Source organism: Nomascus leucogenys, chromosome 11 (genome assembly GCF_006542625.1).
Source record: "Nomascus leucogenys isolate Asia chromosome 11, Asia_NLE_v1, whole genome shotgun sequence".
NCBI classification, from domain to species: domain Eukaryota; kingdom Metazoa; phylum Chordata; class Mammalia; order Primates; family Hylobatidae; genus Nomascus; species Nomascus leucogenys.
In genome coordinates this window covers 81791859-82047721 of record NC_044391.1, presented here as the reverse complement: position 1 = coordinate 82047721, position 255863 = coordinate 81791859, and the positions used below count along the sequence as shown (strand labels likewise).

Below are 255863 nucleotides of genomic sequence, written 5' to 3'. Positions count from 1 at the left end.
ATTTTTTGGAAATACTGTATGGATGATTTATTGAAATAGCTATTATAATAAGATTTTTTACAAGGAAATATCCAAACCACAAAGTTAAGTGATTGCTGTTTTGGTCAGTCAGCTATAAGTATGAAAGTATTAGAATGCTTTGTTTTATTTATGTATGTGAAGTTATTTTATCCCTATGTGCTTCAGTTTCTTCATCTGAAAAAATGGAAAATAGTAATAGTACCTACTCATATGGCTTAAGTGAGTTAATTCATGTAAAGCATACAAAATAATTATAGGTAGATAATAAACACTTATCTATAGCATCTAGGGGAAATTCCCTTTAAAGTTTGTTGCAAGTAAAGGCAGAAGCTTTATTCATTTCTACCTTTGTCAAATATCTGAGAACCTACATTGGGTTAGGCAGTAAACCAGGAGCTAGGGATACCAAACCAATTAAATGTAGCAAGCGCTCTCAATTTAGTTTGCTGGGAGAGACACAGTCATAAATAGGCAAATAAAAAGAAGTGATAAATAAATGGTAAATGAAAGCATAATAAAAGCAGTGATAGATGTACATGATGCATTAAGCAAACTCCACTGCTTTGGTACTGCATCAGAGCATTCGATGGCACACACACAAAATTTAGACTTGGTATCTCTAAATTCATTACCTCCAAATTCAAACTTTCTTCAACTATTCAGAAGTCAATTTTTTCAAGCCTATAACTCCTTGCTTCCCCCTCTTAGTAGATGCCCTTTCCTATTTCAGTGGGGGGCAGTGGCAAAGAGAAACTCTATGAAAGGAACTCCGTTAGTTCACTTCCAGCTTAGAAACCCATTTAGATAGCACTCCACTCCTTACTGTTCCATTAGAGGAGCTTTCCTGATAACCAAGGCAGTCTTACTGTCTTGAATCCTATCCTGCTACTTAGGAATCTCACATTGTGAATTACGATTTTTCTCTCCTATATATTCAACTATGCACCTTCAATGTGATTGTACCCACTAACATTCAAACATGCTGAAACTTTTGTTATCTTAAAGCTTAGCACCCAGCTACTACATCCTCCTCTTACTATCACAGCCAAAGTTCATGTAAATTTGTTTGTTCTCTCCAGTTGCTCAAATTCCATTCACTTCTCAACCCATCCCAGTCTTCGATTTGCCCCCATCACTCCATAAAGCCCTTGAAAAATCACTAGCCTGCATGTTACTTAATTAAATGAGCAGTTTTTGTCTTTGTCTTGACTCAAACACTAGGCACTTCATGACTCCCTTCTAGATTTTCACAACACCACATTGTTTTTCCTCTAACCACTGCCACCTGCCTATGCCCTCAGACCCCTGGCCAGCAATTTTGTCTCCTTTCTAGCACATCTTTTTCCCTGGTCATTAAATGTTAAGAGTTTTTCAAGCCTCAACCAAATTTCTCTTCTCAAACTTCTTTTATTCTTTTATTCTATGATGACCACACTTCAGTGATCATCTGTGACATACTACTGATCCCTAATTGAGTACTGGCTTTCTCTGAAATCTCCATATTGCCTCCTTGAAATGTTCACTTATCTGAAAGGCAACCACAACTCTCGTTCAAGATTAAGCTCATGTCTTTCTCTTCCACCCCCAAACATGATCCTCTTGCATTGTTCCCTATCTGAGGGGATGTCACCTGCCCTCACCCTAAAGTTCTCCAGAATGGTTCTTGCATTCCTTCACTTATTTCCATTTCCACCTCCTTAGTCTGACCATCATCTCTTTTCTTGAACCACTGTAAGTCTGTTAAGATGGTCTCTCACAGGCCGGGCGCAGTGGCTCACGCCTGTAATCCCAGCACTCTGGGAGGCCGAGGCAGGCAGATCACCTGAGGTCAGGAGTTCGAGACCGGCCTGACCAACATGGAGAAACCCTGTCTCTATTAAAATTACAAAATTAGCTGGGCATGGTGGCGCATGCCTGTAATCCCAGCTACTCGGGAGGCTGAGGCAGAAGAATTGCTTGAACCTGGGAGGCGGAGGTTGCAGTGAGCCGAGATCACGCCATTGCACTCCAACCTGGGCAACAAGAGCGAAACTCCGTCACAAAAAAAAAAAAAAAAAAAAAAAAAAAGATGGTCTCTCACAGCCACTCTGACCCTCTTCCTCTGATGTCTGCAATGAAGACTGTGATCTTTCTGAAATCAAATCTGAGTGTTCAGATCATTCTTACTGTTCATATCTTTTCACCTTTCTTAGAATAAAACCCATCTATTTTTCTCCTGATTAAATTATTGGAAATTGAAAGCACGTGCAAAATTAGAATAAAATAATCTCCCTGTATGCATCACCCAGTTTTCACAGTCATCAACACATGGTCCAGTGTGTTTCATCACCAGCCCACCCACCTTTCATGTCTCCCTAGGATTATTTTGAAGCAAATCCCAAACATTATGTGTCTCTAAAAAAACTTTTTAAGCGTAACTACAGTACTATTATCAACCCTTTTAAAAATGAACAGTTCCTTAATACAAGTAACTTGTGTTCACATATCCTTGATTTAAGTAAAAATCATTAACATGGACATGGTCTTTCATTTTCTGGCCCCTGCCTACTTCTCTAGCTACTTCTCGCACATACCACTCTGCTCTGTGTTTCAACTGCACTGGCTTTTCAGCTCTTCCTCATTTAATACAATTTCAGAATTCATTAGTTTACTTTAGAGCACATTGAAGTTCACAATTAAAATTCATACATTACTAGACTATAACAGGAACTATATAGCACATTACTTGGAACATAGAGCACAAATATTCTTCAGATGATTAAATAAATGGATTTGTGAGGAGAAAGAGAATGGATACTTAGCCCAGAGTTGGGAGAGGTAGGACCTCCTGAGTGACTCAGGACTTAACAAAATGAAGTGGAGACAAGAGCATTCCTCTGTGAGCAATGTCAGGGAAGGGAAAAATGGAATAATTTTTAGTCTAAAAGTTCACAGCAGGTAGTGGTGGGAACGTGGCAGACCAGGCAACATGTAATATGCTTTGTTTAGGAGGAGGGACTTAGGAATTTTAAGTATGAGAATATTATTGTCAAAATTGGACTCAAATCACTGTCATCTTTGTTGAAGATGGATTTGGGAAGATATTATAAGAATAGAGGCAGGAAGATGGATTAGGAAGCTTTTAGAGCAATTGGGCGTGAGATGGGGGTCCTGAATAGGGGTTGAAATAGTTGAATTAGAAAAGAGGGATGACACAAAATAGAGAAGTGTGTCTATTTTCAGTTTATTGCCCCACCAGCTCCAAATCCACTCTTCTTTGCCCTACTTTTTGACACTGGAGCTGAACTGTTACTAGCTGAACTTTACTAGCTGGCACAGTGTTAAGCTTTGTCAAAAGAGAGCACTAGGGTGACACTACACACTACGTGTGGCAGGAAAACACTTTCAAGTTCGCATTGTCCATTTTTACTGTTCACCATTAGAGCCCAGTTGTCCTCAGGGACTGGCTTCTGTGCTTTTAGGCCACACTCTGTCAGTGGCAGATGCTTCCACAACAAGCCACTTCCACAGCAATGTATGCATGTATGTGTTGTATAGAAGAATTGAAAATGTATTTATGGCTGGGCCCAGTGGCTCACACCTGTAATCTCAGCACTTTGGGAGGCCAAGGCGGGTGGATCATGAGGTCAGGAGTTCAAGACCAGCCTGGCCAAGATGGTGAAACCATGTCTCTACTAAAAATACAAAAATTAGCCAGGCATGGTAGTGGGCACCTGTAATTCCAGCTGCTCAGGAGGCTGAGGCAGAGAATTGCTTAAACCCAGGAGGCAGAGGTTGCAGTGAGCCGAGATCACGCCACTGCACTCCAGGCTGGGTGACAGAGTGAGACTCCATCTCAAAAAAAGAAAAGAAAATGTATTTACAGTAGGAATTTCATCCAAGGAATAAACGTTATAAGAAATTGTTGTGCGAGGAAGCTGATGCCTGTAATCCCAGGGAAGCCAAGGCAGGAGGATCGCTTGAGGCCAGGAGTTTGAGACCAGCATGGGCAACCAGTAAGGAAAAACAAGTACCAGATTAAGATGAAGAAAACTTTAATACTGCAGGAAATCAATTTAATCTCAATATACAAACTCTTAAAACTCAGTTAAGTAAACAACCTAATTGAGCAAAAATTTGCATAGACACTTCACAAGATACGTGGATGGTAAATAAACATATGAAAAGATGTTTAACATTATTAATCATGAGAGAAATGCAAACAAAAACTACAAGATACTATTACACACGTATATTAGATGGCTAAAATTTTAAAAACTGGCAACACCAAGTGCTGACAAAGATACAAAGCAATTGGAACTCTCATACATTCCTGATGGGTGTGCAAAATGGTCCATTCTCTTTGGAAAACAGTTTTGCAGTTTCTTAGTTAAGCATGCAATTTGCCCTACAGCCAGCAATTCCACTCCTAGGTATTTACTCAGGTGGAGTAAAAACTTTGCCTGCATGAAAACTGTGTGTGATTGTTTATAGCTGCATCATTCATAATCTCAAACTGGAAACAACTCACTCAAAATTCCTTTAGTTGGTGAATGGATAAGCTGGTACATCCACGTAATGGATTATTACTTATCAATAAAAAACCAATACACATAACATAGATAAATTTCAAATGCATTATGCTAACGAAAGAACCCAAATTTGAAGACTTCATACTGTATGATTCCATTTATCTGACAATCTGGAACAGGGAAAACTGTAAGGATAGAACATTCTGTCAGTGGTTACCATGTACTAGGAAGGGGAGAGATTGCCTATAAAGAGGCCCAAGGGGAATTTTGGGGGTGATGAACAAATCCTATATTTTGATTGCAGTGGTAGTTACATATTCATTTTTCAAAATTCATAGAACTGTATGATAAGAAGGGTAATGTTTACTATATATATATATTTTAGAGATGAGGTCTCACTCTGCCTCCCAAAGTGCTAGGTTTACAAGCACCAGCCACCCTGCCTGGCTTAATTTTTTTTTTTTTTTTTTTTTAAGACAGGGTCTCACTCTCTCACCCAGGCTGGAGTGCAGTGGTGTGATAATGGCTCATTGCAGCCTCGACCTCCTGGGCTCAAGTGATCCTCCCATCTCAGCCTCCCAAGTATCTGGCGCTACAGATGTGTGCCACCACACCCAGCTATTTTTAAAAATTTTTTATAGCCCGGGCACGGTGGCTCATGCCTGTAATCCCAGCACTTTGGGAGGCCGAGCTGGGTGGATCACGAGGTCAAGAGATTGAGACCATCCTGGCTAACACAGTGAAACCCCGTCTCTACTAAAACTACAAAAAATTAGCCGGGCGTGGTGGTGGGCGACTGTAGTCCCAGCTACTTGGGAGGCTGAGGCAGGAGAATGGCGTGAACCCGGCAGGTGGAGCTTGCAGTGAGCCGAGATCTCGCCACTGCACTCCAGCCTGGGCAACAAAGTGAGACTCCATCTCAAAAAAAACAAATTTTTTTTTGTAGAGACAGGGTCTTGCTATGTCACCCAGGCTGGTCTCAAATTGCTGGGCTAAAGCAATCCTCCCACAAAGTGCTAGAATTACAGACATGAACCACCACACCCAGCTTAATTTTTTAAATGCTACTGTTGAACACAAATGGAGATTTGAATCAAAAGTTATATGATTTTCTCAAACAAAAAGATATAAAATGTCAGTTATCCTAAGCTGATCTTTTAAAAGAAAAAAATTCCATGAACATTCTGAAAAGGGGGACTAGCTTTGTCAAATTTTAAAATATACATTCTCAGTAATTAAAATAGCATAGAACTGGCTCATTAATAAATAGTTCACTAGAGCCAATGTTCTTAAAAATCCAGATTAGACCCAGCATAGGAACATACCATGTATTAAAGGTAGCATCTCAAATAACGGGAAATATGAATTATTCAATAAATATTAATGGAAAACTGAATAGACATCCAGAAAGAAAATTGGCTTTATACCTCATATATCCTACCAGACAAAAAAATCCAAATGAATAAAAGCAAACACTAATATTATAAAATACTAGTGGAAAGCCCTGCAAGAATTACTATACAACTGCAACATGGGGAAGATCTTTCTGGGTATATACAAAAACTCAGAAGCCATAAACAAGAAATTGATAAAATCTATTTACATAAAAAATAATTTCTATGCAGGAAAACCTTCATAAGCAAAATGAAGCAAATGAGAAGATATTTCTAATTATCCTAGACAAAGGTCTAATTTTTCTAACGTGAAAAGGTCCTACACATCAATTTTATTTTATTTATTTATTTTTGTTTTTTGAGATAAAGTCTTGCTCTGTTGCCCAAGCTGGAGTGCAGTAGCGGAATCTTGGCTCACTGCAACCTCCACTTCCCGGCTAAAGTGATCTTTCATCCTCGGCCTCCCGAGCAGCTGGGACCACAGGCAGGAGCCACCATGCCTGACTAATTTTTGTAGAGACGGGATTTCACTATATTGCCCAGGATGGTCTCAAACTCCTGAGCTCAAGCAATTCTCCCACCTCGGCCTCCCAAAGTGCTGGGATTACAGGCATGAGCCACCATTCCCAGCCAATTTTAAAAGACTCAATAGATAAATTATGTCAACAGAAAATGTAAGAAAATATAATTGTCTCTGTTATGGGTTGAATTGTATTCTCCTAAAATTCATACGTCTAAATCCTAGCCCCCAGTACCTCAGAATATGACCTTATTTGGAAATAGAGTCTTGGGAGAGGTAATCTAGTAAAAATGAAGTCAGTAGGGAGGGCCCTAATCCAATTTGACTGGTCTCCTTAAAGAAAGGTGTAAAAATAAATATTAAAGGAAAATCTGGACACACACACACAGGGAGAAGGCCACACGAAGATGAAGGCAATAATCAGAGTGATGCTTCTACAAGCCAAAGAATGCCAGGAACTACCAGCAACCTATTGGAAGATAGGGCAGAGACATGGAACAGATCCTTCCTCACAACCCTTGGAACAAACCCGCAAGATACCTCGATCTCAGACTTGTAGCCTCCAGACTGTGACAATGGATTTCTGTTATTTAAAGTAATACCCAGTTTGTGGTACTTTGCTTCAGCAGCCCTAGCAAACTAATATAGGGTCTTACAACATAAGAAAATTTACTCAGCCTCCCCTATAGTAAATGAAATTCACATTAAAACTGCAAGAAACCATTTTTGTTCTAATGAAATTGCTAAAGATCAAGAGTCTGGATAACAAAATGTCATTGGTATAAGACAACAGTACCCTCATATCTTCCTGTTTGGAGTGCAAATTGGTACAAACTCAGGAGAGGTAAATTTGATAAAATCTATCAAAATTATAAATACATGTACTCTTCCTAAAACGTGTGAAATGACATACAAATTTATTTATTGCAGCATCATTTGGAAAATAAAAAGACTAGACTGGCTGGGCACAGTGGCTCACACCTGTGATCTCAGCACTTTGGGAGGCCAAGGTGGTTGGATCACTTGAGGCCAAGAGCTCAAGACAAGCCTGGCCAACATGGCAAAACCCTGTCTCTACTAAAAACACAAAAATTAGCCAGGTGTGGTGGTGCATGTCTGTAATCCCAGCTACTGGGGAGGCTGAGGCACGAGAATAGCTTGAACCAGTGAGCCAAGATCATGCCACTGCAGTCCAGCCTGGGCAACAGAGCAAAACTCTGTCTCAAAAAAAAAAAAAAAAAAAAAGACTGGAACTAACCATCATTAATGTGCTGGTTAAATCAACCAGCATCAATATAGTGAACAATTTTATACCTATTTTTAAAATAAAAAAGACTTTTTATGTCTTGATACAGAAAAATCTCCAAAATACTATTAAAAGACTGAAAAAGCAAAATATATAGCAATGTAGTATGTTAGCATTTGTATTAAAATTATATTTTTGTTTGAATGTTCTTAAAACATCTCTGGAAGAAGATACACATAAACTATAAACATTGTATTCTCTATGGAAAGGACGGGGTTGGAGGGAGACTTTTATCACATGATGTTTTAAAAACTGAATTTTGAACCACATGAATAATAAAAATAAAACACATAACCTTTTACATAAATAAGAGTGCTTTTTGCTGCCACAAGGTGGCAGTGTTAAAGTCTTTATAAAAGAAGAGTATTTTGAAATTTGCCTCAAGACAAATTTTTGTATTGGGCCTGTAATTTTCAAGGATCTAATTGGGGATTGAAAATAGGTAAAATGTATTTTCATATAAGATAGTATATTTTAGGAGTCATGTAAATATGTTTTATTTCTGTAGTTTTGTAATCACAGTATATTTTATTTTGGCTTTGCTTTAATTAAAGCACTACAGGACCATGGTAAGAAAAAGATAATACAAAAGCATTTTTGGCCAGACACGGTGGGTCAAACCTGTAATCCCAGCACTTTGGGAGGAGGACCAGATTGATTATTCCAGGTAGCTAGTGTGAGCTTTCTCTGTTGCTGGATCGTCAGTTTCTTTACCCAAGAAACCTCCCCTTAGACTGAGAAAACAGAGAATTCTGCATGCTTAGCCACAGTGCATGTTAACTGCAGACTTTCTTTAAAGTGTGTGGACCTGACGCTGAGCATCAGACCGGAATCCTCAAATGTCAGAATAAAGAGGGAGGAAGCCTCAGTTACCCCTAACCAGACCATTTTCTTTTGGTAAGAGCCCACTTGTTTCTTTTTCCTTTCGCTTTTTTGCCCTCAGGACAAATATGGATTGTCTTTACAGTAATGCACATGTGAGAAGGGAGGGGAGTTAAAGAGGCCAGATGTTAACCTTCAGTATATTATGTTGAGATCTCTTTCTTTTTTTTTTTTTTGAGACGGAGTCTCGCTCTGTCGCCCAGGCTGGAGTGCAGTGGCTCGATTTGGGTTTACTGCAAGCTCCGCCTCCCGGGTTCAAGCGATTCTCCTGCCTCAGCTTCCTGAGTAGATGGGGTTACAGGCGCCCGCAACCACGCCCAGCTAATTTTTGTATTTTTAGTAGAGACGAGGTTTCACCATGTTGGTCAGGCTGGTCTGAAACTCCTGACGAGATCTGCCCACCTTGGCCTCCCAAAGTGCTGGGATTACAGGCGTGAGCTACCGCGCCCGGCCCGAGACCCCTTTCTTGTTTCTGCATAGCGCCCACCCCTGGCCTAGAGCCTCTTCAGCTTTCCATCACTAAGCTAAGCTCTCACCTCCACTTTAGCCTCTTCCTTACTTAGACTTGTGTTATGGGCTTCCTCCACTCTGATTAACCCATCCACATGCTCCGATCTTCTCATCTTCCTGAAGTCATTTGATACCTCTCATCTAATGGTTCAGCCTTCACTGGTAAGTAAGCGTTTATGCCTTTTTGCTCTTCTATGTAGTTATATTTATTTCATCAGGTTCTCCTGTGAGAATAGAGAAAACACAAATGTTCCATCACCATACTGGACTGGAATCCTCTGGAGATAACTCTTAGTTCTGCTTTTCTCTTCACTCAGATCTTTGTCCCTCAGATGTGTGTGTTTGTGTTTATTACAGTTGTTGGTCTTCTGATGACAACAGTAATATATATTCATTGTATATAATTTGGAAATACAGAGAAATAAAAAAGTCTATAATCCACCAAACAATTACTGTTTCCGTTATAGTATATTTATTTTCAGCCTTTCAATATGCATATGGTGCATTTTTAAAAACAAACGACAGTATTTATACTATGTACAATTTTGTATACAGTTCTTTTTACTAATATCGTGAATAATTTCCCGAGTCATAAAATGGTCTTTTTCAACATGGTTTTTAAGGCTACATAGTATTTCATTATCTGAAATGACCATTATCTGAATTACCTCTTATTCTCCTATTGGACATTTTGCTTGGTCTCAGTTTTGTTTGTTTTTTAGTTTGTTATTATAGAACACTTCTATTATATCTGGCCTCTCTTGTGTGCTTGTGATATCTGTCTTAATTGCAATTCAGAAATGGACTTTGGGCCAGGCACAGTGGCTCACATCTGTAATCCCAGCACTTTGGGAGGCTGAGGCAGGCGGACTGCTTGAGCCCAGGAGTTCAAGACCAGCCTGGGCACCATTGAGAAACCCTGTCTGTACAAAACATACAAAAAATACAAAAAAAAGCCATGCGTGGTGGCATGTGCCTGTAATTCCAGCTACTCAGGAGGCTGAGGTGGGAGAATCACCTGAGCCAGGGAAGTCAAGGCTGCAGTGAGCAGTGATTATGCCACTGCACTCTAGCCTCAGCAACAGGGGTGAGACTGTCTCAATTTTAAAAACTAAAAAATATTTTTTAAAAAATATACTCTGTTTGATTTAAGCTGCAAAGTAATTTTTTTTTTTTTTTTTTTTTTTTTTTTTGAGACGGAGTCTCGCTCTGTCACCCAGGCTGGAGTGCAGTGGCGCAATCTCGGCTCACTGCAAGCTCCGCCTCCCGGGTTCCCGCCATTTTCCTGCCTCAGCCTCTCCGAGTAGCTGGGACTACAGGAGCCCGCCATCACGCCCGGCTAATTTTTTGTATTTTTTTAGTAGAGACGGGGTTTCACCGTGGTCTCGATCTCCTGAACTCGTGATCCGCCCGCCTCGACCTCCCAAAGTGCTGGGATTACAAGCGTGAGCCACCGCGCCCGGCCGCAAAGGAATTTATTGAAAAGAAAGCTAGTAGCTCGCAAAATCATACATGCACAAGTTCAGGTAAGGGCTTTTCTTTTCTTATTCATCAAAAAGAATATTTCGTCTACTATCCAAGCACTGTGAGAGGTTCGCTTTTCACACCTGAATGGAGTCCATAGCATTTCTACTAGCTATTCTGTTCTCATTCCATACCAGTCCTTCGCTTTCCTCATTCTTTCTGATCAGGCCTGTTTATAACATTTGTTGGGTATCGGGCAAAAGTACAAATATGGGTCAATGTTACTTATATCTAAATATTTTAATCATACAAATTAACCTAAAAACTTGAAAGAGAAGATGTGCTCTATCTTCCTACCTTGACCAATATACTTCATAAATAACCTGGAAGAGGGAGTTCTAATTTTGAATTGTTGTTCTGTGCCTAAATGTAGTGGGGCAGGAAGAGCCAGCCCTTGGCCCTCTGCCTCAGGCCCGTGGCCCACCTAGTTTCTTTTCTACCTTTTACTCATTCCTTCGCCTGCTGTGGATGCCAGCATAAGAGGCCTTATACAGGCCTTAGAAGTGGACTCAGGGTGTTTGGCCAGAATTCTGGGGGTCCCAGTACACAGAGTGTGCTCTAGAAGAGGGGGTGAGTGCAGGCCCTGGTGGGCATTTCCTGACGGACTCATCTCACTCTGTTGTTGGACTGTGGCCAGAGAAGGGCCAGAGCAGGGCCTTCTAAGAAGGGGTTCTGGTCAGGGCTCTCTCCACTTCTCCCTGAAGCCTCCCTTGTCTCTTACAGTTCATATGACCTCACCCTTGTCTTTCATGTTCCCAGAGCATTCACCATTAATATCGCTCATTTGAGCATATTAGTCATATATTCACTGTATTGTTACTTAGCGATCTCCTAAGGATACGAGCGGCTTTCTGGCATCCCAGGAAGAGAGGACTGGGTTCATATCCTATAAATGTCAAATATTTCATTATCACAATTGATACTTTATGAATACTTGATAAATTGAATGACATCAAAATAATGTAATAGTAGACTAAACCAAGATTAGTAACTTTGTTCTCAAATTAAAGCCTTATTGGATATTTGCAATGTGACCGTCTAGTTAGTTTGCATTACTATAAAGGAATACCTGAGGCTGAGTAATTTATAAGAAAAGAGGTTTGTTTGGCTCACGGTTTTGCACACTGTACAAGAGCAGGGTGCCAGCATCTGCTTCTGGTAAAGCCTCAGCCTGCTTCCCTCAGTGAAAAGTGAAGGGGAGCTGGCCACACCGAGATCATATGGCAGGAGAGGAAGGAAGAGAGAGGTGGAACAGGTGCCAGGCTCTTTTTAACAATCAGCTCTCAGGGAAACTCCTGCAGGAACTAATAGAGCAAGACTCACTCATTACTGCGAGGAGGCACCAAACCATCCAGGAGGGATCCACCCCCACAACCCAGATGCCTCCTGTTACATTAAAGATCAGATTTCAACATGAGGTTTGGAGGGTCAAATATCCAAACTACAGCAATGACCATATATGTTTTTGCCGTAATTGTGGGATTATGTTTTTTGGTTATGCAAAACAAAAAATAAATCCAGTAAAAGCATTTTTTAATAGAACTAGCATTGTAATAAAAAAAATTGTTATATATCTAAAGTATAGCTCAAAATGTATGGCCAGGTGCAGTGGCTGTCACCTGCAATCCCAGCACTTTGGTGGGAAGATTGTTTGAGCCCAGGAGTCCAAGACCAGCCTAGGCAACATAAGCCAGACCTCATCTCTAATAAAAATTAAGGAAAAAAAGTTGGCCAGGCATGGTGGCACACACCTGTAGTCCCAGCTACTCCAGAGGCTAAGGCAGGAGGATCACTTCAGCCCAGGAAGTTAAGGCTGAAGTGAGCCATCATCGTGCCACTGCACTCCAGCCTAGGTGACAGAACAAGGCCCTTTGACAAAATAATAATAATAATGACAACTATTACATGGAAAAAAATTAAGCCAATACACTATAGAATTATTGCCTTCAACACAGAACATGCTGATGAAGAAGTTTCAACATAGTACACAATTTATAAAATAATCAGTTAATCAGGCCACAAATATTTCTTGAGGCTTCTATTTACTGAGTGCTGTGCTAGGCCCTAGGCCCTAGGAGTATTTAGTAGTAAATAAAATAAGACAAAGTTCCTCCTCTCATGGATCTTATATTAAAGCTGATTGTAACAAAGAACTACAGATAATTTATCATTGGGCATTACAGCTGCAACTCTAAGTCCAGGCCAAAGAGTGTGCAAGGGTGAGAGGAAGAGCTCAAGGTCTGCATAGGGTCATTGTTTACTGGCAGTTGCAGTCCTTCCTTCCTGCTGTTCTGAATTTGCCATAAATGTCAAGAGGATAATGTGAAGGGTAGCGCCACCTCAGGACCTGCTTGCCTCTCTCATGTTCCATCTTATTCCCGTAGACCTTTCATTGCAACTGCAGCTCTTATTTTCCGGTTACTATTTAGATTGCTCTATCAAGGCCTGCGGTGTCTTGGGTTTGATTTTGAAGACGGTTATTAAGGCTCCTAAACATTCTTCCCTTGCAGTTCGCCTAAAGGCTGTTTAGGGAAAGATAGAGTCTCTTGGCTTGGCTTCTCTAAATGATCTTTATTTTTCCTGCTTTTCCCTAAATCTTTCTTTCTTTTTTTTTTAAATGGAGTCTCACTCTGTCACCCAGGCTGGAATGCATTGGTGCAGTCTCGGCTCACTGCAACCCCTGCCTCCTGGGTTCCTGCGAAGCTCCTGCCTCAGCCTCCTGAGTAGCTGGAACTACAGGTGCCTGCCACCATGCCCAGCTGATTTTTGTAGTTTTAGTAGAGACAGGGTTTTGCCATGTTGGCCAGGCTGATCTTGAACTCCTGACCTCAGGTGATCCACCCACCTCAGCTCTCCTAAATCTTTCAAGTAGAAACAGAAAAGAAATAGGAAGGGGGAATAGGCACAACTTTGTTCAGGCTCCTGGAAAGCACCACCTCTCAGGCTGCCCTACACAACAGGGGAGCTGCCATATGAATGTAGTGACATGGTTCAACAGAAGGAGGTCTTCATATTTCGCTTCCCTGACACACCCACAGCTCCCCAGCATTGCCAACACTGAATTAGTAGCAGCACATCTGCCCTGAGACTCAGTGAGGTAGAGCAAGGTGACTCACCCGCACTCAGAGGCTGAGTAGAGACCAAGTCTCAAAGACTGGAGAGAGAAGATATTGCAGAGACTCAGGGGCCTGCCACCAGGAGTCAGAGGAAAGCCAGCCAGCCAGGGGAACATCACTGGGAGCATTGCCCAAGGTGAGAGAGCCCAACCTCCATTTACATTCACATCAGCCTCAGACTTCAGCCTTGAATGCCAGCAGCACAGGGAGAAATTAAGTGAACAGTGGGTTGGCCAGGGGTGGCGGCTCACGCCTGTAATCCCAGCACTTTGGGAGGGTGCAGTGGGTGGATCACTTGAGGTTAGGAGTTTGAAACCAGCCTGGCCAACATGGTGAAACCCCATCTCTACTAAAAATACAAAAAATTAGCCGTGTGTGGTGGCAGACACCTGTAATCCCAGCTACTCCGGAGGCTGAGGCAAGAGAATCACTTGAACCTGGGAGGCGGAGGTTCCAGTGAGCCAAGATCACGTCACGGCACTCCAGCCTGGGCGACAGAATGAGACTCTGTCTCAAAAAAAATAAAATAAAATAAACAATATTTCAACACTCTTGAAGACAAAATTCTTATAAAGTGTTATAAGTAGTAGGAAAAAAGTGGGGAGGGGGCGGTGCGAGATCCTCAAAGTATGGATTGTCCACCAAATCTCTGTACTGGCAGACACTTAGACTCTGGTTCCCTTCTTAGACCTCAGTTTGGTGGAAAGAACATGGGCCTCTGTTTTCAGCAGGCCTGAGTTTGAATCCTACCTCCATATATTATTTATCCTAGCTAATTTGTTAGATGAGAATAACAACTTAATCAGTCTGAGCCTCAGTTTCTCTACCTGAGGAAAATACATGCGTTCTGTGCCATGGGAGGATTAAACGAGGTAGTAAATACCTGCAAAGTGCTAAGCATAATTTTCTGGAACATAAAGAGGCAAAGGAAAAAGAAGAGAAGGAGATTTAGAAGAGAAAAAGGAGAAAAGAAAAATGTACAGATGGCTACCAAGAACGACCATGGTTAGTCATCTCACAAAATCCCTCCCAGCAAGTTCTGTCTTCTTTATGTCTCAAATATTATTGCTAAACTTACCTTCTATTTATTTGCCATTTGACTTCCCTTCTTAAAGCTGCCTGCCCCCTTTTGAACAGCAGAGGCCTTAATGTTTGGGGAAATTGGGTGAGGAAGAAAATCATTCTGCATATAGAGTTGCTGAAAAATACTGCCATATAGTTGAAACTTTTAACATTTGTTTTTCTGAGACGGAGTTTTGCTCTTCCTCCCCAGGCTGGAGTACAATAGGATGGTGTCGGCTCACCACAACCTCTGCCTCCCAGGTTCAAGTGAGTCTCCTGCCTCAGCCTCCCAGGTAGCTGGTCTACAGGCGTATGCCACCATGCCGAGCTAATTTTGTATTTTTAGTAGAGATGGGGTTTCTCCATGTTGGTCAGGCTGGTCTCAAAACTCCTGACCTCAAGCAATCTGCCTGCCTCGGCCTTCCAAGGTGCTGGGATTACAGCCACCGTGCCCGGCCAAAACGTTCAACATTTTTTAGCAGCTTAGAACAACATCTGTTTATCTCAGCGTTTTTGTGGGCAAGAGTCCAGGCATGGTTTAGCTGGGTTCTCTGCTTCAGGGTCCCTGCTTCAGGCTGCCACCAGGGTGTAGGCTGAATGTTATTCTTAAAGTCTGACTGAGCAAGTGTCCACTTTGAGGTCCACTCGGATTGTTGGCAGCCTTCATTCCCTTGAAGCTGTAGGCTCCCAGCTCCTATAAACTCTCTGCACGTCCTTGCCATGTTGGTCCCTCCATAGGCAGTTCACAGCATGGGTATTTGCTTCTTCAAAGTCAGCAGGAGACTGAGAACAAGACTGCTGGCAAGAGGAAGTTTTATAAAACATAATGTGATTACAAGAGTGACATCCCATCACCTTTGCCATAATGTATTGGTTACAAGCAAGTCACAGGTCCCACTCACACTCAGGTGAGGGGACTATACAAGGGGGTGAACATCAGAAGGTAGGGAATATATGGGTCACTAGACAGTTCAACTTTTTAAATTGTTTTCACAGATTTTTTCGTCCCTTATGGATTTTGCAAGAATTGGTTTTTACATTGTGCATTAAGGATGGTGGTTTGTGCCAGGCGTGGTGGCTCACACCTGTAATCCCAGCACTTTGGGAGGCCAAGGTGGGCGGATCACTTGAGGTCAAGAGTTCGAGACCAGACCGGCCAACATGGTGAAACCCCATCTCTATTAAAAATACAAAAATTAGCTCGGCATGGTGGCATACACCTGTAGACCAGCTACTCGAGAGGCAGGAGACTCACTTGAATCTGGGAGGTGGAGGTTGCACAGTGAGCTGAGATTGCGCTGCTGCACTCCAGCCTGGGCAACAGAGCAAGACTCTGTCTTAAAAAAAAAAAAATGGTGATTTGGCTTAAACCCTTTGTGAAATGAAACAGAATGTCAATATAAATAAAAAGAATTGTGCCCCACAACAGCACTGAGTCTATTTCCAGGCAGCCGGTGACCAGGGCTGAGAACTTGCCCCATACCATGAGCCTCTCTGTTGAGAAAGCAAGCTGGCTCGCAGTTTTTCAGCGCCTCAAGGAGCCTGCAGTGGTGATCCCGTTTCTTCAAAGGGTCTGTGGATTCTCTCAGCTTTCCTGTTATGTTCCTGCAGTAGTTCTTGCAGCAAAAGTTCATGATGTGAGTCTCCACATACTGCTTTATCCGTCTGAGCAGGAGCTGCAAGCTAGTCCTGCCTCCAGCTGCCATCTTAATCCCTAAACTCTCATCAGTTTTCTTGTCCTGTAAAAGATCAACAAACAGAGAATTGTATTTACCTGTGATAAAATGCAAAAACTAAGGCTGCTTCATCTCCAATCTCACCTTCAGCTCCAACTCTACACCAAGGTTTGCCACAAAATATTGACTGTTCAAATAGGTTGTTTGCTGTGTGACAGCAAGAAGAACCTGAGACCTTAGAAGCACTCTCCAAATACCTGAAGATGGACTTTCACACAAACCAAGGGAATTTAAAAATCTACGTCTTCCCCTCCCAATTTTCCAAAAACCTCAGGGCCTGCCCTATTTAAAAGGATGTGGTCAGCTGACTGCTACCTCAAGCCAGAAAAGCAATCATGTCCAATCAGTCCAGACAGCCATTGCTGCCTCTGTGTCTCACTGGCATTCAGGGTCATTTTTCAAGGCTGGGCCTCCATCAGCACCTGCAGTTACCATTGTCCACTGGGAGATAATGCTCCACAGACCCAGGTGGGGCAGCAGACTGAAATGAACCTTCAAGGCTGGATACTCCCAGCCTTAGTGCTAGACTCAGCAAAAGAAGGCTCTCACTTGGGGTTAACTCCCAGAGGGCCAACCAAGGGGCTTCATCTCTGTAAGTCCCTGGCAGGTCACTCCCTACCTTGGGACCTCTGTGTCATGGTTGGTTCTGGCATTCACTCCTGAAGGACCAAAACTGTCCCTGTCCCTCTTGGGTTGCTCAGCTTTTCATTTTTAACACTTGAAACCCAGAAGACTGATCATCCCACTTCCCAGAAAACAGAGCTCTGGGTCCATCCTCCTGCGGGAAGCTACCTTTGGGAGGCAGTGCCTGCAGTCATATATTGACTGAGATAACCCTAGTATCTCTTGCTCTAAAGTCAAAAGAAAAGTCACTTTCTCTCCAGGGGGACACATTGCAAAATAAGAAGCTGCCAAAACAGGAACTCATTTTAACTTTCACTCCTCTCTCTCATCTACTTTTCTCTCTATTAGTCCTCATTCTCACCACACCCAGTAAGTGACATGTTTCTAAAATTTCTCAGGCCATCAAATCTCGACGCCAGAATGCTAATCTATTGGGTGTATTAGAAAGAAGCAACTGTGAATGAAGGTAAAATATGACAATAAGAAATATATACCTACAAATGTAAAGGACTATGGAAATAAAAACAGTCATTAATCTATAGATTTAGGTTATTTATTTATTTATTTTGAGATGGAGTTTTGCTCTTGTTGCCCAAGCTGGAGTGCAATGGCGTGATCTTGGTTCACTTCAACCTCCGCCTGCCGGGTTCAAGCGGTTCTCCTGCCTCAGGCTCCAGGGTAGCTGGGATAACAGCCACCATGCCCGGCTAATTTTTTGTATTTTTAGTAGAGATGGGGTTTTGCCATGTTGGTCAGGCTAGTCTCGAACTCCTGACCTCAGGTGATCCATCCACCTAGGTCTCCCAAAGGGCTGGGATTACAGCGTGAGCCACTGCACCCAGCAGATTATTTTATTTTATTTCATTATTATTTTATGTATTTATTTATTTTTTGAAGTAGGTTCTTACTCTGTCACCCAGACTGGAGTATAGTGGCATGATCATGGCTCACTGCAGCCTCGACCTCCCGGGTTTAGATGATTCTCCCACCTCAGCCTTCCAGGTAGCTGGGACTACAGGCACATGCCACTGCACCCAGCTAATTTTTCGTATTTATTGTAGAGACAGGGTTTCATCATGTTGCCCAGTCTGGTCTTGAACTCCTGGGCTCAAGCAATGAACCCACCTTGGCCTCCCAAAGTGCTGGGATTACAGGCGTGAGCCAACACACCTGCCCTGGATTTAGATTATGAGAAGGGCTAGACGTATGTGTGTATGTGGTTACTATGATGGTAGTTTCCCTCAAACTAAAGAACAAGTATATACATGAAAAAGAATACTATAGCATAAGCTTCGTTTTGCCCACAATGGACACAATAACTCAATGGTTCAGCATTTGATGGCTAACATTATTATGATGAGCAGCTATTAGCAAGGCCTTTCAACTGTAAAATTTCTACCTGGCAGAAACCTTAGTAGGAGCAATCACTTGGTTTGAGGCTTGGTTTTAATCCTAAACACATCAACAGAATTTCAATATCAAAGGTCCTTAACAGTGACTGAGTTTCTTAGGTTCTTTTCCGTGGGAAGATTGACATTTCTCTTTCTTCTTGAGTTAGATCATTTATTAGCATCATTTTCATTTAGCGTTACTGCCCAGTATAAAGTGCAGCACTAGTATATAACTCATTTTCCTCATGATGACTAAAGCTTTTTGTCTGATGACTATGGCCTGGGAAGATCAGGACAATCTTTTTTTTGACGAAGTTTTGCTCTTGTCGCTGAGGCTGGAGTGCAGTGGCACAATCTTGGCTCACTGCAACCTCTGCCTCCTAGGTTCAAGTGATTCTCCTGTCTCAGTCCCCTAAGTAGCTGGGATTACAGGCACTTGCCACCACACTGGGCTAATTTTTGCATTTTTAGTGGAGACTGGGTTTTACTATGTTGGCCAGGCTGGTCTCAAACTCCTGACCTCAGGTGATCCACCAGCCTTGGCTTCCCAAAGTGCTGGGATTACAGGCATGAGCCACCACGCCTGGCCAATCAGGACAGTCTTGAAAGGACTTATTGAAGAGCCTGCCTCAGACCTTGTGTTACCTACCTCTTCACCTCCTTCACATGGACCTTATTTCATAGTTAGTCTTAAAGAAACAGTGAATCTGTTCTTTCCTGGAATGAAATGAATAGGGTAGAGGTAGGAGGAGAAGAGGATCACGGCAGGAAGAGAGGAGGCACAGGGACTTTGAAACCCATCCTCCTCCACAGTCAAGTGCCTTACCTCCTCCTGCCAAGTGCAGGGGAGAGGGGGGAGTTCAAGGTTTGCTGCCTTAGCTAAATGTAGAATTTTTTTAAGTATTGTTTAAAAAATACTGTTTACATTTAGTTACTTCCCTATTTCTGCTGATGCAGACATTTTTATGCAGACATTTTTAGCAAACGTCTTTTAAAAAAGTGAAGAATTGTATAACTGCAGAATTTCTATGATCCAAAGAGCCAGGGGTGCACAGGCCTTTGCAGCAGGAAGGGGAATTCAGAGATGGATCCTCTCATTTGAGGGGTGAGAAGACCGAGGCCCAGACAGAGGTATCCACAGTGGTTTAGCAGGTTAGTGGCAGAACAGGGATCCAAGCTTCTCTCTCCTGGCTTACTGATTTATCACAAAAGCTGACTCATTCATTCACCCATTCTTCAAAAAGTGTTTGGATTCTCACTATGTGCCAGGTGCAATTCTGGGCACAGCTCCTGCCTTCGGTGGATTTCCATGTTTGTTAGAAGATGGTGAGTGCAGCCTCAGGGTAGGTACAGAGTGCTGTGGGAGGGTGAGGAAGTCTAGAGACAAGAGCTCACAGGCCTCTGTGGGTAATAACAGCAAATCATTTTGGTGTGATTGGAACATGGGGAAAGGGGCGTGAGCAGAAGGCAAGGGGATGAGGAGGCTAGAGAGGGAGGTGGGGTCTGATCTAAGAGGTCTAGCTGGTGGAGAGCCAAAGTGGGAGTCTGGGACTTAGTAATGTCTGTGCTTTAGAGAGACCACTTTGACTGCAGAAGGGTGCAAAAAAATCAGAGAAGAGCTTACTAGCAGTCTTTGAGGCAAGGTAATGAACCTTTTAGACTCCGAGGCAGAAGGCAGACCTGGTAGCTTCCTCCAGTAGCCTAAAGTTGTTATCCCAGTGTGCTGTACTAAAGTTGTCATTTTCTGTGTGCTACGATGAGAAACAGATGAGAAAGTGCTGCCATAGAGGAGAGCAAAACCCTAGGTGAGGAGACTGTTTTGATAGGAATTCCAACTGGAAACAATATTGACCTGAACCAAGAGGTCAAGACCTGATTCTGGACTTTGTAACTTACTGGTTGTAGGTAGTGAAAGGTAAGTAGAAGTAAGTAAGAGACCCTCAGTCTGGGATGACTAGAAGGGTGATGGTACCATTCACTGAAATAGGGAATATAGGTGAAGAGTTTGTGGAGAAAGACTATGAGTTAGGACATGCTAATGATAGGTACCTGGAAGACATCCAAGAAGTGATGTCCAGTGAGCATGTAAATACGTGGCTCTGAAGGGGAGAAGGAGGTCTGGGTTACAGTTATGAATCTGGGAATCTCAGCATATCTAGTAATTGAAGCCATATGGTCAGTGAGTAATGGTGGCCAAGAGAAATGTGTGGAGTAAAAGGAAAATGGGGCTCAGGAGAGGAACATCAACATGTAGGCTAGGGCCCAGGAAAGGAGTTCCAAAAGAGAAGATGGGCCAGATAGGAAGGAGGAAGGTGAAAGGAGGTTGTGTCCCAAAAGCCAAAATTAAGAGCCTTTCTAGAAGATAGAAGTGGCTAAGTCCTTTCTAGAAGACGGGAGGTTAAGGGTGTAATGCTGTGGATGCTCGCTGTGTGTGGCTGTAAATAGCTCCAATCCATGGAATCCATTTGTATTCTTAATGTACATGGATGCCGTTACCTTTTTTGGGCTAAAGGAGGAAAAGATGTTGTTGTCTGGGTTTGTGGAAGAGACAGAGAAAAATGAAAGAAATCAATACCCCAGGAGGTTTTGGTAGAAGCTGTAGGGACTGGATAATGAAGGACCTTATGGGACTTTGGAACCTAAGGGATACAGGGTTGGAGAAAGAATCCTCACTGCTATGCAGTACCCAAGACTACTGTATGGCTGGACCCACAGAGCATCTGCAGGCAGCATCAGGGCCAGCCTCTACTGGCTTGCAGAGGCAGTGAACTCTGTTTAGAACCTTGAATAGAAGACCAAGAGTACATGTGAGTCACCTTCTGAGGCTACAACACATCACTGGGAAGACTTTGGGGGCTGAGGGTTTGCTGGTTGCAGGAACAAGGAGCAAACACAAAATGTGGTCCCATCTGTGTCTACAGCTGGTGAGATTGGGTTATTCAAGAATCTGAGTGTGGAAGAAAGCAGCATTCTTGGAGAGAGCTGCAGGAGACATGATTCCTCAGGGCAAAGCCAGCTTTCTGGAAGTAGAATAAACTTGTAGGGAAAAGGTGAAGTGTATAGGGGAGTTTGTTTGCCTGGGAAACCTTTCCAAAGGTCACAGTTGAAAGGAACGTTTTAGGAGAGAGTGGAATGGTAGAACACTGGGTGAGGAAAATAAAAAATAGAGAAATAGGGGATTGAGAGTGCATAAGAGGAGAGATGAGCAGAGATGGCAATGACCAAAGATAATCAGGACTTCTAGGATGGAAGAGAGATTGGGAGGTAGGAGCAGGAAGGCAAATTCAGATCCCATAAAGAATCAGTTGTGCTTCCAAGAGGTTCTCAGCCCAGTGAAATTCCAGGTCTCTTTCCATTCTTGAGAAAGAGTAGCAGTCTCTGGTGGAAGGAATATCCCCTACTTCCTGGGAAAATTTATTCATGATCTGGTCTGATAGTATTCCCTACTTCTTGGGAAGATTTACTCATGATCTTCCAGGGCAGGGTGGGAGTTGGGGTTTTGGTTGCTGCCATGCTTCTCCCTTTCCAGTATCTCTTCTGCTTATCTGAGGTAATGCAAAAACTTTAAGCTGATACCTGTTGGTGTAATGGGAGTGCCTTTAATTTATATTAACCTTCCAACTACCTTAATGTTTGCTAGTCATTTCCATGCACATCTTACCCTCAAATGCTCTTACATGTGTGTAGACCTAACTGTCCTATTGTGAATCCCCTGTCTATTAGATACCCAGAGGCATGACCCAGTCAGGTCACTCAAGAGTGGCTCAGCAACTCAGCAGACAGGATGTGGTCAAGGGGAAGATCAAGTCCCTGGTTCAACCTCCGTGGTCAGCAACAAGGAAGGTGTCTGACTAGAGAGAAAGAGTCAGAAAAGCAAGAAGCAAATGTCTTATAATAAAATGTTACAGCTGTTTTAGAATTTATCTAGCAGGTTTTCTGTTTACTATAAGAGAAGGGGAAACCACCACGGATTTGGAATATAGTAAGATAGGGATATATTTATTCTCTTAGTAGCTGGTGCAAAGATTCCTTTTGGGGGGAAAGGTGTCTTTGTAAAATTACTTCAGAGGCAAGCATGGGGAAGACTGTAAACCTTGTGTTTGGGTGCAGAAGTCCTTAAACTTTAGCATACAGCAGAAACCCTGGGGTTGCTAAAACACAGATGTGTTGGTCAGTTCACCTTCAGAGTTTCTCACTCAGAAGACCTGGGGTAGAGCTTGAGAGTTTGCATTTCTAACACACTCGTGGGTGGTGCTAATGTTGCAGGTTCAGAAACCACATTTTGAGAACTACTGACTTTCAAAAAAGAAGACATTACCTGAATAACTGAAGAGAAGAATCTGAGGTTGTGGTTGTATTAGCCCATTCTCATGCTGCCATAAGGACATGCCTAAGACTGGGTAAATTATAAAGGAAAGAGGTTTAACTAACAGTTACACATGGCTGGAGAAGCCTCAGGAAACTTACGATCATGGTGGAAGGGGAAGTAAACACGTTATTCTTCATATGATGGCAGGAAGGAGAAGTGGCAAGCAAAAGGGGGAAAATCTCCTTATAAAACCATTATATCTTGTGAGAACTCACTCACTATCATGAGAACAGCAGCATAGGGGTAACTGCCCCCATGATTCTTATGCCCACATGATTCAATTACCTCCCACAATGTCCCTCCCATGACACATGGGGATTTGGGGGAACTACAATTCAAGATGAGATTTGGGTGGGGACACAGCCAAACCATATCATTCTACTTTTGGCCCCTCCCAAATAGCATGTCCTCACATTTCAAAACACAGTCATGCCTTCCCAACAGTCCCCTAAAGCCTTTTTTTTTTTAATTTTAATTTTTGAGACAGTGGGGACTCTGCATGGGGGCTGCAACCCCACATTTCTTTTCTGCACTGCCCTAGCAGAGGTTTTCCATGAGGGCTCCACCCCTGCAGCAGACTTCTGCCTAGACATGCAGGCATTCCTATACATCCTCTGAAGTCTAGGTGGAGGTTCCCAAACCTCAGTTCTTGTCTTCTGCACACCTGCAGGTCCAACACCACATGGAAGCTGCCAAGGTGTGGGGCTCACATCCTCTGAAGCAATGGCCTGAGCTGTCCATTGCCTCCTTTTAGCCAAGGCTAGAGCTGAAGCAGCTGGAAGGCAGGGCACCATGTCTCAAGGCGGCACAGAGCAGGGGGGCCCTGGGCAAGTCCAGGAAACCATTTTTTCCCTCCTAAGCCTCCAGGCCTGTGATGGGAGGGGCTGCCACGCTGAAGACATTTTCTCCATTGCCTTGGTGATTAACATTTGGCTCCTTATTACTTATGCAAACTTCTGCAGCTGGCCTGAATTTCTCCCCAGAAAATAGGTTTTCTTTATTATTTCATTAGACTGCAAATTTTTCAAACTTTTATGCTCTGCTTCCTCTTGAACACTTTGCCACTTAGAAATATTTTTCTGCCAGATACCTTAAATCATCTCTCTCAAGTTCAAAGTTCCACAGATCTCTAGGAAAGAGGCAAAAAGCCACCAGTCTCTTTGCTAAAGCATAGCGAGAGTCAGCTTTGCTCCAGTTCCTAGCAAGTTCCTCATCTCCATCTGAAACCACCTCAGCCTGGACTTCGTTGTCCATACCACTATCAGCATTTTGGCCAAAGCCATTCCACAAGTCTCTAGGAAGTTCCAAATTTTCCCACACTTTCTTGTCTTCTTCTGAGTCCTCCAGACTGTTCCAACCTCTGCCTGTTTCCCAGTTCCAACGTTGCTTCCACATTTTCTAGTGTCTTTACAGCAGCATCCCACTCTCTGTGGTACCAGTTTACCATATTAGTCTGTTCTCACAATGCTATAAGGACATTCCCAAGATGATAATTTATAGAGCAAAGAGGTTTAATTGATTCACAGTTCTGCATGGCTCGGGAGGCCTCAGAAAATTAACAATCATGGTGGAAGGGGAAGCAAAGACATCTTTCTTCACATGACGGCAAGAAGAAGAAATGCCAAGCCAATGGGTGAAAAGCCCTTTATAAACCTATCGGATCTCATGAGAACTCACTCTCTATCATGAGAACAGTATAGGGGTAACCACCCCATGATTCAATTACCTCCCATCAGGTCCATACCATGATGTGGGAATTATGGGAACCGCAACTCAAGATGAGATTTGGATGGAGACACAACCAAAGCATATCAGGGGAGAGGATTCAGAAGGGAAGGAGAGAAAAGGGAGGCCATAGAGCTGGTAGCAGGCAGGCTGAATACTGTGTGAGGCAATCCTCCAAACTTTGAATATAACATTCTTGGGGTGAAGAGATTTCTTGTGGGAACTGGAAATGGGGTTGAGCTCTGCATTCTGAGAGGACATGAGGGTGAAACAGACATCATCTGTGGGGCCAAGGAGACTTAAAATTAAATCCATGAACATTTTCAGAAATCTTAGTGCAGCACTTGAAAATTTTCCCAAGTGGTGAAAATTGAGAATGGTAGGTGGTTTAAAGAAAAATCAAGGGATAAGGTGGGGTTTGTGTACCTCAGCTGACCTCTACATTGCATGTCATCTAGGAAGAAGTATTTGTTGGAGAAAGGTTCTGGGAAAATTAAACATTATACAGTATCATTCCTGAGGAAGCCTAATGTTCAAAACTCATCAGATGTTAGCAACACACAGAAAACCTGGGGAAGACAGATGTTCCTCAACAGGAAAGGATTCAAAATGTATTTTTTTTTTTTTTTTTTTGAGACAGAGTCTTACTCTGTCATCAAGCTGGAGTGCAGTGGTGCAATGCAATCTTGGTTCACTGCAACCTCTGCCTCCTGGGGTCAAGTGATTCTTCTGCCTCAGCCTCCCAAGTAGCTGGGACTACCCACGCGTGCCACCACACCCAGCTAATTTTTTGTATTTTTAGTAGAGATGGGATTTCACTGCATTGGCCAGGATGGTCTTGATCTCTTGACCTCGTGATCTACCTGCCTCGGCCTCCCAAAGTGCTGGGATTACAGACATGAGCTACTGTGCTCGGCCTCAAATGGCTTTTAATAATCCCATTTGTTCATTACTAAGTCCACGTGTTCATTAAGTCCAATGAGACAAGACTATGCAAGTATCCACTAACTTCATCCATTGGTAATTGGGAGAAACAGTGAGGTTTTTACTGTAGTGTAACTTTTCCATATATACCCACTTATGAAAGATTGTAAGTAGAGGAAATTTCTACACATACCAGAATTTTTTTTTTTTTTTGAGAGGGAGTCTCACTCTGTCACCCAGGCTGGAGTACAGTGGCGTGATCTCGGCTCACTGCAACTTCTGCCTCTTGGGTTCAAGCAATTCTCCTGCCTCAGCCTCTCAAGTAGCTGGGATTACAGGCACGAGCCACCATGCTAATTTCTGTATTTTTAGTAGAGATGGGGTTTCACCATGTTGGCAAAGATGGTCTTGATCTCCTGACCTCGTGATCTACCTGCCTCAGCCTCCCAAAGTGTTGGGATTACAGGCGGGAGCCACTGCGCCTGGCCATACCACACTGTTAACGGTGCTGAATGGGGTAATTACATTTTTCACTTTCTTCATTTCTGTACGGATGATTTTTTTTAAACAGGGAGTTTCATTACTTTTGTAATCAAAATATTTTTAGAAAGCAGATTTTTCTTTCTTTCTTTCTTTCCTTCCTTTTTTTTTTTTCTTTTGAGACAGGGTGTCACTCTGTCACCCATGCTAGAGTGCAGTGGAATGATCACAGCTCACTGCAGCCTTGACCTCCCTGGCTCAGGTGATTCTCCCACCTTAGCCTCCTGGGTAGCTGGGACTACAGAAATGTGCCACCACACCTGGCTAATTTTTGTATTTTTATAGAGGCATAATTTCACCATGTTGCCCAGGCTGGTCTCAAATTCCAATTACAGGTGTGAGCCACCATGCCTGACTAAAAGCAGATTTTATTTCATACTCTAGTTTTCAACTGTTTCATGAAACTAGAGATTTTTTTTCACTTGAAAAGGGGAAAAGGATAAAACAGCTTTATCATAAAGATAAAACGGAAACAAAAATTAACTTTACTGTATTGACACTTAGCAGATAGACATGATCACCTTATAAATGTGCATTTGAAACTGAACTGAACTAATCTGTCTTGTAATGAGTTTAACAATCTTCCAACAGAAACTCGTGATGAATGTGGCTGTATGGGTATATAGACTTCCCTTCTTGATGGTGGTTTAGTTCCACAACCCACATATGGACTTCAGGTCATTAGAACACAGGGCAGGACTGACAGGATAAAGAAGACAGGATCACAAGACCTGGGCCTAATCACAGGGATGAGGTGCTAGAGTGAGAACAAAGGAAAAAAACTGACTTCAAGATGAGATCCTAAATTTGAGTTCTCTTTAAATTATCCAGGACTTGGAGGAGGACTGGTAATGTATCTTGTTAGATAGTGCCATATTCTGCTCCAAAAAGGTTTGCATTCCCATCAGCAATGTATAAATGAGACTGTTATTTCCCCAGAGCCTCATAATGTGTTGTCATAATTTTTAATTTGCAATTTTCATCAATACTATAGGTGAGAAATGGTACCTAGAATGATGTTTTAATTTGCATTTCTCTAAGTATGAGTGAGTTTGGGTATCTTTTTATATGTTTAAGGGCCATTTTTGTATATTTTGTGTGAGTTGCCTGTTTCTTTTCCCAGTTTTTAAAATGAGATTTGTGGTTCTTTGTTCCTCAGTTTTTAAGGGTTCTTTATATATTAAAGATATTAGCCCTTGCCTTTGACATATGTTGAAATATTTTTTGCCAAATTTTCAGTCTTTTTTTGTGTGTGTATGTGTGTGTCTGTTTATGGTGGGTTTGCATGTTAATTTTTTTCATTTTTACATAGCAAAATTTATCAGTATTTTCTCTCATTGACTCCAGATTTTGAATCATAATTAGAAAGCTTTCCCTACACAGAGATTTAAGAAGTATTCATCCATGTGTTTGTGTAATACTTGCATGATTTAATTTCCTTTTATTTAGAATCTTGACCCATTTGGAATTTATTCCTATATATGGGTATGAAGTATGGATCTAATTTTATCTTTTTCCAAATGGTGAATTAATTGTCCCAGCATCATTTACTTAAAACTCTATCTTTATCCCAGTAGATGCCAACGACTGGGTTGAATAGTTGGCATAAAATTGAGTTGGATAAAGTTAAGATGCCAACTTGATCATATGCTAAATTTTTATATGCACTTGAATATATTTCAGGACACTCTAGTCCAGGAGTTGGCAAGCTTTTTTTTATTTTTGAGATGGAATCTCGCTCTGTCTCCAGGCTGAAGTGCAGGGCACCATCTCGGTTCACTGCAATCTCCGCCTCCCGGGTTCAAGCAATTCTCCTGCCTCAGCCTCCCGAGTAGCTGGGACTACAGGCACGTGCCACCACACCCAGCTAATTTTTGTATTTTTAGTAGAGACAGGGTTTCACCATGTCGTCCAGGATGGTCACAATCTCTTGACCTCATGATCCGCTCACCTCCGCATCCCAAAGTGCTGGGATTACGGGCGTGAGCCACTGCGCCTGGCCAGTAAACTTTTTTTTAAAGGGCCATACAGTAAATACTTAGGACTGCAGGCCACAAGTGTTGCTGTTATAGGCAAAAGCAATCATAAACAATTTGTAAATGAATAGATATGGCTGTGTTCCAATAGCACTTTACTTACAAAAATATATAACCTTGAACCATAGACTGCTAATCCCTGCTCTAGATTATTTCACTCATCTATTTTTGAACCAGTAACTCATTGTTTTAATTACAGAGGCTTTTTAGTATGTTTTAATGTCGGGTTGGGCTAGTTTCTCCCCTTGTAATCTGTTCATTCTTTTTAAAAAGAAATAGAAGATAGATCCATGAAATAATATGACTTTTTGTTTTGTCTGTTTTCTGGTCTGGTTCATAGACCAACTCTAAAGATAATTCCAAAGAAGAGTTCCAGAAGTGTCTCAAGCAATGTTAGTGATTATTTGAGTCCCCCAATGTGTTACAACTTAGAGGCCTAGTATTGATGTTTATAAATGTATCTGGTATGAACTAGTACAAAGTTAAATCATACAACTTACCTTATGGTTATAACTTTTACATACATATTTTAAAAACTGAAGTTAATAGAAATTATGTTGAGAAGATATTTTTAAATGTTGTAATAACCTTTGAGAAATTGGAAATATTTTAGGATATTACAATCAGAGGTAGGAATGGTTTCAGTATATAATTTTTCTTCCTGTGACAAATGTCTTGTCAATTGCAAATGATATGTAATTCTTCACAGTCTAAGATCATGAGTTATTTTTAAAATCCTGTCAATCATCTCTTATTTACCAGAACATTCTTCAGCTAAGTGGTTTTAAATAGTAGAAAGCTTCCTAGTTTTATGACATCCAGACCCTCATCCTGTTGGAAACGTCATCAAATCATTATCAATAACCTGGCCACTAATTTGGCACTCCTTACTTTTGTCAATCCTATAGTTGGATTGAGCAGACTTTATGAATAAGAATTTAGAAGCTTGAGTGAACATGAAGCTTATAACTCTTTAATAACCACTAGGAACCAGAAACATTGAACGGTAGCCAAGCAAAGTCTCACCATATATGTGAGTTTCATGGTTTTGACAGCTGTGCAATTTTTACTGAAGAAAAAAGATTATCTTTTAAATGTACAAAATGAGAAGCTCATTTTTGGTTACTATCAAGTGCAGTGGGGATGAAAAACACTTTCTCTTCAGTTGACATCAGAATTATTATTAGAGAAGGAATTATCATTACTATTAGGAAAACCAACTTGACTCTGTGAGTATGGAGGTCAGAAGCTCACATAGTAAGAAATGGCTAACCTGCTCTATAAGGAAAAGTGAATAGACTGTGTTTTGCTCCTTTTGCTCCTGAGAGAGGGCCACTGGAAGAGAAGTCCAGCAAACTAAAGGCACACTGTTCACCACACACTGCTGGTGGCAGTCTGCTGAAGTCATCACAAGATGAGACCCATCTCTGCCAGCATTGTCCCACAATAACAAACATCGTTTTGTTAAAGAGTGATAGATCTCCAATTGTTCATCGACAGGTGTTTGAGGTTGTGGCTTTTGTTTTCACCACAGTGTAACTGCTAATTTGAACAAGAAACTATCAACTACACAGATAGTTTAATTTTGCTCTTCAACTGTCCATTTAAAATTTACTTAATGAAGAAAGTTCTTCCTCTGACCCTGGTTGGAAGTGGTCAGTAGGCCCATGACTTTTCTTTTCTTTTCTTTTCGAGACAGAGTCTCCCTCTGTTGCCCAAGCTGGAGTGCAGTGGCACAATCTCGGTTCACTGCAACCTTCACCTCCTGGGTTCAAGCAATTCTCCTGTCTCTGCCTCCCAAGTAGCTGGAATTACAGCTATGCTCCACCACGCCCAGATAATTTTTGTATTTTTAGTGGAGACGGAGTTTCACAATATTGGCCAGGCTGGTCTCGAACTCCTGAACTCAGGTGATCCACCTGCCTTGGCCTCCCAAAGTGCTGGGATTACAGGCGTGAGCCACCGCGCCGAGCCAGCCCATGACTTTTCTAGTCACTGTTTGCTAACACAAAGTCCTGAGGCCCCTTTAGATTGCAAAACAGTCTCATTTCAGAAATTAGTTCCATTGTCAAAGCTTGAGACTTCATTTGAAACTATAGTTACTCCCTCTCCCTCAGATAAGGCCTATTCCAGGGGGGTTATTGACTCCTGAGGAACATACAGGATTGGCTGCTCCTAAATTACCTCCTTTCCTCCCGCCCCACTTCCCCAGCTGACCGCTGTTTCTCATCCTTCCTGCATTTGAGCAGAGGGTGGAGGAGAGGGAGGTGAAGTGGGAGAGTTCTTACCTGGCTGGTGCTGTGGAAAGCCCAGCTCACATTCTCTGGGCTGGGGTAATGTTTCAGGCTGACTCTCTTGTTATGGAGGATCTTCTGTGATTATTTGGAGACTCTGGAGTTCTTTCATGGGTTCTTTAAAGCATTTTACTGGGACTTCTCATCTGCAGTTTGCTTGACCTGGTGGATTCACTCCCCTCAGGCTCACTGCTTACTCTTTCAGAGTAAAGGAGTGCTGTGATGCTTTTAGTATTTCTCTGTTGAGGCCTGTTTGCCCCTCTCCTTGGAACAATTGGGCAGGACCTTTGGCAACTCCACACCTGCTCATCTGACCCTTGGGAGCACTCAGGCTTTTTCAGCACCCACCAACTCTGGGAATGTAGCAGCAACTCTCCGTCTCTGGCCACCACGGTAGGCAGCTATCTCTGTATCTGGTTCCCCAAGGATTTAGTAAATGCTAGGCTACTCAATTCCTCCAATGCAGAGTAGACACAGCTGAGCCCTTCCCACTAGGCTTGATGTGGGGGCAGACGCTGGGTGAGAAGGTAGGACTGAAAGCACCCCCCCAACTCTTTCCAAGGGAATTCTCACAAATCCCCTCCCCAACCCTTGCATACCCTCTCTGAGGGTGAGAAGTTACAATGCCCCAGAACAATTCTCAAGCCCCTATATTGTGTATGTTCCCCAGAGTTCTGTCTGCCTTGCAGTACCCTTTGATGTTCGTTAGCCTGTATCTTGAAGTTGCAGCAAAAATTTCTAACACAAAAGCCATCCAAGGAAAATAAATTTATTTGGCCTGGAAGGCGGGGAATTGATGAGATTCTAAGATGTGGACCTAATCACTTAGCAGTTGGCCATGAAGAGAGAGAATTATGTAGCTTTCCTAGCCATGTGAAACTTAGCCCATCAGTGAAAAAAAAAAAAACTTTTTAAGGGCTTGAGCTCTGACAGAAATTTGTCACAGAGACTACTGATAATTGTTTTTACCATGATTCTTTGGCAGATGAAAAACACTATGAGATGAAAAACATTCTTAATCACACAATGATGTAATCATTCTCTGATAGTGTGAAATGGCCATTGGATAAGGCATCAGGAAGTTTAAGCATGGTCTTGAATCTGCTGTGACCTTGCTGTGTTATCACGAATCAGCTACCTCTCATTTGGAACTAAGTTTATCCTGTTGAAAATGTGGAGACGATCTCTGGGATTCACTCTCCACTTAGTATTCTATGAGTCTGTTAAGCTCTCAACATCATATAAATGACAGCTCCAACCCATAGGGATCGCATTAGGAAGGTATAATAGGTTAAATGGCGGTCCTGCAAAAGATATGTCCACATCTTAACCCTCAAAACCTAGAATGTGACCTTATTTGGAAGAAGAGTCTTTGCAGATGTAATTAAGAATCTTCAGATGAGATTGTCCAGGATTACCCAGGTAGGACTAAGTCCAATGACACATGTCCTTATAACAGACAGAAAAGAAGGCATACAGAGGAGAAGTCCACATGAAGGCAGAGGCAGAGAGTGGCATTATGTAACCCTAAGCCGAGGGATGCCTGGAACCACCAGAAGCTGGAAGAGGCAAGATCAGATTCTCCCCTAGAGCCTTCAGGGGGAGCACAGCCTTACTTACATGTAAGTTTGGACTTGGCCTCGAAAACCATGAAAGGATAAATTTCTGTTGCTCTAGGCCACTAAGTTTGTGGTAACTTGTTACAATAGCCCTAGGAAACTAATAACAGAAGGCGAGGAAGAAAATAAGAGCACACAATCTGGCAGTGAAGAGCTCCTGCTTTGGAATTAGAGAACAACATTAAGCAGCCTGGAGGGCATTATTTAACCTTGCTAGCATTTAGTGTCCTCCTTTGTAAAACAAGGATGAAAATAGAGACCACTGTTTCTTTTCTATACTTCATTTGAAAGTTTAAAAAATAGTAACTATTTTATAGCCCATTTGTAAGGATTACAGAAGATAATGAATGATTTAATACAGTGCCTGGTTCACAATAAGTGCTACATAAATGTTCGCCCGTTGTATTTAAGGTTATTGCATATATGAGGTGACAATCTCTTTCCTTTTGAATGCTATCTCTGAAACTTATTTGGTGTTTACTCATACATTGCTAGGATCATCTTAAAAATGAGGCAGGGTACAAATCATACCACAAGTCTGCCTAAATTTTTTAAAAAGGCCAATTCTGATTATGATGAACATGAAAGGCATCCTGAAAGGGAAAACAAAAGGGACAACAGTTGACTCTTGAACAATGTGGAGGTTGGGGTGACGACTCCCCATGCAGTAAAAAATCCATATATAAAACTTTTAACTCCCGCAGAACTTCACTAATAATAACCTGCTGTTGACCAGAAGCCTTCCCAATAACACAAACAGTGTATTAACACAGCAGTCTGCAACCTTTTTGGTACCAAAGACCAGTTTCATGGAAGACAATTTGTCCACAGATCAGAGTTGGGAGTAGGGAGGATGGTTTCAGGATGATTCAAGTGCATTACATTTATTGTGCATTTTATATCTATAATTATTACATTGTAATACATAATGAAATAATTATACGTCTCACCATAATGTAGGATCATTGGGAGCCCTGAGCTTGTTTTCCTGCAACTAGATGGTCCCATCTGGGGATGATGGGAGACAATGACAGGTCATCAGGCATTAGATTTTCATAAGGAGCACACAACCTAGATCCCTCAAATGCACAGTTCACGATAGTGATGGCAGCGGCTGCAGCAGGGTGGTGTGACTGGGGCTGCACACTTCATGGAGCTCCCCAGTGCTGGTGCAACCACCCAAACCGTGACTGCAGACCCAGGCCTTCTGCTCTCTAAGGAGCAGGCAGGAGCCCCACCCTCCTGGACAGGGCTGCAGCCACCCAAACTGCAGCTGTGGATCCGAGCCTCCCTGTGCTCTTGGAGGGGGCTGGGAGCAGGCAGGATCTGCCCTCGTGGGTGCAGCTGCATCCACCTGACCTGCAGCTGCAGACCTGGGCCTCCCGCTCCATGGAGCAGGCAGGAGTCAGGGACAAGCAGGAACCCCGCCCCTTCTGTGTTGGTGGGGCGGGAGCTTCCTGGGTGCAGCTGTAGCTGTCCTCCCAGGTGAAGGACCTGGGTATCTCTGTAGTCTGCATCCTCAAGGGCCTGGGAAGGGCCCCCCACCTCTCCGTCCCTGCTGGCTAGGGGGTGTTTGCTCCCACTGCCTGGACTCTCTCCTCTCCCAGTGCCAGCTCTAATCTTGGAGTGGGGTTGGGGCCAAGCCCTGGGGCCATAAATGGCAGCAGGAGGCAGACAGATTCCTGGGCTGAAGGGGGCAGGTCCCTAGTAAGGCCCCACCTTCAGGCCCAGGAGGGGCCTGGCTGACCACTGGGGGCCAGGCTGCCAGTTCTGCGGACTGGAGTAGGGGACTTGTGGTGCCTCTTCCAGGCCTGCCCATGGCTGCCTATTGACCAATCAGCACACACTTCCTCCCCTCTGCAGTCCATAAAAGCCCTGGCCTTGGCTAGCACAGGGCAGAGGATGGCCAGAGGATGAAGAGGGCAGAGAGATGATGGGATAACCAGCTGTAGAGAGAAACTACCATCTCTATTGATAGCTGGAGATGATGGGACAACCAGTTGCAGAGAGGACCAACCATCTCTGCTGAGAGCTGCAGAGATGACCTGCTGGCAAGGGTGTGCCACCCTCTCCAAGGCCTCCTCTCTGCTGAGAACTGACCACTTGACAGATGACCTGCCTACAGAGAGGAGCTACCCACTGCGGGGCTCCTCTGAGCTGTTGTAACACTCAGTAAAGCTCATCTTCATCTTGTTCACCCTTCACTTGTCTGCATATCTCATTCTTCCTGGATGTAGGACAAGAACTCAAGCAAAGGCACTGTGGCCACAGAGGTTTCTGTCCAGAAAATTGACACCCCAAAGATCCCGTAACAATAGGGTTTGCACTCCTATGAGAATCTAATGCCACCACTGATCTGACAGGAGGTGGAGCTCAGGTGGTAATGTAAGCAAAAAGGAGCGGCTGTAAATACAGATAAAGCTTTGCTAGCTCAGCCTCTGCTCACCTCCTGGTCTGTGGCCCAGTTCCTCAAATTGGGGACACCTGTATTCACGCATATTTTGTACGTTACATGTATTATGTACTACATTCTTACAATAGCGTAAGCTAGAGAAAACATTTTTAAAAACTTGAGAAAATATATTTATCATTCATTAAGTGAAAGTGGATCACCATACAAGTCTTCGTCCTTGTCATCTTCACGCTAAGCAGGCTGAGGAGGAGAAGGAAGAGAATAGGGGTAGGTCTTGCTGTCTTGGGCTGACAGAGGTGGAGGAAGTGGAAGAGGAGTCAGGAAAGGCAGGCACACTTGGTGCAACTTTATGGAAATATTTCACAATTTCTGTCTGGCTTTTATTACTTTTCTATTTCTCTAACATTGTTTCTGTACAGTACCAATTCTTCTTCTACTTTTTGCATCAGTTTCAGTGCCCTTATCATAGAAGAGTCCTTGCTGTAAGAGAAGTCAAAAGCAATCTTGAATCATTGAAACTTTTCTGCCAGGTTGTCTAATGTCAGTTTGTTTTCTGGCACTGCTTCTTTTATGTCTTTTTCTTCATCATTTGGCACTGTTCAGAGGTGCTCATCTTCATCAAGCTGTCTTCTGTTAATTCCTCTAGTGTAATGTCTATTAGTTCTTGAATTTCTCCAAGGCATCTTAAAACCCTTCACCCTCCACCTTTTTTTTTTTTTTGCCATATTCACAATCTCTTTTATGATTTCCTCGATTGGTTCTGTCAAAATAAATAATAACTGGATTTATGACAGAACAAGTTACATATAAGTTAGCAAGCCCCAAACAATACATTCCTGCTGAAGAAAACTGCAGGAATGTATTGTTGGGGCTTGATAACTTTCACAGCTTTTTCTATAACAATGATGCCATCTTTAGTGGTGTAACCCAGACTTTCATGTGTTTTCTCTATTGGGGTTCTCTTCCTTCCCTTAGGGTACCATGTGTATGTAATGAGCCTTCATGGTCCTTATGACCCTCTGACCTAGAGGCTACTTTAGACGCGTTGTGTTTGGGGGCAAGTAGACCACTTTCACACCTTCAGTGTTGAGCTTGTGGGGTTCTGGGTGGCCAGGGACAATGTCCAATATCAAAAGAACTTTAAAAGGCAGTCCACTACTGGCAAGATAGTTCTTGACTTTAGGGACAAAGCATCAATGGAACCAAACCAGAGAAAGGGTTCTCCTTGTCCAGGCCTTTTGTACACCAAGACTGGCAGCTGGTGTTTATCTTTTCTCTTCAAGGCTTGGGGATTAGTGGCTTTCTAGAAAATCGCAGTCCTGATAGCATTTGCATAAAACACTAGAGTTAGCCTATACTTTCTTGCCTTAAATCCTGGTGCTTACTTCTCTACCTTACTAATACATGTCCTTTGCGGCTTTTTTTTTTCCATAATAGGGCACTTTCATCTGTATTAAAAACCCGATCAGGCAGATATCATTTCCCCTCAATGACTTTTTTTTTTTTTCGTATTTTTGAGATGGAGTCTCATCATGTTGCCCAGGTTGGTCTCAAATTCCCGGACTCAAGTTATTCTCCTGCCTTAGCTTCCCAAAGTGCTGGGATCACAGGAGCGACCTACGGTCACTGGCTTTAATGATTTTCTTAATGGCATCTGGGAACTCATCTGCTGCCTCTTGGTCAGCAGAAGCTGCTTCTCCGGTTATCCTGACATTTTAAAGGCCAAATCTCTTTCTAAAATCATCAAACCTTCCATTGCTGGTGTTACGTTTTCCAGCTTTAGATCCTTTAACCTTCCTTTTGCTTTAAGTTGTCATATTGTGACTTTGCTTCTTCTTGAATCATATTAGAGCCTATAGGTATGCCTTTCTTATAGCAATCCTATACCTATGTAAAAGCTGCATTCTCAATATGAGATAAAGTATTTTGCAAAAAGTGCAAGGTTTTTGTGCCTGCTGGCATAGCTATAGTGACACCTTCATAAATTTCCTTTTTTCTTTTTTTGAGACGAAGTCTCACTCTGTCGCCAGGCTGGAGTGCAGTGGCATGATCTCGGCTCACTTGCAACCTCTGCCTCCTGAGTTTAAGCGATTCTCCTGCCTCATCCTCCCGAGTAGCTTGGACTACAGGTGCGCACCACCATGCCCAGCTAATTTTTGTATTTTTAGTACAAAAAATGGGGTTTCACCATGTTGGCCAGGATGGTCTTGATCTCTTGACCTCGTGATCTGCCTGCCTTGGCTTTCCCAAAGTGCTGGGATTACAGGCGTGAGCCACCGTGTCCGGCCTCCTTTTTTTATATAGTGGCCCTTATGCTGGATTTATTTAACTTGAAATGGTGGGCAATCTCAGCTGCAGACTTCACTCTATGGTACGTATCAAGCAATTCAACTTGTTCTTGTAACGTCATGACTTTTCTCTGCTTCTCGGGAGCACTTCCAGCATCATTACTGACACTCTATGGGTCCCATGGTGTTATTCAAGGTTTACAGTATTGCACTAAACACAATGAAAAATACATGAGAACCGCGAGAGATCACTTTTTACCACAATAAGCGATTTACTAGGGAGATGAACTGCTCATGGGGAGAAGATTAAGGTCACACAGTGTTTTAAGCAGATACATCATGAGCTCACTGCAATAGCAACAGAAGGGGCTATGAAATTACTACAGTAGGACGGTATGTGCTATAGTTCATTTTATGCAGTTATGATTTAACATTGCATCTTTATGTTTGTTTACACTTCTCTCAACTTTGAATGGTGCTATGTACAGTCTGTGTGTGTAAGTTTTGGTAAACTTTAACTTTTTATAAAAGGTTTGTGTATATTTTATGGTAGTAAATGATAAACTAGCATCTACCTGTATTTTATGCATTCATGACATACCTTTTTTTTTGATATTTCTAGGCCACACGGTTCATCTGTTTTTTCAAATTGTCCAAATCTCCATGATATTTTCTAATGTATTTATTTTTAAAAATCCACCCATAAGTGGGCCCTCACAGTTCAAACCTGTGTTCTTCAAGGGTTAACAGTGTAAGTAATCATCCACATGAACTATTTCAAGTCCTTAGCGCACACAAATATTTGGGATTTGCCATTCTGAACATACAGAGTGACATGTATATACTGTAAGAGGGTTTTTGTAACTAGAAAAGTCCTAGTGTTTCTCCTTTAAAAGACAACAGGGCAGTGTCTCAGTAGAGGATTTAAATTATGGGGGTGTTTTATTCTCTCAAATCTTGAAAACTTCAAAGATACATGTTTCTTGGCTTTTCAGCTATAATGCCAACCAGCATTAGGAAGATATTACCCAATCCCAGACTTGTCTTGCTGCCCCAAATCCAACCATTCTGAATTACAGGAGACAGAGATTATCATCTGAAAAGGTGAGATAGCACAGACATGATGAATGGGGGCCTAATTGTGAGGTGGGCAGCTGGTGTGATTTGTATCTATTCTGGAAATCCCTCTATGGATCTCAGAACAGGTGAAGATCATCCAGGTACAGCTCCAACTTCTGGTCATCAGTCACCAGAAATCTCAGAAACTCAGTGGCATACGGCCTGGGCTGCTTGTCCCAGTTGGAGGTACACTTTAATCTGTAGTTTATCTGATATTGTCATTTAACTAGATCTGTATGTTAGCTCACTTAGATAAGCAACTTCAGTACAGGAGCTGTATTCTTTGCCTCTGTAATGCTGTGTATTTCAGAAGGCAACTAACAGATATTGGTTTGAAGAAATGGACTAGAGAATCACACAAGGCTGTATCAAAATAAAAATTCTATGAATCATTTATCAGAAAAAATTCTTGAAATTCAAAATGTTTGGATCATTTTTAAAAAATAGATGCATGCATAACCATTACAAAATAGTCTAGAAAATTGGATATTAAGTGCCTACATAAAGAGATCCCCAAATTTACTTAAGGTTACAGCCACCCATAAAACTGAGTACTTAAAAAAGCTGGTGGCAAAAAAGTTAGTGGCATTTGAAATAAAAAAGACTCTATGATAATAAAGAAAAGGAAAACTAGTTACAAGGTAAACTGCTACAGGACAGACACATCTTTGGAGTCTTCCAAGGTGCATTCAGAGATATAGCTGAAAAGGGCTGTGTGAAAACAAAGTCTGTTTATGTTCTAGTTTTTAAAATTGTGTAGTTTATATATTTTTAGGTAGTAATATGCAAACGAGCTCAAGCTCAGCTGAAAGCAACACCAACATGGTTGATAGGTTTCTCTCCTCTAAAAATGAGGTTCTACATTGCCTCAAAAATCCCCCCAAACTCCAGGTCTCTGAGTCTATAAACTCCACTGCGTCATATAGCTGTGTGCTTTTTTCCAGATAAAATGACCTTCTGTGAACTGTCAGATAGATTCTCCTAGCTCATTGTCACAGATTGATTGCCACTATAATTATGGTGCCAGCTGCTGCTGTTTTTTTGTTTTCTTTGCACTCCAGGCTCCAGATGAGAGCTGTGCATTTTCTGTGAAGTCCTAGAAATGAAACACAGGAGCTTTCTAACTTCGGAAAATCACGTTCTCTTTATTAGAATTCTGCTGAGGCTGGCCGGGCGCGGTGGCTCACGCCTGTAATCCCAGCACTTTGGGAGGCCGAGGCGGGTGGATCACGAGGTCAGGAGATCGAGACCGTCCTAGCTAACACAGTGAAACCCCGTCTCTACTAAAAATACAAAAAATTAGCCAGGCGAGGTGGCGGGCACCTGTAGTCCCAGCTACTCGGGAGGCTGAGGCAGGAGACTGCCGTGAACCCCGGGGGGCGGAGCCTGCAGTGAGCCAAGATTGCACTATTGCACTCCAGCCTGGGCGACAGCGAGACTCTGTCTCAAAAAAAAAGAATTCTGCTGAGGCTAATGTGATGGGAGACAAGAGTGGAGTATTTAAACTCTGTAGCTATTAATACCCCTAATCAAAGTGTTTTAGCTTGCCTATAGGGCACTTCTCTGTTACTGATGCCTCCTGTTTTAGCAACTGAGACAGAAGATGCCTAGAAGCAAAAAGTCTGACCTGAGCACCAAAAGGTTGTCATAATTAAAAAAAAAAAATTCTTTGTAGAGATGGGGTCTCACCATGTTGCCCATGGCTGGTCTCAAACTCCTGAACTCAACTGATCCGCCTGCCTCTGTTTCCCAAAGTGCTGGGATTACAGGCATAAGCCACCGCACTTGGCCTGGTTGTCATAAAATTAATGTTATATTGCCTCCTCTTCTACACCTGGTAATAACTGCAAATGTTTATCATCTTTTATCTCTTTCCAATATTCTATCAAAAGATTACTGGAAGTAAGGCCGGGTGCGGTGGCTCAAGCCTATAAACCCAGCACTTTGGGAGGCCAAGGTGGGTGGATCACTTGAGGTTAGGAGTTCAAGACCAGTCTTGCCAACATGGTGAAACCCCATCTCTACTAAAAATACAAAAATTAGTTGGACATAGTGGTACATGCCTGTAATCCCAGCTACTTGGGAAGCTGAGGCAGGAGAATCGCTTGAACCTGGGAGGTGGAAGTTGTAGTGAGCCGAGATCGCGCCACTGCACTCCAGCCTGGGCGACAGAGCAAGACTCTATCTTCAAAAAAAAAAAAAAAAAAAAAGAGAGAGAGACCCCCAAGCAGCTCAACTCAACTGTCCTCTTCCCCACCTGTTTTTTGGGTGGCTGAGCAACTTACCACCTGAGTTTTAGGCTTATGGATTTGAAGCATGTACTCCTGCATTTGAGTATTAGTTCTCTTGTCCCACCTTCCCAGAAAAACATTATCTTTTGTAGAGTATGTTAATCACAGTCCACAAAACCAAGTATGCCAAGTTGTCTGCCACCACTGAGGCCACCATTGTTTTTGTAGGCTCCTGTGGTTCTCCACACCATCCCAGCCTCCTCAACCCCCAAATTATTGCTGGGCTACAGAAATCTTGAATCTTTGGCAGGGTTGGGAACCCATGGGCCTCTAAAGCAGACTCCCTGGAGGCACCGATATAACCCTTCCCTTTTGGTGTCATAGTTTTCCCCCACTAGGACCTGAGTCATCTCTATTTTGGGGCAAACAATTCTTTCTGCTTCTCTCAAGCATTTGGCCTCTTCCTTCAAATATTTTTTTTTTCTTCAGGTTGAGATTCTTTATTCTGGAGGTAGGAAGGGGGTCAGCATGCTCAGGTGGGGAGGGTCCAGCCCAGTTCCTCCAGCCCCCCAGTGCATGTCCAGCCCCAATAAGTTACCCAGTTACTCAGCTGCCCTCCCTCCTGGGTCCGTCTGTCCTTCTGTTCCACCCTAGACAGGGCCAACCTGGCTCAATACAAGGGCTGCTTGTCCCCAGCCTGTGGGCAGTGCCACATGGCAGGCTGGGGGAGAGGTGAAGCAGCAGGACCATGCCCTGGGCCTGGAGGAGCAGAGGGGCCACTTCTGGCTTCAAGGGGTCAGGACTTGGAAAACCACATCCTGGGCAGGCCTGGGGCCCAGTCCCACAAGGTCTATGACAGAAATGAGGTGGTAGTTGGGTTGGGGCCGCCATCACACCTCAATTGCTGGGTCTGAGCCCCGGCCCTGCCGTTGCAGCTGCTCCTCCTGCTTCATCTTGGGCTTCTCTGTTGGTGTAAGCGACATCAGTACCCGAGTGCAGTTGGCAGCCTGTGGCTCCAGGTCCTTGGGATCCACAAGGTGGCTTAGAAGACTGCTCTCCAGGTGGCTCCGGGGAGCAGTGGAATCAAACTGGGCATTGGGCTTAGCTAATAGCAAGGGCAGGGCCACGGCAAATCCGGCCATATCCACAGGGAAGGGCCTGTTGGGCTCCCATACTTTGTGGAAGCCCACTACCCAGCCATCCTGTACCTGAGGGCCCTCAAATCGCAGGCCACCCACCAGCCCCACAGGCCACACTGAGACACCATAGGTCCAGCGCATCTCCTCAAACAGCTCCTGGCTGTAGGTGTTGTCACTGTCAGCCAAGTACACGACTCCTTGGGTCCCTGGTGGTGGTGGGTCCTTCTCCCCACCCACAGCACCCCCTCTGCCCCAGAGCCAGTCCAGGGCCTTGTTCCGCCGCTTGACACCACGGGGATGAACCCAGCCAGGCTTGCCGTCCCGAAGCTGCTGGGCTTTGGGCATGAGGACCACCAGGTGTGTGAAGAGGAGGCCAGAGACAGCCAGCAGCCCTGAGACCAGCGGGGTGGGACCTTCAGCATCCTCCACCAGCAGCCAATGCAGCCGGGGCACCAGGCTCAGTGTCTGGGACAGCCGTACCAGCTCTGCCTTCTGTACCAGCCTGGCATAGGTGGGGGTAACAACATAGATAGTAGGCAGGGCCTCAGGTTCAGGGGGCTGGGCAGGGGCAGGGGGTGGCCGTCGGAGTTCCGCTTGCAGCTGGGAAATCCTCAGATCCTTCTGCTATAGCTGCTTGGCTGCTGCCCGCAGGGGAGGAAGGCAGTCACATGGCTGGCCAGCACGTAGAGGAGGCCGGCGATCGACACCAGGAAGTAGGCGAGAAACACGTTCTTCAGCTTCAACTTCATGGCCGCGCCGCCGCCCGCGCCTGAGCAGGCGGGATCTCTCAAATACTATTTTTCTCCATGGGCTCAGGCTTTTTGGGAAACAACAGCCAGTAAGTCTAGTGTGAGGTTCTTCTGTTTTCTTGCTACATACATAACTGTTTTGGGGTAAGAAAGCACAGAGGGGAAAACAGGTGAAAAAAATTATAGCTCAAAAACATTTTCAGCCATATTAATTCAATTCCAGAAGCAATTACACTTTTTTTAAAAGACAATAATTTAATAGAAATATAGTGCATTTACTGCTATGGAAAGATAATTCATAATATGTTGGGTTTTTTTGTTCGTTTTTGAGACAGGGTCTCACTCAGCTGCCCAGGCTGGAGTGCAGTGGTGTGATCATAACTCACTGTGGCCCTGATTTCCTGGGCTCAAGCAATCTTCCTGCCTCAGTCTCCCAAGTAGCTGGGACTACAGGTGTGAGCCACCACTCCGGCTAATTATTTTATTTTTTGTAGAGATGGGTTCTCACTTTGTGGCCCAGACTGCTCCCAAATTCCCGAGCTCAAGCAGTTCTTCCACTTTGGCCTCCCAAAGTGCTGGAATTACACACATGAGCCACTAGGCCTGTCCCACATGTTGTTTTGACAGGAAGTTACAAAGATGTCTATCAGGATGACTCCAATGTTTAATAGAAAATGTACATAAAGTCAAAACGAATATTTACCACCATGAAACAGTAGCTACCACTACAATTCACACTTCATAAGCAACCTTTTTAGGAGCTGAATTGGTGAAGCTGAGATGGACTAAGGCCTAATATTGCCTTACTTTCTGCTTTATATCTTTAATCTTTTCTGTAATTTACTGAATAAAAGCCTAGGACCTGGATGTACTGCAATGTGCAGTATATAGAGCCCATAGGTTTTTTTTTTTTTTTTTTTTTTTCTGGAATGCAGTGGTGCCATTTTGGCTCACTGCAACCTCTGCCTCCCGGGTTCAAGCGATTCTCCTGCCCCAGCCTCCCGACTAGCTGGGATTACAGGTGCCTGTCACCACGCCCAGCTAATTTTTGTATTTTTAGTAGAGACGGGGTTTCACCATGTTGGCCAGGCTGGTCTCGAACTCCTGACCACAGGTGATCCACCTGCTTTGGCCTCCCGAAAGTGCTGGGATTACAGGCCTGAGCCACTGCACCCGGCCTAGAGCCCACATCTTTATTTAGCACATTAGTAAACAAAATGACCTAAGTATAGTTATTTGAAGTTAAATAATTCAAACTTAAAGCTGTTGGAACTTTATTCTGAGCCTTGAGAGGAATGTGGCTACAGCCTGAGTCAAGCAGCAGGCATCTGCAACGTCTGCCTTTTGTTTCTATAAATAATTAAAATAGGAGGACCAAACCATACCAGAGATACAACCCCCTGAGATCACTACCCCTCCTCATGGAGTAACAAAGTACCCTTTCTTGGAATGTAGCAATCTGTAACCTACCAAACAGCTGTAAGTATGCACTGGTCTCTTAACGGGAAATGAAATCCTGTTAAAATTTGTCTCTGACCACCTAAGTGAAACCTTAACTTCTTCACTTTGGAATGCTGACCCCATTTGGAGCTGGTGTCTCCTGGGTGGCTACCCTCAAGCCTTACGCTGGAATAAACTCTATCCTTAATCGTATTTCCAGAACCTCACTATTTAAGGTTGACAAGAGAGGGAAGCGGTGATGTCTTGAGATAAAGCTGAATAAAGTTTCTCAAGAAAAAAAGGGAAAGGGACCTCTGAGCTGTACGTTGTTTTCTAACTCTAGGGAGTTAGAGATGAAGTAGGAACTTGAGGTTGGAAGTGTTGAGTTGGACAGCCCTCATCTCTAGGCAATACTTTCATAAAGTGGAAAAATGGGAGAAGAGGACGAAGGCTAGGGAGAGACGCAGGGATCCACCCAACCCAGTCCCGGGTTTCCCACTCGCTCTCGGAGTTGAATACAAAGAGCGCTCCAAAGCCCAGTGCTCCGGTGGGTCAGGTCTCCGGAATGCGTAAACAAAAGCAAACAGCTGAGCGGCGAAGGGCGCAGGCGACAGGTGTGGGTGTGCCCTGAGGATGCGTGGCGACTTCCGGGAGCAGCGGGTCTGTGAGGCAACGATGGAAGACACTGCGCTCCACAGCCTAGCAGCAGGCCCCGCCCCGTGTGGCTCCAAGTGAAATTCCTCAGAAGCCGTCGGCCGCCGGCGCTTCGCCTTGTCCCGCGCCAGGCCCCGCCTCTCCCCCAGACCACCGATGCCATCCGGATTCCTCAGGCGGGACCCCAGCTCACGAAGCCCACTGGCCGAAGCCCCCCACAGGATAGAGAGCCTCTACTGCGAGGCCAAGCTTCCGAGAGGGGGCCTGTGCCTAGCACGCAGGCGCGGAAAGCTGGGCGCCAGCCTTGAACTGACCCCAGCCACCTGCTTCGGGCCGCGCCGTCTGCCGTTTATTTTCGAACGAGCCCAGCAATAGTTCCCATTGGCCAATGCCTTGCAGTTGAATGTTGCCTGCAGACTGCGCCTGCGCCGCGAGGCTCCGCGAGGCCCCGCCCGGTCTGGGCACCTGAAGCCCTTCGGGGCGGAGGAGGGCGGGGACTCGGGGCGGCTCTCAGCATCCGCCTGGAGCCCGTGGCGCTGTGTTTCGGCGCTGTGGAGTTGCCTGGTCCGCCTCCTCCCCGCGGTGAGTCTAAGGACCTTTACGGATGCGAGAAGGTGGTTCTGAGTCTTTTTTCTTTTCCTGTAGCACAGGCTGGTGTGCCCAGTGTGTTTGGCGGTGAGTCCTGGGGGCGTGACGATGGAGGGAGTGGCTTGGGACCTGCACTCATTCCCTCTTGTCCCACACTGGAGTTTGGGAAGCCACTTTCCCGTCCCTCCACTGTGGAGCTGCGTTCCTGTGAGGGAGGAGGCCCTCTGTGGTGGCGAGGGTGAGCTGAGCGGACGCCGCCGAGTCGGTCAGCCCCGCGGGGTTGGGGACGGGCGGGTGCCGAGGCGGAGGCGCGTTAGGAGGGAGGCCTGGGAGAGAGGAGCTTTGAGAAGGGGAAGGGAAGAGTACTGCCATTTTGAGCCCCTTTGTGGGGGGTGCTCGCAGGACTTAAGTGAGGTAGGTGCAGTTACCCATTTTACAGATGTGAAGCCTCACTTTTGAGAGGTATTTGGTAATACTGACCCAGGTCCCACAGCATTGACATGGCAGAACAGAGAGATGAGCAAACTATACTAAATCAGTTATAATTTAGAGCTGGCAAAGTAATTTACTTCCGTGGATGCTTTTGTCTTGTAGTTAATTTTAAGCACTCTAAAATGACCGTGAATGTTTTTTCTGCCATCACCATTGTTGGGTAATATTGTCGAGAGCTCATAAGCTACTTGACGTTGTGAAAAGAGGTCCTTTGTGGCAGTCTGTTTGGTCAGTTAGGATTTTCAAGGAACAAGTCATACCTCTACTGCAGCTCCAGCAGCTGTGTTGGTGTTTGTGACTTTTCTGAAAACACAGTGAAGCATCGTGAAGATAAACATCAAAGACAGTGAACTAACAACCATTTTTATGACATGAGACAATAAATTGAAAACATTAAAGATAACATTATTTTAATTTTAGAATAAGAATAAAAGATTCTGGAGGAGTTGGAGAAGAGTGTATTCAGTCCCCAAACCACGAGATTGACGAAGTAGGTAAGTTCTGGGAAATTAAATATGAAAAACAAGTTTTTACAGAGTGTATGATTTTAAACTATAAAGTGAAATTTACAAGTCTTTTGAAAAAACATTGTGTTGGTGGTGTATGAAATTCCAACCATCTTATCGAAGGAGCGGAGCATAAAGTGAAAAGTAAACAACTCCCTTCTCTGATCTATACCTTAAAGGTAGTCACTTTTTTGTACATCCTTCTAGAAATTTTACAAGAATGTGTACATCTCAAAACACATGCAAAGTTGTTATTTTATACATACAGATCTGCAGAACTACACAAAACTGCAAATTAAGTTACCTGGATACTTTTTCACTGTGCGTTCATATATTGGTCTTTTTAAATGAGTAAGTGGCTATTTAATCTGGCAAGGTGAAATTTTGATTTTAGGTAATGTTAGTTTTGACATTGCCTTTCACCAAACACGTTGATGAATATTTCCCACCAGATATATTTTTACTTTGAAAAGTATAACAAAAGCAATTAAAGCCTTAATTTCTCAAGTCAATTCCTGGTTAAATTGAATTAAGTCTTTTTTTGTTTTGTTTTTAGTTTTTATTTTTATTTTTTAGTTTAGGGAAACAGGTTGATATCAAAATGAAAGAAAATAGTACAGATGGACAAAGAGAGTTAAAATCAGCTCACCATAGGATTTCTTAATTTGAAAAAGTTAAGGTGATCTCTCATTATTTTTCTGTATTTATATGTGACAGAATTATTTTTAAAAATCTTTTTTCTCAGACTTTCTGCAACAATGTTAAAAAAAATCATATATGTATATAAATGGTGCAGTTGTAATTATTTCTTAAGTCTTGAATTGCATGAAATGTATTTCTTCTTTATCAGTTAGCGCCACAAAGATGTGAGCCCCAATTTGGGTGGTGGCACCACTTGAATTTTCCCATACTTAAAGCTGACTCACTAGAAGTCTTGGGGCAAGTCATCGAATTCTATAACGTAGTAAATGTATTTTCCTTTCAGAAGTTGTGAAATGTAATTAACATTTTACAACTGTTGATATTTAGAGTTGAAAGGCAGGAAAGCATTAGTGAATTAAAACTTAAAAACTGGTTTACACAGGAGAATGCGTAATGATATTTTTGGTGCTATTTAATCGTCTATTATAGTCTATTACCTAATATGCCAGTTAGACATCAGGGAGGCTCCCTAGTGAATTGGCCCTCTGGAGAAAGACTTAATACAAAGTTTGGAAATTCAGGAATGTATTTGTTTTGACACTTAAACACACAAGACATTAGTGAAATAATTTGTAAGTAGAGTGATTTAGCCTCAGGTTTCTTTCTGAGAAGATTCATTTTTTCATATTCATATTTCTCGGTTACTTTTAAAAGAGAAGCAGGAAATCTTGAACTACTGGTTTTTACATGAGCTTAGTACTCACTAGAGGAAAATACATTTTACATGTATTATTTTACTTTTTTGCTTTTTAAAAACATACAGTAGTATAAATTGATTCAAATTCATTTAGCAAAAGAAAGACCGGATAATAGGCAAGACACTTGAAAATTTTTTAAAGTTTTTTTTTATTGTGTAAAATATACTAAACATAAAATTTACCATTTTAATTTTTTTAAGTATGCAGTTTGGTGGTATTAAATACATTCAAATTGTTTTGTAATTATCACCATCAACTATCTCCGTAACTTTTTCATCTTCCCAAACTGAAACTGTGTACCCATTAAACCAGCAGTCCTCAACCTTTTTGGCACCAGGGACCCGTCTTGTGGAAGACAATTTTTCCATGGACGGGTGGGGGTGGGTGGTGCATGGTTTTGGGATAAAACTGTTCTGCCGCACGTCATCAGGCATTAGTTAGATTCTCACAATGAGCCACAACATAGATCCCTCATGTGTGCAGTTCACAGTAGGGTTCACGCTCTTATGAGAATCTAATGCTGACACTGATCTGGCAGGAGGCAGAGCTCAGGTGGGCTTGCCTGCCGCCATGGTGGGGGTGCAGGGTGGGTAGGAAGGGTTGGGGACCCCTGCATTAAACGATAACTCTACATCTTCCCTGCTCTCAAGCCCTGGCAACTACCATTCTACTTTCTGTCTTTGAGGACTGCTTATTGGTTTTGATATTGTATATATTATATGCTTTTTTCACGTATAATGTGAATGTAAATTTTTTTCCATTGAACTAATTACTAATTGACTGAATTATATTAATAGATTTTTCGTTATTAACTTTGTATTTCTGGAAAGAACCTTATTTAGTCATAGTACAGTGTTTTTTTTAATGTACTCCTGTATTTGTTTTTGCTAACATTGTATTTAGAATTTTACATCAGTGTCCATTTTTGAAATTAGTCCATTTTTAGTTTGTATTGTCTCAGGTTTTGGAATCATGTTATACTGTCTTCAAAACATTTAGCAAACTTTTCATATTTGTATTCTGGAACAGTTGAGTAGGACCTAATCCACACTCAAGGGAGAGGAGATTTCAAGAGTATCGAGGAAGTGTAGGTCATTGGGGGCCATTTTAGAGGCTGCCTATCACAGATAGCTAATGGCTTGTTTATTTACTTAAAGAACCAACTCTTAGACTGGTCATGGTGGCTCACAGCTGTAATCCTGGCACTTTGGGAGGCTGACGGGGGGAGGATCTCATGAGGCTAGGAGTTTGAGACCAGCCTGGGCAATATAGTGAGACCCTATCTCTACAAAGCATAAAAACATTAGGCATGTGTGTTAACACGCACCTATCAGCTACTTGGGAGGCTGAGCTGGAAGGATTGTTTGAGCCTGGGAAGTTGAGGCTGCAGTGAGCCATGGTCACACCACTGCATTCCAGCCCTGGTGACAGAGCAAGACTCAGTCTCAAAAACTGGGTTTATCAGTTCTAGCAATTTTTTTTTTTTTTTTTTTTTTTTGAGACACAGTCTTGCTCTGTCACCCAGACTGGAGTGTAATGGCATGATCTCAGCTCACTGCGACCTCTGCCTCCCAGGTTTAAGCGATTCTCCTGCCTCAGCCTCCCGAGTAGCTGGGATTATAGGTGCCTGTCACCCTGCCCAGCTAATTTTTGTATTTTTAGTAGAGACGGGGTTTTGTCATGTTGGCCAGGCTGGTCTCGAACTGCTGACTTCAGGTGGTCTGCCTGCCTCGGCCTCCCAAAGTACTGGGATTACAGGTGTGAGCCACAGTGCCCAGCCAGTTCTAGCAATTTAAGTTTTCTAGTTCATTATCATCTTCCATTTATCTTTATTCTTTTTTTTTTTTTTGAGACAAAGTGTGGCTCTGTAGTCTAGGCTGGAATGCAGTGGAACGACCATGGCTTATGGCTTACTGCAGCCTGGACCTCCCAGGCTCAAGCAATCCTCCCTCCTCAGCCTCCTGAGTAGCTAGGACTAATAGGTATGCGCCACCATACTTGGCTAAGTTTTTTTATTTTTTGTAGAGATGGGGTTTCACTGTGTTGCCAGGGCTGGTCTCGAATTGCTGGGCTCAAGTGATCCTTCCACCTTGGCCTTCCACAGTGCTGGGATTACAGGTATGAGCCATCACGCCAGGCCAATTTTTATTCTTTTTTTTCCACTTTTCCTCTTTTTTTTTCCTCTTTTTTTAAGTTGAATTATTTTATATTCCTTTTGGTTTGGTAAGTAAAGTGTATGGTGTCAGCTCTGCCCATGTAATTTTTTTTTTAGCTCTGTAGATTTTACTGAAGAGTATTTCTGTTGTTTCACATGAATAAATTATGTCTTGGCTGTGTACAGAATTCTCAGCTCATATCCCTTTCCTTCTAGACTTTGTGGACATTGCTACATTGTGGTCTAGCATTCCTTGTTGCTGGTGATGTTCTGGTTATTTCCTGCTGTGTAACAAACATCTGAAAGCTTGGCTGGCCAGATATTCAAGATGTCTTTTTCACTCATGTGTCTGGCAGCTCCTTGCCCTTCTATTTGGCCTGTCTCTTCAGCAAAGTAGCCTGGACTTCTTACATAGCAGTTTGTGGCTCCGAGGCCGCAACCTGCCAAACTAGTTAAGGGCTATACCTAGAACTCACCACATCACTTATACTGTATCCTGTTGGTCAGAGCAATCACATGGCCCACACATATTCTAATAGGGGGAGAATAGATTTCATCTCTTCATGCGCAGGGAGTAGCAGCAAAGTCACATTACAGGACAGCTCATGTGGGAGATAATTATTGTGGCCATTCCAATTTTGGAAATTCCAGTCTCCCAGAGGAGAATTCTGAGACCTTTGGTTTTGTTTTCCTTTTTTCATCCTTCTTGTCTGTGTGGATACTTGTAGGATTATCCTTATTTCTTTAAAATTGTATTATATTTTTAATTGCTTAATAGTTAAAAGTGAAACCGTGTTTTATAGCTGTATGAAGGAAATCAGTATATTTTACCCCAAAATATATTTCCTTGATATATTTCAAAATGGCTATTCAGAAGGGCTGGAAATGCAAACATAGCTGCAAAGCTGTCTTGGGGAGATTTGCATCGGTAGAGAATCTGCCCTGATGCAGCCAGGCTTTCTCTGAAGTCTGCCCCCTTGTCTGGATCTAGGAAAGGTTAACTGAGAGTCTGAGGTCTCCAAAGGTCTGAAAGAAACATTTTCTGTCTATTCTCTCTGAGGACTGCTCCCAGTGAGGTTTCACCTACGTAATAAGTCCACTGTTGCTAGCCAGGGTCCTTTTCTCACATAACCTTTTTTTTTTTTTTTTAAAAAAAAAAAAAAAAAGTGAAACCATGATTTATAATGAAGAACAGATTCTTGCCCTCTAGAAGCAGTCACTTTTATCCGCTTTAACATTTCTTTTGGTATTTTCTTTTATATTTCTAGATATTTATTTTTTGTGGGTTATTTTTTAAGTATGTATTGACTTTCTTATAAGGAAACATTAAGATTTAGTTCTTAAGGCCGGGCGCGGTGGCTCACGCTTGTAATCCCAGCACTTTGGGAGGCCGAGGTGGGCGGATCACGAGGTCAGGAGATCAAGACCAGGTGAAACCCCGTCTCTACTAAAAATACAAAAAAAAAATTAGCCGGGCGTGGTGGCGGGCGCCTGTAGTCCCAGCTACTCGGAGAGGCTGAGGCAGGAGAATGGCGTGAACCCGGGAGGCGGAGCTTGCAGTGAGCCGAGATCGCGCCACTGCACTCCAGCTTGGGCGACAGAGCGAGACTCCGTCTCAAAAAAAAAAAAAAAAAAAAAAAAAAAAAAAAAGATTTAGTTCTTAAACTGTTTCCTTTCCTTATTTTCCCCCTCAATATAATTTTGTTACTCTTTGGTAAAATCAGTACTTGATATTTACAATATTATGACTGTTACAGTGACAGCTGAGCCATATACTATATTATTAATATTTCCTCTCTTTTCATGATTCTATCACGTTTTTTCCCTAAATTTAGTTACCTCTCAATATGTTTCATATACATGAAGCAATTCTGTCAGTTCCATTTATTTACTTAAAGATCTGTCTTCTGCATGCCTGAAATCACAGCACTTTGGGAGGTCGAGGCGGGCAGATCATGAGGTCAGGAGATTGAGACCATCCTGGCTATCATGGTGAAACCCCATCTCTACTAAAAATACAAAAAAAATAGCTGGGCGTGGTGGTGAGCACCTGTAGTCCTAGCTACTGGGGAAGCTGAGGCAGGAGAATGGCATGAACCCAAGAGGCAGAGCTTGCAGTGAGCGGAGATAGTGCCACTGCACTCCAGCCTGGGCGACAGAGCGAGACTCTGTTTCAAAAAAAAAAAAAAGATCTGTCTTTTGGATCTTTCTTCCTCTTCTAGAGTGACTCTTCCCTAGGCTTTCACAGTTTTCCTGGACTTTATTTCACCATTATGCTGGTGAACATTCTTGCTTTTCTTTTCTCCCTGCAGTAGCTTCTTTAGAAAGAGTGGAAGAAGGTTGTTCATTTTTGAGATCTTGTATTGTCCAACTGTCTTTATATAAAAATGGATTTTTTTTTCTAGGTATAGAATTTTAATTTCCATTTCAGAAGCCATTTTTTTTCCCTGAGAATATCAAAGGCATTACTCCATTGTCTTATTATTTCTAGTGTTATTGATGTTTTTACTGTTTGGAAACCTACATACAGCATAGCTACATCCAAGATGTTCATCCTAGAAAATATACATAGGTTAATTTTTTGTTCTTTTTCTTCCTTTCAGAAGCCTAGACTGGTTGTGGAAAATTTCTGCTGCATAAAATTTCATACTGGTTTCTGAAAGAACTAGGCTGTAAGCATGGTAGCCACCTGTATCTTTTTTTTTTTCTAAAAAAAAAAAAAAAAAAAAGACAGGGTCTTGCTCTGTTGCCTAGGCTGGAGTGCAGTGGAATAGTCGTGGCTCACTGCAGCCTCGACTTCTTGGGCTCAAGTGAAGTGATCCTCCTGCCTCAGCTTCCCGTGTAGCTGGGATTATAGGTGTGTATCACTGTGCCCAACTAATGTTTAATTTTTCATAGAGATGGGGTCTCATGGTGTTGCCCAGGTTGGTCTTGAACTCCTGGCTTCAAGTGATCTTCCCACCTCGGCCTCCCAAAGTGCTGGAATTACAGGCGTGAGCCACTGCACCTGGCCCACCTATATAGTTTACTTCTCAGGCAGCAACCAGAGTCAGAAAGTTCCTGACCTTATGAAGTTATTTTTCAGTTCTAGTTTCTCTTGAATTTGTTGCCTAAAATTAGTTTTTAATCAATAAATCAGTGAGAAAAGGGTAGTCTGAGAATAGATTTTGACTTCTGTGAACTTCAAGTTATCCACAAATTTTTGTCTAAAAAGCATTATTAAAAATTTTACATATGATAGCAGTAACTTTGAGACCAACCATGATTTTTGCTTCCTTTTTTTTTTTTTTCCCCTTTTTTTGAGACAGAGTCTTGCTCTGTTGCCCAGGCTGGAGTGCAGTTGCGCCATCTCATCCCTCAGCTTCCTGAGTAGCTGGGATTATAGGGATTACAGGTGTGCGCCACCATGCCTGGCTAATTTTTGCATTTTTTGTAGATACAGGGTTTCACCATGTTGGCCAGGCTGGTCTCAAACTCCTTGCCTCAAGTGATCCACCTGCTTTGGCCTGCTTCCATTTTATGTAAGCTTAGGATATGCTTCACAATGTTGTGAATATTCTCATTCTAAAGAAGGTTGAGCTTTTGGGCCCCTAAATGCATTCTCAGAGCTGTTCCCTCGTTTTTTGCAAGCATAGAATAGGGGTTTGGAGAGAAAAGTTAGATTCTATTTTAGGACTAGTTTTGCTACTTAAACAATTGAATAGCTCCAGTAATATTAAATCTAGATTAAATGTATGTCCACTGCCCAAATTTTATTTCCTACAAAGTGTTATTCTGTTTATTCCTTCAATGTGAATTCTGACATCACTGAAATACTCTGAAAAACACCTTTGTTTTTCTTGGGTGATTTCTGTATGACTTCATAGCTTTCTGTAGGTGTAGGGTAAAGTTGTAAAGTCTTGCCAACATGCACTCACTTGAATTTATCTGCAGTGAATGTCATCTTCTTTACTGTTGCTCAATTACTTTAGATTACTGGAGTGCTTTACAGTTCAAGCGTAGTCTCTGTGTGATACACTTTGGCTCATTCGGGATCTGAATATTGTCATTCTGAATGGAGTGTTTTCTTTTTTCTTTTTTTTTTTTGAGACAGAGTCTCACTCTGTCGCCCAGGCTGGTGTGCAGTGGCGTGAACTCGGCTCACTGCAAGCTCTGCCTCCCGGGTTCACGCCATTCTCCTGCCTCAGCCTCCCAAGTGGCTGGGACTACAGGTGCCCGCCACCACGTCCGGCTAATTTTTTTTGTATTTTTAGTAGAGATGGGGTTTCACCATGTTAGCCAGGATGGTCTCAATCTCCTGACCTCATGATCCACCCCCGTCGGCCTCCCAAAGTGCGGAGATTACAGGCGTGAGCCCCTGCGCCCAGCCTGAATGGAGTATTTTCTCATAGATTTTCCTTTTACACCTTTTCCTAAGCAGAGATTTTGCTATTAAAAGACAAAAACCAAAAAACCCCAAAACAAAAATCTGTATTAACACAGGTCTCTGAAAAGGCATTTGTTCATTGAACCAATAAGAAGTGAATGCCTGCTGTGTTAAAATTTGTGCCTAATTGCAGGAACATAACCATTTAGACACAATTCCTGCCCTTATAGGAGGCCTACATTCTAATGTATACAGAAAAGTTACAAAATTCTTTTAAATAAAATCTTGTTAAAGTGCTATGAAGTAAAAATGCAGTGTTTAATGAGAATAACAGGGGACCTAATCTGGGGAAAAGGCAGCCTCAAGTTGAGCCTTGAAGGAAGAGTAAGAGTTTGACAGATCGTAAAGATAAGGAGCCAAGTTTGCATTTTATTAAAAATGCAGTTACTTTTAGTTGCTGTTTTCACAGATTTTTAATCTTAAAAGTTAGTTTTATAGCATGTGATTTGGTAACCTTTATATTTTACGTGAATGGCACTTGGGTGTTTGTTTTTTTTTTTGAGATGGAGTTTCGCTCTTGTTGCCCAGATGAGTGTGATGGTGTAATCTTGGCTCACTGCAATCTCCGCCTCCTGAGTTAAAGCAATTCTCCTGTCTCAGCCTCCCAAGTAGCTGGGATTACAGGCATTTGCCACCACACTGGGCTAATTTTGTATTTTTAGTAGAGACGGAGTTTCTCCATGTTGGTCAGGCTGGTCTCAAACTCCCGACTTCAGGTGATCCACCCACCTCGGCCTCCCAAAGTGCTGGGATTACAGGCGTGAGCCACCGCGCCTGGCCATGGCACTTGGGTTTTTAAGTTCTGCCTAAGGTACTTTCAACAGTGGTGTAACTTGATTTTTCTCTATCAAGGGGTAAGCTAGTCTTTAGAATGGTGGCTTATGCATTGAGGGTAGGTATAAAGGAAAACAGTAGGAGGTGGTAGGGTGCAAAATGGTCAGGCTTCTGTTACTGGAAATATCAATAGTAGCTTGCCAAGAGGTCAAGTTACTTGTGTCAGAGATGGTCTCTGAACAATTGCTGTGTTTCTTTTTCTGTCTCAGAGAAATACTGATCGAGAGACTTTTTCATGAAGGAAAGATGATTAATGGTCTCCTTTTTGTTTTTTACCATTTAGTGCTCTAGTTTTTCACTTAAAAATTAAGGCAATAATTCACAGTTACCATAGTCAACTCTTATCTTTCAAACTAATTTTTATTATGAGGATTAATTCAAAATTTTTCTGCCTTCTAAATCTCCAAGTTAAAATTATTGCCTTAGAAAATTATACTATGCTGATCCTGGGGTTTAAGCATTCTTGTATTCTAATTTGAGAAGCTAAAAAATTTATGGTAGTAACAGTTACTGTGGAGAAATTTGATAACTTGCTTTAGAAACCATTATTGAGCCAACTGGGACATGTTTCCTCCTTTTATATTAAAGAATATACTTTTGCTAAGCCTAACTTGTTATAATAGAAATAGTCTTGTCTACTCATTATATGTGCTTGGTTTTGATTTTATCATCTTAAATGTTAAAACGCTGGACAAAATAGTTGTAATCACTAAGTAGACTTTAACAGAACACTTTGAATTTTAGTCTTTATTATGTAGTGTATTAGTCTGTTTTCATACTGCTGATAAAGACATACCTGAGACTGGGTAATTTATAAGGAAAAAGAGGTTTAATGGACTCACCGTTCCACGTGGCTGGAGAGACCTCACAATCATGGCAGAAGGTTAAAGGCACGTCTCACATGGCAGCAGACAAGAAAAGAGAATGAGTCAAGCGAAAGGGGTTTCCTCTTACAAAACCATCAGATCTCGTGATACCACAAGAACAGTATGGGGGAACTGCCCCTATGACTAAAGTTATCTACCGCCAAGTCCCTCCCACAACATGTGGGAATTATGGGAGCCACAATTCAAGATGAGATTTGGGTGGAGACACAGCCAAACCATATCACATAGCAACAAATTTAAATAACTTAAATTTGAAGCATTTTACTACAAATTAATGACAATTGCCTTGGGATGATTTTGGTCCCTAAGGAATAAACTCTTAATTGTGATCAATTATTCACTATATATACTAGGAATTGAATTACTCAGAAAGCTTCATTTTAAAAATACCTTGTTCTCTTTTAAATGACAAGCAGTATGGTAACAATTTGGAGGTTAATGCCTAGAATGTTAAATAATATGTACAGGTGTCTCTATGTAAACTTAAAATACATTTTTCTCTTAACAGGAAATGCACAATTTTGAGGAAGAGTTAACTTGTCCCATATGTTACAGTATTTTTGAAGATCCTCGTGTACTGCCATGCTCTCATACATTTTGTAGAAATTGTTTGGAAAACATTCTTCAGGCATCTGGTAACTTTTATATATGGAGACCTTTACGAATTCCACTCAAGTGCCCTAATTGCAGAAGTATTATTGAAATTGCTCCAACTGGCATTGAATCTTTACCTGTTAATTTTGCACTAAGAGCTATTATTGAAAAGTACCAGCAAGAAGACCATCCAGATATTGTCACCTGCCCTGAACATTACAGGCAACCATTAAATGTTTACTGTCTATTAGACAAAAAATTAGTTTGTGGTCATTGCCTTACCATAGGTCAACATCATGGTCATCCTATAGATGACCTTCAAAGTGCCTATTTGAAAGAAAAGGACACTCCTCAAAAACTGCTTGAACAGTTGACTGACACATACTGGACAGATCTTACCTGTCTTATTGAAAAGCTGGAAGAACAAAAATCTCATTCTGAGAAAATGATCCAAGGCGATAAGGAAGTTGTTCTCCAGTATTTTAAGGAGCTTAATGATATATTAGAACAGAAAAAAAAAAGTTTCCTAACGGCTCTCTGTGATGTTGGTAATCTAATTAATCAAGAATATACTCCACAAATTGAAAGAATGAGGAAAATAAGAGAGCAGCAGCTTGAATTAATGACACTGACAACATCTTTACAAGAAGAGTCTCCACTTACATTTCTTGAAAAAGTTGATGATGTACGCCAGCATGTACAGATCTTGAAACAAAGACCACTTCCTGAGGTTCAACCTGTTGAAATTTATCCTCGAGTAAGCAAAATATTGAAAGAAGAATGGAGCAGAACAGAAATTGGACAAATTAAGAACATTCTCATTCCCAAAATGAAAATTTCTCCAAAAAGGATGCCATGTTCCTGGCCTGATAAGGATGAAAAGGAAATTGAATTTTTAAAAATTTTAAACATTGTTGTAGTTACATTAATTTCAGTGATACTGATGTCGATACTCTTTTTCAACCAACACATCATAACCTTTTTAAATGAAATCACTTTAATATGGTTTTCTGAAGCCTCTCTATCTGTTTACCAAAGTTTATCTAACAGTCTGCATGAGGTAAAGAATACACTGTGTCACATTTTCTATTTGTTGAAGGAATTCGTATGGAAAATAGTTTCCCATTGAAAACGTCAACCTGAATTGTTTAAATGGGCTTATTCTGTACATTGCTAAATGAAAAATGGGGTGGCATGGATAAATAGCAAACTAAGCTTTATTAGCGCTGCAACTAATATAAACAAATGTTTATATTTGTTACTTCTTTTGGTTAGCAATGATATGTCAAAGTTAGAAATATCTGAAATACTCAAATCTTTGGGAAACAGAATCTAGTAACAATTTGAAAATTAATACACCATCCCATTTTTATTGGCTTTATGAAGGTTGACATAATGTTGCTGTGACATTTAAACATTCTTGTACCAATATTGTCTTTTATCATTATTATATACTGCAGTTAATTGGCTTTACAGTTCTTTATATATATAACAAAATCCTGAAAGTACATATACCTTTATTTTGATGTGGCTTGAAGCTTTTGAATGGATGAATAAAGATGATAGAAAGGTTTCAAAATCAAGCAACAAAGTCTTAAAGTGATAAGGCATGGCTTAAAGATCTTTTGATCAAACATACCTGTGTTTTAGATAGATTTAAGAGCCCTAAATGTTTATCACCATTCACTCCAAATAAAGCTATTGCTTTTGGATAACTGTTAGAGAACAGTGGCTTTTTAAAAGAAATTATTGAGACTGGGTTTCACCTTGTTGCCCAGGCTGGAGTGTAGTTGTCTAGTCATGACTCACTGCAGTTTCGACCACCCAGGCTCAATTGATCCTCCCGCCTCTGCCTCTGGAGTAGCTGGGACAAGGCACACACCCCCATGCCTGGCTAATTAAAAAATGTTTTTTGTAGAAACGAGGTTTTGCCATATTGCCTAGGTTGGTTTCAAACTTACGGGCTCAAGAGATCTGCCCACCCTGCCTCCCAAAGTGCTGGGATTACAGATGTTAGCCACACTGTGCCTGGGGGCCAGCATTTTCTAATACTTGTCGTATTCTATAGTTTGTGTAAATTTAAGATTGTATGTTTTTTCTGCTCGTCAGTCAAATCAGTTCTTGGATTAAAAACTCATTTTTACTAGAACAGAATCATGTTGGTAACTTGGTCTGCAACAGGTTTTGATGGCATCATGTGGACTTTATTCATCTTAACTCATTTAAATTTTCTACCACATTCCCTTAAGCTAATGCAAAAGTACCAACAACTTAATCTTTTTTTTTGAGACGGAGTCTTGCTCTGTCGCCCTGGCTGGAGTGCAGTGGCGTGATCTCGGCTCGTTGCAAGCTCCGCCTCCCAGGTTCACACCATTCTCCTGCCTCAGCCTCCCGAGTAGCTGGGACTGCAGGCACCCGCCACCACACCCAGCTAATTTTCTGTATTTTTAGTAGAAACGGGGTTTCACTGTGTTAGCCAGGATGGTCTCGATCTCCTGACCTCATGATCCACCTGCGTCAGCCTCCCAAAGTGCTGGGATTACAGGCGTGAGCCACCACGCCTGGCCCAACAACTTAATCTATTAGCTTTGCTTAAGAGGGCCTATTAAATCAAAGCCCTTTAGTTCCCTTTAACAGGGACTGGAGTTAATGATGCATGTGTTACGACTCTTGGCCCACCGCCCATGCAACCCTAAGTGCAGGTTGATGTGCTTTCCAGAAATCCCAAAGGGGCTGCTCTTGGATCACCGAAGAAGAGCTAGTTCAGAAAGACATTCTGGGTCAGATTAGACTATGCTCCTGGCCCTACAGATTGCACATAAACTATCATAAATAAATACAGCTTTTTCAGGGAACTAGTTCTAAAACACTTATCTGCTGAGAATAAGTCTTAACACTAAGATGACTATTATATCAATTTATTATTAGAATCAGACTTACACCTAGCACAATTAACTATTGTGTGGGCAAAGAACATTTAAAGGGCATAATAGAGCTAAGGAGAGACACATACTCAGCTATTTAGAGATAAAAATGTTAAGCTGCACTGATTACTTAAAATACTAGTCACACCATAAAAGTGCCCTGTAGTTTCAAAAACACATAAGCAATGAAATGTTTATTAGCCATTATGTTAAGCTACTTAATCTCATTTCTGTGATGTGAATATTTTTAACCCCCACTTTTTGTAGATGAGGGAACTGACAAGTGACTTGCCCAAGGCCATAGAGCTGTGAGAAAACCCACGCATTCTCTTTTCAGAGTTCATGCTATCATCACCCAACTTTAAAGTAGGCCAAGATTAATGTTGGTAAGGGTTTGTAATCTGTAAGAATAGCTAAAAACATAAGTATATACGTCATTTTAGATTTGACATTATTTTGTATCTTGCTAGTTTTTAGGAAAACTTTTCATTTTGTTAAGTATGCATGAATATAGTTGAATATATGAGTAACTGGTTCTTATGCTGCTGTTTTGTATTTTTACCAGCAGGAAGATTGCAAAAGTTAACGTATATAAATCTTGAAATATTTCTAAGTTTTATATATAACAAAATATGTATTTTAATAAACTCCTTTTGATATTTTATTTGCACTGTCTTAATGAGACTTCCAAACTCAGGAGTGGCAGCTATGAGAGTTGAGTTTCACATGGGTTCTAGGTACTTCTAATTCTTTGAGACTTAGTACTGCAGGCTGGGCACAGTGGCTCATGCCTGTAGTTCAGCACTTTGGGAGGCTGAGGCAGGCAGATCACTTGAGGCCAGGAGTTTGAGACCAGCTTGGCCAACATGGCAAAACCCCACGTCTACCAAAAACTGGGCACTGTGGTGTGCACCTGTATTGCCAGCTACTCATGTGGCTGAGGCACTTGAATCGCTTGAACCCGTGAGGTGGGGTTGCAGTGAGCCAAGATCTTGCCACAGCACTCCACCCTGGGTGATGGAGTGAAACTCTCAAAAAAAAAAAAAAAAAAAAATCTGAGCTCTACTATATTGGTTATTAAAATGTAAGTATTAAATTCTATTTTCCCACCAAATGAAAACACTTATCATTATAGCATTTTAAACTTACTTTTCCCTTATATATTCTTGATTTAGAACAAATTACCATACTTGAATTTCAGATCTTGCTTTATTTAAATTTTTATTTAAAAGTCCATGCTAATATGTGTTTACATTTTTACAGTTACATTACGATACAAACTGTTGGATTTTTTAAATATCTATCTAAAACAATGGCCCACTGAAGAAAGGAACAATTAACTCTTTAATTCCTTAGGATAAATACCCAGAAATTTAACAGCTAGGGCAGACTTCTAATACAATACCAAAATTCCTTCCAAAAAACAAGTGGTTGCCAACTTATGTCCAGTAGCATTATAACATTCTTGAGCCAAAAGTGTAAAAATACGCTGACAATTTTATAGGCAAACATTACTCAAGATATCTTACTTTCCATTTATTACTAAAGTAATTAACCCCCAAATACAGATGCTCCTCAACAGTGGGGCTACATCCTGGCAAACCTATCATAAGTTGAAACTATGAAGTTGAAATGCATTTAGTACCCTGATAAACCTATCATAAAAGTTGAAAATTTGTAAATTGAACCAGTGTTAAGTCAGGCCATCTTACTTCATACTCATGAAGCAACTATAGTGGGATAGTTTTCAACTTACGAGATAGCCTAGGCTTGTTGAAACACTGTCCTAATTTACTGGCTCTCTGGTAATTAAGTCATAAATGGTCAAACATCAAATTCTAGAAAAGCATATATTTAAATTCTCATCACTGTAATTCAGAATGACTGGTTTACAAAAATATGTTCATAGTATTTGGGTAAAACTGTAGTGATTGTCTAAACTGGCAAGCTAAGTGGAATGCCTCAAAGAATCTATCCAAGATTAGTTGGCAGGCGTTTCCAGTGTAGGTAAATCAAAGGCCCACGAAGGTATGCTGAGCCTTGATAGCACAACCTTGTTTAGGACTTTGCCTCAACTAACATACTTTATAGTTTGGCAAGTTACCTGACCCTCCAGGTAACTCATTTTTCTCCATAGTCTGCTACTTACAAGATTGTCATATTTTTGTAATTTAGAAGCAATTATAGAGAATATTTTATTAGACTTTACAAATGACTTAACTGCGTAAAATAGAAACCACTTTCATGATCTAGTTTAAGGAGTATTTTATACAACTCATAATCCTTTACAAAGAGAAAAAAATCAGTAATACACTGAATCAACTTGAAGAATCTTCAGTATAAACAAGTTCAACAAAGTCCCTTAGATGCAATTTCTTTTGGATTTACAGCAACACTTTTTGTTATGTTGTATGTCTTGTAAATTCCAATAAGTCTATCTGAAATCTCGAACATATTATTTCGAAGAGAAATTATTATGAACTGTGCATTTTTTGTTTGTTCCTAAAGAGAAACAAAGAAAAGTCAAACATAAGTAATAACAGGTAAATCACACAAACATTTATTGTTTATTGTCCAAAAAATATTTGGACAATAAACATTACATTGATAACATGTAAAAGAATGATGGCAGGAATAATTCATAAAACAGTATTTGAGTGTGAAAGGAATTTGGTTATTTTGATTTCTAGTGGAAAAGATCTAGGAAGATGACCTAGGATTCTAGCTGTGATTCTGCTACTAATTTGCATTTTTAATTTATATTTTACTCCAAAATGGAAATATTTGGTTCAAATAAAAAATAATTTGGTCTCCACTGATACCAGAGGAGATGGAGTTACACAATAAAGAAAAAGCTCAATAGTTAGAAATAAAGAATTCCATGTGTAATGTTTAGGATACCCCTAAAAGTTTCTGGAATGAAAATCCCAAAATGATTACTTACATATATATAAAATGCAACAATGGACACATTTTTAAAATCAAGGGCTGCATCAATCTCATCCATGAAGTAAAGGGGAGTGGGCTTGTAGTGGTGAAGAGCAAATACTAAAGCCAATGAACTAAGTGTTTTCTCTCCTCCCGAAAGGTTGAAGATCTTTTTCCAACTTTTCTTAGGTGGTCGAACACTGAAATGATTAAGAAAATCATAGCCAAATTACCTGTAAAGCTAAAGTTAAGACCTTGTGATTTGTTTTCCATAATTGAGTTCTACTATCTTTTTTAGGAATCTGTTATTTGCTTATCACAAATATGAACTCTCTTTTCTGTTATTTTATAAAAACGTTATTGGAGGATGCATACATAGGAACACATACCGAAGTTTTAAGATATAAAGAGCAAGCTAAGTATACTTCTTGCTATTCCTTCTCCTTATCAAATACAATTTCTCAATCCTGATGTTAAAAATGTCTTGAAAATTTAAAAGATGAACTAGACAAATATTTTGTAAATACTGGCTGTCTGCCCCTGTAAACTGCAAGCATAAATAGCATGTAAGCAAATTAGTATTTACTAGTAAATGAAACAAGTTGTAGATCTTGCCTTCATATCCTACCCCCAAGAAATACTGAGTTTGGAGAATATGTAGAAAAAAGTAACAGTGGGATTATAAACTCAGCATCATTACACACCTGAACATGATTCCTTCAGAGAAAGGATCCAAGCTGTCTACAAGCTCGAGTTCAGCATCCCCTCCCAAAGTAAGCATTTGGTAATTTTCCTTTAATTTATTTGTTATTATATAAAAACCTGCCATAAATTCATTAAGCCTTTGTTTGCGAAGATCTTCATATGCCTGTCTAAAATTGTCTCTTTCATAAGTAATTTTGTCCAATTCTGCTACCCGTTGCAAATACAATTCTTCCTGTGAAAAGATTATGATAGGAAAAATCTATTCAGATAAATTTGATATGAGAATTAGCATTGTTAATTATTATTTTGTTTTGAGACGTATTCTTGCCCTGACACCCAGGCTGGAGTGCAACGGCGCGATCTTGGCTCACTGCAACCTCCACCTCCCAGGTTCAAGCGATTCTCCTGCCTCAGCCTCCCGAGTACCTGGGATTACAGGCATGTGCCACAACGCCTGGCTAATTTTTTGTATCTTTAATAGAGACGAGGTTTCACTATGTTGGCCCGGCTGGTCTCGAACTCCTGACCTTGTGATCCACCCACCTTCAGCCTCCCAAAGTGCCGGGATTACAGGCGTGAGCCACCACGCCCGGCCGACAGCATTGTTAATTATACAAAACTAAAGGTCAGAATTTAGGCTAAGGACTAAAAAGAATTCCAACTAGTATACATAAACAGTTCATTCATACCTTCTTTTTATACTCTGCAATGGCACCGAGGTTTGGTTTCATTTCATGACACCGGGCTTCCAAAAGTGCAATTTGATTTGTTACAGAATCTGGATTCTTGATCGCTTCAAGATCCTCTGGGCTTAGAACTGAAATCTCTTCAATAGGATTATCTTCTATAGGATGCAATGATATTTTTGAAATCTAAAAGTTTAATTTAGGGGAGAGTTAGAGAAGGCATAATATTACATACAATTCACAGTTTAAAAAAAATGACAAATTACACAGCTATGAAAACAGGAGTTGTGACTGATTTATCAATTATTTTTCAAAGGACTTCAAGAAAAATAGTTGTAACACTCAAAAGTGTTCATGTAATCTTTTCTTAAATGTCCAGATCAGCCCTAGGGTGAAAGCGTAGTTGTCTAATTCTAACCATTACTCAGACTTTTCTGTATATAACAATTTATATTGTTATGTCCCCTATAAACCTGAGAAGTGATCATAGAATTAAAAATCACAATGTAGCTCACAAACAAAATTTAAGAACCCCAACCCCCTAAAACAATCCTCCCTAAACCCTCCTTTTTCATAAAGAATATGTTTAAAATTAAACTAGACAGTAACAATCTCACCTCTTTGTGCCAATATTTTATTTTAGAATTATGTTCAGCAATGTGACCATCTATTTGTTCAAGTTTCAACTTAATACTAAGTGCATCTTTTTGAAGAGCATGTTCATTTTCTTGAATAACTTTTAATTCTTGAAGCAGATTGCGATGTTCTTTCTGGATCTCTGGTAAGGATTCCTAAACACCGAAAAGAAATGCTAGATAGAAATCTTCCCAAATAGAGCCATCATTTTCACATTACAAAGATGAAGGAATCACCAATCTCTCCCCATGCCCCTTCCATTTTAAAATGATTTAAGCATTTAAATTCACAATTTACAGTATTCTTATTGTACAAATAAAAATTGATGGTTATAAAACTTTAAGTCTATGAGTGCTTACTACATTCTAGGCACTGTCATATATCCAGCTCTTTAAATTGGTTCCAGTATCATCCCATCTCCTCTTCAATACAAAGCAACTCATACCTCTGCAACATTTGTATTCTTTACCACCTCTGCTGCTTTGTCCTCAAGACTTTTCAGCTCTGCTGTTAGGTCATCCACCTCTTTCTCAGTATCTTTTATTTCTTTCTCTGTACGCAAGACAGAGTCTTGTGCCTTTTGAAGGTTTCTAAAGAAGCAAAATGATGCATCAAAAATGTGGTAAGGTGATTTGTTATTGTTTCTGAAAACCTACTAAAGAACTTTTCATGAAATTTAATGTGACATTTTTTCTATTCATAGATTTTTAAGTTTATGATTTACTAAACCATCCTTAAATCGGTTTTTGTAGGTTTATACAAACACTTATGGGATGAGTTGTATATTTTTAATTATACATGATTTTCTTATATAAGCTGCTTGTATCATCCAACTTTAGACTGATGCAACACTGTCCATTAGATTATCAAATTCTTTTGTCATTTTCTCATCAGAGATTCTTAAATCTCTATACCCATAAAGTTATACCTTCAAATACTTCCCAGTTCAAGACAAGGCAACGAGTACTTCCAAAAAAGCAAGACACTACTTCTCCCTTATTACCTCCTTATCTCTGAGCAAAACACTCTGGATTAATTTAACCAGATAATCAATATGCAATCAATTTGTTAGAATTTTTTCTAAAAAAAGAAATGGCTATTTAAATTTCAATATTTTATATACATACCTAGCTTTATTTTAGACACTTCAATAAATACTCTAAAAAAATTAAGGCCCGGTGCAGTGGCTCATGCCTGTAATCCCAGCACTTTGGGAGGCTGAGGCAGGCGGACCATGAGGTCAGGAGTTCAAGACCAGCCTGACCAACATGGTGAAACCCTATCTCTACTAAAAATGCAAAAATTAGCAGGGCCTGGTAGCGTGTGCCTGTAATCCCAGCTACTTGGGAGGCTGAGGCAGGAGAATCGCTTAAACCTGGGAGGCGGAGGCTGCAGTGAGCCGAGATCGCACCACTGTACTCCAGCCGGGATGGCAGAGCGAGACTGTCTCAAAAAGAAAAAAAAAATCTAAGTAGATAAACCTTTTTTTAAGGACAATGAAATCTTTTAGGTATTTAAAAATTTAAGGTGGCTGGGTGCAGTGGCTCATGCCTGTAATCTCAGTCTTTTGGGAGGCCAAGGCAAGAGGATTGCTTCAGCCCAGGAGTTCAAGACCTGCCTGGGAAACATGGCAAAACTCTGTCTCTACAAAAAAATACAAAAATTAGCCAGGTGTCGTGGTGCATTTCTGTAGTCCCAGCTACTTGGGAGGCTGAGGTGGGAGGAGTGCCTGAGCCTGGGAGATTGAGGCTGCAGTGAGCCCTGACTGTGCCACTGCACTCCAACCTGGGCACTCTGCATCAAAAAATAAAAATAAAAAATAAAATGTAAGTTACCAAGAGAATTAATTTTGCTAAGTGATCCCATTTTTACCTCTTTTTACTTATTCTTTTAAGGCCTATATCTATTTAAATTAAGGACCAACTACTCCCTCCCCCAGACCAGAGAAACAAAACTGATTTCTATGCCCTCACAGCAACTGGGGAGTTACAATCTACCTGTACTTTCCTATGGCATACCTGTTTACCAGCCTTTTTAATTGGCCATAGGATAAATGTTCATTATAGGTTTTCCGTCATGAAAGTCCCATCAGGTAATGTGTCAGACAAGTTCAATAAATTAACAGAGAAAAATTTTATGGAACATTACATAGTAACCCCCTTTCCAATGTGAAGGCAGGGAAAGGGAAAACGAGTTAGGGTAACATGCATACTCTACCTGTCAGCAGTCTTGATTGCTACTTGGGCTTTAGTAATAGCAGAAGCACATTCATCTAATTGCTGATTTATTTTATCAAGTTTGTCTTGTTGGGCCTTGAGTTTATGATTATTGATTTCTACGATGGTATTGTGTAAGCGTTTAACCTCAGCTTCTACTTTACCAGCTTTCTCAGCCACAGCATCATATTCTGAGATTAAAAAATAAAGAACCTAATTTGTGTTTTTATGCTAATGAACATCATTTGTTAGATGTACATTTCTTCAGTTGCTATGACTTAACGTGATGCATTAAAACAAATTTTAGGCATATGGGAAAAAGCATCTTAAAAAAAATGATATCCTGTATCAAAACAAATGGTGTTACAACAATGCACAAGGTTAAACACTCTAGCTCAGCTGTAAACACACCATTTCTTAATGGCTTCATGTTCTCAGCTTCTTTTAAAGTATCTTTACAACTTTTGCTTAGGGCACTTCCTTGACTACTGAGTTCATAATGATTTTTAGCCTTAGATACACTATGTACCTAACTCAACATTAACTTGCCCACAATGAAGAAACTGTGGTTATTTTCTTCTGCTAACATAACTTCGCAGTTCTCCACATTAAAACAAAGTGGAGGATGTAAGATGAATTAGCATTCCTTCCTGTGACAACGAAGAGTAAAAGTTAACATTTCCCAGATTCCCCTGTGGCTAGGGTTTAGAATTTAGGTCAATTCAATCAAAAGTACTTGCATAATTTGGAAGGCATAAACAAATTTGGACATGTTTCTTCTGGCAAGCAGTCACACAGAAGTCTGGATTTTCTGTAATGAAGTTAGAGGTTCTCCAGCTCTATGGCCCAGGCTGGAGTGCAGTGGCATGATCGCAGCTCACTCCAACCTCCATCCACCTCCCAGGTTCAAGCCATTCTCCTGGTTCAGCTTACCATGTAGCTGGGATTATAAGCATGTGCCACCACACTCGGCTTTTTTTTTGTGTGTGTATTTTTCGAAGAGATGGGGTTTCACCATGTTGGCCAGGCTGGTCTCAGACTCCTGACCTCAAGTGATCTGCCTGCCTCGGCCTCCCCAAGTGCTGGGATTACAGGTGTGAGCCACCATGCACAGCCCAATTTATCTTAAATATAAAATGTTTGCACAGATTTAGATATAATGGTTTACTGTAGCCTTTATTTAAAAATATGAGTATGTTCAAGAGTTGAAAAGAAAATATTTAATTTTAAAGATATGCTTGCACAAATGGGTCCTCCACATGAGATATTAACAGAGTCTCCTGATAATATATGGCATTTCTATGAGAGGAGATATATAGAGCTCCTAACAAAGTCAAGGATTCCTTTTCAAATAAGGATGAAACACATACAGACTCTTGCAGTCTCTCCATGAAAATGTTGCCATTAATAGCACAGATATACATTTTGGCTTCTCAACTGACCATTAGGTACCATCAAAGCCATTGCTGTGGGTGCTTGTAGGGAAAGGGGAGTGTGGTTGAAGGCCCCAGAGGATCTGGGTTCTTCCATCCTTTATTGCAGCCACAATGGTTTGTGTTCCCAGCATACTCCTGATTCAGCCTTTGTATTTGTTCCTTTATACTCTTCTTGGAATGCTTTTTTCTCAAACATACACGGGTTAGCACTCATACTTACTTTGGGCCTCCACTCAAATATGTGCCATCTTACATGTGTGCTCCCTGGAAAGAGACTTTATTTTTGTTTACTGCTCTATCAATAGGACCTAAAACAAAGCCTGGCCAGTAGCAGATACTATTTAAGTGAGTGCCTGAATATTAGAAATGCAGATAAACACAGACACAGACACACACACAAATTAATATGAGTATAAATGCACATTTGATATGCATTGTGGAAATGTGTCAACATTTAAAAATCTCTTTTTCTTTTGGAAGAAAATCCCCACATTTTTGGAGCAGTTGGATAATTGCTCCAACTCCACTCTCATTAGTTCTTTGGGATGGTTAATCAGTATTTGTCTTCCTTGGCTCACAAAGCAAACTGTAACAGGGATCTGTCTTAAGAATAAAATGAACCTTGCCGTGTCTGCTGGAGTCACTAGCTAAGACTCTGTAAACCTGGAAGGGACTGTGGCATAATCTACCATCCCTTCTCCCATTAAGATGCACATCTATGTTTGATTGAAGCCAACATGGAAAGAGAAGCACAGCTGCTCAAGTCCATGATCAGGGGATTTCAATTAAGGCTACAGAGCCAATTCTGCCTGTGAATTCCTTTTCCTGCCTAAAGATTCTATTTTGGTAGAACATTTACATGTCTATATGTGCACAAGAAGAAGTTATGAAAGAAAAAAATACATATATATGTATTTTAAGTTTTCAACTATACATTGTTTTTCTTTGATTGCATACCACTTATTCCCTGTGTTATTTGAGTGATACAGTTTTTCTAAATCTATAACCACTATCTTGAAGGGGTTTTGGAAAGATCAGGGCCAAAGTATACAAAGTATGACATTAAAACCATGGACTCAAAAATCAGACTATTATCACCTATTCCTATACCACCACGTGCTGTGTGACCTTAGGCAAATGCCTCAGTTTCCTTATTTGTCAAATGAGATTATTAATAGCACTTACTTTATAACAAACACCATAAAATAGTGCAATGACTTGCATATACTTAGCTTCTATTATTATTCTACTGCTTCTTAAATATTGCAAGCTTTAAAAGCCTGTTTTTTTTTTTTTCCAAAATAGGTCTATCTTTAAACATACCTGTTTTGAAAGCACTAACGTTTTCTTCTAGCAATTTCTGCTTTTTTTTGTCAGGGGCTGTAGCAAGTACATTAGCTTCAAGTTCCTTAACTTGGACATTCAAATATTCTTCTTGCTCTATTAAACGCTACAAAAATGTTTTAACATTTAAGGTCAATATTTTAACATTTGCTTTAAACATTGTGAATTTTTAAAAAGGGCACTTAAAATCTTCAGGAAAAAGACATACACTAATAGGAAAAGGGAAGATATGTGCCATTGATATAAAAAATGAAAATGGCCAACAAACACAAAATACATAAGCTCATTATAAAGACAAGTTAAAATGCCACATTTCTGTTTACAAGGTAGCAAACTTACGTAGACCACCCTAGTGTTCAAAGACTTGGAAAAATAATTATTTGAATATGCTGTTAGTAGCGCATGAATTATAACCTTTTCTGAAAACAATCTGGCATTATGCAACAAATGCCTTAAACATTGTACACATATGGTGTAATACTTGTAATTTTTGAAATCTAAGGAAATAACTGAATGAATCAAGGTATACCTACAAGGATTTTTTTTTTAACGTAGCCGTGTACATAATACAAAAAAGATTTGTCAGATTATGGTATAAACAAAATGCTCCAAAGCAATTAAAAACAAAGTACATTTATACTGGCTTGGAAAGAAAACCGTAATTTAAGAAAAGTTAGTATGACATTAAAAAAACCATATGCACACTTTATATATCTAACATATCTACCACATATATATTACATGCAAACTAGGTATTAGAAAAGTCGAAAGAACATACGTCAAAATTGAAGGCGATCATTTGGGTATTTTCTGGAAACTTACTAAAAAAAAAAATGGGCGTGCATTGCTTTTTCATAATTAAAAAAGCATTCCACTTTGAAAAGAGAATAAAAATAAAGGGTCATATAGTTGTTAAGGAAAGTAATGTTTCTATGGAGTACAAACGGAAAACAGGAGTAGCTGTGGTTGGAGCAACATTGTGACAGGGCGTTATCAGTACTCAGTGAAACAAAATCAAGAGTTAGATCTGCCTATAGATCCTCCCTCCCTTATATATTTAATAAATTGTAAGCAAATAGCGAAATGGTTCTGATAAATTCCTGTTGAATCCCGATAGTTTCAGTACACACACACACACACACACACATGCACATACCTGGATGCTTGCAGTAAATTTTTCTAGCGTGTTCCTCATTTCTCGTTCACTATGCCGTAACTTAACTACTCTTTCTTCAAGTTGTACTTTCTGTTCTTGAATTTGCATTGCTTTTTTAGAGTCGTTTTGCAACTGTGATTCCATTTTGTTTACCTACAAAGAAAGTTTTCTCTAAGAGCCATTTCAGATTGACAGAAAAGTCAACTTACGAAGAAAACCAAAACTTCTGTCGCTCAGGCTGGAGTGCAATGGCACGGTCTTAGCTCACTGCAACCTCCACCTCCCGGGTTCAAGCGATTCTCCTGCCTCAGCCTCCTGAGTAGCTGGGACCACAGGTGCGTGCCACCACACCCGGCTAATTTTTGTGTTTTTAGTAGAGACGGGGTTTCCCTATGTTGGCCAGGCTGGTCTTGAACTTCTGACCTTGTGATCCGACCGCCTCAGCCTCCCAAAGTGCTGGGATTACAGGCGTGAGCCACTGCGCCCAGCCTAAAACTTCTGATCTTAAAGACCAGAACAAAATCAAACCACCTGTTCCAATCCCAATCTTAAAGTTCAGGAGATGGTCAAGTAATTTCTTCATCAAATAATCAGATGGAAAGGTAACTAAGTGTTGTATAGTCACCTGTTATTTCAATGAAGGTACAGGATTCAAATACTTAAGTGGAAGGATATAAACTCGAATTTTCAAAATATGGGAGGGAAAAAAATCAAAGCACAACACTTTGGGAAAAGGTATTCAAGCTATTTAAGAACATGTTTTAGAGGAGGAAAAAAGTATAAAATACTTCGAAGTTGAGATTTGCATCAAGAAGTCTTTGCTATACTTATAAAGAATTATTTTGAAATAAAAAATTATGTAATACAGCAATAATGCAAAAAAAAAACCCCCAATAAATTAAATGTAAAACAGAAATAATTATGTAAGTTATGGAATATCTGTATGATCCAAATGTACTAATTAAAAAGTATATTTTGAGCATATAGTTTCTGATTAATATTTTGTTTTCTAAAACTTTAAAGGACTTTACATAAAAAATCCCTAGTCATTTATAGAAAATTTAATCTATTGAAATTTGAGTACACCATACTTAAAATGGCCAAATTTTGTGGTAAGTATATACCTCGGTAAAGCTATTAAAAAAAAAAAAAAAGTCTGGATACAATTTTAGATATGCTGACCTCTTCTTCAGAGATTTCAATGACAAGTGAGGAACCCATTCTTCCTTTCATTACTTTGCTTCCACCACCAGTCATTGTACCTAGAAAACAGGGGAGAGAAGTCAGCTTTAGATGTCTCCCCAACAAGATTAAATAAAGTCAATGCTGTGGGGAAAAAAAAAAAAAACAAGAAACAAAAACACTATTACCTGACTGTTCTATGATTTGTCCCTGTAAAGTTACCACTCTCCATCTTCTATCTTTCTGATATGCTACTCTTGTGGCTTGATCCAAGTTGTCAGCTATTAAGGTATCTCGTAAAGCAAAATAAAAAGCTTGGCGAATTTTCTCATCTTTTACTTTTACTAAATCAAATAAACGAGGAGTATTTTCAGGAGTTTGAATTTCGGTCATCTTTTTCGCCCATACAGCCATCTAAAAGTAAAAAAAAAAAAAAACAAAAAACAGTAACTAAAAAGAAAGCTCAAAAAAAAAAAAAAAAAAAAAAAAAAAAAAAAAAAAAAACCACAGGAATAAATTCAACAAAAGAAACAAGAATTATACACAAAAGGTTCTAAAATTAGACCTAAACGGAAGACATCCCATGTTTGTGCATCTAAAGATTTAATACTGTTAAGATGGCTATACTATCTAAACTGATCTACAAATTCAATACAACCTGTATCAAAATCCCAGTTATTTTTGTGGCAGTAATTGACCATCTGGATCTTAAAATTCATACGTACAAATTATGGGGACCCAGAACAGTCAACATGATAAAGAACAAAATTAGAGGACTCAGACTTCCTGATTTTAAAACTTATTACAATGCTGCAATAATCAAGACAGTGTGCTATACCAGCACAAGTAATAAAACTGAAAGCCCAGAAATAAACCTTTACATTAATGGTTGGGTGGTTTCAACAAGGATGCCAAGAAAATTCAATGGGGTAAAGAATCTTTTCAACAAATGGTGCTGGAATAACTGGATAGCCACATGGAAAGAGTAGTTTGAGCTCTACTTTATATCACGTGATAAAATTAACTCAAAATAGATTAAAACCTAAATATAAAGCCAAAACTATAGAACTCTTAGAAGAAAACAAAGGAGGTAAATCACTATGACCTTGGATTAGGCAGTGGTTTCTTGGGTATGACACCCAAAAGCAACCAAAGGAAAAAAAAGATAAATTGTGCCTCAAAGGATGCCATCAAGAAAGTGAAAATACAATCCAAGGAATAGGGTAAAATATCTGTAAATCATATCTCACAAGAGACTTGTATTCAGAATAAAGAAATCCTACAACTCAACAAAGAGAAACCAATTAAAAAATGGGCAAAGGATTTGAAACACACATTTCTCCAAGAAAGATAACAAATGGCCAAGGACATGAAAGGACTTTTACTATCATAAATCACCAGGAAAATCCTAATCAAAACCATGAGATACCATTTCATATTCACTAAGATGACTATAATCAAAAAGATGTACCATAACAAGTGTTAACGAGGATGTAAAGAAACTGGAACCCTTACACATGCTTGCGGGAAATGGTACAGCCACTGTGGAAACAATCTTGACAGTTCTTCAAAAAGTTAAACATAGAATTACCATATGACCCAGCAGTTCTACCCTAGGTATATATATATACCCGAGAGAACTGAAAATACATGTTCACTCAAAAACTTGTACACAAATGTTCATAGCAGAAGTATTGCCAAAGCAGCCAAAAAGTGAAAACACAAATGTCCATCAACTGACAAATGGTTATACAAAATGATGTAACAGAGTACCATTTGGCAATAAAAGGGAATGATGTACTGATACATGCTACAACATACATGAACCTGAAAACCCGCTAAGTAAATGTAGCTGTATAAAAAGGCCATATATTGTATGATTCCATTTATATGCAGATAAATCTATAAACACAAAAAAGTAGTTAGTGTTTGGAGGGGGTGAAGGGGTATAGGCAGTGACTATTACTGTCTATGGGGTTTCTTTCTGGGAGTGATAAAAATATCCTGGAATTAGATAGTAGTCATGGGTGAACAACACTGTGAATATACTAATACCCACCAAATTGCATATTTTAAAATGATTTTTTTGTTTGTTGTTTTTCAGTCTCACTCTGTCACCCAGACTGGAGTGCAGTGGCGCAATCTAGGTTCACTGCAATCTCCACCTCCCAGGTTTAGGCAATTCTCCTGCCTCAGCCTCCAGAGTAGCTGAGATCCAGGCGCCTGCCACCATGCCTAGCTTATTTTTGTATTTTTAGTAGAGATGGGGTTTTGCCATGTTGGCCAGGCTGGTCTCAAACTCCTGACCTCGTGATCCACCCGCCTTGGCCTCCCAGAGTGCTGGGATTACAGGCATAAGTCACCACACCTGGCCTAAAATGATAAATTTTATTGTAGGTAAATTATCTCAATAAAGGTTTTCCTTTTAACTGGAATGTACATTCCTTTAGTGGAGGCACTGCAATATGTCAAACAATTTTTTATAATCATATAACCCCAGAACATAAAATAATCCTCAAAATCCATCAGGTGTTCACTGAGTAACCATTAAGAAAAAGCTTGAATCCAAAAAGAAAAACACACTTAGCACTTAAAAATTCAATTATAGAGCTGGGCGTGGTGGCTCACGCCTGTAATCCCAGCACTTTGGGAGGCCGAGGCGGGCGGATCACAAGGTCAGGAGATCGAGACCATCCTGGCTAACACAGTGAAACCCCCTCTCTACTGAAAATACAAAAAAATTAGCCGGGCATGGTGGCGCGCACCTGTAGTCCCAGCTACTCCGGAGGCTGAGGCAGGAGAATCCCGTGAATCCGGGAGGTGGAGCTTGCAATGAGCTGAGATTGCGCCACTGCACTCCAGCCTGGGTGACAGAGCGAGACTACGTCTCAAAAAAAAAAAAAAAATTCAATTATAGGTAGGTTATTATGAATACCCACCTTATCTAAACCTATGAAGGTTGCAACTCCAATATTTTGTCTTTTAAGGAAGTTTACACATTCTTGGGCTGTATCAATAGAATCAACAACAATGTAGTCCAATGCATGACAACAGGATGATATAGCCACATCGTATTTTTCATCAATGGCTCCTAAGTCTCCCTAATAATGGAGAGTAGGGGGAAAAAGAGTTAGGCAGAAAAGCATAGAACCATTTCATTCATCAAGTTTTAAAAAGTTCTTTTAATTGAAAAACTTCATGTAGACATGGTTTTAAAGAGAACAAAAGGGTACACAACAAAATACAAAATATGCAGAAGTTTATGAATATGCAGCTTGAATTTCTAATGAGCACAAAATGAAAGAACTGTTTTCATTTTATGAAAACATGAAGCTATAAAACCTAAATGAACTATAAGCAAAACTCAGAAAACTTTGAATTATTGAAAAGCATCTAAAATTATGGAAATCCTGATGAAACACATTTATCTGTTTATCTATTACACAGCTATCTAGCAGTATTCACTGGTTTGGGCTTTCTTTGAGAGCAAATGAATAGGATCAAACTGTTATCTTCAAGAAAATAAGGTGGAAGTCCCGATACAAGATGCAGAAGCAATCATGTTGGGTAATTTTTAAATCACTTTGTTCCCTTCTCCGAAAGGCTGACTTAAGGACTGCATCAACTGGCTCCTTCGACTCTCCACCTTCAGCCAATTTGAGGTTTCAGCTGAGACTGGAGGGCAGGCAATAGGTGGGGTTAAGGTATCCATTTTCCCCATTTCCTCTGGACCGCAACTCCCTTCCCTCGAGGCTAAGAAGCAGTAATGGTCCTCACTATTGCTAGCTTGGATTTTTAGATTATCCCTTGTTGTATCCATAAATGCTAGCCCAAACCTAAGTAAAATGGTGTGAAACCCAAAATATATAAAAAATTTTTTTTAATTTTCATTTTTTAAAAAACAGAGTCTTGCTATATTGCCCAGGATGGACTTGAACTCCTAGGCTCAAGTGATCCTTCTGCCTCTGCCTCTCCAACAGCTGGGACTACAGGCACACACCATTGTGCCTGGCTAGTCTTTCTTCTAAAAAAAAAAAGGATAAAATGGTTTTAAGTTTGTGTGCCATTACTAATATTTTTGATATGTATGAAATAATTGTATTTATCGAAAGCTAAGTAAACAAGAAACTGTAAGGGCAAAATGTTTAAGAAGAAATGTACCTTAAAACAAACAAAATGAATCTTATTTTATATACAGTGACACCTGAAATATGGTTAAGTCAAGGCAAAAAAATAAGTTACACTTTCTTAAAAAAAAGTAAAGCCATGCCCCCCAAAAATCTATTTTACCAATCTTCCATATATTCCTGGAATCCTGCCAGATTTTTTTTCTTGAATTATTGCATCAAGAACTTTCCCCCTACTTCGATTCATTGCTAATGAGCTCTTTGCTTCTTCAACTTTTTGGAACAGATCATGAACCAAACTTTTAAAGTTTGTTTCTTCTTGTGTAAGTTTTTGAAGTTCTTTTTCTTTCTAAAAGTGAAAATAAAATGAAATTCAGAAGCATCAACTCCTAAATATGACCAGTCATAGCACTGAATTAGTTGTAACGCTTTAATAACAATAAAGAAAAAAAGACCAACAATAAAAACTTGAACCAAAACTGAGCAGCTGTATAGCAATTGCTGGTTTGGTTGTGGAAAATATGGATGGGTTTAAAAGGGGCATAAATTACTTGGGTCTATAAAAGAAAACATTAGGTGTAATATTTTCTCCAGGAGCAAACAGTTCATCTTGATAGAGAAAGTAGAGCTGGGGCTGTGGAAATCCCAGTTTGATACTACATAGTTATACATAAGTGTGCCCTAATTCTTAAGCTCTGCCCTAATGAAAAGCAGACCCAGAAATAGGATTCAAGGTATGAATGACTGGGCAGGACTATGGTTATGCTGTGCTTTATTTTAGCTCAACGGGGCTGGGGATTGCTGGAGAAAAAGCACACCTCTGAAACGAAGGGGAGAAAGATGACTGGATAGTCCTATTGCTATACAAAAATGCCAGGCTCCCAACAAGAGAGGAACCACATACATACACACATAAACACAACCTCTCAGTTTCTCAATCTCCAACTTAGCTGCAGCCATCTTTTGTAACTGGTATTTTCCTCCATCCACTAGATTTAAATTATGTCTATTACTTACTGTACTGGCATAAAGTTTAAACCAAGTTACTGACATAATTCATCTCAAAAGAAACAGAATCACCAGGAAGATAGAAGTAGTCACTGGATCTAACTTAATTTACATTTAAATTCTACCTGGTCATGAAATTCCCTGATGACCAAATAGCATGCACTTACTAAAATGAAAAAGACTCATATTTATTTTCAGTATAATTACACTTCAAACAGATTTTTTTTTTCATTGCCACCTTGCCTACTGAGGTTTTAGAGATCTTTGGAGATTAACGTTTACGAAATTCCTTACACATCTAATTCACTCAAGGATGGGGGGTGGGCACTGATGAGCTGAGCTATACATCTTGGTTAGTTTATAACATTTTGGAATGCCAGCAAAGAAACTACATCCATAAATTCAAAACCCAAAACATACTAAGGTAGTTGTTTGTATATTCATTATATAAATACATATACACTTACGTTTTTTATTTATCCTTAAATTGTCTATACTTAAGATTTAAAGAAACACAAACTTTCTTTTGTTTAAATTATTTCTACAGTGGGGTGGTGGTGGTGATTTACTTACTGTATGATGCTTCTGGGGATAATATAGTTTCTTGATAGTCTCAGTTCACATGGAATACTGAAATGCTGACCTCATTCTTTTGAGATTATACAAAATGAATAAAATTTATCGATCACTAGTCACCTTAGATGCGGAGATTAAAAACAAAAATGTATAAAGCTAAAGTGGACGAATGATGTTCTGACGCAATAGAGAAGCAAAGACTTACCTCCTTTAATTCTTGTTCAGTTTGAGGGAGTTTTCCTTCTATATCTCTGATTGCAGCTTTCCTTTCTTTGAGAGTCTCAGAAGCTGCAATTAGAGCTTCCTTAGCCTTAGTTAATTGAGACACTGCAGTATTATGACGACTGAGATAGATATCAAGTTCTGACTGGGCTACATCCATCTTTGAACGTGCTTCATTTACCGATTTGCTGAAACCCATAAGTTCTTTCTCTCGACTCTGTTAAAATATGAGTTCATTAAATCTGGACAGATATTTACTTTCAAACCTACACTGAAATGAAACCATACATTTTATATTCAATTTAAGAAAGGAGATTCTATAAGCACAGTATATAGAAATAAGAAATTCTCACAAGTGGACAAGATTCAGTTGTTGCCTAGTTGTCAATATTCACTGTACAGTCTTTTCCCAACTGATTTCACAAGAGCTTTGTGAGATAGATCATTATGCCGAGGAATAAAGACATTTGAGGCCTAGCTTTGTCATTAACATGGGGTGCAGGGCATATGAGTACTCAATATATATTAAATAAGCAAACAGTGAAAATCCACTAACCATGAAGTATCCCATCATGAAAGCTACTGCATTATCTATTGACACTTTATCACACAGGTATTCTAACCTGTAGTTTTATAATCTGACATTAGAACATGTCCATATTCCAAAGCAGACTCTATTAAGTGACACTTCATCACACAGGTATTCTAACCTGTGAAGTTTTACAGTTTGACATTAGAACATGTCGATACGCCAGAGCAGACTCTATTAAAAGTCCATGACTTTTTAATGCAGTCAATTACCATTATCCATTAATATATGTATTTAACATGCTTAGCACTGTCAAAAATGCTGTGGTACATATAAACAAAGATAGATAATTTTATGCTTACTCTTGTTGGGGTAGATAATACATATCAATGTGACAACTTCATGCTCTCGTTTTATTAATAAAGTGCTAAAATTATAGCTAACATTTCTTTCTCAGTACTTTATATAGATATATTTATTCTTTATTTTTACAAAGTAGACATTTTCTTTCTCATTTTAAGAAAGATGACTTGGAGATAAGACAACCGGCACAAGAACAGAGACAGTAAGTGATTGACCTAGGATTTGAACCAATAACTGAAACAAGAGCCACAGCTTTTAACTATTACACAAGAGCTATAGAAGCAAAAAGAAAGGAAACATTAACCTGTGCTTAGTGTGGCTCCAGGTTTCACAGGTGGCAACAAAATATGATGATTCAACAGGCTTAGGAGTGGCATATATAATAATCAAGGTACTGTATTTGACATCACACCTTCTGCTACTACTACAAACTCTCATTCAGTAAACTTTTTAAAAAACAGGACAGCAGGAATCAAAAGAATAGTCATCTAAGTCTAGGTTGACTAGTTTTAGGAATGTTGGACATTAGAAGTCCAAACTTACCAGTTCAGGTTTCAGTATTTTTGAAAAAATAATCTTTAAGTTTAAAAAAAAAAAAAAAGGCTACCAAAATAAACACTGATAAAAAAAAAATCTTACTTCTTTTTCTTTCTGAAGCCCTTGTGTTTCCTGTTTAAGGCTATCCATAACTTCCTTTAATTTTTTTTCTTCTTTCTCTTTTTCCTTCTCGAGGGCATTGTTTCTGGTTGTTGTTTCATTAATAATATTGTTACTCTTGGCAGGTATACTTTTAAATTCTTCAACCTGAGATTATAAAACAAGTTATAGGCGCATACATCTTTATGTTACCCAATACTATCAATATTTGACTTATTTAAAGGCATTTCTCAGGGCCTTCTAGTTCTTTTCTTCATAATCAGAGTTAAATTAGCTAGCTTTAACAAATATTTTCCCGACTATTCACTGTAATTCCTATATTCTCTCAATCTAATAGTAAAACAACTACAAACACCTGACTTCTTATGAAGGAAAATTCTCTCTGGCAGGGCCTTAGGTCTCTCATCCTTCTCTCCTGATTTCAGGTTGTAATTATTCTTCTTTAGCTATAAATATGCTCTGACCACATGGAATTTTCTAAACTATCCTTCCTGGTATATCATAACTTACTACAAATTATCTTTACCATCTCCCCAACCCTAAAATCTTTCACAACTTTACTCTTCCAGAGTCATCATATAGGGCTAATATTTTACTCCATTAACATCTTCTGATAATAATCACTTATCCATGCAGTCTGTGCCTAAAGGCTAATGACTCTGTAACAGTTACACTTAGCTAAGTCTGTCAAGTCTTTGGGGTTACCCCCAAAGCCTTGTTATTTTGTTTACTCAGATTTTCTACTACCTGTGAAGTTCAACATTTCCCAAAATGCCATTTCCTTAAACACTGACTCAACATATTTATCAGCTGTGCTACGCAGAAAGTATTTTGTGAGTAGATACATTTAGAAAATGCTTATAGCGTAAAGTAGAGCCTAATCTATAATTATTGTGTAACCATACGGAACAAAGCTTTTTTTTGCGGGGCTGGAGTTAAGCTATCACATCTACTTACATATGATAGAGCTATGAACATGAACATAGCTGAAGAGATTCCAAATTATGAGCTTTCCTATCTCTCTTTAAGACACAGTCTCACTTTGTCACCCAGGCTGGATGCAGTGGCTTGATCACTATTCACTGGAACCTTGAACTCAAGGCATCCTCCTGCCGCCTCAGTCTCCTGACTAGCTAGGACTTACAGGCATGTTCCACTGAGCCTGGCTAATTTTTGATTTTCTGTAGAGATGGGATCTTACTATCTATCTTACTATCAAGCAATTCTCCAACTTTGGCCGCCCAAAGCACTGGGAACACAGGTGTAAGCCGCTATGCCTGGCCAACATTGGTAATTCTTGGGAAATCCTGCTCTGATCCTGTTAGCTTAGTTTTTGTAGAAGACAGGCAATATTTTTAAGTCTGTAATACCTAACTTAAATATCTTTAAAAACTACTACTTTAGGAAAAAGAAATTAAAATTAACACCAAAATCGAATTGCTGATTTGGTAAATGTTTTCCCAATAACATATATTATTGTAATATAAACTTTAAAACTCAAAGTCAAGCTAGGAGCAATGGCTCACACCTGTAGTCCAAGTTACTTTGGGAAGCTGAGGTAGGATTGCTTAAGCCCAGGAGTTCAAGACTATAATCATACCACTGCACGCTAGCCTGGGCAACAGACTAAGACTCCATCTCTGTAAAACTCCAAAACCAAACAAAAAACCTCCTGCAAAATAAAGTCAGTGGAAGCAAGCCTTCCCTTGAAGGGGTAAAATCATGTTCAGAGACAAACCTTAAAACAACATTTAGAATACTAATTCATTCTCTTAGGCAATAAGGGGCAAACACATCCGTGAAAACTAGATATGATATTCAGGCATGAAATTTTAAGAATTTTTTTCTAACACCTACCTTTTCTTTATCTTTTTGAAGTTGTTTCTCCAGTTTTTTGGCTTTACTCGTTGCATGTTTTAATTTTTCTCTAACTTGAACATCTTCCAAATCTAGCTGTGTGAATTTTTCTTTATTTTCCTCAATAAATTTTGTAATTTTATTCAGTTTCCTAGCAAAGCAAATATATTTTAAGTCATTATTTTGAATGTGCAGATATTTTAAAACCATGTTATATTTCCTACCTGGTACACTTCCTCTATAAATATGTCCAGGCTCTTAATAAGGCAGGATCCTAAAACTCTCCTTATTCCAAGATGATCCCTCTCCCCATAGTTGAAGAAGCACCTGTATTTGTGATTATGACAGCTATTTTGCCTAAGTTGGAGGGAAAATAACACATTTTCCAGTGACTACAATGTCTAGGTATATAAAAATTTTACCATAGGAGTAAAATTTTGTTTTTACCTTTTACGAATATACTTACAAGTTACTATACAGTAAACTTACTATACAAATTTTTTTATTTAAAAAAATAATTAGAGATACTAGTGTCATTGTAAAATGGCATAAAGTAGGGACATGATAAAATCCTTAAAAATCTATCTGGAAAAACCCAAATCATAATCCTCTATCAGATTTTTGGACTATTAAAAGATTAACCTGTGAAGCCAAGTGCTTATTGTTTGTTACTGTGCTATGCCACTAGGGGGTAGCATCCCCACGGTTCTAAGACTTCAGAGTGCGGAATTTGATCTGTAATAACGAACTGGATGCAAGGCAAGTTTTTTTTTCTGGCTAAGGCGGCCACCACTTGACATGCTGGCAAATGTCTTACACTCATAATGTGCTAGCAATAACTTTATATATAAATACACATGTAATAAAATTATCTAAATACTTTTAGTACTTCCCAAAATATTATTACTTTTCTGTATCTTTTACATCTTTATTCTTAGCTTTCATTTCATTTGATAGTATATTGCTCTTCTCATTAATTTCTTTGGTATCTTCATGAATTTTTTCCTTTTGAGTTTCCATTTCAGCAATTCGTTTCTGCAAATCATAACTAGAGGGAGGAAAAAAAAAAGAAATTGAAACTCCTAAAATACCATTTCTAAAACTGTATAACAATTTTAGTAAAATTAACTGCTTCTAAAATATTAACTAGTCAATATATGACTACCTAGGCTATGAGGGGAAAATTCCCCTGGGTCAAAGCTAGAATTTAGGAACAAAAATCGGTTTCATTGTACCAATGCAGTGGCTGACGCCTGTAATCCCAGCACTTTAGGAGGCTGAGGCAGGTAGACTGCCTGAACCCAGAAGTTTGAGACCAGCTTCGGCAACATGGCGAAACCCCATCTCTACCAAAAAAAAAAATAAAAACAAAAAAATCCCAGCAACAATAATAACAATAATAATTAGCCAGGTGTGTTGGTGTGCGCCCTGTAGTCCTAGCTACTCATGAAGTGGAGGTGGGAGGATCAACTGAGTCCGGAAGGTTGAGATTGCAGTGAGCCGTGATCACACACTGCACTCCACCCTGGGTGAAAGAGCCCCTGTCTCAAAAAACAGTTCATTGTAAGCTGAAAAAAATCAGATCTGCTATTACACGAATTTTAAAAAGTGCACATGTAAAAGGATTGAGTATGGTAATAAATACCTGTGAACCCACCTCCCAACTTAAAGCAGGATACTAAAAAGTCAACTTCAATGAATTGATAAATATGCCTAATTTAATAAATTCAACCCTGGTGATCAATGGGGTGACAGGTGTCACAGCCAGATAGTCCTCACATTGGATATATTCACCACATAATTTCTTTTCTTGTAGAGATGGGGTCTTGCTATGTTGCCCAGGCTGGTCTTGAACTCCCAGCCTCAAGTGATCCTCCTGCCTTAGCCTCCCAAAGTGCTGGAATTACAGGCATGAGCTAACACATCCAGTCACACAAAACAATGTTTAGAGATTTTTTTTCAGTTCAGTCTTCATGTTTATCTAGGAAAAGAGAAGGGCTTTGACTTAAATGGTTAAAAACTAATATAAAAATTGATAAATCAAGGCACTTACATGTAATATTGACAAACATGATTCTTTTTTCTAAATATTTCATTTTCCAAGGTAAGAAATTCGATAGCTATGTTTTTCTCTCCTTCTAAGGCATCCTTTTCCTTTTCCACCATCTTTACCCTGTTTAACTATAGAAATTAAAAGTTTAAAGACTGAATACACACTTCATATGTACAATATGAACTTAAAATACGCAAACATTAGATAAAAACAAATAAGGAGAATGTTCATCTTAAATGTCAACATATAAATTTCAATATAACATTTCTTCATTATGAAGTATTATAACATGAATATCTGACTTAGTAAAATTTGTTAAATCATAAATGAAACATTCTCATTTACAATGAAAGTCTACAGAAGATTCACCTTCTCTCCTCTGTGTTCATTTAATATTTCAACTCTCCGACACAAAACTTTAATAGGTTCATTTAGCCGTCCACAACCAATTATATCTTCTAAATATTCAAGCATACCCTCATCGTGTTCAGTCTGGCCTTTTGGTTTCATCATAGCAATTTGTTCAACTTCGCCCTTTAAAAAAAGTTATATTTCATACTCACTGTATATGTTTAGCTAAATCAATCTTAAGTGAGAATTGGGAACAGTTAAATAACAAAGCCAAGAGTAATAAACATCTAAATAATGTACAGTTAGTAGTGCAACAATAAGGTATAAATAAAAATGTTATTTTCACTGGTATTCCTAGAGTTTTAATTTTATATAGGGAGATATGAAACATGAATTTATATTCCCTTAGATAATTCCTTATAAAAGTGTAATATACACCCACTTACACACACTCATTGCCCCATCTAGAATGTTCAATATAAGTAAATAAAACTTGTTTCTTTAAGTAAAATTTAGGAAAGCATTCACTTAATCTGCAATCTGATTATAGTGGCAACATTATCAATTGTTAATAACACAATTGAAGCTCCTGTTCTAAAATACATAATTTTCAAAAACACTTGCATGGTTAAACTGTGCTAGGAACCCTGCCCCAAAGTAGTATTACCAACTTTCTCTACAAACATGGATTTTAGGAGTTCCTGAACAAGTAATAGGTTTCAAAAGTAGTCAAAAACTTAAATGTTCAGTTTTCTAAAAACAACAGCCTTCGACAGAAAAGGATATTACCTATTTCTCATGGTAATAACAGAAATCAAACAGACCACCTTGACTAGAGAAAACTAATGGTACTGGTACATGAGACATCAGAAAACTTTTAGTTTGTAATCACTAATATAACAACTTTGAACTGTAATTAAAATCTTAGATTAACTTTACATATTTGCATTTATGCAGTTTAATTATGAAGAGAAAAGAGAAAAAAAATCCATAATAAGTAACCATCAAGGGTGACTGCCAGGCGGCCATTTAGTTTGATGGTGGAGAGAAAGTTGTGTCTGAGTATGTTCAGGCCAAATGCTGCCACTTTATAGAAGTAGCTTGTTTGTACTCTAGACTATTACAATGGAAGAACAGGTACAGGCAAATGAAAAAAGATATACCTCTTATTTTCAGCAAAATAGCTAAGATGAAAAAAGTCAACAAAAACAATTACACATTAAAAATATTTTGTTTTTTTAATTTAATTTTATTAATATAAATATCTTAGTGATTCCCATTTCGTAAGTGAATACAGGTGAACCTTAAAAATGTGGGGTAAAACTTACTAATGAGAGCATCATATTCACCAAAAGCCTCAACAAAAAAAGTAGACAATTTAATAACAGTGGACAAAACAGCTTATTTGAAAATCTACTCATTAAGGCATAATTTTACTTGTATACATCACTTTTCAATACTTTTGACAGCCTATAAGCACAATGATTATCAAACAAAGTAAAACTGCTACCCCAGAAGTTATTTTCCATAACATTCATTATATTATGTATGAATCGGTATGTTAAGTGAAAATATGTAGATATTTAGATAAAGTATTTTATTCTATTCTCAACTTTTAGTTCTCTCTAAATGTTTGCAGCAATAGTTTAAGTTTTAGACAGGATTGAAGCCTGGAAAAATGCCCAAACCTTTGGATTACACAGGATGAACGTTAAGTCACTGAGGAAGCCAAGAGTCTTATTCAAAGTTTGTCTCTACGGTAAGGTTTATGAACAGTGGCACTACTGACATTTTGGGCTGGATATTCTTTGTTGTGGTGAGCTATGCTGGACATTATAAGATGCTTTAATAGCATTTCTAACCTTTACCCACTAGATGCCAGTAGCATCCCCCCTTCTACCTAGCTGTAACAACCAAAACTGTCTTCAGACGTTACTGAATGTCCTATGGGAAGGGGGGCAGCATTACTGTCAGCTGAGAACCACTGATCTAGAGGCTGCAGTTTGTTTGTTCACTCATTTATTATTTTTTTGAGACAGGGTCTTGTTCTATCACCTAAGCTGGAGTACAGTGGTGTAGTCTCAGCTCACTGCAGCCTTGACCTTCCAGACTCAAGCAATCCGCCCACCTCAGTGTCCCAAGTAGCCGGGACTACAAATGCACACCACCACACCCAGCTAATCTTTAAAAAAAAAAAAATTTTTTTTTGTACAGATGGTGGTCCCTCTATGTTGCCCAGGCTGGTCTCGAACTCCTGGACTCAAGAGATCCTTTTGCCTCAGCCTCCCAAAATGCTGGGATTAAGGGCATGAACCACCATGCCTAGTCTAGAAGTTGTAGTTTAAATCCCGTGGGTTAGTGTTTATCATCCAAATAACAAACAATATCTGACAATTAATATTCTACCCAATTCAAGGAGAATATCTGAACACTTAAGAAAACGAAAAACCATCCCAAAAGAACTTACATTTGAGTCAAATAGCCATAATGTATTATTTAAGTATACATTTTTCAGATAGCTAAAAGGTGGGATTCAGTGTAACAGTTTACGCTGAAAAAAAATATTCCTTAAAAACATCGTATTTCTCCTGGCAAATTACTTATTGAAGAGAGAGAGTACAGCTATTAAGAAACAGCTTAGCTTTGGGTAAATAACAATGGTTGCTTATTTTTGGTTGTTTGTTCCTCTCTCTCCAAATAAAATGAAAGATACAGCTATGATTTCCTCTAATAGAGTTGAGCATTTTTTTTTTTAAAAGGCAGGATATTTACAAAGCGAAATAGTTACATCTCAAATCCTATATAACATTCAGTCTTAAGATTATTACACTGTATTGCTCTTTTTTAAACCAGTTACCATACTATCAGATTAGCATTATTGAATCAACAGGCTATTAACAGGCCTTTACTTGTCCTTTGACTATTAAGACTACTGTGGTATTACAATGATAACCTGGGACTTTTCTTGTTGCTCTGTTCTTTGATGTCCTTTGCCTGCTCTACCACTTGCTACCATTTCCTTTCTTCCTCCTTCTTCCATTTGTGCCATCTCCTATGTAATCTGTAGACTGACAGTCTGTGCCTAAGGGTTCCTCCTTATTTCTTCAGAAAACTTACATAACTTGTGTAAAATTATAGAATATAGTCCCTTTATTTAGGGCACTAAGCTCAATATATTTCAGAAATAATTTTAAAACATCAACCTGAATTTAAAGTCATATCAAGGTTCAATCCAAATCACAAATAGTGACTGGCACAATCACAGACAAAAAGTGTTTCAAGTTGCTACAATACTATTATCTGACGCTGACAAAGTGTCATAAGTTCCCAGTGTTCTCTATTTGCTGTATCTTAAAGCATATGAAACAAAGTCTCAAATGCTTTTTTCCCACCACTGTTATCTTAATTTATGGAATAGTTTCTTGAGTGGCAAACAAGGATATTATGATCCAGTTATACCATTCTTTGAGAATCAATTTACGAAATACAGCTTAGAAATCTAAGAGGAATGAATAGGTATGATGTCCTTTATCCTTATTCAAATGTAATTCAAATTTTAGCAAGCATAAACTACAGAAAACTCAAACAGTACATAGCTATAACAAAGTTTTGTTGTCCTAGTAAGGCCTCAATTATTCTTCTCTTTATTTTTACTTGTAATTACTATGAAGGAGGGTTTCAATCATTCTTACAGCAAATATGGGTGTTTGCATAAAAATTAAACAGCCTAAAATTACTGGGTTTAAGTTTTTATCTTGATCATCTTTTTATTTTCTGCATCTTTTATTATACTATACTATAAATTAGTGTTCTTTATCTTCCTCTAATACATTTTACTCTGATTTGATCTTTGTAAGCTACCAGAGGCCAAGAAACTAAACCACCAAGGTTAGTATCTTTCTAAAATAAAACAGAAAGAGTAATCTGTTAGTAGTTGGACTTCTTGATATCTATTTCTGGTTGGTTAGAGGTAGCTTCCTTGCTGCTCTCCACCACCTCCACCCTAGTTGTGGATATTGAATCAGACACCTTTGGAAAACTGAGGTATTATTGTAAAAACTAAAAATTTCTTTTGATATTATAGCATAGGCTCATTTCTACAGACTAAGAGACTAGAACCCAAGTACTTTATGTGACAAGCTTAAGTAAGAGAAGTACATTGGAAAAAAGAACAGATGGGTAGGCAACAACTCAGACCTAGGTTAATTAAATCTCCAAATTACAAAATAATTAAAAAAAAAAAAGAACTTGGCTATTATTTATTTATTTAGAGACAAAGTCTGTCACCCAGGCTGGAGTGCAGTGGTACGATGTTGGCTCACTGCAACCTCTGCCTCCTGGGTTCAAGCAGTCCTCCCACCGTAGCCTCCTGAGTAGCTGGGACTATAGGGGTGTGTCAGCTGGGACTATAGGGGTGTGTCAGCTGGGACTATAGGGGTGTGTCACCATGCCCAGCTAATTTTTGTATTTTCTGTAGAGACATAGTTTCACCATGTTGCGTAGGTTGGTCTCAACTCCTGGGCTCAAGTGATCTGCCTGCCTCAGCCTTCCAAAGTGCTGGGATTATAGGCGTGAACTAATGCGCCCAGCCTGGTTCTTGTTTCAAACTTTAGATTTTGTAATATGAAGACAAAAGCATATGAAGTTGAAAACTTTGACAAAATTAAAGTTGTGCTAATAGTTGTAGCTTTTGAGTTTACAAAAATATTCCTGAGGCAGCAATCATTAATACAACTTTTTAGTAAAAACATTAACCATTCTTCTACCCCTGAATGTAGCAAAAGCACCCCTAATTTACAAGTCATAGTTACCCAAGAAATGCTCTACAGAGCTAATAGAACTCTACTTGTATGGACTTACAATGGGACCGAGGCTCCCAAAGTAGGTATATATAAAAGAAAATGTACAATTATAAAAAACACAATGGTCAATCATTACAAACTTTCTGAGGTCATGTATGTGTCTTTAAGGACAAGAAACAAGGTTTAGCTATCTTACTATTACTTATAGCATTTTAGCATAGTGCCTTAATAGGAATTCATTTGAATGGCCAATTAATGAAATTTTTAATGAATTTAAGTAATAAAAATGTCTACTTGAAAAATTTGCTAAGTGAATATATTAACACTGAAAAATTTTACTCTTAGGAACTTCTTTTTAATCTCAAAAATAAATGTTTATTTTTACTAAATTTAGATTACTTTTGCTGTTAATCACTATTACTGGCCAAATAGTCTACATGTTTTATTCCAAGTAATAATTTAGGTCTTGGATGTTGATTACTACGGTGCTGTTTCCAATTTCTCAACCTCCCAAATCAGTTTTTAAGATAGATGTTATTCAGTAGGAGAGAAGGTAATAAAAATCACATTTTTACTTACCATCAAATGCTTTAAATTGCCACTTAGGCGTCTGAGATTTTCATAAGCGACTTAAAAAAAAAAAAATCCATAGAAACCATGCCACTTTCCCTCAAAGTTTTAATTGGGTACTATTAGTTCTACCGTAGTCCAATCCCTGTTTCTTATTCCTAACAGGTGAGTTCCTAAGGTCCTTATCTGTAAATTTAATTGAGTCAAACTGAATCTGTTAACTTGGAACATTCACCTTGGTATTATTTGGGAAGAAATGTCTTTTAAACAATTGTAAAGATCACATAAAAAGGTTCAGATTATCATGTGGACAAATTGGCTTTAGTATCCCATATACTTCAGAAGCACAAATGTAATATAAATTTGACAATTTATAAATTAATTACTTTGTTGGGACAATATTACATTAGCTTCCTTTATTAATGAATTATGTACAGAGATGCTGTACAGAGAAAAAAATTATCCTTAGAAGGGTTAAAATGCAGTGTATTTTGATGAATCTTTGCATAAATGTGGAACTTTGATTATCCCAGGATGACGGTAAAAGAAGACTAAGCACAAGATAAACATAAGTACGATTTCCTGCAAATTGGTATCATCATCAAATTTAGTATTATATAAGGACATAACTTTTTATCCATTATTAACCAAACCAAGTCCTAGATTATGTAAGTCAATAAGACAGTTCAATTTGATTTTAAAAACACACAAAATCCTTTAATGCCACATTCTAACAATTCAAATCTTGTTTAGAAATATATCTGCAATTAATTTCCTCAACATTAATTTTTAAATAAGTTTAGGTTGAAGTATTGCAAATATACTGGTGCCTGGTAATAAAAGATACTTAAAAAGGTTATCCTAGAATTATACTGATTTACCTTGTATACTATGAATGTCTAAAAGTAATAATTTTTAAGAACAATCGAAGAATAAAGACTAAAATGGAAACAGAGGCTAATATTTTATGTTTGTTATTAGGAACATTCAGTCACCCTAACAAAACTTTTAGCATCAAATCAAAATTCCTTACTTATTTCAGTCATTTCTGCATCACAAAATAGTTTTGCTTTTATTATTATGCTTTGGTGATTCTGGATAGAACACAGGAAAAGAAGACACCCTCGAATCAAACAGGAACTTGACAAAGCCATGGTTTTACCCATATTTATTTATTTATTTATTTTCGAAAAATTCTAAATTTTGAGGACGGGGAAAAAAGATAGGCGATTTTTCTTACCAAGCCATGCTGGTAGAATATACTTTTACTTAAAGAAAACAGGGTTTCTAATAAAAATCAGTTTGGCACAGGTACTTAATTTTTACATCTCTTTAAAAGGACTTGCTCTTTTAAACAGTTGTGATACTTAACAATGTAATATCAACGTTTCTTTCTTTCAGTAGTAGTGGTTCCACCAAGTAAGTCATTTTCAACAAAACAAAAACCAATTTGAGTAAAGGTTAAGTTAACCATCCAAAATGTTACAAAGATTAAATTAACTAGGTGCTTAGGTAAATCAAACACCAAGTATACAGATTTTTTCATTTTTTGGTTATATATCAGAAGAGATAACAAGAACAAAAATAAAGGAAAAGGATAGATTAAAAGATAATACATTTCATTTAAAATGTTACCTTAAAGGGAAATACAAACAATTGATAAAATAGTTGCTATGCCCCTGTCACACTAAAGCAGCACAGTAATATTGGTGTTTAATATCTATTTCACTACGCCAATATTTACGTGCTGCTAGAGTGGAACAAGTACGTCAGTTCATCCAAACAAAATGAACATCTGATGATGAAAACATAGTTTTGAATGAATTTCCTTAAATTTCTAGAGCAGCAAATAATGATTCGCATCTTGACTGTAGCATGTAAACCATGATGTGCTGCTACAGTACTTTAAGGCCTCAAAAATATAGGATTCATCCAACCTAGCTTTATAGAAAAAAAAAGTAACAAGAATAAGAGAATCTTTGAAGTCTTTAATAAACTTACCTGTAAAATTAAAAATCTATTATGGTCCAAGTCAATTCCATGGCTTCGAAGAAGATTTCCAACATCCTTAAATGTCTTTTTCTTTCCACTTATGTGATAGACAGAAGTATTATCTCTGTAGGCCGTTCTGGATACATAGAAATTACTGTTAGGAATGACTTCATAATCATCCCCTTCCTGTTTTGAGGAAAAACAAAACCAGAAAACAATTGTTGGTATTAAGTCATAGGCCTACTTCAGAATTCACTCATTTCATACTGAAACTAATTCTATGGATTAAAAACTTCAATTGAACATGCACACAAACTGCCAGTAGTTCTCATTAATAACCCAACTTAGCAAAGAATTGATACTTTTCCATGCTGTTTTGGTCCCTTTCTCAAAGATCACAAAAATCAAGAAACCAAACCAACCAGCCAACGAAAAAACCCACCTCCAAACAAGCCTAAAAACGTTTATGATTGAGAAGAGGTACACAAGATTCCCACCATATCCAAAACCCACACAAATTATTAACATGTTGACAGATTAAAAAGCTGCAGCTTTTTAAAATGATGATTCAAAGAAAAAGGAAGGAAGGTAGTAACGGGGTGATACAGTTTAGTTTTTTTTGTGTGGGAGGGTAAAGAGTGTGCCATTAATTTAAAGTAAAAAGAATCACAAAGAAATAACAACTAAATTCTCTAGATTTTCTTTTAAACAGTTTTAAAAAAATCAATTGCAAATCTACTTTAACACTCACTTTCCCTTAACCTTAAAAGTTCTGTTATACTGAAGCAAAGGCTTCTAAAATTTAGATAAATCAAATGTAATTAATAGGCAATGGAATAAAATCTGATTTCCTGGCAATCTATTTCCCAACCCAACTTGTACAATAGAAAGCACAAAAGAAACCAAATTAAAATAGATGATTCTGTGTAATTAAAGTATGTATTTTTTTTGTATTTAAAAAAAAGGAAAACGAAATTCAAAAGCCAAATCACCTCCCAATTTCATTATGTAATTAGTTTTCTATATTGTTAGGTTCCATCGAGTCATTTTTGAACAATCAATTTCCTACATTAATTATTAAACAGAAGAGAAAAAGTCTCAACAGGTAAATAATCTAGACATTTTACCTATAGTTGTCTCTATTTCTAGAAAACAAACATTAGCTTGTCCTTCCTCCATTTCTAAAGGACTTAATTACAGCAGTAGTCAAACTGAAGCAAAGCTCTTTCATATCACAGATACTCAGGGGCCACTAACATTAGAGTTAAAATGCATTGAAATAATGAAGATGGTAAAACCGGCCAACTGCTAACATTTTCAAGTTTAGCCAATTTATTCTAAAGCAATCAAAATATAACTTTAAAAATGAACTGAATATTTATAGTAAAATAATGCCTATTTAGTACTCAGGACCCTAAAACTGCTCAATGCTTTTATTCCAAAAAGGATTACTATGAACTATTTGTAATTCATTTCTTTAGCTAAAAAATTAGTATTTTAACAGGCACCACCACTCCCCCAAAATAAAATACGGTCAGAGGTAATGAAACCAATGCTTTCTGCTATAATTATATACAAACTTCTTAAAGCCAAAAATAAAATATGTAATGCATTTAAGTCCATTTTCCTTACTTGAACTTGCCAATAACAGTAAAAATCCCTTACCTTATCAATTATCTTTTGAAAATGAACTTCTACTGTACAACTCTGAATGTCCTTGTGTTCATCAGAATTATGTATTAATACTGAGAGTTTTTTAGATCTTATTTTTTGTGCTCGATAGCCAAACACAAAAAGCATAGAATCAATAACATTGGATTTGCCACTGCCATTTGGCCCGATAATACAGGAAAAGCGCTGCATTAAAAAAACAAAAACAAAACACGGAAAAGTTCATAAGGTCATGCTAATACTACTGATTTTAACTTAAACTGTTAGTTTTTTTACTTGCAATTAAAAACTGCAAGTATTTAAAAGTTCTCATTGCTAATCACAGGCATACAACTTGAGTTTTCTTACATCAAGTTCTCCTCTCTTAAAAGCTTCAACATTCAATAAGAATGCTCCAATTCTAACGCAGACGTTTTAGAAAACTCATTTTATAGTTAAATTATCTAAGGGTTCCAATGAAGGCTTTAAGAAAAAAAAATTATCCAAGGGAAAACACTCTTTCAAACAAAAACACACACCGACACCATTCAACGGAAAACTTTATAGCTAGAGGTACCAAAGATAACCAGATAAACAAAAGATAATTTCAGTGTTAAAATCATATGAAACGTGTGTGTGTGTGTGTGTGTGTGTGTGTGTGTGTGTAGAGAGCGAGAGAGACAGAGAGAGAGAGAAAGACTATCAGGATAAATAAGGAGTGAATTAATTTTAGGAGCTACAAAACTGAAACATCTGGTAAAGACGTATTACCTTACAACAGTTATTTAAAAGTTATAAAATAGTTATTTCCATACAAATACCTTATGGAAAGGTCCCAGAATTTTCTCCCCAGCATAGGATTTGAAGTTCTGGTTTACAATATGAGTTATCATAAGCCGAGGAGCTCCAGCTTCATTGGTCATTGCTGGAGGCGGGGGAGGAGGAATGCTTTTCAAAATCTCTTCTAAACTTCTATTATCAAGTTCCTCACTTGCAGTCTCTAAGTCAGTGAAAGGAAAGGAAAAGGAAGGCAAACCGAGGGAAAAGCCTACATTAGTGCAATTAGTTCCGAGAACTAATGACTGCCCATCTTTAAAGTAGGGGATGGAGGGATGTTATTTATGAAACTTAGGAGTCTATATTTTCCACTTAAATATGTTATTATCTTAAACTCATGGGGGTGATTAAACCTTCAGCTTGGTTTTACTAAAAAAGAAATTATAGAAAGAAATGCCACCAGTCACAAAATTCTATACACCTACACCTCTTAAGAGTCAAAACACTACAGCATAGAGCAAATCTGGGAAAACCGTAAAAAGCTATTTCCTGCTGTCTATCCTAAACAGGTTAAATCCTAAGGCTCTAGATCCAATTCTCCGTACCGCTGAGCACCTGGAACCTTCATTTTGGAAAGTCATGAACTTCAGCGACACTGCCACGAGGGTTTAATAATGTCACCCAACTCCTGGACTCACAAAAGCTACAATGATTTCAAATAAATTATTGTCTTCTCTTTAAAGGCAATCTAAGACCACGGAGGTGAGGTTAGGGTCAAGAAACTTTTCATCATGCTCACATAGTCATATTCATTTGTCTCCGGGAAAAAAGTCCACTTGCTCTCTTGATTGACCGTCTCCATTTTAGCGTAAATACAATAAAGATGTCTGTACCATTCCACAGGTCACAAACAAAAATTCACAACTGAACCCGTTTGCTCGCCCCCATCCCTTCCAGCGCCGTTACACCAAAATTGCACGGGAGTCCTATCTCAAAGTTGCCAAATGGCTTTCCTGAGCCTCTACCGGACCGACACCGGACCTTCAGACGTCAACCCCGCAGCCTCTAGCCCGCGCTCAACAACCCCAGCCAGCCTCCGGCTGGGCGAGTTTGCCTGCCAGTCCCCCAGCGCGCGTTCCTGCCGAGTCGCGGCGGGTCACTCACCTGCGGCGGTGGCTGGGCTCTCCGTGCGGACGGACGGCGGCTCAGGCTCCGCGTCGCTGCTGGCGCCGTCAGGGGACGGCGGCGGCCCTTCCTCTCTGCGCCGGGCAGTGGAGGGCTGGGTGCCTTTACGGGGCATGGTCGCTGGGGCCGGCGGACAGCGAGGACCAAGTCAGCCCGCGGGCCGCTACACAGCGCCCGCCCCACCTGGGGAAACCTCTGTCCACCGGCTTCCGAGAGCCCCGCTTAACACCCCGCTTAGAGGCAGCGGGACTTCGGGAAGGGAGCCATCGAAAGACACGAGTGGCAAGAAGGCAGAACTGGTTTCTTAACAAGACCTATGTACGTGGGAAAAACTAGACGTGCCTGAGGATCAATCAACGATTGAGCAACTGCTTAGCATTTTTTTTTTTAAGGCTCTCCCCTCGTCCGCCCATAGTATAAGCGTGTAATATTCGCTAACGCATTTCTAACCAAGGAACTCCCATACGCCAGCATTTCCGGACATTCCCACGCTCTCGGGGCCAGGGATGCAAGCGCACCGACGTGGAGAAACGAGTTCGTGTCAGGGTCTGGATCCCGTGGCTAGCAACTCTCTCTAGAGCGGTGAGGACTAACTGGCGACTCGCCGCCCGCTTTCGTCTGCCCGCCCTTTAGCTCCTGGCGCCGTTGACGGCCAGGGGCATAACGAGGTCTCCCTCCTCTCTGCGGTCGGACCGCGAAGGGCGAAGGCTGGGACCAACCACTAGCAACTTCAAGTCGGACGCTGGCAGCGCTTGCTAATTTGGGGTGGCAAGAGTTTGTCTCTCCAGGTCTCAGGGCGTAGTCCCGTTGGACAGTAAACCATGAAAGGTCACCAGCGAAGGCTGAGCCCCGGTGACTAGTCCCTTGGCAGAAGAAAGAGGGGTAGGGGGAGACGCCCTTTCCCATATAGAGACTAGGATTTTTTAAAGAAGAGATCTGCGAGGCTCGGGGCCTCCCCGAGACGTTTGAGTAGCTTGGCAAAGTGGCGCCCGGGAACTGCGCGCGGGAGCCCGGGCCGCCGGGGAGCGGCCGAGGGGGGGAGGGGTGACAGCAAGACAAATCTCCCAGCGGCAGCCTCAAGCCCGGACTTCGCCGCTCGGGCTCAAGGCCTCTATTTTCCAGGCGCTCGCGGACAAGGCAGGAAGTAAGAGCGTGACAACCTGACCAGGAAGAGAAGTACTTTACCTGCAGGACAGTCCACTCAGACCAAGGCTGGAGACGGTTCTGTAGTACCCACCTCCCCGCTCTTACCGGTGTTTCGGCTCCGGGTCCTTCACTCGAAAATGGCGCCTAAAATACAAACTCGAACGGAAATTCGTTACAAATGCGCGCAATGATTTCTGGGATCCACTAATTTGAAAAAAAGTGCGGCGATTATCACCGCCATCTTATGGTCGCTCCTGCGCATGCGCGAACTCCTGGCGGGACCTACGCAGAAGTTTCTACTAAGTGAAAAGGAAGAGCGAGGGATTGTTTTCTCTGTGGTCTACAGCAGCAGCACTATTATTAAAAATATTTGGAAAGACAACGTGGTAAGTTTTGAAAGATGTTTTTAAAAACGGTAGGGTTCCGCTCACAGCTGGAGGAAGGGCTCAGTGGTCCAGAAACGCCTCTTCAGAAGAGGGCGGGCTCGCCGAGAGGCGGGGTCTCGGGCCCACTCGGATGACGTGCAGCGTAGAAGTATCGCGGGAAGAGGAAGGGAGGGTAACTCTTGGAAGTCACTATGGTGACGGGGAGGTCGGGAGGCTTGTTGGTAACCGGTACCAGGTATTTGAGAGCAATCGCCACCGCTTTCCTGGAACTTGAGGTAAATCTCTTCACCTCTGGACCTGGTGAGAAAAGAGTTTGGAAGTTGTAGCCCTCACTGGATCCCATCTTTCCTGTTTTGAAGGTGTGTGCTTCGTGGAGCATCATTTTCTGTCTCTCTGGCGGCAGCGGGGCTCTGGGTGTAGCTTTTGGGATGCGAAGGAGGAAGCCCTGAATTTGAAGGGAGTAGAGAGACAACTAGAACAAGACCTGGATTAGTGATAGCTTAGTCCACATGTGAATAGCGCAATAACGATTTTCGAGTTACTAGTTTTTAGATCATTGGTGTTACTAGTGAAAGGTTTCGGACTTTTAAAATAATTTGACCAAAAGGCTCTTTAATGGAAAAAACGACTCGCCAGTGTTGTGGTTATTTTTATGAGGAAATTATCGATCAGCAAATATTCCCTAAGTAGTGTTTGTATACATTGCACTGGATGAGGCATAATTAGGATTAGTAAGCAAGTTTGGCAATTCCTGTTCCCCGAGAACTTAGTTTTAGTGGATTTTTAACCTGAGGTCTGTGGATCTGGTGGTAGGTGATTGGGCTTCAGAGTTCATAACTCGCCTGACATTGTATACATAATTCTATGTGCATTTTTCTGGGAAGTTAGTTTTCCTACAACTTTATAATCAGAATCTCATACTTGCTCCTAATTCCCTACATTGTTAAAGAGCCACCGGCTCATTTGACTATCTCCAGTATTCATGCAACAACTCTTAAGTACTTGACATTGAGAACTACTAGCCTCCTTTTTTTTTTCTTTAACTTTTGCTTACTTAGGGTCTGGCATGTTATATCACCAATAAATCTGCCTTTTGAATGAATTTACATTATCACTCTAAATATATTACGGTTCTTCCCTCGAAGAGCATGAAGTCAGATTCAGTGATTCTCAAAAAGGTATGGAGAGCCACCCCCCTCCCAACCAATTGTAAGAATTTGGTGAGGTTGGGAGACTGGTGTGTTTTGAATAAGCATAGACTCAATATCGTGATATATCTTTATGTTTGAAGTTAAAAACTAATTATTGTTTTCATGAAACAAACTACAGAAAATAAAGCTTAATGAAAAAAGTTTTTTGGCTGGTAAGCATACCAAGAAGATACAAGGATTAACTTTGAGGGCTTCTGGAATTTTTGCATTTCCAAAGGTTGTAAAACACTACAAAACGTGAGTTGGAGAAGTATCAACTATGCGGATCACTTGAGGTTGGGAGTTCGAGACCAGCCTGACCAACATGGAGAAACCCCGTCTCTACTAAAAATAAAAAATTAGCAGGGCATGATGGCGCATGCCTGTAATCCCAGCTACTAGGGAGGCTGAGGCAGGAGAATCTCTTGAACGCGGGAGGCGGAGGTTGCGGTGAGCTGAGATAGTGCCATTGCACTCCAGCCTGGGAACAAGAGTGAAACTGCGTCTCAAAAAAAAAAAAAAAAAAAAGTATAGACCAAATTGAGTGGTGTATTTGGGGGAACAGAGCACAATGTAGTGGAAAGATGTAATATAGAAAACAGAATCCCAAGTTCCATCATTTTTTAGGTATATGCTTGACAGTTTCCTCACTTTGTCAATCTTGAGAGTATTTATTTATGAAACTAGCATATAATACCTGTCTCATCATACTGTTTATGATTGTTCATCTAGCACATATTCCATAAGGATTTGATTTTGCTGTGTTTATGACATTGAACTTACTAAAGTATGCTAAGGGTGAATAATGGGATATCAACTTAGCGGAAGGGTAGCTCCTGAAGGATCTTGAAAACCAAGTCAAGGATGTTAGATATGATATGGAGGAAACAGCTTTTAGAATAATTCTGAGCCAAGGAATGACTTGGTAAATGTAGGAAGAATAATTAACAGTAGTTACGTGGGGTATGTTAAAGGGGAAAGAAACTGAGATCAGTCTAGGCTTTAGTTAAGATTGTTACTATATAACAATAAGTGAGAAGTGCCTAAGTAGGATGGAAAAAAATCTGGAGTCATTTTGGGGAAAAAATCTATAGCTTTTGTAGATTGTGATGGTTCAGAGTATAAACCCTTGAAGTCAGTCATATACTATTCTTTGTGTATCCTTGAATTAGTGATAAGGTATAGGAAGAACGATAAGTCACAGAAAATATAGTTTTGATAAATAAACTGACTGATGGCCTTAAATTTAATTGAACCCAACCATTGCCTACTCAGAAAACTATTTTGAAAAGGGGCATAAACCAGGTTGTATAATGAGAAAACAACAAACAGCTACAGAGTAGACTTAAATCTGGAGATTTATATATACCACAAAAATAAGACATTCAGAATAAGTATAAATTTTGAGAAGATATTAGAGTCACAAGAAATAAAGACTTTTGGTTGATTGTTGCCAATATTTTGGACATGTCTTATGAAATTAACAGAGTTTAATTACAAAGAGAAGCTGGCCTACCTGGAAAAGACTGAGTTACAATCATTTTGGAAAGTATTGCTATAACCGAGTCTTATCTTCCTAGTCTAAAATGATCTGCCAGTAATCTCTATCTGCAATTTCAGGCAGTCTTAGAAGGAAAACCTCACTTTTTACATTAGAAAAAAATTATAACCCACAGGAAGAAATAAATTCAAAGAGAAAAATTGGAATTAGAATTAAAATCTTCATTTTCAATTCTTTAAGTGCAAGGTTTTTTCATCATTTTAATAATACGTGTTTTGTTTGCCTTCTAATGTCATAACATTTCAGAAAGGCTGAAATTAGATTTCTGAGTAAATATTTTAAAAGATTAAGTTTGTAATTGTAAATATTTAGATAAATTAGATATTAATTAATATGAATTTATGTATTTTATAAATATTTAGAGAATATTAAGATTAATAAATTAGATACAGACACAGTGCAAATAGAAGTGAATATTCCTCCTGATAATATAAGCACCTTGGTATATTAATGTTACTGAAACCCACATAACTTACCACCAAAAACCCAGGAAGCTAGAAGGCAGAACAGCTCTTTTTTGGAAATATCATTTTGAAAGATAAGTATGTTTTTATTCTGTAGGTTGGAATTCTGGAAAGATATATTCAACAAGTAGTAGAGGTAGAGAGTATGGTTTAAGAGAGAAAATAAAATGGATAGTGTTACAAGAATAACTGGAACACTAAAAATAGGTTAGTTTTTTAAGATTGTAAGTGGAGAGAAGCTAGCACCAGACCAAGGATATTAAGAAAATGTTCATTTTTAGAATGTAAGAAGAAGAAATAATTACAGTAATATCTAGGATAGGACCCTGTTGATTACAAGTGACAGAAAGCCCAATCCAAATTGTCTTGAGAAAAAACAAATATTGTCTCCTGGAACTAAAAATTCAGGTGACTGTAACTGGATTAAGGGTTCAGACAAAGACACAAGGATTTGGTTTCTTTCCTTGCTTTGAATTCCATTGTGTTGGCAGTATTTTCAGGTTCTATATGATGGCCTCTAGCACCTTTAGGCTCTCCCCTTGCTGTGGTAAGATAGCTACAGCAACTCCAGCCTCATATCTTCTAAAATTTAAATCCAAGGGGCAATGAGAGTTTCTCTTCCCCAGCATTGATTTGAATAAAAGTCCGGGGCCACCTGTGAAACAGTCTGTGCAAAGGGAATGGAATGCTCTAATTGGCTTAAGTCTGGGCCTCATGCCACATGGGCTAACAGTGAGGAAGTGGTTGTTCCGAAGAGAAATTCTTTTTAGGTAGGAAAAGAGTGACTATATATATGCAGGGTGAAAAAACAACTTTCACTGGAATTACTAACATTTATTAAGTGCTTACTATGTATTGGGTACTGTACTGGACACTTTACATACTTTATCTCATTTAATCATCATAACTAATTTGTCAGGTAGGTATTATTAGCCTCATTTTACGTAAGAAAGAAAACAAAGTATAGTATCTTCATGAGAATTAGCCAGGTGAGAGTTTTAATAAGAAGGAATTCAAGTGTGGAGAATGGTGATCTTATAAAAATATCATTTATCAGGGTTTTATAGAAATGCAGAAATGCATAAAAATTGGGTCATAATCCTTTCACTCAGATAATCCTATATTAAATATATAAGTGGATAGATTAAAAAATACTGTGAGCATTGTTAAAAACTTCAAACAGAACAGAAACATATAAAATCAGAATTTAAAGCTTTCCTTCTCATTCCAGTGCCCCCACCCTTTTAGGGGTCTCTCATTATTAAGTGTCTTGCATATCTTCCCAGAAAATGTTTTGGTATCCACCAGCTTAAATATATCTCACTTTTTATTTTCACAAAAGGAATTGAATCGTATAATACAGCTGTATACCTTGCTTTTGTCATTTAACATAGACATCTTTCTATATCAACATGTACAAATTCATCTCATTTTTAAAATAGTTTTTGTTTTCTTTTTTGAGATGGAGTCTCACTGTGTCGCCCAGGCTGGAGTGCAGTGGCACAATCTCGGCTCACTGCGACCTCCACCTCCTGGGTTCAAGTGATTCTCCTGCCTCAGCCTCCCGAGTAGCTGGGATTACAGGCGCCCACCACCATGCCCAGCTAATTTTCGTTATAAGTATAGCCAATAAGAATAATATTGAAGAATGTCTATTAATCATAGCTAGAATTTCAAGGACATGTAAATACCACAGTGTACACATACACTTTAGCAAATGCATACAGGAATTGAGATGGGGTGGGAGTTGGAGGTCTTTACTAATTAAACCATGGTCGTCCAACCCATGGTCCATGGGCCACATGCGGCCCAGGACGGCCTTGAATGCAGCCCAACACAAATTTGTAAATATCCTTAAGACATTATGGATTTTTTTGTGATTTTTTTTTCTTTAGCTCATCAGCCATCAGTAATGTTAGTGTATTTTATGTGTGGCCTAAGACAATTCTTCCTCCAATGTGGCCTAGGGATGCCGCAAGATTGGACACCCCTGATAAAGTAAACTGCCATACTGTTTCCTGTGGCTAAGCCTTTGAGTCTGTGCCTGGAAATGGTGAGCCTGCTTCTCTCTCTTTTCTACCGTACAAGAGATCTCAGCTCAAGTTTACAAGTTCTGTGATGGCACCAATCTGAATAAAAGGCTTGCCTTTCTCCTTTCTCCTTTCTCTATTGGAGAAGAGACACAGGAGTCTGGTCAGAGCTATCAATTTAGGGGACTGTTGATAAAAACTGTACTTCTTTTAATAGGACCTTGGTTAGTAAAAAGCCAGCCTGCTGTCTCTATTAACTAGTATGCAAGTGACCCAAAGAAAACTAGGTATAAGTATGCTTGTGATCTAGCTCTTGAATTTCTTACCTATTCTTCACATTCTTGTTCACTACTAGAGATTTTTCTGCCACTTCTTATCTACAGTTACATTCTTGTTGACAAGTCATGGTCTCCTGTTTATCATCTAAAATTTTTCTTATTGTTAGTGCTTTTACCTCTTAGTTTTATTTCCTAAATCTAATTCTTTTATTTTCTTCTTTAAAAACCATCTTTTTTTTAAAGTGTACAGTTTAGTGACATTAAGTATATCCACTGTTGTGCCACTGTCACATCCATTCATTCATTCATCCATCGTTCCACAGAACTCTTTTCATCCTGCAGAACTGAAACTGTACCCATTGAACAATAACTCCCTATTCTTCCTTCCCCTAGCCCCTGGCAGCCATCATTCTACTTTTTGTTTCTATGAATTTGACTACTCTAGGTACCTTATATAAGTGGAATTCATACAGTATTTGTCCTTTTGTACTAGCTTTTTTCAATTAGCATAATGCTTACTTAGGTCTAAGTCTTAATTATATTTTCTTGATTTTAACCCTTCCATATTATAAACACATATATCCACACAGGGATGTAAAATCTGTGAACATTTAAATTTCTAATTTTTGATAATATTTCAGAGTTCTGTAATGAACAGATTTGAATATACAGACAGTCTCAGACTATGATGGTTTGACATGATTTATATTGACTATGATGGTGTGAAAGGAAAGCACTTTTCAGTAGAAACTGTCTTTAAATTTTGAATTTTGATCTTTTTTTGGGCTAGTGATACATGATATGATGCTCTCTTGGGATGCTTGGCAGTGGGCAGCCTGCCGCAACATCCAGTCAACCACATGATCATGAGGGTAAACAACTGATAAGCTACACTATGCAACTATAGGCTAATGTAAGTGTTCTAAGCATATTTAAGGTAGACTAGACTAAGCTATGATGTTTGGTTTGTTACATGTGTTAAATGTATTTTTGGCTTAATGATATTTTCAACTTATGATGGGTTTATTGGATGTAACCCCTTTGTAAATTGTTGAGGAGCATCTGTATATCTTGATGTACATTCATATGTGTAGGGTGAATTCCTATGACTAGGAATTATTCCCAGTGTATATTCCTTATATGATGCTTCCTTTGCATCAGTAGCTTCTAGTTTAAAATATGGCACAGATCGTAGATTTGGCAGAGCTTAAGTTTTATTAATATTTACCTGTGTTTCAGCTATAAGGAAGGCTAGAGAGGAAATAATTTGTTTTGTATAATAGGAAGAAGGACTCATAAGACAGGGAATTCCCCAAACATAGGAAATGCAGCACCAATTGACCTACCCTTCAATAATGTATGGAAGTATCTGTTTCTTTGTACTGGCCAACTGGGTTTTGGGTATTTTGCATTTGACTACTTGGAGAACAGAACAATGTATCTGGTTGTTTTAATTTTCGTTTCTATAATTATAATTGAGGCTGGGCATTGTTTCTTGTTTCTGATTGCCCATGACCATCTTTATGTTTCTATGAACTGTGCATCTGTACATTTTTAAAAATAGAAGGTACCCCATTATCAGTGCCCTTGATCAAATGATTTCTAAGGACTGTGCTCTCTTAGTTTTCCTCTGTTTCCATGGTATTATTAATCTATCCCTGTCCACTGAGTCCTCTGCTTCCAAACATACTAAGGTGTACCCTAATTTAAAAGGCCTTCATAGCTACAGCTGTATTTCTTTCCTTTAACCCTATACTTATATACTTTTAAACACACACACACACATATATATGGTATATTAATACACATACACATACTACATCTATCTATCCACACTTACAGACCTTTAACCTCTACACTTATAATCTATGCCTACTGGCTTCATATTTTCTCCATTTGTTCATTGGACAAATGTTTACTGAGCACTTACTGTAAGGAAGGCATGTTTCTAGTTGAAGGGGATTTTTGAGTGCACAAAACAGACAAAAATTTCTGCCCTCATGGAGCTTACATCTTAGAAAGGGGCAACAGTAAGTAAAATACCTAGTATGACAGACAGACGTAATAGGGTATACAGAGAAGGCTTTACTGAGAAGGTGACTTTTGGACAAAGATATAAAGAAGGAAAGGGGAGTAAGCCATGCAACTCTCAGGGGATAGGGATTCCAGGCAGGGTGCGGTTAAGTACAAAGGCCCTGAGGCAGGAGCATGCTTGAAAGAAAAGCATAGATGTCATTGTGGCTGGAACAGTTTTAGTGAAAGAGGAGAGAGGCAGAAGATATTGTCAGAGAAATAATGGGTATATTACTCAGGGCTCTCTAGAGAAACAGAACAAACATGGGATATATACAGGCGTACCTCAGAGATATTGCAGGTTGGGTTCCAGACCACCACAATAAAGCTAATATTGCAATAAAGTGAGTCCCATGAAGTTTTTGGTTTCCCACTGCAAATAAAAGTCATATTTACACCATATGGTAGTCTATTAAGTGTGCAGTAGTAATATGTCTAAGAAAAGAATGTACATAGCTTAATGAAAAACTACTTTATTGCTAAAAAATGCTGATACTCATCTGAGCCTTTAGCGAGTCATAATATTTTTGTTGGCTAAGGATATTGCCTGGATGTCAATGGCTGCTGACTGATTAGGGTGGTGGTTGCTGAAGGTTGGGGTAGCTGTGGCAGTTTCTTAAAATAAAACAACAATAAAGTTTTCTGCATTGATTGACTGTTCCCTTCATGAAATATTTCTTTCTAGCATGTATGCTGTTTGGTAGCATTTTACCCAGGGTAGAACTTCTTTCAAAATTGAAGTCAGTCCTCTTCAACTCTGCTGCTGCTTTATCAAATAAGTTTATGTAATATTCTAAATCTTTTGTTATTTCAACAGGGTTCATAGCATCTTCATCAGGGGTAGATTCTATCTCAAGAAACTACTTTCTTCGTTCATCCATAAAAAGAAACCCCTCCTCTGTTCAAGTTTCATCATGAGATTACAGTAATTTAATCACATTTTTAGGCTCCATTTCTAGTTCTCTTGCAATTTGTAAAGCAATATGTTATTTCTTAAACAATAAGACTTGAAAGCCAAAATGACTTCTTCATTCATGGGCTGCAGAAAGGATGTTGTGGGTAGCAGGCATGGAAACAACATTAATCTTGTACACCTCCATCCGAGCTCTTGGGTAATTAGGTACATTGTCAATAAACAGTAATCTTTTGAAAGGAATCTTTTTTTTTCCTGTGGAGTATGTCTCAAAAATGGGCTTAAAATAGTCAGTAAACTATGCTGTATACATATGTGCTATCATTCAGGCTTTGTTATTCTATTTATAAAGCGCAGGCATAATTCTTAAGGGCCCTAGGATTTTTGGAATGGTAAATGAGCATTGGCTTCACCTTAAAGTCACCAGCTGCATTAGCACCTAACAAGAGAGTCAGGATGCCATTTGAAGCTTTGAAGCCAGGCATTAACTTGTCCTTTCTAATTATGAAAGTCCTAGATGGCATCATCTTGACTATTTCATCTACATTGAAAATCTGTTGCTTAGTAGAACCACCTGATTTCATTAATTATCTTAACTAGATCTAGATAACTTGCTGTAGCATCTAAGTAAGCACTTGCTGCTTCACTTTTTGCCTTCATGTTATGGAGAAGTCTTGTCTCCTTAAATCTCATGAACCAAACTCTACTAGCTTCAGACTTTTCTTCTGCAGCTTCCTCACTAAGATTTCTCAGCATTCATAGAATAAAAGAGAATTAGGGCCTTGCTCTGGATTAGGCTTTGGCTTAAGGGAATGTTGTGGCTGCTTTGATCTTCTATTCAGACCACTAAAACTTTCTCTATATCAGCAATAAGGCAGTTTTACTTTCTTATCATTTGTATTTTCATTGGAGTAGCACTTTTAATTTTTTTCAAGAACTTTCTCTTTGCATTCACAACTTGGCTGTTTGGCACAAGAGGCCTAGCTTTTGGCCTCTCTGGGCTTTCAACATGCCTTCCTCACTAAGCTTAATCATTTCTAGCTTTGGATTTAAAGTGATAGACCCTTTTCTTGAATACTTAGAGGCCATTGTGGTGTTATTAATTCACCTAATTTCAATATTGTTGTGTCTCAGAGAATAGGGATGTCTGAAGAGAGGAGAGAGATGGGGAAACGGCTGGTGGGTGGAACAGTCAGAACACACACAACATTTATCCATTAAGTTTGCCATTTTACATGGTTATGCTTTGCGGTGCCCCAAAACAATTAAAATAGTAACATCAAATATCACTGATCACAGATCACCATGGCTGATATAATAATAATGAAAATGTCTGAAATATTGCAAGAATTACCAAAATGTGATACAGAGACACAAAGTGAGCACATGCTGTTGGAAAAATGGTTGATAGACTTGCCCAAGGCAGGGTTACCATAAACCTTCAATTTGTTTAAAAAAAAAAAAAAAAAAAAAAAAAAAATTCAATATCTGTGAAGTGTAATAAACCAGAATAAAATGAGATATACCTTTGTCTGTATATATGATATATATCATATATATGATACATATATGATATATATCTTATGATACATATATGATATATATTTTATTTTTATATATTTATACATATATGATATATATTTTATATTTTATATATAAATATATATATATATTCCCCATATATAGTCATAGATACATAGATCTATCTGTCTCTATATAGAGGGAGAGTTTAGGAATTGTCTCATGTGATTGTGGGAGCTGGCAAGGATAAAATCTGTAGGGCAATGCTGTCCAGTAGGTTGGAAATTCAGGTATGAGTTGATGTTGCAGTTTTGAGTCCAAAGGCTGGAAACTCAAACAGAATTTCTGTGTTGTAGTCTGGAGGCAGAATTCCTTTTTTGTGGGGGAAACCTTGCTCTTTGTTCTTAAGGCCTTCAGCTGATTGAATGAAGCCTACCTACATTATGCAGGTTAATATGCTTTATTTAAAGTTAGCTGGTTGAAAATGTTATACTCACCTGTAAAAAAATACCTTTACAGTAGTGTTTGCCCAAACGACTGTGCACCATAATCTAGCCAAGTCGTCACATAAAATTAACCATCACAATGGAAATCCAGATTAATAAGGGCCTTGGACAACATTGTAAGGACTTGTTTTCACTCTGGGTGAGATAGGAAGCCACTGAAGAGTGTTCAGCAGAAAAGTACGATGGTTTATTTAATCTAATTTGTATTTTTTAGAGACAGGGTCTCACTCTGTTGGCCAGGCTGGGGTTCAGTGGCATGAACATAGCTCACTGTAACTTTAAGCTCCTGTGCTCAAGCAGTCCTCCTGCTTCAGCCTTCCCAAGTAGCTAGGACTACTGGCATTCACCACCATACCTGACTAATTTTTTATTTTTTTGTAAAGAAGGGGTCTCACTATGTTGCCCAGGCTGGTCTTGAACTCAGCAGTCTTCCTGCCTTGGTCTCCTAAAGTGCTGTGATCACAGGTATGAGGCATTGTACCTGGCTGTGGTTTATTTTAAATCAGTCACATTGGCTGTTGTGGTGAGCATACATTGTAAAGTGGCTCAGAGGCTAATTAGGAAGCTATTGTAGTAATTCTGGTTAAGAGAAGATGGCATCTTGGATTGCGGTCATAGTGGAGGTGGTGAAATATTTTACATTTTGAAGATAAAGCCAACAAATGTTTTTATTTACAAGTTGGATTTGGTATGTGCAAGAAGAGTAAATGATGACTTAAGTTTTTGGTGTATGTAACTGGAAGAATGGAATTGCCATTTACCAGGATGGGTAAGAATGTGGTAGGAGCAAAGTTGGAGGGAAAATCAGGGTTTTGATGTGGATCTTGTTAAATTTGAAATGTCTGTTAGACATTCAAATAGAGTTGTCCAGGTGCTGGAGAGGATGTGGAGAAATAGGAACACTTTTACACTGTTGGTGGGACTGTAAACTAGTTCAACCATTGTGGAAGTCAGTGTGGCAATTCCTCAGGGATCTAGAACTAGAAATACCATTTGACCCAGCCATCCCATTACTGGGTATATACCCAAAGGACTATAAATCATGCTGCTATAAAGACACATGCACACGTATGTTTATTGTGGCACTATTCACAATAACAAAGACTTGGAACCAACCCAAATGTCCAACAACGATAGACGGGATTAAGAAAATGTGGCACATATACACCATGGAATACTATGCAGCCATAAAAAATGATGAGTTCATGTCCTTTGTAGGGACATGGATGAAACTGGAAATCATCATTCTCAGTAAACTATTGCAAGGACAAAAAAAACCAAACACGGCATGTTCTCACTCATAGGTGGGAATTGAACAATGAGAACACATGGACACAGGAAGGGGAACATCACACTCCAGGGACTGTTGTGGGGTGGGGTGAGAGGGGAGGGATAGCATTAGGAGATATACCTAATGCTGAATGACCAGTTAATGGGTGCAGCACACCAACATGGCACATGTATACATATGTAACAAACCTGCACATTGTGCACATGTACCCTAAAACTTAAAGTATAATAATAATAATAATAAAGAAAAAAAACAAATAGAGTTGTCAAATAGATATAAAGGTCTGGGGTTCAGTGGAGAGGTATGAACTAGAAATATGAAATTAGTAGTTGTCACTATATGGTGAATATATTTACATTCATATTAAGCCATAAAACTGGATGAGTTCACCATGGCAGTGAGTGCAGATACAGAAGAGGTAGAAGGACTGAGCCTACCATTTAAGGCTGGGGATATTAGGAGAAAGTAACATTTGGTTATTCCCTCTAATTCTCTGTAGTTCCTTTTCCTCCTTAAACTGCTAGTGAAGTAAATGCCAACACCCTTATCAAGATTGAAAAGAAATCCCACATAGTTCCATATGCTGCTAGAGGACGACTGCCCCTTTTCCCCTTATGAAAGTTGTATCAATGCTGCCTAAGAGAGCAGTTCCAAGAAGGTTACAGTTTAAATTGATTAGCCACCTTTTCTCAAGAGACATTTGGGACTACTGTGTCATACCTTACATCCCTGTTTACCTCAGTCTCCACATTCAAGACTTAATTCCCTGCATTAGTTTGTTATTAGGATTAGCTGTTGAAGACAGTAACTTAAATATGATGCAACTATTCTCTATCACTTAAAACTTTGATGGTATAGGATTGATGTGACTTTCCACAAGGTCAGGAATCTTGGCTCTTTTTTATCTTGCTGTGTTATACATGGCCTTGATGGCATGGCATGGGGAGTGTCACTCTTCCAAGTTTTTATTTGCCAATTATGCTGTGATTTTATATAACTTTTTTTTTGAGACAGAGTCTCTCTCTGTCACCCAGGCTGGAGTGCAGTGGTGTGATCTCGGCTCACTGCAACCTCCACCTCCTGAGTTCCAGAGATTCCCTGCCTCAGCCTCCCGAGTAGCTGGGATTACAGGTGTGTGTCACCACCCCTGGCTAATTTTTTGCATTTTTAGTAGAGACGGGGTTTCATCGTGTTAGCTAGGATGGTCTCGATCTTCTGACCTTGTGATCCACCTGCCTCGGCCCCCCAAAGTGCTGGGATTACAGGCGTGAGCCACCGCGCCGGGCAATTTTATATAACGTTTATAAGAAGTAATGAAATGGGTTCCTTAGATAACTCACTGTGAAATTAGGCAATGTGAACTTAGGTACTATTACTGTTGGGCAGTATATCTGATGCAGGGCAGGCAAGCTCCAAAACTGGGGGTTAGCCCAGGAGTGTTCTTGGCACGGCCCAAGAAAGAATTCAAGGGAAAACTGGTGGTGTTATACAGCAACTTTTATTGAAGCAGCAGTGTATAGCAGCAGCAGAGGTACTGTTCCTTGCGGAGCAGGGCTACTCCATAGGCAGTGTGCCCAGAGGAGCAGCTCAAAGGCACTTCTGCAGTCATATTTGTGCCCACTCTTGGCTATATGCAAATTAAGAAGTTGGCTATGCAGAAATTTCTAGAAAAACAGGTAACTTCCTGGTGTTACCATGACAATAGTAAACTGATATGGCACACTGATAGGCATGTCTTACAGAGAGGTGCTTTCACCTCTTCTGTGTTTTAGCCAGTCCCCAATCTGGTCCCATGTCTGAGCTCTGCCTCCGGAGTTGAGTCCTGCCTCTTACCTCATTTCTACCCCTCACAGAATATAAAATCCGGATTGGGCCAGTAGGTTGTTGATATTATAATAGCCACTGTTGATTTCAGTATTATTAATGCCTTATGTGGCCACACCTAGTTTCAAGGGCAGCTAGGAAACATAGTCTTTGTTCTAGGTGGCCAGATGTATAGCAAAACATCAAATTCCTATACCACAGAAGCAGGGATGAATGGATAGCCAGCTGTTTCTACCATCTCTAACCATCTATCTTAAACCATTAGTTCTTCACCATCTAAATTTTTTGGAACTCACTGTGTGTCATTAGCCAAATCAGTCCTCCACTTTTATTCTGAATGATCCCTTTACTCTCAAAGTCTAACTTAAATCTGGTTGTTTCCTAAGGAAACTGCTTTTCTTTTCTTTTTCTTTTTTTTTTTTTTGAAACGGAGTTTCACTCTTGTTGCCCAGGCTGGCGTGCAATGGTGCAATCTCGGCTCACTGCAACCTCTGCCTTCTGGGTTCAAGCGATTCTCCTGCCTCAGCCTCCTGAGTAGCAGGGATTACAGGCATGCACCACCATGCCCAGCTAATTTTGTATTTTTAGTAGAGACAGGGTTTCTGCATGTTTGTCAGACTGGTCTCAAACTCCTGACCTCAGGTGATCCGCCCGCCTCGGCCTCCCAAAGTGCTAGGATTACAGGCATGAGCCACCATGCCCGTCCCTGGAAACTGCTTTTCTTACAGATCTCTCAAGTAGAAGCTGTTTTGCCTCCCAAACTCCCATATGTCAGAGTCTTATCTCTCGTTACTGTATCTGGGCAGTTGATTCTCTTTCTCCTTCCTGTCTAAAATCTCCTGGTCCCTTTGAAACAAGTCCTACCAGATTAAACCATTCTCTGCTGTGCTTTTATGTGGTCATCTGCATATCTCTTTGCTCTTCCCTCATTCAATGAATATTTTAGCATGTGGCTAATTGTCCTTATCTCTACTACTATTCTTGTCATTATCTTGACATCATTAAAATGTCCACAAATAAATCCCTGGCCTGTCAGTTCCTTGACCTCAGCCACCCACTTTCACAGTCATAACCTATCTTATCATTACCAATATCTATACTGGCTCTAAAATCTGTTTTAAGTATCCCATTGTCTATCTCTACTTGTTTTTGCTAGTTAACTTCTTCTGGAATCTTAATGCTAACAATTCTAAAGACTTCAGTAAGATTTCCAGGCCATTGAATCTACCACTTTTTCATAGTCTCTTTGGTAATTTCATCTTATTCCATGGCTTTGAATATGATCTTTTTGCTGACAACCTCAAGTTGATATCTAATTGATATCTGCAACTCCAACTTCCCACTTGACTCCAGACTTACTATATTATATCTCATTTCTCTTTGACTTCTCCATTGGGTTGTCTAATAGAAACCTTGTACTTAACATATCCAAAACAGAATGTTTGATATCACCCCATTCCAACCTGTTTCTCAATCTTCCTCATTTCAGTAAATGGCAACTCCATTCCACCTATTGAAACTTTACAGTCATTTTTTACTACCGTTTTTCTTTTTTGTTTTTTGAGACTGATTCTGGCTCTGACGCCCAGGCTGGAGTGTAGTAGTGCGATCTCAGCTCACTGCAACCTCCGCCTCCCGGGTTCAAGCGATTCTCCTGCCTCAGCCTCCTGAGTAGCTGGGATTACAGGCATGCGCCACCACACCCGGCTAATTTTTGTATTTTTAGTAGAGACAGGGTTTCACCATGTTGGCCAGGCTGGTCACGAACTCCTCACCTCATGATCCGCCTGCCTCGGCCTCCCAAAGTGCTGGGATTACAGGCGTGAGCCACCGTGCCCGGCTACAACTGTTTTTCTTAAACTCAATTCACCAGCAAATTTCTGGAATCTTTCCTCAAAATATATTTAGCATATGACTACTTCATGCTACTTGTACTGTTGCCTTCCTTGTCCTTTATCTAAGTCACTTTCATTTCTCTTCTGGAGTATTGAAATCCTAACTGGTCTTACTGCATCCAGGCTTATTCATTTTCCCTCCTGATAGGCTCTTTTTTGTATACCATCCATTGCATCCATTTAAAATGTAAGTCAGTTCGTATTGCTTATTTGCTCATAACTTCTCCACTGGCTTCTTGGTTCACTCAGAAGAAAAACTAAAGCTTTTATTATGACTTTCCAAGGCCCTACATGTTGTCTCCCACCCTCTCCTTCCCTAATTTCCTGCCAGTCCCTCACTCATTTTATTTTAGGCATACTGGCCTTCATATTCTGACTTAGCTTTAAAAGAATTACTGGCTGGTGTATTTAGAATAGTTTGTAGGGGTAAATGTAGGAATAGGAAGATCAATTTTGAGGCCACTGCAATAATTGAGGCAGGGGATGTTGGTGGCTTTGGATTATGATGGAGGTGCTGAGAAGTGAGCAGATTTGCTGTGTATTTTAGTGGTTGGACTCTCAGATTTTGTTGGGCACATTTTTTCCTCTCAAGCCTCATAAATGTTGACCCACGCTGGACCAAAAACAACTTATAAATGATTTTTAGTAGCAAAGACATAGTTGCTGCTACTTGCTCCCTATGTAAAGTTGCAAAGTTACCTATACCCTCAAAATTGTCTTTCTATTATCCAAACCCAACCCCTGCCCCAACACCACTTGTTAGTCAGATACTCATGATCAATCCCTTTAGGCAGATAAAAACACCTCAATGCAGCATTCAGGCAGCTCTGTACTTCCCCAAATTGGCTATGTTTTAGCATTACTTTTCTTTTATTCCCTCATTCAGTCCCACATGAAAGTGCACATATCATTCATACAGATGGTCCCAGATAAATGCAATGTGTGAGGAAAATCTTTCTGAGTAAGGGAGAATCTTTCCAGTGTTAGAATGCCATCGTCTTACTTTCTCTGATTCCTTGGCATGATGTTTCTTAATGGTTAGTGATTCCTTTCTTGTAAAAACCATACTGCTTCTACTATTTATAGAGGATTATGATTTATTCTCATCAGGAATTATCCTAATTATTTTTATTTTATTTTATTTTATTTTTTTTTGAGAGGGAGTCTTGCTCTGTCACCCAGGCTGGAGTGCAGTGGCGCAATCTCGGCTCACTGCAAGCTCCGCCTCCCGGGTTCACGCCATTCTCCTGCCTCAGCCTCTCCGAGTAGCTGGGACTACAGGCGCCCGCCACCACGCCCGGCTAATTTTTTTGTATTTTTAGTAGAGACGGGGTTTCATCGTGGTCTCCATCTCCTGACCTCGTGATCCGCCCGCCTCGGCCTCCCAAAGTGCTGGGATTACAAGCGTGAGCCACCGCGCCCGGCCTATTATCCTAATTATTATGGATTTCAGCAGTTTGAGGTTTTCTGATGTAGAATAACATTATGTCTTTTAAGTTTCTGATTGTAATAGTATATTCAATTTTTATGTGTATTTTTGTCGTCTATTGTATTCTCATTTCCAGAAGCAAATATTTATCTGCCTTTCTTCTTTTAAAATCCTTATAAGCTGAGTAAATTTCAATTATTGTGAAAAAGCAGCATTTTGTAAAATGTTATTAGTCTTTTTTCCCCTGTCTAATTGGTGGGGGCCTGATGGAAGACGGAGTTTGGAGGAAAGTGGAGAACTCCTAAAGACCAAAAAAGTGAACCTAGGAAGTGTGCCTGGGAGACATTGTATTCTAGCTCTGGCTGTGTTCCACATAGTTTCATACTTTTGAAGTTCAACAGAAATCGCCTTAAGAGAACTGGAAGAGAAAGAAGTGAAAAGAGTGCTTTGAAATACAGCTTTATTTAGCAGCTTGCTCATCTAAAGGTTCTTGGATTCATGAGAATGAGAAATTATCTAAGGGAGGCCTGCTGAATTCTTATCTATAGTCAGTACCTCCTTTGATATAGTTAGCAGTAATTTTCAACTTAGTAAAGAGGACTTTTTCCCTTTAATTACACTTTCATTTGATTTATATTTGCCTAGTTAGGTTAGTGATGTTACTCAGAATTCTGTAAATGTAAATCGGACTCAGACAATTTAGCATTTTCTTGATTTCTCTTTTTTTTTGTGCAACAACTATATTTATAGCAATGATTTGGTCTTTTGATGGTATGGCTATTTGGGAAATGTTATTCTTCTTTTCCTAAGTTTTTATTTGGCAATTACACTGTGATTTTTACGTAACTTTTATAAGCAATTTATTACCTCTTCCTTAAATAAGTCACCTATTTTTCACATTGTCACTGTGGTAACCATAACTGTTGGGCAGTGTATCTGCCCCACTGCAGAATGTCAACTCCAGATTGGGCCACTAGGTTTATGATGTTGTATTTTTCCACATGGATTCTAGCATTGTAGCTTAGCCCTCAATCGGACCTTGGATATTTGTATCCAGTAGACAGGACCAAAATTGATTTGCAATTGAAGAGTTCCCAGTTTGTGGAATTTTTTGATTTGGCCTCAGGACATGGAAATTCTTTACTTAACCAGATTTACCTAGTGGTGTTCTTCATAGGACTGTCTCAGGCAGGTTTAGAGGACTCCTGGGGTTCAGCCCAAAGCTCTCCATCATCCCTTGTTAGGATTGGCACACCCACTAGTTTTCTTTCTCTTTCCATGTGCTTGATGTCAGAAGGACTGAAGGTGCTCTTTGGGGTGCAATGATATTTGTTTGCTTTTTGTGTTTGTATACATACATTTGTTTTTAATGCTGACTTTATATTTTCTCTCCTTTTATTTTTACAGTAAATACAATCAAGTGGCATCTTAAATTTTTGCTGGAAGTGGAGTGATGAGACTGAAGATATCTCTTTTAAAAGAACCAAAGCATATCCTTTTAATGCTTATAAATCTTATTGGATTTTCTTAATTATAGTATTGTTAAAAGTTTCTCTATTTTATATTCTAGTTGAAGAATAGATTTTTTTTTTTCATTCCTTTAGTGGCTGTTTACCTAAATTGTTTTAAAATATTTAAGATCATGTGTCGTAAGTAATTCTCCAAAGTGAACCATTTGCTATAAATCTTATTTTAAAATTCTTACTGACGTTTTTCTTACCCTACTTAAGTACTATACTTAAATACTTAAAAAGCAGTTGTTTACTTTAGTAGGATCTTAAAAAGAAGATTTTTTTTTTTTTTTGAGACAGAGTCTCACTCTGTCACCCAGGCTGGAGTACTGTGGTGTGATCTCAGCTCACTGCAACCTCCACCTCCTGGGTTCAAGTGATTCTCCTGCCTCAGCCTCCTGAGCAGCTCGGACTACAGGCACCCGCCAACATGCCCAGCTAATTTTTGTATTTTTAGTAGAGACGGGGTTTCACCATGTTGGCCAGGCTGGTCTCAAACTCTCGACCTCAGGTGATCCACCCACCCCAGCCTCCCGAAGTGCTGGGATTACAGGCATGAGCCACTGCGCCTGGCCAAAATGAAGCATTTTTTAAACCAAACTGTTTCTTTGCTAGTGTAATCTAGCATGTATTCATTCCGCTGTGCTCATTTCTTTACATTCATGATAAAGTGAAGGACAAATTGGGGAAATCTGAGCAGTCAGATCCTCATTATTTCACATGGGAAGGTGGCAATTAGTAATATTTTCTCAAACACATGACCCTATATTTTGTCAGCAAGAGTCCCCAGTTATGTGTCAAGGAGATATGACCAGGCCCCACTATCATCATTCTTATACATTTGGACTAATTCTACTCAAAGTATCCTTTGTAGACTTTATTGCAGGTCTGTGAAAGAATAGGTAAAGAAATTGAAAGTAAGGGCTGAGAAATTTTTGTAGCAATTTTACATTGTTATAATGTCCAAATTTTCTAATATTTCGTTTTTATTGTATCTTACAAAATATCCATCTGCAGTGGATTTAAAATAAAGAAAAATCTGGTCCTTCATCAGAACTAGGAAAACACTGATTTAAACATTTGGTCATTTCAAATTGATAGGTGTTTTCATTTATATTATCTTGTCTGCTTATTTAACTATTAAGTGAAGATGTAATTGTTTTTATTCCCCCTTAAATCATTTTTACTGTCTTTTCAAAAAAAAATGTGCTTTCAAGAGTTCATGCCATACACAATTTTATAGATTTTGACCATGTCTACTGTCTGCCTTTACCTTTCAAGCCAAAGAATAACAATGTTTTTAGACTTTGTTGATCTGGCAGGCTTCTCATTTCTCCCATAATTTTAATTGACCTATGAGTTTGAAGATAATGTCATGGATGTCTGGCATGTACTTACAGCAATTTATATAAGGATAAGCTAATGATTTTTGGTTTGAGATGTGTGCATATTTGTTTGTGTGAGTTTTCTTCCTTTCTAGGTTTTATCTAAGCTTCTCCCATTTTAGGTTTTACCTAACATTGTTTAGGCGACAGCAATGATAATACAACTTTTTTTCAGAAATGGTCTAGTGTCCTTTTGTTTAGATTGTGTTTTGAGTTTTGAGTATTCCAGTATCTCTTTATTACCTTTTTGTGCAGACTCCTAAGATCTTTCTATAATCTCTCTTTATCTTTTTGGTTTCTGCTTAATCTATCATATTTTGAAGTATTAAAAAATCTTGGAACATACTAGAATAATTAGGCACATTGTCTGTGTTTCCTTAGAAAAAGCAATCATATTATTGCTCAGATAAGACAGTAAAAGTATTGGTGAGAAATGAAGGAAATAAAAGGATTATATCATAACAATAAGAACAAACAACTCAACCAGGAATAATCTGGCAATATAGAAATCCAGATGTAACAAGAGAAAACATCCTTTGTAAATAACAAACTGAAATGCCTTTTAGGTACACAATTCTGCTAGGGTAAGCACCCTGTCCTGATGGAGGAAGTGAGGGCTACTTGAGCATCTCAACTTACATAGAAATTCTTCTGATAAATTAGAGCTGAAAAAATGGGTTAAATAAAGTAAAAATTTTAGGGATCATATCTCATCCAGCACTATGCATCTTATAAGTGAAGTAAATTATAATTGAATTATTTCCTAATTTTAATGTAGGAAAGTTTGGTATTGTCAATTAAAAATAAGTGAAGAAGGCCGGGCGCGGTGGCTCACGCTCGTAATCCCAACACTTTGGGAGGCCGAGGCGGGCGGATCACGAGGTCAGGAGATCGAGACCACGGTGAAACCCTGTCTCTACTAAAAATACAAAAAAATTAGCCGGGCATGGTGGCGGGCGCCTGTAGTCCCAGCTACTCGGAGAGGCTGAGGCAGGAGAATGGTGTGAGCCCGGGAGGCGGAGCTTGCAGTGAGCCAAGATTGCGCCACTGCACTCCAGCCTGGGTGACAGAGCAAGACTCCATCTCAAAAAAAAAAAAAAAAAAAGAAAAATAAGTGAAGAAATAAAATGAAAAATTTAAAAAAAGTTTGGTAAGATTTTAGTTTCAGCTGTTAAACCATAAGTTCTTTCCTAGGTGAGTTGTTATGATAATATGTGATTGAAAAGGATAGCCTACTGTTAGATTTCAGTCTTCTTTTGACACTTGATTATTTTTTCCTTAGCAAAAGAATACATGCTTATTTTAATAACTTAAATGATACAGACATATATAAAGAAAAAAGTGTAGTTCCTTTTGCTCCCTACCTATCCCCCAACAGTTCAGTGTAGATTCTTTGATGCCTTTTGATCTACTAGGTTTCTTTTGTGTACCTTTTGGCTTGGTGTATAGAATATTGTGTAACACAAGTTTTAAATTTTCATGTGGTCAGATCTTTTCTCCCCCTCCTTTTGGCATCTGGATTTCTTTCTTGCTTTCCATTCTTACAACTCTTTTTTTTTTTTTAATTTTTTTATTGCACACAAAACAATAAACATTTTCTAAAAGTACATACAAACAAAAAGATGCATATCAAACATATTAGGAAGGTTGCACATGGGAAGACGGGGAATAGAAATGGGGGGTGGGAATTAAAGAAAGTAAATGAGAGAGGGACTTTGTATGGATCAATGATAATAACTCAATCCTCTATTTGACAAAGAAGAAGAAGGAAGAGGAAGAAAAAGAAAGTGGGATAAAGGATCAGAAAGGGAGGAAAATAGAAAAAATTAGAGTATGACTCCAGGGTAGACCTGTTTTGTTGTCACTTGGTTGGTTTGTCAGTTGTATTTTTCATATGTTTCGCCATGTTGGCCAGGCTGGTCTCGAACTCCTAGCCTCACGTGATCAACCCGCCCCGGCCTCCCAGAGTACTGGGACTACAGGCGTGAGCCACCACGTCCAGCCCCCACATTGCTTCTGGCCTCTGTGGTAGACCTCCCAGATGGGGTGGCCGGGCAGAGGCGCTCCCCACATCCCAGACGGGGCAGCCAGGCAGAGGTGCTCCTCACTTCCCAGATGGGGCGGCCGGGCAGAGACGCTTCTCACTTCCCGGACGGGGCGGCCGGGCAGAGGGGCTCCTCACTTCCCAGACGGGGCGGCCGGGCAGAGGCGCTCCTCACTTCCCGGACGGGGCGGCCGGGCAGAGGCGCTCCTCACTTCCCGGACGGGGCGGCCGGGCAGAGGCGCTCCTCACTTCCCGGACGGGGCGGCCGGGCAGAGGTGCTCCTCACTTCCCGGATGGGGTGGCGGCTGGGCAGAGGCGCTCCTCACTTCCCAGACGGGGTAGCGGCCGGGCAGAGGGGCTCCTAACTTCCCGGACAGGGCGGCCGGGCAGAGGCGCTCCTCACATCCCAGATGATGGGTGGCCGGGCAGAGGCGCTCCTCACTTCCCAGACGGGGCGGCCGGGCAGAGGCGCTCCTCACTTCCCAGAGGGGCGGCCGGGCAGAGGCGCTCCTCACATCCCAGAAGGGGCGGCCGGGCAGAGGCGCTCCTCACTTCCCAGACGGGGCGGCCTGCAGAGGCGCTCCTCACTTCCCAGACGGGGCGGCCGGGCAGAGGCGCTACTCACTTCTTCCCAGACGGGGCGGCCGGGCAGAGGCGCTCCTCACTTCTTCCCAGACGGGGCCGCCGGGCAGAGGCGCTCCTCACTTCCCAGACGGGGTGGCGGCCGGGCAGAGTCGCTCCTCACATCCCAGACGATGGGCGGCCGGGCAGAGGCGCTCCTCACGTCCCAGACGGTGGGCGGCTGGGCAGAGACGTTCCTCACTTCCTAGACGGGGTGGCAGCTGGGCAGAGGCGCTCCTCAGCTCCCAGATGGGGCGGCCGGGCACAGGAGCTCATCATAACCCAGACGGTGGGCGGCCAGGCAGAGACGCTCTCCACGTCCCAGACGGGGCGGCGGCCGGGTAGAGGCTGCAATCCCAGCACCCTGGGAGGCCAAGGCAGGCGGCTGGGAGGCGGGGGCTGCAGCGAGCCAAGACCACACCACCGCACTCCAGCCCGGGCAACACCGAGGACCGAGTGAGCGAGACTCCGTCTGCAGTCCCAGCACCTCGGGAGGCCGAGGCGGGCAGAACACTCGAGGTCAGGAGCTGGAGACCAGCCCGGCCGACATGGCGAAACCGCGCCTCCAGCCAAAGGAGAAAAACCAGGGAGGGGTGGTGGCGCGTGCTGGCAATCCCAGGCAGCCCACAGGCCAGGGCAGGAGAATCATGAGAGCGGGACGCAGGGAGTCTGCAGTGAGCTGATTGTAGTCCAGCCTGGGCCACAGAGGGAAGAAAAGAAGAAAGCAAGAAGGAAGGAGGGAGGGAGGGAGGGAAGGAAGGAAGTTACAACTCTTTTAATAGATGCTTATTTTCTTTTATATAGAAAAAAATACCAGTCATAAAATGGAAAATACATTTAGAATCTTGAAACCATTTGACCCTATTTTACTTACACCTTATAATCTGCATCTGTGAATTATTCATTAAGATTTAAAACTTTTGTACGTTTTATGTCTCCTTAACATGGTGACACATCAAGAATTAGTAAGCTGTGTGGGCTGGACTACTGCTGAAGAGCTGTATTCATGTAGTGATGATCACCAGATAGTGAAGTGGAACTTGTTAACCAGTGAAACAACTCAAATAGTAAAGCTTCCTGATGATATTTACCCTATTGATTTTCACTGGTTTCCAAAAAGTTTAGGTGTAAAGAAACAAACCCAGGCAGAAAGCTTTGTCCTCACAAGTTCTGATGGTAAGTTTTTAATAAACATTATATGCTTGCCATTGTATTTAAAAGACTTAATAGTATGATTTATGCTTTGAGTTGTTTTACAAAACTAGTATTTGTGGATCTGCGTATTTTTATCCACACAGTGCATTTCTTTTCTGAATAGTCACTTGGTTTGTATATGGGCTATGAAATTATTGTCATGGAAGAAAGTTAATTTAACTGGCATATACTAGGATTGAATATGGGCCTTTGGCTTTATTTTATATATATATAAAATATATATAAAAATATAAAAAATATATAAAATATATATAATATATATAAAATATATAATATATAATATATATGTAATATAATATATAATATATATGTAATATTATATATGTAATATAATATATATAAAATATATATAATATATAAATATATATATAAAATAAAGCCAAAGGCCCATATTCAATCCTAGTATATATATATATATATATATATATATATATGATGGGGTCTCACTCTGTTGCCCAGGCAAGAGTGCAGTGGTGTGATCATAGCTCACTGTAGCTTCAAACTCCTGGGCTCACAAAATCTTCCTGCCTCAGCCTCTTGAGTAGCTGGGACTACAGGCACACACTATTACCTCTGGTTAATTAAAACTTTTTTTTGTAGAGACAGGGTCTCATCTTGTTGCCCAAGCTAGTCTTGTACTCCTGGCCTCAAGCAGTCCTCCTGCCTTGGCCTCCCAAAGTGCTGGGATAACAGGTATGAGCTACCATGCCCAGCTGGCTTTACTTTTTTAGTACTCTTATGAGTTGAGTTAAGCTGTTATCATAGTTTTAGTTTCTAAATTCTTCAAATTTAATATAACCACACTGAAAAGATATACCTATTCATTTAGTAAGTTATCTGTTAAAATATATACTTTATTTTCCAGTACATGTTAATTTTCAGTTACAGAGTTGAAGAGTTTTATACTTTGACTGCAGCTTTCTTATTGGTGAATAGAAAGTATGATTTTTTTTTTCACTTTTTAAGGGTATGTTTTTATATTTGTTTTCTTAGAAATACTTGAACTGTTTTCATCTATGTTATACTTTACCTGCTGTTTCAATTAGGAGTACATTCACTGAAAGTAACAGAAACTTACTTGGCTAACTTAAGCACAAATGGAGTTTTTTGGTTCACCCAGCTGTAGGGGTAGATCAAGCACTAGTTGCATCAGGTCCCTGTTCTCACCATCTCTTGGACAGGCTCTCTGCACGTGGTGAACATGATGGTGAGTATGACGGTGGCCAGTAGCCCAAAGCTCATCATATTTCGTAAGACTGCTTCTTCCTCAGTACCTTGTGCAGGCAGCTTGCAGAGGGACCCTAAATGATTTTGGGTCATATGCCCATCACTGAGTCAATAAGTTTAGTCAAGAGAAACGGACTTTGGGAGGCTGAGGCAGGTGCATCATTTGAGGTCAGGAGTTCGAGACCAGCCTGAGCAACATGATGAAACCCCCGTCTGTATTGAAATACAAAAAAATTTTAGCCAGGCATGGTGGCACATGCCTATAGTTCCAGCTACTTGGGAGGCTGAGATAGGAGAATTGCTTGAACCTGGAATGCAGAGGTTTCAGTGAGCCGAGATTGTGCCATTGCACTCTATCCTGGGCGACAGAGCAAGACCCTGTCTCAAAAAAAGAAAAAAAAGAAAAAAAGACAATGGGACACTGATTGAGCATATCCAGCCTCAGGCCATCCGCATGCAAAGGAAAAGAGAAAGAGAAGAGGGCTTTTGTAACCTGAAGATGGAAAGGATGTTAGGACAAACAATAATATCAGATTACACCTCATTTACCGAGAGACTTGTGGTAGTGTTTTAAAACTTTGTTTTTCAGAAACTTGATTAAATGAGATACATGTGTAAAATCACTTGGTAGAGTGCCTGGCACTTAGAAGATTGGCCCTGAACCACAGCTAGAATTTAGTTTACCTCAGGTGATAAAGGGAGTGTTTGACTTAAACAATTATTTTGATACAATTTTGCATTTACAGAAAAGTTTTAAGAATTGTACAAACAATTCCTGCATGTCCTTTATCCAGATTCACTAGTTTAACATTTTGTCCCATATACGTTAGGACAAAGTATTGGCTCTGTTTCTTTTTACACAAACCTTCCTCCCCTCCAGCACACACCCTTTTTCTGAAAGATGTGAGAGCAATTTGCAGACATCTACTTTTAACCATAAATACTTCAATGCATTTCCTAAGAATAAGAATTTTCTGTTACATTGCCACAATTTGTTGATAAAAATCAGGACATTTAACACTGCTGCAATACTATTATCTAATCTATAGTTTATATTTAAATTTTAATAATCATTCTAATTTTCCATAGAAGTTTATTTTTGCTGGTACAGGATAACATATTGTTTTTGCTGTGTCTCTTTAGCTTCCTTTAATCTGGAACAACTCTTCAGTCTTTTATGATCTTGATAGTGTTGAAGAATATTCGCCTGTTATTTTATAGTTCTTCAATTTGTTTTTGTCTGATGTTTCCTCATGATTAGATTCAATTTATATGTCCTTAGCAGGAATACTCGGGGCATCAGATTAGGAGATTTATGATGTTGATTTGACCCATTATTGGTGATGTTAACCTTAATTATAAGTTAATAAGTTCATGTTCATTAAGTTAATTTCTGTAAAGTTATTTATTCCTTTTAATAATTTATGAAAAGATACTTTGAGACTATGTAAAAATATTATCTTTCTCATCAAACTTCCTCCCACTCTCTTAGCGTCTATTGATGACTCTTGGCTGAATCATTTATTACTAAGATGGTTTGCCAAATGGTGATTTTTCCAACTCCGTAATTCCTTCCATATTGATTAGTTGGTACTCTACTCCAAGGAAGAACTTCCTGTCCCATGCCTATATCTTTATTTGTTTTTTTGGGGTCAGATTAGACTTGTAGATTCTTGTTTTATTTCATAAATATATTATCATTATCATTTTTAAATTTTGATGTTAAAAGTGCCCCAGATTTGGCCAGTGGGAGCCCCATCAAGCCAGCTACAGTGATTTTTTTTTTTTAATTTTATATGTCATCATTTTTTGAGCACTTCCTTGCTGGCACAAGATGTTCCAGGCTTATCTTGTACTTTCTTAGTCCCAGCCCCCAAATCAGCCATTTTCCACAGAGACCTGTTCTTTTTCTGGTGGTTAATGGTATTTAAAAAAACAAGATAACAGTGCTAGCTGTGCTCATTCCAATGGGGTGTATTTGCTTCAAGGCCCTTCCAGTGGACAGAGCTAAGAACTGTGAATATAAAACCTTGAAACAAGTAACATAATAGACATATGTATATAGTGCTATGATAAATCAGAGGGACATAAAATTGTTGTGATGTGGCCAAGGGAGGGTCAAGAGAAATGTCAAGAAAGTCTTCCATTTAAGCACAGTTTTGCAGTCTTGACTTTTTTTTTTTTTTTTTGTAGGCTATAAAAAAGCTGGAAAAGGTATAAAGGAGAAGAACCAAAATAGTAAAATGGATAATCCCAAGTTTAAAATACTTGCCTTATATAATTTTATACTGTGTCAGGCAACAGGTAGACAAAAGCAAGCCACTTAGTTGCAGAAGTATGTACATATATTGGCAAAAAGTAAAAACACTGTAAAACTTTAAAGGGCATAAGCTAATTATATAAGAGATATCAGAGAGACAAGTCAACAGTGCAAAGAATAAGTGATACAAGAAGCCAAGAAAGGATCAGTGTGGTTTCTGAATGAATATTAAGTCTAGTAATATACAGCTGGTAATTTAAAACACTTTCTCATCCATAGGTGTGGTATATTTATTGGCACATTGTTTCTGAAGCATAGACATATACCCAGACCATAGGTATTTAAATTATGTTAACTAAATCAAAAGGTTTATGAATTTGGATTTTTCCCTATTATGAGCATGTATAGTTATTTTGAACCAAGTAAGCATATGCATTTTCAATTTATTTTAAAATATTTAAATAATTTCGTTTTTGTGCCTATTTTCCAATAGATTTATATGTGATATTAAGAATAATTATAATGTTAATATTTGCCTTTATGCCTCTAGTGCCTATTACTTAGTCTAGTAGTAGATTTTTATTGTTGTTGATTGAATATATAAAATAGATTTTTCAAATGTAATTTCTTTCAGGTAAATTTCATCTGATTTCCAAGTTAGGAAGAGTGGAAAAAAGTGTAGAAGCTCACTGTGGAGCAGTACTTGCAGGAAGATGGAATTATGAAGGAACAGCATTAGTTACAGGTAAGTTGTCTGTGAAAATGACATTTGAAATGAATATTTTAAAGAAAAATTTCCAAAGAAACAGGATATTTTCATTTAGCAATAATGTCTTTCATTGTCTAATAGCAAATAATTGGCATAGTGTTGTTGTACACTGCTATATAAATGTTATAATTCAGAATGTTATATTAATCATTTTCTTATGTGACCTTTGTAGACTGTTCTGTCAAAGAAGGCTTTTGGAATGGTCAAGTATGGAATAAATGAAAGTTGTAATTCTTTAAAATTTGAAAATTCCAAATATTCTCATATAACTGATCGTTATCCCCATTCTGTCTGTTTCCAATCCCCTGCCCTACTCTAAGGATTCAACCTATTACATTAGTTATCTATTGCTCATAACAAATTACTCTAATAGTGACTTAAAATCATAAGCATATAGTACCTGATAGTTTCTGTGGGTCAGGGATCAGTTTAGGTGGGTGGTTCTGTCTGACTCAGAGCCTCTCATGAGGTTCTGGTCAAATTGTTGGATGGGGCGGCAGTCATATGAAGGCTTGTCTGGGGCTGGAGGATCCACTTCCAAGATGTCTTACTCACATGGTTGTTGGCAGGAGGCCTTACTTCTTCTCTGGCTTTGACAGGAGACCTTAATTAATTCCTTGCCACATGGGCATCTCCATAGGGTTGCTTAAGTGTTTTTACAACATGACAGCTGGTGTCTTCCAGTGATCCAAAAGAGAGCCAGGTAGAAGCTACTGTATCTTTTGTAGTGTACCCTCAGATATTATACTCTGTTTCAGTTATATTCTGTTAACTTAGCAAGTCACTAAATACAGCCCGCAGTAGAAGAGAGGGAAATTAAACTGTGCCTCTTGAAGAATAAGAAAGAATTTGAGGAGGTGTTTTAATATCACCATACCTATACTCTGGGCCTTCTCCAGGACTTTCCTCAGTGAATTGGCCCTTCTCTTACTTGTATCTTTAACATCTTTTCCAATGGTTTCTTTGTCAGCATGTAAATATGTTCAGATGTCACCCATCTTAAAAATTAAGAAGAAATAGAAATCCCTCTCTTAACAAACAGCTCTCTCTACCTGCAACTATTTTCTTTCTCCCTTTTTCAGTGAAGCTGTTCAAAAGAGTAGTCTATTATCTCACTTCATTCGGTTCCCAACTCACTGGAATTTGGCTGCAGCTCTTCTTATTACACTGGAAACACTTTTCTTAGAATTCTAAGATGGAGACTGCAGTGACAAAGGAAACATTATTTGAGTAATATACTTACAAGTCTTCTAAGATTGAAGGAAATAAAATAAAAATTTTAGTCATGAAAGTTAAGCTACTTTGATAAATCGTTTCAAAGTAATTTCTATTAAATGATAATTATAAAGTACTCTGTCATTTAATTAAACTGTATCTGAATTTTAAATATGTAGTAATATTCCATGATTTGAGGAAGCCTAGAAGAAAAAAGAATATGCGGTAGATACTGTTGATTTTTATATGCAAATTTAATGGTTAAATTTATTTTCTATAGGTAAAAATACTGATGAATTTTTTTTCCCTGTATAGTTGGAGAAGATGGACAAATAAAAATTTGGTCAAAGACTGGGATGCTTAGATCAACTTTAGCTCAGCAAGGTATGTTTTACAATTGACAATTTCATTTTTGCAAATTATACAATACAAAAATGCCTTAAAGTTTTCCTTTAGAAACAATCTAATATGGTGGTTGAGACTGACTTTGGTTGAGTTCAAAACAGTAATCTTTTATATTTTATACTTTTTTGTCTTTCTTTGCTTGGTAACTGATGTACCATGGTAACGCTATTATTTCAAGCCAAGAAATATAAGAAATACTCAAGGGCTTTTTTTTTATGTTAGTGAATCTCTATAAAGGCAGTTACAAGCTAAATATTTTCAAAAAATAATTGTGAAACGTTTGAAGCATATCATATAGAATAGAATTGGGTGTCTAGTTAAGTAAATCATAGTACGAAAAGATACTGAGTATCTCCTTACTTAAAAACCCCCAACAACTTCATAATATTAACACCCTTTCCAAATTAAGTTGTATGTTTGATTTCTATACTAATGGAGGGGAACAGACACATTAAGAATCTGAAACCGCACTATTTAGAGGAGCATCTTAATTTTTTATGTTAATAGAAAGGAGTGGCCATAAAGTCAATCCAATGGTCCTTCCTGTTGGAAGTTAGATTACATATGATTTTTTTCTGTGTAACAGGTTAATTTTCTTAATTAGATTTTATGTAGGAACAGTAGGCAGTTTTAATGTTTACCTGAGCATGTATCAGCTGATCTTTAGGTTGCCAAAAAACTTGTGGACTGTTCCTCAGAACTATTTAATAAAGTCATATTGTGAAACATTTTCAATAACTGACTTCCAAAAATTTCCAAATTTTATTATTAAAATCACGTTTACTTTTAGGATAAGGTTCAAATCACTTGCATTTCTTTAGCTGTGTATTAACTGAATGTTAGCAAAGGTAACCAGAAATACTAGGTAGTATTTCTTTTCTAAGCTTAAATGTTTGCTACAGATAATCTCAAGGTAGAATATTTATTCATGAGTAGAAAATTCAGAGTTCATAGAAGTAGCCATGGGTAAGTTTCAGTTAACAGCAAAAGTCAACTTATTGTTACTTTAGTAATAAATGTACTTTTAGAACATAAATCTTACTTTAATCTTCTAATAGGCAGATGGATTTACTTTTGGCTTCATAGATTTTTCTTTTAAGGATTATTATTTGACATTCTCACTTTGTGACGAATCACTTATGAATAATTGACAGAATTCTTCCAGAGATCACTGGCCTTTTGGAAGAACTACAAGAATTTCAGCTGCTGTTACTGCTGAGACAGTGTGCAGCAGCTGAAATGCTATATCCATTTTTCCTTTCTTTTCTCTTCTATCAATTTGTTGCCTGTAGATGACACAGATCTTCAGAGAAATTCTAAAAGCCCATCCCACTATCCACCATAGAAGATTTTTAGATTTTTTCTTTTTCTTTCTTTTCTTTTTTTTTTTTAGACACGGTCTTGCTATCACCCGACTGGAGTACAGTGGCACGATCTTGGCTCACTGTAACCTCCTCCTCCTGGGCTGAATCGATCTTGCCACCTCAGCTTCCCAAGTTGCTGGGAGTACATGTGTAGAGCTGGGATTTTGCCATGTTCCCAGGCTGGTCTTGAACTCCTGGGCTCAAGTGATCCTCCTGCTTTAGCCTCCGAAAGTGTTGGGATTACAGGTGTGAGCTACTGTGCCAGTCTGAAGATTTGAATTCTTTCCCGAGACCCTTCACCAGTGCCCTCCCAGTGCTTCTTCCAATTCCTTCAATTTTTCTGTTATCTCCTTCCCATTTACTACCTGTGGATTCACCATTTCAGATATTCCAGAGTCTAAAATGGAAACTTGGAATAAGTTGTTTAATATAAACATTGTTAATTGTTTAGTCTATGTCAGGGGTCCCCAACCCTTGGGCCACAGACCGGTAGCTGTCTGTTGTTTGTTAGGAAATGGGCAGTACAGCAGGAGATAAGCGGTGGGTGGGCGAGCGAGTAAAGCTTTATCTGCATTTACAGCTGCTCCCCATCACTTTCATCACTGCCTGACCTACACCTCCTGTCAGATCAGTGGTGACATTAGATTCTCATAGAAGCACAAACCCTCTTGTGAACTGTGCATACAAGGGATCTGGGTCGTTCACTCCTTATGAGAATCTAATGCCTGATGATCTGTCACTGTCTCCCATAACCCCCAGAAGGGACCATCTTGTTGCAGAAAAACAAGTTCAGGGCTCCCACTGATTCTATATTATGGTGAATTGTATAATTATTTCATTATATATTACAATGTAATAATAGAAATAAAGTGCACAATAAATGTAATGCCCTTGAATTATCCTGAACCACCGCTACCTGGTCCATGGAAAAAATTGTCTTCCACAAAACCAGTCACTGGTGCCAAAAAGGCTGGGAATCACTGGTTTAGGTGATAATAGTGCTAGTAGTTTAGTGCTGTAGTTTTCCTGTATAATGAGTCTGGAAACCAAATTCCTACTTATTTTATTCTTATGGGGAAAATACATTCAGAGTCTCCAGACTTGGAAAGGCTGGTTGGAAGCACATGTTCACAATGAAGAATTGGAGATCACAAATAGATGGCCTCTGAGCTTAATCTGGCCCACTAGCATGGGGGAGACCCAATATTCAAAATCAGGAGATTTTAGCCAGGCATCGTGGCTCACTGCTGTAATCCCAGCAGTTTGGGAGGCCGAGATGGGTGGATCACTTGAGCTCAGGAATTTGAGACCAGCCTGGGCAACATGGCGAAACCCCATCTCTACAAAAAATACAAAATTTGCTTCTGCTTTTGATATTCTAGTGACGAAGTTATTGCCTAATCCCATGCCATAAAAATTTCACTTACAGTGAAATTTCAGTGCTTACATTCAGGTCTGTGATTCATTTTGAGTTGGTTTTGTGTGCAGTGTTTATTTTAGAGAGGGGATGGTGATGCTCTTCCCCTCACTGCCTTCCCATAGATGGGTAAACAAGATTTTCTTAAAAGGTAAATACAGATTGTACCATATAATACAGGTGATTTTCTTATGTATGCATCATATCATGTAATGATATTACCCATCAACATTTAAAATGTGTTTTCCTTAACATCAAATGACTTTGAAATGACTATCATTTTTGTCCTATTTTAATTTTATTATTCTCATTCAAAGTTTCTTAATTATGGATTAATAAGCAGAATTAAATTAGATAGATATTCCCATTTTGGCTAACCTCTTAGTATTTCAACAGAGTAATCTGATATCTTTTTCTGGACCAAGAATTACAAACTTACTGTAGAACTATGCATCTAATTTTTGAGTGTTTAATCGTTGGTGCCACCTATACTTTCCTCATAAGGCATAGACTTTTCCTTTTTCATCTCCAGAAAAACCAGTAGAGCAGTTAAGTTGTTATAATGACAGTAACCCAAAAGGAAAGTTCCCTAATTACTTATAAAGTTTCTTTGATCTATTAGAGGTTGCAAGTTTTGAGGGTGATTGTAAATCTGAACTACTGAGAGCTGGATGCTAAAGGCTCAAGTAAGAAGGCCAAGGCAGCTGGGAGTGCAAGCCTCCTTTGAAGGGAGAAACTAAATTTTGACCCAAAAATGAAATAACATAAACCTGAATTATCATAAAATTTGGAAATATGTAAACAGTGTTGGAAGCATCTGTGTGACTTTGTTTATGTGTGTTCATTATACATATTTCTTGATGAATAGAGATTAATTCCTGAATTCATTTCTTGACTATTGGAGCCAGATGTTCAGATAGAAAAAGCCATAGTCATTAACTTCTCTTCTAATCCAGAAGATACTTTAATCTCAGTTTTGGGTGGGGGGATTTGACTTAGTTTAAAAATGATTCTTACTGGTATTTATGGGGAGTTTATTGTTCCTTATTAGAGAAAAATAATATGTACACTAGAGATAATTATACTTAGGCCATATCTTTTGTGTCATTGTTCCAGTTTTAATCTCTAATTAAAATATATAAAGTAATGCTGCAAACCTTTAAGGACATTTTTCCCACACTGTTTTCAAGTGGAGGAATAGAACAACAAAACATGGAACTTGTCTATAATGAATTTAGTAAAGGAGGTAAACTGTAAATATAAGTAATTGTGGCTGGGCACAGTGGCTCATGCCTGTAATCTCAACACTTGAGAGGCTGAAGTGGGCAGATCACTTGAGCCCAGCTGGAGATCAGCCTGGGCAACATGGGAAAACCCCGTCTCTACAAAAAATACAAAAGTTAGCCGGGCATAGTGGTGCATCCCTGTAGTCCGAGCTACTCAGAAGGCTGAGGTGGGAGGATCACCTGAGCCCATGGGTGTTGGGGCTACAGTGAACTGTGATCATGCTGCTGCACTCCAGCCTGGGTGCCAGAGTAAGACCCTTTCTCAAAAAAATCAATCAATAGAAATTAATAAATAAATAATTGTAATACAAGGGAATGTGCTTAAGGTGTTGTCAGTGGCAGGTGGGAGTGGACCAGAGGGTGGAGATTAGTGTTCTGGGGAGAGTGAATGTATTGGAAAGGCTTCCTGGCAAATATTGCAACATCTTTTGAACTGGGCTTTGAAGAGTGAAGAAATGGGAAAGGAAATGGGCTTGTTGGCATTGGAGTGAAGCTGTTAAGAAGCTTAGCATCATAAGAGGCTTGAGAGACAGAAGACTGTGAGACATAAAAGTCAGGTGAGTGGGAGCTAACTCCTTGGGCCAGAGTGTAGGCCATGTGAAGGATAGTACTGCCAAGGGGACCGAAACGCTGACAGTCCTGGATGCTAAAAGAAGGGGTTTGGCATTTATTCTATAAGCATACAAAACCTTTAAAAAATTGACCAGGGGCCGGGCACGGTGGCTCACGCCTGTAATCCCAGCACTTTGGGAGGCCGAGGGGGGCGGATCACGAGGTCAGGAGATCAAGACCATCCTGGCTAACACAGTGAAATCCCATCTCTACTAAAAATACAAAAAATTAGCCGGGCGTAGTGGCGTGCGCCTGTAGTCCCAGCTACTCGGGAGACTGAGGCAGGAGACTGGCGTGAACCCAGGAGGCGGAGCTTGCAGTGAGCCGAGATTGCGCCACTGCACTCCAGCCTGGGCGACAGAGCCAGACTCCGTCTCAAAAAAACAAAAAATTGACCAGGAAAGTAAAAGATAATGCCAATCTTTTAGACAGATTCCCTTTGCAGTAATAATAAAGTTAAAAACTAGAGGAGGTAGAGATTAAATAGAGGTAGCCAGTAAGGTTTCAAATTGTCTATGCTAGTGCTGATGAAAACTTGAACAAAGGCAGCGATTAAGGCTTGAATAGAGGCATCGACAATAGTAGTTGGAAAAGTGGATAGTTCTCAGAGACTGAGAGGGATGTACCCTGTAAGGGTAAAGACTTCAAAGAGGGATAAATTAGGAAATATACACGGAGGGGTGATGGTTTTGGATATGTAGAATTTGAAGCTCTGTGATGGAGATCTCTTTGGATCAAGTAGAAATGTGTTGGAGCTCAGAGGTAAAGGCTAAAATATTAATTTGGGAGTCAGTTACATTAAGTGAAAGGTGAAGCTATGGGGAAGTTGAGACCTCCCAAGGGAGAAGTGGTTGAAGATAGAAACTTAAAAAAAAATGCCTTTATTTAAACTTTTTCTTGTATTGATCCAGTGACATACGTAAGCATGGAGCATGGAATTTTTTGAATAAATCCCACTTGATTAACTATTGTTAGCTCATGTCTCCTACAAATAAAATGAAAAGGAAATCATTCTTGGTTTTTGAATGCCAATGATTTGGCCAAAACAGAAAAAAAAAAATCAATGCCTACTGCTGTGAACAATACAGTAAGCAAATGCTTGCTTATTACATTACAAAATAATTTGTAGTAGTAGTAGTTAACAGATAGTGCTGTATAGTGCCAGACTCTATTCCAAGTACTTTACTTCTGTTCACTCTATGTAGACCAATACTGCATTCAAGGCAAAGATAGCTAATGCTTTATTATAGTAGTGAACAGTTTGTTTCAAAGGCATTCTTAAAAACATACAAAAACAACGTTTTTAGGGGATACTTTTATAGTATGAATGTGAAAAACACGGTTTATTTAACCATGTACTTCCTTAAAACAATTGAAATACATTTTTGTCTCCTCTTCTGTGGTTTAAAATGCCTTCAACAGGTTGAAAGAATTTAGATAATTTGTTTTATGGAGAGATAAGGGTCTGACATTTAACACAACCCCAGGTGCATGTGGTTTCTTAAAAAATGTCAAAAAGGTCACATGATTTTAGTGTACAAAGTTAGAAAAACAAGATCTTTTTGAGTGTCTTAGCAGAAATGGAGCATAAATTAAAATTTCCAATATAAAAAGTAAAAAACTATTATAAAGCTATTTTTTATTTTTTGTCCATTTTTGTTAATGATGAAATAAATAACATTTTGTTACATAATTTGCTAAACTCTTTGTTTTAAAGTAATTCAATCCAAAGGCTAAGTTTGTTATTTCCATGCTGACTTTGCAAAGCGAAACATAGCACTGGGAATAATTCATGCTTTAATAAGTATATTTTAAAAATTTGAAATATTATAAATTTTTAAAATGCTAGTGGATGGATTTCATAATAATACAAATTATTTTGTGAAGCTGATTCTTCCACTTTTAATAATGATCTTTATTAGAACCACCCAAATTGAAAGTTGTATAGCTATGTAGTTTATTTCCTTTTAGAAAAGAAAATGTTCACATATACAGTAGTTTAATGCTTAATATTTTATTTTAAGTATAAGGAATGATTATAATAAAGATCAAGGTTTTTGATGTGATATCCATTTTGAATTTTTAGTGGTTAAGGAGAGTAACTAATGAGTCCTATCTGTTGACCATGCTTATTTATCATAAATAAATAATTTATTTGTTTCCATTGCTTGTATTTTTATTGAAGGAATGTGGTTGAAAACCACATGTTATAACAAAGGAATTACTTAACTTTTTCTTTATAAGCTTATTTTCTTTTCTTATATAGTTATACTTATTTCTTTAGCATTATTGTTTACAAATTTGTTTTATAAGCAGGAAATGAATTATCTCTTTGTCCCAAAAGGGAAGATAAATACTATGAAGAAAGGTTCATAAACAAGGAAATGGTGTCATAGCTGACTTAATGGGACCACGAATTAAATGTTAAAGTTAAGAGGACTAAAGAGTCCTTAGTTCCTCATTCTGTACCCCAACCGTGCCTTTTACCACAACTAAAGCCTTAAAGTCACATCCTGTATAACTCAATGGGAGTTGTATTTACTGAATTATTTCCTTGAGGGTAGATGTTTGTCACAGTTTGGTATACACGCCAGGAAAGTATAATTTTACTGAGTGTATTTATGAAGATTTGATAGGCTATAAATTAAAACATATTAATTTACTTTTTTGTACAAAAATTATAACTATAATAATGGAAATAAAGATGGCTTATATAATTCTACAACCTTAGCTAGTAAGTCCCTGTCACTCCTTTCCAGTCCTCACCAAGAACTACATTTGAAATATCTGAAATTTTGACTTCTATTTTTGGGGAGTTTATTAAGGTTAAACTTCGTTCATTTGGAGATTTATTTTTGAAGCACAGGTCAACTCCTGGCTACTCCCAGAGAATATTCCCAGAAAATATACTCATCAAGTACAGAAAAAGGAGGAGTACCTTCTGAGGTTGGCCATCTCATCAGGAAGAATTTCCGTGGGTTCCTTTGATACAGAACAATCCTAGATGTCATTGACTAAACAGGATATTTAGACATTTTATTCCTGAACTGTGGAAGACATTTTTCAGGGTTTTTTTTTTTTTTGGACTGGGTCTAGACTAGACTTTCTAACCTCTATAAACCATTGGGACTCGCTCACAATCGAATTATGTTTTTATTAGGGAGAAAATGGCACAAAAAAAGTAGAGTACCTCTTAAACAAAAGCATCTGTCTTACTGAAATTTATTCAGTAAGACATTGATTTATTGATTATATCATCAGTTGGGCTTTTCATTTGAATAAACAATTAAATTTTATTGATTGCCCACAAACCATGAAATTCAGATTTTATTCTACTAAGAATGTAAATTCCTTAATGATTCATTTATTCATTGATTCATTGATTCACAGAAAGTCCATTACTACAACAGTCTGATTTAAGAGTCCTAGACAATTTTTAAAAGATGGTTTTGTAAATATAATTGGGTTACTATTTCATAGATTAACTACATAACCTTGATTCACCTGCCTAATGACTAGGCAGCTGTGCCGGGCAAGTGGAAAACAGATTATTTACTGCCGTATAACCAATGTTTTCAATAAATATGATAGTTGTTTTTTAAAACTAGGCTTACATAAAGTATAGTCTTCCAGAAGACATTAGGTAATCTAGAAAGTAATTAAGGTAAGAAATACTATACTTAAATGTAACTGAGTTTAAAAATACCGTCTCTAAATTCCTATTGGCAATTGAAAACACTATCAAGTGTAACATAGTTTATAGAGTGGTAGGTAAATCAAACTTGTACTTTTCCTCTGGAAGTAAACTTTATGCTAGTTATAAGATATTGGAGCTTCTTTTAAGCCAAGCTTTCGGGCTAAAGCCAAACCTAATAGATAACAAAACTTTCCCTAATCTGATATAAAAAAATTTGCCATTTGTGAATTCGTGAGTGGGAGGTTATTAGATATTTTGGGATGAAGTTATTTCTGTCCATTAGTCTGCCGCTTAAGCAGCATGTGAGGGGAAGTTCTGTTGCCTGTTGTAGCATCAGGTATGATAATTAATTTATAGGGTGAGTATACCATTTGTATTTTAATATGTAAAATTTAAGTTACTTTATGCATTGAGTTAGTTTAATACTGATGGCTATAACTCCATTGCTGGGTATATACCCAAAAGAAAGGAAATCAGTATATTAAAGAGATAGCTACATTTTTGTGTTTGTTGCAACTCTGTTCACAATACCAACATTTGAAGGCAACCTAAGCGTCCATCAACAGATGACTAGATAAAGAAAATGTGGTACTTACACACAGTGGAGTACTATTCAGCCATAAAAAAGAATGAGATTCAGTCATTTGCTACAACATGGATGGAACTGTAGTTCATTCATTATGTTGAGTGAAATGAGCCAGGCACAGAAAGACAAACATTGCGTGTTCTCACTTATTTGTGGGATCTGAAAATCAAAACAATGGAACCCATGGAGATAGAGAGAAGGATGGTAACAAGATGCTGGGAAAGGTAGTGAGCAGGTTATGAGGGAGGTGGGGTGGTTAATGGGTACCAAAAATAGAATGAATGAATGAATAAGGCCTAGTATTTGATAACACAACAAGGTGAGAGTACAATTGGATTGTTCATAACACAAAGGAAAAATGCTTGAGGGGATGGATACCCCATTTTCCATGATGTAGTTATTATGTATTGTATGCCGGTATCAAAATATCTCATGTACCCCATAAATATATATATCTACTGTGTACCTACAAAAATTAAAAATAAAAATTTTTAAAAAGCTTGCTAGGTGATTACAATGTGCAGCCAAGCCCCAAGACTGCTGCCTTAAACCAACATGATTTGTTGAACTAGTTGCAAATGAATGTAAAAACATTTGCTGCCAATAAATAGATACATATTGATGGCTGTCAATGATGGGAAATGATAAATCATGACTTTTCTGCTATTCCTTTATATATTAAAAATGAAGTATATTTATTTTATCTTATGTATTTCAGTAGCACTCTATATAGAATTTCCAAAAACTCCATATTTTCTCAGCAAGATCCTAATTAGTTAAAAATATAGTATGTCAGTTGCTCACAGTAGATTTTCAGAGGTCAATATTAACCCAGTCAGCATTTCAACATCAGACTGTACTCTAATTTGAAAGGTCCATTGAAAAGAGAAGAAATGAAATGACACTTCATATGGCTTTTTTGATCCTCTTAACAATCTCTCTTTTTATAAGGCATAATAATTAAAGTTTATCAGCCTTTTTTTTTCTTTTTTCATCTTACAGGAACACCAGTGTATTCAGTAGCGTGGGGCCCTGATTCAGAAAAGGTTCTTTATACAGCAGGCAAGCAGCTAATCATTAAACCTCTTCAACCAAATGCTAAAGTTTTACAGGTACTTCTCAGTCATTTGTAAATTGTTATCAGGGTCTGCCTGACTGCTAAACTAGAGGGTACTTGCTTAGGAGTCTCTTTCTTCTGGGTGGTCTTTTTACAGTCTGGTCTTTAAGTACATAGTTTAATCAGCCTTTATTACAGAACAAGGAATATCTTTATATTTCCAACAAAGTTTGTTTTCCCCTTATTCCACCTCATTTTGATAATGATACAGCATAGTTTTGCTAATAAGAACACAGGCTTTGGAATTAGCCACTTGGGTTCAAATCTTCACTTACTTACCTATACATGACCTTAGGCAAGTTATAAAATATTGTTGAATGTCAGCCTTCAACAGCTCAACTAAGAGACGAGAACATCTCTTAGTTAGTGACACTAATATCAGCTTAACAGGATTGCTGTGAGGATTAAATGAGTTAAAATTGCAAAGTGCAAAGGACAATTCCGGGCATACAGTAAGCACTCAATATAGAGTACCTGTTATTATCTGTATTATTATGCTATTATAAGTTGCTATGCCATCTCTACCTTTTAGTCAACCAAGGAGACCAGGAAAACATTGTAAAATGACTAGGTCTTGAGTAAGAGATTTGTTGGTAGACATTGACAGGCTACAGCATTTATTAACATTAACTGTCCAAAACAGGCTACAACATTTATTAACAGTTGAGTAGATGTAGATTTTAGGGAATAAGGACATAGAGATGACTTTGAGGTTCCCTATTAATAACATCTGTACAGATTATGCTATACGTATTTTACACAGCCAAAATGCATTTACATTTTTACGGACTCTGCTAGGAACTATAGGGACATGCAGGAATAGAACATACAAGCCCCTGTCCTTAGGCACCTAAGGTAAAGAATTTGGGCAAAGGGAAGAAGCTGGGAAAGAGGACTAGTTCTGGTGGCTCTTAGTCAAAGTCCTTCCATGCCAATTACCTATGCTGAAAATCTGCTATGAAATTTATACAGCAAAAACAGGCAAGTTGAATCTTTTAGTTTATACCTTTAGTTTATAGTTATGTGAATTTGTTTTTTTTTTCTTTTTTTTTTAAATTATACTTTAAGTTCTAGGATACATGTGCACAATGTGCAGGTTTGTTACATAGGTATACATGTGCGATGTAGGTTTGCTGCACCCATTAACTCATCATTTACATTAGGTATTTCTCCTAATGCTATCCCTCCCCCAGACCCCCACCTTACGACAGGCCCCGGTGTGTGATGTTCCCCATCCTGTGTACAAGTGTTCTTACTGTTCAATTCCCACCTATGAGTGAGAACATGCAGTGTTTGGTTTTCTGTCCTTGCAATAGTTTGCTGAGAATGATGATTTCCAGCTTCATCCATGTCCCTGCAAAGGACATGAACTCATCCGTTTTTATGGCTGCATGGTATTCCATGGTGTATATGTGCCACATTTTCTTAATCCAGTCCATCACTGATGGACATTTGGATTGGTTCCAAGTCTTTGCTATTGTGAATAGTGCCACAATAAACATATGTGTGCATGTGTCTTTATAGTAGCATGATTTATCATCCTTTGGGTATATACCCAGTAATGGGATGGCTGGGTCAAATGGTATTTCTAGTTCTACATCCTTGAGGAATTGCCACACTGTCTTCCACAGTGGTTGAACTAGTTTACACTCCCACCAACAGTGTAAAAGGATTCCTGTTTCTCCATATCCTCTCCAGCACTGTTGTTTCCTGACTTTTTAATGATCACCATTCTAACTGGTGTGAGATGGTATCTCATTGTGGTTTTGATTTGCATTTCTCTGATGACCAGTGTTGATGAACATTTTTTCATGTGTCTGTTGGCTGCGTAAATGTCTTCTTTTGAGAAGTGTCTGTTCATATCCTTCACCCACTTTTTGATGGGGTTGTTTGTTTTTTTCTTGTAAATTTGTTTAAGTTCTTTGTAGATTCTGGATATTAGCCCTTTGTCAGATGGGTAGATTGCAAAAATTTTCTCCCATTCTGTAGGTTGCCTGTTCACTCTGATGGTAGTTTCTTTTGCTGTGCAGAAGCTCTTTAGTTTAATTAGATCCCATTTGTCAATTTTGGCTTTTGTTGCCATTGCTTTTGGTGTATTAGTCATGAAGTCCTTGCCAATGCCTATGTCCTGAATGGTATTGCCTAGATTTTCTTCTAGGATTTTTATGGTTTTAGGTCTAACATTTAAGTCTTTAACCCATCTTGAATTAATTTTTGTATAAGGTGTAAGGAAGGGAACCAGTTTCAGCTTTCTATATATGGCTAACCAGTTTTCCCAGCACCATTTATTAAATAGGGAATCCCTTCCCCATTGCTTGTTTTTGTCAGGTTTGTCAAAGATCAGATGGTTGTAAATGTATGGTGTTATTTCTGAGGGCTCTGTTCTGTTCCGTTGGTCTATATCTCTGTTTTGGTACCAGTACCATGCTGTTTTGGTAGCCTTGTAGTATAGTTTGAAGTCAGGTAGCGTGATGCCTCCAGCTTTGTTCTTTTTGCTTAGGATTGTCTTGGCAATGCAGGCTCTTTTTTGGTTCCATATCAACTTTAAAGTAGTTTTTTCCAATTCTGTGAAGAAAGTGATTGGTAGCTTAATGGGGATGGCATTGAATCTATAAATTACGTTGGGCAGTATGGCCATTTCACGATATTGATTCTTCCTATCCATGAGCATGGAATGTTCTTCCATTTGTTTGTGTCCTCCTTTATTTTGTTGAGCAGTGGTTTGTAGTTCTCATTTAAGAGGTCCCTCCCATCCGTTGTAAGTTGGATTCCTAGGTATTTTAGTATCTGTGTAGCAATTGTGAATGGGAGTTCACTCATGATTTGGCTCTCTGTTTGTCATTGGTGTATAGAAATGGTTGTGATTTTTGCACATTGATTTTGTATCCTGAGACTTTACTGAAGTTGGTTATCAGCTTAAGGAGATTTTGGGCTGAGATGATGGGGTTTTCTAAATATACAGTTGTGTCATCTGCAAACAGGGACAATTTGACTTCCTCTTTTCGTAATTGAATACCCTTTATTTCTTTCTCTTGCCTGATTGCCCTGGCCAGAACTTCCAACACTATGTTGAATTAGGAATGGTGAGAGAGGGCATCCCTGTCTTGTGCCAGTTTTCAAAGGGAATGCTTCCAGTTTTTGCCCATTCAGTATGATATTGGCTGTGGGTTTGTCATAAGTAGCTCTTATTTTGAGATATGTTCCATCAATACCTAGTTTATTGAGAGTTTTTAGCATGAACGGCTGTTGAATTTTGTCGAAGGCCTTTTCTGCATCTATTGAGGTAATCGTGGTTTTGTCATTGGTTCTGTTTATGTGACGGATTACGTTTCTTTATTTGCATATGTTGAACCCCTCGCATCCCAGGGGTGAAGCCAACTTGATTGTGGTGGATAAGCTTTTTGATGTGCTGCTGGATTCAGTTTGCCAGTGTTTTTTTGAGGATTTTTGCATCAATGTTCATCAGGGATATTGGTCTAAAATTCTCTTTTTTGGTTGTGTCTCTGCCAGGCTTTGGTATCAGAATGATGCTGGCCTCATAAAATGAGTTAGGGAGGATTCCCTCTTTTTCTATTGATCGGAATAGTTTCAGAAGGAATGGTACCAGCTCCTCTTTGTACCTCTGGTAGAATTCGGCTGTGAATCCGTCTGGCTCTGGACTTTTTTTGGTTGGTAGGTTATTGATTATTGCCTCAATTTCAGAGCCTGTTATTGGTCTATTCAACTTCTTCCTTGTTTAGTCTTGAGAGGGCGTATGTGTCCAGGAGTTTATCGATTTCTTCTAGATTTCCTAGTTTATTTGCATAGAGGTGTTTATTGTATTCTCTGATGGTAGTTTGTATTTCTGTGAAATTGGCTGTGATATCCCCTTTATCATTTTTTATCATATCTATTTGATTCTTCTCTCTTTTCTTCTTTATTAGTCTTGCTAGTAGTCTATCAATTTTGTTGATCTTTTCAAAAAAACAGCTCCTGGATTCATTGATTTTTTCGAAGGGTTTTTTGTGTCTCTATCTCCTTCAGTTCTGCTCTGATCTTAGTTATTTCTTGCCTTCTGCTAGCTTTTGAATGTGTTTGCTCTTGTTTCTCTAGTTCTTTTAATTGTGATGTTAGGGTGTTGATTTTAGATCTTTCCTGCTTTCTCTCGTGGGCATTTAGTGCTATAAATTTCCCTCTATACACTGCTTTAAATGTGTCCCAAAGATTCTGGTATGTTGTATCTTTGTTCTCATTGGTTTCAAAGAACATCTTTATTTCTGCCTTCATTTCATTATGTACCCAGTAGTCATTCAGGAGAAGGTTGTTCAGTTTTCATGTAGTTGTGTGGTTTTGAGTGAGTTTCTTAATCCTGAGTTCTAATTTGATTGCACTGTGGTCTGAGAGACAGTTTGTTGTGAATTCTGTTCTTTTACATTTGCTGAGTTGTGCTTTGCTTCCTGCTATGCGGTCAATTTTGGAATAAGTGCGATGTGGTGCTGAGAATAATGTATATTCTGTTGATTTGGGGGGGAGAGTTCTGTAGATATCTGTTGGGTCTGCTTGGTGCAGAGCTGAGTTCAAGTCCTGGATATCCTTGTTAACCTTCTGTCTTGTTGATCTGTCTAATATTGACAGTGGCATGTTAAAGTCTCCCATTATTATTGTGTGAGAGTCCAAGTTTCTTTGTAGGTCTCTAAGGACTTGCTTTATGAATCTGGGTGCTCCTGTATTGGGTGCATATGTATTTAGGATAATTAGCTCTTCTTGTTGAATTGATCCGTTTACCATTATGTAATGGCCTTCTTTGTCCCTTTTGATCTTTGTTGGTTTAAAGTCTGTTTAACAGAGACTAGGATTGCAACCCCTGCTTTTTTTGCTTCCATTTGCGTGGTAGATCTTCCACCATCCATTTATTTTGAGCCTATGTGTGTCTCTGCATGTGCGACGGGTCTCCTGAATACAGCACACTGATGGATCTTGATTCTTCATCCAATTTGCCAGTCTGTGTCTTTTAATTGAGGCATTTAGCCCATTTACATTTAAGGTTAATATTGTTATGTGTGAATTTGATCCTGACATGATGTTAGCTGGTTATTTTGCCCATTAGTTGATGTAGTTTCTTCCTAGCATCAATGGTCTTTACAATTTGGCATGTTTTTGCAGTGGCTGGTACCGGTTGTTCCTTTCCATGTTTAGTGCTTCCTTCAGGAGCTCTTGTAAGGCAGGCCTGGTGGTGACAAAATCTCTCAGCATTTGCTTGTCTGTAAAGGATTTTATTTCTCCTGCACTTGTGAAGCTTAGTTTTGTGGGATATGAAATTCTGGGTTGAAAATTCTTGCCTTTAAGAATGTTGAATATTGGCCCCCACTCTCCCTTCTGGCTTGCAGAGTTTCTGCTGAGAGATCCGCTGTTAGTCTGATGGGATTCCCTTTGTGGGTAACCCAATCTTTCTTTTTGGCTGCCCTTAACATTTTTTCCTTCATTTCTACTTTGATGAATCTGACAATTATGTGTCTTGGGGTTGCTCTTCTTGAGGAGTATCTTTGTTGTGTTCTCTGTATTTCCTGAATTTGAATGTTTGCCTGCCTTGCTAGGTTGGGGAAGTTCTCTTGGATAATATCCGAAGAGTGTTTTCCAACTTGGTTCCATTCTCCCCATCACTTTCAGGTACACCAATCAAATGTAGATTTGGTCTTTTCACATAGTCCCATATTTCTTGGAGGCTTTGTTCGTTTCTTTTTACTCTGTTTTGTCTAAACTTCTCTTGTCACTTTATTTCATTAATTTGATCTTCAATCACTGATAACCTTTCTTCCACTTGATCGAATCAGCTACTGAAGCTTGTGCATGCATCAAGTAGTTCTCGTGCCGTGGTTTTCAATTCCATCAGGTCATTTAAGGTCTTCTCTACGCTGTTTATTCTAGTTAGCCATTCATCTAATCTTTTTTTCAAGGTTTTTAGCTTCCTTGTGATGGCTTAGAACATGCTCCTTTAGCTCGGGGAAGTTTGTTATTACTGACCTTCTGAAGCCTACTTCTGTCAACTCGTCAAAGTCATTCTCTGTCCAGCTTTGTTCCATTGCTGGTGAGGAGCTGCAATCCTTTGGAGGAGAAGGAGCGTTCTGGTTTTTAGAATTTTCAGCTTTTCTGCTCTGGTTTCTCCCCATCTTTGTGGTTTTATCTACCTTTGGTCTTTGATGTTGGTGACCTACAGATGGTGTTTTGGTGTGGACGTCCTTTTTGTTGATGTTGATGCTATTCCTTTCTGTTTGTTAGTTTTCCTTCTAACAGTCAGGACCCTCAGCTGCAGGTCTGTTGGAGTTTGCTGGAGGTCCACTTCAGGCCCTGTTTGCCTGGGTATCACCAGCAGAGGCTGCAGAATAGCAAATATTGCAGAACAGCAAATATTGCTGCCTGATCCTTCCTCTGGAAGCTTCGTCCCAGAGGGGCACCTGCCTGTATGAGGTGTCAGTCGGCCCCTACTGGGAGGTGTCTCCCAGTTAGGCTACACAGGGGTCAAGGACCCACTTGAGGAGGCAGTCTGTCCATTCTCAGAGCTCAAACGCCGTGCTGGGAGAACCACTGTTCTCTTCAGAGCTCAGTTGGAAATGCAGAAATCACCCGTCTTCTGTGTCGATCACGCTGGGAGCTGCAGACCAGAGCTGTTCCTATTCAGCCATTTTGGAATAGTGTTCCTGTAAATTTGTTTAGATACCTGTAATTATGCTTGTATAAATGAAACTCAGGAAGCTGGTTATATCACAGTTGGTCAAGTAAAATATGGCTTAGTGGTTCAGTAGAACCTTTGGGCCAGGAGGTATTAGAGAGAAGCAAAGTATCCATTGCCAAAATTAGCTAGAGAGAAACAGGACTTAAAGTATAATTAGTAACTTCATGCAAATTATCTATTCCTTTTGGGAGACTGAAGCAGCTGCAGTTCTTCTTGAGCATAAAAACATGTTCAAATTGGGATTGTCCACAAAAAAGTGTGCTTAATTAATTCTTGCTTGTGGAATGCAGTTCAGAAGTATATACCTCATGTCTTTTAAGGCCTTCTCAACACCTTGAACTTGGTTTTATGGTGAGGAAATTTTTATTTATTCATTGAATAAAAATGTAATGCATACCTATTATATACCAAGCACTGTGGTAGGTATGAGATAGTCAAAATGAAACAGAACATAGCTTCTGCCTTCAAGGAGCTTGTTGTTCAAAGGAATTTTACAAAATGCCTAATAAATTAATAAATAAATAAAAATTATTATATGTATAACAATATGCAAATATTTGTAATATATGTTGATATCCTAAATTACAGTGTAAGGAAAATTTGAATCATATTTTATTCATAAATCTTGAATATGCAATATTTATTTTGTTCCTTTAAAATGAAACTCTTAAGAATCCATGGCTGGGCACAGTGGCTCATGCCTGTAATCCCAGCACTTTGGGAGGCCAAGGCAGAACTTAACGATTTTCATATCAATGGGAGGTACTGGAACCAATCCCCCACAGATACCAAAGAATGACTGTATACATAGAATATGTATTTATCTATGGAAAACATATTTTTGTTACATGGTAAATACAGCAGAAGTTTCTCGGAGTAGTCCAGTTGTAAACCAGACACATGAAGATAAAGTGAATGAAACTTAGAAGACTATGACGAACAGAATGAAATGAAGAGGGTATTAAAGATGTTTGTGCAGAAGTTTAAAAAAAAAAAAATGGTTGGTGGGGGCCGAACATGGTGGCTCACGCCTGTAATCCCAGCACACTGGGAGGCCAAGGCAGGAGGATTACTTGAGCCCAGGAGTTTGAGACTAGCCTAGGCAATATAGCAAGAATTCTCTACCAAAAATGAAAAAAAAAAAAAAAATTAGCTGGGTGTAGTGGCACGTGCCTGTAGTCCCAGCCGCTCGGGAGGCTGAGGCAAGAGGATTGCTTGAATGTGGGAGGTCGAGACTGCAGTTAGCCCTGATCACATCATTGAACTCCAACCTGTGTGACAGTGAGACCCTGCCTCAAAAAATAAAAAATAAATAAATAAATACGTAAACAAGCATGAAGGCAATATCAGTAATGGGATCTCCTATATGAAGGAGAAAGCAAGATTTGGATTCAGTTGACATTTTTGGAATACGTAACATATTCATTCAGTGTTATTGTATAAATGTCTAGCTTGAAATAGTTCAGCAGCAAGTCATTTTCCATCTGGAGTCCAGGCAACTGAGGAAATTCATAAGCTTTGAAGCTATATAGTGGATGTCTTAGGTGCTAGGTGCTTACATTAGTGTAAATTACAAATGAAACAAGGAAATGAGGTATTGTACATTGGCTATAAAAGGAAGATAGGAATCCCTGAGAAGATGACAAGGGAGTCGTTAGAAAGAGGCAAAATTTATTTTCTTACAGAAAAAAACTTAAGTGCTTTTAAAGTTATAATTAATATCTTATTCTTACTTTTTTCTCACAGTGGAAAGCTCATGATGGCATTATTTTAAAAGTAGATTGGAACTCAGTCAATGATCTTATTTTATCTGCTGGTGAAGACTGTAAATATAAGGTATGTAATGTTTAGATTTATCACTTGGCTGAAATAATCAAATTTATAAATAGCATATAAGAATATTCTTTTAGTTTTTTACTTTAGCCATGTCTTTTTACTCCAGTAATTTGGCAAATTATTTTATAATGTTAAGTGGTATTTTAAAGCATGGACTTCATAAAGACTATCTCATTAGCCTGGACAACACAGTGAGACCCTACCTCTACAAAAAAAAATTAGCCAGTTGTGATGGAGCACATCTGTGTTCCCAGCTACTTGGGAAGCTGAGGTGAATGGATCACTTGAGCACAGGTGGTTGAGGCTGCAGTGAGCCATAATCGTGCCACTGCATTCCAGCCTGAGCAACAAAGTGAGACGCTCTCTCTCTCAAAAAAAGAAAGACTATCTCATTGATATATAGAGCTTGATATTTAATAAGTAACAATATCAGTATAGCCTGTAATTTTACCGTGACTCAATATAAGTCAATTCAGTATGTTTTTAAAAATCAACCCTGCTGGTTTACTAAATATTGAATAATTTCAGGTCAAAATAATTTGTAGAGAGGAATAAGGTTTAATATATTAATAACTAGAGTTAGAGGCAATTAAATTGAAATAAATACTTTTAGAGAAAGTAGGTAGAGCCCTTACAGGGAGAAAAAAATTTAAGCAAAGTGGTAAGCAAGCTAGGTATGGTAGCTCATACATATAACCCCAGTGCTTTGAGAAGCCAAGGCAGTAGGGTTACTTGAGACCAGGAGTTGGAGAACAGCCTAGGCAATATAACAAGACCCCGTCTCTACAAAAATTAAAAAATTAGCCAAGTATGGCAGCATGTACCTGTAGTCCTTGCTACTTGGGAGGCTAAAGCAGGAAGATCTCTTGAGCCCAGGAGATCAAGACTGCAGTGAGCTATGGTCATGCTACTGTACTCCAGCCTGGGCCACAGAGTGAGACCCTGTCTCTAAAATTCAAAAAACAAAACAAAGCTAAGAACTAAACATTTCAAAATGTACTATTATATTTAAAAGGATTTAAAATGGGTAGATTTTATGTTCAGAGATTTAGTAAAATCTAAAAATTATGACAATGTTATAAAATAGTTTCTTTTTGAGATATTTAGGCTTAAAAGAATACAGCTTTGTTTTCCCCTTGTGTGATAGTAAAGACGTTTAATTGCTAATATATAAGGTGCTGATTTCTAAATTTTTATTTACTACCTTACTGGAAGACAAACTTGTTTTTATGTGGTGTCTGTTATAAAACATTTTTATTTTATTTATTTATTTTTCTTTTAGTTTTGGCAAACTTCTCCCTGATATTATAAAAGATTTTTAAAAATTGCTTTTGTAGGTGTGGGATAGTTACAGCCGCCCACTGTACAATTCACAACCTCATGAGCATCCTATTACTTCAGTTGCCTGGGCTCCAGATGGAGAATTATTTGCTGTTGGATCGTTTCATACTTTACGCTTGTGTGATAAAACTGGGGTAAGTTATAGTGGTGAGCAATCACAGATGTGCTGTTATAAATGTAATGCACAACACACATGGTTCTCAATCTTTAAAAAACATTTTCAATGGATGCATTTGGTTGAATCTTTCTTATTTGTCTTCTTAATATGCTGGTTCAATTAATTCCAGATATATGGGACCAAAATCTGTTTAAGTTTGAAGAATGGGCACGATCTCTACTATTTGTCTTTCTGGAAATACTTACTTTGAGCATGATTATGGAGGATGAAGTAGTTAAAGTATTAAAATTTATGCCCATTCAATATGGAAAATTCAGTTTTAAACTTTTTTTTTCTAACCTTTCACTGACTTGAAGCTCATAAACTTTTATTTATTTTTTGCTGTCAATATGTTTCATACGAAATCTCAATTGCATATTTTGTGTAAGAAATTAGTGCATTTGAAAAATAGTCATTTTAAGACCAGAGGACATGGCTGGATGTGGTGTTTCATGCCTGTAATCCCAGCACTTCCGGAGTCCGAGGAGGGAGGATTGCTTGAGCCCAGGAGTTTGAGACCAGCCCAGGTAACATAGTGAAACTCTGTCTGTACAAAAAAAATTTAAAAATTTGCCAGGCATGATGGTGCATACCTGTGGTCCCAGCTACTGGGAAAACTGAGGTGGGAGGCTCACTGGAGCCCAGGAGGTGGAGGCTGTAGCAAGCTATAATCATGCCACTGTACTCCAGCCTGGATGAGAATTAGACCCTGTCTCTAAATAAATAAATAAATAACCAAAGGACATATTTTTCTTTATCAAGAATTCATATTTGAATACATGCAAGAATTTTTCCCCATAAGAGAATATGCCCTCCTTCATACAAATTCTGTTTAGAACCTGGGGAAATAGCCAAGCTCAGCAGCATTTACCCATTGTACTTGAATGAATTGTTCGTTGAAGTACCCCAAAAGCAGCAGCATTATGCGGTAAAAAGAGTTTGAGTGCAGCTGTTTTATACTATTCCTAACTGGGGAAATCATAAAATTGTTCTGTGGCTTATTTGCCTCTAATGCAGAATAAGACAAAATTTTTAGAGCTTTTAATCTATTAAGATTTCTGGTTACTTGCTTTCTATCGCATAAAATATGAAGTCCTCTGCTTGGCTTTAGAAGCTGTTTGAAACCTGGTGCCAAAGAAAATCCAGTCTGTTCCCCCACAACTCTCTAAGTGTGTTCAACTCACATTGAACATTGGCTTTTGAACCTTTCCTGCCTCTTACTAACATCCCCACTCATTTTCTCATTTCATGGAATACTTTGATTTCTGTCTTAGACCATAGTGAGTCCCACTCATTCTTTTTTTTTTTTTTTTTTTTTTTGAGACAGAGCCTTGCTCTGTTGCCCAGGCGCAGTCTCAGCTCACTGCAAGCTCTGCCTCCCAGGTTCATCCCATTCTCCTGCCTTAGCCTCCCTAGCGCTGGGACTACAGGCACTCGTCACCACGCCCGGCTAGTTTTTTGTGTTTTTAGTAGAGACAGGGTTTCACCGTGTTAGCCAGGATGGTCTCAATCTCCTGACCTAGTGATCCACCCACCTCAGCCTCCCAAAGTGCTGAGATTACAGCCGTGAGCCACCCCGCCCGGCCTGAGTTCCACTCATTTTTAAAGGCCTGTCTCATGTTTGACTTCCTTTGATCATGCCTTCCATTGACTCTAAAGTTTGTATATTTTTCTAATTTGTTTTCTGCTAGGTCTCTCCTTTCTCAATTACAACGTCAGGATGTTAGATCATCCCATCTAATCACTTAAGGAGCTTTTACCTCTGATTTTCCCTATCAGTGATTCTAAATCTATAGAATGTGTAGTCTCATTTTCACAATGTATTACATTCTTACATTGTCAATTTTAGTTTCATGTATATTATTTTTGACTCCCTAGTTTATAAAATCTGATAGTTCAATAATTCTGTATTATCTGTGCAACACAGTAGATACTCAACAATTTATTAATAAGCCAATTTAAACATAATTTTAGTTTGTCATTTAGATTAAAATATTTTAAAATTTTAAAAACTTATTAAAGGTTTACCTCATTAAGCATCTAGTCGTTTTATTTAAAATGTTAACATCTATCTTTTATTCAATAGACATTAAATATATACTACTTATCAGACAGTGTTCTAGAAACTGGGGGTATAAATAAGAAAAAGATATAAAGACTTTTACTCAAGTTGTTGACAGTCTAGTGGAGAATTAGACTATAAGACTTACAGTACATTATGACAAGTGCTATACAGAAAGTTTTTTATACAAGCACTGCAAAGGTGTGGAAGAGCCTAACTCAGCCTGTGGGACATTGACTAGAGAGCAGAGCCTTGAAGAATTAGTAGTTCTCCAAGGAGACAAAGTTGGGGAAGAGAGTTGCAGGCAAAAGAAACCTCTTGTGAATCAAAGTACAAAAGAATATGGTGCTTTTTGTGCAATGTCTGTAAAATTTTCCTAGCATAATACCAGGAGATAATACAGAAAAGATAGATGGACTAAAGTGTTTGCCATGCAACAGAATCCAGATTTCAGTCTTTTAAAATCTAATTCTGTTGTGTGGAGCCTCCTTTGGGGTTGCTGTGGGGTAGAAAAGAGGTGAGGGAGTTGAGCCCCTGATCTCTCACTACTTGCAACCAGAGCAGTTCCGGTTATACTGTTTGAGCATCTAATATAAGATTTTCTTTGAACAGTTGAAACAGTGAAGTTGGAAATTGAGTATATTAGTCGGTAGAGAGCCATGGATGGTGTGTAGTAACATGGTAGTATTCAAATGTTGGAAATACTGCTTTGAGGTGAAAGGAACAGTGATTCGAGAGAAGGAATAGAATAAACGAAGGTGAGGAATCATAGTTTATTAGAAAAATTAAAAATTTAGTATGGCCACAATAGTTTGGAGTTTATCTTATGGGCAATGGTGAGTCACTGATCCATTTTAGATAGTTACCTTATTAGATTTGGCATTTTTGGGGAAGCATACTCTAAGATCATCATAGAGGACAGATTAGAGTAGAGGTACACTAGAGGCAGGATGGCTAATTAGGAGCTGTTGCAATACAAGAAAATGATGACATTGGCCTGAATAATAGGGAAGTAGCAGTGGAGATGGAAAGAAATAGACAGGTTCAGGAGATAAATCCTTGCTGTATAAGTAGAAAGAGACAAGAATAATTACCTGAGTTTCCATTCCTTACTGTCTGAGTGTTCGCCTGAGGATAATGCCCTTTCATGATGTGATGCCCTGTTCAATCATTACAATAGTAAACCAAGTTACCTAAATTTCAGCATTCCTAAGCATCACCTGGGTATTGCAAAAATACACATTCTTGGGCACTATTTGCAATATGGAGAATCAAAATCTCAGAGAATGAGGCTCTGTGAAGTGGTATTTTTAGGAAGTTTCCTAGTTGTCTATGCAGGCTGTCCTCAGAGGGCACTTGAGGGGAGACTTAGTGAGATGCTTGATATTCCTTTTAAGTTCTGAAATGGGCAGTGCTTAGTCTACTGTAGAAAAAATACCTTGAATTTGGAGATGAAATAGTAAACCATAAGCAGGTGATACCAAAAAAGAATAGTATAATAGAAAAAATTACATTTCTTAAAAATCTCAGGTAATTTATTCTTCTGACTTGTTCTAAGCATCTTCTTCATTTAAAATTACCATTGGGGGCCGGGCGTGGTGGCTCACACCTGTAATCCCAGCACTTTGGGAGGCCGAGGCAGGGGGATCACGAGGTCAGGAGATCAATACCATCCTGGCTAACATGGTGAAACCCCATCTCTACTAAAAATAGAAAAACAAAATTAGCCAGACGTGGTGGCAGGTGCCTGTAGTCCCAACTACTTGGGAGGCTGAGGCAGGAGAATGGCATGAACCCGGGAGGCAGAGCTTGCAGTGAGCCAAGATCGCACCACGGCACTCCAGCCTGGGTGACAGAGCAAGACTCTGTCTCAAAAAAAAAAAAAAAAAAAAAATTACTGTTGGGTTATGTCTGCCACTTTGCTGAAGCAAAAATGTTGATAGTATATGAATCATATGTGTGATGATATTATCTCTTAATGTTCTAGACTGATTCTTTCAGAGTAGCTAGTTGTAAATACTATTCAAACACTTAACTTTCATTCATTGAATTATCAATAGTTTTTTTGTTCATTTTCTGCCTTGTATATTTCCACAAAAGTATTTGGAGTTCATTTATGCAACCATTTCTTTTTGCAAAGTTTGTATTAACCCTGTAATATATCCTTTTATAGTTATCATTTAGATTTTTATGAATTACTTAATATTTAGATTTTTATGAGTTAATGTGTTATTTGTGTGTGTATGTATGCATATTTATGTATTCATGTATGTCTATATATACTTTCTCTCTCTCTCTCTCTCTCTCTCTCTATATATATATATATATATATATATATATATTTGTTCAAATCTTTCTGGAGGATATTTTGATACTATATATCAAAAGCCCAAGAAATAAACATGTACTTTAACCCAGCAATTCCAGTTTTAGGATTTGTCCTAAGGTAATAGTAAGATAAAGAATGCTTAGTGGAGAATTCTTTATAATTTAACAAATGAAAAGCAATCTAAATCTCTAACAGTAAGATATTATTTAACTTAATTATGGAATATAATTCTTAAAATGAATTATTATATTGTTATTAAAATGATAATTACTTTTATAATACCATGAAAATGTTTTAAAATATATGACCACAAGAAAAAAGTAGTTACAAACTTTATGCATAGGGTAATCTTATTAGTATATATCTGTATAAATAAACAAAAAAATAGTCTGACATGATATAACAAATTTCAACAATGGTTATGTCTTGAGTTTGGTGATTTAGTCATAGGTGGTGATAGGTGATTTTTCTTCTTTTTTGCATATCTACATTTTCAAAATGTACATTTAAAAAATGTACATTTTCAAATAAAATGTACAGTTTTTGAAAAGGGAAAAAATAGCTTTATCCTTTATTTTATTTAGCTTTCCCTAGATTCTCTAATCATGTAATTCAGCCTTCTTTCTCTTTTTAAGAAATGTTGTTTTTTGAAGCTATCCAATTTATTTTAGAAATATGTATTAGTTAAAATATGGGAAACTATTTTTAAGGTAACATAACATTTTTTTTTTTTTTTTTGAAACAGAGTCTCGCTCTGTCGCCAGGCTGGAGTGCAGTGGCACAATCTCGGCTCACTGCAATTTCCATCTCCCGGATTCAAGTGATTCTCCTGCCCCAGCCTCACAAGTAGCTGGGACTACATGCGCACATTACCACGCCCAGCTAATTTTTGTATTTTTAGTAGAGTTGGGGCTTCCCTATGTTGGCCAGGATGGTCTCAATCTCTTGACCTCGTGATCCACCTGCCTTGGCCTCCCAAAGTGCTGAGATTACAGGCGTAAGCCACTGCGCCCGGCCTGGTGACATACATCTTTATTGGGGAATAATTCTACTCACTAAGATATAAATGCTATGAGCATTTTGAGTTAAAAAAAAGTATGTAAATACTTTTTGCATATCTTTTTTTTTTTTTTTTTGAGACAGAGTCTTGCTCTGTCACCCAGGCTGGAGTGCAGTGGCACTATCTCAGCTCACTGCAATCTCTGCCTCCCGGGTTCAAGTGATTCTTGTGCCTCAGCCTCCCAAGTAGCTGGGACTACCGGCGTCCACCACCACTCCCAGCTGATTTTTTGTATTTTTAGTAGAGATGGGGTTTCACCGTGTTACCCAGGCTGGTCTTGAACTCCTGAGCTCAAGTGATCCGTCTGTCTTGGCCTCCCAAAGTGCTAGGATTACAGGCATGAGCCACCATGCCCGGCCTCTGCATATCTTTTTTAAGAATCCCAAGCAGACATTGCCTTTATAGAGTTTACTTTCTTGTTCATAAGACATATATTAAAACATTAATTATACACTCAGTTATTTAATTACAGTTGCAATACATTTTAAAAACAGGAACAGGCTGCTCTTAGTAATGAGAACTAATGTCTGGAGGGTCAAAGCAGGTTAGTGTGATGAAAGGTAAGAAGGGCATTGCTTATTGAGACTCTTCACCTTTTCTTCTTACCAAGTAAGTAGATATGGTAACTGCTGGTGTCAACTTAGAGTAAGTTGACCCAACTTACTCTTAATGGTGTCAATTTAGACCTGAAAATTTAAGTTAGCTTGTGTCAGCTGCTTTTCTCACACAATGTTTTCTCTTTCGAAAAAAAACTTGCCAAGGCTTCTTTTAAAAAGTACATGTTTTCTTGAATCTGGAAATGTTACCCTTAAATGTAGCCCCTTGTTTCTTTTTGTTTCTCTCATAATCTGTAACTTAAAGTGGTATTTATCCAGGGCCAGATTTTGTGAAAGAATTTCAATATCAAATATATAAGAATCTAATCTCCAGGAATGATCTATACCCTAGCATTTTCTACAAATTTATCAAATTTCTATTTAGTGTTTGAGAGCTCTTCACAAATTTTTAGTTGAGGTGCAGTGTTCCTTTTTTTTTTTCTTTTTTGAGAGGGAGTCTAGCTCTGTTACCCAGGCTGGAGTGCAGTGGAGCAATCTTGGCTCACTGCAACCTCTGCCTCCTGGGTTCAAGAGATTCTCCTGCCTCAGCCTCCAGAGTAGCTGGGATTACAAGTGCCTGCCACAGTGCCCAGCTAATTTTTGTATTTTTTATTAGAGACGGTTTTGCCATGTTGGCCAGACTGGTCTCGAACTCCTGACCTCAGGTGATCCACTTGCTTCGGCCTCCCAAAGTGCTGGGATTACAGGGTGAGCCACCGTGCCCAGCCCTATTCTCTTCTTTCAACCATTGACTCAAGTTTCTGGCTGCTTTTTTAAAGAAACAAATTTATCAGGATACAATTTGTGTATCCATGACACATTTTACCCATTTAAAATGTACCCAATTAAAAAAAGTGTTTTTTACTATATTCATAGGGTTGTGCAACCGTTACATAACTCTAATTTTAGAACATTTTCCTCTCCTCTAAAAGGAATTGTATACCCATTACCTGTCAATCCTTATTTTTCCCTACTCTATTCCTAGTCCCTGGCAACCACTAATCTACTTTTTTTCCTATGGATTTGTCAAGTTTGGACAGTTCATATAAATGAAATAATAATGTTATGTGGCCTTTTGTGACTGGCTTCTTTCAGTTAGCATGTTTTCAAGATTCATCCATGTATCCAGTACTTTATTCTTTTTTATAGACATAATATTTCATCATATGTTTATAACACATTTTGTTTATTAATCAGTTAATGGACACTTAGTGGTTTCAAAATTTGGTTATTAGAAATAATGCCACTATGAATGTGTGAACACGTTTTTATTTTTGTGTGGACATGTTTTAATTTTTCTGGAGTGTATACTTAGAAGTAGAATTGCTACGACCAGTGTAACCCTATGTTTAACTCTTTGAGGACCTGCCAAATTGTTTTCCAAAGTGGCTGTCTGCCTACTTTTGATTGCTGTCCAGTGTTCAAATACTTGTTTTTGTATTTTGTCTGGAGTACATAGGTGTTATCTGTGAGAAGGCAGATCTAATAGCAGCTGTTCTGCTATTGTGATTCCTTACATATCAAAAGTTTATTTTAAATAATTGAACATGAGTTTGTAAAAATCAGCTTTGCACACATTTCAGAGCTATGCTAAACCACTGCAGTGATTCTCAAGGCGGAGTAGAGTGGGAAAGCTACCAGTTTGAATTTCATTGTTCAAGAAATTATCCAGAAAAATAGCCCAAAGGCGTGAATAGTTCATAGACAAATGTAAATGGCCAATAAAAAACATGAACGGATGTTCAATTTAACTAATAAATAGATATAAAATAAAGAAGTAAATAAATAAAATGATATATTTTACCCAATAAGTTAAAAAGATTAATAATGACCTAAAACCCTCAGTTTCACTTAAGCAGGAGGAAATGAGCTTCTTTGTTTATATAGTAATAGTGGAAATATAGAGCAATTTGACTTTTTGAAGGGTATTTTGATGATACATGTCCAAATGTCAGATGCACATATCCCTTGACTCAGGAATCTCTCTTCTAGGAATTTTCTTTAAAGAGATCATTGTATAAGTACACAAAGATGTATGCATATCAGTTTTCATCACAGTATTAATAGTGAAAAGTAAAAATAAATGTCCATGAGCAGGAGACTGATTGGTTATTATTCTATATACCTAAAGTGCAATACCCTCAACTCATTAAAAATGGAGAAGAAGGATTATGTTTAATCACCTGGAAAGATACTCGGGATGTTATTTAGTAAAAAGACTGGGTTATAGGATAGCATGTTATTCTATGATCTCACGTAAGTAAAATTGTGTACCCATGTCTCTAACTGTATGGCTAAAAGTATACCCATTGTTGTTGGATAGTATATCTGAGTCATCTTTTCCTTCCTCTTTAGATGATTTTGTGTAGTGTGAGCCTTCCTCTCTGACTCTATATCAGTTACACAGATGCAATAAAGGTTTTAAAACTTTCTTCAGTAAAAATGAGCAGAAGAGGTATGGTGTCACAGAAAATGTGGAATAGGCGGCCCTAAAAATTGGTTCCTCCACTGAAGCAGCCGTTAAGCTGGCAAAAAATGTCAATCAATTTTTTCCAAGCTTTGAGATCTAATGAAAAAAACCACTAGCAACCAGAGGAGTGCTTAATTTAAAAAAATATATATATACTGCTAAATTTTGGGAAGAAAGCATTGTGGCATTTTTGCTTACCTGCCTACCATCCCCCACTCCCAGCCTGGCGGTAGCTAAAATGATGGTAACCTGGATTCTGGTGTGGCTTGCTGGTGTGTGTGTATTGGGTGGTGCAGTGGGGGTGGAGCAGGGTACACAATACGGACAGTGTCCTCAAAAAGTTGCGGTTCTCACAAATTGCACTTTTTGACCTTTCATAGTTCCCTGAATGACTGGCATAAAGTTTTGTCTTTGTTTTGACGCCTTAGAAATCTCTCAGAGTGGCATCAACGAATAAGGGCTTTGGAGGGTCCTCACATATACTGAGGGATCTGGAATGTAACATACATGCCCTGTGCTCAGAAAAGGCCAGAGGATGTGAGGCTTGTATCACTGGAATATCTTTCATTTATGAACAAACAAGGAGTGAAAGCTAAAGTAGAGTTGTAGGTGGTCTGGCTATGTATTAAAGGAGTGCCTAGGTCAGAGCCAATTGGCAAAGAGTAGGAGAGTATTTTTTTTCTTTCTTTTTGGCTCTGTCTGGCTGACCACTGAGATAACGGAATGGAGACTTCAGTGACCACACACAAAAAGCAGTCTGCAAAAACAGTTTGGAAAAGTCAGTAAATAGACAGATGACTGAGCCCTCAACAAGCAAAAATGCAAGCCTTGTTGGAGAGAGATTCTGATTTCCAGAGTTATCACATTATGATATTAAAAACATCCAATTTTCAACAAAAAATTACAAGGCATACAGGAAGCAGGAAATTACAGCCCATTCACAGGGAAAGAAATTAATAGAAACCATCCCTGAGAATGCCCAGCATTGGACTTATTACACAAAGACTTTATTTTTTTCAAAGTTTTATTGTTAATTGACAAATAATAATTGTATATACTTATGAGGTACAGGTACTATGTGATGTTTTGATATATGTATACATCGTGGAAAGATTATGTCAAACTAACATATCTATCACCTTACATAACATTTTTTGTAGTGATAATGTTGAAAATCTTCTATTTTAGCAATTTTGAAATTTACAATACTTTGTTATTATTATTAACCATGCTATGCAATAGATTTTGAAAACTTCCTGTCCTAACTGAAACTTTATACCCTTTGATCAGCATTTCCCCATTCCCCACTACGCACCACCTGGTAACCACTGTTCTATTCTCTACTTTTATAGATTTGATTTTTTTATTTATTTAACTTTAATTTTTATAGATACACAGTAGGTGCAGATATTTATGGTGTATATGAGATGTTTTGATGCAGGCATGCAATGTATAATAATCATATCACAGAGAATGGGGTATCCATTCCCTCAAGCATTTATCCTTTGTGTTACAAACAATCCAATTATACTCCTTTAGTGATTTTAAAATATGCAGTTAAATTATTGACTATAGTCACTCTGTTGTACTATCAAATAATAGTAGATCTTAGTTATTCTTTCTGATTTTTTAAATACCTATTAACTATTCCCACCTCCTCTCCTCCCCCAACCCATGACCTTTCCGAGCATCTGATAATCATCCTTCTTTTTTTTTTTTTTTTTTGGAGACAGAGTCTTGCTCTCTCGCCAAGGCTGGAGTGCAATGGAGCAATCTCGGCCCACTGCAACCTCTGCCTCCTGGGTTCAAGCAATTCTTCCGCCTCAGCCTCCCAAGTAGCTGGGATTACAAGTGCCTGCCACCACGCCCGGCTACTAAGTTTTGTATTTTTTTTAGTAGAGACTGGATTTCACCCATGTTGGTCAGGCTGGTCTCGAACTCTTGACCTCAAGTGATCCACCCACCTTGGCCTCCCAAAGTGCTGAGATTACAGGCGTCATCCTTCTACTCTCTATCTCCATGAGTTCAGTTGTTTTGATTTTTAAATCTCACAAATAAGTGAGAACATGCAATATTTGTCTTTCTGTACCTGGCTTATTTCACTTAACATAGTGATCTCGATTTCCATACATGTTATTGCAAATAACAGGATCTCATTCATTTTTATGGCTGAATAGTACTCCATTGTGTATATGTACCACATTTTCTTTATTCATCTGTTGATGGACACTTAGGTTGCTTCTACATCTTGCCCATTGTGAACAGAGCTGCAAAAAACATGGAGATAGCTCTTGGATATACTGATTCTTTTCTTTTAGGTATATACCTAGCAGTGGGATTGCTTGGTCATATGGTAGCTTTATTTTTAGTTTTTTGAGAAAGCTCTAAACTGTTCTCCAGAGTGGTTGTACAAATTTACATTCTCACCAGCAGTGTATGAGTGTTCCCTTCCCCCACATCCTTACCAGCATTTTGTTATTGCCTGTCTTTTAGATATAAGCCATTTTAACTGCAGTGAGATGATATGTCATTGTTGTTTTGATTTGCATTTCTCTGATGCTCAATGATATTGAGCACCTTTTCATATACCTGTTTGCCATTTGTATGACTTCTTTTGAGAAATGTCTATTCAGATCTTTTGCCCAATTTTTGATCATATTATTAGATTTTTTTCCTATGGAGTTGTTGGGTTTCCTTATATATTGTGGTTACTAATCCTTTGTCAGATGGGTAGTTTGCAGATATCTTCTCCAATTCTGTGAGTTGTCTGTTCACTTTGTTGATTGTCTTCTGTGCTGTACAGAAGCTTTTTAACTTGATATGATCCCATTTGTCCATTTTTGCTTTGGTTGCCTGTACTTGTGGAGTATTACTCAAGAAATTTTTGCCCAGACTAGCGTCCTGGAGATTTTTCCCAATGCTTTCTTTTAGTAGTTTCATAGTTTGGGTCTTTGATTTAAGACTTTAATCCATTTTGACTTGATTTTTGCATATGGTGAGAGATAGGGGTCTAGTTTCATTCTTCTGCATATAGATATCCCGTCTTCCCAGCACCATTTGTTGAAGAGACTGGACAAAGACTAAATCAGTGATCTTAAATATGCTCAAAGAGCCAAAGGAAAACAGATCACAGTCTGAATAAATAGAAAATACCAGTAAAAGGATAGAAATTAGACAAAAGGAATGTAATAGAAATTCTGGAGTTGGAAAAAAGCAAAGGACAAAAGAAGGGTACATACCCCCAGAAATGCAAAATATGTTGTCTCTTTAGCAATGAGTTTTATGCAAATAAAAATTACAATGTTATGCCATTCCCATTCATCAGATAATGGGAAAATGGGGCTCTTTGTAGAACATTGATGGGAACATTAACTGGTACAGCTTTTCTCAAGGATAATTTGGTAAAATCTGTCAAGAGCTTTGAAACTTTTGACATAGCTATTACTTCAAGGAAGTATAAAAATGCATTGCATAATAATTTGTTCATTTATTTTCATATTTATCAATTCTTTTACAAATATTTATTGAGAGTCTGCTAGATGCCAGGTACTTCCCTAGTTGTTAAAGAAAATCAATAAATAAATTCTGTGTTGTTGACAGTTTTTATTTCATCAGATGAGAGACTGTAAACAAGCAAAAGTAACGTATTTTAAATGGTAATGAGTGCTATAAAAATTAAGCTGGGCAAAGGAGATGGCATTATTTTAAATGAGATGATCAGGAAATATAAAAACAAATATAGAAACTAAATGTACATTACTGGATGGTAAGTAAAATAAATAAGGTACAAATAAATTACCTTTGGGATAAAAATTAAAAGTCATAGTACTATAATGTTTTCTGTATTACATAATAAGTTTTATTTTTACCTTTGATTTTTAAGAAATGCTTGATTCCAGTTGTAAGGGCACTAATGTTCAAATTAACATAGTTATTATAAATAAATTGTATAATATATTAATAAATTATACTGTATTAAACAATAGCATCCAAGGGGAAAGATCTAAATATACAAAGTACTTGGCCTCATTTTTAATTAACTGACATTGTTGCTTTTATTTATCAGCAGGTGGTGCTATTGCTTGTGTAAGAGATAACTTTTTTTGTGATTCTCATTTTCTCTGTCTTTGAATATTCGTTTAGGCATTATAATAAAAAGGCATCTCCCTGTTCATCTTTTCAACTAAAATAATTGCAATGACTTACCATCTGCAGTAACTGGTCCTAAACATCAGTTAATGTGCCCTAAATGAATGTAAGAAACTTTACATCTATTTTTTTTCCACTTAAACTTATTTTGTGAATGTACAATTTTATGAATTGAGTTTATTGAACTTGGCCAAAGTTTATGCCTTTTTTCCCCCTAAGAACACAAATCCACTTTTATTTACTTTTCATTAGCTTAAATCCTTGAGGGGTACAGCATCACACAGATTCTGTGTCCAGTGGCCTTAGCAGGAAGATTGCTTTGGATTTTGGCACAAACCATGGTACTGTTTCCATGGGCCCAAATTATCTTTCCATGGATTACTCTAGTTTATTTGGTTTGCCACCAGGAGTCACTATGTTGTTCTTTGTTTTATATACATAAGCACATCTCTTGCCCAAATAGAAGTCAGTTTCATCTCATGCATAAACGCCTTCAACTTTAAGAAGAGCTGCATACTCCCTTTGGTTCTGGAGACCCCACTTAGAGCAAGCAAACATGGTCTTGTACCATAGCCTTCCAGCATATTTCCCTTTTAGACATGCTGTTCCTAGCAGGCCTCCACAGGCTCCAAGATGGCAGAAAGAGCCAAAGATTATCCTTTTGAGGATCCTTTCAATGTAATATATTTATTCAGGAATAGTAAAGAGAAGGGTGAGGTTGGCATTGAGGAGATACTTTTAAAAGTCCTTATAGTCAAGTCATGTTTTTTAGTTTAAATATTTATTTCCCTGTTGGGAAATAACCTGCATGCCTAAGCAATTTGACAGAATACAGAAAGAAAAAAATAGTCTCTTCCCTCAAGGAATGTATCATTTTTTGATATATCAACACTTTATAAAACATTCTGAATTGTTATTCTCTATATTGTGCTGTTTAGTATGATTGCTTATTTTGTTTTAATGTAAGAGTAGCATTAGCATATTTGTAAAGCCTGGAGTCAAGACTCCAGAGGTGAGTTTACAAAGTCAAAGGCCTCTTCTGGGTCTTTACATTTCTCATCTACAAAATAAATTGTCTAAGCTAAATGATTAACTCTCTCTTTTCAACTCCACAATTCTATGATACCTTTTCCATGGGCATCTGACATCTTGCTTGCTTCCTCTTATAACTATTAGTGTGTTGATTGTTTCTTTGTTTTTTAATATAAAGTTATTATATAGGAAGAGGCAACACTGCAGTGGTATGCCAGAAGTGAGAAAAACACAAGCAGTGTGGAGAAGTGTGGCTGATCTTATGACTTCAAACTTACTCTATGTTTTCCTTTAGTTGATGCAAGTAGAATAAACCATTAAGTAAAAAGGAGAATTGATTATAAGGATACAGGGATGTCTTCCAGAAGCCAGGGAAAGGATATAGCCAGACCTCAGGAAACAGGAACTGGAGTGCTAGGAGAACACAGAAAGTACCTGTTCTCTTTGTGTCTTTTGTCTCTGCTTCTGTCTGTATATCCAGGTCCTTTTTTTCTTTTCCAGTGGATTGACCTTTTTTACCCACCTCAGTTTATGTGCTGGAAAGTAACCAGTGTTAACAATTCTCAAGTGTACATTTTTTTTTATTTGAGAGAGTAGTAAGGCTGAGACAAGAATCTTAGTCCCAATTTTAAACACTCCCTCAGGGAAGGGATCACTGGCTCAGCTTAGATTTGGTACACATGCCCCGTCTAATGAGTTGTGTCTAGGCAGGTTGGGGTAGGTGCACCTATTTTGGCTATTGTTTTCTTTTTAAAAGCAACTTCTTCAATAACTTAAAATGTTTTCTTTTGGATATCTTTAATAATCCAGTACCACATGCCAAGTTCCTACCACCACTTGGTGACAACATGGTCACATGGTCAAATTATTATTTAGGTTTTTTTTTTTTAATCATTGTTAATAAGTCCTTGAAAGCCAAAACCACAAATCACAAACTACGTTTAAAAAATGGTAAGACTTTGGGAGGCCAAGGCAGGCAGATTTCTTGAGCCCAGGAGTTCAAGACCAGCCTGGGCAACATGGTGAGACCCGTCTCTACAAAAAGTACCAGAAAAGAATCAGCCAGGTGTGGTGGCAAGCACCTGTAGTTGTAGCTGCTCAAGAGGCTGAAGTGAGAGGATTGCCTGGGCTCAGGCTGCAGTAAGCCATGATTGCGCCACTGCACTCCAGCATGGGTGACAGAGTGAAAACCTGTCTCAAAAAAAAAAAAGTAGTAAAAATATCATTTTATGTGTTTATGCTCATATCTAAATACGAATATTTAGAAAAAAGGAATATGCTTTTACAATCCCCAAATTAACTGCTATATTCTTCCTAATGCAATTTCATGACTGGCTGAATAATGGGCCTCCAAAGATACCCATATGCTAATCCCCAGAACCTGTGAATGTGTTACCTAATATGGCAAAAGGAACTTTCAGATGTAATTAAGGGTAGGGACCTTTAGATGGTAAAATTATCCTGGATTATCCAGTCATCCAATATAATCACATGAGTTCTTAAAAGCAGAGAACTTTTCCTAGCTGGGGGTTAGTGGATGAAGGACAGATTCAAAGTAAGAGCGCTCCACCTGCTGTTGCTGGCTTTAAAGGTGAAGGAAGTGGACCACAAGTCGAGGAATGCAGGTGGCATCTAGAAACTATGAATCGCCAGCAAGGAAATGGGCACCTCAGTCATACAGCTGCAAGAAACAATTCTGCCAACAATCTGAATGATCAAGGAAATGGTCCTTCTCCCAGAGCCTCCAGAAAGGAATGCAGCCTTGTTAGCACCTTGATTTTAGCTCAGTGAAACTCATGCTGGGTTTATGACTTAGAGAACTGCAAGATAATCAAATTATGTTTTTCTAAGCCTCTAAATTTGTGGTAATTTGTTAAAGCAGTAATAGAACACTGCAGATATACCTGCAAAGATATAAACTCTATCTTTTTTGCATTTTAGGGCCAGTATTAGCAATGAGTCATGTAGGTAGATAACTTGGGGAGGATTTCACCTTCTTCTTACTGATAAAAAATTATCTCACTAGCTTTATTGCTTTGATTTAAGAAATTATTTCTTAAAATATAATAGTATCATGGGAGTAACACATTAAAATTGTTTTTATCACGTCCTTTTCTAAGTAACTTGGCTAGCTGAGAGCAGACTTTAGAGCATGTGAAGAGACGCATAGAATATTTTTGCCCAGGAGATGGCCCTTTATGAAGAGATTTTGGCTAGTTGTAGAACACCCTCAAGGTACTGGATATTTGGGGAAATGCCAGTGATATTTGCCCAGAGCTAAAAACCAAATTGGTCAGCCTCACACTTTTTCAAGACTGCCCTCCCTTCAGACAAAAATACGTTGCTAAATCTTTCAAAAGCTAACAGCAATTGATATGTTCATGTTCAGTGATATAGTGCTACTTAACAAGCACCTCAAAATAACATTAGTGTTTTAGTTGGATATCATATTGTTAATACAGAACACTTTTGTGTCCTGTAAACTTCTTTTATAATTACTTTTTTCCATTTTCTTCTATGTTTTGCTTACCCACTTTTTGTTTTTAGAAATTATTTGTATCAAATGAAGTAAAAAATAATCTTTGTTTACTTTTTCATATTCTGTAGCCTAAGAAAACAGTGTTAGCTGCAATTTGCTGTATAGAATTAGGGAAAAATAGAAAACCTTACCACTATTTTGGAGACAAAAATTGTGGTAAGTGGTTTAATTAGATATACAGGATAAACTTATATTTTGGAGAAATTTGTGGCAAAAAATTAGTATAACAAAAATAATGAAAACAAAAAGCTAGAAAAAATAATACCCATAATCATAACAAAATATTTTAATTTTTCTGTCTACCTTCCAAGTTTTTGTCTTTGGGCATTTTTTACATTTTGGTATTGACATAATATACTTATTTTAGCTCAATATTATGTTGTAGTCTCAAAATACTCTTAAACAATGAAAGCAAGGGCTGACTATAATTTCTATAAAAATAGCTTGGGGGGAAGATAATGGCAGAGGCGGCATGTTGTTGTTTTTATTTATTTAAGTTTTATTATTATTTTTAATTTTATTATTATACTTTAGGTTTTAGGGTACATGTGCACAATGTGCAAGTTTGTTACATATGTATCCATGTGCCTTGTTGGTTTGCTACACCCATTAACTCGTCATTTAGCATTAGGTATATCTCCTAATGCTGTCCCTCCCCCGTCCCTCCACCACACAACAGTCCCCAGAGTGTGATGTTCCCCTTCCTGTGTCCATGAGTTCTCATTGTTCAATTCCCACCTACGAGTGAGAACATGCGGTGTCTGGTTTTTTGTCCTTGCGATAGTTTACTGAGAATGATGTTTTCCAGTTTCATCCATGTCCCTACAAAGGACATGAACTCATAATTTTTTATGGCTGCATAGTATTCCATGGTGTATATGTGCCACATTTTCTTAATCCAGTCTATCCTTGTTGGACATTTGGGTTGGTTCCAAGTCTTTGCTATTGTGAATAGTGCCACAATAAACATACGTGTGCATGTGTCTTTATAGCAGCATGATTTATAGTCCTTTAGGTATATACTCAGTAATGGGATGGCTGGGTCAAATGGTATTTCTAGTTCTAGATCCCTGAGGAATCGCCACACTGACTTCCACAATGGTTGAACTAGTTTACAGTCCCACCAACAGTGTAAAAGTGTTCCTATTTCTCCACATCCTCTCCAGCACCTGTTGTTTCCTGGCTTTTTAATGATGGCCATTCTAACTGGTGTGAGATGGTATCTCATTGTGGTTTTGATTTGCATTTCTCTGATGGCCAGTGATGATGAGCATTTTTTCATGTGTTTTTTGGCTGCATAAATGTCTTCTTTTGAGAAGTGTCTGTTCATGTCCTTTGCCCACTTTTTGATGGGGTTGTTTGTTTTTTTCTTGTAAATTTGTTTGAGTTCATTGTAGACTCTGGATATTAGCCCTTTGTCAGATGAGTAGGTTGCAAAAATTTTCTCCCATTCTGTAGGTTGCCTGTTCACTCTGATGGTAGTTTCTTTTGCTGTGCAGAAGCTCTTTAGTTTAATTAGATCTCATTTGTCAATTTTGGCTTTTGTTGCCATTGCTTTTGGTGTTTTAGACCTGAAGTCCTTGCCCACGCCTATGTCCTGAATGGTATTGCCTAGGTTTTCTTCTAGGGTTTTTATGGTTTTACGTCTAACATATAAGTCTTTAATCCATCTTGAATTAATTTTTGTATAAGGTGTAAGAAAGGGATCCAGTTTCGGCTTTCTACATATGGCTAGCCAGTTTTCCCAGCACCATTTATTAAATAGGGAATCCTTTCCCCATTGCTTGTTTTTGTCAGGTTTGTCAAAGATCAGATAGTTGTAGATATGTGGCATTATTTCTGAGGGCTCTGTTCTGTTCCATTGATCTATGTCTCTGTTGTGGTACCAGTACCATGCTGTTTTGGTTACTGTAGACTTGTAGTATAGTTTGAAGTCAGGTAGTGTGATGCCTCCAGCTTTGTTCTTTTGGCTTAGGATTGACTTGGTGATGTGGGCTCTTTTTTGGTTCCATATGAACTTTAAAGTAGTTTTTTCCAATTCTGTGAAGAAAGTCATTGGTAGCTTGATGGGGATGGCATTGAATCTATAAATGACCTTGGGCAGTATGGCCATTTTCACGATATTGATTCTTCCAACCCATGAGCATGGAATGTTCTTCCATTTGTTTGTATCCTCTTTTATTTCATTGAGCAGTGGTTTGTAGTTCTCCTTGAAGAGGTCCTTCACATCCCTTGTAAGTTGGATTCCTAGGTATTTGATTCTCTTTGAAGCAATTGTGAATGGGAGTTCACTCATGATTTGGCTCTCTGTTTGTCTGTGATTGGTGTACAAGAATGCTTGTGATTTTTGTACATTGATTTTGTATCCTGAGACTTTGCTGAAGTTGCTTATCAGCTTAAGGAGATTTTGTGCTGAGACAATGGGGTTTTCTAGATATACAATCATGTCATCTGCAAACAGGGACAATTTGACTTCCTCTTTTCTTAATTGAATACCCTTTATTTCCTTCTCCTGCCTGATTGCCTTGGCCAGAACTTCCAACACTATGTTGAATAGGAGTGGTGAGAGAGGGCATCCCTGTCTTGTGCCAGTTTTCAAAGGGAATGCTTCCAGTTTTTGCCCATTCAGTATGATATTGGCTGTGGGTTTGTCATAGATAGCTCTTATTATTTTGAGATACGTCCCATCAATACCTAATTTATTGAGAGTTTTTAGCGTGAAGGTTGTTGAATTTTGTCAAAGGCCTTTTCTGCATCTATTGAGATAATCATGTGGTTTTTGTCTTTGGTTCTGTTTATATGCTGGATTACATTTATTCATTTGTGTATGTTGAAACAGCCTTGCATCCCAGGGATGAAGCCCACTTGATCATGGTGTATAAGCTTTTTGATGTGCTGCTGGATTCGGTTTGCCAGTATTTTATTGAGGATTTTTGCATCAATGTTCATCAAGGATATTGGTCTGAAATTCTCTTTTTTGGTTATGTCTCTGCCAGGCTTTGGTATCAGGACGATGCTGGCCTCATAAAATGTGTTAGGGAGGATTCCCTCGTTTTCTATTGATTGGAATAGTTTCAGAAGGAATGGTACCAGTTCCTCCTTGTACCTCTGGTAGAATTCGGCTGTGAATCCATCAGGTCCCGGACTCTTTTTGGTTGGTAAGCTATTGATTATTGCCACAATTTCAGAGCCTGTTATTGGTCTATTCAGAGATTCAACTTCTTCCTGGTTTAGTCTTGGGAGGGTGTATGTGTCGAGGAATTTATCCATTTCTTCTAGATTTTCTAGTTTATTTGCGTAGAGGTGTTTGTAGTATTCCCTGATGGTAGATTGTATTTCTGTGGGATCAGTGGTGATATCCCCTTTTTCATTTTTTATTGCATCTATTTGATTCTTCTCTCTTTTCTTCTTTATTAGTCTTGCTAGTGGTCTATCAATTTTGTTGATCTTTTCAAAAAACCAGCTCCTGGATTCATTTATTTTTTGAAGGGTTTTTTGTGTCTCTGTTTCCTTCAGTTCTGCTCTGATTTTAGTTATTTCTAGCCTTCTGCTAGCTTTTGAATGTGTTTGCTCTTGCTTTTGTAGTTCTTTTAATTGTGATGTTAGGGTGTCAATTTTGGATCTTTCCTGCTTTCTCTTGTGGGCATTTAGTGCTATAAATTTCCCTCTACACACTGCTTTGAATGTGTCCCAGAGATTCTGGTATGTTGTGTCTTTGTTCTCGTTGGTTTCAAAGAACATCTTTATTTCTGCCTTCATTTCATTATGTACCCACTAGTCATTCAGGAGCAGGTTGTTCAGTTTCCCTGTAGTTGAGCGGTTTTGAGTGAGTTTCTTAATCCTGAGTTCTAGTTTGATTGCACTGTGGTCTGAGAGACAGTTTGTAGACAAGCAAATGCTGAGTGATTTTGTCACCACCAGGCCTGCCCTAAAAGAGCTCCTGAAGGAAGCACTAAACATGGAAAGGAACAACCGGTACCAGCTACTGCAAAAACATGCCAAATTGTAAAGACCATTGAGGCTAGGAAGAAACTGCATCAACTAATGAGCAAAATAACCAACTAACATCATAATGACAGGATCAAATTCACACATAACAATATTAACTTTAAATGTAAATGGGCTAAATGCTCCAATTAAAAGACACAGACTGGTAAACTGGATAAGGAGTCAAGACCCATCAGTGTGCTGTATTCAGGAAACCCATCTCACATGCAGAGACACACATAGACTCAAAATAAAGGGATGGAGGAAGATCTATCAAGCAAATGGAAAACAAAGGCAGGGGTTGCAATCCTAGTCTCTGATAAAATAGACTTGAAACCAACAAAGATCAAAAGAGACAAAGAAGGCCATTACATAATGGTAAAGGGCTCAATTCAACAAGAAGAGCTAACTATCCTAAATATATATACACCCAACACAGGAGCACCCAGGTTCATAAAGCAAGTCCTGAGTGACCTACAAAGGGACTTAAACTCCCACACAATAATAATGGGAGATTTTAACACCCCACTGTCAACATGAGACAGATGAACGAGACAGAAAGTTAACAAGGATATCCAGGAATTGAACTCAGCTCTACACAAAGTGGACCTAATAGACATCTACAGAACTCTCCACCCCAAATCAACAGAATATACATTTTTTTCAGCACCACACCACACCTATTCCAAAATTGACCACATAGTTGGAAGTAAAGCTCTCCTCAACAGATGTAAAAGAACAGAAATTATAACAAACTGTTGTTTTTAATAGAGATATTACTTACATACAGTATCTTATGTGCACAGTTCAATTTTTTACATATGTAAATATCCAAGAAACCACCACCCATATTAATAAAGAGCATTATCAATATTCCAGAAATATAGCATCCTGAAGATGCTAGGTAAGCTGGAGTTCCAAGACACTGTTTTGAGTTACCTTTCGTTGAGATTTCTCCTGCGTGATGTACACTGCGCATGATAGTAAACTTGCTTGTTTTTGTCTTTTCAATCTATCTTTTGTTACAGAGGTTTATCCCAGCAATAAACTTACAAGGGTTGAGGAGAAATTATATTTCTTCTCCAATATTGTCTAGGGAGCAGAATGTAGGGGAAAAAAGAGAAAGAAAGAAAGAGGCAGCATTTAGAAAGGAGAGCAAGAGCCAGAAGAGGTTGGTATTATACAGTCTGAGAGATTTTTCAAAGATGAGTGGTCAGCAAGGTCCAGAGAATGCTCTTATCCCAGGGCCATGTTCTTCTCTATGTCACCATGCCCTTTTCCAGATACACACATGGGTTCTCACTCATCTCCTTCAGGTCCCTTTTTTTTTTGAGACAGGGTCTCACTTTGTTGCCCAGGCTGGAGTGCAGTGGTGCAGTGATGGCTCACTGTAGCCTCAGCCTCTCAGGCTCAAGCAATCCTCCCACCTCAGCCTCCTGAGTAGCTGAGAATACAGGCACATACCACCATGCCCAGCTAATTTTTAATTTTTTGTAGTGACAGGGTATCACTGTGTTGCCCAGGCTGGTCTCAAACTCCTAGATGCAAGTGATCCTCCTCCCTTGTGGATTACAGCTTAGGATCCTCCTCCCTCGTGGATGCCTGTGCTAGGATTACAGGCATGAGCCACTGCACCTAGCCTGGGGGCAAATTTTTCTGTGCAGTTGGTGCCAGGCAGATGGGGGAAAGGGTGTCACTGATATGGAAGTCCAGTTCTCTTACTGTCTGCTCAGAGTTTTTTCATTTATCCATGCCCAGGAACTATCTCATCTTCATATTTGAGTTCTAGGATATTGCTGGTGGTAATCTTGGTGCTGTATAATTGTTTTTGGTTTTCTGGGGTGAGGGGTGTGGTTGAAGCCACCTTATTTCTATGCTGCCATTTTAGAACCTGAAGTCTCAAGAGTTAAAAAGTTTTGATAGAAAGTGATAGAGAATTTAGGCAGAGAAGATCCAAAGTACATATAATAGGAGTCTGCAAAGATGAAGCCCAAAGCAATGAATAAAGAAATACTAAAAGGTACCATTCAATAAATATTTCCTCAAAATAAGGAATTTGACATTGATATTGAAAAGGCATACAGATAATTAGGAAAATTGACCCAGATGGCTAACACCTGATATATGCTAAGAAAACTATAAGAATTTAGAGAAAAGGGAAAAAAAATACTTTGGCCATCTAAAGAAAAGACCAAGTCACTTATAAAGAAGAAAATCAGAACATCATCAGACTTTGATAGCAACACTTTATGTCAGAAGACTATAGGTTAATATAGGATACTCAAAGAAAAAATAGGCAAGCCAAAGATTTTGCATAGAACTTTTCTTACCTTTTTTTTTTTTTTTTTTTTTTTTTTGGGACAGAGTCTTGCTCTGTCACCCAGGCTGGAGTGCAGTGGCACGATCTCGGCTCACTGCAACCTCAGCCTCCTGAGTTCAAGCAATTCTCTGCCTCAGCTCCCCAGTAGCTGGGATTACAGGCCGCCACCACACCCAGCTATTTTTTTTTTTTTTTGTTTTAGTAGATGGGGTTTCACCATATTGGCCAGGCTGGCCTTGAACTCCTGACCTCGTGATCCACCTGCCTCAGCCTCCCACAGTGCTGGGATTAGAGGCGTGAACCACCACGCCCGGCCCATTCTTACCTTTAAATATAAAGGTCATAAGCAAACTATTATAAACATGTAAGAACTCATGGAATGTTTTCATAAATGTTTTGAGGAATCGACTAGAGAATTAGCTTCAGATAAACAATATGACTAGGGACATAGTAAAATCAGGACTGATTGTGAGCATTTTATATTCATCTGTAGAACTAAGATAAAATGGTGGATGTGAAAGATACAGCATAGTATGTATATTGGCTATAGACACCAACATTGCAAAAACAGGAAGAGAATGAAAAATAATATATGAAAAGTAGAATAAATTTGCTGACTGGCTTGTAGATATTAATTGGTAATAAAAGGGTTATTACTTAAAATCAGATATGGAGAAAAGGAGAGGAGGGGAAAAAGGCTGTCTTTTAATTTTCTTATTGCTTATAGTGGAGAACAAATAGAAAATTGCCCTAAAAAATGTGTGGCATGGGGATAAGGTATTTTTATAAAAGTAATTAGCATAAATGTAATCATTAGGTTAAAAATGGAAACTTTCCTGAATACTCAAATATATCCCAAAAAAAGAGAGCAAATAAAATAGATCATCTACAAAAAGACTGTTTGAAAGGCACAGATACACAGACATACATATTACATAAAATGATAGAGCTGAGGTGAAACATATTGATCATACCATCAATAGCTATATAGGAAAGTATATCTTCATATATTACAATAGATGATCTCTGGGACACATCGCTATGGATACACACACACACACACATACACACATGTTGAAGAAAGATGTAAGGATAAAACAAAAATAAAAAATTGTTATCTATAGAGAGAGGGAGGAAATGGGAGAGAGAAAAGGAATAGAAATTAGACTTATTTGACTATACTTTGTATATTTTTTCTTGTAAATTCAACTTTGGAATCATTTAAATATTTTACATAATTATATAAAAATTAACTTTTTAGAAAGCAATTCCTAAACCTCAAAAGCAAATGAAACAAATGGATCTAATTGTGGATTCACTTATTTGCATAACTTCTCATAGAATAACTGTTTTCAGTGATTTAAATTATTTGATTGTCTGCTCCTGGTGCTCACAGTAGAAACCCAGTAGAAAGTAACCCCTCCACTTTGGAAAATGTTTGGCAGCTACTCAAAACATTAAACATGGAGTTGCCGTAGATCCAGCAATTCCATACCTGGGTATATACCCAAGAGAAATGAAAACATATGTCCACATAAATGCTCATAGCAACATTATTCATAAAAGCCAAAAAGCTGAAAAAATTGAAGTGTCCATCCATTGCTTAGTGTATAAACCAACTATGTTCTATCCATACAATAGAATATTATTTTGCAGTAAAAAAGAATAAAGTACTGATACATGCTACAACATGGATGAACCCTGAAAACAAACATGCTAAGTGAAAGAAGCCAGACACAAAAGGCCACATAATGTAGTGTTTTATTTATATGAAATAATCAAAATAGAAAATAAAAATAGATTAATGCTCCCCATCTGCTGGTTGATGCCTGCTAGGAGCTGAGGGATGCAGGGAATTGGAGTGACTTCCGATGGATATGGGGTTTCCTTTTATGGTGATGAAAATGTTCTGAAATTAGATAGTGGTGATTGTTGCACAACTTTGAATATACTAAAAACTACTGAATTCTATACTTTAAAAGGATGAATTTTATAATATGTGATATCTGAATAAAGTTGTTGCTTAAAAGAAAATTGGCCTAAGGGAAAATAGAATGCAAAAAGTAGTTTTAAACTCTTTTATAATCATTTGTTTGTGGTATTAATAGTGTTATTCTGAGTATCTATATTGGTGTCTTAAGAATTGGGATTTTTAGGGCCAGGCATGGCAGCTCATGCCTGTAATCCCAGCACTTTGGGAGGCCGAGGCGGGTGGATCACCTGAGGTCAGGAGTTTGAGACCAGCCTGGCCAACATGGCAAAACCCCGTCTCTACTAAAAATACAAAAATTAGCCGGGTGTGGTGACGGGTGCCTGTAGTCCCAGCTACTCGGGAGGCTGAGGCAGGAGAACCTGGGAGGCAAAGGTTGCAGTGAGCCAAGATTCTGCCACCGCACTCAAGCCTGGGTGACAGAGCAAGACTCCGTCTCAAAAAAAAAAAAAAAAAGAAAAGAAAAAAAGAATTGGGATTTTTCTGCCGAACCGAGTTTGACATCAGCCTGCAAAACATAGTGAAACTCTATCTCAAAAAAAAAAAAAAAAAAAAAAAAAAGATGATTTTTTTTTTTTGGCTAATTAAAGGAGATCCTGGGGTAAGACTGGTGAGGGTAAGTAGAAATCCGATAGTTCGTGGATTTGAATGGAAAGTATTAGAGTTTGTTTTTTATGTTGAAAAAATTACCTATTTCTTTCCACTAAAAGGACCTAGAAAAGCAATGATCAACTCAGTAATAGTATCCAAGCACTTGTGGGCATTCTTTAAATAATATTTTCCACATTTTTATAAAATGAACCAGAGCTCACTGAGAATTCCCCGTGTAAGTCAGGAAATCTAAAATGTGAATATGGACATTTTATCATACTAGAAAACAAGGAAAATGTCTTAAAAAAAAAAGCTATGAGGGTCTGTCAAGGAGACTAAAAAAAAAAACAAAACAAAAAACCCAACTTGAAAGAGATCTCACAGGCTAAAAGTGAGCCAATTTGAGCTGGGCACAGTGGCCCACACCTGTAATCTCAGCACTTTGGGATGCCGAGGCGGGCAGATCACAAGGTCAGGAGTTCAAGATCAGCCTGGCTAATATGGTGAAACCCCGTCTCTACTAAAAATACAAAAATCAGCTGGGCATCCTGGCAGGCATCTGTAGTCCCAGCTACTCTGGAGGCTGAGGCAGGAGAATTGCTTGAACCTGGGAGGCGGAGGTTGCAGTGAGCTGAGATCGTGCCACTGCACTCCAGCCTGGGCAACAGAGCAAGACTGTGTCTCAAAAAAAAAAAGTGAGCCAATTTGAGCATCATATTTATTGAAACACATCAAATGTGTTTATACCAACTGGTATAACAAACCCCTATTTACCCGTTACTCAACTTCCAACAATTATCAACTAATAACATATCTCATCTGTACCACCACCCACTTAAGCAAATCCCTAGCATCCTATCATTCTGTCACTAAATATTTTAGTATATATCACTGAAAGCACAAAGTCTGTTAACCTAACCTCAATACCATTATTAAATCTGAAAACAATTAACAGTAATTTTTAAGTATCGTCAAGTATCTAGTCACTATTCAAATTTATATTTTTGAAAAGTGATATGATCATGTACCACATAATAACATTTTGGTCAGTGACAGACTGCATATATGACAGTGGTCCCATAAGATTATAATGGAGTTGAAAAATTCCTATTGCCTAGTGATGTCATAGCCATCCTAGTATCATAGTACAGCATATTACTTATGTGTTTGTGTTGATGCTGGTGTAAACATACCACTGCGCTGTCAGCCATATAAAAGTACAGTACGTACAATTATGTACAGTACATAATACTTGATAGTGATAATAGATGACTGTGTTACTGGTTTATATATTTCTTATACTATTCTTTTTATTGTTATTTTAGTGAGTACTCCAATTTTAAAAAGAAGTTAACTATAATACAGCCTCACATAGGTCCTTCAGGAAGTATTGCAGAAGAAGACATTGTTATCATAAGAGATGACAGCTTCATGTATGCTATTGCCCCTGAAGACCTTCCAGTGGGACAAGATGTAGAGATGGAAGACAGTGATATTGATGATTCTGACCCTGCATAGGCCTAGGCTAATGTGTGTGTTTATATCTTAGTTTTTAACAAGAAAGTTTAAAAAGTAAAAAACAAAACAAAAAATTTTAAAGATAGAAAAAAACATAAAGAATAAGGATATAAAGAAAATATATTTGTACAGCTGTCACAACGTGTTTTATTTTAAGCTTAGTGTTACTACAAGAGTCAAAAAGTTTAAAAAATTAAGAGGTTTATAAAGGAAAAAAGTTATAGTAAGCTGAAGTTAATTTGTTATTGAAGAAAGAAAAATAATTTTAAATAACTTTAGTAGCCTAAGTATACAGTGTTTATAAAATTGATAGTAGTATGCAGTAGTGTTTCAGGCCTTCACATTAACCCACCGTTCACTTCCTGACTCACCCAGAACAACTTCCAAGCCTGCAAGCTCCATTCATATAAGTGTCATATACAGTTATACCATTTTTTATGTTTTAATGATGTATTTTATTATACCTTTTTTGTGTTTAGGTATGTTTAGGTACACTACTATCGTTGTGTGACAGTTTCCTTTAGTATTCAGTACAGTAAGGTGCTTGATAGGTTTGTGGCCTAGGAGCAATAGGCTATACCATATAGTCTAGATGCTATATTATCTATATTTGTATAAGTACACACTATGATGTTCACATGATGAAATCACCTAATAGCCCATTTCTCAGAATGCATCCCCTTCATTAAGCAACACATGATGGCAACTAACTGGAAATCATCAAGAATTTATCCTGCCTTTGATATATATACCCCAGGGTAACCAAATAGGTGATGAGAAGATACTTCTTTTTCTAAAACTATTGCAGTTAGTAAGTGAAGAAAAGATTAGAAGATTACCTATTTTGCAACCCTACTGAATTAGTAGATGCAGGCAATGATCGTCGTTTACTAAAAGCTTAAGAAGAGAGGCAACAGACATTAATTGCTTCCTACTGGAAGTACATGTCATAACTCTTATTTATGTAATGCTGTCCCAGCATCCATTTTGTTGTCTTGTCCCTGACTTTTGACCCACCTATTTTGAGATAGTCTCCATCTAGTTAGCATTTTATCTTCTAGATAGATAAGGCCCCATATCCCAAACTGTTTGATCACCTACTTTTAAGTGTTAGGAACCTAATAATGTAATCCCCAAGTTCCCGTGCTTATCCTTGTGCTCCCTTCAAACAACCCCACTAAGGGTTGCCAGGGGAAACCCACCTAGGTAACACTCTGCACACCAATAAAAGCCTCCACGCAAAGGTTTCACCCTCTCTCTCTTGCTCCCCATCTGCTGGTTGAGCATTCATGTTCTTGATGACACCCCACACCTTCCCATTGTCTCTGCCTTCTCGCTTAGATCTGTGAGTAATAAACCTAATCTTTCTACTATTCCAGTCTGAATGTTCCTCACTGTGCCACACAAAACCTAGCTTAAATACCTCACTTAACAAATTACAACAGTATACAACATCACCTATGAAGTTTTCTTGCCAAAAATATGGAACCTGAATCTGATCAAGACTCTAAATCTAACTACTAATTTACAGGACATAAAGGGGACAGAGGGAATGTTAAATAACACCATGAGAACGCAGAAGCCAAAATTCAGGCTGGGAAATTTTATAGGACATATGACCCAGTTTCTTCAACAACCACAAAATTACAAGGGGAGGCCAGGCGTGGTGGCTTATGCCTGTAATCCTAGCACTTTGGGAGGCCAAAGCGGGAGGATCACTTGAGCTCAAGAGTTCAAGAGCAGCCTGGGCAACATAGACCTTATCTCTACTAAAAATAAAAATAAAAATCCCAATGTCTTGGCATGCACCTGTGGTTCCAGCTACTCAGGATGCTGAGGTGGGAGGATCACTTGAGCCTGGAGATTGAGGCTAGAGTAAGCTATTATTGCATCACTGTACTCCAGCATGGATGACAGACCAAGACATTGTCTCAAAAAAAAAAAAAAAAAAAAAAATTACAAGGGTAAAAAGATGTGGAAAGAGAACATAAACATCTTACCCATCAAACATAGTGATTGTACCTTATTTGCATCTTGATTGAAACAAACTGGAAACAAACTGGAAAAAAAATGACAATTGGGAAATTTTGAACAGTGACTTAATGAGGTATTGAAGTTGGGTTTAAAAAGTCTATCTTTTTAGTGATACATAGTCGTTCTTCCTTGTCTGTGGTTTTGCTTTCATGATTTTTCAGTTACCTATGGTCAACCATGATCTGAAAATATTAAAGGGAAATTCTAGAAAAAAGAATGCATAAGTTTTATATTGCACACTGTTCTGAGCAGCATGATGAAATCTCAAGCTATCCTACTTTGTTTTCCCAGGACGTGAATCATCCCTTTGTCCAGCATATCCACTCTGTACACTACCCACCCATAAGTTACTTAGTAGCTGGCTTAGTTATCAGATCAACTGTCACAGTATTTCAGGGCTTGTGTTCAATTAACCTTTCATTTTCTTAATAATGGCCCCAAAGCACAAAAGTAGGGATGCTAGCAATTCAGTGTGCCAAAGAGAAGCCATAAAGTGCTTCCTTTAAGTGAAAAGGTGAAAGTTCTCAATTAGAAAAAGATAGTAGGCCGTGGTTGCTAACATCTATAGTAAAAATGAATCTTCTATCCATCAAATTGTGAAGGAGGAAAAATAAATCTGTTCGTAGTGTTATATAGATAGTACAGTGCTATCTGTGGTTTCAGGCCTCCACTGGGGGTCTTGGAACCTATCCCTGTGGACAAGAAGGGACTACTGTATACTGAAATATTTATTGATGAAATGATATGTTAGGGATTTGCTTCATATAATCTGGGCCATGGAGAAGTGGATGGTGGTACAGAGGAGATGAGAATTAGCCATTAGTTGATAATTGTTGGAAACTGGGTAACAGGTAAATAGAGGTCTATTATGCCAGTCATTCTCAAAGTGTGGTCATTGGCCCAGTAGCTTCAGGACCTTGGAGCTTGTTAGAAATGCAAATTTTTTGACCCCAGCCCACATCTACTAAATCAGACACGCTGGGGTCGGGCCCAGGAATCCATTTTAACAATCCTAGGTAACTGATGCACACTAAAGTTTGAAAACCACTGCTTTGTATTATTATTCCTACTTAAGTTTATGTTTGAAGTTCAAAGAAATAAAAAGTGCAAAAGAAAAATTAGGTTATGAATATAAGAAGCCAAATATACACACACCTAGAAGAAGCTGGTTTAGAGGCTAAGACAAGGTTGTATAATTGTCTTAATAGTTAGCAGATGAGTTGGTAAGGTACTGTCAGAGAGCCAGCTGCTAATGATGAACCAAATTACAAATTTTGCTCTTCTCTTGAAACAATGGCTCTTTATTAAAATCACCTAGAGGACTTTTAAACACACATCCAGACCTACCCCCAGGAGAGTCTGGATTTAATTGGTTGGATCAGAGCCAGAGTTTTGGTTGTTCTTTTGTTTTAAAGTTTCTAAGATGATAATAATGTGCAGCTAGCATTGATAACAAGTATCCTAACTTTATGTGCATAAGAATTATCTCAAGAGCTTGTTAAAAGCTTCCTGTCTCTCCTCTCCAGAGATTCAGATTCAATAGCTTCGGGTAGGGTCCATGAATTTACATTTCTGATAAGCTCACACATGATACAGATGCTGCTGGCTTGCACACTATGAGTAACATCTTAAAGTGAGAGATAGTCTGGTCAAAGAAAGAGATAAGTAAGATAAGTAACAGTGTAGGGGAGAAAAAGTATGTCTCTTCTTCCCATCTTAGGTTCATGGATGAGGACCCTATAACGAAAGACAGATTAACAAGAAAAAAAAAAGCATACAATTTTATTTAATGCAAACTTTACATAACATGGAAGCCTTCAGAAATGAAGACCCCCCAAGAAACAGGGAAACCTGTGTATTTTTATGCTTAGGTTTTATTACAAATGAATAGTCATGCAAAAGTATGATTGGACAAAGAGGTTATGATCTAATGCTAATAAACCAGGGGAAATTTAGCAAAGCCTTTCTGTTCAGATTATTCTTTGCATCCCTGTGTCTTTAGAGATAAGGATGTTCCTTTCCTCCTGGTACGGGGAAGGTACCTCTCCCTTGATGAACTGACTTCCCTCGGGAGAGTGGTGAAAGAAGGTTAGAGAATGACGTTCCTGCTTCTGCTGTGTTCTCTATGTTGATGTGCCGTATTTTGGAGGTAGTGTGTTCTGAGCCCCATCAAGAGGGATATTTAAAATTCATCTACCAGGGTTCTCACTGCCACTACCACTAAATTACACCCAGGGCAGCTGTCTCATTCCCTTTTAGAGGGTAGTAATACAAATGTGAATCAAGTATCTCGTAGCATATTTAGGGAAGAAAAGAGAATTAGAGTGTTAAAAAAATCTCTTGAAAAGCACAGATGATAAATAGATCTTTTTTATTTACCAATAAAAATTATTCAATTTACTGATTGGAAAAATACAACCCTGTCTCCCCAATTTTATTTTAACTTTTAAGTTCAGGGGTACACATGCAGGATGTGCAGGTTTGTTACATAGATATGTGTATGTCATGGGAGTTTGTTGTACAGATTATTTCATCACCCAGGTATTAAGCCTAGTATCCACTAGTTATTTTTCCTGATCCTGTCCTCCCTCCCACCCTCCACCCTCCAGTAGGACCCAGTGTGCATTGTTCCCCCCATGTGTCCATGTATTCTCATCATTTATCTCCCACTTATGAGTGAGAGCATGTGGTATTTGGTTTTCTGCTCCTGTGTTTGTTTGCTAAGGATAATATCCCTCCAACTCCATCCATGTCCCTGCGAAGGACATGATCTCGTTCCTTTTTATGGCTACATAGTATTCCATGGCATATATGTACCACATTTTCTTTATCCAGCCTGTAATCGATAGGAATTTAGGTTGATTCCATTTCTTTGTTATTGTACTGTAATGAACATATGGCTGCATGTGTCTTTATAATAGAACAATTTATATTCCTTTGGGTATATACCCAGTAATGGGATCGCTGGGCCAAATAATAGTTCTGTTTTTAGCTCTTTGAGGAATTGCCATACTATCTTCCACAATGAACTAATTTACACTCCCACCAACAGTGTAAAAGCATTCCTTTTTCTCCACAACCTCGCCAGGATCTGTTATTTTTTGACCTTTTTTTTTTTTTTTTTGGAGATGGAGTCTCCCTCTGTCACCCAGGCTGGAGTGCACTGGCACAATCTCTGCTCATTGCAACCTCCGCCTCGTGGGTTCAAGTGATTCTCCTGCCTCAGCCTCCCAAGTAGCTGGGATTATAGGCACTTGCCACCATGCCTGGCTAATTTTTATATTTTCATTAGGGACAGGGTTTCACTATGTTTGCCAGGCTGGTCTTGAACTCCTGACCTCAAGTGATCCACCCGCCTCAGCCTCCCAAAGTGCTGGGATTACAGGTGTGAGCTACTGCACTCAGCCTGACTTTTTAGTAATAGCCATTCTGACTGGTGTGAGGTGGTATCTCACTGTGGTTTTGATTTGCATTTCTCCAATGATTAGTGATGTTGAGCTTGCTTTCATATGACTGTTGGCCACATATGTCTTCTTTTGAGAAGACATCTTTTCATGTCCTTTGCCCACTTTTTAATGGGGTTGTTTATTTTCTTGTAAACTTGTTTAAGTTCCTAATAGATGCTGTATATTAGACCTTTGTCAGATGCATAGTTTGCAAAAATTTTCTCCCATTCTGTAGGTTATCTCTTTACCCTGTTGATGGTTTCTTTTGCTATGCAGAAGTTCTTTAGTTTAATTAGATCCCATTTATCAATTTTTGTTTTTGTTGCAATTGCTTTTGGCATCTTCATCCTGAAATCTGTACCCATGCCTATGTCCTGAGTGGTATTGCCTAGGTTTTCTTCTAGGGTTTTTGTAGTTTGGTGTTTTACATTTGTGTTTAATCCATCTTGAGTTAATGTTTGTGTATGGTTTAAGGAAGGGGTCCAGTTTCACTTTGCTGCATATGGCTAGCCAGTTCTCCCAACACCATTTATTAAATTTATTTATTAAATAGGGAATCCTTTCCTCATTGCTTGTTTTGTCAGGTTTGTTGAAGATCAGATAGTTGTAGGTGTGCAGTCTTATTTCTGGGTTCTCTATTCTGTTCCATTGGACATTGTGTCTGTTCTTGTACCAGTACCTTGCCGTTTTGGTTATTGTAGCCCTGTTAGTACAGTTTGAAGTCAGGTAGTATAATGCTTCCAGCTTTGTTCTTTTTGCTTAGGATTGTATTGGCTGTTCAGGCTCTTTTTTGGCTCCATATGAATTTTAAAATAGTTTTTTTCTAGTTCTGTGAAGAATATCAGTGGTAGTTTAATGGGAATAGCATTGAATCTATACATTGCTTTGGGTAGTATGGCCATTTTCACGATATTGATTCTTCCTGTCCATGAGCATGGAATGTTTTTCCATTTGTTTGTGTCCTCTCTGCTTTCTTTGAGCAGTGGTTTGTAGTTCTCCTTGTAGAGGTTCTTCATTTCCCTTGTTAGCTGTATTCCTAGGTATTTTATTCTTTTTGTGACAGTTGTGAATGGGAGTTCATTCATGATTTGGCTCTCTGCTTGTCTGTTGTTGGTGTATAGGAATGCTAGTGATTTTTGCACATTGATTTTGTATCCTGAGACTTTGCTGAAGTTGATTATCAGCTTAAGAAGCTTTTGGGCTGAGATGATAGGGTTTTCTAGATATATAATGGGATCATGTCATCTGCAAACAGGGATAGTGTGACTTCCTCTCTTCCTATCTGAGTACCCTTATTTTTTTTTCCTTGCCTGATTACTCTGGCCAGAACTTCCAATACTGTATTGAATAGGAGTGGTGAGAGAGGGCATCCTTGTCCTGTGCCCGTTTTCAAGGTGAATGCTTCCAGCTTTTGGCTTTTCAGTGTGATACTGGCTGTAAATTTGTCATATATGGCTCTTATTTTGAGGTATTCTTTCAATACCTAGTTTATTGAGAGTTTTTAACATGAAGGATGTTGAATTTTATCGGAAGCCTTTTCTGCATCTGTTGAGATAATCGTGTGGTTTTTGTCTTTATTTCTGTTTATGTAATGAATCACATTTATTGATTCATGTATGTTGAATCAGCCTTGTATCTGGGGATGAAGCCTGCTTGATCATGGTGGAATAAGCTTTTTGATGTGCTACTGGATTCACTTTGCCAGTATTTTGTTGAGGATTATTGCATTGATGTTCATCAAAGATTCTGGCCTGAAGTTTTCTTTTTTTGTTGTATCTCTGCCAGGTTTTGGTATCAGGATGATGCAGACCTCATAGAATGAGTTAGGGAGGAGTGCCTCCTTTTCAATTTTTTGGAATAGTTCCAGTATGTCTCTCCAATTTTAGTAACTATTAAAGACTTATTCTCTGCTGATTAGGTTTTGATTATATTGTTTTATTACTAGAGTAATCTAAAACAGAGAGAAATAATTTTAATTTATTTTTTAATCTTTTATTTTGAGTTCAGGGGTACATGTGCAGGTTTGTTATATAGGTAACCTTGTATCATGGGGGTTTGTTATCATTAATGGGTACTGGGCTTAATACCTGGGTGATGAAATTTTAATTTTTAATGCTTACATTTAAAATAATTTTTAAATTGTAAATTTAAAAATTTTTAATGTAAGAATTTAATTTAACTTTATTATCACAATATTGTTATACAGGTTGAGCATTCCCAATCTGAAAAATTCAAAAGCCAAAATACTCCAAAATCCAAAGCTTTTTGAGCACCAACATGATGCCACATGTAGAAAATTCCAACACTTGACCTCATGTGACAGGCCACAACCAAAACACTTACAAAACTTTGTTTCATGCACAAAATTATAAGAAATATATATAAAATTACCTTTATGCTATGTGTATAACATATATATGAAACATAAATGAATTTCATGTTTAGATTTGGGTCTCATTCTCAAGATATCTTCTTATGTATATGCAAATATTTCAAAATCTGAAGAAATTCAAAATTTGCTTCTGGCTCCCAAGCATTTCAGGTAAAGGATACTCAATCTTATTCCCTGAGATGTGTTTTCAGGGATAAGTTGCATGTTGCAGATTTTATTTTTGTTGGTTCATGTGGACTGTAAAGGAAATCAGTTGAATATAGGATGATGATATACTATTATCTAAACATTTCATTTTCTCCTCTTAGGATCATGCATCTGTAAGTTCTTAGATAAATATTTCTGTTTAATTTTAGTAAGACATTTCTTTCTGGCTGATTCGGTTCTTCCAGTGTTTTAAAACCATACTTTAAATTTGGTAGTCCTCCCGTTTTCACAGTTTCTCTTTCTGTGAGTTCAGTTACCCTTTGTCAACTGCAGTCCGAAATGGAAATTTCCAGAAATAGAGACCACATTCACATAACTTTTACTATGGTATATTTTTATAATTGTTCTATTGTATTATTAGACATTGTTAATCTCTTACTTTCCCTAATTTATAAATTAAACTTTAACATAGGTATATATATATATAGAAAAAAAACATAGGATGCATAGGGTTTAGTACCATGCATAGTTTCGGGCGTCCACTGGGGATCCTGGGACTTATCCCCATGGTTAAGGAAGGACTGTTACATGAATGTATGGTTTTAAAATAGAAATTAAACTAAGATCTCTGTTTCTTCTACACCATGAGGATAGACTAGATTTAGGAAGAGAGAGAGATATGCCATAAGCCTATATATTAATAAATCAAGTCTCATTTGTCATTATCAACCACTTTTAATCTTTATGTAAAATAGTATTCATGTAATACTATTCATGTAATTTCATAATTCTTGTTTGTCAAACACAAATGAATTAATTTCATTTTATCGCCCAAAGCAGGTTATTAGTATCTTTGAAGTTCCCAGTCTTCTACAGTTATTTTCAAAAGATGACTTCAAATATTATAAGTGTTCTTTTTTAAATTGATTCTTCTTAATTTTCGAAAAGGAAGTTTCTAGTATTTTCATACTGCTGATGAAGCAAAGGTTATGGTTTGTTCATTATCTTCTCCTTGATAACTTTATTATTAGGCCTTTAATGAAGCCATTAAATCAACAGTTAGTGGCTCCAAAGTTGGAGGGTGGGGAGAGTTGTAAAAGAGTGTCAGTGAGTGGTCCAAGAGCCTTTCAGTATTTTTATGTTATGTATGAACTTTCATTAGGAATTTTAAAGTCTTGTTTTGTAATAGCATCAATTAGTAAATCTTTATATTTTTCCATTCTCCTAGATTTGTTGTCAGAGTGAGCCTGTAGCTAATAATGAGTATTTCTGGAAAAAAATAATGTAAAACAAACAAACAAAATATATATATGTATATATATCCAGCCAAGAGCAACAACAACAACAAAATCAAGACTGTGATTATACGCTGTAAGGCTGGAAGAATGGAAAGAGAATATGTATATAAGTTTAGTCAAATTAATCATCCTAGCAAATAACATATGTTGCATCTGAAAAATGAAACAAGTGCATATAATACCATGTATTAAAAAGTTTGTTTTTTTCTTATGTCTTATTTATATACACACACACGAGAATCTCTTTTGTCCTATTTAATGCTTATTGATATCTCTAGATAACTTTCTCAAACAGATAGATAGGTTCTAGGAGAGGTCATACTTAACTGCAGTCTGTTAAAAAAAAAAGATAAGAAATAGATCCAGTTTCGTGTAATTTCATGATTTAAGATGTGTGTCAGAGCTATTTTAGTTACATTGTGTGTTGAGTTTCAATTTTTTTGTGACATTCTTAAAATATTGTAATGAGAAATTCTTTTAGATGTAGAGACTGTATATTAGGAATGAATAGTAAGATGTCTTTGTTTTTTCTACAGAATCTTTGTGTTTACCTATTAAGTATTATTACTTAAAAGGAATAGTAAACATTGAGATGATGTGGGTTTTTTACAGTTCTTGAGATATTTTATACACTGTTTTATCATGATGTTCTACTGTGGACTTTAACAATTACATCTGTATTTTCTGTTCAGTACACTATAATTTTATTAAGAAAAATACTTTAATAATTCCAGAATAGACATTCTTTTAAAAATGATCTTAATATGTTGTCATGTGCCTGATTTAAAACGTCCTAAAAATTTTTTTTCAATAAGTCCATTTTTTTCTTGTTTTTTCTCCCCCAGTGGTCATATGCATTAGAAAAACCCAACACTGGCAGCATATTTAATATTGCATGGTCTATTGATGGCACTCAGATTGCTGGAGCCTGTGGAAATGGACATGTTGTTTTTGCACATGTGGTGGAACAACATTGGGAGTGGAAAAATTTTCAAGTAACATTAACTAAAAGAAGGGCCATGCAGGTATGATTATGTTCCAAGGTTAATTAAACCTGCTTCTTTTCATATTGGTTAACTGTACAGAATATGGAATTATCTTCATTAATTATATTTAGTCAAGCTTATAAAAATTCAGTCACATTAGAAATATTTTAACTATTCCATTAGTCACTTTCTCTGACATAAAAACCTTTCACAGATATAGAACCTGAATGCCCAAAGCTACTTCAGTTATGCATTTAGGACAAATATAGTGAAATTGGAAACATTGAGGGAATATGTGGATTCAGTGAGGGAAGGAGAGAAAAAGCTGTAACAAATAGTAGCATGTTGGATTTGACTCCTGGATCTGAATCCAAGGCAGGCCTAATCTGCCAGTTACTGACAGGGTTAATTGTTTTACTTATTTGTAATTGGATGAACTTATTTGACCTGATTTTTTTTAAATTTTATTTTAAGAATTACCTAAGGAGAGTCAAAATGGGAAAATGGTATAGGAAGTTCTTATTGGGAATTAGGAAGTGTAGGGGAAGAAAAATATCTCTACCCATCCTAGGCTCATGACTGAGGTCCCTATAACAAAAGATATGTTAATAAGAAAACAGCATATAAATTGATTTAGTGTAAGTTTTACATGACGCTGGAGCCTTCCTGAGGAAATGCAGACCTGAAGAAACAGTTAAGCCTGTGTGCTTTTATGCTACATTTGATGAAGAGTAGACAGTTGTGGCGATATACAATAGGGCAAAAAAGGTATGATCTAGTGGTAATAAGCTGGGGGAAATTTAGCAAGACCTGTGTGTTTAGATTCTTCTCTGTGTCCCTGTGTCTTCAGAAATAAGGATATAACTTTCCTCTGGGTATAGGGAGGGCACCTCTCACATGAGAGTCTTATGACCTGCTTCAGGAAAAGGTCAGAAAATCCTTTCTAGGTTTTATGACCTGTGTTAGGGAAGAAGAGTAGGGGAAGGTCAGACTGACCTCCTGCTGCTCTTGTTTTATCAAATTCCTTTAGCTTAAAATACTCAGTATGCCATAGTGCCATATTTTGGTATAGTGTATCCTCAGTCCCATCAGAAGAAAATTTTGAAGTGAAATATTTTGTAGATTAGTACAAGAAGGTTGGGATGTGGCAATGGAAGTGGGGAGAAATGTTTTACAGGTCAAAGGACATCAGTGGGAGGGCACAAGTATCCTCATGGCTCATCTTTGTCTCTCCTTCAGAGCCTCTAGCCCAGTGCCTTGCCCTTAATATATTAATAATTAGTTGAAGAAAGGTACAAGGAGAAGATCAAAGTACAATGTGCCAATGCAAATCCTCTGAAAAAGAAGGATTCGACCTTCCTCTTCTTCCTTTTGCCTGTATCAATTGCCTCTATCTTCAGTATTCATAATTCATATTATTACTATAAAAATTTAGGAGCATGGGCAGGTCTATTCAAATATTCTGTTAGCCCACATATCCAGATTTTAAAGTTTGGATAATATTGTCACTAGATTACTAATAATTAGGTATAGTATACTTTTTCTTCATTCTGTTTATTTATTTTAAAATTGTAAAACTTTTTATTTAGATAATTTAAAACACACACAGACTAGTATATTGAATCCCCATGTACTCATCACCTGGCCCCAATAATCACCAATTCATGCTTAAGCCTGCCCAGTCTATGTCCTGTCTACTTTCCTTATTCCCCAAATTCAGACATTGTATTTCATTTATAAATATTTTAGTATATATAACTAAAAGATAAGGACTCTGTTTTAATATAACCACACTAACATTATCATATCATATAATAGTAATAATAATAATTTCTTAACATTATCAAATATCCACAAAGTGTTTAACTGTCCAGTTGTTTCCTATATGCCACAAAACTTTGTTTGAATCAGGATCCAGTTTTACATATTGTAATGGCTGATGTGTCTTTTAAGTCTCTTTTAGTCTGTAGAGTCCCCTTCTATCTCTGTTTCCTGCCCTGCAGTTTGTTTGTTGAAGAACCAAGTTATCTGTCTGGTAGAGTTTCTCAGTCTGGACTGGGCTGATTGTATCTCCATCATGTGATTTGACATGTCCCTCTATCTTCTGTGTTTCCTTTAAGAAGGATTTAGGATCCACATGATGGTTTAATGTATATTTCTTCTAATTAACCTGGGATCTAAACCATTATAATATTCTGTATATGACATAGAATCCATTGTGAGTTCTAATCAACTAATTGGGGTATAATATTATATTTATAGCTAATATAGTAGTGCTAAAATAAGTTTTAGCCTTAATTACAGAAATGCCCCAACATGAGACTATATCTAGAAAGAGGAGTTCTTCTTTCATAATAAAAAGGAATTATCCTAGTGATGAGAAGATTTTTATGTGAAATAAGATGAACCATGGAAATGCTTAAATGGCTTATCTAATCTAAATTATCTTTGTGTTTAAAATAATATTTATAAATAATTTTAAAGTTTTAAACTAGAACATTATTTTGATTTTTTAAAAGAAGTTTTACTTTCTCCATGATTATAAAACATTTGACTGCATTTTTGCTAAGTTAGGCCTATTCACTGTTTCTTTTTAGAATGATTTTATTCACTCATTCAGTGGATATCTATTGAGTGATCCCTACTTGCCAGGCATTGGGCTAAGTAATGAGGAATACAGTAGTGAACAAGACAGATTTGGTCCTTGTTTTTATGGACCCTCTAGATTATTACCTTGAAAATGTTTTTTCATAAATTCAGCTGGAATTGATTTAAAGTGAAAAATGAAGGAAAAAAAGGAAATTTATTGATTCTTGTGAAGTTAAGAGACGGACTGACTTAGAGGCATTATTGGTTCAGAGGCTTAAATAATGCCAAGAGGACTTCATCTCTTTCTCTTCCTCAACTCTTCTTTTCTCTGTAATTGTCTTAGTTTTCAGAAAGGCTCTATTTTGTGGCCTTGGTAGTTCCAGGTTGACATTCTACCAACTTCAAGTTCAGTGGAAAGAGTGCTTTTTTTCCCCTAGTAATTCCAGGAGAAATCTCAGCCTTGGATTTCATATGCTGAGCCTGAGTCAAGTGTATTTAGTCAGGGAGAGGCAGGGGAAAATGAGTCAATCCCATCTAGCCAGTCACTGAGAATAGTGGAAGGAATGGTTTCCTAAAGGAAAATCAATGTATATTTATGAGAAAAGATGTCATTTGATTCTGGGCAGACAAAAAATGATAGATAGATATATGCTATAGTCTATCCTTGAGCTGTTTAGCAGCTATACTGTGTTAGTTACTTATTGCTACATAATGAATAACCGTAGACATAGTGGCTTAAACAGCAACAATTATTATCTCTCATTTTCTGTGAGTCAGGAATCCAGCCATGGCTTAACTGGGTCACCTGTTTCACAGTCTCACAAGGCTGCAAACAAGGTGTTGGCCAGGACTTTAGTTTTATCTGAAGGCTCAACTGGGGAAAGATTTGCTTTCAAGCTCACTGACATGATGGTTGGCAAGATTCAGTTCATCAGTGTCATTTGCACCTGTGGGCCTCAGTTTTTTCTTGACTATTGACTGGAGGTCTCCTTCAGTTCTTTGTATGTGGCCTCTTCATAGGGCAGCTCACAACTTGATGGTTTGCTTTAGCAGAGCAAGCAAGAAGGGCCAGAGAGAGTGCAAGCAAAACATAAGTCACAGTTTTTTATAACCCAAGCTCAGAAGTGACATCTCATCACTTTTGCCATATTCCATTTACTAGAAGCAAGCTATTAGGTCCAAACCACATTAAATGGAGAGATTTGCACAAGGGTTTGAATACCAGGAGGCAGGGATCATTGGGAGTCACCTTACAAGCTTCCTTTATTCATATATATGGATACATATTCAACCTACTCTTATACATATGATTCAGAAATATACTACGTTATCATGCAGCTATTTCATAAGTAATTGAAAACAAACCCATCCCCTTTCTAAAAAAAGATAACCTAGACTCTATGGTTATTGCATCCAGCTCCAACTCTCTGGTTTGGAAAACTATACATAAATATATATTTTGATTCTTCTCCCCTCCCTTCCCACTTTCCATATTCCCAGTTTACAATGGCAAAGGGAAAAGAGGGTGGCTGCAATGAAAACAATTTGGAAAAGGGGAGAAAGGAAAACAGCACACAGTGATTACCCATTTATAGCTAAAATCCAGCTAGTGAGTGTGAAAGGAAAATAAAAATCTTGAGACCCTAAACTCATTATGTCAAAGGGAAAGGATAAGCTTGAGAACTGAGTCATGCAAAACTGTCTCCCATTTTGTTCCTAAGCAGATAGCTGCAAAGATAGAAGAGCACATACCTCTCCAGAGGGCTTCCCTTACAATATGCTCACAAGTAAATTCCCTGTAGGCCCCAAGATCTTTACCCTAAAAGAGAGTTCTGTTGAATTTCACCCTGACAATGTAAATTAACAGCTTATCTTCACAGGTATGGGAGAAAGACAAGACTAGAAGTCATCCCTCTGCTCACCAGAGACAATGCATATTTCACTGCTTCATCTACTCTGTGTTTATCTTATGTAAAAATTCAGATTCACTGCAGGGGGAATACATAGTTGACTACGCCTGTACCTCTTTTCACTTGCAACATGTGGATTCAGTGAGCTGTAATCTAAGCCTTACAAGAATGTGACCATACCCTCCCTCCTCTTTCTTTCTTTCTCTCTTTCTCTTTCTCTCTCTCTTTTTTCCTCCCTCCCTCCCTCCCTCTCTTCCTTCCTTCCTTCCTTCTTTTTTCCCCTCCTGCCCACTTTTTTTCCCTTTAAGTATTGAAGCTCTTCAAACCCTTTTTGGAAAAAGCATGGATCACAGATGTTCCTGTGATTTTGTGTTCCTTTTTCCTGGGCACATCCCCAACCTTGGCAAAATAAACCTATAAATTGATTGAGGCTCGCCTCCAGTCATTTTCTTTGGTTTTACACCAAGAATATCCTGAGAACTCTCTTAGCAACAAAGTAGTTGCTTGGTCAGTTTGTTAACTCTAGTTTGCCTTTCTGGGAAGATCTCTGGACATTTGGGAGGATTCCCTTTCTGAGGGCTGTACTTTTTAACAGCCCACTTTTGTTGCAAGGTGGAGTCACAGGATTTCAGTGAGACTAAACAATCACAATTGTTTTTGTTTGCCCAATTTAGAATTTTACAGTTTCCATAGAGGCTTCTTCGGCTTTTGGTTTATCCGTGTTTCATTAACTCAGAAACCAGAGGTCACAGAGTCATGATTGTTAAATCTACACCTTGACCTGCTGGTGCTGTTTTCCTACAGTAGACTTATTTGCCCTACCATCTCAGTAGCCTGTAGTGAAAAAGTTTCAAGTTTCTTTTTTTTTTTTTTTTTTTTTTTAAGACGGAGTCTCGCTCTGTCGCCCAGGCTGGAGTGCAGTGGCGCAATCTCGGCTCACTGCAAGCTCCGCCTCCCGGGTTCACACCATTCTCCTGCCCTAGCCTCTCCGAGTAGCTGGGACTACAGGTGCCCGCTGCTATGCCCGGCTAATTTTTTTTGTATTTTTAGTAGAGACGGGGTTTCACCGTGGTCTCGATCTCCTGACCTCGTGATCAGCCCGCCTCGGCCTCCCAAAGTGCTGGGATTACAAGCGTGAGCCACCGCGCCTGGCCGTGAAAAAGTTTCTTAATCTCCCTCTTGCCTCCAGGAAGCAGCCCAGTGGATAATTCTTTCCAAAAGAGATCCTTGATGTCTTTGTTAGAAGGAAGTGCCTAGGAGGGAAAGCATGCAGGTACAAAGGGTGAGGCATTTCTAGTGTCCCAAAGTTACCTTTGTTTTTTTCCTGCCACTCTAACTTTAGGATGGGGCATAAATTTGGCTTTTAATAGTCATCAAAGTTCAAAAGTGTCTAATTCTTACAGGACACTTTATGTCTTGTAAAAATAAGAGCTAGTAATAGAGTAATTTTGAAGATGAAATGAGATAATATATGTAAAACAAAAATAAATGATAGCTATTGCTATGATTATGATTATAGCTATGTATAGGATTAAATGAGTGTTTTGCAAATGTGCAGACAGAATGTTTAGACTTATGTCAATCTGAGGAGTCTAAATATTGTGATCATATAGAAGAATTGGTGATGCAAATATCAGGAAATTAATCCTGGAGCTGCCCTGAGTTGAACAGAGTAATAGGTGTATTTTAAAATTCAGCACAGAGGCCGGGCGCGATGACTCACAACTATAATCCCAGCACTTTGGGAGGCCGAGGTGGGTGGATCACAAGGTCAGGAGTTAAGACCAGCCTGGCCAACATAGTGAAACCCCGTCTCTACTAAAAATACAAAAAATTAGCCAGGCATTGTGGCTTGTGCCTGTAGTCCCAGCTACTCAGAAGGCTGAGGTAGGAGAATCGCTTGAACCCTGGAGGCGGAGGTTGCAGTGGGCCGAGATCACGCCACTGCACTCCAGCCTGGGTGACAGAACAAGACTCTGTCTCAAATAAAAAAAAAAAAAATTCAGCACAGAACATTTCTAATGTGGAATTTGCCATAGTTTTGAAACTATAACAGCAATTACTAGAGTGCCTTTAGTTTTGTTATTATGGCTAGGATGCTTTATTCTGTTTTGGTTCAAGTGTACCAGATTCACAAAAAGGGACATTCCTCCATGTGAGGCTTTAGGCAAATATGGATCTTAAGAAATCTATCTATAATTTTAATAATGTTAGAGGCCTATACAATTGTATTTTTAAATGTTGAATTTTCTTAAACCTGTTTGTTTAGGAAAGTTTGCAGGCAGTTTGACTAGATAGCATGTTGCTATAAAGAAACTAACATATAACTTCCCTTTAAAAATTTTATATCATTCTATTAGCTTTAAACTGTTTCTGGAAGATGGCATTTTGGATCTTAAAAAAAAAATCTCTGAGAGCTCAGACTTCTTGTGAAAATGGTGTTAATTCATTCATGGAAGAAAGAGACATACTTTTGGCACCAAAAGATTTAAATATATATATATTTAAATATATATATAAGACTCATCTGGACTCAAAAACAAGATAAAGATCTCTGTGGACCAGAAACAGAACAAAAATGCAGTGTGGAGTCTCAGACCTACTTCAGGTCCAGAAGCAGGCAGGGAAAGGCAGTGAGGAAAGTTGCTCCTGCTGGCTAAGGAAACTGAAAGTATTATACTTGAAGTGAGACAAGGGACTAGATCCAAGTGTCTGTTTGAAATCAGAGCCTGGGGGTCTATGAGGTAGCTCCTTTCTCTCCATCCTGCAAGGAGACCTAAAAAATCTACAGCCACCTGCTACGTGGGGCTTCATATGTGTAGTTGTAGGCCTAAGAAATTTGAAGACACCACCTGCAGTCAGCTGCCTGCTCAATTCCAGAGGGCACCATTCACATAGACCCAGAGTTGTGCAGTACACAACCTGCAGTCATATAGCTGTGGCCTTGCAGACAAAGCTCAGCCATTTCACTAAGAGCATTCTTATTGTAATTAGCAGCTGACTACTGGCCGGGCGCGGTAGCTCATGCCTGTAATCCCAGCACTTTGGGAGGCCAAGGCGGGCAGATCACGAGGTCAGGAGATCGAGGCCATCCTGGCTAACACGGTGAAACCCTGTGTCTACTAAAAATACAAAAAATTTAGCCGGGTGTGGTGGCGGGCGCCTGTAGTCCCAGCTACTCAGGAGGCTGAGGCGGAAGAGTCCCGGCTTGAACCTGGGAGGCGGAGGTTGCAGTGAGCCGCATATCACGCCATTGCACTCCTGCCCAGGAGACAGTGCGAGACTCCATCTTAAAACAGACAAACAAAAAACAACACCTGACTACTGAGAGCAGTGTTTTTCCTCCAGCCTTCTCAAGTAGAGGTGTTTTTCTTTGATGCGCCGCGTATCACTGGATCTGGTTAGATGTCTTCCTTACTCCTGCTGATTCTAGACCACTACAACCTCCTCCTCCCTAAAAAACTCTTGCTCTTTTGAAACACTTGTCATCAGACTACTCCCCTCTTTACAGTCATTCCTCCTACTTCTTGAAGAGGTGAGCAAAAATATTCGTGTCTTTTTCTTCGTCACTAGTTCTGGAATTGTTTTAAGTTCTTTTTAAACGGTCAGAAAGATAAGAACTATTTTCATTTTAACATTACCATAGTAACATTCACATTTCCCTAGTCTTTTCCTAACGTCTTTCTATAGTAACAGATCACATTTCTCCAATTATTTTCTAAATATATTTTTCTAGTTGGTTTGTTTTTATCAGGAAATAAAGCCCCACATTGCATTTAATTCGTCTCTTAAGTCTTTTTAAATCTGAAACAACTTCTTATTATTTATTTACTTACAATTTATTTGTTAAAGGAACCAGGTTATTCTGTTGAATTTCCCACATTCTGTATTTGACTGATTCCATCTTTGTGGTATGATTACATTTATTTATTTATTTTTATTTACTTATTTATGTATTTATTTTTTCAAGACATGCCCTCACTTTATCACCCAGGCTGGAGTGCAGTGGCACAGTCACGGCTCATGGTAGTCTGGACTTCCCAAGCTCAAATGATCCTCCCACTTCAGCCTCCCGAGTTGCTGGGACCACAGGCGTCTGCCACCATGCCTAGCTAATTTTTTTTGTTTGTTTTTTGTAGAGACAGGGTCTCATCTTGTTGCCTGGGCTGGTTTCGAACTCTGCCCACCTCAGCCACCTAAAGTGCTAGGAATAAAGACATAAGCCACCACGCCCAGCCTTGATTACAATTAATATGTTCATTTATCCTGTGTTTCCTCTGGACTGGTTATTGGGTTTAGAGCCTTAGGTGATGCTGTGCACTTCCTGTTGCATCACATCAGGAGGCGCATATGTCTGCTTGTCTCTCTTTTACTGATATTAAGATTTGATCAGTGTGTTCAGGTATTATAAATCTGATTCATCTATCATATAGTTTCACACTGGGTTTTGTACCTTAATGTTTTTAGCTGCCATTAATGATAGTTGTTTAGATCTATTTTTCACTGGGGGTTGTGAAATAGTAACATTGTAATTCTGTCATTCCTTCCACATTTATTAGCTAGAATTCTCCTATAAAAGACTTTGTTTGCCTCCTCAACCATTAGGTTACCCTGTGGGGAGTGGTAACAAATGCTGGATTATTTTCCTGTTTGCCAGTTTTCAAGTAATAAGTTGGTTTCCTAGCATGCCCAGTAAATTTCTTTTTTCTTGTCATTGATGTTATCATGATAAACTTGTAGATTTTAACATTTTCTGTATGTTTCAACCCATCGTGGTTATTTTCTTTAATGCTCAAATTGTCTCATCTTTGGCCAGTTGGCTCCTATGTTCTTTTGACTGATTTCAATAGCTTCCTTGCTTTCTGGTGTGACAAGATGTTTCAGGCTTCTTTTGTACATTTCCCATCTAGACTTGGAATCAACCATTTTTCCATGAAGGCCTTGCTCCTTTTGGAGGGAAATGTTATTTATAGACCACAATCAGATCTGTAAATAACGTGTGTTCATTGCTACTGATTTGATCATTACTTCTAGACAAAAATTTTTTTTCGTTTTTCTTTTTACTTGAGTCTACACTGGGAAGAAATGTTTTTGTTTTTGACCGATAAAAATACATCACGAGTTTATGCTGAGGTTTCTGATTTAAATTTGAGATTATAGAGTTTTACTCTTGATTTTTTAAGAGCAACTCTCTCTGACCAGAAAATTTTGGTTCCTAAAAACATTATATCCCAAAATATAGTTTGAAAATAACAATATTATTATTCTAATAATATGTTACTGAATACTGTTTAAGATTTCTTGTTTTTTTTTAAATGTGAGCAAATCCATATATCTTCATATTCTTCCCTTTCTTAGATAAAAGGTATCATACTATACACGCTGTTCTGCATCTTGCATTTTTTTTTTTTTTTTTTTTGAGATGTAGTCTCGCTTTGTCGCCCAGGCTGGAGTGCAGTGGGGCGATCTCAGCTCACTGCAAGCTCCACCTCCCGGGTTCATGCCATTCTCCTGCCTCAGCCTCCCGAGTAGCTGGGACTACAGGGGCCTGCCACCACACCCGGCTAATTTTTTGTATTTTTAGTAGAGACAGGGTTTCACCGTGTTAGCCAGGATGGTCTCGATCTGACCTTGTGATCCGCCTGCCTTGGCCTCCCAAAGTGCTAGGATGACAGGCGTGAGCCACCACACCTGGCGCATTTTTTCACTTTACTACATCTCATGGGCATCTATAGATCTTCCTTATTCCTTTTTATAGCTGTATAATATTCCCCTGTGTGACTATATCATAGTTTATACAACCTGTCCCTTATCAATAGACGTTTAGGCTATTTCCAGTCTTTTGCTATTACTAATAGTGCTGTAGTGATAGTCTGTGCATATGTTATTTTATAGTTTTGCTTATAGAACTCTAGAAATGAGATTGCTGGGTCAATATTTTGGTGGAGATGGGAGTTAGAGAGCAGATAGTAAAAAAACATAACATACCTGTTTATTCTGTTTGTGCTGCTGTAACAAAATACCATAATCTGGGTAGCTTATAAAAAACAGAAGTTTATTTCTCACAGTTTTGGAAGCTGGGAGTCCAAGATCAAGGTGCCAGCAGATTTAGTGTCTGGCAAGGGCCCACTTTCTAATTCATATATGGTGCCTTCTTGCTGTGTCCATGCTTGGTGGAATGGGCAAGGCAGCTCTCTGGGTCCTCTTTTATAAGAGCACCAATCCCATTCATAAGGGCTCACAACCTTCCAAAGGCTCCACCTGCTAATACTGTCATATTGGTGATTAGGTTTCAAAATATGAATTTTTAAGACACAAACATTTAGATCATGGCAGTGCCTCGTAGGCATAAGTACTTCTTTGAAGTACTTATAAGAAGTTTGATTTACCTTCCTATTTTTCTTTCCATACTTTTCATTGTTCATTAATATTATAATTATCACATTATATTTAGAAAAATGGTAACGTTTTTGAGGAGAACTTAAAGCAATACTAATTTCTAAGTATAATTACTTTTTTTTGCCTATATTTTTCTCCTTTTAACTATACTGCCATTCCCATTCTGATATTGACCAGAGATTAGGTAAATTTAACTTGCTCAACATTTTTCTTAATTTCTTGCAATTTGTTCATCAACTTCAAGATTTTTTTCCAATACTGCCAAATATTAAAATCCTTGCAAAATAGTCTGTTACAAACTTTATGATAAATCTGACTGTCATAAGCAAATCTGTCTTTGTTAGTTGCTGCTTGGCTTTTTTAGACACTGTCTTTGTGTTTTTGCATATGGAAATACCTTTCCCCACTCCCTGCAGCTTGGCTTCTTCACCATGCAATTGGTTTGTTTACCAATACCTCCTACCCCACTTTTGATTTTTAAAGCAATTGTGTCTCTTCTTTTAGAATGTATATTTTAAAGTAAAATCTAACACCAAAAAGAGATATTCTTACCGTTTTGGGCAGAAATCACGTAGAATCTTTCCAACTTCAATATGCCACCCTCCTTTGACTATATCTCAGTGTTGGAATATTTTTTATATCACTCCATTGCTACATCATTAAGTTTGGCTTGCAAGTTAGAAATCTCTGTAGGTCTTTTTCTTCTTATTTCTAAGAGATTTTCTGTATCTATACTTTGTCAGTTGGTTTTTTACTATTAGGTATGCTATCTTATGCCTAGTTTCTATTAAATTCTTTTTTATATGATTAGGTAATCAGTAGTGCATTTAATTTTTTGTGTTTCAAAATCTTGCTAACTTATCTAAATAAAATTTGGATATGTTATAATGTTTATTGGTATTTTATTTTTCTTTGTTTAGGTTCGTAATGTTCTTAATGATGCAGTGGATTTACTGGAATTCCGTGATAGAGTCATTAAAGCATCTTTCAACTATGCACACTTAGTTGTTTCAACGTCTCTTCAATGTTACGTGTTCTCGTAAGCATCTTGCATTTCTTAAAAATTCAGGGTTTTGTCTGTCTGTGCTGAGGAGTTTATTTTCAGGATTTCACATCAGTGTGGTTTGGTTTAAGCTTAACTTTCTCAAAACCTCAGCTATCCTGAACTTCAAACCAGGAAGTGAGAGAAAGTGAACTTACAGCAGTGAAAATAGATCTAACGAGGTTTGTACATCAACAGTTAATAGACAAGCGAGGCGCAATGGCTCATGCTTGTAACCCCAGCACTTTTGGAGACCAAAGCAGGAGGATTGCTTGAGAGCAGAGGCTTGAGACCAGCATAAGCAACACAGTGAGACCCCATCTCTAGAAAACATTTTTTGAATTAGCTGGGTGTGGAGGTGCGCACCTGTGGTCCTAGCTTCTCAGGAGGCTGGGACTAGAGGATTGCTTGAGCCCAGGAGGTCTAGGGTGCAGTGAGCTGTGATCCTACCACTGCACTCCAGCCTGGATGACAGAGTGAGACCCTGTCTCAAATAATAAATAATGGCTTTATTAAACAGTTGGCTTACAAAATTCTTGAAAATTTAAAAACTAGTACAGGCTGGCTCTAGCATACTACCAGTTAATTCCTCAACTATCCAGAAAACTCACATAACCACTATAATACTTTCAAGAATTAGAAATAGTTAAGGATTTTTTAAAAATTTTGTCCTTATATTTATAACATTATGTAGTTATAGTTTAGTCATTGAATATAAAATTGAGGATGGAGACTGTATGTGTCTCATTCACCACTGTATGCCTAGCACCTAGCACAGTGCCCAACATGTTGTGGGTACCTAATAAATACTTTTGAATGAATAAATGAATTAAAATATGTAAAGTATAGCATCATCTTGGTATCCAAGTCTAGTAGTACACAACACAAAGGTATTTAACTTAATTAACAACTGCTACAACTATATATTTTAAAATTCCCACTCATTATGTGTAAACCGGCTACTAATCAGAATCTGCAGTTTGGGACGAATAGCCAAATCTGGAGTAATGAACTAGAAGAAACAGAGGCAAGTGGATAAAGAAATAAGCAATTTAATTTTATGTGAGTTTTTTTTTTTTTTCCCTTACATGAGAGTGAAAGAGGAACAGTAAGAATTTGGGAAGATTCAAAAAAGATACTAAGTTAAGCAGTTGAGATGTGGGGAAGGGATTATAGAATGTGAGAAAATCATATAATCACTTTAATGTAGATAGATGTTTGAATAATTAATTTTCATGGGGTGGGGGAAAACAGAGATCTTTTCAGTTCAGTGTTTGTTTGAAGAAAGGTAAGGCTCTTAATTTCCCCATAATAACTTCCCCATTATTCTACTAGTTATAGTGGCAAGGATATAATGTTTGAATCTGTAGGATTGTTATCATTAGGTGTTACATGTATTGGAGAAGTTGCCTTTAAAAATACCCAAAGTTGGGCCGGGCGCGGTGGCTCACACCTGTAATCCCAGCACTTTGGGAGGCCGAGGCGGGTGGATCACGAGGTCAGGAGATCGAGACCATCCTGGCTAACACGGTGAAACCCTGTCTCTACTAAAAAAATACAAAAAATTAGCCAGGTGCGGTGGCGGGCGCCTGTAGTCCCAGCTACTCGGGAGGCTGAGGCAGGAGAATGGCATGAACCCAGGAGGTGGAGCTTGCAGTTAGCCGAGATCGCGCCACTGCACTCTGGCCTGGGAGAAAGAACAAGACTCTGTCTCAAAATAAATAAATAAATAAATAAATAAAAATAAAAATAAAAATACCCAAAGTTTAGCAGCTGTTAATTTTTTTGGTCACTCTACTTTTCCCTTACAAGTTAATGTGTGGCAAATGTAAAACTGCTTTTCTTCTTTTGTGATTGAACCTTGCCTCCGCTTTTTGATTGTCAAGACATTTATTAAGGTACAAAATATTAATACCAGGATGCAGCAGTGGTAATGAAATGCAAGGATGCAGTAGTGGGAATGAATCACCACCAAAACGTATTTCATAAAGTTTTAAAAACCTACTAGCATTTTAGATAATAATGACTATCATTTATTGAGCAACTGTTATACTTTCATGTTTATTATTGTTCTCATTTGAAAGCTGAAGCTAAAGGACATAGAGAATGAATAGATAACTTACCTTACATCAGATTATTGACTTTGTTACTAAAGGAAAGCAGGGATTTGAAAACAAGTTCTTAATAACTGTTGGCTCTTTTTTAGTAATAAAAATATAATTTTAAAAACAGACATGCAAGTAATTTACTGGTTTATATGAAAAGGAGTTCCAGAAAAAGAAAACAATATATAAGCATTCTACATTAAATTTTCATTTTATTTTTCAGATAATTATATTGAAAATATTATTGTTCTATTCGGCATTTATAGCTTAGGGAGTTTATGTTTCCATGGCATTTATATATCTCTCAGTTGTCAGAAATCTCAGATATTTTCTAAGGGGATGTTAAACCCTCACATAATCACTACTTTTCTTACCAACTCTCTTGACAAAGAATGAAGGTTAATTAATAAAGTATTTTGTGATATTTTTTCTAAAGTACAAAAGCATATATCTTTATCATATCTGTGAACCCCAGATTAATTAATAATTACTAAATCAGTAATTAGTAATCACTAATTATTAGCAGTAATTTATTTGTTATTTTGCTTTGTCCATGTATTTACTTACTGAAATGATTATCAGATTCTTTGCATTAGCCAAGATTAGTTGCCTACCAGTTTGCTTACTCACTGCTTCCTTCCCCTTCCCTCCTTCATTTTCTGGATTTGAACATGAGATTTAATCTGAGGTAGAGAATTGGCATTATGAAAATTACTGAGAGAAATTCAGAATATATAGAAGTAATAAAACTTATTTTAAACTGTGGAACGATTTTTATTATTTAAGGATGGGTTTTTCTGTTTGTAAATGTTCTCTTTACCCACCCCAATCTTTGATTCATGTTACCCTATAAAAACAAAATGATTTGTTTGTTCATTTATTAATCCATTTATTCAATAAGCATGTTCATGGCTTACATTTATATAGTATTTTAGAGTTTACAGAATGCTTCACAGAAATCTTTGCATTTCAACCCAACAATAACACTGGGAGGCCTGCAGGAAAAATAATCATGTTCATCATATTACCATTATTACAGTTTCTGTTTTTCTGGTACCTGCTTTATAACAGGTCTTTTGCCAGACACAATGTAAGTCATCATTATCCCCATTTTACAAATAAGGAAGCTAATGCTTAGCGGGTTAAGCTTGTTAAGATCAAGTGGGCCAGCGCGGTGGCTCATGCCTGTAATCCCAGCACTTTGGGAGGTGGAGGTGGGCAGATCATGAGGTCAGGAGGTCTAGACCATCCTGGCTAACACGGTGAAACCCCGCCTCTACTAAAAATACAAAAAATTAGCCGGGCATGGTGGCGGGCGCCTGTAGTCCCAGCTACTCGGGAGCCTGAGGCAGGAGAATGGCGTGAACCTAGGAGGCGGAGCTTGCAGTGAGCTGAAATTGTGCCACTGCACTCCAGCGTGGGCGACAGAGCGAGACTCCATCTCAAAAAAAAAAAAAAAAAGAAAAAATCAAGTGGCTGACAGGTGGTGAAACCATATTTCTCATCCAGATATGTCTAACAAAAAGCTATCATCTCTTCATTATGCCATGCTGCTACTGTTTTTAAAATGAGAATCATTAGATGACTTGCCCAAACTCACAGAGCCAATAAATGGCAGAACTCAAACTTAGAATTCCTCAGTTCACATGTTGTAATACCTACAGTAAACATTTATTGGATTCCTGTTATGTGCTAATTGCTGGGAATACAGAGTCTCTGCTTTTTAGTTGGGGATACAGACATATAAGTGAATAATTTCAGAACAATGCACCAAGTGCTGTAATAAAAGTATGTATATAATTGCTATGAAACTGAAGTAACTTTATTTAAAATGAATACCAATCTACTTATTTAAAAGTATTTGGTATTTTAAATGTTAATAAATATCCATTTTACTTGTCTTTTAGCACGAAGAACTGGAACACACCAATTATATTTGATCTCAGAGAAGGAACTGTTAGTTTAATTCTGCAGGCAGAAAGGTAATATGTTTAACTATTGGACCTGGGGTTAAAATAAATAGCATTAAAGCACTCTTTAATAAAAACATCCAATTAAAAGAATGGTATACTAGTCATTTAGAACCAATCTGTTTCTATTTTACATTTTAGAAGAAAAAGAATAGAATAAATAAGTTATTTAAATCAGTGATTCTGAAACATTTTAGCCTCTGAATTTCTTAACATTCTTAGAAAATTATTGAGAGTTATATGTGGGTTAAATATATCAGCATTTACAATATTAGAAATTAAAACAAATTTTAAAGCTATTTATTTTAAGTGATGAGAATAAACTCATTACAAGTAAACATCACAGTAATGACATGAGAGAATGAGAGCAACACAGGTAAATAACTATTAAAGAGTTTTTACCTCATAGTCCCCCTATTTTCTATTCTGTTCTTTTCTGCTTTATTTTAAATATTGGTTGAAACTCTTTGGTTTCATGGGCCTACTGGGCTGTGACCTGAAGTTTGAAAACTAGTTTTCTCTACTAAGACATTCAGTGTATACAGGGCTAAGAAATGCCAGGCAATTAACTGGAGTAAATTAGGAATAGCTATTACTCAAGAACCTACACTTTTCCTTGAAAACTGTCAGTTAGTCTCTTGAGTACAGTGATAGCCTACTGAATCAGAGGAAGACTTAGACAGCTACAACCCAATAACACTTGTTAAAAATTATGAAAATATAATCGACAATTACCTAAAATATCTACCCATAAAACATTTGCACCAAAACCATGTGCTTTATTCCTCATTCCTCATCATGTAGGCAACTCTTAATAGTGTTTATTATCAGGTTTTCTAGCCCACAGCTTTTTATAAATAGAAAACCAGAAGAAGAATGGTACTGGTGGGCTGTTAGAGGCTGGCACAATGACAAGAAGGAAAGTAGCTGCCTGGCAAGGGAACATGGAGAAAACTAAAAGCACGGAACTGTGTAGCTGAGTAGTACAATGATTCTGTGCACCAACAGATTCTTATGAGTATCAAAGTTACCAGTTAGCTAGTGAAAAATGTGATCACCGTATTGATGACCTTGAGTGACCAAGAAAATGTTATATCAAATTTTATGTTATCCATTTAATGAAATTGAAATATATCAATTATTTAGTTATATCATAAATTTTTTAAAATAAGTCATTTTTGTCATTTAAAAGGTAAGATATCAGCTATCTAAAAAACCATGTTTCTGAAATGCTTTTTACTCTAACAGTTCCAAATAAATTCATTTATACATTATTTATAAAGGTATTTATTGAATATACTGTTAATAAAGACATATATTAATGGCATAAATAGCTAAAAAATTTAGTTACTGCCTATCATTGGTCTTATTTATGTATGTAGAGATGTTTGCCCCTTCAAACAGGGTGTTTACTCACAAGTAGGTTAAAAGCTATAATGTCTTATTGGAAAAGAAAATGCGTTTAGACTGAGACAAAGGAATATATACTAATATATGTCACTTTGTCAAGTTTAGCAAATATTGTTTTCATAAACCAATACGTATGACCATACACTAGTATGTAAGGGCCAAACCCTTCAATTAAATAAACTACCTACTAACCCCCAAGTATTAATTTAATTGAAGTGTATGTGGTTGGTGTTCATTAGATACTAATTTTTCATTGGTTTTGGCATTTATTTCCTTTTTGTTTCCATAAAAAAAAAGAACATTTAGCAATTCCTAAATCAAGAACCGGTTCTGAATCAAGGATATTTAAAACATTAAACATAAGATTTTGAAAAGTAATAATGTCTTCAGCATTAAGGAAACAGGCACACCAATATAGCCATAGTATGTGTGTAAATCAATACAACTTTTCAAAGGCCAGTAAAACAAGATATATTTAAAAATTTTAAATGTATGCTCTTTAATCCAGTAATTTCACTTCTAGAAGCTGTACTAAGGAAATAAGTAGGGCAGACATATGGAGATGTATATACACTGTAGACATTCTTTAAAACAGTGAATAATTTGAAACAAATGTATATCAGGAAATGAGTGAGTTAGTAAAGTTCTGGAAGTTCATACTTTGCCGTAGTTATCTCTATGGAGGCAGGATCTCAAGAGGTCTTTTGTTTTCTCTGTATTGCTTGATTTATTTTGTACAATATTTGTAAATTTTCAAAGGAAAAATATAACAGCCATAAAATATTTATGTTTTGAGTTAATAAAAAATTAACTGCAGAGAGCCCTGTGCCTTAAATATGGTTGTCAGCATAGCAAATGAATCTGACCCTGTGGCAAAAAAATAGGAGTTTTTAGATATGAATACATACTGATAGTCACCATATGATTTTAAAGTCACAGCTGCCTTATTTTAATAAATGCTTGCCCTAATGTTAATTTTTTTAGTCATTTTCACTGCTTTAGACTTTAACGACTATTTAATCTTTAATTATTTTTAGCATAATCTTTAGTTATAAAATATATATTAAGACTTTTTCATGAAACAAATAGCACCTGGCATTAAAATGACTGTTGTAAATTATACGATTTTTTTGATTGCCTTTGTATAGAATATTCTTTAGGAAAGGAAATGAATTGTGGGTATAATGTAAAAGAAGTCAGAATATTAGTGTATAGGGTGGTGATTATGGACATTTTCATTTTTCTTCTCCTACTTCATCATAAAACAAAAACCCAGAAAACAAACCAAAACAACCAATGCTGGCTTTCAGTGTTTGAAATGTTTTATTCTTTATATATCTACACATTTATATTAATTGTAAGATTTAGATTTTTTTCCCAAGGTTAAACTATTCTGTAATATAAAAACGAAAATAAAGTATACTCTTATTTGAGAATATATTTCTATTCTTTATTTTTTAGACATTTTCTTCTTGTAGATGGTAGTAGTATCTATTTACATTCATATGAAGGGCGCTTTATTTCATCTCCAAAATTTCCCGGAATGAGAACAGATATTCTGAATGCACAGACTGTATCTTTGAGTAATGATACCATAGCAATAAGAGACAAAGCTGATGAAAAAAGTAAGTATATTTTTTTAATTTTTCCTGTCAAATATGAAATTTGTTAACACTATAAAATTTTCACAAATTAACTTACATTTTCTTATCTACCAATACATCAACTTTACAGAAAAAGAATTATGAGCTTTCTAATTTGTTTTCAAAACATGAGTTAATTAAACAGCTAAAGTTGTCATACTATATCCAGTTAATAGAACAAACAGATATTGTCACAACATCAAAGATCAGTAATCAGGAAAAAATCTTTATATATTCAGTAGCTGTTGGTAGAGAGTTTGAACTTAATGTTGTGGTCCTAAAAATGTATATTAATGCTGAAGTTTTTTATCTTTTTGAATATTCCCTTTTTCTTCATTTGGTAACGTAGTAAATATTGCACTTCATTGAACTATTTAATTCGTTTATATTTTTAAATTCATATTTTAAGTTAATTGAAAGAAAGGTATGAATAACTTAAATTTTCTGTTTAAAAATCTAGGCCACATTAGTAATTATAAATAAATATAAGTATGTCAGGTGTTTTGGGTTACATAGTACAATGAAACCATTTTATTAGGGCATATGTGTATCACAGATTCACTCATCCAGCAAGTATTATTGAGTGCTTACTATGTGGCAACTACTAGTCTAGAAGTTCAGGATACAATGGTGAACAAAATTAGCAAATTAAAATTAAAATTTAATAAATATAAATTGTCAGATAATGATACATGCTATGAAGAAAACTAGTGCAGGGTGAGAGAATAAAGCATTGTGAAGATGGGGCAGGGGAATGGCAGACAATCAAGTGCAAGGATTCTGAGGTGGGAGTAACTGGCATGTTAAAGGAACTGCTAGAAGGCCATGTGACTGGGTCAAAATGAGCTAGGTAGAGAGTGGGAGGAGAGGACAACATGGAGATAGGCAGGAACCAGATCATGTAAAGACTTGGCCATGGTGAAGATGTGGGCATGGAGGAAAGAGAGAAGGCAAGCATATTATCATAGGTTTTTATCCTGAGTAAATGAGATGGAAGACAGAGAAGGAGGTCATTTGGAGGGTGTCGGTCTGCAAACCAAGAGTTGATTTTGGTCCTGGTGTGTTTAAATCTTTCTTAGACAGCCAAGCAGGGATGAGAGTGAACAATAGGATAAACAAGTCCAAGGCTCGGGAGAGAGGTTGGGACTAGAGATATAAATTTGGTGGTCATTGGTATACTGCTGGTGCTTAAAGTCATAACACTGAATGAAATCACCTGGGAAGTAAGTGTACACAAAGAAGAGGACCAAACACAGCACATCAGTAATTAGGGATGAATAAAAGGAAGAGGAGCCAGTGAGGTAAGAGGAAAGTTAAGAGTGAGTGATCCCAAAAACCTAGTGAAAAATATTAAATATTAAATAATTATTTCTCTCTGTTAATATATATTATGAAACACTGTACATTACTGTTACCAAAAAATCTGACTTGAATGTTAATTTTGTTAGTTCACACCATGGAAGACCTAATTCATGAACTAGAAACTGTCCTAATTTTTAATTTTCAGTACTTCAGATAATAGCACCTCTTATACTGGCAGGAAATGTAACTCTCCTAAATAGAGCTTTTCTATCTCTTCGTTTAGGCCTTCTCTGAGAGAAGACTTTTGGTAATTTTTTTTAAAGGACTTCCTTTTTGGCTAACAAAGAGGAAAAGAGAATGGAATAATATAGTATCCAGATGGCAGACAGAATTAAGATAACTATAAATTGTAAAAATAATAGTAATTTGGAAGCCAGATTTTTGTTTTCAATAAACTTAAGATTGAAAGTCCCTGTGATCACTATGAGTGGTCTATGCTTTCCTTATTCAACACCACATATTTTAGATAAAAGCTTTAATAAAGTATAGTCATTCCCTGCATAACAACATTTCAGTCAACAACAGACTGCATATACCATAAGATTATAATGGAGCTAAAAAATTCTTATCACCAAGTAATGTCATAGCCATTGTAATGTCATAGTGCATTACCTTTTTCTATGTTTAGATGTGGTTAGTTACACAAATACCATTGTGTTACAATTGTCCATAATATTCAGTACAGTAACTTGCTGTGTAGGTTTGTAGCCTAGTAGCAATAGCCTAAGTGTATGGTAAGTTATATTGTCTAGGTTTGTATAAGCACACTCCATGATGTCCACACAATGATAAATTGCCTAACAGCACATTTCTCAGAACATATCGCCATCATTGAGCAAGGCATGGCAGTATATGTGTTCCCAACTGAATATACCCTATTCTGAAATTTTCTGTAGTTAATTCACATCTGGAACATATTTCATTATTCTTTAATCCATTGATAATTGATAGAATTTTAAAGCTAGAAAGAATTATTAACATTTACAGAAATATGAATTTATATGCCAATAAATTATCTGTTTTACTTATGTAAGTTTTTATTGTTAAACAAGATAATTATGTAACTTTGTTTTGCTGTAAATATAAACTCAAAAGACTAAAATAAAATTATTGTAGAACATAAAATGAGTGGGAAAATATTTTGTATGTTCCTTTTTTAAAAAAATTAGCATTTATTGATGGCTAAATAGAGGTAAATGCTAACAATAGGAAACACAATTGAAGTACCCGATGTATTTAACTCTTAGAAGGGTGCCATCTGTAGCCGATATCACTGGTTCCTTCCTAATTTGGGAGCTTCTTTATTTTTGTGTGAAGTGTAGTACTCTGTATTATAATAGGTGCTCCATAACTAGATCTTGGGTGGGTTTGAGTACCCCTTTTGGTGATTGATTAAGTACTAGAGCTGCTGTTTTTGCCTTCCTTCTTCTCCCTATTCACTTTCCTTCTTCTCCCTATTCACTTTGCACAGATATGCTATGATATTAGTGTGGTGATTATTTGAAACAAATGTCTAGAAGTTGGGGAGTAGTTACTCATGTTTCGAAGCAACTATTTCAACTCACAGCTCCTTAGTTGTTCATTCTGCCAGTTTCTATTACATGTTAACACTGAAAAACAGGACCAGCCTCTCATAGATCAGATGCACTTACAGTTGTGGAAAAAGTAGATGAGTTCATCCACATATCCCCAGCTTTTTATACATATAGTCAGAAAAAGGATGGAAGGCTGCTATTGTTTAAAAAGTTTATTAGTTTGCATAGCTATGAAAATAATAGGATTTAGCTAAACCCAAAGCATTTTTAAATGAAAGACAAAAATTTTACGTTTTTGTTTTCCTACTTAATTAAAAATTCTATTATAGTATTTTTCTTTTTTTATTTTTCATAATTGGCAACCTTAGAAGATAACTAAATGTTACAACATGATTTTTCTTGGTGAATATAGCGGTGACCTCCAACTTAACATCCTATGATTTACTAAAAGCTAATAATGTATTAAGTGCGATCCTCTGGAATTAAATTTCATGTTATACACATTGTAGCATTTTTGTAATCTATATATGTTGTCCAATTTTTTTTGCTGAGTACTCAGTGCCACTTCTGTCTTACGCCATTTCTATCTGTTAATTTCTTGTAATCCTATTCATATGCTGTCATATAAAATTACTCTATTTATTAATCTTCGGCTGGAGTAATTTGAGAATTACTTAAAGAGAATCATCAAAATAATTTCTTGGTTTTTTTTTTCCCAACAATCTTTTCAAAAGAGTAAACAGCAGCTACCAATACCACTGTTACGATTGAGACTAAGAGAAGCCTTGGTGAAACAGAGAAAGGGGCAGAGGCAGCATTTGTGCCAGGCTTCTTCAATAGAATATCTCCTGCAATTTTTACAACTTTACCTACTTCACAACATCAGGGAAAGTTTGAGGCTGGAAATAGAGAACTATGAATTATCATTATTTAAATAGTGATTGATGCTGTATAATTAAATGATACCAGGGAAAGTATTTATAGTAAAAAGACAGCAAAGAACAAAACCTTAAGATCAAGGGTTGTCAGATAAGGAGGAGCTAGCAAAGAAGAATGAGGAATGATCCAAAATAGAAGAGAACTGGGAGGAAACAATGTTACGTGTAGCCCACATAAGAGTTTCAAGACAGAGAGGATAGTCAGAAGCGTCAGTGCTGCTGGGAGGTCAAGACTGAAAATAGAGTCTTAGAGTGAGGACTAAAAATAGTCTTTGATTTGGCAACATATGGGTCATTGGTGACCCAGGAAAAGGCTTTCTATCAGCGTAGTAAGGTTGAACAGCAAATTGTCATAGGTTGAAGAATGGGTAGGAGTTGTAAAAACTGGAATAACTGTTGTTCCACAAAGTTTAGGGTTAAAAAAAGGCAAAGAATTGTAATAGTGATTTTTTTTTTTTTTTTTTTTTTTTTAGTGAGGATGATAACAGAGTTGTTTATATGCTGAGAATGAACCAGAGTATAAAGGTGCAGGAGAAAGTGGGGATTGTTGATAGAATAATATCTCGGAGAAAGCCAGGCAGATAGAATAACAATATACAGGTAAAGAATGTGGTAGGGATGGAGAAGTATGAGCAATAGACACTCCTCTGGCTGAAATTAGAATGTATGTGGTGAGGACCAGAACTATTATAGTAAGTTTGGAGATAAATCTGAGGGAAATTGAGCTGTTACATCAAAAGTTACCAAAAGTTTATTTTTATATGGTGAAATTTAAAAATACTTACATGATTTTAATGAATACTTCATATCTATTTAGTGGCTTTCAGGCAGTTTTTTTTAGGATTGAAATTTATTTTTATTTGATTGTGATAGAAATAGTTAACATGAGATCTACCTTTTTAACAGATTTTTCAGGGTACAGTTCAATAGTGTTAACAGAATACAATACAATATAGGTACAATGTTAGACAGCAGATACCTGGAACTTACTCATCTTGCATTACTGAAATTTTATGCCCTTGATTAGCAACTCCCCATTTCCCCCTCCCTGCTGCCTCTGGCAACCGGATCTGCTTTTTGTTCCAATAAATTTGACTATTTTAGTATACCTCATATAGGTGGAATCATGCAGTATTTGTTCTTCTGTGACTAGCTTTTCAGTTAGCATAATGTCCGTCAGGTTCATCCATGTTGTTATATATTGCAGGTATTCCTTTTTTCTTCGAAGACTAATAATAATCCATTGTACATATACACCACATTTTCTTTATCTGTTCATCTGTCAATGGATATTTAGGTTGTTTCTACATCTTGGTTATTGTGACCAGTGCTGCAATGAACATGGGAATACAAATATCTCTTCAAGATCCTGATTTCAGTTCTTTCAGATAAGCACTCAGATGTGGGATTGCTGGGTAATTATATTTTCAATTTTTTTTTTTTTTTTTTTGAGATGGGGTCTCACTCTTTCACCCAGGCTAGAGTGCACTGGTGCTCCACTGCGGCCTCAACATCGTGGGCTCAAGTGATCCTCCTGCCTCAGCCTCCAAGTATCTGGGGCTACAGGCAAGCAGGCACCTCCATGCCCAGTTAATTTTTGTATTTTTAGTAGAGACAAGGCTCACTATGTTGCCCGGGCTGGTCTCAAACTCCTGAGTTTAAGCGATCCTCCCACTTCAGCTTCCCAAAGTGCTGGGATTACAGGCATGAGCCACCATGCCCAGCCTATTCTAATTTTTTGAGGAACCTTCATAATATTTTTCACAGTGGCTGTACTATTTTGCTTTCTCACTAGAAGTGGGCAAGTGTTCCAGTTTCTTCACATCCTCACCAACATGTTGTCTTCTTAAAGCAATAGCCTTAACAGGTTTGAGGTGGTATCTCATTATGGTTTGATTTGCATTTCCTTGATGATTAATGACATTGAGCATCTTTTCATTTACCTGTTGACCCAAACATATATTCTGTCTGTCTTAAAATCAACTCTTGATTATCTTTGGAAAATATTTAATCTTGAAATATCTGCCCTGTTTTATTACAGGAGCTGATCTCCCCAACTATCAGTTAGATAAATCATTGCTAAGCAGCCCTTAAAAAGAAAAACACTTTAGAAGTGATGCTAAAATAATCATCTATTTTAAACAATTATTTTACAGACTGCACCTTATTTGCGTGTATGCTTTTTCCTCCACTAACTCTAAAAATTAGGGGGCTTACTGGAGATATGGAGAGGATAGTTCTGAAAGCCTCCCTGAAGAGTTTAGGGAAATTCTCAGACTGGGAGCTTAGCTTAGCTCCCAATGCAAGTGTTTGTGACAAATATAGGTTCTTCAAGACTTCTCCGTAGTTCTCTGATATTCTGGAACTTTGAGCTGAATATTTTACAATAAGGCCACAAATTTGTAACACCGTATTGATGACTTATGGAGAATCTCACTTGTTAGTAATTAATCTTTCTCTACTCCAACCGAATATACTGCAATTCAATTCAGACACTGATTACTCAGAGTTAGTGCGATGCCAAAAGTTGGCTGGACATGGTGGCTCATGCCTGCAACCCCAGCATTTTGGGAGGCCAAGATGGGTGGATCACTTGAGCTCAGGAGTTTGAGACCAGCCTGCGCAACATGGTGAAACCATATTTCTACAAAAAATACAAAACTTAGGCAGGTGTAGTGGTGCACCCCTGTACTCCCAGCTACTTGGGAGGCTGAGGTGGGAAGATAGCTTGAGCCCTCTTGAGGCAGAGGTTGCAGTGAGCTGAGATCACACCACTGCACCACAGCCTGGGCATCAGAACAGGACCCTGTCTCCAAAAAAGAAAAAAAAAGTTAGGGACAAAGGCCTGCCAAGACTGACCTCGCTTCAGATGCCAGCGCTAGTTTTGTGGGGGTGGGGGTTCCCAAGGGCACTTGCATTTCTGACCAGCTGGCTAAAAATTTGGGGACCCCATCAGCCCCTTAAATTCAATAATTTGTTGGAATGAGTCAGAACTCAGGAAAGCACCATATTTATGATTACAATTTTATTAAAAAGGGTAGGCCTTGGGTGAGGCCTGGAGCTTCTGTGCCTTCATGGAATCAGGGCACATCACCTTCCTGGCACATCAATGTGTTCGACAAGGAAGCTCCACTGAGCTTTGAGCTTTGGTGTCTAGAGAATACTTTTGGGGTTTGATTACATTATTAATTAGGCATGATTATTTAAGTCATTGGCCATGTGATTGCACTCAGTTTCCAGCTCCCTTCTCAAGAGGTTGCTAGTGGGGTGGAGGGCTGAAAGTACTCAACCCTCTGAACATGAGATTGGTCTTTCTGGTGACCAGCCACTATCCTGAAGCTATCTAGGGGCTCACCAGAGTCACCTTATTAGGATAACAAAGGCACTTCTATCACTCAGAAAATTCCAAGCATTTTTGAAGCTACCTGCCAGGAGCCCAGGACAAAGACCAGACAAATTATTTATTAAACTACAGACCACCCCCTGGCCTATGACCATGGATCCCTTATGGCAAAAGGATCATTCCTGTCAATAGGACCAGCATGAATATGCCTAATGTTTGGAGGAATCAATATTGGGTAGAGATAGGAGGCTTTTAATTCCATTCCCAGTACATTTGATCATCACTATCAGTATTATACTCTTACCAACAATTCCAGTGTTATACCATATTGTAAAATAAGAGTCAGAAGACACTAGTGCATTACTAGAGTTCTACTAGTCATTAATAATTAGTGCCGTCCATCATCATGTTCTGTGACCAAGTTGTCTTCAAGTTTAGGCCTCTGAGGTTTATAGGATTCCATTCAAGTTTGTCAAGTTCCAAGCAGGAGAGGTCTCAGCAATATATGCCTTCATCTTTTCATGTATCAGCTATAATTAAGCTAAGAAACAATACCATTCTTTTGCTCTGAGCCTCTTTTGAAGCATTAATGTAATATTTTACTTACTGCATAACCCATTTATTCATTTCTTTACTCTCAGCTATTATTTCTCCTATCCATTTGTATAGAGCAAAGAGGCTATTTCCACTACCAGCCAATAAAGCTGCATTCACTATTAAACCCAATTCTCCAGATGGAGTGAAGGCACAACCCATCCTATCAGGTCCTTAGGAATTTTGACATTAAGGCTTAAAAGTATAGTTACAGTTTCTTTCTTGGGAACCATCTCTGCTTCTGGCATTTGTAGTGGTAGCCCTGGTCTTGGGACCGTGGTGTCAGGTAGGAGAAGGTGATACAAGGAAGAAAGAAAAAAGTGTTTTGCCATACCAGCATCCTCCTTTCTCCTCTCCCTCTCCCTGAGATCCGTCAAAAAAACAAAAGGAGGTCGAGGTGGGCAGATCACAAGGTCAGGAGTTTGAGCAACCTGACCAACATGGTGAAACCCTGTCTCTACTAAAAATACAAAAATTAGCCAGCCGTGGTGGTGTGCACCTGTAATCCCAGCTACTCAGGAGGCTGAGGCAGGAGAATCGCTTGAACCTGGCAGGTGGAGGTTGCAGTGAGCCAAGATCGTGCCACTGCACTCCAGCCTGGGTGACAGAGCGAGACTCTGTTTAAAAAAAAAAAAAACAAAAAAAAACAAAAAAAAACAGAGGAATCTATCTAGTGCAGGAATCTATCTCTTTGCTTCTCTCTTGTTGAATCCATACTCATGCAGGCATGCAAGCCAGTTCTTCATGCTTTCCTCTGTTTTAGAAAACCACTGTTTTAACTTGCCATTCTGATTCTTTACCAAACCATTACTCTGGGGAAGATATCTCTCTGCCCGTTGTTGGACATTATGGATTGTAAAGTATATTCCTTGGTCTGACGAAATGTGACTAGGTGGTCCAAATCAATGCATTATCTTCTCTGCTGGTTCTTTTATAGTTCCCTCAGTATTTGCCAGGCTACCACTTGTTAAGCAAAGCCCAGTGCGGACTCGGCATCTATTCATGTCAGGACCCTTTTGTAGCCCTCCAGGGCTACTGGCATGAGTCCAAGTTTCCAGCTATGTGTAGGGCCTTCCTCCCGGGGAATCTGCCCTATAGCCATCTGCAGTCTGTCATGGGCAGACAGAAAGTTCTTACTGGTATTTTGTGCCTCAGAGGGTTTGAGAGGAACATTTCTAGATTCAGTTCATCTTTGCATTGCTGCAGCCCCCAGTGTCCACTTGCTTCATATACCCAGGGGGCCACCTCAAGCAGGCATCCTGAGGTATTTGCTCATCAATTCCAATCATCTTTTGAACCTAGAAGGGGAAGTCTCCCGATAGGCATTGATACGACATACCTTAATGCACCCATGAAATTCCCACAGTAAGTTCCTTGAGGCTGTACCCTATATGGGCATCCCTATAATAGGCCTGTTTTCCATTGTCCTCCTTCCTGACCATGTGACCATGGCCTGCGAGTTAATAAAAACTCAGATATCGAGGCAAACAGCATGCAGTGCAGCCCACCACGCTTATTTGTTTTCACCTTCTTCTGTCAGAGGAATGGCCTTACAAATAAAATGTTGTATGTTCACAATAGAACTGCTATTCATAAACCAAGCAGCTATTTGTTGGTTAATTGAGAGCTGTTTATAGGCCACTGTCCGAGTGTCAACAGAATCTGGCAGCAACTCAAGTGGTTCCAAAGTCTGTCAGAGCAGGTAGACTCATGAATACACTGTAACTTTTTGCATTTCCCAGTAATGTGTTCCTACTCAATGCATTTCCATTTTATTACGAAACTCTTCTGGGCATTGCCTTTCCTAGTAGAATCTGTCTCCAGTATCACCTAAGATACTATGGGTACATTAGATTTCAAGATTATTTTCTATTCTTCGGTTATAGGGGCAGTTTCAATTAATGTCAGATAGCAAGCTAGTAATTGCCCCTCAGATGGGAATTCTCTAGTCCAAAATCCCAGTAATTTTCACCGAGAGGTGTTCATAGGCTTTCCCCTGTAGGTTCCAATCTGTATTCTACCCGGGGTTACTGTATAGAGAATTCATCCATACTAGTTCATATACTGATTGATTTTAAAGGCCTGTTGAACTTGAGTAATCTTATTGATTCCCATTTTGCATTCCCAATTAATATTGTTTAAAGGGTGGGTTTACATGCCATCTGTTTCACATTACTTGATAGAGGAAACGCTCTCCAGTCAGACATAATATCAGTCCCCATAATATATCCTGGTAAATGAGACACAACTACTTAAAGCTCGTTTAGGGCCAGGTGTGGTGGCTCACATCTGTAATCCCAGCACTTTGGGAAGCCGAGGCAGGCGGATCACCTGAGGTCAGGAATTCAAGACCAGCCTGGCCAACATGGTGAAACCCCGACTTTACTAAAAATACAAAAAAATTAGCTGGCGTCCTAGCTATTCGGGAGGGTGAGGCAGGAGAATTGCTTGAACCCAGGAGGCAGAGTTTGCAGTGAGCCGAGATCGCACCACTGCACTCCAGCCTGGTCAACAAGAGCAAAAACTCCGTCTAAAAAAAAACAACAACACCAAAGCTTGTTTTAAATATACGAATTTTCATCCAAAACTTTCTCCTTAATCCCATTAGCTCTTGCATTTCTATATCTTCTCAATCGAGTTATGACTCCCATTAGGACTTTCTTTTGTTTTCTTTTGGTTTTTTTTTTTCCTTTTTCTTTTATTGAGACAGTCTCGCCAGGCTGGAGTGCAGTGGCATGACCTTGGCTCACTGCAACCTCCTCCTCTCAGGTTCAAGTGATTCTCCTGCTTCAGCCTCCTGAATAGCTAGGATTACAGGCATGTGCCACCATGCCCAGCTAATTTTTTGTACTTTTAGGAGAGATGGGGTTTCACCATGTTGGCCAGGCTGGTCTCAAATTCCTAACCTCAAGTGATCTGCCTACCTCAGCCTCCCAAAATGCTGGGATTACAGGTATGAGCCTGGCCCCATTAGGACTTTCAGTAGTAGGTGGGGGAAGTGTTCCGGTCAGACATAATATCTGTTCCCATGAAACATTCAGGTAAAGGAGACACAGCCTGTTCACATAAAGTCTGTTTAAACTCTCCAGTTTTCATTCAAACTTTCACCTTAATTCTACCAACCCTTGCACTTCCGTACTCTCTCAATTTAATTGTAGTCTCCTTTAGGGCTTCACCAGGGGGTTTTGGCCAAAGTACATGGCACTTTTGCATCCGGGTGTTTAGAGTCTTCTCCTGTCCACCCCCTGACCATTTTGCCTATTCATGTGCTTAAGGTGTTGGGTCCCCAGCTCAGAATTGAGCCAAGGAACCCAGGCTCTTTCCTGAATCTTTTTCTTGATTAAATTGGTAGACCATTGCTCCAGGTAATTGAAGGTCAGGTTTCTTGTTGCCATCTTTGCCTTTCTGCTTTCCAAATTCTTCCAAACTAAGATGAATAAAGCAGATTTGCTTAGCACTCTTAAATGTTGGGGCACTAGCAGGACCGCCACATTGGTCCACCCAACCTCTGTGTGTTGATCCCAGACTTCCACCCTGCTATGATGAGTCCCTTGACTCTCCCCTTTCTCTTTCCCTTTCATTTTACCCCCATCAGCGTTTGCTTTTTCACCCCGCTTCTTTAAAAAACAACCAAAAAAAAAGAAACTTTTGTTTTAGGTTCAGGGTACATGTGCAGGTTTGTTAAATAGGTAAACTTGTGTCATAGGGGTTTGTTGTACACATTATTTGATCACCTAGTTACTAAGCCTAGTACCCAATAATTATTTTTTCTGATCCTCTCCCTCCTCCCACTTTTCACCCTCAAGCCCCCAGTCTCTGTTTCCCTCTTTGTGTCCATGGGTTCTCATTATTTAGCTCCCACTTATAAGTGAGAACATGTGGTAATTGGTTTTCTGTTTCTGCATTAGTTTGCTAAGGATAATGGCCTCCAGCTCCATCAAAGTTCCCGCAAAGAACATCATCTCATTTTTTTTATGGCTATTCCATAGTGTCTATGTACAACGTTTTCTTTATCAAATCTGTCACTGATGGGCATTTAAGTTGACTCCATGTCTTTGCCATTGTGAATAGGTGTTGCAGTGAACATTCGCATGCATGTGTCTTTATGGTAGACTGATTTATATTCCTTTGGGTATACACCCAGTAATGGGATTGCTGGGTTGAATGGTAGTTCTGTTTTTAGCTTTTTGAGGAATTGCCACACTCCTTTCCACAATGATTGAACTAATTTACGCTCCCACCAACAGTGTAAAACTGTTCCTTTTCTCCACAACTCACCAGCATCTGTTATTTTTTGACTTTTTAATAATAGCCATTCTGACTGGTGTGAGATGGTATCTCATTATGGTTTTGATCTGTATTTCTCTAATGATCAATGATATTGTGCTTTTGTTCATATGTTTGTTGGCCACATGTATATCTTCTTTTAAGTGTCTGTTCCTGTCCTTTGCCCAGTTTTTAGTGTTTTTTTTCTTGTAAATTTGTTAAGTTCCTTATAGATGTTGGATATTAGACTTTTGTCAGATGCACAGTTTGCAGAAATTTTCTCCTATTCTGTAGGTTGTCTGTTTACTCTGTTGATAGTTTCTTTTCCTGTGCAGAAGGTCTTAAGTTTAATTAGATTCTATTTGTCAATTTTTGCTTTTGTTGCGATTGCTTTTGGCATCTTTGCCATGAAATCTTTCCTTCTTCCCATGTCCAGAATGGTATTGCCTAGGTTGTCTTCCAGGGTTTTTATAGAATTGTTCGCTGTATTTTCTTTTCTTTTTTTTGTTCAACACTGCAGTGTTTATAATAGTGAAAAATCAAGAACAACGTGAATGTCTAACAGCAGGGCATTCATTAAACAAACTACGTTTCATCCCTCTGATATAATATACAGCCATTAAAAAGATGCTATAGATCTGTATTTATTCATTAAAATGCATATTAAGTATAAAAAGTTATATACATATATACTGCACATACACATGCACTTTAAGCTCATTGTAAAAATATACATATATAATTTGAATAGGTATAATTATTTATTACAGCAATTTTTTGTTTTTATTATTATTATTATTATACTTTAAGTTTTAGGGTACATGTGCACAATGTGCAGGTTAGTTACATATGTATACATGTGCCATGTTGGTGTGCTGCACCCATTAACTGGTCATTTAGCATTAGGTATATCTCCTAATGCTATCCCTCCCCTCTCCCCCCACCCCGCAACAGTCCCCGGAGTGTGATGTTCCCCTTCCTGTGTCCAGGTGTTCTCATTGTTCAATTCCCATCTATGAGTGAGAACATGCGGTGTTTGGTTTTTTGTCCTTGCAATAGTTTACTGAGAATGATGATTTCCAGTTTCATCCATGTCCCTACAAAGGACATGAACTCATCATTTTTTATGGCTGCATAGTATTCCATGGTGTATATGTGCCACATTTTCTTAATCCAGTCTATCATTGTTGGACATTTGGGTTGGTTCCAAGTCTTTGCTATTGTGAATAGTGCCGCAATAAACATACGTGTGCATGTGTCTTTATAGCAGCATGATTTATAGTCCTTTGGGTATATACCCAGTAATGGGATGGCTGGGTCGAATGGTATTTCTAGTTCTAGATCCCTGAGGAATCGCCACACTGACTTCCACAATGGTTGAACTAGTTTACAGTCCCACCAACAGTGTAAAAGTGTTCCTATTTCTCCACATCCTCTCCAGCACCTGTTGTTTCCTGACTTTTGAATGATGGCCATTCTAACTGGTGTGAGATGGTATCTCATTGTGGTTTTGATTTGCATTTCTCTGATGGCCAGTGATGATGAACATTTTTTCATGTGTTTTTTGGCTGCATAAATGTCTTCTTTTGAGAAGTGTCTGTTCATATCCTTCACCCACTTTTTGATGGGGTTGTTTGTTTTTTTCTTGTAAATTTGTTTGAGTTCATTGTAGATTCTGGATATTAGCCCTTTGTCAGATGAGTAGGTTGTGAAAATTTTCTCCCATTTTGTAGGTTGCCTGTTCACTCTGATGGTAGTTTCTTTTGCTGTGCAGAAGCTCTTTAGTTTAATTAGATCGCATTTGTCAATTTTGGCTTTTGTTGCCATTGCTTTTGGTGTTTTAGACATGAAGTCCTTGCCCATGCCTATGTCCTGAATGGTAATGCCTAGGTTTTCTTCTAGGGTTTTTATGGTTTTAGGTCTAACATTTAAGTCTTTAATCCATCTTGAATTAATTTTTGTATAAGGTTTAAGGAAGGGATCCAGTTTCAGCTTTCTACATATGGCTAGCCAGTTTTCCCAGCACCATTTATTAAATAGGGAATCCTTTCCCCATTTCTTGTTTTTGTCAGGTTTGTCAAAGATCAGATAGTTATAGATATGCAGCATTATTTCTGAGGGCTCTGTTCTGTTCCATTGATCTATATCTCTGTTTTAGTACCAGTACCTTGCTGTTTTGGTTACTGTAGCCTTGAAGTATAGTTTGAAGTCAGGTAGCGTGATGCCTCCAGCTTTGTTCTTTTGGCTTAGGATTGACTTGGCAATGCGGGCTCTTTTTTGGTTCCATATGAACTTTAAAGTAGTTTTTTCCAATTCTGTGAAGAAAGTCATTGGTAGCTTGATGGGGGTGGCATTGAATCTATAAATTACCTTGGGCAGTATGGCCATTTTCACGATATTGATTCTTTCAACCCATGAGCATGGAATGTTCTTCCATTTGTTTGTATCCTCTTTTATTTCATTGAGCAGTGGTTTGTAGTTCTCCTTGAAGAGGTCCTTCACATCCCTTGTAAGTTGGATTCCTAGGTATTTGATTCTCTTTGAAGCAGTTGTGAATGGGAGTTCACTCATGATTTGGCTCTCTGTTTGTTATTGGTGTATAAGAATGCTTGTCATTTTTGTACATCGATTTTGTATCCTGAGACTTTGCTGAAGTTGCTTATCAGCTTAAGGAGATTTTGGGCTGAGACAATGGGGTTTTCTAGATATACAGTCATGTCATCTGCAAACAGGGAGAATTTGACTTCCTGTTTTCCTAATTGAATACCCTTTATTTCCTTCTCCTGCCTAATTGCCCTGGCCAGAACTTCCAACACTATGTTGAATAGGAGTGGTGAGAGAGGGCATCCCTGTCTTGTGCCAGTTTTCAAAGGGAATGCTTCCAGTTTTTGCCCATTCAGTATGATATTGGCTGTGGGTTTGTCATAGATAGCTCTTATTATTTTGAGATACGTCCCATCAATACCTAATTTATTGAGAGTTTTTAGCATGAAGGTTGTTGAATTTTGTCAAAGGCCTTTTCTGCGTCTATTGAGATAATCATGGGGTTTTTGTCTTTGGTTCTGTTTATATGCTGGATTACATTTATTGATTTGCGTATGTTGAACCAGCCTTGCATCCCAGGGATGAAGCCCACTTGATCATGGTGTATAAGCTTTTTGATGTGCTGCTGGATTCGGTTTGCCAGTATTTTACTGAGGATTTTTGCATCAATGTTCATCAAGGATATTGGTCTAAAATTCTCTTTTTTGGTTATGTCTCTGCCAGGCTTTGGTATCAGGATGATGCTGGCCTCAAAAAATGAGTTAGGGAGGATTCCCTTTTTTTCTATTGATTGGAATAGTTTCAGAAGGAATGGTACCAGTTCCTCCTTGTGCCTCTGGTAGAATTCGGCTGTGAATCCGTCTGGTCCTGGACTCTTTTTGGTTGGTAAGCTATTGATTGTTGCCACAATTCCAGAGCCTGTTATTGGTCTATTCAGAGATTCAACTTCTTCCTGGTTTAGTCTTGGGAGGGTGTATGTGTCGAGGAATTTATCCATTTCTTCTAGATTTTCTAGTTTGTTTGCATAGAGGTGTTTGTAGTATTCTCTGATGGTAGTTTGTATTTCTGTGGGATTGGTGGTGATATCCCCTTTATCATTTTTTTTTTTTTTTTTTTTTGAGACGGAGTCTCGCTCTATTGCCCAGGCTGGAGTGCAGTGGCGCAATCTAGGCTCACTGCAAGCTCCGCCTCCCAGGTTCACGCCATTCTCCTGCCTCAGCCTCTCCGAGTAGCTGGGACTACAGGCACCTGCCACCACGCCTGGCTGATTTTTTTGTATTTTTAGTAGAGACGGGGTTTCACCGTGGTCTCGATCTCCTGACCTCGTGATCCACCCACCTTGGCCTCCCAAAGTGCTGGGATTACAAGCATAAGCCACTGCGCCTGGCCCCCTTTATCATTTTTTATTGCATCTATTTGATTCTTCTCTCTTTTCTTCTTTATTAGTCTTCCTAGTGGTCTATCAATTTTGTTGATCTTTTCAAAAAACCAGCTCCTGGATTCATTAATTTTTTGAAGGGCTTTTGTGTCTCTATTTCCTTCAGTTCTGCTCTGATTTTAGTTATTTCTTGCCTTCTGCTAGCTTTTGAATGTGTTTGCTCTTGCTTTTCTAGTTCTTTTAATTGTGATGTTATGGTGTCAATTTGGGATCTTTCCTGCTTTTTCTTGTGGGCATTTAGTGCTATAAATTTCCCACTACACACTGCTTTGAATGTGTCCCAGAGATTCTGGTATGTTGTGTCTTTGTTCTCAATGGTTTCAAAGAACATCTTTATTTCTGCCTTCATTCGTTATGTACCCACTAGTCATTCAGGAGCAGGTTGTTCAGTTTCCATGTAGTTGAGCGGTTTTGAGTGAGTTTCTTAATCCTGAGTTCTAGTTTGATTGCACTGTGGTCTGAGAGACAGTTTGTTATAATTTCTGTTCTTTTACATTTGCTGAGGAGAGCTTTACTTCCAAGTATGTGGTCAATTTTGGAATAGGTGTGGTGTGGTGCTGAAAAAATGTATATTCTGTTGATTTGGGGTGGAGAGTTCTGTAGATGTCTATTAGGTCCGCTTGGTACAGAGCTGAGTTCAATTCCTGGGTATCCTTGTTAACTTTCTGTCTCGTTGATCTGTCTAATGTTGACAGTGGGGTGTTAAAGTCTCCCATTATTATTGTGTGGGAGTCTAAGTCTCTTTGTAGGTCACTCAGGACTTGCTTTATGAATCTGGGTGCTCCTGTACTGGGTGCATATATATTTAGGATAGTTAGCTCTTCTTGTTGAATTGATCCCTTTACCATTATGTAATGGCCTTCTTTGTCTCTTTTGATCTTTGTTGGTTTCAAGTCCGTTTTATCAGAGACTAGGATTGCAACCCCTGCCTTTTTTTGTTTTCCATTTTCTTGGTGGGTCTTCCTCCATCCCTTTATTTTGAACCTATGTGTGTCTCTGCATGTGAGATGGGTTTCCTGAATACAGCACACTGATGGGTCTTGACTCTTTATCCAATTTGCTAGTCTGTGTCTTTTAATTGGAGCATTTAGCCCATTTACATTTAAAGTTAATATTGTTATGTGAGAATTTGATCCTGTCATTATGATGTTAGCTGGTTATTTTGCTTGTTAGTTGATGCAGTTTATTCCTAGCCTTGATGATCTTTACAATTTGGCATGATTTTGCAGTGGCTGGTACCGGTTCTTCCTTTCCATGTTTAGTGCTTCCTTCAGGAGCTCTTTTAGGGCAGGCCTGGTGGTGACAAAATCTCTCAGCATTTGCTTGTGTGTAAAGTATTTTATTTCTCCTTCACTTATGAAGCTTAGTTTGGCTGGATATGAAATTCTGGGTTGAAAATTCTTTTCTTTCAGAATGTTGAATATTGGCCCCCCACTCTCTTCTGGCTTGTAGAGTTTCTGCTGAGAGGTCCACTGTTAGTCTGATGGGCTTTCCTTTGTGGGTGACCCGACCTTTCTCTCTGGCTGCTCTTAACATTTTTTCCTTCATTTCAGCTTTGGTGAATCTGACAATTATGTGTCTTGGAGTTGCTCTTCTCGAGGAGTATCTTTGTGGCGTTCTCTGTATTTCCTGAATCTGAATGTTGGCCTGCCTTGCTAGATTGCGGAAGTTCTCCTGGATAATATCCTGCAGAGTGTTTTCCAACTTGGTTCCATTCTCCCCATCACTTTCAGGTACACCAATCAGACGTAGATTTGGTCTTTTCACATAGTCCCATATTTCTTGGAGGTTTTGTTTGTTTCTTTTTATTCTTTTTTCTCTAAACTTCCCTTCTCACTTCATTTCATTCATTTCGTCTTCCATCACTGATACCCTTTCTTGCAGTTGATCGCATCGGCTCCTGAGGCTTCTGCATTCTTCACATAGTTCTCGAGCCTTGGCTTTCAGCTCCGTCAGCTCCTTTAAGCACTTTTCTGTATTGGTTATTCTAGTTATACATTCGTCTAAATTTTTTTCAAAGTTTTTAACTTTTTTGCCTTTGGTTTGAATTTCCTCCTGTAGCTCGGAGTAGTTTGATCGTCTGAAGCCTTCTTCTCTCAACTTGTCAGTCATTCTCCGTCCAGCTTTGTTCCGTTGCTGGTGAGGAACTGCATTCCTTTGGAGGAGGAGAGGCGCTATGCTTTTTAGAATTTCCAGTTTTTCTGCTCTGTTTTTCCCCCATCTTTGTGGTTTTGTCTACTTTTGGTCTTTGATGATGGTGATGTACAGATGGGTTTTTGGTGTGGATGTCCTTTCTGTTTGTTAGTTTTCCTTCTACCAGACAGGACCCTCAGCTGCAGGTCTGTTGGATTTTGCTAGAGGTCCACTCCAGACCCTGTTTGCCTGGGTCTCAGCAGCGGAGGCTGCAGAACAGTGGATTTTTGTGAACCGCGAATGCTGCTGCCTGATTGTTCCTCTGGAAGTTTTGTCTCAGAGGAGTACCCGGCCGTGTGAGGTATCAGTCTGCCCCTGCTCGGGGGTGCCTCCCAGTTAGGCTGCTTGGGGGTCAGGGGTCAGGGACCCACTTGAGGAGGCAGTCTGCCCATTCTCAGATCTCCAGCTGCATGCTGGGAGAACCACTACTCTTAATCTGCCTTTTGTGAGTTGATTTTCAGCTAACCTTCAAAAGACAAAGAGGAAGTTTTCCTTTGGCCTCTACGCTATGGTGTTATATTAGTTTAAATCAAAGTTATCAGAATTATAAATTACATTCACATTTGGACTTCCCATTGTTGAGCCTATGGAGCATTGATGCCATACCATTAATAAAAATTCTAATTTGGGAATGTGTTTTAGGAAGAAGTATTCAGTTTTATTGTTTTCATAAGAAATGTGACCACATTAATAAATTAAAATTGGATGCTGCTGCTCTCTCTGTGGTCTAGAGAGTTAAATAATTTCTCATAAGGATTATAATAGTTTCACTGAATTTTACCAGTAAAGATTATAACACATTAATTAATATTCTACTTTTTTTCAAGTAATCTTCCTCTTTGAGGCATCAACTGGAAAGCCGTTAGGTGATGGAAAGTTTCTTTCTCATGAGGTAATGGACATTAACTACTTCTAATGTAAATAGCCACTATTTATTTATTTCCTTTTCAAAATTAATGTTTTCATCTTAAAGAGGACACAAAAGAATTAGTTTTTTATTTAAAATCAATGTGCATTCTCTATTGACTATTTTGCCTAAAAATGTCACAGTTAAAGACTAAGCACTGGTAAAGTTTCTAATAGGAAGCTATACATGCAAATTAGTTGAATGAAGGGATCTGACTTATATGTCTGTTGTCAAACTCTTTACTGTTTTTCAGTTACATGTTCTTTTTTGATTAAAATTTTAGCACTTATCAGTAAATAAAAATGTATTTGTGTTTCTAAGTATCTTGCAGTTTTCTCATTGACCTGTTCTTCGTCAGCATTTTCTTTAGGTTTTAAGACTGTAGTAAGAAAACTCTATACAAAGTACAAAAGACCCTGAATTGTAAGTTGTTTATTGGTTTCTGATTTTTAGCCTTAGAAAAAGAAGCACATTGCATTGAGTTATCCTTCTAAATTGCTGATATATTAGGGTCTAAAGACACTTTTAGTTTTAGTAATACTTCTAGTGAACTGTTACTCAAAATTATATATATATTTTTGTAATTATTAGTTGTTTTGTTTGTTTTTGGTAGAGACAGGGTTTCGCCATGTTGCCCAGGCTGGTCTCGAACTCCTGAGCTCAAGCAATCCACTCGCCTCAGACCCCCAAAGTTCTAGGATTACAGATGTTAGCCACCACGCCTGGCCTTAGTTTTAAATTTGAATAACAAATACATTCATATGGTTCAGAAATCAAAAAGCATTAAAAAGTATACAGTGGTAGTCTCCCTACTATACTATTATTCATCACTGTAGTGCCTCTCCACCAAATAAGTAACCATTATTATTAATCTCTTATATATTCTTCCAGAGATTTTTAGTGTATGTATCAACAAAACTGATATATGTTCTCTTCCTCCCCTTTTACAAAAATGTAACAAACAATTTTACACTTTGCTTTTTTCATATAATACTCTCTTTCTGGAGATAGTTCCATATCTATACATAAAGTGCTTTCCCAACCCTTTTTCCTCCCACTGTATGGCATAATATTTTATGTATGTATCAGAATTTAAACTTTCCAGTCTTTTGCCATTAGTATTACCGTATTGCCAAGATGAATTACCTTGCATATACATCTTCTTATACATGTGCTAATGTAACTGTGGAATTTATTCTTGAAATATTGTTGCTGGGTCAAAGGATATGAGAATTTGTAATTTTAATAAGTATTGTGAAGTTATCTTCCAAAGACAGTGTATCAGTTTATCTTTGCACTGGTAATATATCAAGTGCTTATTTCCCTATAACCTCTCCGTTATTGTCATTTTAAATCTAAACTATGTAAGCAGAGTTTTTCCTCTTCGGTAAGATTAAGCATATCAAAAGGAGTAAATGTCTCAGCTTTTCAAGATGCAGTCATTTTTGTTAGTAGGATTGAAAGAAGAGTCAATTAATAAGCTTGAATATTTATTTTAATGTTATAACTCTTTCTGTAACACTTTTCCTAAGTGTAAGAATTTCCTAATTTACAATTAATTTACAATTAAAATTAAGAAATTTATAATTTCCTAATTATAACAATGGAAGTGTCTTCTACATGTCACACTTCACCCAATTACCCGGTACATTTGTATGCAATACAAAGGATTTTTAAATTTTACATTCTATAAAATAATAGAAAAATCACCCAATCTATTTTATTTTATAAGTGGAAGAAATTCATATCCAGGATCTTCCCAAATAATAACAGAGCCCAAACTAGAACTCAAGTCTGTGTATTAGTAAATGAATATTAATTAGTGTAGGGCATGGGAGATGGTTCTAATGAACACAAAACTGCTTTTATGTCCCACTACAAAGAGTAACCCAGGAGGAATAGAACATATGTGGAGGTGGAAGGACTTGACAAGAGGAAAATGGGGGAAGCCCTGCTGAATGAAGTGGGGGAGCCCCTCTTCCCCTGTGTACATAGGCATTATTATAATTACTATCCATCTTTGATTTTTAATTTCTTAGGAGAATCATATCTGTTTAACAGTGTTTTTAAAAGAATACACTAGGTTCTGATGATGATGACGATAAGCAATTCTTTACTGTAAAGATCAGTTTCTCTGAAACATTTCCATTTTGAAAATACCTAGAGTTATATTTCATGCATGCCCTGATATATATGAAACCAAATTCTTTTCTTTCTTAAAAATAAATTATGGTATTCCAGAAAGAGTTAAACTTTTTAAAATGTATTATGAACTGGTATATGACTGATTCATCAATTTGGATAAAGGTGTATGTTTTTGTTTTACTTTAAAAAGTGTTTTTTATAGTACATTTTGATACAATGACTTGATGTTGTGGTCATTATTCTGGTTGAATTCACAATTCCTACCAAAGTCTTCAGACATTGTAGGAAGTAAATAAATCTTGCTTGGTTTGAATTAAAATGAATCTATATTAAAACATTTTCAAGTTATAGTAAAATTCATCTCACTAGCAAATGAAAAGCAATGATCTTGGAGTTAGAAGTCTGAGTTGCAAGTTTAGATATACTTGACACTGGCTTTTTCTGAGCAAAATCACTTAATGAATACGAGTCTATTCTTCCGATTTGCAAAGTAAGTATAGTAATACCTACATTACAAGCTTGTTTCCTGTTTTGCAAGAATGAATGTGAGAGAATCTGTAGAATTTAAGGCCGTGGACACATGATGTATTTCCACATATTTCCAAAATTTGTTTTTACAAATATTTAAGATATAGTTGTTAAGCAACTTATTAATCAAAATAGGCCTCTCACATGATACTCAGAATTGCCTGACCCTTTCACCCTGGCTACGAAAGGTAGGACAGGACAGATGGGAGTGTTTCTCAGCCTACAGAGTATCAAAATATATATTATTTTATTGTATTTTAATAGGTATCTTTTCCTTGGATGTCAGGCAAATACACTTTAGTGCAGCTTTTGAACAATTAACATACTGGCAGTTTAAAATTATTTAACAGGGACATTTTATCATTATAAATGGGTAAATGATATTTAGTTGATCTTAAAGGAAATGATTTTATAATTAATTAAAATGATCTAGTGTCAAACACTAAAACTAACCCAGTATTTACATTTTTAAAAAATTTTAGAATGAAATCTTGGAAATTGCTCTGGATCAAAAAGGACTTACCAATGATAGAAAAATTGCTTTCATTGATAAAAATAGAGATCTCTGTATCACTTCTGTGAAACGATTTGGGAAGGAAGAACAAATTATCAAGCTTGGTAAAATAATTTTAATACATTTTAAGTTTTAATTGTCAACTTTCTTATATTTGCTGTAATAAATCATTTGAATGAATCTGGAAATGTTTTAATGTTTTGATCTTGTAATACTTCTTAGCTACTTAATCCTTTTTTTTTAAAAAGTAGGAGTGAAAGTTTGTTAAAAAGCTTTATTTTTAAATTTTTATTGTGTTTTATTGAGACAGGGTCTCACTCTGTCACCCATGCTGGAGTGCAGTGGCAAGATCAAGGCTCACCGTAACCTCCGCCTCCTGGGCTCAAGTGATTCTCCTGCCTCAGCCTCCCAAGTAGCTAGGACTACAGGCATGTGCCACCATATCCAGCTAATTTTTTTTGTATTTTTGGTAGAGACAAGGTTTCACCATGTTGCCCAGACTGGTCTCGAACTCCTGAGCTCAAGCTATCCACCTGCCTCGGTCTCTTAAAGTGCTGGGATTACAGGCGTAAGCCACTGGGCCCGGCCTATTTAAAAGCTTTAGAGGAGGAAAGAAAGGAAATAAAGTAAACTTGGAAGAGGGCAAGCAGGCAGCTTGAGAGATCAAGTGCACTGTTTGATCTTTGACTTGGGGTTTTATACTTTGGCATGCTTCTGGGGAGTTGCAACCCTACTGCCCTAATTCTTCCCTTGGGTGGGCTGTCCACATGCACAGTGGCCTGCTGGCACCTGGGAGGGGCCACATGCACAGTGTGTTTACTAAAGTTATACACATGCTCACTTGAGGCGTTTTTCCCTTACCACTCCAGTGTTTCTAGAGGAAGTTTGTATACCAGTTAAACTCCTCCACCATTTTGCCTGTTAGTCATGTGTGAGCCCACTCACCTAGCTCTTGAGATCTTATTGAGAAGCTACTGATTTCCAGTTTTGGTGTTTATATTGAGAGACTACCTTTCCCTGGCACTGGCTGCAACCAATTATTATTTTAGAGAGACAGCTTAACAACAGCCTGACCATCACCTGATGGTCACCTGACATTCCTGGTGCTGGTGGCAGGGGCCTCTCCTGCCTTGCTCATGTCTGCCTGACTACCTGCTATAACATTTCCACCCTCAAGAGTCCAAGACCCCAGTTCTATGGGGAAAATGGACAAAAGTCAGTCTTCTGTAACTGCTTCCTGCTGACAGAGGGGCAGTAGTGGTTATTCTGTGGATCTTGGCCTCTTGCTAGCTGTCAGGGCAGGGTGGCTCTGTGGATTGGTGAAAGCAGTATGCAGCTCGGTCCAAGGGAGACAAGGGAGGACTTCACCTCTGTCATGTCCCACTGATGGGCAGACTAGGGGTCCCCTGTAGAAGAGTGACTCTTGAATATTGAGGGGACGGTATTCCTCACTGAGGATCATCTGGAGCTTTATGGCCTGCAGGCAAGAGGATTAACTTAGTAGCAAGTCTTTAGCTGCTGCAGCTAAATTGTCACTGAAAGAAAGATTTGCAAATTAAAAATATAAGGGTTCTAAGTAAAGCATTCAAATATTTCTGTAAATTCTTGTGTGATTGTTTTATATGTGTTTTTCACCATTGTAGAGTCAGAAAGAGTCATATCTACCAGAAATTATATGGGATTTTGTTTGTCAGGCATTTTAAAAATCTATTTTTAATTCTTACATATTAAAGCTAATAGCACATTGACATTCTTTTTAAATTAAGGAACAATGGTGCATACTTTGGCATGGAATGATACATGCAATATCCTTTGTGGACTTCAAGATACTCGATTTATAATGTGGTATTACCCCAATACAGTTTATGTGGACAGAGACATTTTGCCTAAAACGTTATATGAAAGGGATGCAAGGTAACATTTTACTGCGTATAATTCTGTTTTGTAGTAAATAAAACTCTAACAGAATATCATGTTTTTGCTTCTGTTTTCAATCCTGCAAGGTGTTTTACACATCAGTCAGATTTATTGATGAATAAATTGTTCGGCTAAAGCTAGCTTGAGACTTAAGTGAGAGAATCAAGTTGAAAGTGTGGTATGATATGAATTATTTATTTTTCCCTTATATGAATATAATTTTCAAGCTTAATATTGTGTAATGGTAGCTCAGGTAGTTTTCTCAGTGTGATCAAGTGATTTTAGTCTAGGCACTCTTTAAGATTTTTCAGGATGCACAACCTTGTGACAACTACCCAACTTTGTCACAGATTATCATTGACATTAACACTTCCAAGAATGTAAATGTCTCTAGAATTGAATTTTTGATTGATATTAAAAGTAGGAAAAGACCAAAGTTACTGAAATTTTTTAAAATTTATATGCTTCAGAAAATCAAACCATTTATATTCCTAAATTCTCTAAGAAATAGCAAGGAGATCTCTTATTCTTGACAAAATAGGAATACAAAGGCTTCTTAATTCTAGACCTCAGCTTAGTTTTCAAATCTGTTTTGAGTTTGTTTTTAGTATTCAAATCCAAAACCTTAACAAAACCAGAGAGGCATCAAAATAAAACAGTGTATTTTTAAAAGTGTTTGAACTAATGAAAAGAAATTAGTATTTAAAGGTCATCTCTTTTTATTTATTTATTTTTAGAGTCAAGATCACACTCTGTTGCCAAAGCTGGAATGCAGTGGTGTAATCATGGCTCACTGCAGCCTGGGCTTAAGTGATCTTCCCAAGTAGTTAAGGCTGCAGGTGTGAGCCAGTGCGCCTGGCTCACCTGTTTTTATTCTGAGAAAATAGTCTTGGAATTTAGTTTACTTTTTATTGTTTTACCCTTTAATACTTTTAAAAGCTAAAGCTATATAAATTATTGTTGTGATTTATCTTAAGCCTCAGGGAAAAAAAGATGATTTCAAATGCTCTTAGGAATAGCTCTCAAATATGTAATAATTTTTGCTACTTTATATAGCAAGTTATATTCAAATGTTTACATTCAAAATTAATTCCAGGGAGAATGTATGTATTCAAATAAATACATTGAAATTTTTTTGAATATATACATTCTCCCTGGAGTTAACCTTTGGGGGTGTGCCTTTTGGAGATTGGGGACTCCGTGTGTATTTCACGATCTGCTCCCCAGATTTAATATACATGAAAAATTTTGCTCAGAATACAACTTTAAATTGTACTTTGCTTTTTTTTTCAACAGTGAATTTAGTAAAAATTCCCATATTGTGAGTTTTGTTGGAAATCAAGTAACTATTAGAAGAGCTGATGGCTCCTTGGTTCACATCAGCATATCACCATATCCTGCTATTCTCCATGAATATGTAAGCAGTTCAAAATGGGAAGATGCTGTAAGACTTTGTCGCTTTGTTAAGGTAATTTACATTTTAGATTAATAGTTGTATATGTATTTCATAGTAGTTTACCTTTGTGCAAAATGAGTAATGATAATAGGCTTAAAGGCTGGAAAAATTGTGAATAAGATTATGTCTTTTGTTTTATAAGTAAAGACATGAGCAATACAGAGGAATACATGTTGCTGTGTGATTTATTCTCTGAAGGTGCTATAAAAATTTGGACTGTTTTTCCATACTGGCACATATAAAAATCTGTGGAAATTTTTTGAAAGTCAGGTTCCCAAGTTCTACTCCCGTAGAGATTCTAATTCATTATATCTGGATTGAGTCCTGGGCATATTTTTTAATTTCCTCAGATGATTGTTTTGTACAGCTAAGGTTAAGAATCTCTGCTTTCGATCAGCCTTGTTCCAACTTGGTTGAATCTAGTATTTTTCAAACATGTTTGACCATAGACCTTTTTTATTGAACATCAGTGAACATTCCTTAGAATACACTTTTGTGAAAAGACTTTTAGATGCTTTTTTTTAACAATGGGTTGTTGTTGGTGAATAGCATCATTGTCTGGGGTAAATACCCGGAGTTTGTCATCTCACACCAAGAAAATCAAGGACGGATACATGTGGGTAGGTTAAGGAGTGGAAAGTGTAATAGGCAGAAGAAAGGAGAGAGGAGAGCAGCTCCTTGCCAGAGAGAGGAATCCAAAAAGGGAAAAGTGGTGGACAGCAGCATATTTCATAGGCAGGCTTGAGGAGGCTGTGTCTGATTTACATAGTGCTCACAGATTGGTTTGACCAGGTGTGACATTTACATAGCATAGGGAAGGCTGATCGACCCACCCTAATCTTATTATGCAAATAGACTTTCCACCTGGCCAGTGCCATCTTGTCTACTCCTTACTGTACAGATGGCTGGCAAAAAGAAAAGTTGGAGCTGCCGTTTGAACATCCCTAGTCCCAGGTAGTATATTGCTATGGGCACAACTACTGGCATTCACTCATGCAAGCTTCCAGCTTGCTTTTTTATGTCTGCAGCTCTATTTTACAGGCTGCTCTTTGTTAGAAAAGAAAATGATTTGGGGGCTGCTTTGCATTAAAAGAACAACCTTATCATAAAGGACTTCTATACCCTCACTATCTGCCTAAGTAATTTCTTCTTAACTGGTAGATCAGTAGCAATCTACCATAATATCATTGTCTGAGAACTTCACTGTTTCTTTGGTTCCCTATAAATTACATTCTTTGACACCTCGTCAAAAAGACTGGAAGGTTTATAACCTTGAGTTATTATTTTAAATTCAGAAATAAATCCTTAATAACTCAAAATTGAAAATTTCAGAAAATTTCATTCAAAAGTTTTCTGTGTATTAATATATTTTAACAAAATGGCCACAATGAAATTTCCACATTATTAGTTTTTTCAATGCCCTGCTCAGTAATTTTTATTTTTTAAATTAAAATATCATCTTAGTATGAGTATTTAAATCACTGCTTATTTTAAGGCAGTTCAGTCACATAGTTAAGATAATTGTTCTCATACTTAACTTTAGGAGCAAACCATGTGGGCTTGTCTAGCTGCTATGGCAGTTGCTAATGGAGATATGACTACTGCAGAAATAGCCTATGCAGCAATTGGTGAAGTAAGTAATTAATGTTTACATATATGTACATGTGTTTTTTCTTAGCATAATTTGTTATATTTCTGTTACTATCTACTTCAATATTTTTCTTTTCTTTTTTTAGATTGATAAGGTTCAGTACATCAATTCTATAAAAAATCTTCCATCTAAAGAATCAAAAATGGCCCACATACTACTGTTTAGTGGCAACATACAGGAGGCTGAAATAGTACTTCTTCAGGCTGGCCTTGTTTATCAAGCAATCCAGATCAATATTAATCTCTACAACTGGGAAAGGTAATAAGAATGCTTTCCATCAATTCCAAAATCTGTTTGACCTTAATGTATTTTTCCATCTACCACTTAGTAAATCACATTTTCCACTATGTTTTAGTTTCTTAACACCACAGAAGAATTTATTCATATTTATATTTGTGATTAGTTTGCAATTTATTTCTTCTCTGAACTTTTGACTGATTAAAAGTTGGGGTGTGAAGAAGAGAGGCTAGGATGTTTCCTAAATTTTTGGTTTTAGTAACTGGAGAGATCATGACACCATACCATTTGCAGATTTGGTAGGGAAGATGGTGAGTTTCATTTTAGCCAAGTTGAATTTGAAATACTCGCAAAGAGATATAATCATTGATTAAATGGACCTGGAGCTCATAAGAAATATCTGAACTAGAGGTTTAGATTTAGGAGTCATTAGCAAATGGATAGTAGTTGAAGCAAGAGAAATGGATGCAATTGCTTGGGGAATGTGTGGAATGAAAAGACATCCACTACATTATGAGATGGATGAAAGAAAAGAAAGACACCAAATGTTATTCCATAAAGCAGCCAGACAGGCAGAGAAAAGATGAACCAAGAGAGATGTGTAGTACTAAGGAAGAAAGAGGAAAGGATTGGTCAACAGCAATTGACAGCCTTACATTAGACTCTTGGACAGATTGCTTTCTGAGGCAAAGTGGCATGCTGCTCTTCTCTGTGACATAAGAGGTTCCTCCCACTCATTCTCTCAGGTACATGTCTCTCAGTGAACAAAACTATAGTTTTTATATACTCCTGATGTTAGTATGTTATGGAATTGACATATTTTTCCAGGTTTGAAGTGTCTTTCATGATCTTTGTTTCTGCCTGGGCTGAAAAATAACCCCTGTATCTGTCAATTACAAGGCTCTTTACTTAAACTTCCTTAGATTGGAATTTGTATAGATATTTTATTTCTGTCTTTCCCTTGACTAAAAGTAACAAAAATGGCAGATGGTTAATTTTATGATTGACATACTGTAGTCTCCTTGTTTAATTTATGCCTAATGACCTATACTATTCATATAATTTAGCTACTCTATTTTTGTCCTTTATTAACACAAATTCATTGTCATTGTTTATCTGTACAAAGGATCATGAAAGATGTTTTTAATTCTATAAAAATAAATAGGCTGCCAGGTACAGTGGCTCACACGCTTGTAATCCCAACACTTTGGGAGGCTGAGGCAGGCGGATCACACGGTCAGGAGTTTGAGACCAGCCTGGCCAATATGGTGAAACACCGTCTCTACTAAAAATGCAAAAAAAAGCAGCTGGGCATGGTGGCACAAACCTGTAATCCCAGGTACTCGGAAGGCTGAGGCAGGAGAATTGCTTGAACCCGGGAGTTCCAGCCTGGGCAACCAGACCAAGACTCCATCTAAATAAATAAATAAATAAGCCTTTGTCTTTGTCCTGAATTTATTCATAATTCATAAAGTTTAAGGTAACTAGTTTAGAGAGTGTGAATATTTTTTAAATTTTATGTTAAATAACTTATAGAAAATTGTATGTATCATTACCCAGCCAACAGAGTTCTATGAGAAATGGGGAAGAATTGTGTTTATAGCATTCTTTTGACCAGTGTTTTTGAAAAAATATGTTGAAATCATAGACACTACTCTTGCTATAGCATTCTGAATACTGTACAATTTAACAAAAAAATTTTAAGATAATGGTCTTTATCTTAAAAAGCTTATAACCTAATTAGGAATTCCATTTTATTGTCATTAATAACAGTCAAATGTCAAAATGATGAAGAGTATTGCACATAGAATGAATATTAACTACCTACTATGTAAAGGTAATGTAAAATGTTTCTGCTGTTCAGGAAGCATATAATCCATAAGGGGAAAGATAACATAAATATCTGCAAAGATAAATAATTAGAGAGATAAACAGTAATCCAGTAAAAACAATATAAACAATGGTACCAGCAGTACATAATTAACCGCTTGGTGACCATTAATAATCATTTTGCAGCATTCCTCCTTTTAGATTGATACGGTTCAGTACATCAATTCTATAAAAAAAAACTTCCATCTAAAGAATAAAAAATGACCCACATACTAATGTTTTGTGGGAACATACAGAGGTTGAAATAGTACTTCTTCACACTGGGCCTCCACTTATTCAGTGGTTATGATGTGCTAGGAATTAATTGTGCTAGACACTTTCTATATATCATGTGGTTAGGTTATCTCAGCAACTCCAGAAGTATAGACATTACCAGCCCCATTTTACAAATGAGGAAATTGAGGTTTACTTATAAATAAGCACAAAATCTAGGATTTGAACCCCCAAGTTGTCTAATATCAAAGAAGAGCTCAATTTATCACCAAGCAATCAATTATCTGTGGCTGGTACCATTGCATATATCGTTTTGTTTTTTTTTGAGACGGAGTCTCGCTCTGTCATCCAGGCTGGCGTGCAGTGGCGCGATCTTGGCTCACTGCAACTTCTGCCTCCTGGGTTTAGGTGATTCTCCTACTTCAGCCACCCAAGTAGCTGGGATTACAGGCTAATTTTTGTACTTGTAGTAGAGACGGGCTTTCACCATGTTGGCCAGGCTGGTCTCCAACTCCTGACCTTAAGCAATCTGCCTGTCTTGGCCTCCCAAAGCACTGGGATTACAGGCGTAGCCACTGTGCCTGGCCATGCTTATGTTGTTGTTACTGGATTACTATTTCTCTCTTTATTTATCTTTGCAGATATTAAATCGTCTTTCCTCTTACAGATTATATACTTCCTGAAGAGCAGAAACATTTCACATTATCTATACATAGTAGGTAGTTAATATTCAGGCTCTTACTCTCTATGCAATACTCTTCATCATTTTGCAGCATTCCTCCTCTTCAAACATTTATTGGGTGTAGATACATGCAGTGAGTGAGTAGGTATCACAGAAGAAGGTGAGGAAATTTGCCTCTGATGGCCTATAATATAACCTTCTGAACATTTCTTGTACCTCCTTGATCCACATGAAACCTACCTTTATTTGGAAGAGAAGGTAGAGAAGAGAACACCACTTCTCTACCAGTCCTCTCAAATGGAGTCAATTTATTCTCTCCACTTTACATTCCTTAGGATCCAGTGTGAATGGAGTTGGTGTCCTTTTTGCCTCCCTCATCTTTACTTCCCTATCTTATAAAATCTCCAATCCTTTGAGGCTTATATCATGTGTCTCTACTTATTTTTTGCTGAGACCTCAAACTTTCCCTGCTATCCTTATATCCTGTTCCCCGCATGCCCCCCTTCACCTTCCAATTCTCAGTAAGGGACCTTGTCTTGAGATTATTAGATCTCAGGGAGAGGGAAAACAAGAAGGTCAAAGAAGATGTAATGAGGAAAGAGAATGAATTCTGGGTGCTCCTCCATCCTTCTTATCTCCTGGCGTCTCCTTTTCCTGTGTTTCCTGCTTTTACCTAACTATAAGCCAGTGAGCTGATCAGGTGCTAGTAGAGATCTCTGAGTCTACCTGACAAGATGATAAAGATCCCAGAGCATTGTTCCTGGATTCTGACTATTATTTATACACTACACTATCTATACATTTAAGACTCCAAAATATGCATCTCTCATCTAGCCTTCTGTTCTGCCCATATTTGCTTCCAGAATCAATTCTCCAACTGCCTACTTAACATTTCCATTAGATATCTCACATTTTTTAGCTCAAATTTATGTTTATTCCCTCATAAACCTGGTCCTCTTCCAGACTAATCTATCTTATCATTCTTTCAGCTGTACAAAGCTGGAAATCTAGAAGTTACTTTTGACATTTTCCTCACCTTCCTCCTCCCTATTATCAACCATTTCCCTCCCAAATGCCTCTAACACTCATCCACTTCACTACCAGTACCATTATGTAAGTTGATCCAAGTTTTTCTGCTTAATGTCATCACTGATCTCCCTATATCTACTCTGTCTCTTTCCTACCCATTCTTCACTCTGCAGTCATAGTGATCTTTTCACAATGGAAATCTGATTGTATCACTCTTGACCTCTGATTCACTTCAGTAAAACCCACTTCAGTGAAATTCATAGTTTCCCATTGCTTTTAGCATAAATATCAAGATTGGATAAGAAAGGACTGCAAATATTCAGCAAAAGTAATTATAGCTGCTAAGAAACTCTCAGGAAACTTATATATTGTTTTCATTTCTAAGTTCTACAGATATTTCTGAAACAATTTGGAGTATTTGTTCCAACTGCTCATTCATTCATTCACTCAACAGATAATTGAATGTAATCCCTTAGTATCCATGAGATGGGTAAGGATTGGTTCCAGGACCCCCAGGATACCAAAATCTGGGATGCTCAAGTTCTTTGTATAAAATGACGTAGTACTTACATATAACCTATGCACAGGGCTTGAATTTGTTTGTGTACCTTAGCTGCAGGGAAGGCCCACATTGAATATGTGCATAGAACAGAGCTGTACTAGATTTTTTTGTACGAGTATAAGGTAATGGTTAAGCTGTCTAACAATCTGAATTTGTTTACCTTTAATTGACTTTCTACATCCAGTTCATAAGGCCCAGTAGGGAGTGGGATATACAAGTTTAATGTTCACGAGAGATCCTAGACATTGAGGGAAAGCCAGTGAAGGAATTATCAGCCTACAGACAGTAGTTGAGGCCATGAGTATGGCTGAGGTTAATCACAAAAACTTAAGAAAAGAGAGCAGCAAGCAGATATCTGCTGAATACCAATATTTAAGGGTGTGCTTTAAGAAGAGAATTTAGCAATAGAGATCAGAAGGGACGAAAAGATGGAATTTAAAAAAATTGTTTATTATGGAAAATTTCAAATACAAAAGTAGAGAGAATAGTCTGAATGTACCCATCATTCACTTCAACAATGATCAATTTGTGAACAATTTCTACCCTTACCCTACCGTTTATTTTAAAGCAGACCCCAATCATTATATCATTTTTTCTGTAAATATTTCAGCATGTATCTCTAAATTTTTTTTAACATAGCCACAATATTGTGGTCATACCTTAAAAAGTAAACAGTAATTATATTCACTGTTCTTATTTCTCTGTTTCACTCATAAGTGTTTTGTTTTGTTTTATGGTTTGTTTGAATCAGAATCCAATAAAGATCCACACATTGTGATTGGTTGATATGTTCTTAAATTTATTTTAATCTATAGCTTCTCCTATTCTTTTTTGTGTTTTCTTGCAATTTTCCCATTGAAGAAACTGGACCTATAGAATTTACCATAGTGTGGACATTATTGGATCTTTGGACAAAGATTGCATCTTTGTGGTATACTTTAACATAGTCCTCTGTCCCCTGAATTAGTTGCAAATTGGTTGTTGAATCTAGGAACTTGATTAGATTTAGGTTTTATATTTTTTTATAAGACTTCGTTATAGTAGTGTTATATGTTTTCGTAATGACTGGCTGTAGTGGTTTTTCATGGTATTTCTCGTGATGTTAGTCGCCATTGATGATCATTGCCCAACTCTATTAATTTGAGCTTACAAAATGGTGATATTCTATCATTCCAGAAGGATAGAATTTGTTAGATGCTAAATACATTAGATTGCTTTTAATATCCCTGAATCTCTATATTTGTTTAAATTCTCTAGAAGGGAACAGATTTTGTTTTGTTCATATGTGATATTCCACTTGAGAAGCATAGTCTTGCTGGTTTATGCTTCTGTCTTTCATGTTTGAATTTGAAAATTGCCTGCAACCTAGTAAGGTACAGCTCTTGAAGAGTTATAGGTAAGCGAGTTATCTGTTTGCTATCCACTTTGGACATTTGGTAGTAGTCTGTTCTTAAAAACTGAAGTTAAGAGAGGTAGAAACTAGAAACTCTAAATATGCATGTTAATCCTTTATGTGCATATTAATAAAAATAATTTCTAACCTACCAGTTATACAAAGTGATTTTGCTTCATTCAAGTTATGCAAAAATCATATTTTGAAGTTATAACATCTTTTTATATAACTTCCTTCTATTTAAAATACATGGATTTATTCCAGCCTTAGAATCTAATGTCACATTTGTTTGGTTGCCAAATAACCATTTTAAAACTAGAGACATACTGTTCCCAAAACCCTTATATAATTTGGAGTAAGTTCCCTCCTAAATATGGAGAAGAAACATTTTTTTACCCAGTATGTGCTTTTAGAGAACATTTAAAATAGCACATATCATTTGAATGTCTACCCTTAGCCATTGCTATTCAATCAATTGATACATATTTTATTATAATAATAATAATGACAATGATAGATAGTTCTTAGGATCTAGCATCTAAATGCGGGATTAGACATTATATTCTATTCTTTTTACATAATTAAATGTATTGATGTTTCATACCATAGTATCTCTTTCGGAATTTTGGAAAAGCTCCAACCCAGAATGGATGCTTTTATGTACTCCTCATTGAGAATACTTTCAGTTTTGCACAATCAAGATCTCTTTCCCTGATCATATACAATCATAAAGAAAGAATGGAAGATGGAGCTTCTAAGGTGACAAAAAAAAAGTAGCTCATCAGTCTCCACTCACACATAACACCACTGGAATCAGAGCCTTAGGGATATACATGGGGGGATTATATGGGAGAGGGTTAGCAGAACTGAGGCATGTTTACTTCTGTTTCTCCTTTTTTGAGCCCCTCTGAATTGCTTTTTGCCTTCTTTATCTTCCACTTTTCCCCTCTATATTCTAGTAACTATATTCTTTTCTGCCAGTTTTTTTTTTCTGAAAGACGTAAGGTCACAGAGGAATGAGGGAATTTTGTGAGAATGTGTGATGGTAGCAAATACTGACCCTTGGATTTCACAATACAGTATATGTCAATATATATATAAGAAATCATTTTGCCTAATTTTGGCATTACCATTTGTATTATATATAACTTACATTCATAATTTTTTCATATTAAGTGTTTAATATCTCTCAAAAGTCTAACAGTTGTCAATCAATACATACACCATGTCTAAAATACTTTTTAAAGTGACTATTTAGTTTGATCAATAGTAAGGCAAACCAAGCCAGGCACGGTGGCTCACAGCTGTAATCCCAGCACTTTGGGAGGCCAAGGCAGGCAGATGACTTGAGGTCAGGAGTTCAAGAGCAGCCTGGCCAATGTGGTGAAACCCCGTCTCTACCAAAAATACAAAAATTAATTGAGTATGGTGGCAGATGCCTGTATTCCTAGCAACTTGGGAGGCTGAGGCAGAAGAGCTGCTTGAACCCTGGTGGCAGAGGTTGCAGTGAGCCAAAATCATGCCACTGCACTCCAGCCTGCACAGCAGAATGAGACCCCATCTAAAAAAAAAAAAAAATAGCCAAACCAAAGCATACTAAAAATGAACCAGATTTTCGTGTTGAAGAGTCTAGTTGCAAAAAATCTCATCAGTAGTCAGCTTTGCTAAAACAACAGATTTCTAATAGTTGGCTCTGATAAATCCTGACTGGAATATTCAGAAGTTGTATGTCATATTAGAAAGCAAGAGAACTTGAGAAATAATGTGCTTTTGACTATTATGATGACTGTTATCTTATTTTGAAACAAGATGACAGTGAACAGTGTAAGAGAGCTATAGTCCACTGGATTGTTCCCTACTCAACTAATATGAGTTATGCACAGCATTGCAATGGCTGAGGTGCTGTCCAAAACCCACATGTGACAGTAAGCCTGGAACTGAGGATTAATTTTTTTATTTTCCTGCAAATTATCGTCAGTGTATATATTTTATGTCTTTAGTTTATACGACTGTTTTCAGCAGCAATTTATTTAGTTATCATCTACCATTTAAATAAAATATTACTTTAAAAATAACTTGCATAAATATTGATTGAATTATAAAACTTAAATGACTGTCAACTTTTCCTGAGACTCAGATGGCAAAAGGCATTTTGTCAGACTTCTTAGCCTCAATTTGTTATTTTCATAAGATTTTTAATTTGCTATAGTAATAATGTAAAGATACCAGTTTTTAATTTTATAAACTCAGTATAGACTTATGAAAATGGTCAAAATAATGGGACCACTTACATTGTGGGGAAGTTCATTCACTTGAATTACAGGATGATTTCAAAAATATTTTCTTTTTTTTTTTTTTGAGTCTTGCTCTGTCGCCCAGGCTGGAATGCAGTGGCGCGAGCTCAGCTCACTGCGACTTCCACCTCCCAGGTTCAAGCGATTCTCCTGCCTCAGCCTCCTGAGTAGCTGGGGTTACAGGCATGTACCACCACGCCCAGCTAATTTTTGTATTTTTAGCAGAGACAGGGTTTCGCCATGTTGGCCAGGCTAGTCTTGAACTCCTGGCCTCAAGTGATCCTTCCACCTTGGCCTCCCAAAGTGCTGGGGTTACAGGCATGAACCACTGTGCCCAGCCTCAAAAATATTCTCAGTGAATATTTACCACATACGTACTCTGTATTACTCACCAAAGAGAAATATCTCCCTTCAATAAGTGTATTGGCTAGTGGAGAAAAAAGACTCATAACAATTGTACTATAAGGAGTGCTGTAATAATAGTATATATATAAATGGGATGAAGCATAGATAAGATAATAGTCATTTATTTCTACAAGAGGAGCTGGTCAGGGAGAAGAGGCCATGTTTGATCTGGGCCCTGAAGTATATAAGTAGGAATTTGCAAGATGGATGAGGTAGAAAATGGCATTTCATATTGTGGAATAAACAGAGGGAAAAGCCATTTGTCTTATCCCCAACTCCAGAACTCTACTACTCATGGAGTCTGACACAAACGATGTTAATAATCTGTTTTATTTCTTATTATAGGGCACTGGAATTGGCTGTAAAATACAAAACACATGTTGATACAGTTCTTGCTTACCGTCAAAAGTTTTTGGAGACATTTGGTAAACAGGAAACTAATAAACGGTACTTGCATTATGCAGAAGGTGTAAGTATTTCACAATTTTGTATAATAATACATATGCTTTATAAGTGTACGTCATATTCATCCTAATGAGACAAAATGTGAATGATTCAAATTTTGAATCTTTTAACCTCTAAAAGAATTACTTTTTGCCTTATGACATCTTATTTTGACTTAATTATATATAGTACTACTTTTTTTTCTGGAATCTTGCAGGCATGTTTTGATTAACTCAAGTCTGTCTTCATAATATTCTATTTGTGCTAAGGTTGGGTGCTATTTGATATTTTTAGATCAACAATATAGATGGACGGAATAAAAGCTTCTAACTCATAAATTTTACCTGCCACCAGCTGCCTCTTCCACTGCATGGGAAATATATATGCATAGAGGGCACTGACCAGAAAATGCATAGTTGGTCACTTTGTAGAATTCTAGAAAGCTAGGTTGCACCTCCTAGAAGTGCCTAGCCTAGGTAGATTTCACTACCTAGAACCAAAGAAAACTCAGCCTTTGCCTCCCAGGCTCCTACCAGAATCTCAGATTTTATTACTCTAATTAGAAGAAAGTCATTCTGGGATGCAGTGGTGCATGCCTGTAGTCCCAGCTACTTGGGAGGCTGAGGCAGGAGGATTGCTTGAGCCCTGGAATTCAAGGCCAGCCTGGGCAACATAGCAAGACCCCACCTCTAAATAAACAAATAAAAATAAAAAGAAGGAAGTCATTCCAGTATAGATCAGCCCACAAGGAGACCCAGAATGAGTTTGCCCCATTGCCTAGAGAATAACTGATTATAGCCACTTACCCAGATTCCTTTAGGCTCAGACAGCAGAAACAGAGCTCATGTCACTAGCCATATAGATCCAAGAGGCTTGACTCCTAAGAGCTGTGATTACAAGACAGGGCTGACCTTTCTTTCAGCTCTGTGAACCACTTTCTTTAGCCTTTTATTCATTCATTTATTCAAAAAATGTATGATTTCTCACTTTGGCCTAGACACTATGCTAGGTGTTAAAATCAGATACAGCCTCTTAGTCTCTGTGGAGCTTATAGATTATGTGGGAATACACCTTCTTGGTATAGAATAAAATGGAATGTTCTGATTGATCATAGGGGCAGACTGGGTTAGAGGAGCCTTAGGAAGAGGAGAGAAGATAAAGAGAAGGCACCCACAATTTCTATTAAAGCCAACATTATCTACTTATTGTATTTAGAACATGTAGTGTCTTGATCTACATTTTTGCACTTCAGAACAATTTTCATGTTAGTGAGGCCTTTGAGACCATTGTTAGAGTTTAGCAGTGCAACTTCAACATCTGGATCCAGGATAGCTACAAGTTGTGGGTTTCATGGTAGAAAGGAGACATGTTTTATAGAAGCTCCACAAACCTTTTTTTGATTTCATTTGGAACCTGCTTAGTACTGAAGTGAATCCTGGGAGTTTGGGCATACTCTACTATTAGGACAAACACAGCATCCCTGGAATCTCTGGGGCTACACTCTGATTCATAATATATGACAGCAGCCACCATCAAAATAGTGCTAAGCAGCCCAAAGAACTGTGACACAAAGGTCAGGTAATCTGACCTTTGTGTCACAGTTTTGAAAATATGACCATATGTTAAAACTGAGCACCCACCTTGTTTATTATATAATTTTAAAGCAGATTAAGCTACTCTGCTTTTTCCTCCTCGTCATCAATATTTTTTAAATATTCACATTTGATACTTTTGAAAACATAGGAAATATAGTTCTGATCAGGTGTGGTGGCTCAAGCCTATAATCCCAACACTTTGGGAGGCTGAGGCAGGAGGATCACTTGAGCCCAGGAGTTTGAGACCAGCTTAGGCAACAGTGAGATCCCACCTGTACAAAAAATTTAAAAATTAGCTGGACAGGTGGTTCATGCTTGTAGTCCCAGCTACTTGGGAGAGGTAGGAGGATCACCTGAGCCTGGGAGGTCAAGGATGAAGTGAGTTGAGATCATGCCACTGCACTCCAGCCTAGGTGACAGAGTGAGATCTTGTCAGAATGAAAGAAAAGAGAGAAAGAGAAAGAGAGAAGGAAGGAAGGAAGGGGCGGGGGAGGAGAAAGAAAAGAAAGTCCTTACTATAAAGAAAATTATATTTTAGATAGCAAAAACTTAACATCCTTATCATCTTTTTCATTATACATATATTCAACTGTTACCAAAATATAATACTTTAATCATAAGAGTATCAGAACAACATGGCTTTCTTAGGTATTTTAGGGTTTTTTTTTCATCCAGAAACTATATAGGTTTCTTTGACTCCCTATGGTACTATGTTCTCGTTTCCTACTTTTCTTCATAAATGTCATTTTGAAGTTAACTAAAAATCATAAAGCAGTATTTTATGATGAAAATTATTTTTTTCTTAAAAATTTCCCACCAATGAAATAAAATGTAACCCTGGGAAAATAGCTCTTGGGGATATCTGCATTACTTGCAGATCTTTTGGTTTCATTTAAGTCTATAATCTAGTCATAATATATCATCCATATTTATCTTTGCCAGACTTATGATCATATAAATGCTTTATTTCAGAACTGAGAGTTAAATAGAAATGGGTCTTTTAAAAATAACATTGAGAAATTTATTCTAGATATCTGGTGATTTTGGTGGGCTCACAATGCATACCACCTGGAAATTTATAAATGAATGGAATCTACCATAAGGGAAGAAGCGAGAAGTTTGATAGACACTTAGTTTATGAGCCCTGAAATGTTATTTGGCCATTTCTAATTTAAAATATGGCAATCTGGGATTCTTACAAGGAGTACTGTTTTCCAAGAACCCTGATATTTAGCGTCATTGTACTTGGTCTACAGTAGTGTTCTGTAAATATTTATAAAACAAATTGTAAATCTAGCAAATAAAATCCACTCAAAGAATACATTTATTATATTAAATATATACTCTGCACAGGAAGAAAAGTAGATCTGGGAAATACTTCAGACATTTGCTAGGAAAAAGAAAAAGAGTGAAAGAAATCAAACTCACGAGCAGGATTTCAGAAAGTTTAAAATTTTGAAGATCTGAGTCAACACTCTACTTGGGACAAACCACTTTAGGCTTAGCTACTACCGAAAAGCTGCTTTACAGGTTTTAAGTTTGGAGGAATTGTTAATAGTGAGGAGTTGTTAGCTGATTACTGATTTGCTGGGTAATTATTTACCTTTTATTCATTCAGTATTTATTGAGTGCCTCCTGTAAACAATGTTTTCTCCTTAGTGCTTGGGATATACTAGTAAATGTGACAGACACTGGCCCTGGCTTTATGAAGTTTATATTCAAATGGAGGTGACAGTTATTTAGGTAATTGTTCATTTCAATTGTGATAATTGCCTTGAAGGAGATGTACGTGGTGCTATAAGACTTTATGAATGGGGGTCCTGACCTATGGTGAGGCAATCAGCAGAGACTGTTCTAGCAAAGAGCATGATATTTGAACTCAGCTTTAGAGGATGAATAGTAGAAGCTCACTGTAGGGTAGAGGTTGGGTGGGAGATGAGAATAACATGTTCCAGGAGAGGGAAGGCTTTGAAGTAGGAAACAGTAAAAGCAATGGAGGGATTGACTTTAGGGTTTCATAGGGCAAATTAAATAAGACAAGCCATTGGAGGGAAATAACATGATCACTTTTTCCTTTTAAAATCCTGATTCCACAAGGCGTGGTGGCTCACGCCCGTAATCCCAGCACTTTGGGAGGCTGAGATGGGAGGATCACTTGAGTCTAAGAGTTTGGAGACCAGCCTGGGCAACATGGCTAAACCCTGTCTCTACCAAAAACAAACAAACAAACAAAAAACTTAGCTGGGCATGGTGACATGCACCTGTAGTTCCAGCTACTCTGGAAGGTTAGGTGGGAGAATCACTTGAGCCCCAGAGGCAGAGGTTGCAGTTAGCTGAGGTCACACCACTGCACTCCAACCTGGGCCACAGAGTGAGACTCCACCTCAAAAAAAAATAAATAAATAAAATAAAATCCTGATCCCTGGCCAGGCACAGTATCTCATTCCTGTAATCCCAACACTGTGGGAGGCTGAGGTGGGAGGATTGCTCGAGTCTAAGAGTTCGGCAACCAGCCTGGGCAACATGGCGAGATCTTGTCTCTACCAAAAAAAAAAAAAAAATTACCTGGGCATGGTGGCATGCACCTGTAGTTCCAGCTACTCTGGAAGCTTAGGTGGGAGAATCACTTGAGCCTAGGAGACAGAGGTCGCAGTGAGCCGAGGTCACGCCACTGCACTCCAACCTGGGCAACAGAGCAAGACTCCATCTCTGAAAAAATAAATAAAATCCTGATTCCTGGCTATGCGCAGTAGCTCAAGCCTATAATCCCAACACTTTGGGAGGCTGAGGTGGGAGGATCACTTGAGCCCAGGAGTTCAAGACCAGCCTGGGCAATATAGTGAGACATTGTCTGTATTAAAAATAAATAGGCTGGACGCAGTGGCTCACGCCTGTAATCCCAGCACTTTGGGAGGCCGAGGCGGGCAGATCACGAATTCAGGAGATCGAGACCATCCTAACACAGTGAAACACCGTCTCTACTAAAAATACAAAAAATTAGCAGGCGTGGTTATTGCACCTATAGTCCCAGCTACTCGGGAGGCTGAGGCAGGAGAATTGCTTGAACCTGGGATTTGGAGGTTGCAGTGAGCTGAGATCACGCCATTGCACTCCAGCATGGGCAACAGAGTGGGACAAAAATAAAATAAAAATAAAGAAATACATAATCAATAAAATAAAATCTGGATTCCTAAAAAATAAATGGAAACAACAGTTTTTACAAAATTATCTTAAGATTTTGCCAGTCAGTTGAAGGAGATGATAATAAGAGCAAACGTACGAGTTACTCAACGAATGAGGAAGAATCCCGAGTGACTGCTCTGGACCCTGGGTGGTTGGAATACTGGTTGGGAAAAGTCATTGAAAGGTCTTAATACCAGGATAAGAGAACAGACTTCGTAATGAAGGCAATGAGAAGACTTGGAGATTTGTAATCAAGAGAATGACTTGAAAGATAATGTCAGACGTGAAAGATAGCTTAGAGGCGAGCGTGGTGACTAGGAGACTAGTTAGGAAGTTACTATAATAATCCCACTAGGAAATAGAAAGGGTACGATTAATGTAAGAAAAAATTTTAGAAGCAAAATTAAGAGAACAGTTGTGGCTGGGGGTGGGAGGAGAGGTGGTGAGGTAAGGCAGGGCATTTGAGAATGACTCTAGTGTGGGCAGCTGATAGATGGGAATGCCATTAATCTAAAGAGTACATAAGAATATACACATTTTGGACCTTTGAGTTTGAATACATGAAAATATACCATTTTGTATGTGTTTAGAGTGTCTATCAGGTGTCCAGAAGGAGGTATCTAGAAGGCAATTAGAAATATAAATATGAACACAAAAGGACATTGACAAGGGAGAAATAAGGGCTAGAAAACTAAATTTATTGCCTTGACCATCTAGGTATAGTTGAAGCTATATGAATTGATATTTCTTAGGGAAAGTGTGAGAAAACTATGGTTGGAACCTGGTGAATATTAACAGTTAAGAGGTTGTTGAAGGAAACCAAAATATGACACCCCAAAATATGTCTCTTTGACACTTATATTTTTGAGCTAAAGACAAGCTGCAGCAAATGGAAGAGCTCTATTCTTCCCCTTTTCCTCCTAAAGACAAAATATAAATTCTCCTTTATTGGAGATAACTCTTGGTCAGCTCAGGGACGACTCCAGAGCAATCTACCAAAAAACCTTACTCCGTGGCTGGGCGTGGTAGCTCACCCCTGTAATCTCAGCACTTTGGGAGACCAAGGCAGGAGGGTCATGTAAGCCAAGCCCAGGAGTTCAGGACCAGCCTGGGTAATAAAGTGAGACCTTGTCTCTACAAAAAATTTAAAAAACTAGCCAGGTGTGGTAGCATACACCTGTGGTCCCAGCAGGAGGTTGAAGCTGCAGTGAGCCATGTTTGGGCCACCGCACACCAGCCTGGGTGACAGAGCAAGACCCTGTCTCAAAAATAGAACAAACCTCACCTGATTAGTTTCTTCCCATTTATTTTTTTCCCATGGTTTCCAATCTCTGGATTGGTTTCCAATCTCTGCTTTCACTTCTCTAAAAACAGTCTTGTCACATCTTTAAAATTTATTGTTCTTTGCTGAAAATGCTATGTAAGCCAGAGTTCCAAGACACTGTTTTGAGTTACCTTTCACTGAGATTTCTCCTGCTGTGATGTACGCTGCACATACTATTGAACCGGTTTGTTTTTCTCTTTTAATCTGTCTCTCCCATCAATAAACTTACAAGCGTTGAGGAGAAATTATATTTCTTCTCCAATGTTGTCTAGGAAGCAGAATATAGGGGAAAAAAAGAGAGAGAAAGAAAGAAGCAGCATTTAGAAAGGAGAGCAGGAGCCAGAAGAGAGTGGTATTATACAGTCTGAGAGATTTTTCAAAGAGTAGTGGTCAGCAAGGTCCAGAGAAGGCTCTTATTCCAGGGCCATCCATGTACTTCTGCATGTCACCATGCCCTTCTCTAGATATACACATGGGTTCTCACTCGTCTCCTTCAGGTCCCCCCCCCTTTTTTTTTTGAGACAGGGTCTCACTTTGTTGCCCAGGCTGGAGTGCAGTGGCACAATGACAGCTCACTGTGGCCTCAACATACCAGACTCAAGCGATCCTCTCACCTGAGCCCTCTAAGTAGATGGGACTAGAGATGAATGCCAGCAAGCCCAGCCCAGCTAAATTTTTTATTTTTTTGTATAGACAGGGTCTCACTATGTTGCCCAGGCTGGTCTTGAACTCCTGGGCTCAAGCAATCCTCTTGCCTTGGCCTCCTGTGAAGTAAACTGATGACATTGCAACCTCCTATTCTATTCCTGGTGCTCACTATCTCCCTTCTCTATTTTCAAAATCTTTACCACTTCTGGCATACTAGATACATTTTTGGTTTTATTTATTATCTGCCTTTTCCATTTTTATCTGTCTTTGTTTATTATCTCTCTATGAAGACAGTGATTTCTATCTCTTTGTTCACTAGTGAATCCTTGTACCTCAGACAATCCTTGATATATACTAAGCACTAAATATTTGTTGAATGAAAAATTGAATCATACAGAGAAGGTATATAAGATAAGGACTGAAAACAGCCGATGGTGGTTTTAGTGCAAAGTTCCTAAAGTGTCACAGGATCAGAATTATAGTGGACTGGGAAGAGAATGAGTCAGGAATGAGAAGAAGAGGGATGGTAGCTTGCAGGGAGAAGACAGAATAGAGAGCCAAGGATGATGACAGCGAGCCAGTGAAAAGAAGGACATTTAATGTGTGAGGAATAATTGAAGTCAGATGTCCTAGAAGAGTCAAAGAAAATGGAATCAGAGACATAATGTTAAGAGGTTGGCCTGAGACAGAAGAGAAAGATAATGATGGGTGTAGATACAGTTAAGTTTGTGAATGCAAGGAAGGAAAATAAAGTGAATTCATACCTGATGGCCACTATATTCTCTGTAAAGTAGGAAGCTGATCTTCAGCTGAGAAGAAGAGAAATGTGTTAGAGGATGGACAGCCTTTTGGTATGATTTTGAAATTGCTTCTAGGTGACTAAGAATTGGCTAGCGAATTGAATAAGGAGTGCCAGATAATATTGGCAGTCCCTATACTAGCAAAAGATGGATTTTAGTGTAGAAATCACTTGACAACTATCAGAGAACATTCTTATCTAAAACCTACTATTAAAAATATTCTAATCCATGAACTAAATTATCTGTAGAACACTTTTTAAAACTAGATCAATGCCAAAGTGAAAGTGAAACATTTATTTTCAGTAGGACAACTATCCACTGACACCCTGATTTGTATTATAACAAATAACTAATACAGATATCATCAATTTACTTGCAACAGAGCAGCAATTGTTCAGTATACTATCAATGTATGGTTTTATTGTGTTGATTTGAGAAATGTATGTAAGTCAGGTTAAGGCTGGAAGAAACCCAAAGCATTCATCAAGTTTCGTCTTCTCTGTAAGTGTTCTGTTAGACATAGAAATGAGTGCTTTGTCATTTAAAAAATATCAGATTTTGCCCTGATTGAAAAAATGAGTCTTTCAAATAATCTAACATCTGCTTGGCTTTTCAATGAGCTGTCACTTGCATCTTAGCACAGACATTTGTCTTCTATGAGTAAGAGGAATTCTTTTATTAATTCATCTATTTTATGTATTATACATAAGTATATGGCATTGTTATTTTAAATAAAGGTGAGCCAAAATATTTACAAATTGCTTCACAGCAATTCAGATATGGGATATTGGAATTAAAAAAAAAACTTAATTTCTTTAACCTCCAGCATAAGATAAAAGAGGCATGAAGTCCTATTAAAGTTAAATTAACCCCTCACTTACTTAAGCTGAATCTGTTCAAGCAGACTGAGATTACTTCATTCTGCTTTAATACTACTTATTGCATTCAACTCCCCTAAGCAGAGGTGAAAACCTATTCACTTTTGGCTCAGACTCAGGGGTTTGGGTTTATTTCCTGTAAATCAGAGTTAGTTTAATTTATGACCCAATTTTTTCCATGTCTTGCCTCAGAAAGGATAAACATTCCTAAATTAGTGATCTCCAAACTTTGTTAAGTGGTAGAATGTGCTTTCCTAAAGAAGTTGCTCATAGAACTCAGGGGCAGAGTCTATTCCTAACAAGTCTAATGAACTTAGGAGAGGAATGGGGCTGGGCTAGGGGAGGGGAGACTGCATAACGGATAGAAGGGAAGCAAACAAATAAAAATGTTTGCACTTTGCAGTTATTCTTTTCATGTGTTTCCCAGTCTTGCTTTCCCTTCGCTTTCTCTAACATCTTTTCCTCATTGTCTTAATGACCACCATGTCTTACTTTAAGAGTTGGTGCAAAGGAGCCACTTTCACAGAATATGCTTAGGGGAAGCTAATGAATCCCTGTCTTTCCTCATAACTAGGCTTCCAGTGGAAACTTCAGTATATAAGATGTGAAGCCTATTTGAAAAATGGCTTGGTAACCAGAGTCTGGTCCATTTTTTCCTCATTTGGAAGACAGCGGTCCATCTCATCCCCTACCTTATCCTTGAGCACGTGTGTACAATCCTAAGGCTCCATGGGACTGTTTAGATGCACCTTTATAAATAGCTGTGACTAGATTTTGGTCTTTTAAATCACAATGAGAGTCTTTGCTTTTTATTATATAATTCTTATTTTTTGGTCTTATTCTTAAAACTACTTTGTGGTTTTTGAGCATTATTTGTTTTTGTTTTTTTGAGACAGGGCCCTTGCTCTGTCACCCAGGCTGGAGTGCAATGGTGCAATCATGGCTCACTGCAGCCTTGACCTTGAGGGCTTAGTTTATTCTCCCACCTCAGCCTCCCTAATAGCTGGGACTACAGGTGTGTGCCACCACACCCAGCTACTTTTTTTATTTTTTATATTTATTTTCCCATCTCGGAACTTTGCCATGTTGCCCAGGATGTTGTTGTCAAACTCCTAGACTCAAGCAATTCACCCACCTCAGCCTTCCATAGTATTGGGATTACAGGAGTAAGCCACTATGCCTGGCCAAGCATTATTTCTTTTTCTTAACTTTGATGCTCTCTTTTTCTCTAATCTTTTGGTGCTCTCTTTTTCTCTAATCTTTTGGAAGTCACACAGTCTGTTTACTCTTAGTTACTTTGGAGTAAACAAAAATGTCATACTATCTAAGCATATTTCTTCTTCTTTTTTTTTCTATTGCAGCTCCAAATAGATTGGGAGAAAATCAAAGCCAAAATTGAGATGGAAATTACAAAAGAAAGAGAGCAATCGTCAAGCAGCCAATCCAGCAAGAGTATGGGTCTAAAGCCCTAAATGCCATGCTTATCTTTAAGAAGTTTTATCTTTTGAAACACATTCTGATTAACCAAGGGTAAGCATGTTTTGGTTGCTAAAGAAAAAAGCATAATCTTTAAACGAGTATAAGTACTTGCTGTGTATTTAATGTAAAAGTACATTCAGAAAGATGAAACACAAAGTAATTGATGTATTTCTATCTTTTATATTTTTTAGTCCAATAATTAGCAAAATATTACTATGTACTTAAGAGATACCTGTGTAGTGTTGATTATATATCAGTTTTTTGCCCATTACTTCATCCCTAAATCTTCAGCATGAACAAATATTAATGTTGATAATAAAACATTGGACTCTTTGATATGTATGTTACCATTAATTTCTATTTGACCTCTAAATTGTAAAATGCCTCCAAAAGTTTATTTATTTATAGAACAAAAATACATGAGGATGGATTTGTACAAATGTATAAAATGCAGCTATTTATACACCAAGTTCATAGCAGCATTACTGGAATAGCAAAAGATGGAAACAACTCAAGTGTCTATCATGAATGGATAAACAAATGTGCTATAATACATACAATGGAATATTATTTAGCCTTAAAAAGGAGTGAAATTCTGATAAATACTACCTCAGGATAAACCTTGAAAACACTATGCTAAGTGAAATAAGCCAGACACAAAAGGCCAGATATGATGCCACTTTTATGAGGTACCAGCATAGGCAAGTTCACAGAAACAGAAAGGAGAATAGTGGTTGCCAGGGACTGCAGGGAGGAGGAAATGTGGGGTGGAGTTATTGTTTAACGAGTACATAGTTTCTGTTTGGGATGAACAAATTCTGGAAATGGATAGCGATGATGGTTGCTCAGCATTGTGAATGTTAATGCCACTAAATTGTACCCATAAAAATGATTAAAATGGTAAATTTTGTTATGTATATTTTATCATAATTTAAAAAATATATCTAGAATGGGCAAGAAGGATTCTCCTCATTCCTTTCTTGACTTGAGAATGATCAGTCAATAGGCCCTGAAGTCTGAATTTGTGAAAATTTCCTTGGGTGATAAACTTGATTACTCTTAATTTAGTGTATCCCAAAGTTATTACTACATAATCTTTTAAACAATAAAACAAATACCCCTTCGAAAGTCTTCTGCAAACCCATTTCTGAAAATGGTACATTATAGGGTGGGTATAGATGCATAGATATGGGATTATGTATGATAGGTATATCATACATAATGTATATATATATACACACACACACATACACACACACAAAGGGATAGATTACCTCCCTTAACCCCCATTTTAATTACTATGTCTAGGTTTTTTAAATAAAAATCTTTTCTTTTTAACATGTTTCTTTTCTTTTCTGGAATATTGGAATATTCTGTTCTTGATCCAGATGAAATCTGATTGAGCAGTGTACTTACAAGTTGTACTGTGTATATGTTTCCTATATTGTTATATTTCAATGAGAAGCTTAAAATGTTTAAAAATAAATGGTTAAAAGGTTTATGTTATGTATATTTTACCACAATAAATGCAAAAAATAAAAAGTCTGTGTTCTAAACAATTCTCTCATATCCTATAATTCAATCCAATTCTAACACTAACTACCTAGAATTAGAAACAGATCCCACAAGTTAAAGGGCAAGGTTCCCAAAAAGACTGCCTTTATTTATTTGTTTGTTTATTTTTTGAGACAGAGTCTGGCTCTGTCACCCAGGCTAGAGTGCAGTGGCCTGATGACAGCTCACTGCAACCTCCGTTTCCCGGGTTCAAGCAATTCTAGTGCCTCAGCCTCTTAAGTGGCTGGGATTACAAGTGCCCACCACCACGCCCGGCTTTTTGTATTTTTAGTAGAGACAAGGTTTCACCATGTTGGCCAGGCTGGTCTCAAACTCCTGAATTCCTGACCTCTAGTGATCCGTGCTCCTCGGTCTCCCAAGGTGCTGGGATTACAGGCATGAGCCACCGCCCCTGCCGTAAGACTGCTCTTATTTTAGACTCCAGCCGCAATCAGAGTCCCCAGGCTACTCATACTTGTGTCTGACTTGGCTGCACATTGGAGGCTCCCTCAACCCCCCTTTAAGTTTGATAATTTGCTAGAAAGATTCACAGAACTCACAGAAACACGTTACTTATAATTACAGTTTTATTAAAACGATAGAACTCAGGAACAGCCACATGGAAGACATGCACGGTCTGGGAAAAAGTTGGGGGAGGGAATGTGGAGGGAACACAGAATGTCCATGTCCTCTCCTCGTGGAATCGAGGCATGTCATCTTCCTAGCACATCAATGTGTTCACCCACTAGGAAGCTCCCCTGAGCTTTACTTTTCTGAAGTTTTGTTTGTTTCTTTTTAAATTAGGGTTTCATTACATGGGCATAATTGATTAAAACATTGGCCACGCAATTAAACTCAGTCTCCAGCCCTCTCCTCCGCCCAGAGGTCTAGTGGCTTAAACTCTAATTACGTGGTCAGTTTTTCTGGCAACCAGCCCCATTCTGAAGCTATCTAGACTCTTCCCCCAGTAGTCACCTTTTTAGCATAATGAAGATATTCTTATCACTCAGGAAATTCTAAGGACTTTGGGAGATCTGTGCCAGGAACCCTCCTTCACTAGACCATATATATTCTTTGGTTATCACAGACCACACCCTTGTCTTTGACTCAGGATCTTTTGTGATAAAAAGATCATACCTGACTGGGCATAACTGATACTCTTAAGTATTTGCATCTCTCCCTGTGTAAGCAAACCCCAGTCCAGAGTGCCTACTCCTGTCAGGACCCATTTGTAGCTCGCCGATGGCCACTGGCATCAGTGTAAGTTGTTCTCTATGTGTAGGGCATTCTCCCTGGGAAATCTGCCCCCTGGCCATCTATCTGGAGTCTCTGTCTCTCTTTTTGGCAGACAGAACAATTTTTATTGGTAGTTTTTTCCTCAGAAGATGTAAGAGGAGCATGTCTATATTCACCCCATCTATGTATTGCTGCAGCTCCCCAGAGTCATTTCATGGACCCAGGTGGTTATATCAAGTGAATAAATGGGATATCTGCTCATCAACTCCAATCACCTTTTGATGCTGGAAGGGAGGTCCTCTTGTGAGCACTGGTATGTCTTCCGTTAATGCACCACTCAAATTCTCATAATGATTTCCACAGAGCCATGCCGTGTAAGGGCATCCCTTTAATAGACCAATCTCCCATTGCTCTTCTGCCTGACCGTATGACCAGGCCACTGGCCACCACCAATGAGTATGTAGAAACCCAAACATAAGAATAAAGAGCATGCAATACAGCCCACCAAGCTGATTTGTTTTTACATTCTACTCTGGGTGCGCTGGCTCATGCCTGTAATCCCAGCACTTTGGAAGGCCAAGGCAGGGGAATTGCTTGAGCCCAGGAGTTTGAGACCAGCCTGGACAACATGATGAAACTCCATCTCTACAAAAAAGCCAGGCATAGTTGCATGCACCTGTAGCCCCAGCTGCTCAAGAGGCAGGATTGCTCGAGCCAGGGAAGTAGAGGCTGCAGTGAGCCATGATTATGCCACTGCACTCCAACCTGATGACAGAGCAAGATGCTATCTCAAAAAAAAATTTTTTTGTTTTACAGTTTTTGATCAGAGTAATGATGTTGTCTGATCACATTGGAACTGCTATCTATAAACCAAACAGCTATTTATTGATCAAACAAGCTGTTTATGGCATATTGTCCAAGTGATGACAGAATCTGGCAGCTCCTTGGGGGCTTCCAAAGGCAGTCCTAGGGGAAAAGTGTCTACCATCTGATGAATACACTACATCCCCCCAGTATGTATTCCCATACAAGTCATTTCCACTTTATTATGGAACGCTTCCAAACACTTTCTTCCTCATTAGTGTTTCTCTGACATCAACCCAGATATGATGGATATTACGGTTTTCAAAATTATTTTATGTCCTTCAGTCATAGAGGCAGTTTCAATTAATGTCTGATAGCGAGCTAGTAATTGCCCCTCAAATGGGAATTCTCTAGTCCAACATCTAAATGGTCCAGTCATTGTTGCTGTGAGGCACTCATAGGCTTTTGCAGAAGCCCTCTGCTCTATGCAGGGCGATTACACCAAGAGTTTGTCCAGACCAACACTCCAGCTTCTATTATGGACTGTGTGGGGTTGGGAATCTCATTCATCCTCATTTATCCTGTCCAATAAATATGGCTTGATGGGTGGATTTACATGGCTTGTTTTACTGTTGTCAAACTCAAATCATTAGATTTAGAAAATAAGATTAAGTATAGGGTTGAGTGAAAAGCTCGAGGATAGCCACCCGGAAAACACAGATTCCGAAGGAATGGGGTCAGTGCTCTAAAGTGGAGAAGTTAAGGTTTCTTTTATAAAAGCAGAGACAAAGAAGTTTAACAGGGTTACAGCATTTTCCATACAAGGTCAGCCTCCTCATGCCTGTAATCTCAATACATTGGGAGGCCAAGATGGTAGGATAGCTTGATGCCAGGAGTTTGAGACCAGCCTGGGCAATATAACGAGACCCTGTCTCTATTTAAAAAAAAAAAAGAAAGAAAAATTCCTCCAAATTGGGATAAATAAAGCAGACTTTTAGGAGTCCTTTTAATGTTGGAGGCCCAGGAGAGGGGGTCCCATTGGTCCACCCAACCTTCTATAGTGCTATATTAAGATCTTTATTTCAACCCATCAGTGCCCATTTTATTCATCTCATTTCTTAATAACCATCTAAAAATTTCCACCCTGCTGGAATGAATCCTTTGTTTCTGATGTCTCTTCTCATTGTCTTGTTAATTAATGTTCTTGATATCTTTGTGACCCACATCAAGAAGCAGAGACAGAAAATCCAATAAGCCTTCTCTGCTGCTGAATTCTGTAAGAGTAGGTTTACATGGGGTGACTTGCAAAAGGGGTCCCTTTAATCGCAGCATTTACCATGAGTGGGTAATGGGCAAATTCAGTAGATAAATATCTTGATAATCATAAATCCAGTTTCAGTGGTTTGCATACAAAACATATCAGCTGCTTCATCTGGGCTATTTCACTTGACATTTATAGAGAGAATCAGAAAATCCTTCTCAGGGTAAATACACTCTTTACAGTGGCTTTTATCCGTCTGCCAAGCCAGCTGTTACCTCTGGAATAACCTGCTGTGTATCTGGATCACATACAACCTTCTATGATTGTTCCATAGTGAGCTGTGGGTCCTGTATCAACCTAAACATAATCTTCTGCATTGCAGCATTCAAAACCAAAGGTACTGCCCCTAAATTAGATACTCTCACAGTCCACTTTGGTAAAGATTCTTCAGGAGGCTGATAACTATCCACAAAATGAAACAGCTCCTTCACACTATACCTACTGATTTCAGTAGTTTTATGGGTTTGCCCTCCCACAACATGAAGTACCCTCTTGCTGACCAGAGCTACCTTCTGTTGTCCCAGCATAATTGTTCCTTTTGGGGGTTGCCTGAGGCTAGTGGCCGTAGCTGAGACTTACCAAAATCTGAGTTTGGTTCAAGGTCAACATCCACCCTAGCATTTTCTTTCACTCTCAACTTTAGCTATTATAGATACAGCCAAGGGATTGTATGTTTACTATATTTCTTATTATTTTGCGTTTCTTTATGTCCCCTGTGAAAGGAAAATAAATCTTGAGACCCCAAAATCACTGAGCCAAGGGAAAAGTCAACCTGGGAACTATGTCAGGCAAACCTGCCTTCCATTTTATTCCTAAGTAAGATAGTTGCAAAGAGAAAAAGCTACATACCTCCCTCACAATTTGCCCACAAGGAAATTCCTTGTGGACAAAAGACAGAACTCAAAGTCATCCCTCTGAGGCTCACCTGAGACAAATACATATCTGATTGCAGAAATCCCACATTTCTCCCCTATTGTTTATGTAAAAATGCAGATTCACTGAGCAAGACTAAACTGTATATTCAGTGGAAGGCTGATCAAAGGACTCAAAATAATGCAACCTTTTGTCTCTTATCTACTTATGACCTGGGAGCCCCTGCCTCAAGCTGTCCCTCCTTACCTGATGGAACCATGGTACATCTTACACATATTGTGTCTCATGTCTCCCTAAAATGTGTAAAAGCAAGCTGTACACTGACCACCTTAGGCACATGTTGTAAGGACCTCCTGAGGCTGTGTCACAGGGGCGTCCTTAACCTTGGCAAAATAAACTTTCTAAACTGATTGAGACCTGTCTCATACATTTTGGTTTATAATTCAAATGATCCCCTTCCTTTGGAGTTGAGTCTACCACCATTTCTAAATTCCACTGATAATTTTTACCTTTGGTAACTGATTGCAGCACAGTGCAGTCTCATTAGGTATTAGTTATTAGATAGTCATCAAGAAACCAGATTCCCCATCCCCCACCCATTCATTCTTTCTGTTCCCAAGCCAAGTTTCTGTGAATCAGGGCCATTCTAGAAATCCCATATTTCTGACACAAAAAAAATGTGTTCTAACCATAGTTCTCTGACACCAGCTGGGTGTCCTACAATTCAAATCAATTTTGACACTAACTACCTGGAGTTAGAAGCAGATCCCACAAGTTAAAGGGCAAAGACCCCAACAAGACTGCCCTTACTTCAAAGGCTAGCCAGATGGGTTCCCTGGCTTACCAACACTTCTGTCCAACTTGGCTACACATTTGGCGGTTCCCAAGACCTGCCTTCTGGTTTGATACTTTGCTAGAATGACTCACAGAACTCATTGAAATGCTGTACTTATGATTACAGTTTTATTATAAAGAATGCAACTCAGGAACAACCAAATGTAAGAAATGCATGGGGCAAAATGGCAGCTTCTGTGCCTTCTCCTCGTGGAATTTGGGCATCTCATCCTCCCAGCACATTAATGTGTTCACCAACCAGAAAGCTCCTTGTAACCTCAGGGCCTTGAGTTTTGTTTTGTTTTGTCTTTAAATCAGGGTTTTATTACAAAGGCCTGATTGATTAACTCTTGGCCACATGATAGAACTCAGTCTCCAACCTCTGTCCTCTCTCTGGAGGCTGGGTGGCTGAAAGTTCTAGCCATCTAATCATGTGGCTGGTTTTTCTGGTGACTAGCTCTGATCCTGAAGCCATCTAGGCACCCCAAGAGGCCATGATTAGCATAACAAAGACATTCTTATCACTCAGGACAATGGAAGGGTTTTGGAAGCTCTGTGCCATGTACCAGGGACAAGGATCAAATTTATTCTCTCTTTTTTTGCCCTCTGTCAACCAGGCTGGAGTGCAGTGGCACCATCATACCTCACTGCAGCCTGGAATTCCTGGGCTCAAGGGATCCTCCTGCCTCTGCCTCCCGAGTGACTGGGACTACAGGTGTGCACCACCACGCCCAGCTCATTTTTTAGTTTTTCTGTGGTACAGATGGGGTCTTTCTACCTTTACCAGGCTGGTTTCAAACTCCTGGCCTCAAGCAATCCTCCCAACTCAGCCTCCCAAAATGCTGGGATTATAGGTGTGAGCCACTATGGCCACACAGCCTCAGATTTTCTTTTTTTTTCTTTTGAGACAGCGTCTCACTTTGTCACTCAGGCTGGAGTACGGTGGTGCGTTCACAGCTCGCTGCAGGCTCAACCTCCTTGGCTCAAGCAATCCTCCCAGCTCAGCCCCCAAGAAGCTGGGACCACAGGCAGGTGCCACCATGCCCGGCTAACATTTGTATTTTTTGTAGAGACAGAGTTCCACCATGTTCCCCAGGCTGGTTTTTCTTTATTGTATCACCAAGTCACTCCCTCAGTCATATCCAATGTTGCACTTGTATGTGCTTTTGTCTTACGCTTTAAAAAATATCTATTGTAGAAGCTTTTCATTTGGTTTAACGCAAATTTTTTTTTTTTTTTTACATTTTAGAAGGGTTTGATACAATTTAGTGCTTTTGTATGTAGGTATTTTGTATATTTCATAAACATATAAAACAGAGAAAATTGTTTATCCAGAATGCTTAGGACCTGACCCTGTTACAAACTAATGATATTTCTGAAATATGATGATCCAAAAAAATGTTTTGGTATAGAGGGTATGGTATATAATATGGAACCTAAGTTTTAAGCAGGTTGTAAATCAAATATACCTTAGGAAATGGTTTACTATAATAAAATATTTCCATGTGTCCCTATTGAAGAAAGTCTTCAAATGTCTGTCATTTTGTACATATAGAAAATATATACCTTTCTGAAAATGAAGTACGCTACATAAATCCTGTTTGGAGA

General features: G+C 38.3%; 4 protein-coding genes and 3 pseudogenes across 6 annotated transcripts; 3 read left to right on the top strand and 4 right to left on the bottom strand.

Annotated features, from left to right (window-relative positions):
* Window positions 1-22494: 22494 nt before the first annotated feature.
* LOC115837400 lies at window positions 22495-22563 on the top strand (annotated as a pseudogene).
* Window positions 22564-41045: 18482 nt separating this feature from the next.
* LOC100579439 lies at window positions 41046-42043 on the bottom strand (annotated as a pseudogene).
* A 240-nt stretch (window positions 42044-42283) lies between these two features.
* LOC105740527 lies at window positions 42284-44391 on the bottom strand. The gene has a single exon (XM_012510699.2). It carries the CDS (start codon window positions 44298-44300, stop codon window positions 43935-43937), a length of 366 nt encoding a protein of 121 aa, XP_012366153.1. The 5' UTR covers window positions 44301-44391; the 3' UTR covers window positions 42284-43934.
* A 264-nt stretch (window positions 44392-44655) lies between these two features.
* Window positions 44656-59672, top strand: TRIM59 (tripartite motif containing 59). The gene is made up of 3 exons (XM_003256377.4): window positions 44656-44719; window positions 45638-45707; window positions 55934-59672. The coding sequence occupies exon 3, from the start codon at window positions 55937-55939 to the stop codon at window positions 57146-57148; it is 1212 nt and encodes a 403-aa protein (XP_003256425.1). The 5' UTR covers window positions 44656-44719; window positions 45638-45707; window positions 55934-55936; the 3' UTR covers window positions 57149-59672.
* Window positions 59673-60147: 475 nt separating this feature from the next.
* SMC4 (structural maintenance of chromosomes 4) lies at window positions 60148-95310 on the bottom strand. Of its 3 annotated transcripts, none has more exons than XM_003256372.4 (24): window positions 95137-95310; window positions 93931-94071; window positions 92811-92989; window positions 92005-92196; window positions 90349-90525; window positions 82994-83158; window positions 82625-82752; window positions 81479-81619; window positions 80572-80722; window positions 78697-78861; window positions 77149-77382; window positions 75523-75708; window positions 74172-74333; window positions 71421-71646; window positions 71233-71312; window positions 70051-70203; window positions 68874-69000; window positions 66116-66305; window positions 64344-64488; window positions 63880-64053; window positions 63266-63448; window positions 62576-62808; window positions 61888-62071; window positions 60148-61445 (listed from the first exon to the last, which is right to left on the bottom strand). In XM_003256372.4, the coding sequence occupies exons 2-24, from the start codon at window positions 94064-94066 to the stop codon at window positions 61293-61295; spliced, it is 3864 nt and encodes a 1287-aa protein (XP_003256420.2). In that variant the 5' UTR covers window positions 94067-94071; window positions 95137-95310; the 3' UTR covers window positions 60148-61292. The 3 variants fall into 3 exon arrangements, with proteins under 3 accessions (XP_003256420.2, XP_030678627.1, XP_030678628.1); XM_030822767.1 differs by having other exon boundaries at window positions 95203-95310; XM_030822768.1 differs by lacking the exons at window positions 60148-61445; window positions 61888-62071; window positions 62576-62808 and having other exon boundaries at window positions 63357-64053; window positions 95137-95254.
* Window positions 95311-95659: 349 nt separating this feature from the next.
* IFT80 (intraflagellar transport 80) lies at window positions 95660-249184 on the top strand. The gene is made up of 20 exons (XM_030822766.1): window positions 95660-95842; window positions 113866-113948; window positions 118974-119195; window positions 123356-123466; window positions 125021-125089; window positions 135075-135184; window positions 143645-143734; window positions 145072-145209; window positions 182038-182217; window positions 193997-194115; window positions 198131-198205; window positions 201065-201228; window positions 220287-220351; window positions 223522-223657; window positions 225320-225467; window positions 226767-226938; window positions 228470-228559; window positions 228663-228835; window positions 237628-237751; window positions 247516-249184. The coding sequence occupies exons 2-20, from the start codon at window positions 113912-113914 to the stop codon at window positions 247624-247626; spliced, it is 2334 nt and encodes a 777-aa protein (XP_030678626.1). The 5' UTR covers window positions 95660-95842; window positions 113866-113911; the 3' UTR covers window positions 247627-249184.
* Window positions 158152-159046, bottom strand: LOC105740482 (annotated as a pseudogene).
* Window positions 249185-255863: the final 6679 nt, after the last annotated feature.

Bases quoted from the DNA above. Each gene is read 5' to 3' on its own strand.
- LOC105740527 (XM_012510699.2), bottom strand. From the start codon at position 44,300: ATGGCATCGGTGGTCTGGGGGAGAGGCGGGGCCTGGCGCGGGACAAGG.
- TRIM59 (XM_003256377.4), top strand. From the start codon at position 55,937: ATGCACAATTTTGAGGAAGAGTTAACTTGTCCCATATGTTACAGTATT.
- SMC4 (XM_003256372.4), bottom strand. From the start codon at position 94,066: ATGCCCCGTAAAGGCACCCAGCCCTCCACTGCCCGGCGCAGAGAGGAA. The intron at 92,197-92,810 runs GTATTTGTATGG...TTTTTAATGCAG, and splicing joins TTCTGGGACCTTTCCATAAG to CGCTTTTCCTGTATTATCGG. The intron at 71,313-71,420 runs GTAATAGTGTTT...CCTGTTTTCTAG, and splicing joins ACAAATCATAGAACAGTCAG to GTACAATGACTGGTGGTGGA.
- IFT80 (XM_030822766.1), top strand. From the start codon at position 113,912: ATGAGACTGAAGATATCTCTTTTAAAAGAACCAAAGC. The intron at 194,116-198,130 runs GTAAGCATCTTG...CTTGTCTTTTAG, and splicing joins CTTCAATGTTACGTGTTCTC to CACGAAGAACTGGAACACAC. The intron at 228,836-237,627 runs GTAATAAGAATG...TTCTTATTATAG, and splicing joins AATCTCTACAACTGGGAAAG to GGCACTGGAATTGGCTGTAA.